Below are 288,358 nucleotides of genomic sequence, written 5' to 3'. Positions count from 1 at the left end.
CTGGGTGCCTGGGCCTAAATATATGACAATGGACTGTTAGCAGTGGTGGCTGACGTGAAGCCTGATTCTCTGCTATGACATGCAGACTGATTCTCTGCTGACATGAAGCCAGATTCTCTGTTACGGGACCTCTCTCCTCTGGCTGGGTGCCTGGGCCTAAATATATGACAATGGACTGTTACAGTGGTGGCTGACGTGAAGCCTGATTCTCTGCTATGACATGCAGACTGATTCTCTGCTGACATGAAGCCAGATTCTCTGTTACGGGACCTCTCTCCTCTGCCTGGGTGCCTGGGCCTAAATATATGACAATGGACTGTTACAGTGGTGGCTGACGTGAAGCCTGATTCTCTGCTATGACATGCAGACTGATTCTCTGCTGACATGAAGCCAGATTCTCTGTTACGGGACCTCTCTCCTCTGCCTGGGTGCCTGGGCCTAAATATATGACAATGGACTGTTACAGTGGTGGCTGACGTGAAGCCTGATTCTCTGCTATGACATGCAGACTGATTCTCTGCTGACATGAAGCCAGATTCTCTGTTACGGGACCTCTCTCCTCTGCCTGGGTGCCTGGGCCTAAATATATGACAATGGACTGTTACAGTGGTGGCTGACGTGAAGCCTGATTCTCTGCTATGACATGCAGACTGATTCTCTGCTGACATGAAGCCAGATTCTCTGTTACGGGACCTCTCTCCTCTGCCTGGGTGCCTGGGCCTAAATATATGACAATGGACTGTTACAGTGGTGGCTGACGTGAAGCCTGATTCTCTGCTATGACATGCAGACTGATTCTCTGCTGACATGAAGCCAGATTCTCTGTTACGGGACCTCTCTCCTCTGCCTGGGTGCCTGGGCCTAAATATATGACAATGGACTGTTACAGTGGTGGCTGACGTGAAGCCTGATTCTCTGCTATGACATGCAGACTGATTCTCTGCTGACATGAAGCCAGATTCTCTGTTACGGGACCTCTCTCCTCTGCTGGGTGCCTGGGCCTAAATATATGACAATGGACTGTTACAGTGGTGGCTGACGTGAAGCCTGATTCTCTGCTATGACATGCAGACTGATTCTCTGCTGACATGAAGCCAGATTCTCTGTTACGGGACCTCTCTCCTCTGCCTGGGTGCCTGGGCCTAAATATATGACAATGGACTGTTACAGTGGTGGCTGACGTGAAGCCTGATTCTCTGCTATGACATGCAGACTGATTCTCTGCTGACATGAAGCCAGATTCTCTGTTACGGGACCTCTCTCCTCTGGCTGGGTGCCTGGGCCTAAATATATGACAATGGACTGTTACAGTGGTGGCTGACGTGAAGCCTGATTCTCTGCTATGACATGCAGACTGATTCTCTGCTGACATGAAGCCAGATTCTCTGTTACGGGACCTCTCTCCTCTGCCTGGGTGCCTGGGCCTAAATATATGACAATGGACTGTTACAGTGGTGGCTGACGTGAAGCCTGATTCTCTGCTATGACATGCAGACTGATTCTCTGCTGACATGAAGCCAGATTCTCTGTTACGGGACCTCTCTCCTCTGCCTGGGTGCCTGGGCCTAAATATATGACAATGGACTGTTACAGTGGTGGCTGACGTGAAGCCTGATTCTCTGCTATGACATGCAGACTGATTCTCTGCTGACATGAAGCCAGATTCTCTGTTACGGGACCTCTCTCCTCTGCCTGGGTGCCTGGGCCTAAATATATGACAATGGACTGTTACAGTGGTGGCTGACGTGAAGCCTGATTCTCTGCTATGACATGCAGACTGATTCTCTGCTGACATGAAGCCAGATTCTCTGTTACGGGACCTCTCTCCTCTGCCTGGGTGCCTGGGCCTAAATATATGACAATGGACTGTTACAGTGGTGGCTGACGTGAAGCCTGATTCTCTGCTATGACATGCAGACTGATTCTCTGCTGACATGAAGCCAGATTCTCTGTTACGGGACCTCTCTCCTCTGCCTGGGTGCCTGGGCCTAAATATATGACAATGGACTGTTACAGTGGTGGCTGACGTGAAGCCTGATTCTCTGCTATGACATGCAGACTGATTCTCTGCTGACATGAAGCCAGATTCTCTGTTACGGGACCTCTCTCCTCTGGCTGGGTGCCTGGGCCTAAATATATGACAATGGACTGTTACAGTGGTGGCTGACGTGAAGCCTGATTCTCTGCTATGACATGCAGACTGATTCTCTGCTGACATGAAGCCAGATTCTCTGTTACGGGACCTCTCTCCTCTGGCTGGGTGCCTGGGCCTAAATATATGACAATGGACTGTTACAGTGGTGGCTGACGTGAAGCCTGATTCTCTGCTATGACATGCAGACTGATTCTCTGCTGACATGAAGCCAGATTCTCTGTTACGGGACCTCTCTCCTCTGCCTGGGTGCCTGGGCCTAAATATATGACAATGGACTGTTACAGTGGTGGCTGACGTGAAGCCTGATTCTCTGCTATGACATGCAGACTGATTCTCTGCTGACATGAAGCCAGATTCTCTGTTACGGGACCTCTCTCCTCTGCCTGGGTGCCTGGGCCTAAATATATGACAATGGACTGTTACAGTGGTGGCTGACGTGAAGCCTGATTCTCTGCTATGACATGCAGACTGATTCTCTGCTGACATGAAGCCAGATTCTCTGTTACGGGACCTCTCTCCTCTGCCTGGGTGCCTGGGCCTAAATATATGACAATGGACTGTTACAGTGGTGGCTGACGTGAAGCCTGATTCTCTGCTATGACATGCAGACTGATTCTCTGCTGACATGAAGCCAGATTCTCTGTTACGGGACCTCTCTCCTCTGCCTGGGTGCCTGGGCCTAAATATATGACAATGGACTGTTACAGTGGTGGCTGACGTGAAGCCTGATTCTCTGCTATGACATGCAGACTGATTCTCTGCTGACATGAAGCCAGATTCTCTGTTACGGGACCTCTCTCCTCTGCCTGGGTGCCTGGGCCTAAATATATGACAATGGACTGTTACAGTGGTGGCTGACGTGAAGCCTGATTCTCTGCTATGACATGCAGACTGATTCTCTGCTGACATGAAGCCAGATTCTCTGTTACGGGACCTCTCTCCTCTGCCTGGGTGCCTGGGCCTAAATATATGACAATGGACTGTTACAGTGGTGGCTGACGTGAAGCCTGATTCTCTGCTATGACATGCAGACTGATTCTCTGCTGACATGAAGCCAGATTCTCTGTTACGGGACCTCTCTCCTCTGCCTGGGTGCCTGGGCCTAAATATATGACAATGGACTGTTACAGTGGTGGCTGACGTGAAGCCTGATTCTCTGCTATGACATGCAGACTGATTCTCTGCTGACATGAAGCCAGATTCTCTGTTACGGGACCTCTCTCCTCTGCCTGGGTGCCTGGGCCTAAATATATGACAATGGACTGTTACAGTGGTGGCTGACGTGAAGCCTGATTCTCTGCTATGACATGCAGACTGATTCTCTGCTGACATGAAGCCAGATTCTCTGTTACGGGACCTCTCTCCTCTGCCTGGGTGCCTGGGCCTAAATATATGACAATGGACTGTTACAGTGGTGGCTGACGTGAAGCCTGATTCTCTGCTATGACATGCAGACTGATTCTCTGCTGACATGAAGCCAGATTCTCTGTTACGGGACCTCTCTCCTCTGCCTGGGTGCCTGGGCCTAAATATATGACAATGGACTGTTACAGTGGTGGCTGACGTGAAGCCTGATTCTCTGCTATGACATGCAGACTGATTCTCTGCTGACATGAAGCCAGATTCTCTGTTACGGGACCTCTCTCCTCTGCCTGGGTGCCTGGGCCTAAATATATGACAATGGACTGTTACAGTGGTGGCTGACGTGAAGCCTGATTCTCTGCTATGACATGCAGACTGATTCTCTGCTGACATGAAGCCAGATTCTCTGTTACGGGACCTCTCTCCTCTGCCTGGGTGCCTGGGCCTAAATATATGACAATGGACTGTTACAGTGGTGGCTGACGTGAAGCCTGATTCTCTGCTATGACATGCAGACTGATTCTCTGCTGACATGAAGCCAGATTCTCTGTTACGGGACCTCTCTCCTCTGCCTGGGTGCCTGGGCCTAAATATATGACAATGGACTGTTACAGTGGTGGCTGACGTGAAGCCTGATTCTCTGCTATGACATGCAGACTGATTCTCTGCTGACATGAAGCCAGATTCTCTGTTACGGGACCTCTCTCCTCTGCCTGGGTGCCTGGGCCTAAATATATGACAATGGACTGTTACAGTGGTGGCTGACGTGAAGCCTGATTCTCTGCTATGACATGCAGACTGATTCTCTGCTGACATGAAGCCAGATTCTCTGTTACGGGACCTCTCTCCTCTGCCTGGGTGCCTGGGCCTAAATATATGACAATGGACTGTTACAGTGGTGGCTGACGTGAAGCCTGATTCTCTGCTATGACATGCAGACTGATTCTCTGCTGACATGAAGCCAGATTCTCTGTTACGGGACCTCTCTCCTCTGCCTGGGTGCCTGGGCCTAAATATATGACAATGGACTGTTACAGTGGTGGCTGACGTGAAGCCTGATTCTCTGCTATGACATGCAGACTGATTCTCTGCTGACATGAAGCCAGATTCTCTGTTACGGGACCTCTCTCCTCTGCCTGGGTGCCTGGGCCTAAATATATGACAATGGACTGTTACAGTGGTGGCTGACGTGAAGCCTGATTCTCTGCTATGACATGCAGACTGATTCTCTGCTGACATGAAGCCAGATTCTCTGTTACGGGACCTCTCTCCTCTGCCTGGGTGCCTGGGCCTAAATATATGACAATGGACTGTTACAGTGGTGGCTGACGTGAAGCCTGATTCTCTGCTATGACATGCAGACTGATTCTCTGCTGACATGAAGCCAGATTCTCTGTTACGGGACCTCTCTCCTCTGCTGGGTGCCTGGGCCTAAATATATGACAATGGACTGTTACAGTGGTGGCTGACGTGAAGCCTGATTCTCTGCTATGACATGCAGACTGATTCTCTGCTGACATGAAGCCAGATTCTCTGTTACGGGACCTCTCTCCTCTGCTGGGTGCCTGGGCCTAAATATATGACAATGGACTGTTACAGTGGTGGCTGACGTGAAGCCTGATTCTCTGCTATGACATGCAGACTGATTCTCTGCTGACATGAAGCCAGATTCTCTGTTACGGGACCTCTCTCCTCTGGCTGGGTGCCTGGGCCTAAATATATGACAATGGACTGTTACAGTGGTGGCTGACGTGAAGCCTGATTCTCTGCTATGACATGCAGACTGATTCTCTGCTGACATGAAGCCAGATTCTCTGTTACGGGACCTCTCTCCTCTGGCTGGGTGCCTGGGCCTAAATATATGACAATGGACTGTTACAGTGGTGGCTGACGTGAAGCCTGATTCTCTGCTATGACATGCAGACTGATTCTCTGCTGACATGAAGCCAGATTCTCTGTTACGGGACCTCTCTCCTCTGCCTGGGTGCCTGGGCCTAAATATATGACAATGGACTGTTACAGTGGTGGCTGACGTGAAGCCTGATTCTCTGCTATGACATGCAGACTGATTCTCTGCTGACATGAAGCCAGATTCTCTGTTACGGGACCTCTCTCCTCTGCCTGGGTGCCTGGGCCTAAATATATGACAATGGACTGTTACAGTGGTGGCTGACGTGAAGCCTGATTCTCTGCTATGACATGCAGACTGATTCTCTGCTGACATGAAGCCAGATTCTCTGTTACGGGACCTCTCTCCTCTGCCTGGGTGCCTGGGCCTAAATATATGACAATGGACTGTTACAGTGGTGGCTGACGTGAAGCCTGATTCTCTGCTATGACATGCAGACTGATTCTCTGCTGACATGAAGCCAGATTCTCTGTTACGGGACCTCTCTCCTCTGGCTGGGTGCCTGGGCCTAAATATATGACAATGGACTGTTACAGTGGTGGCTGACGTGAAGCCTGATTCTCTGCTATGACATGCAGACTGATTCTCTGCTGACATGAAGCCAGATTCTCTGTTACGGGACCTCTCTCCTCTGCCTGGGTGCCTGGGCCTAAATATATGACAATGGACTGTTGCAGTGGTGGCTGACGTGAAGCCTGATTCTCTTCTATGACATGCAGACTGATTCTCTGCTGACATGAAGCCAGATTCTCTGTTACGGGACCTCTCTCCTCTGGCTGGGTGCCTGGGCCTAAATATATGACAATGGACTGTTACAGTGGTGGCTGACGTGAAGCCTGATTCTCTGCTATGACATGCAGACTGATTCTCTGCTGACATGAAGCCAGATTCTCTGTTACGGGACCTCTCTCCTCTGCCTGGGTGCCTGGGCCTAAATATATGACAATGGACTGTTGCAGTGGTGGCTGACGTGAAGCCTGATTCTCTGCTATGACATGCAGACTGATTCTCTGCTGACATGAAGCCAGATTCTCTGTTACGGGACCTCTCTCCTCTGCCTGGGTGCCTGGGCCTAAATATATGACAATGGACTGTTACAGTGGTGGCTGACGTGAAGCCTGATTCTCTGCTATGACATGCAGACTGATTCTCTGCTGACATGAAGCCAGATTCTCTGTTACGGGACCTCTCTCCTCTGCCTGGGTGCCTGGGCCTAAATATATGACAATGGACTGTTACAGTGGTGGCTGACGTGAAGCCTGATTCTCTGCTATGACATGCAGACTGATTCTCTGCTGACATGAAGCCAGATTCTCTGTTACGGGACCTCTCTCCTCTGCCTGGGTGCCTGGGCCTAAATATATGACAATGGACTGTTACAGTGGTGGCTGACGTGAAGCCTGATTCTCTGCTATGACATGCAGACTGATTCTCTGCTGACATGAAGCCAGATTCTCTGTTACGGGACCTCTCTCCTCTGCCTGGGTGCCTGGGCCTAAATATATGACAATGGACTGTTACAGTGGTGGCTGACGTGAAGCCTGATTCTCTGCTATGACATGCAGACTGATTCTCTGCTGACATGAAGCCAGATTCTCTGTTACGGGACCTCTCTCCTCTGGCTGGGTGCCTGGGCCTAAATATATGACAATGGACTGTTACAGTGGTGGCTGACGTGAAGCCTGATTCTCTGCTATGACATGCAGACTGATTCTCTGCTGACATGAAGCCAGATTCTCTGTTACGGGACCTCTCTCCTCTGGCTGGGTGCCTGGGCCTAAATATATGACAATGGACTGTTACAGTGGTGGCTGACGTGAAGCCTGATTCTCTGCTATGACATGCAGACTGATTCTCTGCTGACATGAAGCCAGATTCTCTGTTACGGGACCTCTCTCCTCTGGCTGGGTGCCTGGGCCTAAATATATGACAATGGACTGTTACAGTGGTGGCTGACGTGAAGCCTGATTCTCTGCTATGACATGCAGACTGATTCTCTGCTGACATGAAGCCAGATTCTCTGTTACGGGACCTCTCTCCTCTGGCTGGGTGCCTGGGCCTAAATATATGACAATGGACTGTTACAGTGGTGGCTGACGTGAAGCCTGATTCTCTGCTATGACATGCAGACTGATTCTCTGCTGACATGAAGCCAGATTCTCTGTTACGGGACCTCTCTCCTCTGCCTGGGTGCCTGGGCCTAAATATATGCAAATTGACTGTTGCAGTGGTGGCTGACGTGAAGCCTGATTCTCTTCTATGACATGCAGACTGATTCTCTGCTGACATGAAGCCAGATTCTCTGTTACGGGACCTCTCTCCTCTGCCTGGGTGCCTGGGCCTAAATATATGACAATGGACTGTTACAGTGGTGGCTGACGTGAAGCCTGATTCTCTGCTATGACATGCAGACTGATTCTCTGCTGACATGAAGCCAGATTCTCTGTTACGGGACCTCTCTCCTCTGGCTGGGTGCCTGGGCCTAAATATATGACAATGGACTTTTACAGTGGTGGCTGACGTGAAGCCTAATTATCTGCTATGACATGCAGACTGATTCTCTGCTGACATGAAGCCAGATTCTCTGTTACGGGACCTCTCTCCTCTGGCAGGGTGCCTGTGCCTAAATATATGACAATGGACTGTTACAGTGGTGGTTGACGTGAAGCCTGATTCTCTGCTACCACATGCAGACTGATTCTCTGCTGACATGAAGCCAGATTCTCTATTACGGGACCTCTCTCCTCTGCCTGGGTGCCTGGGCCTAAATATATGCAAATTGACTGTTGCAGTGGTGGCTGACGTGAAGCCTGATTCTCTTCTATGACATGCAGACTGATTCTCTGCTGACATGAAGCCAGATTCTCTGTTACGGGACCTCTCTACTCTGGCTGGGTGCCTGGGCCTAAATATATGACAATGGACTGTTACAGTGGTGGGTGACGTGAAGCATGATTCTCTGCTATTACATGCAGACTGATTCTCTGCTGACATGAAGCCAGATTCTCTGTTACGGGACCTTTCTTCTCTGCCTGGGTGCCTGGGCCTAAATATATGCAAATTGACTTTTGCAGTGGTGGCTGACGTGAAGCCTGATTCTCTTCTATGACATGCAGACTGATTCTCTGCTGACATGAAGCCAGATTCTCTGTTACGGGACCTCTCTCCTCTGCCTGGGTCTAAATATATGACAATGGACTGTTACAGTGGTGGCTGACGTGAAGCCTCATTCTCTGCTATGACATGCAGACTGATTCTCTGCTGACATGAAGCCAGATTGTCTGTTACGGGACCTCTCTCCTCTGCCTGGGTGCCTGGGCCTAAATATCTGATAATGGACTGTTACAGTGTTGTCTGACGTGAAGCCTGATTCTCTGCTATGACATGCAGACTGATTCTCTGCTAACATGAAGCCAGATTCTCTTTTACGGGACCTCTCTCCTCTGCCTGGGTGCCTGGGCCTAAATATATGACAATGGACTGTTACAGTGGTGGCTGACGTGAAGCCTCATTCTCTGCTATGACATGCAGACTGATTCTCTGCTGACATGAAGCCAGATTCTCTGTTACGGGACCTCTCTCCTCTGGCTGGGTGCCTGGGCCTAAATATATGACAATGGACTGTTACAGTGGTGGCTGACGTGAAGCCTGATTCTCTGCTATGACATGCAGACTGATTCTCTGCTGACATGAAGCCAGATTCTCTGTTACGGGACCTCTCTCCTCTGGCTGGGTGCCTGTGCCTAAATATATGACAATGGACTGTTACAGTGGTGGCTGACGTGAAGCCTGATTCTCTGCTATGACATGCAGACTGATTCTCTGCTGACATGAAGCCAGATTCTCTGTTACGGGACCTCTCTCCTCTGGCTGGGTGCCTGGGCCTAAATATATGACAATGGACTGTTACAGTGGTGGCTGACGTGAAGCCTGATTCTCTGCTATGACATGCAGACTGATTCTCTGCTGACATGAAGCCAGATTCTCTGTTACGGGACCTCTCTCCTCTGCCTGGGTGCCTGGGCCTAAATATATGACAATGGACTGTTGCAGTGGTGGCTGACGTGAAGCCTGATTCTCTTCTATGACATGCAGACTGATTCTCTGCTGACATGAAGCCAGATTCTCTGTTACGGGACCTCTCTCCTCTGCCTGGGTGCCTGGGCCTAAATATATGACAATGGACTGTTGCAGTGGTGGGTGACGTGAAGCCTGATTCTCTTCTATGACATGCAGACTGATTCTCTGCTGACATGAAGCCAGATTCTCTGTTACGGGACCTTTCTCGTCTGGCTGGGTACCTGGGCCTAAATATATGCCAATGGACTGTTGCAGTGGTGGCTGACATGAAGCCTGATTCTCTGCTATGACATGCAGACTGATTCTCTGCTGACATGAAGCCAGATTCTCTGTTATGGGACCTCTCTCCTCTGGCTGCGTGCCTGGGCCTAAATATATGACAATGGACTGTACCAATGTTGGGTGACGTGAAGCCTGATTCTCTGCTATGACATGCAGACTGATTCTCTGCTGACATGAAGCCAGATTGTCTGTTACGGGACCTCTCTCCTCTGCCTGGGTGCCTGGGCCTAAATATATGACAATGGACTGTTACAGTGGTGGCTGACGTGAAGCCTGATTCTCTTCTATGACATTCAGACTGATTCTCTGCTGACATGAAGCCAGATTCTCTGTTACGGGACCTCTCTCCTCTGGCTGGGTGCCTGGGCCTAAATATATGACAATGGACTGTTACAGTGGTGGCTGACGTGAAGCCTGATTCTCTGCTATGACATGCAGACTGATTCTCTGCTGACATGAAGCCAGATTCTCTGTTACGGGACCTCTCTCCTCTGCCTGGGTGCCTGGGCCTAAATATATGACAATGGACTGTTACAGTGGTGGCTGACGTGAAGCCTGATTCTCTGCTATGACATGCAGACTGATTCTCTGCTGACATGAAGCCAGATTCTCTGTTACGGGACCTCTCTCCTCTGGCTGGGTGCCTGGGCCTAAATATATGACAATGGACTGTTACAGTGGTGGCTGACGTGAAGCCTGAATTCTCTGCTATGACATGCAGACTGATTCTCTGCTGACATGAAGCCAGATTCTCTGTTACGGGACCTCTCTCCTCTGGCAGGGTGCCTGTGCCTAAATATATGACAATGGACTGTTACAGTGGTGGTTGACGTGAAGCCTGATTCTCTGCTACCACATGCAGACTGATTCTCTGCTGACATGAAGCCAGATTCTCTGTTACGGGACCTCTCTCCTCTGGCTGGGTGCCTGGGCCTAAATATATGACAATGGACTGTTACAGTGGTGGCTGACGTGAAGCCTCATTCTCTTCTATGACATGCAGACTGATTCTCTGCTGACATGAAGCCAGATTCTCTGTTACGGGACCTCTCTCCTCTGCCTGGGTGCCTGGGCCTAAATATATGACAATGGACTGTTGCAGTGGTGGCTGACGTGAAGCCTGATTCTCTTCTATGACATGCAGACTGATTCTCTGCTGACATGAAGCCAGATTCTCTGTTACGGGACCTCTCTCCTCTGCCTGGGTGCCTGGGCCTAAATATATGACAATGGACTGTTGCAGTGGTGGGTGACGTGAAGCCTGATTCTCTTCTATGACATGCAGACTGATTCTCTGCTGACATGAAGCCAGATTCTCTGTTACGGGACCTTTCTCGTCTGGCTGGGTACCTGGGCCTAAATATATGCCAATGGACTGTTGCAGTGGTGGCTGACATGAAGCCTGATTCTCTGCTATGACATGCAGACTGATTCTCTGCTGACATGAAGCCAGATTCTCTGTTATGGGACCTCTCTCCTCTGGCTGCGTGCCTGGGCCTAAATATATGACAATGGACTGTACCAATGTTGGGTGACGTGAAGCCTGATTCTCTGCTATGACATGCAGACTGATTCTCTGCTGACATGAAGCCAGATTGTCTGTTACGGGACCTCTCTCCTCTGCCTGGGTGCCTGGGCCTAAATATCTGATAATGGACTGTTACAGTGTTGGCTGACGTGAAGCCTGATTCTCTTCTATGACATTCAGACTGATTCTCTGCTGACATGAAGCCAGATTCTCTGTTACGGGACCTCTCTCCTCTGGCTGGGTGCCTGGGCCTAAATATATGACAATGGACTGTTACAGTGGTGGCTGACGTGAAGCCTGATTCTCTGCTATGACATGCAGACTGATTCTCTGCTGACATGAAGCCAGATTCTCTGTTACGGGACCTCTCTCCTCTGCCTGGGTGCCTGGGCCTAAATATATGACCTTGGACTGTTACAGTGGTGGCTGATGTGAAGCCTCATTCTCTGCTATGACATGCAGACTGATTCTCTGCTGACATGAAGCCAGATTCTCTGTTACGGGACCTCTCTCCTCTGGCTGGGTGCCTGGGCCTAAATATCTGACAATGGACTGTTACAGTGGTGGCTGACGTGAAGCCTGATTCTCTTCTATGACATGCAGACTGATTCTCTGCTGACATGAAGCCAGATTCTTTCTTACGGGACCTCTCTCCTCTGCCTGGGTGCCTGGGCCTAAATATATGCCAATGGACCGTTCCAATGTTGGGTGACGTGAAGCCTAATTCTCTGCTATGACATGCAGACTGATTCTCTGCTGACATGAAGCCAGATTCTCTGTTACGGGACCTCTCTCCTCTGGCTGGGTGACTGTGCCTAAATATATGACAATGGACTGTTACAGTGGTGGTTGACGTGAAGCCTGATTCTCTGCTATCACATGCAGACTGATTCTCTGCTGACATGAAGCCAGATTCTCTGTTACGGGACCTCTCTCCTCTGGCTGGGTGCCTGAGCCTAAATATATGACAATGGACTGTTACAGTGGTGGGTGACGTGAAGCCTGATTCTCTGCTATGACATGCAGACTGATTCTCTTCTGACATGAAGCCAGATTCTCTGTTACGGGACCTCTCTCCTCTGCCTGGGTGCCTGGGCCTAAATATCTGACAATGGACTGTTACAGTGGTGGCTGACGTGAAGCCTGATTCTTTTCTATGACATGCAGACTGATTCTCTGCTGACATGAAGCCAGATTCTTTGTTACGGGACCTCTCTCCTCTGGCTGGGTACCTGGGCCTAAATATATGCCAATGGACTGTTGCAGTGGTGGCTGACGTGAAGGCTGATTCTCTTCTATGACATGCAGACTGATTCTCTGCTGACATGAAGCCAGATTCTCTGTTACGGGACCTCTCTCCGCTGGCTGGGTGCCTGGGCCTTAATATATAACAATGGACTGTTACAGTGGTGGGTGACGTGATGCCTGATTCTCTGCTATGACATGCAGACTGATTCTCTGCTGACATGAAGCCAGATTCTCTGTTACAGGACCTCTCTCCTCTGCCTGGGTGCCTGGGCCTAAATATCTGACAATGGACTGTTACAGTGGTGGCTGACGTGAAGCCTGATTCCCTTCTATGACATGCAGACTGATTCTCTGCTGACATGAAGCCAGATTCTCTGTTACGGGACCTCTCTCGTCTGGCTGGGTACCTGGGCCTAAATTTATGCCAATGGACTGTTGCAGTGGTTGCTGACGTGAAGCCTGATTCTTTGCTATGACATGCAGACTGATTCTCTGCTGACATGAAGCCAGATTCTCTGTTACGGGTCCTCTCTTCTCTGGCTGGGTGCCTGGGCCTAAATATCTGACAATGGACTGTTACAGTGGTGGCTGACGTGAAGCCTGATTCTCTTCTATGACATGCAGACTGATTCTCTGCTGACATGAAGCCAGATTCTTTCTTACGGGACCTCTCTCCTCTGCCTGGGTGCCTGGGCCTAAATATATGCCAATGGACCGTTCCAATGTTGGGTGACGTGAAGCCTAATTCTCTGCTATGACATGCAGACTGATTCTCTGCTGACATGAAGCCAGATTCTCTGTTACGGGACCTCTCTCCTCTGGCTGGGTGCCTGGGCCGAAATATATGACAATGTACTGTTACAGTGGTGGGTGACGTGAAGCTAGATTCTCTGCTATGGGACCTCTCTCCAATTGATATTGGTTAATTTTTATTTATTTTATTTTTATTTTTATTCATTTCCCTATCCCCATTTGTTTGCAGGGGAATTACCTACATGTTGCTTCCTTTTGCAGCCTTCTAGCTCTTTCCTGGGCTGTTTTACAGCCTTTTTAGTGCCGAAAAGTTCGGGTCCCCATTGACTTCAATGGTGTTCGGGTTCGGGACGAAGTTCGGGTCGGGTTCGGATCACGAACCCGAACATTTCCGGGAAGTTCGGCCGAACTTCTCGAACCCGAACATCCAGGTGTCCGCTCAACTCTACTGTAGACTAATTGATAATACACAATAAGTATGGACGAGGCCAAAAATATAATATGAGACCGTGACCGGTCAGATAATTATGTTTCAATAAATAAGTGGAAATCACTATCTTTGATAGGGTATATCATGATTTTTTTTATATAATACTATTACCCTATTCTTCTCTCTTTTTCACTGGTCCCTACCAATCTAACCACTGAAGCCCTAATACTATATACCTGTGTCCTATATAAATGATCTTACATAGCCTATATATAAGTGATATAGACATGCAGGGAAATATTTAATATATTAAATATTATTTCCATCTTACATAAAAATACAACTAGTGGCAGCTTAAATGGCATCTGGAATATGGATGTTTAAAACTAAATATATATATCGATTTATTTTGCATACATAATCGGCAAATTTGTCCTTATCTAATTATTCATACTGTGGACCGGATCGCAAGCGCAAGCGCACTAGAATGCGTTCCAACCTTGATTATGTCTCTGTGATGCCGCTTTAGACGCATAAATATGACGTCAAAGCGTTCCACAGACTACATCGTCATATCCGATACATGCACCGCTCTTCCTGTTGGCGCTGATCTGGATGCATTATTTCCACATCATGCGTTCCACAGCGGACACCGGTATGCTTCGGCGCATGCACCGAATGACACACTTCCGGGTCCGTTACTGACAAGGTGGAAAGCACGCCAGGACACCATGTGAGTTATCCACTTGTATCTAATTAAGGTAATTTGACCGGGTATTTTAAGGTGATAGTCGCAGATATCATTCTGGACTACATTTATTCAGCTGGGATTTAGGGAATAATATGAAATATCTGGCTATGCAGGCACTGGGAGACCTTAAAATAGGGTGAGAATAACAGGGTCAGCCACCGATAAGTGGGGTCGCTCCCTAGGGGGTGATTCTCCCGCATATAGACGGGAGACCTCTCCGCTTTCAGGCAGGGTTTAAATAGTCTGTTAGGGATACATCTCCCTTTTTTACCCTATTTTTACAAAGAGAGCTAGCAACGAAATAACCCATACTTGGACCATATTTACGATGGATAAAGCAACACCTGCGGATCCAATAAGACTACCTCTCAGCAAATACATCCACCTGCCTGGGCACCAAAACCTCCACAATATTGTGAATATATTATACATCAAACTGTGAGTGATGATTAAAATATAAGGTCTAAACTGTATTTTCATCTGTTTATTCAGTGCCTTATACCTTTGTATATTTGTGCATAAGCCTGATTAATCGTAATTACTTTGTGGGACTTATTTTAACAAATGATCAATATAAAAGTTAAGTTTTAGTAGGATAACTAATCAGTGATATACAGTTGATATATACCTACAAACGCACGTATTCTATTACTACTGTGAATGATATATATATATTGTAGGACGGTACAAGGGGTCATAATTGATGTTAGGTATGTGTCAACGAGGGTCCTGGCCTCGGTGAAGTAAGAGCCATGTGTCAGCCATGTGTCAGAGGCAGCTAATGTTGATTGACACTTTGGTATTTTAGTATGGCTGTAAATAGCTGATCCAGGATGGCTCTTACTGGGAGTAGTCAAAGTGCTGGGTGGGTGACTACATGATGATACCAGATGAACATTATTTAGTTTTTCGGTGTGTGAACAAGCACCAAGCCTGAAAAGTGACTGTTGTGTTATGTTTTAACAGATAACTGCCACATTTAGACCCTAATTTCAATTTTTCAGAATCAGTTACTATTAGACTGACTTACCCCATATTTAATAAGATTCAGCCCTTAGCAACCAGTCTGCATAAAACTGCAATTTCACTATTCAGTTAAGATGGCCGCCACTGCCCTCACCCTAAGGCTAATCCCGCCTGCCCTCACTACCCACAATGCATTGAGTTCCTCACATGCACTAGCCAGTAACAATAGCCCCCCAAAAGTGTCAGTAACCAGAGCCCTCTCCCTAAAAGGTTAATCTCCTGCAGCACTGTCACGAGGGTGTCAAGAGCCACGTCTGACTCCGTTATACCCGGGGTCAGGAAGTCGCAGCGGGTGGCTGCACGCTCTATGTCTAAAGATCACAGTGTTTCTTAGTGTTTGTTTTCTGTGTTTGCCTTGCTATCCTTTTTGTCTCACTCAGGGATCCGTAGCTTCTCCTCCTCAGCTGTTTCTTGTCTGCCACTCCCAAACTCCTTATATTCTCCTCTCACACTTCTCTTGTTGCCAGTTATAGAGCTTCCTGCCTGGACATCTATGCTGACCCACTGGAGCTGAGAATCTGGTTGTTGTTCCAGAGTGCTACCCTCCGGATCCCTGTTGGGCTTTTGTTGTCTCCTGTTGTTGCCCTCCTGGGATTATATGTTTAGTTTGTATTGTCTGTCCTCCCCTTGGTGTTTTCCTTTAGAGCTAGTGGTGCGGACTAGTGTTCCCACCGCCCTGTTCACTATCTAGGGCTCATCCTAGGGAAAGCCAGGGTTTTAGGCACGTGATCGGCGTACGGGTGAGGAACCCGTCTAGGGACGACAGGGCAGCCAGGCACCAGTCGCAAGGTGAGTCAGGGGTCACCACCTTCCCTCTCACTAGGGCAGGGCCTCCCTCTTTCCCTCCCTCTGTGTCACGTATGTGACAGTTACGCCGATCGTGATATTATAACTGGCCCTTATTTTTTTTTTTTTGAGAAAAAATTAATAAAAAAAATATATAATTTTTTATTTTTTTTCTCTACTTAGAATCCAATATGGATCCTATTGCTGCTTTGGCAAAACAGCTTCAAGGCCTGTCTTTGGAGGTGGCAGGATTGAAGGCGTCTGTCCTCCAACAGCAGCAGCAAATGCAGCAGACCGTAAGCCCAGCGGTTGCTATGGGTAACCAGGTTGTTACAGAACCCAAGGTTGTTCTTCCTGACAGATTCTCTGGGGGAAGGGACAAATTTGTGTTGTTCCGTGAGGCCTGCAAATTATATTTTAAGCTGCGCCCTTACTCCTCAGGTAATGAAGAACAGCGGGTGGGGATTGTTATTTCCCTGCTTCAGGGGGACCCGCAATCCTGGGCGTTCTCGTTACCCCCTGGTTCCCAGGCTCTCTGGTCAGTGGAGGGATTTTTTGGGGCTTTGGGTCTCATATATGATGACCCTGACCGCGTCGCCCTGGCTGAGTCGAAGTTACGGAGACTCCTACAGGGAGATCGGCCAGCAGAGGAATATTGCTCAGAGTTCCGCAGGTGGGCTACGGATACTCAGTGGAACGACCCGGCTCTCAGGAGTCAGTTCGGCTCTGGGTTATCTGAAAGGGTTAAGGATGCGCTGGCGCTGTATGAGACCCCCCTTTCCCTTGATGCTGTTATGTCCCTCTCTATCAGGATAGATAGACGTCTTAGGGAGAGATCGAAAATTCCTGAGCAATCGGTAACCTCTCCCAAGCAGCAGTTAGTCTGTACTGACTTGGATGAGCCTATGCAGCTAGGAGGAACTTCTCCTCAGGTCCGTCCTCCTGAGGTTCGCCGTAGGTGGGGGGCTTGTTTTTTCTGTGGGGGGAAGGGTCATTTCATTAATGTCTGTCCCTCCTTTTCCGAAAAACAAAAGACCGTCGGAAAACTACTAACCCCAGGCTGTGCGGAGGATGTCAGCCGGGGGGTATACGTTTCCTCCATACAAACATCTCAATTTGTGTTGCCAGCGGTTATTGTTTTTGGTGTTAAGACGGAGTCTATTTCTTTTTTTCTAGACAGTGGTGCAGGGGTAAATTTGATAGATGCCCATTTTGCCCGCACTATGGGTTTGTCTCTCTGTACGCTGCAGAGACCCATTCCCATATTCGCTATTGACTCTGCTCCTCTGTCTCAGAGAAACCTCACTCACGTTGTCCATAACTTACATCTTCGGGTAGGGGACCACCATAAGGAGCGTCTTTCATGTTACGTTCTGGAGGGCCTTCCCTCTCCTGTGGTATTGGGTCTTCCCTGGTTGGTAGCGCACAATCCAGTGGTGGATTGGCAGGCCAGGGAGATATTGGAGTGGAGTGAGCATTGCAGAGAGAATTGCTTAAATAACAATTGCTTAATCGCCTCCATAGCTTCCCTACCTACATTTATTTCGGACTTTGAGGACGTTTTTTCTGAAAAGGGTTGTCTACCACCTCATCGTCCTTATGATTGCCCGGTTAACCTGATTCCCGGTGCAAAATTACCCAAGTCCAGGTTGTATAATCTTTCGGGTCCCGAGAGACAAGCCATGAAAGATTATATCTCCGAGAGTCTGGCCAAGGGACACATCAGACCCTCTTCTTCACCCGTGGCTGCAGGGTTTTTCTTTGTTAAAAAGAAAGATGGGGGCCTGCGTCCTTGCCTAGCTTTCCGTGAGCTAAACCGGATAACCGTCCGAGACCCATACCCTCTTCCTCTCATTCCTGACCTTTTTAATCAGATTGCGGGTGCTAGGTGGTTCTCCAAACTTGATCTTAGGGGGGCCTACAATCTGATTCGTATCAAGGAAGGGGATGAGTGGAAGACAGCTTTTAACACCCCTGAGGGGCATTACGAAAATTTAGTCATGCCTTTCGGTCTGACCAATGCCCCTGCTGTCTTCCAACATTTCGTTAATGATATTTTTAGTCATCTCATCGGCAGGTTTGTAGTCATATACCTAGATGATATCTTAATTTATTCGGCTGATCTGAAAACACTTGAAGTACATGTCAGGCAAGTACTGCAGGACCTACGGACGAATAAATTATATGCGAAAATTGAAAAATGTGTCTTCGCCGTTCAGGAAATACAATTCCTGGGATATCTATTATCTGCTTCAGGTTTCCGTATGGATCCTGGGAAGGTCCAGGCAATTTTAGATTGGGATCTTCCTGAGAACCTTAAAGCTCTACAACGGTTTTTGGGTTTCGCAAATTTCTACAGAAAGTTTATTAAAAATTATTCAGTGATCGTTAAACCCCTTACGACATGATTAGGAAGGGGACTGATTTTTCTAAATGGTCTGACGCCGCTAAAATTGCATTTTCCTCTCTAAAAGAGAGATTTACCTCGGCACCTGTCCTAATTCAACCTGATGTCTCCCAGCCTTTTATTGTTGAAGTTGATGCGTCGGAGGTGGGAGTGGGGGCTGTATTGTCTCAGGGTCCGTCTCCTGGCAAATGGCGTCCTTGCGCTTTCTTTTCCAAAAAATTATCTGCAGCAGAAAAGAACTATGATATTGGAAATAGGGAACTGTTGGCGATTAAACTGGCGTTTGAAGAGTGGCGTCACTTCTTAGAGGGAGCAATCCACCCCGTCACGGTAATTACGGATCACAAAAACCTTCTGTACCTAGAATCGGCTAAGCGTCTCACCCCTAGACAAGCTAGGTGGTCGCTATTCTTTACCAGATTTAACTTTGTAATCACCTATCGTCCTGGGGCAAAAAATACCAAGGCAGACGCATTGTCTCGTAGTTTCCCTGGAGGGGGTAATGTTAGTGATCCGGTACCTATTTTACAAAGAGGAGTGGTTGTCTCTGCTGTACACTCTGTTCTAGAGGGAAAGGTGTTAGAGGCCCAGGGGGACGCCCCGGCCTCTTGCCCCTCAGAGAAATTGTTTGTACCGTTAAACCTGCGTCTTGAGTTATTGAAGGAACATCATAATTCGGCACTTGCTGGGCACCCGGGTAGTAAAGCAACCTTGGAGCTATTGTCTCGTCGTTTTTGGTGGCCAAGGTTGCGTCAGGATGTAATAGATTTCGTGTCTACTTGTTCTACTTGTGTGCGCGCGAAAGTCTCTCATACACGTCCTGCAGGGTCTTTATTGCCACTTTTCATCCCCAATAGACCATGGACACATCTATCAATGTATTTCATCACTGACTTACCTTTGTCTGCGGGTAAAACAGTTATCTTGGTAGTAGTAGACAGGTTTAGCAAAATGGTACACTTTATTGCGCTACCCGCACTTCCTAATGCTAAGACTCTTGCTCAGGTGTTTATCAGTGAAATCGTGAAGCTTCACGGGGTCCCTTCCGATGTGGTTTCGGATCGGGGAACCCAGTTTATTTCTAAGTTTTGGAAAGCTTTTTGTACCCGTTTAGGGGTACACTTATCCTTTTCCTCAGCTTTCCATCCTCAGTCGAATGGACAGACTGAGCGTACCAACCAAAACCTAGAAACATATTTAAGGTGTTTTGCGTCTGAAAACCAAGAGGTGTGGTCATCATATTTACCGTTAGCCGAGTTTGCCATAAATAATCGCCGTCAGGAATCCACTGGCAAGTCACCATTTCTTGGTGCATACGGTTTTCATCCCCAATTTTGTACTTTCAAAGAGGGGGGGGTCTTCTGGGGTTCCCGAAGAGGAACGGTTTTCTTCATCTCTTTCATCGGTATGGCAGAAGGTGCAAGCTAACTTGAAAAATATGAGTGGTAAATACAAATGCATGGCCGATAAGAAACGGTCACCAGGTCCGGACCTAGGAGTGAATGACTATGTGTGGTTGTCTACTAGGAATATTAAGTTGAAGGTTCCCTCTTGGAAACTGGGTCCTAGGTTCATTGGTCCTTATAAAATTGTAGCCGTCATTAACCCTGTGGCTTTTCGCCTGGAGCTACCTCAGACTTTTAAGATCAATAACGTCTTCCATAAGTCGCTGCTCAAGAAGTATGTTCCACCTCAAGAACCATCACCACTGCCACCTCCTCCTGTTGTTGTGGATGGTAATCTGGAGTTTCAAATATCCAGAATTGTTGATTCTCGTCGGGTCCGCCGCTCTCTTCAGTATCTGGTGCATTGGAGGGGTTACGGTCCAGAGGAAAGAATGTGGGTTCCAGCGTCAGAGGTAAACGCCAACAGGTTGATTCAGGCTTTCCATGTCTCTCATCCGGAGAGACCTGGTCCTGAGTGTCCGGAGGCCCCTCGTGAAAGAGGGGGTACTGTCACGAGGGTGTCAAGAGCCACGTCTGACTCCGTTATACCCGGGGTCAGGAAGTCGCAGCGGGTGGCTGCGCGCTCTATGTCTAAAGATCACAGTGTTTCTTAGTGTTTGTTTTCTGTGTTTGCCTTGCTATCCTTTTTGTCTCACTCAGGGATCCGTAGCTTCTCCTCCTCCTCAGCTGTTTCTTGTCTGCCACTCCCAAACTCCTTATATTCTCCTCTCACACTTCTCTTGTTGCCAGTTATAGAGCTTCCTGCCTGGACATCTATGCTGACCCACTGGAGCTGAGAATCTGGTTGTTGTTCCAGAGTGCTACCCTCCGGATCCCTGTTGGGCTTTTGTTGTCTCCTGTTGTTGCCCTCCTGGGATTATATGTTTAGTTTGTATTGTCTGTCCTCCCCTTGGTGTTTTCCTTTAGAGCTAGTGGTGCGGACTAGTGTTCCCACCGCCCTGTTCACTATCTAGGGCTCATCCTAGGGAAAGCCAGGGTTTTAGGCACGTGATCGGCGTACGGGTGAGGAACCCGTCTAGGGACGACAGGGCAGCCAGGCACCAGTCGCAAGGTGAGTCAGGGGTCACCACCTTCCCTCTCACTAGGGCAGGGCCTCCCTCTTTCCCTCCCTCTGTGTCACGTATGTGACAGTTACGCCGATCGTGATAAGCACAAAGGGGTTGTCACAACCAGACAGCTGAGAAGCTCTGACAGAAGCCTTTCAGAACCTCCTAATTGAGTTTTCTTTGTTCTGGTTTTGAGTTCCTCATCTCATTAGCCTCTCTCAGCTGTCATGTAGTTGGACTGATTGCATCCCTTTAAATTGCTCCCCATAATGCATTAGTGTGCGGCTTATACAACTTCCTGGAGTGTGTGTGCATGCTGATCCTATATTCCTGTCTTCTACAAGATAAGTGCTGTACATTTATTTGTGATTTTCTGTTTGCTGGATCCCAGGTGACCCTGACGCCTTCCGTGTCTAGTGTAGGGAGCCAGTGGTCGTGTCCCCTCACTATTATAGGGTGTTCAGGTGTTATACAGTAGAGGTACGAGGATATGCAATCATCTACCATTGAGATTTTCGCATAGGCTAAGCAGTCTGGGTGAGTGCCAGGTCTTATGCAGGGGTCTCCCTTTTGTTCCTTAGTTTTGGATCCAGTGAGTCATATATTCATTTTGCACTGTCTTGTTCCCTGTACACCTTCCGTGACAGGGGTCCTCTTACCACATGTTGCTTTCATTTATACACTGAGCAGATGGGGGATCTCCCTTCCCTAGTCTGCGCTGCTCCAACTCTGCATTCTCCAGCTCTGCTGAGTAATGGAGCGTCTGCCAAGCGCAGGGACAGGGAGAAGTGCACACAGCCCAGGCGCTGTTATCAGCTGCTGGGGTGGACCTGGCTTTAATCATTTACTTACAGTCCCTGGCTGTCAGAAATGTGACCTTGCACGCAGCCTGCTTCTGCGTGCTCCGTCTATCAACAGATAGACGGACCATGCCTAGCAACCCTATTTTAAACACAGGTAAAAGTAGGCAGTACAGGGAACAAAAATGTGGAATTAAGGGGTAATTGAATACACAGTGAAAAGTTGGAATAGGGCCACCAAGGTGATATTATTCACCACAATCCAATACTCCAAAAAATAAATAAATACGACCTTTAAGTGTGAATAAACACTGAAGAGTGATTTACAACCTGGTCCTTTGCCTCTATACTGCATCCGCTAACCTGCCTACCAGGGTGAATCACTGCAATACATATATATATATATATATATATATATATATATATATACACTCACCTAAAGAATTATTAGGAACACCTGTTCTATTTTTCATTAATGTGATTATCTAGTCAACCAATCACATGTCAGTTGCTTCAATGCATGTAGGGTTGTGGTCCTGGTCAATACAATCTCCTGAACACCAAACTGAATGTCAGAATGGAAAAGAAAGGTGATTTAAGCAATTTTGAGCGTGGCATGGTTGTTGGTGCCAGACGGGCCGGTCTGAGTATTTCACAATCTGCTCAGTTACTGGGATTTTCACGCACAACCATTTCTAGGGTTTACAAAGAATGGTGTGAAAAGGGAAAAACATCCAGTGTGCGGCAGTCCTGTGGGCGAAAATGCCTTGTTGATGCTAGAGGTCAGAGGAGAATCGGCCGACTGATTCAAGCTGATAGAAGAACAGAGTTGACTGAAATAACCACTCGTTACAACCGAGGTATGCAGCAAAGCATTTGTGAAGCCACAACACGCACAACCTTGAGGCGGATGGGCTACAACAGCAGAAGACCCCACCGGGTACCACTCATCTCCACTACAAATAGGAAAAAGAGGCTACAATTTGCACGAGCTCACCAAAATTGGACTGTTGAACACTGGAAAAATGTTGCCTGGTCTGATGAGTCTCGATTTCTGTTGAGACATTCAAATGGTAGAGTCTGAATTTGGCGTAAACAGAATGAGAACATGTAGCCATCATGCCTTGTTACCACTGTGCAGGCTGGTGGTGGTGCTGTAATGGTGTGGGGGATGTTTTCTGGGCACACTTAAGGCCCCCTAGTGCCAATTGGCCATCGTTTAAATGTCACGGGCTACCTGAGCATTGTTTCTGACCATGTCCATCCCTTCATGACCACCATGTAACCATCCTCTGATGGCTACTTCCAGCAGGCTAATGCACCATGTCACAAAGCTCAAATAATTTCAAATTGGTTTCTTGAACATGACAATGAGTTCACTGTACTAAAATCGCCCCCACAGTCACCAGATCTCAACCCAATAGAGCATCTTTGGGATGTGGTGGAACAGGAGCTTCGTGCCCTGCATGTGCATCCCTCAAATGTCCATCAACTGCAAGATGCTATCCTATCAATATGGGCCAACATTTCTAAAGAATGCTTATCAGCACCTTGTTGAATTAATGCCACATAGAATTAAGGCAGTTCTGAAGGCAAAAGGGGGTCCAACACCGTATTAGTATGGTGTTCCTAATAATTATTTAGGCGAGTGTGTATATATATATATATATATATATATATGTTGTGGGGATCCGCTCTGGTAGGCAGGGTGAGCGGACGCAGAACAGAGGCACCAAAAACAGTTCTTGCTCAAACTGCAATGTTTTATTCACACGAGCAGGTATAACAGCTAAGCAAACAAGTCCTGGTGTTCATTCACACCATGCTGCAGGTCCTGCATAAAGAGTCCCAGTCCAGGCATGTGTTCAGACTTTGTAAACAGGTCCACACCAAAGTTTAAGTCCAGGATTTAGTTGACCTGTCTTCTCCAAACAGGAATCAAGCATTCATCCAGGCACAAGCCTTATACCTTAACACAGACAGCTATATCCAGCACTCTAGCTGCCTTTAATGAGAGTTGGGCATCTGCAAAGCCCGGACTGGCAAGTGAATCTATTATCAGACCCTTCACTGTATATATTACACAATATGATAGATGCAATATGTACAGATATATAGTATATACAGCAGAGTACTGATATGTGAGGTACAAGGTAGAACAGATGCAGTGTGTACAGATATAGTACATACAGCAGTGGACTAATATGTGAGGTATGGGGTATAATAGATGCAGCATGTATAGATATATAGTATATACAGTAGTGTGCTGATGATATGTGAGGTACGAGGTATAATAGATGTAGTGAGTACAGATGTATAGTATATACAGCAGTGGACTGATATATGAGGTACGAGTTGTAATATATACCTCATACCTCATGTCAATACACTGCTGTATTTATTATATACCTATACACACTGCATCTATTATACCTTGTACCTCACATATCGGTACACTGCTGTATATACAATATATCTGTACATACTTCATCTATTTACCTCATACCTATCAGTATACTGTATATACTATATATCTGTACACACTGCATATATTATACCTTGTACCCAACATATTAATACACTACAGTGTATTCTATATACCTGTACACACTGTATATATATATACCTTCACAAGGCCCGCCCCTTTAACAGTGACCTCGACATTGCCCATCCCTGTAATAGTCACCGCACTTTAACAGTGACTTCCACAGTACCTGCCCCTTTACCAGTGACCTCCATAGTGCTCACTCTTTTAACTTTGACCACACCTATAACAGTGACCTTCATAGTGGCCGCCCATTTAACAGTGACCTTCACAGTGCCCGCCCTTTTAACAGTGACTTCCACAGTGCCCGCCCCTTTAACAGTGACCTTCACAGTACCCACCCCTTTAACATTGACTACCGCTTTAACAGTGACCTTCATAGTGGCTGCCCCTTTAACAGTGACCTCCACACTACCCGACCTCTTTAACAGTGACTTCCACAGTGCCAGCCCCTTTAACAGTGACCTACACACTGCCTGCCCATTTAACAGTGACCTCCACAATGCCTGTCCCTTTAATAGTGACCGCACTTTAACAGTGATCTTCACAGTGCCCGCCCTTTTAACAGTGACTTCCACAGTACCTGCCCCTTTACCAGTGACCATAGTGCTCACCCTTTTAACATTGACCACACCTTTAACAGTGGCCTCCACAGTGTCCGCCCCTTTAACAGTGACCTCAACAATGCCATCCCCTTTAACAGTACCAGCCCCTTTAACAGAGACCTACACAGTGCCTGCCGCTTCAACATTGACCACTCCTTTAACATTGACCTTCACAGTGCCCGCCTCTTTAACACTGACCTTCACAGTGCCCGCACCTTTAACAGTGACTTCCACAGTGCACTCCCCTTTAACAGTGTACGCCCCTTTAACAGTAAATCTACAATGTCCAACCCTTTAACAGTGCCCGCCCCTTTAACAGTGACCTCCACAGTGGCCGCTCCTTTAACATTGACCTCCACAGTCTCCATCCCTTTAACAGTGACCTCCACAGTGCCCGCCCCTTTAACAATGATTGCATCTTTAACAGTGACCTACACAGTGCCTGCTCCTTTAACAGTGACCTTCACAGTGCCTGCCCCTTTAAATGCGACCGCCTCTTTAACAGTGGCTTCCACAGTGTCTGTCCCTTTTACAGTGACTTCCACAGTGCCCACCCCTTTAACAGTGCCCTCACCATTAACAGTGACCTCCACAGTGTCCACCCCTTTAACAGTGACCTCCACAATGCCCGCCCCTTTAACAGTACCCACACCTTTAACAGTGGCCTACACAGTGCCTGCCCCTTCAACATTGACTACTCCTTTAACATTGACCTTCACAGTGCCCGCGCCTTTAAAAGTGACTTCCACAGTGCCCTCCCCTTTAACAGTGTCCACCCTTTTAACAGTGACTCCACAATGCCCAACTATTTAACAGTGCCCGCCAATTTAACAGTGACCTCCACAGTGGCTGCTCCTTTAACATTGACCTCCCCAGTGCCCGTCCCTTTAACAGTGACCTCCACAGTGCCCACCCTTTTACATTGATCACATCTTTAAAAGTAGCCTACACAGTGCCTGCCCCTTTAACAGTGACCTCCACAATGCCTGTCCCTTTAAATGTGACTGCCCCTTTAACAGTGACCTCCACAGTGTCTGCCCCTTTAACAGTGACCTCCACAGTGCCAGCTCCTTTACCAGTGACTTCCACAGTGCCCACCCCTTTAACAATGACCTCCACAGTGCCCGTCCCCTTTACATTGACCTCCACAGTGCCCACCCCTTTAACAGTGACCTTCGCACTATCTGCTCCTTTAACAGTGACCTACAAATTGCCTGTCTTTTTAATCCCTTAGGAACCCATGACGTACTGGTACGGCATGGATCCCGAGTCCTTAAGGACCCATGACGTACCGGTACGTCATGAGTTTAAAGTGAGATTGCGGTGCCCCAGGGGTTAATCCGCACAGGATGCCGGCTGAAATCATTCAGCCGGCATCCTGTCACAACGCTGGGGGGGGGGTCATATGACCCCCGCGTATCGGCGATCGCAGCAAACCTCAGGTCAATTCAGACCTGCGGTTTGTTGCAATTTCTGCAGTTTCTGATCGACGAAGTGCCGGGACCTATCAGAGAGAAAACTACCTGCCTAACTAATATGGCTGGAGGGGTGCCCTTAGCCATGCCGTGGGTAGGCCTAAAAGGGGGAAAAAACACACATGAGTAGGGAGAGAAAAACCTTTATTGCAGCGGGCAATTACAGTACCATACTGTGAAACGCCTGGGATATTTCGGCTTGAGGGTTTGGAATGTAGCGTGTGAAGCAAGAGGAGCGCCAGCAACCCTTTTTTTTACGGATGACGTAGCTGGGGACGTTATGCTTTGAAGCCGCAGATGCTGCTTCAATACGGAAGGAGTGCCCCGAAATGGCCTTGGGGTCGAAACCCAAGCCCGATGCCAGGGTGCGAACGTGCGAGATGAACTGCGTGGTCGTGAGGGCCAAGGCCTGGAACGGGAGCAACGGGCTGTCCGGGGCTGCGTCCTCCAGAGCTGCCAGCAAACTCCTGAGTACCTGGACCGGGCACCAAGCGTTGGCAGACTGGTAAAACTTCACCTCCACTGGTGGACCCACCTGCGTGGTTTTGGAAGTGAGGAGGTGTAAGGAGAAATGGTCGTCGTGCCATGGCCCTGGCTGAACTGCGGGTGAATTCGCCGGGTCTTAAGAACCCGTAGAAACGAAGGGGTACATTGCCGCCTTGATGACCGTGCTGGAAAGGAGCCCAAAAGGAAGACCATCTAGGGAGGTTGAAAGCTTTCTAAATAATTCCCCTGACACAGGCTGCCTGCTCGGGATGCCTGCGTGACCACTTTTCTGAACACCCCTGAGTGTTGCCCTGACTGCTTGGGATAGGAAAACCGACCTACTTTTGGGGTCTTCCAACATGGAGAAATGTTGGACTCCAGCCAAATACAATTTAATGGTATTGAATAGTGTTGAGCGCGAATATTCGAATATCGAATTTTTTTTTCGCGAATATCGGCACTTCGCTAATTCGCAAATATTTTGAATATAGTGATATAAATTCGATATTTCGAATATTCGTTTTTTTTTTGTTTTTTTTTATATTTTTTTCTTTCCCACTTCCCTAAGGTTGTTCTTACCTGTCCTTTGGATTTCTGGCTTCCTGGCTGCTCCAGTCAGTGCCCGTTGCCGCTTCTGCCGACTTGCTTGCTCATGGAGCGTCCCCATCACCATGGGAACGTCTCCATATACTAGAATGTACTGTCGGATTTGAGAATTACGTTGAAATCGCAATTCGATTATTTCAAGTCATAATAATCGAATTTCGATTTTAACTTAAAGGCTACTCTCCTATTGAAATAGCAATGCGATTATTTCAAGTTATAATAATCGAATTTCGATTTTAACTTAGCACTGCTATATTCCATATTCGTTAATTCTAGCCTAATATGGAATATAGCAGTGCTAAGTTAAAATCGAAATTCGGACTTCCGGTTCCGGCGCTGGGATGCGGGCGGCAGCGTGAAGGAGCTCCGGCGACCTCTCACTTACTAATTCACCCCGCTCCTTATAAATCGGCTGGAGGGGTCCGAGACAGGTGCGCCCAGATCCCTGAACACCCAGAGTCCATCAATATATGGACCGCTACTTGTTGCGGAGCGGTACAAAGAGGATCTCTACAGGACGGGGCAGGGCTGCTGCGGACACGCTCGACAAGATGGCGGACTCGCGCCCTTTTTCTCCATCCCCACTGACGCAGGTCCTGCTGGAGGGGGGTAAGATGGATGAGCATGATACTCAGCCGAATACCTCAATAGACATTGATTATAAAAGGTTGGCTATAGAGGTGGCCAGGCATTTAGCCCCAGATATAAGAGAAACGCTCACTGTAACTCTGTCTGCGTCACTTCAGCAATTGCATGAGGCAGTCTCCCAGCACGATATGAAGCTGGAGGAACTGGAGCAGAGACTGTCCAGAGCTGAGAATGAAGCGGCTGCTTCTGCTAAAAAGATGCATGAACTCTCAAAACAAACTACGATTCTCTATGATCGGGTAGAGGACCTGGAAAACCGGTCCAGAAGGAGCAACCTGAGATTGGTGGGGTTACCTGAGAAGTTCAAACCACAGGCCCTGTTTGACATCTGTGAGAAGGAGCTACCAAAAGCCCTTGGGTTGGATGGTCGCTGTAAGGTGGAGAGGGCCCACAGAATAGGTCCGGTAATAGAGGAGCAGCAGGATCTGTCGGGGTCGTCTAGAAATCTGGGCGCCAAACCCCGCCAGGTCATAATGAAATATCTGGACTATTGCGACAAAGAAGCCCTGCTGAAGGCGTATAGGGTTAAGAAAGGCCCATTGAAATTGATGGGGCACTCTGTACTACTTTTTGGAGACTACTCTGCGGCCGTGGCTAAGAAGAGGAGGGAGTTTAGCCACGTGTGCACCCTACTACATCAAAGGGGACGCAGGTTTCAATTACAATACCCAGCGAAGTTGAGGGTGTTACATGCTAATGGTTCCAGCACAATTTACCATGAGGCGACAGCAGCTGAAGAATGGATTAAATCCATACAGAACCCGGGGGAGTCGGCTACGGAGGACAGAAGGGGAGGGAGAAGTTCATCTGGAACTGAACATCCAAGTGACCTGGAACAGAGAAGAGAAAGAGATGGAGAATATCCAGAACCTAGGATTAGGAGGCGGAGATCTTCAGACCGGAGGGGGGACTCCTATCCTAGGAGATGACTTCTGCCCTTGGTCTTATGTGCTCGGGGATCCATGAGATCTCTCTGAATACCTGTGAGACTGGTATATCCACTGGTTTTATGAGGGCGATATGGAGTTGATATAGTTTGTTTGCCATGTTTATATAATATGCCAATTGTAATGTCGATGAAGTTCTATGCGTGGGGAAGGTGTTGTCAGTTTCACAGATGACTGCCGCGGGCATATGTTGTATGTATTTCATGGAGAAACCTCATGTGGGCAATCAAGGAATATTTTCCTAATTCTCATAGTGAGAGGTGACCGCAACCCAGAAAAAAAGGGAAGTTACTACAGAAGTTGAAAGGGTTGTGTTTGGGGGAGGGAAAAGGTAGAGTCACTAGCAGTTTGGTGTGGGTGACGCAAAAGTTTTAGGTAATCTAACTTTTATTTGTTTGTTGCAAGGGATCTCTCTGGGCGCCTTCGGTTGGTGACGTGGACCCCTGGCTCGGTAGGTGTCATAGTCTGAATAGAGGAGGGGGGGTTGAACATAGAACAAGAGAAAAAAAAAAAAAAAAAAAAAAAGCAGAGCAGGAAAATAAGGGAAAACGGCATTTGGCAGTTGCAATGAAGGTGATATCCTGGAACGTTAAGGGGCTGAAGTCGCCTCATAAAAGATGGATGATTCTTCGACACCTCAAAAAGCTTAAACCAGATGTTGTTTTCCTACAAGAGACCCATCTTGAGACGCAAGATTTTGATAGAATGAAGAAGTTATGGGTGGGCAGAGCTATCGGGTCCTCGTCACTCAACCGGAAGGCTGGGGTATTGACGCTTATCAGTAAGCAACTGAATTGCCAGGTTCTATCACAGACAAATGACTCTCAGGGAAGGTGGGTACATACTGTACTACAAGTACAGAATACACAGTATAGCCTGTACAATGTTTACTGTCCTAACACGGGAAATTCTGTTTTTATACAAGAACTAGAATTGAGATTGCTGGGGGATTCATGCGTGCATAAGATAGTTGGGGGCGACTTTAATGCGGTTCTTAGTGGTGTGGTGGATAGGAGAAGGAATGATGGGAAGGTAGGGGGGGAGTCCTCTCAGGATAAGGCACTGCAGCAGTTATTGGTGGGAGGGAGGCTGGTGGATGTATGGCGCCAAACCCACCCGGATGATAGTAGCTATACTTTCTATTCCCACTCCCAAAACTCTTGGTCCCGCATCGACTATTTACTAGTGACTCCCAATTTGGTTCATAGAATAGAGCTGTCGGATATTGGAGACCTGGTGATCTCTGATCATGCGCCGGTGACTCTAATGGTGAGAGATGATTTCCCTAGAGGTCCCGATTTCATATGGAGATTCCCCTCACAACTATGCGCGAGGGAAGAGTTTGTGGAAAAATTGTCTATCTGGTGGGAGGAGTATAAGTCAGATAATGGGAACCACATTGACACTCCGAACCTTTTTTGGAACGCCTCTAAGGCGGTCTTAAGGGGCAGAATTATGGGTTACCTGGCAGGTCTAAAAAAAAAAGCTCAAGCACAGCTAGAACTGGCAAGCCAAAAAGTTAGGGCAACTTATGCGGAGTTTAAACAGGACCCCACTGAGTCAAATAGAAAAAGATGGTCAGAAGAGCGTCTTGGTTATGAGCAGTGGGTTAAAGAGAAAGAGCTACTACGTAGCTCTGAGTTTGAGGCTAGGTTGTTCAAATACGGTAACAAGTCAGGGAGGCTCTTAGCCAATCTGGCGAAGGGAATGAGACAACCGCAGTACATAAATAGCTTGAGGACTCCTGTGGGGACAATTGTCCATGATCCAGCGAAGATAAACTCAATTTTGGGAGAATTCTATGAGAAGCTGTACAGGGATGGGGAGAAAGCGGACCTGAGAGACACCCTTCTGGACAAAGTTAGGTTGCCTAAGATGACCGAGGAGCAAAGACATATTTTGAACGCTGAGATCACGGTGACAGAGCTGCAGGGCGTGATTAAAGGGTTGGGGAACTCTAAAGCTCCTGGACCTGACGGTTATACGGGAGAGTATTACAAAGCTTTGTGCACCCAGTTTATGCCGGTGTTGGTAGAGGTGTACAATGGCATGCTTAGAGGTGAACCGACCCTGGATGGAACTAGCCTCTCTTATATCAAATTGATACCCAAGCCTGAGAAGGACCCATTATTGCCGGGTTCCTATAGACCCATTTCTTTGATTAATGTGGACGCAAAGATTCTGTCCAAGATTATTGCGGATCGTTTGGCTAAAATGATGCCATCTTTGATAGGACGGGAGCAGGTGGGTTTCATCCAGGGTCGGGCGGCGGTTACTAATATTAGGACAGTGCTCACTGTTATGGACAGGGTGCACCATGACCCGGAGAGTGGAGAGTCACCAGCCATGCTCACTTTGGATGCTGAGAAAGCGTTTGACAATGTTCGGTGGGCATGGCTGGAGGCGGTACTGGATAAAATGGAGATCACAGGAGCTTTTAGGGAAGTCTTGGCTCAGATGTATCGTAGACCGCAGGCGAGAGTATATACGCAGGGATACCTGTCCAAACCATTCGACCTGCAAAAAGGAACTAGGCAGGGGTGCCCATTATCCCCATTATTATTTAATTTAGCACTAGAACCACTAGCTAGGGAACTATGTAGATCCAACTTATTTGAGGGGATTAAAGTAGGAAAGGCACAGGTGAAAGCGGCGCTATTCGCCGACGATATAATTTTATTTATGTCAAAGCCGCAAGGACAAATCGATAGCGTCTTTAAGGCATTAGAGGAGTTCGGGAGGTATTCTGGGTACAAAGTTAATATGTCAAAATGTGAACTTCTACCAATAGGCCAGAACAATAGGATTGTGGCGGACGGGAATCCGGGCATAGTTGGTTCCTTAATAAAATCCCAAATCAAGTATCTTGGTATACGAATTGGTCGGTCACCGCATTCTATTTATCAGCTAAATTATCCACCATTACTCAGCAAAATTAGGGAGGACCTAGGTAGATGGCAGAAGCTACCGCTGTCGTTAATGGGGAGGTGCCATTTAATTAAAATGCTAGCAGTATCGAGACTGATGTATCCACTCCAGACCATACCGGCGTTATTGAGACATGCAGATGTGAGGAGTTTGGAGGGGTGCTTTGTAAAATTCATTTGGAATGGTAAAAAGCCAAGGGTCTCACTGCGGAAGCTGAAGTTGCGCAGAGAGGTTGGAGGACTGAATGTTCCAGATATTAGGGGCTATAATTTGGCTTGTCTAAGTAGGCACCTGATAGATTGGTTTAATGAGACTTCCCACTATTCTAATCTGAGGTTGGAGAAGCAGCTGGCGGCACCCTGGGATTTAAGGGCTCTAGCGCATACCAAATTATCTCAACTTCCTCGTTTAGCTCGGTGCTCGCTGATATTACGGGACTCCATTATAGCATGGAAGAACCTTAGAAAGATATATCGACTACCATATCAGATCTCAAAGCACCTTCCTTTATGCAATAATCCAGCTTTTGTTCCGGGGCAGTCGGAGAGGTTGGTACGGGAGTGGAGGACCAAAGGTCTGAGGACGGTAGGGGATCTGTTCCATACTCAGGAGAATAGGTGGGCGACCCTACAAGAACTAATAGATAGGTGGGGGCTGACGGGATCTGACATATTCCCTTATCTGCAGGTTAGGCACTATTGTAAGAGTCTAGTGACTAACATGGCTGGTGAATGGATTCAGAATAAATTCGATTCACTCTTTATTTCTAGCAACAGACAGTCCATTTCGGGTGTATACGGTAGCCTGAGGTGTCATTGGGAGGACTCTTTTTCTCAGGGATTGTTCAGTAGGTGGGGGAACAAGTTGGACCTGGATGAGGTGTACCCATTAGTGAGAAATGGCGTGGCAGCCCTACACAAGTCAGTGGGGAATGAGACGATGAGGGAGACTCACTTTAAAATTATACATCATGCCCTGTATGGGTTTGATATGCCAGTCACAAGCGCGAAACCAGATAGGTTGGTGGCCTGTCCTAGGTGCTCCACTCCTAAAACAGACCTTTTGCATGGGCTATGGAGCTGCACAAAGTTGAAGGAATACTGGAAGATGGTGGGTTTGGTCCTACGGAAAGGCAGTAATTTTAAGGAGGAACTACACATCCAGGTGGCTATGCTACACGCAGGGAAGCAGGTAGAGTCGAATGAAGGTGACAGCGAGCAGAATAGGGGCCTCACGGCAATGGGGCATAAGATAGTCCTGGAGGCTAAAAGATGCTTGTTGGCGGCATGGCTGGAACCAACAGTACCATCAAAGGCAGAGTTGTTGAGGCGTTTAAGACATATGCTCCATCTGGAGTGGTTGGAAGCTTTAGGCAAAAAAGAAATATTTGGCAGAAAACTGTACAGGACTTGGAAATTATTCCTGTTAAACTTCATGGAGGATGCAGAATTGTCGAGGATCATGAGACCGTTTACACTTACAGCCTGGTACCTACAGGAAGATATCAAAGGACGGTTGGGTAGGCTTAAAGTCTGTGATCCCTAGGGATGTGAGTTGGGACTAGCAATAGGAGTTAGGAAATGAGTCTGATGATAGAGGCGAATAGGATGACGCTCAGAGAGATGTGTTTACTCTTGCCGGTTAGGACAGATTGGGGGTGTTTCGTTCTTTGTGAGTACATGGGGAGGGGGGAGGGGGGAAGGGGGGGGGGGAGGGGAGGGGGAGGAGAGGGGAGGGGGAGGGGAGGGGGGGGGACGTTTAGAGGGGGGGATGATAAAAATATAAAATGTATTGTGTTATGCTGACTGATCTCAATGACAAAATGACACTTATTATTAAGTGGTTATTGTATACTGGATGCTACTGTAATGTCAACTGTTCATGATCATGACACAATGCAAATAAACATCTTTGTTAAAAAAAAAAAATCGAAATTCGATTATTATAACTTGAATTAATCGAATTGCGATTTCAACTTGGACCTGGTTTACTATGGTTGGCTTGGTAGAATTAGCGAATATGACGAATATATTCGTTATATTCCACAAAATGAATATGGCGAATGTATTCGTTATATTCCACAAAACGAAGATAACGAAATATTCTCCATCTTCGTTTTAGCTACCTATTCATCAACTTCGCTAATTCTAGCAATCATATAGGAAAGTTTACTATAGAGACAGCTAAGTTTAATTCGCTATGCGATTATATGACTGCTTTTAAAAACAAAAACAAATGGAATAATCATAATACCTGATAATTATTATAATTATTCTATTTATAAAAAAAAGCTAAGTAATATAATCGCATAGCGAATTAAACTTAGCTGTCTCTATAGTAAACTTTCCTATATGATTGCTAGAATTAGCAAAGTTGATGAATAGGTAGCTAAAACGAAGATGCAAATACTTCGTTATCTTCGTTTTGTGGAATATGACGAATACATTCGTTATCTTCGTTTTGTGGAATATAACGAATATATTCGTCATATTCGCTAATTCTACCAAGCCATTGAAGCCAACCATAGTAAACCAGGTCCAAGTTGAAATCGCCATGCGATTAATATAACTCGAAGTAATCGCATGGCGATTTCAACTAGGTAATTACATTCCTCCGCTCTCACACTCCTTCATCCAGCATAGGGCTGCTTCCCCAGGCTGTCAATCCAAGTCACCTCCCCCTCCTAACCCTACTATCCACAGCAAAGACAAAGACTTATATACTACTGGCACATACTGCAGCGCAGTGTCCTGCTCCACGTCTCGCTCTGCCGATTCGGCTGTGTGCAGAGCAGTAGTTATGATTGCGATATTATGTCCCAGTTGTATATTCAGATTGTTACACCAAGGTGGAGGGGGGAGAGCTTGGACATAATATCGCTATCATAACTACTGCTCTGCACGCAGCCAAATCGGCAGAGTGAGACAAAAATTTGCAAAAAAAGATAGCCTAATCCCTAACTAAATAAATACAAATACATACAGTACAAATATATATTACTGCATATGGTGTTACTTTACTTTATGAATAAAAATGAATAATTTATATACATGTATATGTGCGTGTATATAAATATATATTATAATTATTATTATTTATATTATAATATAACTTGTAATATATTTTTATATTTGTAAAAAATGCATTGCTAGTTATCAATAATATCAGTATTTACATTTCTATGCAGTCACGCATTGCGATTGGTAGTGGAACTATGTATATACACAATATACTGCTGCACTGGATATAAATATAACATAAAAAACTTCTGGGGACTTAACCTTATATTAGCAAATGTATATCAAATGAACTTTACTGAGGCTCTGAATAAGGTTGCACCCCATCCCCCCTCCCCCTACAGGCAGTCTGTGAATGAGATCACACGCTATCTCTCTACACACTGATGCCCTGCCCTCCCATTCACTGAAAGCCCGTAGACAAAAGGAACTCCCTGTTTGGGGGAAGGGGGGTATTGTCTGCAGGCTGAAAGTGCAGGTTATTTTCTGGCTGGAGACCCTTTCACTGCGCTTCTGGTGGAGTACGTGTTTATTAACTAAAATCAGGACAATAGCTAAAATAATGACCAGCAATAAAAAATAGCAATACATATAAATAAGTGATAGATCCAGGAGCATACACAAACAAATAAATTAATATCCTATAAATACTGTAGGTCCTTCACTAACTGCCTGCTGTCTCTGTTATATGGCAAATTCCATTAAAAGGTTGAAGCGCTGACATTGATAGTTACTTACCAACTTACTGCCACCTTGTCTATACTGCAACAAATTGCTGTGAACTTTGATACATATATATATCTTCTCTATTCTCCTATTCTATGCTGCTACAATTATATTAGAATATGGAAGTGTCTTATTCCCCTCTGTGAATTGGAACACTATCTAACTCTGCTACATAAACTATGATATTTATGGGATATTAATTGATTTGTTTGTGCATGCTCCTGGATCCATCACTATTTTAAATTTATTGCTATTTTTTATTCATTGCTATATTTTATTGCTGGTCATTATTTTAGCTGCTATATTGATTTATTATATGTAAATATATTTTATATATTTATATTATATATACATTTACATATAGTATAATTAGTGTAATATTGTATAATTTTTTTTTTTAATACAGAGGTTATCTATATATGTCCATTATACTGTACAATACATTATATCTAAATCACCATACCTCATATGGATCATGGAATAAATAATTATACAATATTACACTAATTATACTATATGTAAATTTACATATAATATGAATACTGTATTAACATTCAGCCACTATAGGAACATAGTTATTAAATACACTGTATCCACTACTTCAGAGAAAAACAAATTAATAAAAATAAATATGGAAAACTCCATCAAGATACAAAACAATATACACTTGAAGGATAAAAAAAACCAGGTGAATGCAATAATATTGATTGTGTATCTGACATACTTGAAGCAAACTATCTTATTACTTGAAATTGGGACATTCTCTAATAACTTTCTTATCCCCTAAACACTGAAGGTATTTACATGCAAATCGCGATTCATATGCTAATGCCGCCCTTCATTAAGGTTGCAAGTACATACAAAAGGATCGACTAATGGTGTACATTGCAGTATTATACCTCAGTATCGCTGACTACACTGCCTGCGCCAGACTGGAAGCAAACTATCTTATTACTTGAAATTGTGACATTCTCTAATAACTTTCCTACATTGCCCGTCCCTTTAACACTGACCTCCACAGTGCCCGCCCCTTTAACAGTAACCTCCATAGTGCCCGCCTTTTAACCACCTCAGCTCCCCTAGCTTAAACACCCTTAATGACCAGACCACTTTTTACAATTCTGCACTACACTACTTTCACGGTTTATTGCTCGGTCATACAACTTACCACCCAAATGAATTTTACCTCCTTTTCTTCTTACTAATAGAGCTTTCATTTGGTGGTATTTCATTGCTGCTGACATTTTTACTTTTTTTGCTATTAATCGAAATTTACCCAAATTTTTACAAAAAAAAAAGACATTTTTCACTTTCAGTTGTAAATTTTTTCAAATAAAGCTACATTTCTATATAAATTTTTCTTTAAATGTATTGTTCTACATGTCTTTGATAAACAAAAAGTGCAATAAGTATATATTTATTGGTTTGGGTAAAAGTTATAGCGTTTACAAACTATGGTGCAAAAATGTGAATTTCCGAATTTTGAAGCAGCTCTGGCTTTCTGAGCACCTGTCATGTTTCCTGAGGTTCTACAATGCCTAGACAGTAGAAAAACCCCACAAATGACCCCATTTCAGAAAGTAGACACCCTAAGGTATCTGCTGATGGGCATAGTGAGTTCATAGAACTATTTATTTTTGGTCACAAGTTAGGGGAAAATGATGATTTTTTTTATTTTCTTACAAAGTCTCATATTTCACTAACTTGTGACAAAAAATAAAAACTTCCAAAAACTCACTATGCCCATCATGAAAAAGCTTGGGGTGTCTTCTTTCCAAAATGGGGTCACTTGTGGGATATTTATGGTGCCCTGGCATTTTAGGGGCCCTAATGCGTGAGAAGTAGTTTGAAATCAAAATGTGTAAAAAATTCCCTGCGAAATCCTAAAGGTGCTCTTTGGAATGTGGGCCCCTTTGCCCACCTAGGCTGCAAAAAAGTGTCACACATGTGGTATCGCCGTACTCAAAAGAAGTAGGGCAATGTGTTTTGGGGTGTATTTTTACATATACCCATGCTGGGTGAGAGAAATATCTAAAGTCAACTGTTCCCATTTTTTATGCAAAGTTGTCATTTGACACAAATATTTATCTCACCCAGCATTTGTATATGTGAAAATACACCCCAAAACACATTGCCCAACTTCTCCTGAGTACGGTGATACCACATGTGTGACACTTTTTTGCAGCCTAGATGCGCAAAGGGGCCCAAATTCCTTTTAGAAGGGCATTTTTAGGCATTTGGATTCTAGACTTTTTCTCATGCTTTAGGGCCCCTAAAATGCCAGGGCAGTATAAATACCCCACATGTGACCCCATTTTGGAAAGAAGACACCCAAAGGTATTCCATGAAGGGCATGGTGAGTTCATAGATTTTTTTTTGGCACAAGTTAGCGTAAATTGTTTTCTTTTTCTTTTTTTTCTCACAAAGTCTCCCTTTCCACTAACTTGGGACAAAAATTTAAATCTTTCATGGACTCAATATGCCCCTCAGCGAATACCTTGGTGTGTCTTCTTTCCAAAATGGGGTCATTTGTGGGGTGTTTGTACTGCCCTGGCATTTGAGGGTCTCCGCAATCATTACATGTATGGCCAGCATTAGGAGTTTCTGCTATTCTCCTTATATTGAGCATAAGGGTAATGAGATTTTTTTTTTTCGTTCAGCCTCTGGGCTGAAAGAAAAAATGAACGGCACAGATTTCTTCATTCGCATCGATCAATGTGGATGAAAAAATCTCTGCCCCAAAAAAAAAAGAGGAGGGGAAAGGCGTCTGCCAGGACATAGGAGCTCCGTTCAACATCCAAACCCACTTAGCTCATATGCTCTGGCTACCCCGATTTCTCCATTCACATCAATCGATGTGGATGAAAAATATCATTGGCAGTTGTTTGTTTATATACAAGTGTTTGCCAAAGCATATGAACACCGCCGCCTCCTCAGCCTCGGCAAACATATCTTTTTTACTGCAGAGGAGAAATCTTGTCTTGCAGCACTGCATACACCGACTTTTGTCCGGGTTCAGCTCTGAACCCGGACAACCCCTTTAAGTACTTGCGAACTGCTAAAACCTGTGATCAGTTGTTATGGCAACCTGGAATAGTACCTGCGAGCTTCTATTGTCTAATAAGGGACATATGACCGTGTAAATGGCAGTTTGAATTTAAGTAAATGGCTTGCTGTCTTCTATTGGCTAATGCAGGACATTTTTGGGTAATATATCAGGAACGGTAAGTCCCAGAGAGCTGAGACCCGGTCTAAAACTTTCCCGGACACCTGGTGTATCTGTGTGCCAAATTTGGTGAAGATCGGTCCAGTTGTTTGGTCGCAAATACAGAACAGACAGATGTCTAGACAGACATAAACACATTTTTATATATATAAGAGATATCTGTACACACTGCATCTATTATCCCTCGTATACAACATATCAATACACTACAGGGAGTGCAGAATTATTAGGCAAATGAGTATTTTGACCACATCATCCTCTTTATGCATGTTGTCTTACTCCAAGCTGTATAGGCTCGAAAGCCTACTACCAATTAAGCATATTAGGTGATGTGTATCTCTGTAATGAGAAGGGGTGTGGTCTAATGACATCAACACCCTATATCAGGTGTGCATAATTATTAGGCAACTTCCTTTCCTTTGGCAAAATGGGTCAAAAGAAGGACTTGACAGGCTCAGAAAAGTCAAAAATAGTGAGATATCTTGCAGAGGGATGCAGCACTCTTAAAATTGCAAAGCTTCTGAAGCGTGATCATCGAACAATCAAGCGTTTCATTCAAAATAGTCAACAGGGTCGCAAGAAGCGTGTGGAAAAACCAAGGCGCAAAATAACTGCCCATGAACTGAGAAAAGTCAAGCGTGCAGCTGACAAGATGCCACTTGCCACCAGTTTGGCCATATTTCAGAACTGCAACATCACTGGAGTGCCCAAAAGCACAAGGTGTGCAATACTCAGAGACATGGCCAAGGTAAGAAAGGCTGAAAGACGACCACCACTGAACAAGACACACAAGCTGAAACGTCAAGACTGGGCCAAGAAATATCTCAAGACTGATTTTTCTAAGGTTTTATGGACTGATGAAATGAGAGTGAGTCTTGATGGGCCAGATGGATGGGCCCGTGGCTGGATTGGTAAAGGGCAGAGAGCTCCAGTCCGACTCAGACGCCAGCAAGGTGGAGGTGTAGTACTGGTTTGGGCTGGTATCATCAAAGATGAGCTTGTGGGGCCTTTTTGGGTTGAGGATGGAGTCAAGCTCAACTCCCAGTCCTACTGCCAGTTTCTGGAAGACACCTTCTTCAAGCAGTGGTACAGGAAGAAGTCTGCATCCTTCAAGAAAAACATGATTTTCATGCAGGACAATGCTCCATCACATGCGTCCAAGTACTCCACAGCGTGGCTGGCAAGAAAGGGTATAAAAGAAGAAAATCTAATGACATGGCCTCCTTGTTCACCTGATCTGAACCCCATTGAGAACCTGTGGTCCATCATCAAATGTGAGATTTACAAGGAGGGAAAACAGTACACCTCTCTGAACAGTGTCTGGGAGGCTGTGGTTGCTGCTGCACGCAATGTTGATGGTAAACAGATCAAAACACTGACAGAATCCATGGATGGCAGGCTTTTGAGTGTCCTTGCAAAGAAAGGTGGCTATATTGGTCACTGATTTGTTTTTGTTTTGTTTTTGAATGTCAGAAATGTATATTTGTGAATGTTGAGATGTTATATTGGTTTCACTGGTAAAAATAAATAATTGAAATGGGTATATATTTGTTTTTTGTTAAGTTGCCTAATAATTATGCACAGTAATAGTCACCTGCACACACAGATATCCCCCTAAAATAGCTAAAACTAAAAACAAACTAAAAACTACTTCCAAAAATATTCAGCTTTGATATTAATGAGTTTTTTGGGTTCATTGAGAACATGGTTGTTGTTCAATAATAAAATTAATCCTCAAAAATACAACTTGCCTAATAATTCTGCACTGCCTGTATAGTACAGGGGCGGACATACCGCATGTGCAGCTGGTTCGGTTGCACAGGGGCTCAGAGCAGGAGGGGGCCCCTTCTTACCGGAGACAAACTACTCCCAGGGCCATCTTTAAAGCGGGGCAAAGGCAGCTGCTCGGGTCCAAGCAGGGGCGTACGGGCCTGGCGGGGGACTCCCATGCACTCCCATGTAATAGGAATGCTCTGACTGTGCCCAGTATGAAGTACAGTGCGTCAGAGCGCTCTTCAAACAGGTATCGCAGATGCAAGGAGAAGGAGTTGGAGGGGAGGGGTGCACTCATCTGGCCCGGCAGTTCTCGTCACTGCTGGGCTTTTCACTACTGTGAGGGGCACATATCTGGCATAACTACTGTAAGGCAGCTCATATCTGGCATAACTATGTGCACATATCTGGCATAACCACTGTGAGGGGCACATATTTGGCATAACCACTGTAAAGGAACACATCTGGCATAACTGCTGTGAATGGGGCTTATATCTGACATAACTGGGCGCACATATCTGGCATACCTGCTGTGAGGGAGGCACATATCTGGCATAATGACTGTGAGGGGCACATATTTGGCATAATGACTGTGAGGGGGCACATATCTGGGCATAACGACTGAGGAGGCACATATCTGGCCATAACTACTGTGAGGGGCACATATCTGGGCATAACGGCTGTGAGGGAGGCACATATCTGGGCATAATGACTGAGGAGGCACATATCTGGCTATAGCCACTGTAAGGGAGGCACATATCTGGCCATAACTACCGTGAGGGGCACATATCTGGCATAATGACTGTGAGGGGGCACATATCTGGCTCAGGGCCTTCTTTAACAAGGGGCAAAAGGGGCAGCTGCCCCGGGCCCAGTTGCTCCTGGGGGGCCCAAAGCAGCTGCCTCTTGAGCCCTGCTAGCCACTGCCCAGGGTGTCAGGCTGTCAGCTACACAGGGGGTGCTGCCATGCCTGCCGGCACTCCAGGCAGCGTACTGTGAGAGCTGTGATTCTCTAGGACCTTAGATGACATCACTACCATGTGACCAGTAACCTAGCAATATTACTGGTCACATGGCTATTAGGTCATCAAGGTCCTTTCTACCAGGAGTGTTGCAGGAAAAGTTTGCCTTAACTGTGGAGCTTTTTTTGAGAAGATTACATCAGAAAAAGGTGACAGGGGCTGTTATGCTAATATACTGTAAACTACTGTATAGTGGGGTGCTGTATAGTGTGGGGTGCTGTATAGTGTGGGGGCTTGCATACTGTGGGGGCTTGTATACTGTGGGGGCCTGTATACTGTGGAGGGCTGTATACTGTGGGGGGCTGTATACTGTATACTGTGGGTGCTGTGTATTGTGGAGTGCTATACTGCTGTACTGTATACTGTGGGGGGCTGTATACTGTATACTGTGGGGGCTGTATATTATGGAGTGCTATACTGCTGTACTGTATACTGTGGGGGGCAGTATACTGTGGGTGCTGTATATTGTGGAGTGCTATACTGTGGTACTGTATAGTGTGGGGGGCTGTATAGTTTGGGGGGCTGTATACGATGAGGTGCTATACTGCTCTACTGTATACTGTGAGGTGCTGTATACTGTGTGGTGCTGTATACTGTGGGCTGCTATACTGCTCTACTATATACTGTGGGGTACTGTATAGTGTGGGGTGCTATACTTCATATTGTGTGGTGCTGTATACTATAGGGTGCTATACTGTATACTGTGGGTGCTGTATACTATAGAATGCTATACTGCATACTGTGGGGTGCTGGGGTGCACTGTAACACTAGGGCGAGCCGATCCCTGGTCTCCTTCCTGCAGAGCGGTGCCCACTTCCAGCCTGAGCCCAGCTGCCCAGAGCACTGATCCTGAGCCGCTGGAGTCTTCAGAACTGGAAGTATTTACAGTCATTCACTGTACTCTACCAGATGTGTGGCCGTCTTTAATATTGATTGGACCCTGGGCAAAGATTTACTTGAGCCCCCTGGATCCCGCCTTTCCACACCTTAGCAGGCAATCATGCCCTCCACCACAACACACACAAAAAAATCTGGTAGAGTACAGTGAATGACTGTAAATACTTCCAGTTCTGAAGACTCCAGCGGCTCAGGATCAGTGCTCTGGGCAGCTGGGTTCAGGCTGGAAGTGGGCACCACTCTGCAGGAAGGAGACCAGGGCTCGGCTCACCCTAGTGTTACAGTGCACCCCAGCACCCCACAGTATGCAGTATAGTACCCTATAGTATACAGCACCCACAGTATGCAGTATAGCACCCTATAGTATACAGCACCACACAGTATGCAGTATAGCACCCACACTATACATACCCCACAGTATATAGTAGAGCAGTATAGCAGCCCTCAGTATACAGCACCACGCAGTATACAACACCTCACAGTATACAGTAGAGCAGTATAGCACCTCACCGTATACAGCACCCCAAACTATACAGCCCCCCACACTATACAGTACAGCAGTATAGCACTCCACAATATACAGCACCCACAGTATACAGTATACAGCCCCTCACAGTATACAGTACAGCAGTATAGCACTCCATAATATGCAGCACCCACAGTATACAGCCCCCCACAGTATACAGTATAGTAGCATAGCACTCCACAATATACAGCACCCACAGTATACAGCCCCCACACTACACAGTACAGCAGTATAGCACTCCACAATACACAGAACCCACAGTATACAGCCCCCCCACAGTATACAGCACCCCACACTATACAGCACACCACTATACAGTAGTTTACAGTATATTAGCATAACAGCCCCTGTCACCTTTTTCTGATGTAATCTTCACAAAAAAAGCTCCACAGTTAAGGCAAACTTCTCCTGCAACACTCCTGGTAGAAAGGACCTTGATGATCTCATAGCCATGTGATCAGTAATATTGCTAGGTTACTGGTCACATGGTGAGGATGTCATCTAAGGTCCTAGAGAATCACAGCTCTCACAGTACGCTGCCTGGAGTGCCAGCAGGCATGGCATGGCCTGTGTAGCTGACAGCCTGACCCCCGGGGCAGTGGCTAGCAGGGCTCAAGAGGCAGCTGCTTTGGGCCCCCCAGGAGCAACTGGGCCCAGGGCAGCTGCCCTTTTTGCCCCTTGTTACAGACAGCCCTGCACATCCCACTACCCATTCCAGGCTTCTCCCTTTATTCCATGAACTATGCTTGCTGCTGCGTTTTATAATGTATGCCATCAAAAGAGGTATAATAGATGCAGTGTGTACAGATGTATAGCATATACAGCAGTGTACTGTTATGTGCGGTACGAGGTAAAATAGATGCAGTGTGTACTGGCATATAGAATATATCATAGCAGGGGCGGATACAGACAGCAGAGGGCCCCTGTGCAAAGAATGTTCCTGGGCCCCCTCCCCTCCAAGCCAAGTTCTCAACATAACCAATTCCGTCCTAACATTACTTATAGCAATACAAAACATACAGTGTCATTGTGATTTTGTAGTAAAAAGATCACAGAGAGGCACGGAGTATTATCAATCATATTACTTCTCAGTGTCTCTGCTGTACGGAGCGGGGCTTGGCTCTCTTTCACGCAGCAGATTACCCGCACAGGATCCGCTCATGTGAAAGAGCCCTAAGCCCAATGCATGGCTACACTCACACAGTCCTAATAAAATCTGGTCCTACCTCATCCAGGGTGTCACTGGCATTGGCGTGATGTCTGCTGGATCCAGAACAAGGTCCCTGTGGTGAAAAAGAATAATCACATAAGGAAGGGATGGTGACTTCCCCTGTGAAATCACCAGCAGGGGGCTCTGTGCTGGCCTGTAAGACTTAGCCATGCCAATGTATAGCAGGGTAATCTAGTGCTACCATACAGTACTAATGCCCACATTATGGCCCCTCACAGTAATTAAGCCGTCAAAATAGTTATGTCCTCCTTGTGGCCCCTCACAGCAGTTATACCCAGATATGTGCCCCCACACAGTCGTTATGCCCAGATATGTGCCCCCTCACAGTCGTTATGCCCAGATATGTGCCCCTCACAGTAGTTATGCCCAGATATGTGCCTCCCTCACAGTAGTTATGCCCAGATATGTGCCTCCCTCACAGTTATTATGCCAGATATGTGCCCCCTCAGTCTTTATGCCCAGATATGTGCCCCTCACAGTAGTTATGCCCAGATATGTGCCTCCCTCACAGTAGTTATGTCCAGATATGTGCCTCCCTCACAGTCGATATGTCCAGATATGTGCCTCCCTCACAGTAGTTATGCCCAGATATGTGCCTCCCTCACAGTCATTATGCCAGATATGTGCCCCCTCAGTCTTTATGCCCAGATATGTGCCCCTAACAGTAGTTATGTCCAGATTTGTGCCTCCCTCACAGTAGTTATGTCCAGATATGTGCCTCCCTCACAGTCGATATGTCCAGATATGTGCCTCCCTCACAGTCGGTATGTCCAGATATGTGCCTCCCTCACAGTCGATATGCCCAGATATGTGCCTCCCTCACAGTCGTTATGCCAGATATGTGTCCCTCTCACAGTCGTTATGCCCAGATATGTGCTCCTCACAGTAGTTATAGCCAGATCAGAGCCGTCTATGTGCTATAAAAGGGGAATGGGGGCCCAATTTAGATTCTTGCTATGGTGCCAAGTGATTTCTATGTACGTCCCTGGCTCCAAGCTCTAGCGGGAACACTAGGTGGACACGTTCAATGAAGCTGCAGTAGACATTTTGCTGAAGCTTATGTATATGTTTATACCTAGGGCTCATTCAGACGACTGTATGAATGAATCTGCATCCGTTCCGTATGCTGTCCACATCCTTTGTTCCGATCACGAGGCCCCGCAAAAAAGATCGAACATGTCCTATTCTTTTTAAAAGTTGGGAGGTATGCATCTATGTAGAACTATGTGACATTAATTTGCTATTTAATACCTTTTATTTTTGTTTTAACCATCTTTGCAAATCGAGTGAAGATACTGCTATCAGCTTGTAATTGGAATTCAGAACTTTTTAAAAAAAATTCTAAAAGGGTGGGATGCAATGGTTTGGTTTTAGATTGGGGTAGGGAGTCAATTAGTCCAGTAAATGGGACTGACAATATGTAAGTTGAGGATATGCATGCCGTTGCATACTTTTGTCTCATAGTGCACAGGTGTGATACACCTATGACTACGGATGTCGTCCGTTGTAGCCCAGATGTCCACATGCGTGGCATGGCTGTCACTTAAATTATGAAAGTGCTTCATTCTGGCCACGTTATGTAGGATGCAGGTCTGTTCTTGTGGCATGAAGCATGTAAACAGGGTTGGTGTTATAATAAAGCAGACCAAGCGGCTGCCTTAGGGCACAGAAACCAGAGAGCTGTAAAAAATAAAACTTTTTTTTATTCTTTTTAAATACCCTGTATTTTTCGCCCCTGGGTCTTATGGGGCGCATACTAACGAAGCGCTTCCATTTTGGAAGCACTTCATTAGTATTGGATGACCGGGAAGCGGTGAAGGAAAAAGAGAGAGAGCGCTGGTAGTGAGGAGTAATGGTGTCCAGGAGCAGGAGAGGTAAGTTATTTTATTTTATTTGCGCTGATGGCTGACATGGGGGGCATGATTGATGGCGGGGATGATGCCTGACATGAGGGCATGATGCCTGATATGGGAGCATGATGCGTGACATAGGGGCATGATGGCTGACATGGGGGCATGATGGCTGACATGGGAGCATGATGGCTGACATGGGGGCGGGCTGATCTGAAGCATTGGGGGTCTGATCTGAGTTCTGATTAACATTGGGGGTCTGATTGCTGGTCTGAGGTGCAATGGAAAATATTTTTTTTTATGATCCTCCTCTAAAACCTAGGTGCGTCTTATGGCCGGTGTGTCTTAGAGGGGAAAGGGGGGCGCCAAAATGTAGCTTTGCTTGTGTTGGCAAAAATCCTTTCACCTTTCACCCTTTGGTGTCAATATCTGGAGCATGGATTGTGTTACTTTATATTTGTATTGTTTTCGTTTCATTGTAATGAGCCACATGAGCACCACATAGCACTCTGGGCAGGGACACCTGAGCGGTGGTTGAGCTTCGAGTGTGCAGTGATTGCTGCACCATAAATGGATGTGACGTTTGTCTCAGCAGTCAGCACACCTTTGGCTGGGGCTAGTATTGGTTTAATGGTGAGACCTAATGTTTTAGATACGGCTTTACCTCTGTTGGCTTTGCATATAGTATGTTGCACATTTATTAAGACTGCCATTTTAGAACTGATGTGAGTGGGGAAAAGTCACAGATAGCGACACAACTAACCATTGTGCCACCATCTGTGCCTCAGATATGCCTAATTAAGGGGTATTTCAGCTTAGTAAATTACCCCCTATGTGCTTTTTGCTTGACTTTTTTTTACCTGCCCTCCCTTTGTTCTCTTTGTAAGTGGGGTTATGGTCATGTAGATAGTCCACCTCTAGACACTAGGACATGCATCCATATTTAGATAAATTGATTGTGAATATTAGTTTATTGTGATTAAATATGAGCTTCCTTTTGGTAGCGGTAGTGAGCTATGAGTCTTTTTATCTGTAAAGAATAAATCAAGGCAACTGGACGTACTGTAGATTTCTTGAAAACGTTTCACTCCAACGAGCTTTCTCAATTCTGAGTGATTGTACAAAAATTACACTGAATCCACATCTGGTAATTATAGCCAGCATTGGGTCAAAGGTGTTGATTCCATTTTCCTAATTGGAGTCAGTAGGTGATAAAGACTTCCCAGAAAAAGGTGTCAAGACAGCATTGTATGCCTTGATTTATTCTTTACAGATATATACCATGACCTGGATAAATGAGAACCTTCACAGACATATGAGTCTTTTTGCTTCCCAGGAGATGTGACATTCACATAAATTCTGTGTAAGTGTAGAGCTAGTGAGATAGACACCTTTGAGCCATAGTTAAGATTTCTTACCTAAGCGTGTTTCCTAGATAACTGGACGTTGCATTCGATTTTTACAAACGCCTGAACACATGCCATGAAGCCATAATGAGCCCGATCCCAATGCATACAGTCTCGGATGTACTTATGGTAATGTGTTACCTGTCATATTAATTCACAGGAGCACATCCAGTTGCGACTGCAGCAGAAGAGCCTGCAGCCAGTCTGGCAGTTGCTTGATCACAGCCGAGGAATCAGTAGTGCTTTATGCACTTAATATCTCTGGAGATCGGGTATATAGATTGAAGTCAGAGAGAGACTTTATTTATTAATTTTACTCACTTACATAGCACTGACATATTCACATGGTTTACAGACATTAGCATCACGCTGTCCCCAGTATCCCTTTGGAGCGTGGAAGGAAACCTGAAAGCCAGGAAAACACATTGTCCTTGGTCGGATTTGAATATAGGATGCCATCGCTGCAAGCTCTGCCCCTACACTTGAGTGGTTCATCAGTTAACTGCTATGGTCTATATCAGAGATCAGCAACCTTCGGCACACCAGCTGAACTACAACTCCCAGCAAACTTACTTGGCTGTTCTTGTAACTCCCCCAGAAGTGAAAGGAGAATTCTGGAAGTTGTAGTTTCAGAACAGCTGGAGTGCCGGAGGTTGCTGATCCCTGGTCTATATATTGTATACAGTATGTGCATATGTTTTTGTATGTTTGACAAAGACCTCTAAGGGTCAAAACTTTGCATTTCCTGTCATGTTGGATCATGTTTTGAATAAAGAAACTATGTGAGAATATTGGATGCTGTGAGCGTTATTCATATGTTGTAGTACTGCTACTGTATTTTGTTTTGGTCACAGGAGCACATCCAGTTGAGATTGTAGTAAAAGAGCCTACAGTATCTGGCTTACTTGATCTCAATCAAGGTTGCGGAATCGGCGGTGCGACAGAATAGAAAGTACTGCCAAAACTTTTTGCTCTGCAGATTAACAGCAACAAATAATTTATATTAAACATTTGTGCATGGGTCCTATGAAGAATCATAAACAGGAATTAATTGTAGTATGTCATGTAAACAACTCTTTCTCATGTAAAATACATTCCATTTATTTCAGTATTCAGTGAGTGTTACAATCAAGAAACCTATTAAATTAAGTTATGTAAACTGTAGACATCTTTACTACTTTTCGCTAATGTTGTCTACTAAATGGAGAGCCATCTTTTTTGTCCGTTATTTTGTTGCTTTTTCACCAGCTCCTTATAATGCTCTGACCGTAAAAAACGTGGAAATGAGTCCTTTGCCATAAGACACACGATAAGTTGTTGAGCATCATCAAAGCAATTAACTGTTGGCTGTGATATTTTCTGGGAGATCAGCTCTCTTGTTCTGTGATCAATATTTACCTATGGAAAATGAAATTATAGGCATAAAGTCATAATTACACATAATAGCCGTCACATTTTGGGAAATTGCAAAGACATTAAATTGTTAAGGATTCTAAAGCAAACATGGACACATGAGAAGTGCTACTATTGAAATGTATGCAAGCCCAAGTTAAGGGAGAAATCAGCAATAAAAAAACAATGTAATCTTAAAATTTCCCATCAAAGGGTTTGTACAATAAAAAAAAAAAAATAATTTAAGTTGAACTTTGCTATTAAAAAAATAGAAAAAAACCTGAAATTTTCCCTTTTTTGGTATATTTTCCCAAGTATAAAAACAGTAGATACTGAAATTTGTTTCAGATCCGACTTTAATGAATCGTTTAACAATTTGATTGAGGCCAAATCAATTGTACCTCAATCTTTTTGCCTACAGCAATTTACCTAACAATTAACATATATTACTCATATTTATACACATAAATGGTAATGTCAGGAAAAACAACAACTTGTTCTGAACAAGGGTCCAAACAGTATGCAAAATACCTGAAATAAACTGGCCTAAATGGGAGGAAATGCTCAAAAACCCCAAACACTGTGGGGTGTTTATAACCGGTGGAGCAATTCCTCCACATATGATCCATTGCTAATGACAATCCCCAGCAAAAATGCATACAATGGAGGATGTTGGCTGCGGACCACATGCACCACAATGGCATCCTACACAAAATGAAATAGTGTGTGGATGCAAATATAAAAATGCATAAATCACTACGAAAGGTGCACTACAATGATATGCAACTGACAACACTGGCTAATCCCTCAAGCTGATGTTAAGAACTGAGACTTTAGCCAATGTATTCCTGTCAGGAACACATCGGAGCCCTTTTTCGCCACCGTCAAGGTATCTCAGTGTGGCATGGGTTCCTACCACTAGACTACCTACGGTGTGTGAACACGGTCTGAGAGGTGCTAAGATACAACTTACAGCCAAGCTCCCACATACCTCCATAGTGTAATCACTCATGTAGTGGGAGAGATGATAAGGCTGTAAGCCCCCCTATAACAGGCCATGTGACACAGGCTACCAGGTGCAACAGAATGCTACTAGCAGTACGCAATGGCACATTATAAACATATCAAGAAAAATAACTGAAATAAAGTGCATGTGGTCCACTGCCGACATCCTCCATTGTATGCATTTTTGCTGGGGATTGCCGTTAGCAATGGATCACATGCGGAGGAATTGCTCCCCCGGTTATAAACACGCCACAGTGTTTGGGGTTTTTGAGCATTTCCTCCCATTTTTTCTTGATATGTTTAGAATGTGCCATTGCGTACTGCTGGTAGCATTCTGTTGCACCTGGTAACCTGTGTCACATGGCCTGTTATAGGGTGGGCTTACAGTCTTATCATCTCTCCCACTACATGAGTGATTTCACTATGGAGGCTGTAAGTTGTATCTTAGCACCTCTCAGACAGTGTTCACACACCGTAGGTAGTCTAGTGGTAGGAACCCATGCCAAACAGAGATACCTTGACGGTGGTGCAAAAGGGCTCTGATGTGTTCCTGACAGTTCTTAATATCAGCTTGAGAGATTAGCCAGTTGCATATTTTTTTTGAATCTAGAGGGAAAACAAACCAGGCTGGTGTAGTGAGCTTCATTGATATTTATATAAGCAGATATATAACGCAAGTTTGACCGCAACGCATGGTTAATTAAGTGTGTGGTTGTGCAAGTGTGTGATTTAAGATTAAGTGAGGGAGTATTTGAGAGCTAAATTATTTGTAGACATTGATGAGTGGCCTTATTTCACTGTATTGTACACTGGGACTTGCTGCTCTGCAAACTTCATTGTGCTGTGATAACACTCCCCCCCCCCCCCCCTTCTCCCGGGGTTGCACAGGTGAGTAATTAGGGTGTGGCTGTCTAATTAGGAGATTATAAAAAGTCAGCAGTGAAGGCAGCACAGCCTTTTTAAATCCAGAGGGAAAACAAACCAGGCTGGTGTGAACTTAATTTATATTTATATAAGCAGATATATAACGTGAGTTTTACCGCAACGCGTGGTTGTGTAAGTGTGTGACTTAAGATTAAGTGACTTTAGATTCAGGGAATTCAGTGGAGGACTGCAATTAGCCAGTTTTTTATTACTACATTATATTGTATTTTTCGCATTTGTGGTGTAATCCCCATTTAGTCTGTGTTGCACAATTGACAAGGCAGTCCAGTGCACATCTAGCATGATGTATGCAGTCCTGGAACAGCCATTCGAGGGTGTATATCTTTATTCAAGATATGAGCAGATTACCCATTTGGAATCGCAAATGGAGTCTCTAAACAGGCAAGTTGCAACATTGACAATTTGCAAAAGAGTTTGCTTCTCACTGAGCAAGCACTCTTTGGGGTAGATGAGGGGGAGGGTGACAGAGAGGAGGCTGAGGAAAGTGGGTAGCTAGTTAGGTTACAGTTAGAAAGCGGGGTAGAGGGAAGAGTGCCAGGGAGGCTAGCACTAATCTGACACACCCCAACAAGTTTGCACATTTGGCAGATGAGGGGGATGTCAGTCCAGGGATGGCACTGCTGCAGGCGGACACTTCCTCTGCCAGTCAGGGGAATGTCATCTCCAGTAAGCAGGGAACCAGGAGAGCAGAGCAGGCCAGACAGGTGCTGGTAGTGGGAGACTTCATTATTAGGGGAACAGATGGCAATCTGTCACAAAGACCGTAATCGCCGAACAGTGTGCTGTCTTCCTGGCGCTAGAGTTCGACACATCGTGGATCGTTTTGACAGATTACTGGGAGGGGCTGGAGAAGATACAGCAGTCATGGTCCATATCGGAACCAATGAAAAAATTAGAGGTAGGTGGAGAGTGCTTAAAAATGATTTCAGGGATTAAGGTCAAAAGCTTAGGGACCTCAAAGGTAGTATTTTCCAAAATACTGCCTGTACCACGGGCCACACAAGAAAGGCAGCGGGAGATTAACAAGTGGCTCAAGAACTGGTGTAGGAAGGAGGCGTTTGGGTTTCTGGAGAACTGGGCCGACTTCTCTATCGGCTAAATGCTCTATCGTAGGGACGGGCTGCACATCAATGGGGAAGGGGCAGCTGTGTTGGGGAGAAAGATGGCTAAAAGGTTGGAGAAGTGTTTAATCTAGGGACTGGGGGAGGTAAATTACATTATAGGAGGGGAAGATAGTGCAGATAGAGACTGGGGGCAAGGTAGTGGGACTGAGGGAGGAATGGATGGAGGGACTAGAACAGTTCAGAAGGAAAGGTGTAGGGTAAAAAATATACATAAACCTCTCAAATGTATGTATACTAATGCCAGAAGCCTGACCAATAAAACTGGGGAACTGGAATTAGTGATGTGTGAGGAGGACTATGACATAGTGGGGATAACGGAAACATGGGTAGAGATACATGGAACTAAAAACAATGATAAATTACCAATAGGAGTTTACCATAAACCACCTAATATACCAGAGTCCACAGAAAATCTACTACTAAACGAGAAAGACAAGGCGGCAAATCATAATAAGGTGGTTATAATGGGGGACTTCAACTACCCAGATATAGACTGGGAAACTGAAACTTATATATCTCATAAAGGAAACAGGTTATTGGCAATAACCAAAGACAATTACCTCTCCCAACTGGTTCAGGACCATACTGGACTTACTGGACTTAGTATTAACCAATAGGCCTGACACAACAACAGACGTGCAGGTTGGGGGGACACCTGGAAAATAGTGACCATGACCATGAAGTAATAACCTTACAATTATCATTCAAATCAGCGTTTCTACAGGGAGGAACAAAAATACCAAACTTCAAAAAAGCTAAATTTAGCCAACTAAGAGAGGCCATAGGCCTAATTAACTGGGACAAAGTCCTCAAAAATAAAAATACAGCATCCTAAAATCTCATTGTAAGAGGTACATACTGTATGGGAATAAAAGGTTAAGGAACAAAAAGAAACCAATGTGGATAACTAGAACTGTAAAAAAAAGCAATAAATAACATAAAGCATATAAATCACTAAAACAGTGTCACGGTCTGGAGTCAGGCTCGGAGGCCAGTAGTGGAGCAGATATTCACACTGGTCACCCTGGCTGATGACACAGGTTAACCTGAGGTGCTGGGTCTAAGTACTAACTAGTATTCGCCAGAGCTCCTGATGGTGGAGATGAACTTTGCTGCGTGTTAGTACCAGGTCGCGGTCCTCAGGATAGCCCCAGCAGGAGGTGAGCAAGCAAATGTCCAGTAGCAGATATAGCAGGCAGGGATCAAGCAGAAGCGTAGTTGAGAAACAAGCCAAGGTCGGTAATGAATAGTGCAGGTTGGGATTAACCTGAAGCGTAGTTGAGGAACAAGCCAAATGTCAGTAACGGATGGTAGCAGAGATAGGGTCGGCAGCAGGATAGACAGGAGCGAGATATTGGCTGGTAACAATATTCTGGCAACCATGAAGTGCATAGACATGGCTTAAATCAGGAAGTTCATGGGAGGAGCAAAGAGTTCAAGGTTTAAGGCAAACAAGATTCAAGACAAGATCATTCAAGGAATTGTCTAAGGAACTCTCCAGCATTTCAGGTGGCTCAGCAAGTAGAGGCACTGCCAGATACAGCAGAGGTCCCAAGTTCAAGTCCAGATCCTAACAAACAGGAGGGTAGCATGGAAGCATTTAAAAACTGTAAGGAAAAAAATAGAACATGTAAAAAACAAATAAAAGCGGCCAAACTAGAGATAGAGAGACTAAGAGAGTAAAAATAATCCTAAAATGTTCTTCAATTGTATACATTTTCAAAAGTATAAATATGAAGTTCTCGGGCCATTAAATAGTAATGAGGGGGGGGGGGAGTCGCAGAGAGCGACGAGGAGAAAGCAAAGCTGTTTAATATTTTTTTCTCTAATGTATTCACTGAGTAAAATAAACTGTCAGATGAAATGCTGAATGTAAAAATAAATTTCCAATTAAAAGTGTCCTGTCTGACCCAGGAAGAAGTACAACAGCAAATTAAGAAGATTAAAAGAGACAAATCACCAGGACTGGATAGCATACACCCCCGTATCCTAAGGGAATAAAGTAATGTCATAGCCTGACCCTTATTTCTGATATTTGCAGACTCTATACTGACAGGGAATGTCACACGGTATTGGCGCATAGCAAATGTGGTGCCAATATTCAAAAAGTGTCCAAAAACAGAGCCTGGAAACTATAGGCCGGTAAGTTTAACATGCGTTGTGGGTAAACTGTTTGAAGGTTTTCTAAGAGATGCTATCTTCAAGCATCTTAACGGAAATAAGCAAATAACGCCATATCAGCATGGCTTCAGTTCTAGACTTGACAATGGCGAATCAATGGATATCGTATATCTGGACTTCTCCAAAGCATTTGACACTGTATCACATAAAAGGTTAGTATATAAAATGAGAATGCTCGGACTGGGAGAAAATGTCTGTGAGTGATAGAAAACAGAGGGTGGGTATTTACAGTACACACTCCGATTCGGTCACTGTCACTAGTGGGGTACCTCAGGGGTCAGTATTGGGCCCTATTCTCTTCAATATATTTATTAATGATCTTGTAGAAGGCTTGCATAGTAAAATATAAATTTTCGCAGATGGCACTAAACTGTGTAAAGTAATTTACACTAAAGAGGACAGTATACTACTAGGGATAAACAGAGGGATCTGGATAGATTGGAGGCTTGGACAGAAAAGTGGCAGATGAGGTTTAACACTGGCAAGTGTAAAGTTATGCACATGGGTAGGAATAATGCAAGTCACCCATACATACTAAATGGTAAAACACTCAGTAATACTGACATGGAATAGGATCTAGGAATTTTAATAAACAGCAAAGTAAGCTGCAAAAACCAGTGTCAGGCAGCTGCTGCCAAGGCCAATAAGATAATGGGTTGCATCAAAAGGGGCATAGATGCCCGTGATAAGAACATAGTCCTACCACCTTACGGATCGCTAGTCAGACCACACATGGAATACTGTGTACAGTTCTGGGCTCCTGTGAATAAGGCAGACATAGCTGTCACGGCTGTAAGTGAGCAACAAGAGCCTACACAGTGAAAAGCAACTGACCGGACCCAAACTAGGGAGGATAAAGGGTGACCCCTAAAGACCCTAAAAGCTCTCCCTAAGCTGCTCGGCCTATGCGAACACCCCAATGGTGGATGATCGCATATCCTCGTACCTCGACTATATAACACCTGAACACTCTACAATAGTGAGGGGACACGACCACCGACTCCCTACACTAGACACGGAGGGAGTCAGGGTCACCTGGGATCCAGTCAGCAAACAGAAAATCACAAATGAATGTACACTTAACTGAAGGAGCTGCGGCTGCAGTGAAAACAGATCCAAAGTCAGCAGACAATATCCGAAGTACTTGCTTCAGCAGAACACAGATCCAGTGAAAAGATATCACACAGGTGAAGATACTCAAGCGAGAGATACAACTCAAATGAAAAGTATAATCCGCACCTCTACAAAGGAGGAGAGGTGATTTAAAGGCAACAAAATCAAACACAGGAGTGACAGCTGGGAGGAAGGAAACAGAAAGTATAGACCTCATCACAGGGGCGGAGAAACAGGGCAGAGGGAACTCCTCCAAGCTCTAGTAGTGACATCATCACAGGGGTGGAGAAACAGAGCTGTGAGAACGTCTCAAAGCTCTGGTAGTGACAATAGCAGAACTGGAGAGGGTCCACAGGAGGGCAACTAAAGTAATAACTGGAATGGGGCAACTACAATATCCTGAAAGATTATCAAAATTAGGGTTATTCACTTTAGAAAAAAGACGACTGAGGGGAGATCTAATTACTATGTATAAATATATCAGGGGTCATTACTATCCCATCATCTATTTATCCCCAGGACTGTGACGAGGGGACATCCTCTGCGTCTGGAGGAAAGAAGGTTTGTACACAAACATAGAAGAGGATTCTTTACGGTAAGAGCAGTGAGACTAAGGAACTCTCTGCCTGAGGAGGTGGTGATGGTGAGTACAATAAAGGAATTCAAGAGGGGCCTGGATGTATTTCTGGGGTGTAATAATATTACAGGCTATAGCTACTAGAGAGGGATCATTGATCCAGGGAGTTATTCTGATTGCCTGATTGGAGTCGGGAAGGAATTTTTTATTCCCCTGAAGTGGGGAAAATTGGCTTCTACCTCACAGCTTTTTTTTGCCTTCCTCTGGCAGGATGACAGGCTGCCTTAGACAGCACCACAAAAGGGACAAGTGGGGGGCGGCAGCAGCAGGGCTGTGGGCAATGAGCATTGTGTAAGCACTCATCTGTCTATATTCAACTGTATCCAGTGATACAGTGAAATACCCTGGCGGGGAACAGTCGAAGGCTGATAGGATACAGGCACTAGGACTGAAGCCTATCAGAGGCCGGCACAGGCGGGGCATTGAAGTCACTGTGGATATTTTTGTACTGACACCCATTATAGGGGGGGGGGGAGGTGTTGTTTTTAACTGACACACATTACGAGGGGTATTTGTTGTACTGGCACATATAAGGAGGTATTTTTTGTACTGGCACACATTATAGGGGGTATTGTTGTCCTGGCACACATTTTAAGGGGGTATTTTGTGTACTAACACACATTATAAGGGGGTATTTTTTTGTACTGACACACATTATATGGAGAATTATTATTACTGAGGGCATTATAGTGGACTTTATTACTACTGGGCTACTATAAGGAACAAGATTATTAAATTAGTAATAATAATAATAATAATAATATAATAATAATATTTATATAGCACCAACATATTCCTCAGCACTTTACAATAATGGGGTTCATGTACAAACAGTCATAAATAACATAGCAACAAACAAGTCGACAATTAAAACAAGAGGAATGAGGGCCCTGCTTGCAAGAGTTTACAATCTATGAGGAGATAGGGGTGACACAGAAAGTAACAAGCGTTTGATTTCTATAACGGTCCAGCCATGTTAACACAATAGGGGAGTATACATAAAGCAGCATGGGTCAATATCTGTAGTGCTTCTGAGTGCCTGGGTTGTGGACATTTGACAATGGATGAGGCTCAGAAGAATGGTTTAGGCACTATGGGGACATTATTACTCTTGGGGCACAATGGAGGACATTATTATTATTGGGACCACTCTAAGGGCACTGTTAACATTAAGTGCACTCTGGCATTGAATTATTGATATTGTTTCTTCTGGAAGCATTATTACTGTGGGGGTGCACTCTGGGCCAATATCAGATTAGCAAAAATATTTTTGGGGACAGTATGTTTACAACACTATATGTGTCAGGGACACTATTTGCTGGGTGCAGTTAATTTTTAGGGCACTGTGTGTCAATAATAATTAATGGGGGCACTATCTGTGCGGTACTAGTATTTTCAGGGGGATTATCTGTTTCTGCCGTATAGTATTGGGGAGCATAGTGGATAGTACTGAGGTGGCAGGATGGGGTATTCAGAAGGTGCTAACGGAGGGGGGGGGGGGGGGGCGCTCCGCCCTGGGTACCTGCTCTCAGAGGGGTGCCAGCCTCTATGAGTGCTTCCATCAATTCAGTGCTAGAGCTGCACGGAGCTGGCCACCATTTCTTTTAAGCTGCAACCACGTAGCTTTTTTAGTACCTCGCTCAGGGCCTCAATAGGTTGCTCACCATCGCAAACCCCACCTTAGACTAGTGTCCATAACGTACTGTGACACTATTGTCAGGACGTTCTGTGAGGAGCATGACCTGACGCTGCCTGTTACTTCATACCAGGCTACTGCTACCCTCCACTTGTGTACCTTCAGCTCTGTGTAGTTTCCCTCAGCTTATCACACTCTGTTGCACATCCAGCAAACTCAATCTGCTTGAGGGGCAGTGAGTGATAAACTCACTCTGCCCTCTGACACAAAGAATACCCATCAGCAGCAGTGGAGAAGAAACCAAATTAATACCCAGGATCCTGGCCCCAGCTTGTCTAGCATGTAAGCATGGTGAAATTTTTTATTTGTGCATGTGTATAGCAAAGTGTACAGTGTAAGTGTATAGATATATGCAAAATGTATGTGTGAGTATAAAGATATACTCTATGTACAGTGTATATGTGAGTGTATATAGATATATATACTGTTTGTATAGTGTGAGTATATAGCTATGCGTATGGTGTATGTGAGTATATAGATGTCAATGTTCATGTTATAAATACATATCTATTTTTAAAGTACCGAATGGACCTTATATGCACTATAGCCCAGGAACTGTATTTTATAGGTTTTGTGATCTTTAAAACACAAACATTGACATATATCTATGTACTCTCACATACACTGTGCAGTACATATATTCACACACTGTACATATATCTATATACTCATACATACACTGTAGATATATCTATATACACCCACATACACTGTACATATACCATTATTATATCTCTGAAGTAAGCATGGTTCTGTTGTAATGTCTATGGTTTAGACAGTACAATGCCCCTATGTGGAGGCCACAGGGGTATTATACTGTGTGGGGGACCCCCCCACTTCTATAGTAAAGGGGGTGTTTCGCACCGACCAGCAATGATGGTGGCCTGTAATCACTGCCTCTCTGCCTTAAACTAATGGCACTGGGAGCTAAATTCAGCGCTGTGACAGCTTTCTAGCAATGTGCTTCATTTAACATGTCGAAGGACCTAAGAGTAGAGTTGAGCGGACACCTGGATATTCGGGTTCGGCGGGTTCGGCCGAACGTCACAAAAAAGTTTGACTCCGGGACCCAAACTTGACCCCAAACCGCATTGAAGTCAATGAGGACCCAAACTTTTGAGCACTAAAATGGCTCTAAAAATGTCACGTAAAGGGCTAGAGGGCTGAAAATGGCATCAAAATGTGGTTAAGAGCATGGCAAACAAATGGGATAGGGAAATGACTTTAAATAGCATAAAATACATAAAAATAAAAAAGAATAATCTTGATCTAGGAGGACGAGGTCCATATGGAGTAGGAGGTTAAGGAGGCGGTGGATGTGGCAGTGTAGATGGAAGCGGCAGTGGAGGAGGAGGTAGCCTACACTGGTTTTTGGCCTTACATATTTTTTTTATTAGGGTACACCCCAAAACATTGGGAATATAACCTTTGATAACCTCCTCCAGTCATGCTAAACACAACGTTCAGACAATACACTGGCTGCAGAGCAGAGCAGCACCTCCAAGGCGTTAAGGGCAAGCTCAGGCTATGTGCCCAATTTGGAGACCCAGAAGTTGTAGGGGGCAGACCCATCACTCAGTTTGTGTAGGCATGTGCAAACATACTTCCCCACCATGTCGCACGTCCCCGTTATGTTCACGATCCAATTTGATATCTGCTCTATCAACTATCGATGTTCTTTTATGCGCCTACCATGGTGATTACGGGTGGCGGGGAATCAGGGTTCCAGGCCGGAGAGGGAGCATGAGAAAAAGAGACCAAATTTAAGGGAGGATCCTTTTTTTCTAATTTAAAATTAGAGTTGAAATATGGGAGAAATTTTTAAAGCATAAAAGTGTGACAACTTTTCAAAGTTTAAGCATTGAATGTAAGGATGTGGTGCGCATTAATTACTGGATAATTCATAATATTTTATTCCCTGTCACCTATGCATAGCAGGTGTTTATTCACATCTATAATTGTATAGTGTCAACCCAAGAATGTAACAGAAAAATTATTGAAATTTATTAAGCTGTTAACTAGATAGAGGAGGTATATTATACACAAATATTGGTGAATTTCACAAAAAAATGTAACTGACAATTTTCTAATTTTTTTGGGTCTACTAGGTATAGGAGTGGTACATCACACCCAAAAATTGATGAATTTCACCAGAATATATAACTGACGTTTTTTTTTTAACCTGTCTACTAGATATAGTAGTGGTACTATACACCCAAAATTTTGTATATTTCGCCAGAAAGTGTAACTGACAATTTTTTTTTTACCGTTCCACTAGGTATAGCAATGGTACTATACACCCCAAAATTGGTGAATTTCACCCTAAAATGTAAATGACAAATTAGTGAAATGATATAAAATAAAAAACGTACAAAAATAAATAAATGGATTTATGAGGTGGAGTTCCATATGGAGTAGGAGTTTGAGGAGGCGGTGGATGCAGCGGAGTAGGTAGAAGCGGCGGTGGAGGAGGAAGAGATAGCCCACACAGGTTTTTGGTTTTAATTTAATTTTGTAAATTTAAGGTACACTCCAAAAGAGTGTAAAATATCCATAAAACCAACATGAGCAATTGCGCTGCAGTATAACAATGGCTGCTTAGTGCCGGTATAAATGTCTATTCTGCACAAGGTACGGACAAGTCTTGAGGGATCCATGCCTGGTTTATTTTAATGAACGTGAGCTTGTCCATATTGGCTGTGGACAGGCGGCTGCGCTTGTCTGTGATGACGCCCCCTGCCTTGCTAAACACACGTTCAGATAATACACTGGCTGCAGGGCAGGCCAGCACCTCCAAGGCGTAAAGGGCAAGCTCAGGCTATGTGCCCAATTTGGAGACCCAGAAGTTGAAGGGGGCAGACCCATCATTCAGTACGTGTAGACGTGTACACACATACTGCTCTACCATGTTGGTAAAATCCTGCCTCCTGCTAAGACGTTCCATATCAGCTGGTGGTGCTGGTTGTTGTGGCGTGCTGACAAAGCTTTTCCACATTTCGGCCATGCTAACCCTGCCTTCTGAGGTGCTGGTGGTGCCCCAGCTGCTTTGGTGACCTCTTCCTCGTCTTCTGCCTTCGCCTTGTGCTTCCACTGTGCCCCCACTGTCACGTGGGAATGCCACCAGCAGCGCGTCTACCCGCGTGCGTTTGTTCTCGGACATCTTACCATCATGCTCCAGTGACGGAATTAAGAATGGTACGTTGTCCTTGTAATGGGGATCCAGCAGCGTGGCCACCCAGTAATCAGCACAAGTTAGATTGTGGGCAACTCGGCGGTCGTTGCAGAGACACTGCAGCATGTAATCGCTCATGTGTGCCAGGCTGACCAGAGGCAACAAGAAGCTGTCCTCTGTGGGGGGTGTATCGTCTGTGTCCTCTGTATCCCCCCATCCATGCACCAGTGATGGCCATAAGCTGGTCTGGGTGCCACCCTGTTGTGAACATGGCTCCTCCTCCTCCATCTCCTCCTCCTCATCCTCCAGAACTGTGCCCTGGCTGGACAATTGTGTACCTTGGGTTTGTGGGTGCAGGAACCCACCCCCGGAGCCACTTGGGAATGACTGTCCGGAAACCCTACAAAATGATCCCTCTTCCTCCTCCTCCTCCTCCTGTGCCACATCCTCTTTCATCATCGCCAGGAGCGTTTTTTCAAGGATGCATAGAAGTGGGAAAGTAACGCTGAGAACGGCGTTATGGGCACTGGCCATGTTGGTGGAGTACTCACACCAGCGCAACAAGGAACACAGGTCTCGCATGGAGGCCCAGTCATTGGTGGTGAAGTGGTGCTGTTCCGCCGAGCGACTCACCCGTGTGTGCTGCAGTTAAAACTCCACTATCGCCTGCTGCTGCTCGCACGGTCTGGCCAGCATGTGCAAGGTGGAGTTCCACCTTGTGGGCACGTTGCATATGAGGCGGTGAGCGGAAAGGCCGAAGTTACGCTGCAACGCTGACAGGCGAGCAGCAGCAGGGTGAGAACGCCGAAAGTGCGCACAGACAGCCCGCACTTTGTGCAGCAGCTCTGACATGTCGGGGTAATTTTTAAGGAATCTCTGCACCACCAAATTCAGCACATGCGCCAGGCAAGGGATGTGCGTCAAACCGGCCAGTCCCAGAGCTGCTACGAGATTTCGCCCATTATCGCACACCACCAGGCTGGGCTTGAGGCTGACTGGCACAAACCACTCATCGGTCTGTTGTTCAAGGCCCGTCCACAGCTCCTGCGCGGTGTGGGGTTTGTCCCCCAAACAGATAAGCTTTAAAACTGCCTGCTGTCCTTTACTCCTGGCTGTGCTGAAGTTGGTGGTGAAGGTGTTACGATGACCGGATGAGGAGCTGGTAGAGAATGAGGAAGCAGAGTAGGAGGAGGAAGCAACAGGAGGCAAACTGAAGCGCCCTGCAATCCTCGGTGGTGGAAGGACATGCGCCAAACTGCTATCCGCCTCAGGCCCAGCCGCAACTGGATTTACCCAGTGTGCTGTTATGGAGAGAAATTGACTATGGGTCCTAGAGGGGGTAACCTTTGGTCTAAATGAGGGCTTCACATATACTGCATTTATATAATGCCCTTAATATAAGAATGGGAACTATAAATAATGGAAGAGAGTCCTGATGGACCCCATATGGAGAATACTCCTCCTTTCACAATGATATATCTGTAGATAGCTACTACAAAAAATAGAAAATTAATTAAACGTAATGACTAGTCCAGAAAAACACAGGCCATTGCATATCCAGGGAATCTAAAAGATGGGTCTTTTACAAAATGAAGAAATGCGGATACTCCAGAAAGGTGGGGGTGAACCTACATGTGTGAAAAAAAGAAATAAATATATATAAAAAAAGATAAAAGAAAAAAGAACTCATTCTGAAGAATAAGAATATACTATGGATATAGGATAATTGATCTGATAGATGTTGATATATACCCATGTAAGAATACCCTGGGGCTTTGACAATAGCAACATTTAAATGCGTACTATCCCCACAGAAAAAAACGTAAACTGCCGGAGTGGAGACCTCAATATATATATATAAAAAGAATGGGGTCAGAGTCCCAATGCAGAAGTATAATGAATACCTGGGAAATTACCCCTAGTGACAATATAGGCGAATACGATTATGTCATTGGAAAGAAAAAAGAAAAAAATGTTCTGTACAATAGAAGATCTAGTAAACCAAGAAATTGGATCTAACATAGATAATTTAAAACACAAATAGAAGAGCATTAAAAGATGTGCAGAGATACTAGAATAGATACAGGGAGTGCAGAATTATTAGGCAAGTTGTATTTTTGAGGATTAATTTTATTATTGAACAACAACCATGTTCTCAATGAACCCAAAAAACTCATTAATATCAAAGCTGAATATTTTTGGAAGTAGTTTTTAGTTTGTTTTTAGTTTTAGCTATTTTAGGGGGATATCTGTGTGTGCAGGTGACTATTACTGTGCATTATTATTAGGCAACTTAACAAAAAACAAATATATACCCATTTCAATTATTTATTTTTACCAGTGAAACCAATATAACATCTCAACATTCACAAATATACATTTCTGACATTCAAAAACAAAACAAAAACAAATCAGTGACCAATATAGCCACCTTTCTTTGCAAGGACACTCAAAAGCCTGCCATCCATGGATTCTGTCAGTGTTTTGATCTGTTCACCATCAACATTGCGTGCAGCAGCAACCACAGCCTCCCAGACACTGTTCAGAGAGGTGTACTGTTTTCCCTCCTTGTAAATCTCACATTTGATGATGGACCACAGGTTCTCAATGGGGTTCAGATCAGGTGAACAAGGAGGCCATGTCATTAGATTTTCTTCTTTTATACCCTTTCTTGTACTTGGACATGTGTGATGGAGCATTGTCCTGCATGAAAATCATGTTTTTCTTGAAGGATGCAGACTTCTTCCTGTACCACTGCTTGAAGAAGGTGTCTTCCAGAAACTGGCAGTAGGACTGGGAGTTGAGCTTGACTCCATCCTCAACCCGAAAAGGCCCCACAAGCTCATCTTTGATGATACCAGCCCAAACCAGTACTCCACCTCCACCTTGCTGGCGTCTGAGTCGGACTGGAGCTCTCTGCCCTTTACCAATCCAGCCACGGGCCCATCCATCTGGCCCATCAAGACTCACTCTCATTTCATCAGTTCATAAAACCTTAGAAAAATCAGTCTTGAGATATTTCTTGGCCCAGTCTTGACGTTTCAGCTTGTGTGTCTTGTTCAGTGGTGGTCGTCTTTCAGCCTTTCTTACCTTGGCCATGTCTCTGAGTATTGCACACCTTGTGCTTTTGGGCACTCCAGTGATGTTGCAAACTGGTGGCAAGTGGCATCTTGGCAGCTGCACGCTTGACTTTTCTCAGTTCATGGGCAGTAATTTTGCGCCTTGGTTTTTCCACACGCTTCTTGCGAACCTGTTGACTATTTTGAATGAAACGCTTGATTGTTCGATGATCACGCTTCAGAAGCTTTGCAATTTTAAGAGTGCTGCATCCCTCTGCAAGATATCTCACTATTTTTTACTTTTCTGAGCCTGTCAAGTCCTTCTTTTGACCCATTTTGCCAAAGGAAAGGGAGTTGCCTAATAATTATGCACACCTGATATAGGGTGTTGATGTCATTAGACCACACCCCTTCTCATTACAGAGATGCACATCATCTAATATGCTTAATTGGTAGTAGGCTTTCGAGCCTATACCGCTTGGAGTAAGACAACATGCATAAAGAGGATGATGTGGTCAAAATACTCATTTGCCTAATAATTCTGCACTCCCTGTATATGAACGCATCCGTGGATATAAAGTAGAAAAAGGAGACAACCTCTAAGTCCGGATGTAACCGATGACAGGACAGCTGAAATCGTAGGAGCCGGCAGTTCACGCCTGAGTGCAGAGGATATGGGGAAATAATCGAGCAATGAAAATAATTCTAAAGTCCCGGAGCGTGCGCTTTGAAGGTACGCAACCATCAGTGAGTCTATCTCCTGATGCATGCGCACAAATCCCCTACAGGTTCACATGTTAAGTTTGAGCGCAGAGGATATGGGGAAATAATCGAACAATGGAGAGAAATTCAAAGTCCCGAGGCGTGCACTTTGAAGGTACGCAACCAGCAGTGAGTCTATCTCCTGATGCATGTGCATAAACCCCCTACAGGTTCACATGTAAATTTTCAAACACCACACGCAAGCGCAGAGCCCACCCTGAAAGAATGCAATTGGCCATTAGTGGACATCAATCAACATGAGAGTGCAATGCGATAGGTGGTGTCTAAATGAGATCCACCCTTCTGACATAAAAGATCGCAGACAGAAAGCATTCGTGTTGATAGTAGCTCCATTCCCCTGAAGACGCCGCGTTTTGCGGAGAAACATGTTGGGGGAGCTGTGTCTGTAATATTTTAATAAGAATGGTAGGGCTGAGAATGGATTAGGGAGAGGCGATCTGCAGACGCCGAACCTGCGTGAGGGCCAGATTAGAAAGACGAAAGCAATACAGCAACTGTGTAATTAGCAGTGAGGGACATTATAATAGATACATAGTTGAGGACGCAACACTGTTATCAAGTACGGCGTGTGCCTGGTGTCGGCTGACACCTACAGGCACTGAAGTGTCATTACACAAATTAAATATAGAGAAGTCCACATATGATATCTATGAGAGAATGTCCTTCTGATTAACCAGCAAATACGAATGCTGAGCCCACAGGTCCAAGCCCTCCATATACATTTTAAAGAGTGTGTTTTTTTTGTTTTTTTGTGTGTTAAATATAGAATTTAATAAAAAGAAAATAAAAGTTATATTTTAATATAAGACCAGAAACAGGAAATTATAGTCAGCAGACTATTGGAATACTGTTATGGAGATATAACGGCCCTGACCGTGCTTACTGGTCCACGTATCCGTAGTCAGGTGCACCTTGCCACAGATGGTGTTGTGCATTGCACACCTGATTTTGTCCCCTACTTGGTTGTGCAGGGAAGAGATGGCTCGCCTTGAAAGTAGTGGCGGCTGGGCACAACGTACTGTGGGACAGCCACCGCCATAAGGCCTTTAAAACTATCTGTCTCCACCAGACGGAATGACAGCATTTCAAAGGCCAGTCATTTTGAAATGCTGGCATTCAGGGCTAGGGATCGCGGATAGGTAGGCGGGTACTTCCTCTTCCTCTCCAGCGTTTGGGATATGGAGAGCTGAACGTTTCCGTGGGACATTGTGGAGATGCTTGGTGACCCAGGTGTTGCTGGCAGATCCTCTGTTTGCGGGTGGCAGGTGGCACTGTCACTCCAGAGGTGGATTAAGAGGCCGCGACTGCAGCAGAACAGGAAGCAGGAGGAGCCAGAGACCTTTCTTGTTTTTTGCGGTGTCTACTCCACCGCAGCTTGTGCTTAGCAGTTAAATGCCTGGTCATGCAGGTTGTGCTCAGGTTGAGAACGTTTATGCCTTGCTTCAGGCTCTGATTGCACAGCGTGAAAACAACTCATGTCTTGTCGTCAGCACATTGTCTGAAGAACTTCCACACCAGGGAACTCCTTGGAGCTGGTTTTGGTGTGCTCGGTCCCTTGCTGCGTTGGGCAGTAGGAGGCGTACTGTCTAGAGGACGGCCGCTCCGCTTTTTCACCCTGTTCCCTCTTCTGCTGTGCTTGTGGCTCTGTGCGACCACCGCCTCTTCCTCCGAACTGCATAAGTCACTCGCATGACCTTGATTCCATGTGGGGTCAAAGACCTCATCGTCCTCCATATCATCTTCCACCCAGTCTTCACACCTGACTTATTTGTCAGTCTGCACCCATCTACGGAAGCCACCTTGACGCCTGGTAGATGGGCCCGACACGTATGTGCGCTAAGAGCTTCCATTATTCATGTATACTCATTTATAGTCAGTATTGTACCACTTTTATCTAGATTGACCCCCATTTCCTAGCTCTAATGTTTGTATATATAATGGTGTGCAGCCATTTTGTTTTTTTGGAACTAGGTTTGCCTCATGGATATGCACCTGTGATCCTGAAGGTTTAAGTCTAAATTTTCTTGCAATATGTTGGGGGTGGCATCCCTTTTAGACTGGACACGCCCATCTACCTGGGACTTCTGAGCAGAATATGTTTGTAGCTGGTTCCTACACTGCCCTGAATATTGTAGGCTTAAGTAAGTCCAAAGTGAGGCAATTTCTTTAGTGATAGGGACCCATCTGCGGAAGCCACCTTGACGCCTGGTAGATGTGTAACATCCTGAAGTATGTCACTAAAACTACTGTCACCCGGCTACATAATGTTAAGTGTATATTTATTATGATCCAGTGTAATCTTGCTTTGCATTGTTCCTTATATGCATTTGCCATGCCTGTTTTGTATTTCTGCTGTAATTTTCCATGTACACCAGCAGATGGCAGCAGCGTTTAGCAGGTTATAGTTAGCATCTAGCCTGGAATAGTCCATTCCAGGTTAGCTCCCCCCTTTCTGAGGAGGAGTGGAATGTTCCCACTTCCTACCTTATGGGAAAGAACGTGCCCAAAGGCCCAGCATCATCTACCCTGGCCAGCATTCCAGAAGAGTCGGAGAAAGCCGCCGCTGAGGCCCCGATCCCTGATGTGAAGAGCTAGGATTTACTCAAGTTCCCGGAGGCCGTGGATCCCTCTGCTGAGTCAAGTGCCCCCGCGGAAGACGATGTGCCTGTGAAGATGGAGGTCGACGTCAAGACTGTTCCCGCGGAGGACGCCGCTGACGCAGCACCCATCACCACTGACAAGTCGCTGACTGAGATGAAGATGGCACCAGAGTCCCATGATCACATCCAGGAGGCACCAGAACCGGCCGCCCGGTCGCGACATCAGTTAGGAGCTGTCCCGCTCCCTGAAGCCCAGGCCTGGTCCGAGTCTGCCCCTGTACCGCGTCCAGAGACCCCAGCACCTGCTATCAACCTGAGGCCTGCTGTCACCACCAGACATCTGAGAAGCTCTGACAGATGCCTTTCAGAACCTCCTCCTTGAGCTTCCTTTGTTTTGCTTTCAGTTCCTCATCTTGTTAGCCTCTCTCAGCTGTCATGTAGTTGGACTGATTGCATCCCTTTAAATTCCTCCCCATAGTGCATCAGTGTGCGGTTTATATTTCTTCCTGGAGTATGTGTGCATGCTGATCCTACTTCCCAGTCTTCTACAAGATAAGTGTTGTGCATTCTTTTGTGTTTTTCTGTTTGATGGATCCCAGGTGACCCTGACTCCCTCTGTATCTAGTGTAGGGAGACGGTGGTCGTGTCCTCTCACTATTATAGGGCGTTCAGGTGTTATACAGTCGAGGTACGAGGATATGCGATCATCTACCATTGGGATTATCGCATAGGCTGAGCAGTAAGGGAGAGAGCCAGGTCTGTTGCAGGGGTCTCCCTTTTGTTCCTTAGTTTTGGATCCAGTGAGTCGTATATTTATTTTGTGTTGTCTTGTTTCCTGTACACCTTCCGTGACACCAGCATAGCCACAGCCACCTACCGTTGCGGCTGAGGCATCTGGTGATTCCACTCCGCCGCCCAGCTATGAGAAATTAAGAAGCCTTAACCCTGAGGTGCCCCATGAAATAACGGCCTTTGCCTAGACCGCTTGGGAATATAAATCCGTGGTTGAAGAATGGGTAAAGCAGGTCATCGATAGCCCCCAGCCAGGAGACCCCAAACTTACTAGGAGAACTGGGACTGTCTTGTGGTTCTCTGTGGAGAGGGGTGTAGGGTTCCTGCAGGATAACCACTCGGGCACTGAAGTATTTGTAGGCCGCCACTCAGTAAAACGGCATTATCTGCCCCAAGAAAAGGCACAACCTTTATGTGGGGGATCAGGTGGAATATACCCCCATGCGGTCCATGCAAGGACTCTTTGCCGCTGTAGTCACCTTACTGCATAATCCACTCTCCCCTGCCGTCACCCCAGAGTTCTGGCAGGAGGATCAAGGCTCTGCGGGCAGGACCAGATGCCACCAGGAAACCCCGGATGGCCGCCTACTCTTCAAAGAAAAGGTTCAACCTGCCCCTGCACCTTTGATACCGGACCTGTCACTACCACCAACCCTGAGAGTGGGACAAATCAACAATAGTGTGCTGACCTTCAATTCCAGTGTGCTGATCTTCAAAGAAAAGGTTCAACCTGCCCCTGCACCTTTGATACCGGACCTGTCACTACCACCAACCCTGAGAGCGGGACAAATCAACGATAGTGTGCTGACCTTCAATCCCAAGGTCCAGCCGTGCTTTATGCCTCCATACAGGAAACACGACAACACAAAATAAATATACGACTCACTGGATCCAAAACTAAGGAACAAAAGGGAGACCCCTGCATCAGACCTGGCTCTCTCCCTTACTGCTGCCCAGGAAGAAGCCCCAGACAACTGTTCCAGCTCTCCCTGAGCCACTGCAGCCAGAAGTTCTGCCCCTTCCTGCACCGGACAGCTGTGGATCCCGGGCTGCAGAGAGTTACTGCTGCATTTTCCAGGCTGTCTGCACAGCCAATCTCTATTGCCACCGGTAGAGGGCAGTGACACACCACTACCAATGCCACTTTAAGCTACCACCAGAGGTAGGAGCATCCTCTAATGAGGTTCGGCAGCTCCAGCAGCGATGAGGAGCTAGACACCTACCTGTAAGGTGTCCCCCATAAAAGACAAAATATTCTTCAGTGACATTGTTTGGGAGCCACTCCATGGACTGCTATCTGGCAGGTGAGGACCTGTTTGGCATTTGTGTGCTGTTTTAACAGTTTTTGTTCCAGGTTGCCAGTGTTTGTCCTCATCCAGATGGTCATGCTCAGTTAGGACTCCCCCCATCAGCACTTAACCCCCTCATGTCCAAGTTGACCGTTTTATCCCCTTTCTCAGGTTACTTGATAGCCTGTTGCTGCTATTATTATATGACATTTTAACCCTTGGATTACAATTAACCCTTAACCCTTTGGATTATAATTTACTCCTTAGCCTTGTGGATTGCAAAGAACTTTTATCAGTTTCCAGAGGATTCTACAACTTTAGGCACTTTCAGGAAACAGGACTCAAGTTATTGTTGAGCCTATTCTTGCATTATTAAGAATTTGCACTATTTTATATAAAATGTTTTACTGCAACGTAAAAGTTTGCACCCAAAGAAAGGACTCAAACGTGATACCTGAGCTCTTTGTGATTTTCATGCTATTTATTAATTTTGCACTAGTAACCAGTTTATAAATGTTTTGTAATGTTTAAGATAACATGCCCATTGTGTGTATTGTCCTTTTAGGTGCCACAAATAGTTAAGGCTGCGTGCGGCCTGTAATTGTGGGAGGGGCCAGGTCCCCCTTCTTAAACCCCTGCAACCAGCTCACCTCACCGCGCCCGCCTACTAGCTCTTCCGGTGACTCCCGTCACTTCCGGTAAGCATCGCCCCAGGTAAGTATCGCCGCACGCCTCCCGCCGCGCACCTCGTGTCTCCAACCCGTCCGCCCGCTGGTCCGGTCCCCTCCATCGCATCCCGGCACGTCAGGTGTGCTCCTGCACCGCGAGCTCCCTCCACCGCCGTCCGGGCCTCGTCTCCTGTCAGACGCGTCCGTCCTCTCGCGAGAGGTCGGGCGCATGCGCAGCCGGGTCCCGTTCTCAGCGGCCGTCTGCTGCTCCGTGCGCTGGCCGCTGGGAGGGGGGGGGAAGCAGATGGGGAGTTCCGATCGCTGCCGCCATCCCTCACCCACAGCCGGGCTGCACGCCACAGCCGCCCACGTCTCCCCTGCTCCGGTCACTGCGGCTGGCGGCAGGATCCATGTCCCTGCCACTTCCCCAGTCTGGGTCACAGGGTCACTTCTGGCGCCCACCCACCGTCCCCAGCTGTCCACGTCCGGCCTCACCAGGCACAACCCCTGCATTGTGCTGGCATCCTGCACACTGTGCCGCCGGTGCCAACAGAGTCAGGGTCCCCCCACCCGTGGGATGCAGGTCTGCATTCCTTCACGTCCCACAGCTCCATCCAGTTCGCCCGTTCCTGGCTCCTGTGTTCAACACCATGCCACCTGCACCTGCCAGGTCGGTACGTGACACAGGCTCCTCCACGCCCTCTCAGGTCCGGACCCGTGGCCCCCCAGGCCCTCCCACGCCCCTGCCAGCCACGCACCATCCTGTTGTCCTACGGCCTTCCAGCCTGGCCTCGCGGGGCCCCGGCCCTTGCCGATCCCCAATTCTCACATTTGTGTTCCTTTCCCAGGTGCCAGTAGCGTTCGTGGTCCCCGCCGTGTCTTGTCTCGACTTCCTGACGTCAGGTTTAGGTATTGGTCGGGGGTCTTTCGTTCTCACCCAAAAAAAAAGTGTTTATTTTTCTGACAGGTTCTGCAGAAGGTCGCTGCCGGCCACTCGCGGGATTTCTCTAGCTTGAGGGTTTTCAGGTAGGTAATGCTGGGCCGCACCCCACAGTTCCCGTGTTGCCTCCCCCGAGGCATTCAGGGGATGTTTCTCTCCTACTTAACCTGGGACGTTCAGGTGTCCTCCCTGTCCAGGTACCCTGAAGCGTTCAGGTGTCTTCTCTGTCCATCTTAGCCGGAGGCGTTCTGGTGTCTTCTCTGTCTAGGTACCCTGAAGCGTTCAGGTGTCTTCTCTGTCCATCTTAGCCGGAGGCGTTCTGGTGTCTTCTCTGTCCAGGTACCCTGAAGCGTTCAGGTGTCTTCTCTGTCCATCTCGGCCTGAGACGTTCAGGCGTCTTCTCCATCCAGGTACCCTGAAGCGTTCAGGTGTCTTCTCTGTCCATCTTAGCCTGAGGCGTTCAGGTGTCTTCTCGGTCCAGGTACCCTGAAGCGTTCAGGTGTCTTCTCTGTCCATTTCAGCCTGAGACGTTCAGGCGTCTTCTCCGTCCAGGTACCCTGAAGCGTTCAGGTGTCTCCTCTGTCCATCTTAGCCTGAGACGTTCAGGTATCTTCTCTGTCCAGGTACCCTGAAGCGTTCAGGTGTCTCCTCTGTCCTCTGTTGCCCATAGCACCAGGGTCTCATTCCTGGTTTCTCAAGCCCACTGCGCGCAGCCCCCATTACTGTCATCTAAACCGGTACGTCAGGTGTCTCCCAGTTCCTACGTATCTTGCGGCACCCAGGCAACCTTGCTCGCGTCCCCTACCTGAAACGTTCAGGTCACTCCTCGCCACCCACCCTGGAACATCCAGGCCTCCTTCTCACCGCAGTCTTCGACTCCGCCTCCTGGCTCTCCAGATATCCCTCTGTTCTTGGTTCCATGTTTCATCCTCATCTCTCTGTTTCCATTATTAGCCGACACAGCGGTGTGTCCGTCCACATCTGCATTGGTTTTTCAGGTCCCGGTCCGCAATTTTCTCACGTCGCTCCTAACTTTTCCAGTCCTCAGGGCCAGCCGGGTCGTTCCCGTCGATCCTCAGACGGTAAGGCAAGGGTGTTGAATCCACGCTCTCAGGTACGTCCTCAAATACATTCGCCCACGGCCTCAGTAGTCACGGTACACGGTCCCCATGACCTCTCCAGCTGCCATATTGTTGTCTCTAATTCCAGGTCTCGCATAAGGTCTCTGCTATCTTCGGAGCCATGTCTCAGGTATCAGATGTTGACGACGCGTTGTCCCTCCCGGGTACTTCGGTCTTTGGCCAAGGCGGCCCAGAATCCCTCCGAAGATGGACCGTACCAAGGCTGGTTGCGGAGTTGAGCAGGAGGGGCATCAGGCACCCAGCGTCAGCCAGAAAGGCCGAGCGATACAGGCTGTTGATGACCAAACCCGGTCCTCCTGAAAGAGAAGATCCAACCCCATCCATCCAGCAGTCCTTGGTGCAGTTACAGGCCTCCATGGATTCACTCGTCTCATCCGTTGCCGACATCAGGTCCAGGGTGGTGGACTTGGAGTCCAGGACACCGGCGTCATCCCAGGCGGTGGTCCCTCTCACCGATCCCCGTCTGTATCAGCTACCGGCTCCAGGTACGACCCCGGCTGCTCCCGTGGTGGCTCCTGCACACTTCGTGCCGGACAACATCAGGAAGGACATCTTGGCGGGCAAGGACGTGAATCTCGCGTCCATCCTGATTGCGTCCCACGATGCCGCCGACAATAAGACCTTTGACTGCGGGGAAATCTCGGTGGTCCTTCGGGCCAAAGATGGCCATCTCAATCGCAAACTCTCGGTACCTGAGTTCGTCTTGGCCTTTAGCCTGTATAGAGACGTGATCTGCTCCACCTACCCAGCTCGCCGGGAGGAGCTGGACACGTACCTATACAGGGTTACTGATCTGGGGCACAAGTACGGCGGCATGGCCTTTTATGATTACCACCGCTCCTTTTCAGCCAAGGCCGCCGCCGCGCTGACCCAGTTTCAGTTCTCCGTCAACTGGGCTACCCTGGACATGGAATTGTTCTGCCGGCATTTCGCCGGTCTCCGGGCCCCCGCCTGTACGACTTTTCAGTCGATTTTTCATGCCACAGAGTGGTGTCCTCAAACTGCCACGGCCCAACCAGACAGGGTCATCCCAGGCCCCTCCGGGGTCTCCCGCAGCCCCTCCTCCACTGATAAGTTGGGCAGACCCATCGTTTACCTTGGCAACAGCCAAGTATGCAACAACTTTAACTTCGGTTCCTGTCTCTTCAGCGATTGCAGGGCCCTGCACATCTGCTCTATCTGCTTCAAGGCTCACCCCAGGTCCACATGTCCCAAAAAGGCGTCCAAGCGCCTATGACTGGCCGATTGCAACATTGACCTCCTGGCCCTCCTGTTACGGGAACATCCGGTTCTGGGATTCGTGGACTTCCTGATCACGGGCCTCTGCTTCGGCTTTGACACAGGGTTGGTGGCACTCCCCCATTCCAACTGGGAGTGCGACAATCTGCAGTCAGCCAGGTCAGATCCTGCCGCTGTTCAGGAACTCCTGAACTCGGAGGTGGAGAAAGGGTTCCTCCTGGGCCCTTTCAACCAGGTTCCTTTTTCTCGCTGGCGGATCAGCCCCATAGGTATAGTGTCCAAAAAAGATTTGAATAAAAAACGTTTAATCTACGACCTCTCTGCCCCCCATGATTCCATCATCCCCAGCATCAACTCACTGATTCCTTCCGAAGAATTTGCCATGTCATATGCATCCATCGACGAGGCCATTGCCCTCATCCTTAGCGCCGGGAAAGGCGCCTGGTTGTCTAAAACTGACATCTTCAAACTGCTGCCTATCGCCCCACACCTATGGCAGTTCTATGGTATTCAGTGGGAGGAAAGAAAACAGTGGGGTTGCGCGAAAGCGCAAAAAAGGACCACAAGGGGGCGCCAGTATCCCTAATGTCTAGGGTTATGATTGTGTAAAACACATAGGTAGAGGCTTATCCTTTTTATCTTTTTTTTGGATTATGTGTGTACACTCACCGGATATTGTAGTTGATTGGTATACAATGGGTATACAATAGGTTGTTAGTAGTTAAGAATAAGATAACAGTAGCGATAAAATATATACAATCAAGTTATAAGATCCCATAATGGGTTGTAAAATCAAATTAAAAAAAATCAAAATTTTAGTGACTTACTTCACCCAGGAGGGTAATGTGGGATAAAGCTCAAGACACCCACATCACACCTCCTGCGCCTGGATCGCCAGTAGAATCTCAGAAACGAACAGTGATCACTCTGGAGTAGAGTTGAGCGAACACCTGGATGTTCGGGTTCGAGAAGTTCGGCCGAACATCCCGGAAATGTTCGGGTTCGGGATCCGAACCCGATCCGAACTTCGTCCCGAACCCGAACCCCATTGAAGTCAATGGGGACCCGAACTTTTCGGCACTAAAAAGGCTGTAAAACAGCCCAGGAAAGAGCTAGAGGGCTGCAAAAGGCAGCAACATGTAGGTAAATCCCCTGCAAACAAATGTGGATAGGGAAATGAATTAAAATAAAAATTAAATAAATAAAAATTAACCAAAATCAATTGGAGAGAGGTTCCATAGCAGAGAATCTGGCTTCCCGTCACCCACCACTGGAACAGTCCATTCTCAGATATTTAGGCCCCGGCACCCAGGCAGAGGAGAGAGGTCCCGTAACAGAGAATCTGTCTTCATGTCAGCAGAGAATCAGTCTGCATGTCATAGCAGAGAATCAGGCTTCACGTCAGCCACCAGTGCAACAGTCCATTGTCATATATTTAGGCCCAGCACCCAGGCAGAGGAGAGAGGTCCCGTAACAGAGGATCTGTCTTCATGTCAGCAGAGAATTAGTCTGCATGTCATAGCAGAGAATCAGGCTTCACGTCAGCCACCACTGCAACAGTCCATTGGCATATATTTAGGCCCAGCACACACACAGGCAGAGGAGAGAGGTCCCGTAACAGAGAATCTGGCTTCATGTCAGCAGAGAATCAGTCTGCATGTCATAGCAGAGAATGAGGCTTCACGTCAGCCACCACTGCAACAGTCCATTGGCATATATTTAGGCCCAGCACCCAGGCAGAGGAGGGAGGTCCCGTAACAGAGAATCTGTCTTCATGTCAGCAGAGAATTAGTCTGCATGTCATAGCAGAGAATGAGGCTTCACGTCAGCCACCACTGCAACAGTCCATTGGCATATATTTAGGCCCAGCACACACACAGGCAGAGGAGAGAGGTCCCGTAACAGAGAATCTGGCTTCATGTCAGCAGAGAATTAGTCTGCATGTCATAGCAGAGAATGAGGCTTCACGTCAGCCACCACTGCAACAGTCCATTGGCATATATTTAGGCCCAGCACACACACAGGCAGAGGAGAGAGGTCCCGTAACAGAGAATCTGGCTTCATGTCAGCAGAGAATCAGTCTGCATGTCATAGCAGAGAATGAGGCTTCACGTCAGCCACCACTGCAACAGTCCATTGGCATATATTTAGGCCCAGCACCCAGGCAGAGGAGGGAGGTCCCGTAACAGACAATCTGGCTTCATGTCAGCAGAGAATTAGTCTGCATGTCATAGCAGAGAATCAGGCTTCATGTCAGCCACCACTGCAACAGTCCATTGGCATATATTTAGGCCTAGCACACAGGCAGAGGAGAGGTTCATTCAACTTTGGGTAGCATCGCAATATAATGGTAAAATGAAAATAAAAATAGGATTGAATGAGGAAGTGCCCTGGAGTCCAATAATATATGGTTATGGGGAGGTAGTTAATGTCTAATCTGGACAAGGGACGGACAGGTCCTGTGGGATCCATGCCTGGTTCATTTTTATGAACGTCAGCTTGTCCACATTGGCTGTAGACAGGCGGCTGCGTTTGTCTGTAATGACGCCCCCTGCCGTGCTGAATACACGTTCAGACAAAACGCTGGCTGCCGGGCAGGCCAGCACCTCCAAGGCATAAAAGGCTAGCTCTGGCCACGTGGACAATTTAGAGACCCAGAAGTTGAATGGGGCCGAACCATCAGTCAGTACGTGGAGGGGTGTGCACACGTACTGTTCCACCATGTTAGTGAAATGTTGCCTCCTGCTAACACGTTGCGTATCAGGTGGTGGTGCAGTTAGCTGTGGCGTGTTGACAAAAGTTTTCCACATCTCTGCCATGCTAACCCTGCCCTCAGAGGAGCTGGCCGTGACACAGCTGCCTTGGCGACCTCTTGCTCCTCCTCTGCCTTGGCCTTGGGCTTCCACTTGTTCCCCTGTGACATTTGGGAATGCTCTCAGTAGCGCGTCTACCAACGTGCGCTTGTACTCGCGCATCTTCCTATCACGCTCCAGTGCAGGAAGTAAGGTGGGCACATTGTCTTTGTAGCGTGGATCCAGCAGGGTGGCAACCCAGTAGTCCGCACAGGTTAAAATGTGGGCAACTCTGCTGTCGTTGCGCAGGCACTGCAGCATGTAGTCGCTCATGTGTGCCAGGCTGCCCAGGGGTAAGGACAAGCTGTCCTCTGTGGGAGGCGTATCGTCATCGTCCTGCCTTTCCCCCCAGCCACGCACCAGTGATGGACCCGAGCTGCGTTGGGTGCCACCCCGCTGTGACCATGCTTCATCCTCATCCTCCTCCACCTCCTCCTCATCCTCGTCCTCCTCGTCCTCCAGTAGTGGGCCCTGGCTGGCCACATTTGTACCTGGCCTCTGCTGTTGCCAAAAACCTCCCTCTGAGTCACTTCGAAGAGACTGGCCTGAAAGTGCTAAAAATGACCCCTCTTCCTCCTCCTCCTCCTCCTCCTCCTGGGCCACCTCCTCTTCCATCATCGCCCTAAGTGTTTTCTCAAGGAGACATAGAAGTGGTATTGTAACGCTGATAACGGTGTCATCGCCACTGGCCATGTTGGTGGAGTACTCGAAACAGCGCAACAGGGCACACAGGTCTCGCATGGAGGCCCAGTCATTGGTGGTGAAGTGGTGCTGTTCTGTAGTGCGACTGACCCGTGCGTGCTGCAGCTGAAACTCCACTATGGCCTGCTGCTGCTCGCACAGTCTGTCCAGCATGTGCAAGGTGGAGTTCCACCTGGTGGGCACGTCGCATATGAGGCGGTGAGCGGGAAGGCCGAAGTTACGCTGTAGCGCAGACAGGCGAGCAGCAGCAGGATGTGAACGCCGGAAGCGCGAACAGACGGCCCGCACTTTATGCAGCAGCTCTGACATGTCGGGGTAGTTGTGAATGAACTTCTGCACCACCAAATTCAGCACATGCGCCAAGCAAGGGATGTGCGTCAAATTGGCTAGTCCCAGAGCTGCAACGAGATTTCACCCATTATCACACACCACCAGGCCGGGCTTGAGGCTCACCGGCAGCAACCACTCGTCGGTCTGTTGTTCTATACCCCGCCACAACTCCTGTGCGGTGTGGGGCCTGTCCCCCAAACATATGAGTTTCAGAATGGCCTGCTGACGTTTACCCCGGGCTGTGCTGAAGTTGGTGGTGAAGGTGTGTGGCTGACTGGATGAGCAGGTGGAAGAAGAGGAGGAGGAAGCCGAGAAGGAGGAGGTGGCAACAGGAGGCAAAGAATGTTGCCCTGCGATCCTTGGCGGCGGAAGGACGTGCGCCAAACAGCTCTCCGCCTGGGGCCCAGCTGCCACTACATTTACCCAGTGTGCAGTTAGGGAGATATAGCGTCCCTGGCCGTGCTTACTGGTCCACGTATCTGTGGTTAGGTGGACCTTGCCACAGATGGCGTTGCGCAGTGCACACTTGATTTTATCGGATACTTGGTTGTGCAGGGAAGGCACGGCTCTCTTGGAGAAGTAGTGCCGGCTGGGAACAACATACTGTGGGACAGCAAGCGACATGAGCTGTTTGAAGCTGTCTGTGTCCACCAGCCTAAATGACAGCATTTCATAGGCCAGTAGTTTAGAAATGCTGGCATTCAGGGCCAGGGATCGAGGGTGGCTAGGTGGGAATTTACGCTTTCTATCAAATGTTTGTGAGATGGAGAGCTGAACGCTGGCGTGTGACATGGTTGAGACGCTTGGTGACGGAGGTGGTGGTGGTGGTGTTGGTGGTACATCCCCTGTTTGCTGGGCGGCAGGTGCCAACGTTCCTCCAGAGGCGGAGGAAGAGGCCGAGGCGGCAGCAGCAGAATAGGCCGAGGCGGCAGCAGCAGAAGAGGTAGCAGGGGGAGCCTGAGTGACTTCCTTGGTTTTAAGGTGTTTACTCCACTGCAGTTCATGCTTTGCATGCAGGTGCCTGGTCATGCAGGTTGTGCTCAGGTTCAGAACGTTAATGCCTCGCTTCAGGCTCTGATGGCACAGCGTGCAAACCACTCGGGTCTTGTCGTCAGCACATTGTTTGAAGAAGTGCCATGCCAGGGAACTCCTTGAAGCTGCCTTTGGGGTGCTCGGTCCCAGATGGCGGCGGTCAGTAGCAGGCGGAGTCTCTTGGCGGCGGGTGTTCTGCTTTTGCCCACTGCTCCCTCTTTTGCTACGCTGTTGGCTCGGTCTCACCACTGCCTCTTCCTCCGAACTGTGAAAGTCAGTGGCACGACCTTCATTCCATGTGGGGTCTAGGACCTCATCGTCCCCTGCATCGTCTTCCACCCAGTCTTGATCCCTGACCTCCTGTTCAGTCTGCACACTGCAGAAAGACGCAGCAGTTGGCACCTGTGTTTCGTCATCATCAGAGACATGCTGAGGTGGTATTCCCATGTCCTCATCATCAGGAAACATAAGTGGTTGTGCGTCAGTGCATTCTATGTCTTTCACCGCTGGGGAAGGGCTAGGTGGATGCCCTTGGGAAACCCTGCCAGCGGAGTCTTCAAACAGCATAAGAGACTGCTGCATAACTTGAGGCTGAGACAGTTTCCCTGGTATGCATGGGGGTGATGTGACAGACTGATGGGGTTGGTTTTCAGGCGCCATCTGTGCGCTTTCTGCAGAAGACTGGGTGGGAGATAATGTGAACGTGCTGGATCCACTGTCGGCCACCCAATTGACTAATGCCTGTACCTGCTCAGGCCTTACCATCCTTAGAACGGCATTGGGCCCCACCATATATCGCTGTAAATTCTGGCGGCTACTGGGACCTGAGGTAGTTGGTACACTAGGACGTGTGGATGTGGCAGAACGGCCACGTCCTCTCCCAGCACCAGAGGGTCCACTAACACCACCACGACCATGTCCACGTCCGCGTCCCTTACTAGATGTTTTTCTCATTGTTATGGTTCACCACAACAACAAATATATTATTTGGCCCAATGTATTGTATTCAAATTCAGCGGGATATAAATTTGAGGCCTAGTATTTAGGCGCTGGGTGACCGGTATGGATTTAGTGACAGAATTAGACTTGGAAATGCACAGAAGCGTGTGTGTGAAGTTATTCTGAATGACCCTATGTGCACCTTCAATATGATCTACCCTTTTAGGGATAGATTTCAAATAGCTCTGATATAGCAGAAACGACTAAATTATGAAATTGCTAAATTGGGAATTGTATTTCAACCCAGAACAAAAAATGTGCTTTGACGGACACTAAATAACTTTCCCAGCCACAACAGGACAGCGGTAACGAGAGATTTAGCGGGATATAAATTTGAGGCCTAGTATTTAGGCGCTGGGTGACAGGTATGGGTTTAGTGCCAGAATTAGACTTGGAAATACACAGTAGCGGGTGTGTGTGAAGTTATTCTGAATGACCCAATGTGCACCTTGAATATTATATACCCTTTTAGGGATAGATTTCAAATAGCTCTGATATAGCAGAAACCACTAAATTATGAAATTGCTAAATTGGGAATTGTATTTCAACCCAGAACAAGAAATGTGCTTGAACGGACACTAAATAACTCGCCCAGCTACAGCACTAGGGACAGATTTAGCGGGATATAAATTTGAGGCCTAGTATTTAGGCGCTGGGTGACAGGTATGGGTTTAGTGACAGAATTAGACTTGGAAATACACAGTAGCGGGTGTGTGTGAAGTTATTCTGAATGACCCAATGTGCACCTTGAATATTATATACCCTTTTAGGGATAGATTTCAAATAGCTCTGATATAGCAGAAACCACTAAATTATGAAATTGCTAAATTGGGAATTGTATTTCAACCCAGAACAAGAAATGTGCTTGAACGGACACTAAATAACTCGCCCAGCTACAGCACTAAGGACAGATTTAGCGGGATATAAATTTGAGGCCTAGTATTTAGGCGCTGGGTGACAGGTATGGGTTTAGTGCCAGAATTAGACTTGGAAATACACAGTAGCGGGTGTGTGTGAAGTTATTCTGAATGACCCAATGTGCACCTTGAATATTATATACCCTTTTAGGGATAGATTTCAAATAGCTCTGATATAGCAGAAACCACTAAATTATGAAATTGCTAAATTGGGAATTGTATTTCAACCCAGAACAAGAAATGTGCTTGAACGGACACTAAATAACTCGCCCAGCTACAGCACTAGGGACAGATTTAGCTGGATATAAATTTGAGGCCTAGTATTTAGGCGCTGGGTGACAGGTATGGGTTTAGTGCCAGAATTAGACTTGGAAATACACAGTAGCGGGTGTGTGTGAAGTTATTCTGAATGACCCAATGTGCACCTTGAATATTATATACCCTTTTAGGGATAGATTTCAAATAGCTCTGATATAGCAGAAACCACTAAATTATGAAATTGCTAAATTGGGAATTGTATTTCAACCCAGAACAAGAAATGTGCTTGAACGGACACTAAATAACTCGCCCAGCTACAGCATTAGGGACAGATTTAGCGGGATATAAATTTGAGGCCTAGTATTTAGGCGCTGGGTGACAGGTATGGGTTTAGTGCCAGAATTAGACTTGGAAATACACAGTAGCGGGTGTGTGTGAAGTTATTCTGAATGACCCAATGTGCACCTTGAATATTATATACCCTTTTAGGGATAGATTTCAAATAGCTCTGATATAGCAGAAACCACTAAATTATGAAATTGCTAAATTGGGAATTGTATTTCAACCCAGAACAAGAAATGTGCTTGAACGGACACTAAATAACTCGCCCAGCTACAGCACTAAGGACAGATTTAGCGGGATATAAATTTGAGGCCTAGTATTTAGGCGCTGGGTGACCGGTATGGATTTAGTGACAGAATTAGACTGGGATATGGCCAAAAAATAAACAGACTATTGCTGGTTAAATGCACTTGGTGTGACAGCTTCACCCTGATGTAGGCTTTAGCCAAAAAACAACCACACCATTGAGGGTTAAATGCACTTGGTGACAGGCGCAGCTTGCCCCTGATTTAGTATATGGCCAAAAAATGAACAGACTATTGCTGGTTAAATGCACTTGGTGTGACAGCTTCACCCTGATGTAGGCTTTAGCCAAAAAACAACCACACCATTGAGGGTTAAATGCACTTGGTGACAGGCGCAGCTTGCCCCTGATTTTGTATATGGCCAAAAAATGAACAGACTATTGCTGGTTAAATGCACTTGGTGTGACAGCTTCACCCTGATGTAGGCTTTAGCCAAAAAACAACCACACCATTGAGGGTTAAATGCACTTGGTCGCAGCTTGTGCTGGCGCACCACAAGACACAAAATGGCCGCCGATCACCCCAGAAAAATGTGACTGACAAACGGTCTGGGCAGCCTAAAAACAGTGAGCAATTGAGGATCAGCAGCTCAATGATCCACAGCTGCAGATCGATCAGTTAATCAAGTCCTTTGGAGGAGTTAATCTGCCTAATCTCGCCCTACTGTCGCAGCCGCAACCTCTCCCTACGCTAATCAGAGCAGAGTGACGGGCGGCGCTATGTGACTCCAGCTTAAATAGAGGCTGGGTCACATGGTGCTCTGGCCAATCACAGCCATGCCAATAGTAGGCATGGCTGTGATGGCCTCTTGGGGCAAGTAGTATGACGCTTGTTGATTGGCTGCTTTGCAGCCTTTCAAAAAGCGCCAAGAAAGCGTCACAAAAGCGCGAAGAAAGCGACGAACACCGAACCCGAACCCGGACTTTTACGAAAATGTCCGGGTTCGGGTCCGTGTCACGGACACCCCAAAATTCGGTACGAACCCGAACTATACAGTTCGAGTTCGCTCATCCCTAGTAGGGATCTATGTGGATCGTGTATTGGCACCCTTTGTGACCTCGCTGCCGTCCTATACCCGAGACACCACACATCTGCTCAAACAACTAGAGGGCATTCACGTCGATAATGCTAGCCTACTGACTAGCATCGACGTGGAGGCCCTCTACTCCAACATTCCTCACAATTTAGGAATGAAGGCAGTTGAGCATTTTCTCAGCACTCGTGGTTGTCAGTACCGCGCCCACAGCCATTTTGTCCTCTCCCTTCTTGAGTTTACCTTGACCACCAATGTCTTTTCTTTTAACGGGAGACTCTACCACCAGCTCAGGGGCACCGCGATGGGGTGTTCTTGTGCCCCGTCGTACGCCAACCTGTTCCTGGGCTGGTGGGAAGAGACTCTGGTCTTTAGGGACGAATGTTCTACTCTCTTGGACCAGATTGGCTTGTGGGCGCGGTACAATGATGACATCTTCATCATCTGGAACGGGAACAGTGCCTCGTTCCGTTCACTGGTGAGGATGTTCAATGACAACCAGATCGGCATGCACTTCACCTGTGAGGTTGGGGGCACCACGTTACCATTTCTTGATGTCCTCATCTCCCATACACCTGCTGGCGCTCTAGAGACGTCGATCTACCGTAAACCGACGTCCACCAATACCCTGCTTAGGTGGGAGAGTAGTCACCCCCTCCCACTTAGGCGAGGTATTCCCAAGGGGCAATATCTTAGAATTAGGCGTAATTGCTCCACAAAAAGAGAATTTGTCAGACAGGCTGCCGATTTACGTACCAGGTTCCTTCAACGTGGCTATCCCGACAAGGTCCTAAGGAGAGCATTTGAGTTTGCATTACACTCAGATAGAACATCCCTCCTTGTTCCCAAATCCTGCACCACGCCACCTTCCAACATCATTCGCCCGATTATGACCTTTGACAGGGCTGTTGGTGAAGTCAGACACATCTTCCAAAAAAACTGGGGTATTCTTCAATTAGACCCCGATTTAAAAGAAGTGGTGGGAGACTATCCTCACGTTACTTATCGCCGAGGACGGAGTCTCCGCGATACATTAGTGTCGAGCGAATTCACCCCCCCACCCTCTTTATCAGGTTCAGCTTGGCTCAAATCTGGTATCAAGGGATGCTTCAGATGCAGCGGGTGTATCGCCTGTCCCTATCTAAAAACCGGTAAAGATTTCAGTAGTACGGTTACAGGGAAGACATACCATATACACCATTTCATTAACTGCAGGAGCCGTGGTGTCATTTATCTGTTGTCGTGTGAATGCGGCAAGGGATACGTAGGAAAAACTATCCGGGAACTGCGCAGACGTGTCGGTGAACATCTTGGCGACATAACCAAAGCTAAAGACACTCCGGTCGCCAATCATGTTCACCGTCAACACAACGGGAAAGCCCGCATCACTGTGATGGGCATCGATCATGTTCCACCCCCCAAACGTGGAGGAGATTGGGACCGTGCCATATTGCAGCGCGAATTGCGCTGGATTTACTATTTAAAGACAATGGCCCCTATGGGATTAAATGAACAGCTTAATTTTAGCTGCTTTATTTGATTTTCCCAACATGCACTCTCTATCTTTTTTCGTTGGGCCAGTTCTACTGCTCCTATGGCCTATGTATAATTGAATTTGCCTCTAATAGTCTAGTTTTTCTATTTCATATATATGAATCGTTACTATGGATCCTTAGAACCCTGGATCCACCTGGCATCTAATTGTGACAATTACTATTGTGCCCAATTACTTTGCCCACACTCCGTTCCGCCACTTGCCAATATATTCGTTGCTTCCTGCTCGGAGCGGGGATGGTGGGCGTTCCCCTTTCGGCCCGGCGTGCCCCGTGACCAGTTTCTGGTCATGTGATACTTCACATGCTGTGCGACGTCATTTTCTGGCGACGCGCTCCACGGGCCGCGTCGGGTTGGAACGCACGCTCACTTCCTGCGTTCCACCGGGCACGTGACACCCTGCTCACCTAGTCACGTGCCCGGAAGTAGAAAGCGGCAAGAGAATCTGGCGGCATCGGAGTGTATTTAAGATACAGAGCGGTGAGTACACTCTGCCGACAGCCCGCCCCTGGATTGATCGTCCCTGTGGCCCAGTGTTACTGCATAGTTGGCACCCACTGGTGCATCTATATTGAATAACACGTCCAATGCGGTCATGCCCCGTGTGTCTTAGCTAGGGATGAGCGAACTCGAACTGTATAGTTCGGGTTCGTACCGAATTTTGGGGTGTCCGTGACACGGACCCGAACCCGGACATTTTCGTAAAAGTCCGGGTTCGGGTTCGGTGTTCGTCGCTTTCTTGGCGCTTTTGTGACGCTTTCTTGGCGCTTTTTGAAAGGCTGCAAAGCAGCCAATCAACAAGCGTCATACTACTTGCCCCAAGAGGCCATCACAGCCATGCCTACTATTGGCATGGCTGTGATTGGCCAGAGCACCATGTGACCCAGCCTCTATTTAAGCTGGAGTCACATAGCGCCGCCCGTCACTCTGCTCTGATTAGCGTAGGGAGAGGTTGCGGCTGCGACAGTAGGGCGAGATTAGGCAGATTAACTCCTCCAAAGGACTTGATTAACTGATCGATCTGCAGCTGTGGATCATTGAGCTGCTGATCCTCAATTGCTCACTGTTTTTAGGCTGCCCAGACCGTTTGTCAGTCACATTTTTCTGGGGTGATCGGCGGCCATTTTGTGTCTTGTGGTGCGCCAGCACAAGCTGCGACCAAGTGCATTTAACCCTCAATGGTGTGGTTGTTTTTTGGCTAAAGCCTACATCAGGGTGAAGCTGTCACACCAAGTGCATTTAACCAGCAATAGTCTGTTCATTTTTTGGCCATATACAAAATCAGGGGCAAGCTGCGCCTGTCACCAAGTGCATTTAACCCTCAATGGTGTGGTTGTTTTTTGGCTAAAGCCTACATCAGGGTGAAGCTGTCACACCAAGTGCATTTAACCAGCAATAGTCTGTTCATTTTTTGGCCATATACAAAATCAGGGGCAAGCTGCGCCTGTCACCAAGTGCATTTAACCCTCAATGGTGTGGTTGTTTTTTGGCTAAAGCCTACATCAGGGTGAAGCTGTCACACCAAGTGCATTTAACCAGCAATAGTCTGTTCATTTTTTGGCCATATACAAAATCAGGGGCAAGCTGCGCCTGTCACCAAGTGCATTTAACCCTCAATGGTGTGGTTGTTTTTTGGCTAAAGCCTACATCAGGGTGAAGCTGTCACACCAAGTGCATTTAACCAGCAATAGTCTGTTCATTTTTTGGCCATATACAAAATCAGGGGCAAGCTGCGCCTGTCACCAAGTGCATTTAACCCTCAATGGTGTGGTTGTTTTCTGGCTAAAGCCTACATCAGGGTGAAGCTGTCACACCAAGTGCATTTAACCAGCAATAGTCTGTTTATTTTTTGGCCATATACTACATCAGGGGCAAGCTGCGCCCGTCACCAAGTGCATTTAACCCTCAGTAGTGTGGTTGGTCAAGCTGTGACACCAAGTGCATTTAACCAGCAATAGTCTGTTCATTTTTTGGCCATATACTACATCAGGGGCAAGCTGCGCCCGTCACCAAGTGCATTTAACCAGCAATAGTGTGGTTATTTTTTGGCCATATCCCAGTCTAATTCTGTCACTAAATCCATACCGGTCACCCAGCGCCTAAATACTAGGCCTCAAATTTATATCCCGCTAAATCTCTCGTTACCGCTGTCCTGTTGTAGCTGGGAAAGTTATTTAGTGTCCGTCAAAGCACATTTTTTGTTCTGGGTTGAAGTACAATTCCCAATTTAGCAATTTCATAATTTAGTGGTTTCTGCTATATCAGAGCTATTTGAAATCTATCCCTAAAAGGGTATATAATATTCAAGGTGCACATTGGGTCATTCAGAATAACTTCACACACACCCGCTACTGTGTATTTTCAAGTCTAATTCTGTCACTAAACCCATACCTGTCACCCAGCGCCTAAATACTAGGCCTCAAATTTATATCCTGCTAAATCTCTCGTTACCGCTGTCCTGTTGTAGCTGGGAAAGTTATTTAGTGTCCGTCAAAGCACATTTTTTGTTCTGGGTTGAAGTACAATTCCCAATTTAGCAATTTCATAATTTAGTGGTTTCTGCTATATCAGAGCTATTTGAAATCTATCCCTAAAAGGGTATATAATATTCAAGGTGCACATTGGGTCATTCAGAATAACTTCACACACACCCGCTACTGTGTATTTCCAAGTCTAATTCTGTCACTAAACCCATACCTGTCACCCAGCGCCTAAATACTAGGCCTCAAATTTATATCCTGCTAAATCTCTCGTTACCGCTGTCCTGTTGTAGCTGGGAAAGTTATTTAGTGTCCGTCAAAGCACATTTTTTGTTCTGGGTTGAAATACAATTCCCAATTTAGCAATTTCATAATTTAGTGGTTTCTGCTATATCAGAGCTATTTGAAATCTATCCCTAAAAGGGTAGATCATATTGAAGGTGCACATAGGGTCATTCAGAATAACTTCACACACACCCGCTACTGTGTATTTCCAAGTCTAATTCTGTCACTAAACCCATACCTGTCACCCAGCGCCTAAATACTAGGCCTCAAATTTATATCCCGCTAAATCTCTCGTTACCGCTGTCCTGTTGTAGCTGGGAAAGTTATTTAGTGTCCGTCAAAGCACATTTTTTGTTCTGGGTTGAAATACAATTCCCAATTTAGCAATTTCATAATTTAGTGGTTTCTGCTATATCAGAGCTATTTGAAATCTATCCCTAAAAGGGTATATAATATTCAAGGTGCACATTGGGTCATTCAGAATAACTTCACACACACCCGCTACTGTGTATTTCCAAGTCTAATTCTGTCACTAAACCCATACCTGTCACCCAGCGCCTAAATACTAGGCCTCAAATTTATATCCTGCTAAATCTCTCGTTACCGCTGTACTGTTGTTGCTGGGCAAGATATTTAGTGTCCGTCAAAGCACATTTTTTGTTCTGGGTTGAAATACAATTCCCAATTTAGCAATTTCATAATTTAGTGGTTTCTGCTATATCAGAGCTATTTGAAATCTATCCCTAAAAGGGTATATAATATTCAAGGTGCACATTGGGTCATTCAGAATAACTTCACACACACCCGCTACTGTGTATTTCCAAGTCTAATTCTGTCACTAAACCCATACCTGTCACCCAGCGCCTAAATACTAGGCCTCAAATTTATATCCTGCTAAATCTCTCGTTACCGCTGTACTGTTGTTGCTGGGCAAGATATTTAGTGTCCGTCAAAGCACATTTTTTGTTCTGGGTTGAAATACAATTCCCAATTTAGCAATTTCATAATTTAGTGGTTTCTGCTATATCAGAGCTATTTGAAATCTATCCCTAAAAGGGTATATAATATTCAAGGTGCACATTGGGTCATTCAGAATAACTTCACACACACCCGCTACTGTGTATTTCCAAGTCTAATTCTGTCACTAAACCCATACCTGTCACCCAGCGCCTAAATACTAGGCCTCAAATTTATATCCTGCTAAATCTCTCGTTACCGCTGTACTGTTGTTGCTGGGCAAGATATTTAGTGTCCGTCAAAGCACATTTTTTGTTCTGGGTTGAAATACAATTCCCAATTTAGCAATTTCATAATTTAGTGGTTCCTGCTATATCAGAGCTATTTGAAATCTATCCCAAAAAGGGTATATAATATTCAAGGTGCACATAGGGTCATTCAGAATAACTTCACACACACCCGCTACTGTGTATTTCCAAGTCTAATTCTGTCACTAAACCCATACCTGTCACCCAGCGCCTAAATACTAGGCCTCAAATTTATATCCTGCTAAATCTCTCGTTACCGCTGTACTGTTGTTGCTGGGCAAGATATTTAGTGTCCGTCAAAGCACATTTTTTGTTCTGGGTTGAAATACAATTCCCAATTTAGTAATTTCATAATTTAGTGGTTTCTGCTATATCAGAGCTATTTGAAATCTATCCCTAAAAGGGTATATAATATTCAAGGTGCACATTGGGTCATTCAGAATAACTTCACACACACCCGCTACTGTGTATTTCCAAGTCTAATTCTGTCACTAAACCCATACCTGTCACCCAGCGCCTAAATACTAGGCCTCAAATTTATATCCTGCTAAATCTCTCGTTACCGCTGTACTGTTGTTGCTGGGCAAGATATTTAGTGTCCGTCAAAGCACATTTTTTGTTCTGGGTTGAAATACAATTCCCAATTTAGCAATTTCATAATTTAGTGGTTCCTGCTATATCAGAGCTATTTGAAATCTATCCCAAAAAGGGTATATAATATTCAAGGTGCACATAGGGTCATTCAGAATAACTTCACACACACCCGCTACTGTGTATTTCCAAGTCTAATTCTGTCACTAAACCCATACCTGTCACCCAGCGCCTAAATACTAGGCCTCAAATTTATATCCCGCTAAATCTCTCGTTACCGCTGTCCTGTTGTAGCTGGGAAAGTTATTTAGTGTCCGTCAAAGCACATTTTTTGTTCTGGGTTGAAATACAATTCCCAATTTAGCAATTTCATAATTTAGTGGTTTCTGCTATATCAGAGCTATTTGAAATCTATCCCTAAAAGGGTATATAATATTCAAGGTGCACATTGGGTCATTCAGAATAACTTCACACACACCCGCTACTGTGTATTTCCAAGTCTAATTCTGTCACTAAACCCATACCTGTCACCCAGCGCCTAAATACTAGGCCTCAAATTTATATCCTGCTAAATCTCTCGTTACCGCTGTACTGTTGTTGCTGGGCAAGATATTTAGTGTCCGTCAAAGCACATTTTTTGTTCTGGGTTGAAATACAATTCCCAATTTAGCAATTTCATAATTTAGTGGTTTCTGCTATATCAGAGCTATTTGAAATCTATCCCTAAAAGGGTATATAATATTCAAGGTGCACATTGGGTCATTCAGAATAACTTCACACACACCCGCTACTGTGTATTTCCAAGTCTAATTCTGTCACTAAACCCATACCTGTCACCCAGCGCCTAAATACTAGGCCTCAAATTTATATCCTGCTAAATCTCTCGTTACCGCTGTACTGTTGTTGCTGGGCAAGATATTTAGTGTCCGTCAAAGCACATTTTTTGTTCTGGGTTGAAATACAATTCCCAATTTAGCAATTTCATAATTTAGTGGTTTCTGCTATATCAGAGCTATTTGAAATCTATCCCTAAAAGGGTATATAATATTCAAGGTGCACATTGGGTCATTCAGAATAACTTCACACACACCCGCTACTGTGTATTTCCAAGTCTAATTCTGTCACTAAACCCATACCTGTCACCCAGCGCCTAAATACTAGGCCTCAAATTTATATCCTGCTAAATCTCTCGTTACCGCTGTACTGTTGTTGCTGGGCAAGATATTTAGTGTCCGTCAAAGCACATTTTTTGTTCTGGGTTGAAATACAATTCCCAATTTAGCAATTTCATAATTTAGTGGTTCCTGCTATATCAGAGCTATTTGAAATCTATCCCAAAAAGGGTATATAATATTCAAGGTGCACATAGGGTCATTCAGAATAACTTCACACACACCCGCTACTGTGTATTTCCAAGTCTAATTCTGTCACTAAACCCATACCTGTCACCCAGCGCCTAAATACTAGGCCTCAAATTTATATCCTGCTAAATCTCTCGTTACCGCTGTACTGTTGTTGCTGGGCAAGATATTTAGTGTCCGTCAAAGCACATTTTTTGTTCTGGGTTGAAATACAATTCCCAATTTAGCAATTTCATAATTTAGTGGTTCCTGCTATATCAGAGCTATTTGAAATCTATCCCAAAAAGGGTATATAATATTCAAGGTGCACATAGGGTCATTCAGAATAACTTCACACACACGCTTCTGTGCATTTCCAAGTCTAATTCTGTCACTAAATCCATACCGGTCACCCAGCGCCTAAATACTAGGCCTCAAATTTATATCCCGCTGAATTTGAATACAATACATTGGGCCAAATAATATATTTGTTGTTGTGGTGAACCATAACAATGAGAAAAACATCTAGTAAGGGACGCGGACGTGGACATGGTCGTGGTGGTGTTAGTGGACCCTCTGGTGCTGGGAGAGGACGTGGCCGTTCTGCCACATCCACACGTCCTAGTGTACCAACTACCTCAGGTCCCAGTAGCCGCCAGAATTTACAGCGATATATGGTGGGGCCCAATGCCGTTCTAAGGATGGTAAGGCCTGAGCAGGTACAGGCATTAGTCAATTGGGTGGCCGACAGTGGATCCAGCACGTTCACATTATCTCCCACCCAGTCTTCTGCAGAAAGCGCACAGATGGCGCCTGAAAACCAACCCCATCAGTCTGTCACATCACCCCCATGCATACCAGGGAAACTGTCTCAGCCTCAAGTTATGCAGCAGTCTCTTATGCTGTTTGAAGACTCCGCTGGCAGGGTTTCCCAAGGGCATCCACCTAGCCCTTCCCCAGCGGTGAAAGACATAGAATGCACTGACGCACAACCACTTATGTTTCCTGATGATGAGGACATGGGAATACCACCTCAGCATGTCTCTGATGATGACGAAACACAGGTGCCAACTGCTGCGTCTTTCTGCAGTGTGCAGACTGAACAGGAGGTCAGGGATCAAGACTGGGTGGAAGACGATGCAGGGGACGATGAGGTCCTAGACCCCACATGGAATGAAGGTCGTGCCACTGACTTTCACAGTTCGGAGGAAGAGGCAGTGGTGAGACCGAGCCAACAGCGTAGCAAAAGAGGGAGCAGTGGGCAAAAGCAGAACACCCGCCGCCAAGAGACTCCGCCTGCTACTGACCGCCGCCATCTGGGACCGAGCACCCCAAAGGCAGCTTCAAGGAGTTCCCTGGCATGGCACTTCTTCAAACAATGTGCTGACGACAAGACCCGAGTGGTTTGCACGCTGTGCCATCAGAGCCTGAAGCGAGGCATTAACGTTCTGAACCTGAGCACAACCTGCATGACCAGGCACCTGCATGCAAAGCATGAACTGCAGTGGAGTAAACACCTTAAAACCAAGGAAGTCACTCAGGCTCCCCCTGCTACCTCTTCTGCTGCTGCCGCCTCGGCCTATTCTGCTGCTGCCGCCTCGGCCTCTTCCTCCGCCTCTGGAGGAACGTTGGCACCTGCCGCCCAGCAAACAGGGGATGTACCACCAACACCACCACCACCACCTCCGTCACCAAGCGTCTCAACCATGTCACACGCCAGCGTTCAGCTCTCCATCTCACAAACATTTGATAGAAAGCGTAAATTCCCACCTAGCCACCCTCGATCCCTGGCCCTGAATGCCAGCATTTCTAAACTACTGGCCTATGAAATGCTGTCATTTAGGCTGGTGGACACAGACAGCTTCAAACAGCTCATGTCGCTTGCTGTCCCACAGTATGTTGTTCCCAGCCGGCACTACTTCTCCAAGAGAGCCGTGCCTTCCCTGCACAACCAAGTATCCGATAAAATCAAGTGTGCACTGCGCAACGCCATCTGTAGCAAGGTCCACCTAACCACAGATACGTGGACCAGTAAGCACGGCCAGGGACGCTATATCTCCCTAACTGCACACTGGGTAAATGTAGTGGCAGCTGGGCCCCAGGCGGAGAGCTGTTTGGCGCACGTCCTTCCGCCGCCAAGGATCGCAGGGCAACATTCTTTGCCTCCTGTTGCCACCTCCTCCTTCTCGGCTTCCTCCTCCTCTTCTTCCACCTGCTCATCCAGTCAGCCACACACCTTCACCACCAACTTCAGCACAGCCCGGGGTAAACGTCAGCAGGCCATTCTGAAACTCATATGTTTGGGGGACAGGCCCCACACCGCACAGGAGTTGTGGCGGGGTATTGAACAACAGACCGACGAGTGGTTGCTGCCGGTGAGCCTCAAGCCCGGCCTGGTGGTGTGTGATAATGGGCGAAATCTCGTTGCAGCTCTGGGACTAGCCAATTTGACGCACATCCCTTGCTTGGCGCATGTGCTGAATTTGGTGGTGCAGAAGTTCATTCACAACTACCCCGACATGTCAGAGCTGCTGCATAAAGTGCGGGCCGTCTGTTCGCGCTTCCGGCGTTCACATCCTGCCGCTGCTCGCCTGTCTGCGCTACAGCGTAACTTCGGCCTTCCCTCTCACCGCCTCATATGCGACGTGCCCACCAGGTGGAACTCCACCTTGCACATGCTGGACAGACTGTGCGAGCAGCAGCAGGCCATAGTGGAGTTTCAGCTGCAGCACGCACGGGTCAGTCGCACTACAGAACAGCACCACTTCACCACCAATGACTGGGCCTCCATGCGAGACCTGTGTGCCCTGTTGCGCTGTTTCGAGTACTCCACCAACATGGCCAGTGGCGATGACACCGTTATCAGCGTTACAATACCACTTCTATGTCTCCTTGAGAAAACACTTAGGGCGATGATGGAAGAGGAGGTGGCCCAGGAGGAGGAGGAGGAGGAGGAGGAAGAGGGGTCATTTTTAGCACTTTCAGGCCAGTCTCTTCGAAGTGACTCAGAGGGAGGTTTTTGGCAACAGCAGAGGCCAGGTACAAATGTGGCCAGCCAGGGCCCACTACTGGAGGACGAGGAGGACGAGGATGAGGAGGAGGTGGAGGAGGATGAGGATGAAGCATGGTCACAGCGGGGTGGCACCCAACGCAGCTCGGGTCCATCACTGGTGCGTGGCTGGGGGGAAAGGCAGGACGATGACGATACGCCTCCCACAGAGGACAGCTTGTCCTTACCCCTGGGCAGCCTGGCACACATGAGCGACTACATGCTGCAGTGCCTGCGCAACGACAGCAGAGTTGCCCACATTTTAACCTGTGCGGACTACTGGGTTGCCACCCTGCTGGATCCACGCTACAAAGACAATGTGCCCACCTTACTTCCTGCACTGGAGCGTGATAGGAAGATGCGCGAGTACAAGCGCACGTTGGTAGACGCGCTACTGAGAGCATTCCCAAATGTCACAGGGGAACAAGTGGAAGCCCAAGGCCAAGGCAGAGGAGGAGCAAGAGGTCGCCAAGGCAGCTGTGTCACGGCCAGCTCCTCTGAGGGCAGGGTTAGCATGGCAGAGATGTGGAAAACTTTTGTCAACACGCCACAGCTAACTGCACCACCACCTGATACGCAACGTGTTAGCAGGAGGCAACATTTCACTAACATGGTGGAACAGTACGTGTGCACACCCCTCCACGTACTGACTGATGGTTCGGCCCCATTCAACTTCTGGGTCTCTAAATTGTCCACGTGGCCAGAGCTAGCCTTTTATGCCTTGGAGGTGCTGGCCTGCCCGGCAGCCAGCGTTTTGTCTGAACGTGTATTCAGCACGGCAGGGGGCGTCATTACAGACAAACGCAGCCGCCTGTCTACAGCCAATGTGGACAAGCTGACGTTCATAAAAATGAACCAGGCATGGATCCCACAGGACCTGTCCGTCCCTTGTCCAGATTAGACATTAACTACCTCCCCATAACCATATATTATTGGACTCCAGGGCACTTCCTCATTCAATCCTATTTTTATTTTCATTTTACCATTATATTGCAAGGCTACCCAAAGTTGAATGAACCTCTCCTCTGCCTGTGTGCTAGGCCTAAATATATGCCAATGGATTGTTGCAGTGGTGGCTGACGTGAAGCCTCATTCTCTGCTATGACATGCAGACTGATTCTCTGGTGACATGAAGCCAGATTGTCTGTTACGGGACCTCTCTCCTCTGCCTGGGTGCTGGGCCTGAATTTATGACAATGGACTGTTGCAGTGGTGGGTGACGTGAAGCCTGATTCTCTGCTATGACATGCAGACTGATTCTCTGGTGACATGAAGCCAGATCCTCTGTTACGGGACCTCTCTCCTCTGCCTGGGTGCTGGGCCTAAATTTATGAAAATGGACTGTTGCAGTGGTGGGTGACGTGAAGCCTCATTCTCTGCTATGACATGCAGACTGATTCTCTGCTGACATGAAGCCAGATCGTCTGTTACGGGACCTCTCTCCTCTGCCTGGGTGCTGGGCCTAAATTTATGAAAATGGACTCTTACAGTGGTGGGTGACGTGAAGCCTGATTCTCTGCTATGACATGAAGACTGATTCTCTGCTGACATGAAGCCAGATCCTCTGTTACGGGACCTCTCTCCTCTGCCTGGGTGCTGGGCCTAAATATCTGACAATGGACTGTTGCATTGGTGGCTGACGTGAAGCCTGATTCTCTGCTATGATATGAAGACTGATTCTCTGCTGACATGAAGCCAGATTGTCTGTTACGGGACCTCTCTCCTCTGCCTGTGTGCTAGGCCTAAATATATGCCAATGGATTGTTGCAGTGGTGGCTGACGTGAAGCCTGATTCTCTGCTATGACATGCAGACTGATTCTCTGGTGACATGAAGCCAGATCCTCTGTTACGGGACCTCTCTCCTCTGCCTGGGTGCTGGGCCTAAATTTATGAAAATGGACTGTTGCAGTGGTGGGTGACGTGAAGCCTGATTCTCTGCTATGACATGAAGACTGATTCTCTGCTGACATGAAGCCAGATCCTCTGTTACGGGACCTCTCTCCTCTGCCTGGGTGCTGGGCCTAAATATCTGACAATGGACTGTTGCATTGGTGGCTGACGTGAAGCCTGATTCTCTGCTATGATATGAAGACTGATTCTCTGCTGACATGAAGCCAGATTGTCTGTTACGGGACCTCTCTCCTCTGCCTGTGTGCTAGGCCTAAATATATGCCAATGGATTGTTGCAGTGGTGGCTGACGTGAAGCCTGATTCTCTGCTATGACATGCAGACTGATTCTCTGGTGACATGAAGCCAGATCCTCTGTTACGGGACCTCTCTCCTCTGCCTGGGTGCTGGGCCTAAATTTATGAAAATGGACTGTTGCAGTGGTGGGTGACGTGAAGCCTGATTCTCTGCTATGACATGCAGACTGATTCTCTGGTGACATGAAGCCAGATCCTCTGTTACGGGACCTCTCTCCTCTGCCTGGGTGCTGGGCCTAAATTTATGAAAATGGACTGTTGCAGTGGTGGGTGACGTGAAGCCTCATTCTCTGCTATGACATGCAGACTGATTCTCTGCTGACATGAAGCCAGATCGTCTGTTACGGGACCTCTCTCCTCTGCCTGGGTGCTGGGCCTAAATTTATGAAAATGGACTCTTACAGTGGTGGGTGACGTGAAGCCTGATTCTCTGCTATGACATGAAGACTGATTCTCTGCTGACATGAAGCCAGATCCTCTGTTACGGGACCTCTCTCCTCTGCCTGGGTGCTGGGCCTAAATATCTGACAATGGACTGTTGCATTGGTGGCTGACGTGAAGCCTGATTCTCTGCTATGATATGAAGACTGATTCTCTGCTGACATGAAGCCAGATTGTCTGTTACGGGACCTCTCTCCTCTGCCTGTGTGCTAGGCCTAAATATATGCCAATGGATTGTTGCAGTGGTGGCTGACGTGAAGCCTGATTCTCTGCTATGACATGCAGACTGATTCTCTGGTGACATGAAGCCAGATCCTCTGTTACGGGACCTCTCTCCTCTGCCTGGGTGCTGGGCCTAAATTTATGAAAATGGACTGTTGCAGTGGTGGGTGACGTGAAGCCTGATTCTCTGCTATGACATGCAGACTGATTCTCTGGTGACATGAAGCCAGATCCTCTGTTACGGGACCTCTCTCCTCTGCCTGGGTGCTGGGCCTGAATTTATGACAATGGACTGTTGCAGTGGTGGCTGACGTGAAGCCTGATTCTCTGCTATGATATGAAGACTGATTCTCTGCTGACATGAAGCCAGATTGTCTGTTACGGGACCTCTCTCCTCTGCCTGGGTGCCGGGGCCTAAATATCTGAGAATGGACTGTTCCAGTGGTGGGTAACGGGAAGCCAGATTCTCTGCTATGATATGAAGACTGATTCTCTGCTGACATGAAGCCAGATTGTCTGTTACGGGACCTCTCTCCTCTGCCTGGGTGCTGGGCCTAAATTTATGAAAATGGACTATTACAGTGGTGGGTGACGTGAAGCCTGATTCTCTGCTATGACATGAAGACTGATTCTCTGCTGACATGAAGCCAGATTGTCTGTTACGGGACCTCTCTCCTCTGCCTGGGTGCCGGGGCCTAAATATCTGAGAATGGACTGTTCCAGTGGTGGGTGACGGGAAGCCAGATTCTCTGCTATGGAACCTCTCTCCAATTGATTTTGGTTAATTTTTATTTATTTAATTTTTATTTTAATTAATTTCCCTATCCACATTTGTTTGCAGGGGATTTACCTACATGTTGCTGCCTTTTGCAGCCCTCTAGCCCTTTCCTGGGCTGTTTTACAGCCGTTTTAGTGCCGAAAAGTTCGGGTCCCCATTGACTTCAATGGGGTTCGGGTTCGGGACGAAGTTCGGATCGGGTTCGGATCCCGAACCCGAACATTTCCGGGATGTTCGGCCGAACTTCTCGAACCCGAACATCCAGGTGTTCGCTCAACTCTAGTCTTAGCCTGACTGGCCTCACACTTTTTTAGGCTTCTGACCCATGTTCTATAAATACCTTTTTTAGCATCATTTTGTCTCTTTGGTCGCACAGGCCCAATCCATAGCCCTGTGTGTACCATTTATCTCCCCTGATGATATTCTGTGAACGAACTGAAACGTGACACGTAGGGAGCATCTTTTAGGGACTACTAGGGTTTCTGTCCCCACAGGGACAGGCATCCGGACGGGGACGCTCCTTGCGGGGTAAGTCCCCGTGTAGATAGGTAGGGCATACTAGCCCCTGCCCCCCTTCTTAGGGTTGCCTAGGGCTAACCACCTTGCCTCCAACCATCTTGAAGGGGCTCATCTATTTTTCGTGTGTGAACGAGAAGCATCCAAGGACCGTTCTTCACCCCCAGTCCTCTCCATGAGACATCCTGATCAACAACCGGATGAGAACGTTCCTGCTTCTTTTCAAATCTTTGGTCACACTGTTTCTGTATGTATTAGTTTGCCCGCTGGGCTGTCTTGTTATATCTGTTATGTATAGAGGCTCCTCCTCTGTTGTCTATAATTTTAGATTGACCTAAAATAAATGCTAAGTTTTATCCCTCTGTCCTACGGGATCAGTACTTCTTGCTTAAAAAGGATAAGCCTCTACCTATGTGTTTTACACAATCATAACCCTAGACATTAGGGATACTGGCGCCCCCTTGTGGTCCTTTTTTGCGCTTTCGCGCAACCCCACTGTTTTCTTTCCAATCACCCACCTTGAGGGATCAGGGTGGTTTGAGACCACTGGCAGCCGGCCCCTCTCTGTTTTACCATTATCTTTTGACCAATATATATATTCCTAAGATATATAATTTTATTATTTTCATTTCCAAATAGACAATACACAATCTTATTACACCCAGTCTGCCCTACCTTTGGCGCCCTGCAAAGTTACCCCTGGACCATCACTCCTGAAGGCCCAGTGACTAACCCTCTTTTTTTCTTCCCCTGTCTCTGACATTCAGTGGGAGGGCAGGTTCTACTTTGCCAACCGGTTGACGTTCGGCTCTAAAAGCAGCCCGTGGTTATTCGACCAACTGGTGCAGGCTTTACACTGGATCCTGCTCCACCACGGAAGCGCCCCAGCGGTCATCCACTACCTAGATGACTTTCTCCTCATAGAACCTCCGCTATGTCAGCCAGCCGGGCTGCACTCCCTCCTGGAGCTCTTTGCCGCCCTTTGCATCCCAATTTCGCAGGGGAAAACCTCGGGGCCAGTCACTTCCATCACCTTTCTGGGTATTGTGCTGGACTCCGACAGGATGGAGGCCAGGCTTCCAGAGGCAAAGCTGTCCAAAATCCGGGAAGTCGTGGCAGGGGCCATCACCTCTTCCCAGGTGACCAAGGTCGAGCTACAGTCCATACTGGGTCGGCTGAACTTTGCCTTGAGGGTTGTGCCCCAGGGCAGGGCCTTTATTTTCCGCCTGCTCTCGCTCCTTCCTGCAGCCTCCGAACCCAGCAGCATTGTCCACTTGGACAGGGCTGCCATGGCAGACTTGCGCATGTGGGACAGCTTTCTTTCAACCTGGAACGGGGTCAGCCTGTTCGTCCCCTCATGGACCCAGTCATCCGCCAGGGTGTTCTCCGATGCCGCGGCATCCCAGGGTTTTGCTGCCATCTTCGGGTCCAAGTGGCTAGCTGGTCCATGGCCTCCTCAGGTCAGTTCTGACCCACAGTCCCTCAGTTCGTCTCCATTTCTGGAATGTTATCCCATCGTGGCAGCCGCGTCTGTCTGGGGTCACCTCTGGGCCAATTCCAGTGTCATGTTCATTACTGACAGTCAGGACCTGGTGGACATCATCTCCAAAGGCCGAGCCAAGTCTGCCAGGGCCATGTCCCTTTTGCACAAACTGGTCTGGCTGGCCATGATCAATAATTTTCATTTCTCATGTTCCCATATTCCAGGTGCCAGCAACACGGCGGCCGATGCCTTATCCAGATTCAATTTTCAAACCTTCTTTCAGGTATGTCCCGAAGCAGACCAGACCGGGGCCCGGATTCCCGGCTTCAGCAACCTGATGTTGGATTGAGGTCTCTGCTGGCAACCGCCAAGGACCTCATGCACCGGTCCCTCTCTGTCAACACGGCCCGCAATTACAGCACAGGTTGGAACCTCTTTCAAAAATTTTCCAGGGATCATCCTCAACAGGATACAGCCTTCGTGTCTTACATCATGGCTTTCATGGCCCATTGCCATGTCAACCTCAAGCTGGCACCCAGCACCATCCGTTTGTACCTAGCCAGGGCACAACATTTCCTGGTACTACAAAATCCAGAGGTTCGCCCGGCGTTCACATCCCAAGCCGTTAAGGCCACACTCAGGGGCATTGAGAAAAGCAGCAAGGACTCAAATCCTTCCCGTCGGCCGGTCTCCGGCGAACTTTTCAGGCAGCTGTCTGCATCCCTAGATGGCAACCCTTTTGGCCCTTCCGTTAGTCTGGTCATCAAGGCCGCAATGTATCTAAGCTTCTACGGCTTCCTACGTCCAGGAGAATTCTCAGATTATTCCCAGAAGACGATCTTTCTGAAGAAAAAGCAGCTGTCCTGGAACCAGGATCATCTGGTGTTAAGCCTTCCATCCACCAAGACGTCCCAAACCGGTCCTCCCATACAGATCCGCTTCTTCAAGTCCGAAAACGCCTGGTGTCCGGTGGTGGTGCTCCGACGTCTCCTTGATTCCACGCCATCTCCAGATCCAGAGTGTCCTTTGCTCCCATGCCAAGGGAAACCCCTATCCATGCCACAGTTCGTCTCATACATCAGATCCCTGGTCGCAGGGTTGGGGGTGGACCCCAAAACTATATCGGGACATTCCTTCCGCATTGGAGCTGCCTCTGCAGCTTCCAAGCACGGGACGCCTCCGCATGTCATTCGTCACATGGGTAGGTGGAGATCTGCCTGTTTTTCCCGGTACATCCCGGATCCGCTGACTGAAACCCGCCAGGTATTCCGTTCCTTGGTTTTGTAAACCTGTTCCAACATGCATTAAACAGCACCTTTCCTACCCAGTGTCTTTTGGCCCTCTTTTAGGCAGGCCCACGTCCCGTAGCTCCAGGCACACACCAGCCACTGTTAGGACCCCCTCCTGTCACCTTACTGACCGTGGCCGCGGCCACAAATAGTTAAGGCTGCGTGCAGCCTATAATTAAACCCCCGCAACCAGCTCACCTCACCGCGCCCGCCTACTCGCTCCCCCCCCTTTCCCACCCCTTTCCTTCTACTCTCCCTAGGGTTGGCCCTCTTTTAGGCAGGCCCACGTCCTGTGGCTCCAGGCACACACCAGCCACTGTTAGGGCCCCCTCCTGTCACCTTACTGACGGTGGCCGCGGCCACAATGTGAATTTATGCACTGTTCCTAATGATTGTACTTACCATTGCACTTAACAAAATTTGTAGCAACTTACTTAAGTGTGCCTCTTTTACAGCTCTTGTTCACTCCCCCTTATACGGATTGTCTACATAGGGACATTGTATACTAATGGCCTACACCCGGTGATATATACCCATAGGTACCCAGGGTAGGACCAAGTGGTAAGTCCAGGCAGATCCAGTTACACAGGTACCCCAGCACATGCGCCAGGCAAGGGATGTGCGTCAAACCGGCCTTTCCCAGAGCTGCTACGAGATTTCGCCCATTATCGCACACCACCAGGCTGGGCTTGAGGCTGACTGGCACAAACCACTCATCGGTCTGTTGTTCAAGGCAAGACCACAGCTCCTGCGTGGTATGGGGATGTCCCCCAAACAGATAAGGTTTAAAACTGCCTGCTGTCATTTACCCCTGGCTGTGCTGAAGTTGGTGGTGAAGGTCTTAGACTGACCGGATGAGGAGCCGGTAGAGGATGAGGAAGCAGAGTAGGAGGAGGAAGCAACAGGAGACACATGCACCAAACTGCTATCCACCCCAGGCCCAGCCGCCACCGCAGTTACCCAGTGAGCTGTTATGGAGATATAACGGCCCTTACCGTGCTTACTGGTCCACGTATCCGTAGTTAGGTGGACCTTGCCACATATGGTGTTGTGCAGTGCACATCTGATTTTGTCCCCCACTTGGTTGTGCAGGGAAGGGATGGCACGCCTAGAAAAGTAGTGGCAGCTGGGCACGACGTACTGTGGGACAGCCACCATCATAAGGCTTTTAAAACTCTCAGTCTCCACCAGACGGAATGACAGAATTTAATAGTAATTTAGAAATGCTGGCATTCAGGGCCAGGGATCGCGGGTGGGTAGGGTGTACTTCCTCTTCCACTCCAGTGTTTGGGAGATGGAGTGCTGAATGCTTCCGTGGGACATTGTGGAGATGCTTGGTGACCCAGGTGTTGGTGTTGCTGGCAGATCCTCTGTTGGCAGGGTGGCAGATGGCACTGTCACTCCAGAGGTGGATGAAGAGGCCGCGACTGCAGCAGAAGAGTAATCAGGAGGAGCCAGAGACCTTTCTTGGTTTTTGAGGTGTCTACTCCACTGCAGCTCGTGCTTTGCACTTACATGCCTGGTCATGCAGGTTGTTCTCAGGTTGAGAATGTTTATGCCTCGCTTCAGGCACCGATTGCACAGCGTGCAAACAACTCGTGTCTTGTCGTCAGCACATTGTCTAAAGAACTGCCATGCCAGGGAACTCCTTGGAGCTGGCTTTGGTGTGCTTGGTCCCTTGCTGCGGTGGGAAGTAGCAGGTGTACTGTCTAAGGGACGGCCGCTCCGCTTTTGCACCCTGCTCCCTCTTCTGCTGTGCTGGTGGCTCTGTGCGACCACCACCACTTCCTCTGAACTACACAGGTCACTCGCATGATCTTGATTCCATGTGGGGTCGATGACCTCATCGTCCTCCATATCATCTTCCACCCAGTCTTCACCCTCCACACTTTCGAAAGCCCCAGCAATTTGCACTAGTGTTGAGCGCAAATATTCGATTAACGAATATTTTTAGCGAATATCGCAACTTCAACAATTTGCTAATATTTCGAATATAGTGCTATATATTTGCTATATCGAATATTCGTAATTTTTAAACATCTGAAAACATGATTCCTCACTGCTTCTTGCTTGTGGGCCAATGAGTCATTGGCCCACAAGCAAATTAAGCTAGAAGGAATAATTTTTTCATATTGAAGAAAATTGGCGAATAATCTAAATAACGACAATATTCGCTATATTGCTATATATTCGTTTTTTTGAATATTCATCATATTCTAAAACAAGAATATATAGCAATTTAGCAAATGTTCGTAAAATACAAACATAGAGCAATTTAGCTAATATAGTGCTATAATCTTTTTTTTTAAGAGTCTTAATTTTTTTAAATCTGGAGTTCAGAAGAGAAGAAAAGTTACAACTATTAGACAAAGAAGATTATACCACTATATTAGCTAAATTGATCTATTCCACATTAGTTTTTATGAATATGCGCTATATTGCAAGAAGCAGGGTGGAATCAATCTTCTTATTCGAATTCCCGATTTTTAGCCGAAAATCGGGAACATTATGAATGATCGCGTGAGGATGCGATCTTATTAGTGACGTAATAGTGTCACGTGTGATGTGCCCTGGTTTCGGTTTTGCTACCAGTGGAGTTTGGCAGTCTGCCTGAAGAAAAATCAGCGATCGAAAATGGGGCGAATTTGATTTAAAAAAGAAGTTTTTCTCACTGTAAGTAATATTGTATTACAGCACTGTATTTTATTTCATATTGCATGCATGGCAGAACAATATTTAGCAACACTCGATCTACGTATAAATTATTTATATGTAGATTGAGTGCTGCTAAATATTTGTGTATGCTAATAAGAATTACATTGATACATTTCCAAAAATGTTTTTTTCTTTTTTCTATTCTTGTTACTTCGCATCAGTATGTAAGTTGCATGTATGTATGGACAACAGATAAATATCTATCACATGCACATAGCACGTCCATTTTCCTGCCATGCAATATATACCACACGCTATATACCATGCACACAATATGTATAGATTTCATTTTAAGTCCATGAGCTTTTTTTGTCAGACCAAAAGTATTTGCTGGTTCATTTAGCGTTACCCAGGGTGCACCACAGGGAGGCGAACCAGCAGTACACCCAATAACGTACCATCATTTAACTAGACAGGTACATCGCAGCTTAGCTGGCCAATATATGATTGCTCAGACCTCACATACATACAGTCAGGTCCATAAATATTGGGACATCAACACAATTCTAACATTTTATGAACTATACACCACCACAATGGATTTGAAATGAAACGAACAAGATGTGCTTTAACTGCAGACTGTCAGCTTTAATTTGAGGGTATTTACATCCAAATCAGGTGAATGGTGTATGAATTACAACAGTTTGCATGTGTCCCCCCCCACTTGTTAAGGGACCAAAAGTAATGGGACAAGTGGATTCTCAGCTGTTCCATGGCCAGGGGTGTGTGTTATTCCCTCATTATCCCAATTACAATAAAAGGTCCAGAATTAATTTCAAGTGTGCTATTTGCCTTTGGAATCTGTTGCTGTCAACTCTCAAGATGAGATCCAAAGAGCTGTCACTATCAGTGAAGCAAGCCATCATTAGGCTGAAAAAACACAACAAACCCTTTAGAGAGATAGCAAAAACATTAGGTGTGGCCAAAACAACTGTTTTGAACATTCTTAAAAAGAAGGAACGCACCGGTGAGCTCAGCAACACCTGTGGTGGATGACCGAACAATTATTTTCTTGGTGAAGAAAACACCATTTGCAAAAGTTGGCCAGATCAAGAACACGCTCCAGGAGGTGTGTCAAAGTCAATAATCAAGAGAAGACTTCACCAAAGTGAATACGGAGGGTTTACCACAAGGTGTAAACCATTGGTGAGCCTCAAAAACAGGAAGGCCAGATTAGAGTTTGCCAAACAACATGTAAAAAAGCCTTCACAGTTCTGGAACAAAATCCTATGGACAGATGAGACCAAGAGCAACTTGTACCAGAGTGATGGGAAGAGAAGAGTATGGAGAAGGAAAGGAACTGCTCATGATCCTAAGCATACAACCTCATCAGTGAAGCATAGTGGTGGTAGTGTCATGGCGTGGGCATGTATGTCTGCCATTGGAACGGGTTCTTTTGTATTTATTGATGATGTGACTGCTGACAAAAGCAGCAGGATAAATTCTGAAGTGTTTTGGGCAATATTATCTGCTCATATTTAGCCAAATGCTTCAGAACTCATTGGACGGCGCTTCACAGAGCAGATGGACAATGACCCAAAGCATACTGCAAAAGCAACCAAAGAAGTGGAATGTTATGCAATGGCCAAGTCAATCACCTGACCTGAATCCAATTGAGCATGCATTTGACTTAATGAAAACAAAACTAAAGGGAAAATGCTCCAAGAACAAGCAGGAAGTGAAGACAGTTGCAGTAGAGGCCTGGCAGAGCATCACCAGTGATGAAACCCAGCGTGTGGTGATGTCTATGCGTTCTAGACTTTAGGCTGTAATTGACTGCAAAGGATTTGAAATCAAGTATTAAAAAGTGAAAGTTTGATTTATGATTATTATTCTGTCCCATTACTTTTGGTCCCTTAATATGCAAACTGTTGTAATTCCTACACCGTTCACTTGATTTGGATGTAAATACCCTCAATGTAAAGCACATCTTGTTAGTTTCATTTCAACTCCATTGTTAGAATTGTGTCAATGTCCCAATATTTATGGACCTTTAAAGACGAAGCTACTTTTTGCTTTTTTCTGTGGATAGTCTTTTGAATATTTGTATAATAAAAAAATTGTGATTATATGCTTTCATCTTTATCCTTCAGCGCTTTCTGGAGCGTGGATATTCATGGAAAAAACCTACCTGCTGGAAAGAAATCTTGCGGGGGTCTCGGCTCTCTACGACGTACCATTCCTGAGATATTCCCTAAAAATTACCTGTATTATCTAATACAAGCCTGCCAGCCTATCACCTAAATCCTAACTGCCAGGCGCTGTGGAGTTCACAGTTAAAGGGCCGGTCACCGTGAAAGTCACTGTTAAAGGGGCGGTTACCATTAAAGTCACTGTTGAAGGGGCAGTCGCCCTCAAAGTCACAGTTAAAGGGTAGAATTTAAGCCTCCTTCTAATTAGAAAGTTACTGTGACAACTAAATTAACAGGGAGGGAGGACGGGCTGGCAGCAGATCTTCAAAATGTGGTTTGGCAGGTAGTCTAACGCTGGCAGCTACAAAAAATTATATACCCAACATAACACCATCCAATAACCCCTTATCTAATTTTAGAACTGTTGTTTGGTTTCCCTAAACGTCAATTACCCAGTCACAATACCCTATAGGGCACCATCCTAACAAATGCCATGTTACCTCATCCTACCTTGTAACTTAGACTAGTTCTACCCATCTATAACACTTTTTTTTAACCAACAAAATGAGGCAAATCCACTATTGGTATAATTCATAATACCATGCAGATTCCTCCATATAGGAATTTCTTGATCTTTACATTTGTTATGATTTCTGAGTTGTTTGTAAAAATTTTAAAATTGTGTCATTATTACAGGTCAACCCATTCCCTCCGTCCGCCACTACACAAAAAAACAGAAAAATCTGAGGAGGTGCCCATGGAGGAGGAGGGGGGAGAAAATATGGAGGCCACTTCCCCCCAAGATGTTTGCGAGACAGAGGCGACAGAGGAGGAGGCGAGAACTTCTGCCCCCCCAGCTCTAGAAGAGGAGGAAGAGATGGTCTACACCTCCCACCGGGAGGGTAAATATGTGCACACATTACTATAATTTGGTATACATAACATATTCACAAGTATCCCATGATCCCCCCACCACCCTGCATCTCTGGAGCTGCAATTCACATGTGTAATGAATCTGAAAAATAGCAGCCCTTAGTTAACATGGCTGCCTGTTTAGTTGAGCAGCATTTGCACCCCGGTTCACAAACGTTTATGCCTGGGGGCAGGGTGTTGGTTGGTTCGTAATAGACTGTCCCTCTGCGTCAAGTCACGTTCCGCTGAGGCCTACTTTTAATGGCCAGCCAAGAAGTGGTTAAAAGTGGCAACAATGAGGGGACAACAGAAACTAGTGTAATAGGAAAATAAAAAAAATGTGACACACTCTAAACTACCAAAAAACTATTAACTAACCAAATAAATAACATTATACTCTATCCGAACTATCACTAAGAAAACCAAAATATAATTAACGTAAATATCTATAGTTATTGTATTTAGATGTAAATAGGCAGTGTTTAAACACATACTACACACAATGCACTAATTGTCTTGTAAGTTTATTTATTTTTTTCAGCAGTGAACAAGTGCATAAAGCACTTAAAAGATAGTAGACGAGAATTCCTTAATGACGTGGTGGAACTAAAAAACCTGCAGCATCGCGTCAATATGAAGGTGCGGGAAATGGAGGAAAAGCACCTTCTCCAATTACAAAAAATGGACCAAATATTATTGGAGCTCAAAAAGTTTCCCTAGAGGCTTGTTTTCTTATATTTGTTATAAATACATTTTTTCAGTTTGATAACAAGTGCTTTCGTTTTTCATAATGTAATGTTACAGTGTAATTTTATGGGTTTTTTATAAGGCCTCTTTATTCCAGAGTCAGGACAGACAGCAGAACAGACAGCATTAGGTACATGGTAACACTGTAGTATACGGCCCACACATAACTCAGCAGTGTCAGGAACTACAACAGCAAGTATCGGTAATGGTGGAGTATAAGGCCCACACATAATTCAGCAGTATCAGGAACTACAACAGTAAGTATCGGTAATGGTGGAGTATGAGGCCCACACATAACTCAGCAGTGTCAGGAACTACAACAGAAAGTATTGGTAATGGTGGAGTATAAGGCCCACACATAAGTCATCAGGGTCAGGACAGACTTCAGCATCAGAAGCAGGTAGATGTTAAGGGTCCAGAATAAGGGCTACACATAGCTCGGCCTAACTCAGCACGACAGCCAGCAGCAGGTTCGAAGTGTGCAGCAGGAATTTGTTCCCAGAAATGGGTCCCTACCAGACCAGGTCAACACCAAAAATAAACCAAGACACCTCTGACAGCATCATGTTGTAAGTGTGCACTAGGAATGGGCTAACATGAAAAAAATTGCACTATTTAACGTTCTAAAATTTTTGTTTCAATAAATAATTATTTTTTTAAACAACAAGAAAAAGAAGTACAAAATAAGCTACACACGACACGACGCATTCCTCCGACTGCTAGAACTTTCAAGATAGGGCACATCAAGTCTGTGGCAGATAAATAATTTTAATAACATTTTAACAATAACAATTTACAACATTTTAACAATAACTGTCCTTTCTGGCTTTTTTTTTCCCATTAAAAGCTACTATATGTTTCATTATTTGACAGTTCCTCTTATCCATCCTCCGAACCTTCTTCGAAACCCGCAGCGGCAGCTTATGGATAGCCAATTGATCTTCTAGATGCTCCTTCTTGAACTCGCTCATTCGTTGATGGCATTTATATTACTGTATGTTTAAAATAAAATAAAACATTAATGCAATTTAGTTTAGCAGACAATTAGTGCATTGTGTGGAGTAGGTGTATAAACATTTCAGATTTACATCAAAATCCAGACGTTACACATGTTCATAGTTATAGTGTTTTTTGGATTAGAGATCGGATACAGTTCAATGTTATTTTTTTGGGTAGTTTATATTTATTAGTACAGCCTATTTAACCAACAACCAGTTGGTAAGATGTATGTCAACATATAGAAACCCAAAAGAAGAAAACCCCGTAGGGATACACATACAGTACAGACCAAAAGTTTGGACACATCTTCTCATTCAAAGAGTTTTCTTTATTTTCATGACTATGAAAATTGTAGATTTGCACTGAAGGCATCAAAACTATGAATTAACACATGTGGAATTATATACATAACAAAAAAGTGTGAAACAACTGAAAATATGTCATATTCTAGGTTCTTCTAAGTAGTCACCTTTTGCTTTGATTACTGCTTTGCACACTCTTGGCATTCTCTTGATGAGCTTCAAGAGGTAGTCACCTGAAATGGTTTTCACTTCACAGGTGTGCCCTGTCAGGTTTAATAAGTGGGATTCTTCCCTTATAAATGGGGTTGGGACCATCAGTTGTGTTGTGGAGAAGTCAGGTGGATACACAGCTGATAGTCCTACTGAATAGACTGTTAGAATTTGTATTATGGCAAGAAAAAAGCAGCTAAGTAAAGAAAAATGAGTGGCCATCATTACTTTAAGAAATAAAGGTCAGACAGTCCAAAAATTGGGAACACTTTGAAAGTGTCCCCAAGTGAAGTCACAAAAACCATCAAGCGCTACAAAGAAACTGGCTCACATGTGGACCGCCCCAGGAAAGGAAGACCAAAAGTCACCTCTGCTGCGGAGGATAAGTTCATCCGAGTCACCAGCCTCAGAAATCGCAGGTTAACAGCAGCTCAGATTAGAGACCAGGTCAATGCCACACATAGTTCTAGCAGCAGACACATCTCTAGAACAACTGTTAAGAGGAGACTGTGTGAATCAGGCCTTCATGGTAGAATATCTGCTAGGAAACCACTGCTAAGGACAGGCAAGAAGCCGAAGAGACTTGTTTGGGCTAAAGAACACAAGGAATGGACATTAGACCAGTGGAAATCTGTGCTTTGGTCTGATGAGTCCAAATTTGAGATCTTTGGTTCCAACCACCGTGTCTTTGTGCGATGCAGAAAAGGTGAACGGGTGGACTCTACATGCCTGGTTCCCTCCATGGAGGAGGAGGTGTGATGGCGTGGGGGTGCTTTGCTGGTGACACTGTTGGGGATTTATTCAAAATTGAAGGCAAACTGAACCAGCATGGCTACCACAGCATCTTGCAGTGGCATGCTATTCCATCCGGTTTGCGTTTAGTTGGACCATCATATATTTTTCAACAGGACAATGACCCCAAACACACCTTCAGGCTGTGTAAGGACTATTTGACCATGAAGGGGAGTGATGGGGTGCTGCGCCAGATGACCTGGCCTCCACAGTCACCAGACCTGAACCCAATTGAGATGGTTTGGGGTGAGCAGGACCGCAGAGTGAAGGCAAAAGGGCCAACAAGTGCTAAGCATCTCTGGGAACTCCTCCAAGACTGTTGGAAGACCATTTCAGGTGACTACCTCTTGAAGCTCATCAAGGGAATGCCAAGAGTGTGCAAAGCAGTAATCAAAGCAAAAGGTGGCTACTTTGAAGAACTTAGAATATGACATATTTTCAGTTGTTTCACACTTTTTTGTTATGTATATAATTCCACATGTGTTAATTCATAGTTTTGATGCCTTCGGTGCAAATCTACAATTTTCATAGTCATGAAAATAATAAAGAAAACTCTTTGAATGAGAAGGTGTGTCCAAACTTTTGGTCTGTACTGTACATACACAAAATATGAAATTTTATTAGATAATTACATACAAATAATTACAAAAACATAATAGGAAATGATCAAAGTTATGAAGCAGCAATACAGGTGATGTTGCAAATAGTAGCTCACTCGCTGACCGGCATGGTGAGAGATTCCAAAATATTAAATAGACTAGGCACAGTGGCTAAGGCAGCAGTGCCAGGGAAAAAGTATCTGTGCACCAAAAATGCCCTGGAACCCTATCTGATGTTCCTGAGTGCCCTGTATAAAGAACATCCACACTAGGTCCCGCAGGAAACCACAAGTAGTTTATATTTATTAGCTACTTTGGTCACTTACGCCACTTGCACATGACCGTATGCCATTCGAGACATACGATCCATGAGCATGCCATATGTCCTGGAGCGGCATACATCGTGCACATGGGAGCGCACAGCAGAGCATGATACTCTCCGCATCGTCCGCCCGTGGGACTATAGTCCTGTGTTCATATGAGTGCAGGACAATAATCCTGCGGGTGGCCGATGCACACAGCATCAAAAGTAACCTATGATTAATATACATTATTGGCATAGTAACCTATGATACTGCGCGCTCCTGTGCGCACGTTGTGTACCGCTTCTGGGACATATGGCATGCTCATGGACCGTATGTCTTGGAGGGCATACGATCATGTGCAAGGGTCATTAGGCTACATCATGCACACAACCGTTTTGTGTTTTGCACGGCACATTAATGGTGTATCTGAAAAACCTGTAAGGCTTCCCTGTGCATTATGCAATTAGCGTAACTGCCCAGACAGTCATTTCAATAACTGCATATTCTTGTCCGCAAAACGGACAATAGGACAGGTAATATTTTTTCTAGGCACCACATAACAGAGCTACGGATGGGGACAGCACACGATTTCAGACTGCATCTTTTTCGGCACCATGGAATTGAATGGGTCCATATCAAAGCTATAAAAACTGCGGCTTGGATGTGGACCTAAACAATGGTCGTGAGCCTAATGGAACGGTGCATTTCTGTTTCTTTATAGTAAGGTAGTTTATGTTGACTCCCTCATTGTAGGGACTTATAAACAATTGCCAACCGCCCAATATACTAGTAAGTCGCAGCGGGAAGTGACTGGATGCATAGGGATGTACTATTATGTAACAGCAAACCTCCGGGCCCCAGACGTAGTCGCTTGCTAACCGGAGTGCAAAGGCTAAGGTAAACAGGCAGCCATGTTAACTATGGTCGGCTATAGTTTAGATTTCTTACACATGTGCATTTTTGCTCCAGAGTCGAAAGGGGGGTGGGGGGATCATGTGATGCATGTGAACATCTTATGTATACAGAATTATTTTGATGTGTGCACATATTTACCATCCTGGTGGGGAGGTATTGAAGTGCAGACATCAGGGGGGGAAATGCAGACATCAGAGGGGGAAACTGCAGACATCAGAGGGGGAAACTGCAGACATCAGAGGGGGAAACTGCAGACATCAGATGGGGAACTGCAGACATCAGAGGGGGAACTGCAGACATCAGAGGGGGAACTGCAGACATCATCGGGGGAACTGCAGACATCATGGGGGGAACTGCAGACATCAGGGGGAGAACTGCAGACATCAGGGGGGAACTGCAGACATCAGAGGGGGGAACTGCAGACATCATGGGGGGGAACTGCAGACATCGGGGAGAGAACTGCAGACATCAGGGGGGAACTGCAGACATCAGGGGGGGAAGTGGCCAGGACATTGGCAGAGGGTCCGGCCTGCTCTCCCTCCAACTACTTTTCTGACTATTCGTCCATTGACACCTGCACCAAGTTCAGAACAGGCCTTTTGGGTCTTTGTCGTTTTGTTGATGGAACAGGAAGCCCTGTAAATAATCACACAATGTTAAGAATTTAGACCAAAAACTCATAACAAAGTAATAGATCAAGAGATGTATTGATCTGCTTGGGATTATGAATATACACATGGTGTATTTTCCTCAATTTGTGGTTTTATAATATGCCAAAACCATTGTTATAGATGGGTAGAACTAGTCGAAGTTACAAGGTACGATGAGCTAACACAGGAATTTTTTAGGAGGATGTGCTATAGGGTATTGTGGCTGGGTTATTGACGGTTTGAGGAACTAAACAACGGGGTTATTGGATTGTGTTATGTTGGGTAAGTTACTTTTGGTGGCTGCCAGCGCTATACTGTCTGCCAAGCCACATATTCATGATCTGCAGACTGCCCTCCTTCCCTCCCTGTTGACTTAGTTGTCACAGTCACTTATTAGAAGGGAGGTTAAACTCGCCTGCTGATAGGTGGTGACTGGTGAGCGGACAATATTGTAAAATTCTATTTATCCACGGTTTATCACAGGTCTATTCAGCGGTTATTGTTAGTCTTCCATGTAAAATCAACAGTTTACACCACTAATGTCTGATCTCCCATACCTTCCCCCGATTACAATCTTAACCTCTCATATAGCATTGAATTTTTGGTTTATGAGGAGGTGAATTTACTGGTGTGTGTGTGTGTGTACATATATATATATAAATATATATATATATATATATATATATATATATATATATAACATCTGTAATCCCATGCAAATTATGAGGGGGATGTATGTAATGGACAGGTCCTTTCACCAGAATACTGAAAGATGTTTGCTGTTGATATATATATATATATATATATATATATATATATATATATATATGTAAACAACGAGACGTATACAGTATATATTTATGTGTGTGTGAAATGTATGAAATCATCCGGTGACCTCATACATTGGTCCCGCGCTGTGTGTATAACTCTATATATTGCAAAGAAAAAGGGGGTCAGTCAGCACATCCCAGTGCGCAGGGGCACATTGCTATGGCTGAAAATAACACTGTAAAACAAAACATGCAATGCAACAGCTCTCTGCAAACCAAATAAAGTACAAAAATGCACACTGTAGTTTTCGCCTTATAAGACGCACTTTTTCCCCCCCAAAAGTGGGGGGGGGAAATAGCAGTGCGTCTTATGGGGTCGAATGCTGCTGATTTTGCAGAATTTTCAATGATACACGCGCCTGCACCGCCCACTTTATAAATGAAGCAGGCGGCGTGGGCGCATGACGTAGTGACTCATGCTGTCAGCGCCCGTCCTCCCGGCCTGCCTTTTTCCTCCTCTCTGCTACCTACCGAGAGCTCGTTGTAAGTAATACACAGTGCTGATTATTCGATTATATACATAACAATTAACTATTAGAGATACAATTATACAGTGAGCGTGGCCCGTGTAGTAGAATACAGTCACTGCACGGGCCCCGCTGTCATTATAAAAGCAGATGCGACCCCCACCCCGATGTATTGAGGGTCATTCACTACAGGCACACTTATCGAGGGGATCTGTGGATGACACATAGCATAAGATTACAGTGCCACCCAGAGACCCCAATAAGAGCCACCCACAGATCACCCATAAGTGTCACCCACAGATCACCCATAACAGTGCGTCACCCATAGAACCCCCATAACAGTGCGTAACCCACAGATCCCCCATAACAGTGCGTCACCCACAGATCCCCCATAACAGTGCATCATCCACAGATCCCCCATAACAGTGAGCCATCCACAGATCCCCCATAAGAGTGCGCCATCCACAGATCCCCCATAAGATTAAAACCCACCAAAAGCACACCTTTTGGTTCAAAATATTTTTTTCTTATTTTTCTCCTCAAAAACCTAGGTGCGTCTTATGGGGCAAAAATACGGTAATGTCACGGAAGGTGTACAGAAAACTAGAAGACACAAAATTCAGATCCGACTAACTGGATCCAAAACTAAGGAACCAAAGGGATAGCCCTGCAACAGACCTGGCTCTCTCCCTAAATGCTCAGCCTATGCAAAAATCTCAATGGTAGATGATCACATATCCTCGTTCCTCGACTGTATAACACCTGAACACCCTATAATAGTGAGGGGACACGACCACCGGCTCCCTACACTTAAAACGGAGAGAGTCAGGGTCACCTGGAATCCAGCAAACAGGAAAATACAAATGAATGAACAAAACTTATCTGTAGAAGTCTCAGTAGTAGCATCCAGCATGCACACACTCCAGGAAGTTGTATAAACCGCAAAGTGATGCAGTATGGGAAGGGATTTAAAGAGATGCAATCAGTGCACCTACATGACAGCTGAGAGAGGCTAACGAGATGAGAAAACGAAAGCAAAACAAAAAGAACCTCAAGGAGGAGGTTCTGAAGAACGTCTGTCAGAGCTTCTCAGATGTCTGGTGGTGACAGTACCCCTCCTTCTATGAGTGGACTCCGGACACTCAGAGCCCACCTTCTCAGGATGGGACCTATGGAAAGCCCTGATGAGACCAGTGGCCTTAATGTCCATCACTGGGACCCACATCCTCTCCTCAGGACCATAACCCTCCCAATGAACGAGGTACTGGAGAGAACCGTGGACAACACGAGAATCCACAATCCTAGAGACCTGAAATTCAAGATTACTATCAACCACAATCGGAGGAGGAGGCAAAGACGAGGGTACAATGGGTTGGACATAAGGTTTTAATAAGGACTTATGAAAAACATTATGGATCTTCCAAGTCTGAGGAAGATCAAGACGGTAGGCAACAGGATTGATGATAGACAAGATTTTGTAAGGCCCAATGAACTTAGGACCCAACTTCCAGGAGGGAACCTTCAATTTGATATTCTTAGTAGACAACCACACCAGATCACCAACATTCAGGTCTGGACCAAGCACACATCTCTTATCCGCCACACGCTTATATCTCTCACTCATCCTCTTTAGATTATCCTGAATCTTTTGCCAGATAGATGACAAAGACGAGGAGAATCTGTCCTCATCAGGTAAACCAGAAGACCCCTCTCCAGAGAATGTCCCAAACTGCGGATGAAACCCATATGCACCAAAAAATGGTGACTTATCAGAGGACTCCTGACGACGGTTATTTAAAGCAAACTCAGCAAGGGACAAAAAAGAACACCAATCCTCCTGATTCTCCGCCACAAAACAGCGCAGATATGTCTCCAGATTCTGATTGACGCGCTCTGTCTGGCCATTCGACTGCGGGTGGAAAGCAGAAGAAAATGACAACCAAACCCCCAAGCTAGAACAGAAAGCCTTTTAGAATCTGGAAACAAACTGTGTGCCCCTATCAGAGACTATGTCTGAAGGAATACCATGCAATTTGACAATGTGATCAAGAAATGCCTGCGCCAGCGTCTTAGCATTGGGCAAGCCAGGAAAAGGAATGAAATGCACCATTTTGCTAAAACGGTCCACCACCACTGGTGGTGGTGGACCGTTTTAGCAAAATGGTGCATTTCATTCCTTTTCCTGGCTTGCCCAAGTCCATGGACTTCATTACGGACCTGCCTCGTTCCTCGGGGAAGACTGTGATTCTGGAATCACAGTCTTCCCCGAGGAACGAGGCAGGTCCGTAATGAAGTCCATGGACAGATGTGTCCAAGGACGGGAAGGAATGGGTAACGGAAGGAGAGGACCTGATGGCCGTGAATGAGGGACTTTGGCATGAGTGCAGGTCTCGCAGGCTGCCACAAAACCCTCAACCGACTTACGAAGCACAGGCCACCAGAATCTCAGAGCGATGAGATCCACTGTGGCTCTTGCCCCCGGGTGCCCAGCAAGGACAGTATCGTGGTGCTCCTTAAAAATCTTGTGTCTTAAAGCGAGAAGCACAAACAACCTCCCAGGAGGACAAAGATCAGGAGCCTCTGACTGGGCTACCTGAACCTCTGCCTCCAATTCAGGATAAAGAGCAGAGACCACCACACCTTCAGCCAAAATGGGACCCGGGTCTTCAAAATTCCCACCTCCCGGAAAACAACTTGACAGGGCATCCGCCTTCACATTCTTAACCCCAGAGCGGAACGTGACAACAAAATTAAACCTTGAAAAGAACAAAGACCATCTTGCCTGTCTCGGGTTCAGATGCTTGGCTGACTCCAAGTAGGCTAGATTCTTATGGTCAGTAAACACGGTAATAGGGTGTCTGGCTCCCTCTAGCCAATGGCGCCATTCCTCAAAAGCTAACTTGATGGCCAACAACTCCCTATCTCCCACATCGTAATTTCTCTCTGCGGAGGAGAGTTTCTTCGAGAAAAAAGGCACACGGTCGCCATTTGGCAGGAGAGGGACCCTGAGACAAGACCGCACCCACACCCACCTCAGAAGCATCAACCTCAACTATGAAGGGTAGAGAAATATCAGGTTGTACCAAGATGGGAGCGGAAGCAAAACTCTCCTTAATATTAGAAAAGGCCTTACGCACCTCTACCGACCAGGAGGAAAAATCTACCCCCTTTCTAGTCATATCAGTGAGTGGTTTAACAACAGAGGAATAATTCAAAATAAACTTCCTGTAATAATTGGCAAAACCCAAAAAACGCATCAGTGCCTTCTGATTCTCAGGAAGCTCCCACTCAAGCACAGCACGGACCTTCTCGGGGTCCATACGAAAACCAGAAGCAGAGAGAAGAAACCCCAGAAATTGAATTTCTGGAACCGCAAACACACATTTTTCCAGTTTAGCATACAATTTATTCTCCCGCAGGATGAGCAAGACCTGACGTAAGTGTTCCTTATGAGTTTTGAAATCAGGAGAAAAAATCAAAATGTCATCTAGATGCACTAATACAAATTTCCCCATTAAATGATAAAAAATGCTGGTCACAAAATGCTGAAAGACGGCTAGAGCATTCATCAAACCAAAAGGCATAACCAAATTCTCAAAATGGCCCTCAGGGGTATTGAAGGCCATCTTCCATTCGTTTCCTTCTCTGACCCTGACCAGGTTGTATGCCCTTCTTAGATCCAACTTGGAAAAAACTTTAGCCCCAACAATCTGGTTAAACAGGTCCGGGATCAGAGGAAGCGGATAAGGGTCACGAATTGTGATACTGTTCAGCTCCCTGAAATCCAGACATGGTCTTAAAGAACCATCTTTTTTCTTAACAAAGAAAAAACCTGCGGCAACAGGTGACTTCGAGGGTCGTATGTGTCCCTTTCTCAGACTCTCAGAGATATAAGCACGCATAGCGACCATTTCAGGTTGGGAGAGATTGTATAAACAAGATTAAGGCAGCTTGGCGCCTGGGGTGAGATTAATAGGGCAATCGTACTCCCTGTGAGGGGGCAAGTCCTGAACACCACTCTCAGAAAACACATCCGAAAATTCAGAGAGAAAAGATGGTACAGTCTTAGTAGAAACCTCAGAAACAGATGTCATGAGGCAATTCTCTCTTCAAAAGTCACTCCAACCATTTATTTGCCTCGCTTGCCAATCAATGGTGGGGTTATGTTTAGTGAGCCAGGGTAGCCCCAACACTAGAGGAGTAGGCAACCCACTTAGGAGGAAACATGACACATCCTCAACATGAGTATCACTCACAATCAAACGGATATTGTGAACTATGCCCTTTAACGATTTCTGAGAAAGTGGAACGGAATCAACAGCAAAAACAGGTATATCCTTTCCCAAAGTGCATACCTGGAAACCATGAGTTATAGCAAATTGATTATCAATGAGATTGACAGCTGCTCCACTATCTACAAAAATCTCACAAAAAATGTTCTTGCTCTCTAGCGCCACCCTGGCAGGTAGGACAAAACGGGAACTATAAGCAAACGGAAAACCTTCAATTTCCGCATCAACCTTGCCAATAGTAACAGATGGAACGTTTTTAGAGGATTTTTTTCTTTTTGTTTCTTTATTAATCTAAAAAAACTGCCTGAATCTCCTAGAGGGACAAACATTTGCCAAATGATTTATACCTCCACAACAGAAACAAACCTTCCTATGAGAGCTGAATCCTCTATTGTCAGAGGCAAGCAAACCCAGCTGCATGGACCCCTGCTCAGAAGGGATTGAGAGCGACTGAGACCCCTGTGCACTGAATGAGACCGCCGCACTGTCCTTGGACTGAGTATGACAGGAAGGAGTGATCTCTCCTCTCTCTCTAAGACGCCTGTCAATACGAACGAGATGAGAAAACGAAAGCAAAACAAAAGGAACCTCAAGGAGGAGGTTCTGAACATCATCTGTCAGAGCTTCTCAGATGTCTGGTGGTGACAGGTAATAATTTCTAATGCTATACTTATAAATTAGAGCTCTAATTTACAAGTATAGCATTAGCAATTATTATGCATTTTTGTACTTGTAATTTTTGTACTTGTAATTATTTGGTTTGCAGAGAGAGCTGTTGCATTGCATGTTTTGTTTTACATAACTCTATATAGGTATACAATCACAGCGAGGGAGAGATGTTTGACATAACCGGATGATTTTGTACATGTCAAAACCGGTATTAATCATTTAAAAAAAGAAAAAAAAGGGAAAAAAACCCTGTTTTATGAATGCTTGTATTTGGTCTGCTGTTCATGTAGTTAACAATATTTGGCCCTTTAAATGTACAAAAACCACCTTATCTGCATGTGACACAGTTAGCAAACACAATGGACATTAGCAAACACAATAGATATTGCCAATGACACAATCCACAAACACAATGAATATTGCCTGTGATACATTTAGCAAACACAATGGTCTTTGTCATCGACCGCATGGAACTACAGTCAGGTCCTTAAATGGAGGGACATTGACACAATTCTAACATTTTTGGCTCTATACACCACCACAATGGATTTGAAATGAAATGAACAAGATGCCTCCCACTTGTTAAGGGACCAAAAGTAATGGGACAATTGGCTTCTCAGCTGTTCCATGGCCAGGTATGTGTTATTCCCTCAGTATCCCAATTACAATGAGCAGATAACAGGTCCAGAGTTCATTTCAAGTGTGCTATTTGCATTTGGAATCTGTTGCTGTCAACTCTCAAGATGAGATCCAAAGAGCTGTCACTATCAGTGAAGCAAGCCACCATTAGGCTGAAAAAACAAAACAAACCCGTCAGTGAGATAGAAAAAACATTAGGCATGGCCAAAACAACCGTTTGAAACATTCTTAAAAAGAAGGAACGCATCGGTGAGCTCAGCAACATCAAAAGACTCAGAAGACCACGTAAAACAACTGTGGTGGATGACCGAAGAATTCTTTCCCTGGTGAAGAAAACACCCATCACAACAGTTGGCCAGATCAAGAACACTCTCCAGGAGGTAGGTGTATGTGTACCAAAGTCAACAATAAAGAGAAGACTTCACCAGAGTGAATACAGAGGGTTTACCACAAGATGTAAACCATTGGTGAGCCTCAAAAACAGGAAGGCCAGATTAGAGGTTGCCAATCAACATCTAAAAAAGCCTTCACAGTTCTGGAACAACATCCTATGGACAGATGAGACCAAGATCAACTTGTACCAGAGTGATGGGAAGAGAAGAGCATGGAGAAGGAAAGGAACTGCTGATGATACTAAGCATACACCCTCATCATTGAATCATGGTGGTGGTAGTGTCATGGCGTGGGCATGTACGGCTGCCAATGGAACTGGTTCTATTGTATTTATTGATGATGTGACTGCTGACACAAGCAGCAGGATGAATGAATTCTGAAGTGTTTTGGGCAATATTATTTGCTCATATTAAGCCAAATGCTTCAGAACTCATTGGACGGCGCTTCACAGTGCAGATGGACAATGACCCAAAGCATACTGCAAAAGCAACCAAAGAGTTTTTAAAGGAAAGATGTGGAATGTTATGCAATGGCCAATTCAATCACCTGACCTGAATCCGATTGAGCATGCATTTGACTTGCTGAAGACAAAACTGAAGGGACAATGCCCCAAGAACAAGCAGGAACTGAAGAAAGTTGCAGTAGATGTAAATGACAGCAAAGGATTTGCAACCAAGTATTAACCACCTCCCGTCTCGCTAACGTGAGCCGAGATTTCCTGTGAACGTGCGCTCAGAAGAGCGGGCGTTCACAGGATCGCGTAGTTCACAAGTTCATCTGCAGCCTGCCGGCCACGATCATTGGCTGGCAGGCTGTGGATTTTTGAAATGACCAATGAAATCGGTATGTCAGACGCTATTTTGAAAATAGCATCTGATATAACTGCTACCTGCTCCTCTGGTGGTCCCTTTTACTTGGATCGACCACCAAAGGACACAGGCAGCTCTGTAAGTAGCACCAAATCACCACACTACACATTAGACATTACCCTGTTATTTATCAACCCCTTATTTAGCACCTGATCACCCATATTAGACTCCCTAATCACCCTGATAACCCCCTTGTCCACCCCCCTGTCATTGATCACCCCCCCTGTAAGGGACCCACATCACCGCTAGGTAGTTAGCTATTTGCTGATTAGTGTCATCGCTGTCGCTAATCAGCACTAGTACTATATAGTATATGTAAGTGATCAAGACTGATCGCATTCAGATCTATATAAGTACATTAGGGTCACCTTAGGCTCTACAAAACGCAGTGTTCGCCCGATCAGGCCTAATCTTGTGCGCACACTTGCGTTCAGTCCGCCCCACCGCAGTGACAGAATTTTTTTCCCCTGATCACTGCAAAAACACTGTAAAATCGCTGCGCCGCTATAAAGATCACTTTTGAGCTTTTTGGATCTTTATTATCGATTGCAGCTGTTAGGATTTGAACCAGTGACCAGCCATGCCCCAGGCAGTAGCTCTAGCCACTAGACTACCAACCCTTTTGGACATTGCCTTCTACTGAACTCCTTGATCTACCTTGTTCCAGCCTTGCCTTGTTAATCTCTGTGATTCCTTGCACCTGCTACTTCCTCTTTATAAGCCCAGCCTCTTGCACCAGATCCCTGCTGGTTATTGTTCTTCTGGATTTGATCCTGCTGCATCTACCGCTGTTGCTACTGCTACCAACTTGACTGCTGCCGACCTCGGAATTGTCCCCAACTACTCTTCTGCTTGTCCCTACCAACTGAACTGCTACCACCGTTCCCGAACCGGATTGTCTGACCACGCTCACTGCCGCCTGCCCTGACCCACTGCCTGACTTCCTGCAACTACAACCTGCCTACGGTTCTTGCTACTGGGCTCCCACCTCCAGCCAGCTGTCCTCTGAGCCTGTAGGATTGCAACAGCAGCTTTACTTCGCAAGCACTCCTTTTTACTAGGTAGGTTTGCTCTTTTTCCTGGGTAGTCTCAGAGGAATAACCCCAAAATTTAGTGAACCCAAAATGTCAAACAAGGGGTAGACAGCAGTGGCACTCTAACCGCTAGCGAAGATGATGAGGTAGAGGTCCCTGCTACGGTCAGGCGTACCCGATCCCATGTCAGAGTTCAGCATACCCCGCATGATGAGCCTCATTTGCAGCAGAGTGGTGCTAGCGCTGATCTTGTTTATGGTGCGGCATACACCAGCAGCGCAGCACATCCTGGACCTTCTACCAGCACTGCCGTATTCCCTGGAGAAGTGGCGAGCACCAGAAGGGCAGTTCCAGCTGGTACGGTGGCACGTGCAATAACTCCCCCTTTGCAGCCACCTCGTTCACAGGCCCGTAGAACCCTTAGTCTCCCAGAGGTGCTGGCAAATCCTAATTGGCACTCCCCTGCTTCTGCCAGACCCGTATTGCCCCCTTTCACCGCCCAGTCCGGAGTTCGCGTGGAGACGGCTCGTTTAGGATCGGCCCTTCAGTTTTTTTAGCTGTTCTTCACCGCGGATCTCTATGACCTAGTTGTGGCAGAAACCAACTGCTACGCCACACAGTTTATTACCGCCAATCCAGAAAGCTTCTATGCCTAGCCTTTCTGGTGGAAACCAGTCAGTTTCCGAGTTTAAATGTATTTGGGCCTTATCCTCAGCATAGGTCTAACAAAAAAAAATTTATTGCGGTCATATTGGTCTAAAGACCCAATACATGCCCATGTTCTCTGCTGCAATGTCCAGGGCACGTTTTGAGGTCATCATGTGCTTTATGCATTTCGCTGACAATAACACCTGTCATCCAAGAGGCCACCCTGCTTATGACCGGCTCCACAAAATTCGACCCCTCATAGACCATTTGTCATCCAGATTTGCAGATGCGTATACCACTAATCAAAACATCTGCATAGACGAGTCCCTAGTACATTTTACCGGGTGCCTTGGCATAAAACAGTACATCCCCAGCAAGTGCGCCCGGTATGGGGTCAAACTGTATAAGCTCTGTGAAAGGGCCACAGGCTATAGATATCGTTTTAGGGTCTATGAGGGAAAAGACTCAGAACTGGAGCGGGTCGGATGTCCTGACTACCTGGGGAGCAGTGGCAAGATTGTCTGGGACTTGGTGTCACCCTTACTCCACAAGGGGTACCACTTATATATGGACAATTTTTACTCAAGCGTGGCCCTCTTTCGGCACTTACATCTAGTCGTAATTCAATGCTGTAGCACCGCGCGACCTAGTCACCGGGTCTTCCCCCAACGGCTCGTTAATACCCAACTTGCACGGGGGGAGAGGTCTGCTTTGTGTGACCAAGAACTGCTCGCGGTGAAGTAGAGGGACGCTTACCTTCTGTCCACCATTCACGCAGACACGACTGTCCAAATTGAAAGGGCATCTGGAGTCATTGTGAAACCCCTCTCTGTCCACGACTATAACCTTCACATGGGAAGGGTGGACTTCAATGACCAGATATTGGCTCCCTATTTAGTTTCCCGATGCACCAGACGCTAGTATGAGAAGGTGTCTGTATATTTGATTCAATTGGCTGTATATAATAGTTTTGTTCTCTACAGTAAAGCTGGGAGAACAAGATCCTTCCTAAAATTCCAGGAAGAGATCATTTCGGAAATCCTGTATCCAGGAGGGTCCATGCCTCAAGTCCCTGTTGTAGTGAGCCGGCTACATGGCAGACACTTCCCGTCTGTCTATCCTGGTACCCCAACTCAACGTTCCCCAAGAAAAAGATGTTGTGTCTGTAGCAGGGGTGGAATAAGGCGTGACACCATCTTCCTTTGTCATGACCAGCCTGCCCTATGCATAGGGGATTGTTTCCGCAAGTTCCACACTCAGGTACACTATTAGCATAGGGATTGCCTGACACAGGACAGACACACAGGGGTCTTAGGGCCCTTTCATACAGAGCTGCTACAAACCTCTCCTTTCACCTGGGACAAAGTGCATAATGTACTTTGCCACATTTCTGGGCGATTTGTGCTTTGCACATTGTCCCATGGGGAAGGATAGGTTTGTCCTATAAAAAAAGGGTAAAAAATTAAATAAAAATCATCACCGGTAAGCAAAAAAGTTATTGTTCTGTTTCAAAAGTTCATAAAAGTCAATGTTCAGTTCAAATGTTATCTAAAGTTAATGTTAATAAATTAATTAATTGCATTGCGCTGCTGTCAGATTACACAAAAGTCTGTGTATGCGGCGCTGCAAGACGAGATTTCTCCTCTGCAATAAAAAAAGATACGTTTGCCGAGGCTTATGAGCTGAGGGGGCGGCGGTGTTCATATGCTTTGGCAAACATTTTTGATAAAAAAATAAATAAAAAATCCCAGCAATGATTTATTCATCCACATCAATTGATGTGAATGGATAAATCTGGTTTGCCAGGGCATACGAGATAAGTGGGTTTGGATGTTGGGCGGAGCTGGCAGACGTCTTTCCCCTCTTTTTTTTTTTTTTTAGATTTTTCACCCACATTGATCTATGCGAATGAAGAAATCTGTGCCGTTCATTTTTTCTTTCAGCCCAGAGGCTGAACGGAAAAAAGAAATCTCATTACCAGTATGCTCAATATAAGGAGAATAGCAGAAGAAAAAAAAATCTTCTATGAACTCGCCATGCCCCTCATTGAATACCTTTCCAAAATGGGGTCACATGTGGGGTATTTATACTGCCCTGGCATTTTAGGGGCCCTAAAGCGTGAGAAGAAGTCTGGGATCCAAATGTCAAAAAATGCCCTCCTAAAATGAATTTGGCCCCTTTGCGCATCTAGGCTGCAAAAAAATGTCACACATGTGGTATCGCCGTACTCGGGAGAGGTTAGGCAATGTGTTTTGGGGTGTATTTTTACATATACCCATGCTGGGTGAGAGAAATCTCTCTATAATGACAACTTTTTAATAAAAAAAATGGGAAAAGTTGTCTTTTAGAGAGATATTTCTCTCACCCAGCATGGGTATATGTAAAAATGCACCCCAAAACACATTGCCCTACTTCTTCTGAGCACGGCGATATCACGTGTGACACTTTTTTGCAGCCTAGGTGGGCAAAGGGGCCCATATTCTAAAGAGCACCTTTAAGATTTCACAGGGCATTTTTTGCACATTTTGATTTCAAACTACTTCTCACGCATTAGGGCCCCTAAAATTCCAGGGCAGTATAAATATCCCACAAGTGACCCCATTTTGGAAAGAAGACACCCGAAGGTATTCCGTGAGGGGCATAACGAGTTCCTAGAATTTTTTATTTTTTGTCACAAGTTAGAGGAAAATGATGATGATTATTATTTTTTCCTTACAAAGTCTCATATTCCACTAACTTGTGACAAAAAATAAAAACTTCCATGAACTCACTATGCCCATCAGGAAATACCTTGGGTTGTCTTCTTTCCAAAATGGGGTTACTTGTGGGGTATTTATACTGCCCTGTCATTTTAGGGGCCCTAATGCGTGAGAAGTAGTTTGAAATCAAAATGTGCAAAAAATGCCCTGTGAAATCCTAAAGGTACTCTTTGGAATGTGGGCCCCTTTGCCCACCTAGGCTGCAAAAAGTGTCACACTTGTGGTATCGCTGTACTCAGGAGAAGTTGGGCAATGTGTTTTGGGGTGTCTTTTTACATATACCCATGTTGGGTGAGAGAAATATCTCTCTAGAAGACAATTTTTCCAATTTTTTTTTTTTATACAAAGTTGTCATTTGACAGAGATATTTATCTCACCCAGCATGGGCATGTGTAAAAATACACCCCAAAACACATTGCCCGACTTCTCCTGAGTACGGCGATACCACATGTGTGACACTTTTTTGCAGCCTAGGTGGGCAAAGGGGCCCACATTCCAAAGAGCACCTTTAGGATTTCACATGGCATTTTTTTTACAGATTTTGATTTTAAACTGTAAGGAAATTATGTCTGTATCCACACATACATGTATATATATATTCAGCCTTATATGCTTGTATTAATGTATACAGAGTTCCTCTTTAAAGGAAATATTTTATATTCTTATAACAACAAGTCTAGTAACACAAGCTAGCAGGAAGTGGCTGTCTGAAGCTCAAAACCGCATGGCTAGAAAGAGATATGCATGCTTTGCAAAAGAATGCCACATTTATGAAGAAGGTACCTGGAGAGAGAATTGCTGAATGCATGACATCATAACTGCAGAAACATATATACTCATATATACCTTTGTACGCATATATCTAACATGTGCATTAGACATATATTTTACACTTACTGCAATATGGGTTTGTATATTGACGTTCACCTTGGGTTTAGATAAAGTGAAGGACGTTCTATCAGGTAAATGTTGGTACGAAATAAACCAAGATAATTCCGCGAAATATTTGAACAAAGCGAAGGGCGACAAAGATGGTGATTAGATATCTAAATTCTAAGAATAATAAATGCGTCACATATGTACCTTGTTTCTAAGAAATTATCATGACTTTTTTTTACTTTGTTGGAATAAAGATGTCCTTGAAAATTCGTTACCTGATTGGACGAAACGTAGGGCAGGTCTATGTTAATTTGCGGTTTGAAGCTATAAATTGTCTACGATGTCTAAATAAAGGTGCAACCATTTTATACCTATCAACGTGTATTGGTCTTCAGTGGTTGTCCGGCCGGTGATTCACCCACAGACAAACCAGGGGCTCCTTTCAATTGGTAGCAGAGGATGGTTCACTGACTATCCAGGTGAGTAATAATTTCTGCCACTATTTATGTTGGTTGGAATGTTTCTCTCCTGGATACGGTGAATATCTGATGTATACTGGATGGCAGGTTAGTTGATGGCAGGTTAGTTTAGTGTTCATATGACTGTGGGACAGACACGAGGCAGCACTCAGTGTTCTGCGTATCCTGATAGGAGCGGCGTCTCCTATAGGCACAGTGGTTGGCAGGGGATGTTGTTCCAGGAACATACATCATATTGATGGCAGAGAATTTTCCGAATGTAGAACTAGTCTCTTCGGACGTTGGCAGGGATTTTTCAAGTGGGAATTAGTCTCACTTGACGGTTTATTGAGTTACAGGATAACTCCGGATATATGTGAATGAGTTAAAGGATAACTCTGGATTTATGTGAAACAAGGAAACAAGGTACCAGGAATATATGTAAAGGAATACATATGATACAAAGGAAAAAAAGGAAACAGTGAGGGAAACGCATACATCTCAATGCAGATGTTGGTTTCTAACTCACTAGGATTGTCTGTGGAGTGAGTTGTTTAAAGAACATAACTGTACAGTTAAAACTTGGAAGGTGACATTGATTACTGCAGTGTATTAAGTCCATAAATGGTATTGCCCATATTAGATATTTTACACGTGTGATAAGAATATTGTACTGGTGGAAAATCTGATTGTGCTGGCTTAATTGGTCCTCAACATAACAGTACTAACACAATTACTTGCTGCTATTCAATTGCTGCTATTTCTACGCTGCTATTTACACCTCACTGTTTGCTGCTCAAATATATATAGAGTTCATTGTCAATCGCAATAAACAATATGGGTAACGGCGTGGGAAAGGATCTGGATGGTGAGCCAGAGACCAGACCCACACCGTTACATTTTGTATCAGGCACCTGTGGGATTAGTGTAACTGATCCATTTTGGGTAAATATCTGTGACCGCAGTCAGCAACTGTGTATTACACAGATCAGCGATGTAGGTCCTCGCAATGAAGGGGACTGGGAGGAGGTTAGAAAAATGGTGGGGCTTCACCCGAAATATAACTATCCAGCCGGTGCCTGGGATGAAAATTATATGAAAACATGTTTTAAGAAATGGGAGAAAGCATTAAAAGAGTATAGGAAGAGATTTCCACCAACCCATCACATATACTTAAAACAGGATAGGGGGACAGTGAGTAAAGAGGAAGAAGTTCCATGGTCAGAAATTCTGCCCTCCTTACCAGATAAACCACCGGCATATGATGTGACGGTATTAGAACCAGAAAAGGCAACACTCCCAGCTGTCTCTACGGAGGACATGCTACAAGACCCTTATGATAAGGTCCCCTGTCCAAAACAAGCAACCGCACCAGAATTATTATTATTTTCTGGTGAGAACCAAAAGAGAACCGGACTGTACCCGGATTTGGGGGATAGAGATTCCCTTTTGAGTACTGCAGTTATAGTGGCAGCAGCACTTAGGGAACAAAAAGATGTGGCTCCACAAGTCAAAGAGGCTCAGGAAAGGAGAAAGGAATATAGAAAAAGTATGAACATTTATGTACAGGAGTTGACCCAACTGAGGGATAAACTAAAGATAGACATAGTCTACATTAAACAACTTCCCCTCAGGTGTCCTCCATCGCGTATAATCGCGAGAACCCAGATGATACTGACCTTCCTAGTGAGGAAAGGATGGATGAATTAAAGGGCATTTTGGGAGGAGAGTGTGGGAAAACTAGAGCTGTGACTAACAAAAAAAAACAGCTGCTGACCGAGATAGAACAATTAAGACAGGAGTACAGGAGGGTGAAAAAGGACTGGGAAACCAGAGCTCAGGAAGAATACGGTAGGAGAACTGAAACACAGATAGAGGCAGACAGTTTAGAACATGGAACGCCCCTGGCAACCTCCACCCCTAGAGTACCTGGAGTGATGCAACCCCTGACAGACAAATTTTCCAAACTCGCTCTAACACCTGAGGAAGGGGATAAGAAGGGCACACAACTACAGCTCCCCATGATCACTGTAGGTGACACTGAAGTCCATATCCCTCTTCCTTTAGGATTAATGAAAGAACTGAAGGATATGTGTCCCAATCCAAAAAAGGACCCTAGAGCAGCAGCTATGTTTCTGCAGAAGTATACTGCAGGGAGCCAATTAACAATGGAGGATATTCAGATAATACTCTCAGCCATAGACCCAGACACTGGCTCCCAAATCGATACAGACGAGATAAAGAAGGCATCAGAAAAAGAAGTTAGGGATGCAGGAGAGGGAGTTGGCCGCCCCAGTGTTTGGAAAAAGTTTTGGGATAAGATAGGAGTAGAATGGATGAAAAGATACAAAGGAGATTCAGGCTTACACACGATGCTAAATACAAAACAAGAGCCGAAAGAGGATTTTTATAGTTTCTGTAAGAGACTGTTGGATCTCTACAGTAGTACAGGGATGAATGCACCTGAATTGTTCAAGACTACATGTATGAATAATGTGGACCATAAGACAACACAGCTAATAAAATTAGTGAATAACGAATGGCTTACTCAATCGGTGACAGAATTTATGGAGGACATAGCAAAACGCTCAGCCTCTGGTGTTTTTAATCAAAAGGGAGGAGTATTCCCATTGTTAATGCAGCAGGACATACAACAGGAGTCTATATTGTCAGGTGGGGAAAGCAATTACATGATGATGTCAGGTTTCTCCCGGGGAAGGGATAATAGAAGAGGTCCGAGAAGTAGGGGCCAGGCAAGTTACCCGGGAAGAGTAGAAAGAAATCAGAAACAGGGCTGTTTCATTTGTGGGAGTCTAGGTCACTGGAGGCGGGAATGTCCAAAGGTGAGAGATGAAGATAGGAGAGGATACAGAGGGAGAGGCGCCTCAGACTACCGAGGGGGATCCAGACAACAGGAAAGACAGCAAGATATAACAAGAAGACAACCCTAGGGGGATCTTATTAACATACACTGGCCAGCACAGGATGGGGGAAGTAGACAACCCAATCTGCAATCAGATTTACGGAGGTGGTCTGAGCATGAACACCCGTCCCCACGGGGGAACAATCCCTATTAGGGGTGCCCAGAACGAGTCCCGTCCTTCATTATGCATTTTGTTCCAACTGATTGGCAAGTTTTACCACAAGTAATACTGCAAATTGATGGTATTACAGTTAATTTATTGCTTGACACCGGAGCAACGACTTCAAGCGTAAACAAAATAGACTTCATTAACGACAAATGCACCGAAGGAAGTTCTATGGGTATCAATGGGACGACAGTGATACATAAGGTGACAGCACCGCTCCCGGTTTGTACTCTTACGGGAGAACTAGTGACGCACATGTCTTTTGCAGTCCTGCTAGAATGCCCCGTTTGCCTATTAGGAAGGGATCTAATGGCAGCATTACAGATTTCATTAGTTTTTGACAAAAAGGGAAGACTGACAGCGACCTCAATGAAATGTGACCTGACAAACCCAAAGAGACGTGACATGAATGGGTTCTTTTTAAGCATACCAATGTCCCTGGAAAATCATCCAATCTGGGCTAAATGTAAAGACTCAGTAGGAACGATTAACTGTGAGCCCTACCGGCCCTGTTTGAAGGAGGGGGTTATGCCAACCTTTCAGAAACAATACCCATTGAGTGAGGAAAAGTTAGAGGGTATAAGGCCGCAAATTGAGAAATACTTACAGATGGGAATTCTTAGGAAGATTGTCAGTCCCTGGAATACACCGATAAATCCCGTAAAAAAAAATAATGGCACATGGAGATTGGTACAGGATCTAAGGAAGGTAAACAAGGCAATTATCCCACTTCCCCCCTTGGTGGCAGACCTTACAGCTGTGTTTGGGGCCATTCCTGCGGGATCCAAATACTACACTGTAGTTGACCTCAGTAATGCGTTCTTTTCCATACCAGTGGCTTGGGATGCACAAAGTCTTTTTGCTTTTCAGTGGGCTGATGATGGTCAGGTGACTTGGACCCGTCTCCCACAAGGTTTTGGGGATAGTCCAGCAGCCTTTTCTATTGTATTAAAGGCTACATTGGAAGATTGGGAACCAAAGAGGGGATCCACCTTAATACAGTACACAGATGACCTTTTACTCTCCAATTCGGAGTTAGAAGCCTGCGAAATAGATTCACAGGAGTTTATTAGACCACTTGGCAAGCAAAGGACACCTGGCCTCGAAGAAGAAAATCCAATATGCAAGTACCCAGGTAGAGTATCTGGGGTGCATAATAGAGGCAGGAGAGAGAAAGATCTCACCCGCTAGAGTCAAGGCAGTGACCTCCCTAAGCAGGCCAGGGGACAAAGCTACAATGCTGTCCTTTCTAGGGTCAATAGTGTATTGTAGGCAGTGGATTCCTGATTGCTCCCATTGGGATTCAATCCTAAGAAAAACTACACTCACAGAAGCACCAAAGGTAGTGGAGTGGACAGAGGACAGAGTAGAAGCCTTTGAGAGATTGATTCGGTCCCTGACCCAAGCCCCAGCCTTGGCCCTGGCAGATTATGGAAAGCCATTCCAATTATACTGTGTGGTATCGGGAGAAACCTATGCAGCGGTTTTGACACAGACACATGGGGGAAGAAACAGGCCAGTTTCATACCTATCGAGAAAATTACCTCCTGTAGTTCTTGGAATGCCTCACTGTCTCCAAGCATTAGCAGCCGCGGCCATGTCAGTAAAAGATGCTACTAAGATAGTCCATGGAAATGTAATGGAACTTTTCACCACTCATACAGTTTTGTCCCTCCTTCAAAACATGACCACACAACACATGACAGCTCAGAGACTGTCCGGATATGAGACCATATTACTCAGTACGGCAAACCTGGTGATAAAGACATGTCCAGACACCTCACCAGTGATAAGATTTTTGCATACACTTTTGAGACTTAAGTGTGAAGGTTCTGACGAACAAGTAGACCCAATACCTGAACACAGATGTGATGAAGTGATCTTGTCATGCACAACACCTAGGAAAGATTTAAAGGACACGCCACAGACTGACAGTATAGATGTTTTTGTGGATGGATCATGCACAAGACCAGATGACAGGACATATCAAACAGGTTACGCTGTGGTCATGCTCCCAAATCAAGTGATAGAAGCTGAGCCAATTGTCACAACTTCGGCACAACAAGCTGAGCTGGTAGCGCTCACAAGAGCCTGTGAAATATTCGCAGGACACAAAGTGAATATCTATACTGACAGTAGCTATGCATTTGGAACAGTGCATGATTATGCATTAATATGGAAAAATAGGGGATATATCTCAGCAGATGGGAAGCAGATAGCGAATCAGAAATACATAGATCACCTGCTACGTGCAATTCAACTACCAGAAGCTATAAGTGTGATAAAAGTGAAAGGACACTCTGCAAAAGGAGATTATCAAGCTATGGGAAACAATTTAGCAGACAGAGCAGCGAAAATGGCAGCCAAGAGAGATACGAGAAGGGAAAGTAAGTTATTATTTATGACAGATTTTGAAAGTGAAAACTGGGTGTCAGTAGTATATCAACTTCAGAAGCAGTCTACCAGTGAGGACATCAAGTATTGGAAATCTCAGGGACTACAGATGACAGGTACAGGTATATGGACAAAAGATCGGATATTGGGGGTTCCCACTGCATCAGCACCGCTCCTAATATCCTATCTTCATGGTCCTGGACATTTGGGAAAACAATACATATCAGAACATTACAAGTCACTGTTCTGTACACACCAATTGCAGAGATTGATAGACGATCTGGTCGACTCATGCATGACTTGTGCACAGAATAATGTTCAAGGAAAAGCACACGGAAGACATGGGAATCTACCACCCCCTACAGGCCCTCTGCAAGATTTGCAGATAGGATTACACACACATGCCAAAGCAACCCGGGAATATAAGATATCTCCTTGTAATAGTCTGTAGGTTCTCCGGATGGTGTGTAGCCGTACCTACTTCAGGAGAAACAGCTGGTGTGACAGCTAGGGCATTGATAAATCAATGGATTTCAGTGTATGGACTCCCTCGGGTAATTCATTCAGATCAGGGACCTGCTTTCCAGTCCAAACTAATACAAGAACTGACGAAGATTCTGGGTTTCCAGTGGAAGCTCAATATAGTCTATCACCCACAAAGTGCAGGAGTCGTGGAAAGAATGAACCGAACCATTAAGGATAGGTTAAAAAAGGCTACTTCAGGAACATTGAAGGATTGGCTGAAATTTCTACCCGCCATTCTCTACCAAATAAGAACGACACCAAATAAACAGACAGGGTTGTCACCTTATGAAGTGTTATTCGGTAGACCCCCTAATACCCGTGAGGAACCAGATATTGACAGTAACATTTTTGCCTTGCAGGAGCAGTACGTGAAACATTTGGTAGGTATACTCTCGGAAAATCATGATAAGGTTGCTGTCACCTTTCCTCCTTTTTCCACAGACCCAACTCATCCATTCTTGCCTGGAGACAAGGTTCTGGTGAAACAACTGGCTGTCCGCCACAAGACTGGCCCAATATATCAAGGTCCATTTGAGGTTCTAAGAGTTGCTCGAACGGCTGTCCTTACTGACCAGAGTCCACAGTGGATACACGCCAGCCGGCTCAAGAAGACACCGGAAGGAGTCCAGAAGGAATTCCCCGGACAAGCATGAGTCTTTTGGACAAGATGCCTTCAAAGGAAATGACTTTGATCATACCCCCAAGCCTGCAAAATAGATATGAGCAATGGCTAAGAGGCTATCCTAAACCACTTTGTCCAGAAGATCCAGAGACTATGCAGGACTTGTATGAAGAAGAATTTATGTTCAGGGAATATACCAATGAACTAGAGACTGAGGACTTGAAAGATCAAAACTTTCCTGAACCGTTTAGTAAGCAGATGATTCAGAGGATGAAACTGTCAGATGGTGGGAGACAATGGATAAATCCTTTCTACTTCCGGAGGGTACTGACATGGCATGACAGGAGCAGGGTTGTCAAGGAAAAACCCCCTAAAAGAAAACTCCCCAGACCACCCCAGTCTCCTTGTTCCACAACATCCTTTTCTGAAGAAATAGAGGAAAAAGAAACTCATACTATTGATATAGACACTGAAACAAAAACAAGTCGCAGGATCGGGATCACTAAGTGTCCATCATCTCTGTTGTACTGTTTGGCAATTATATGTATCCTCGCAATTCTCTATAGTATAGTAGTGATAACCATGCAAGCATTTATGACACACACACCAATACAAGTGAATGAAACCTTACATGAGAGAACAAAAAGATCTGCATCTGTATTTAATAGGTCCAGTTACAAAAAAATCGCCTGTTGTACTAAAGGAGGAAATAAATTGTCACAATCAATGTTGAATAAAATTATAGATTGGCATGAGCAGAAGAAGGAAGGGGTATGTAAAATAGACGCTATAATCGTAATTATCAGGGCGTCCCCAAAGAATACCTCCCTATGTCTATCACCCAATCCAATCGACAAAGCCACTAGGAGGAAAATACAGGAATTAAAAAGACAAGGAACTCAGGGAAAAAGTCTCCTCTCCGAGACAACCTTCAGAGAAAAGATAATAGACACACCATCTCTCCCAAATGATAAGGTAGAACCATTAAACTGGCCAGACCCAAGTAAGGTGCCACATCATTTCCTACTAATGCATGAATTTGGTAAACAACAGTCAGAGGGAAAAGGAGACTGTTGGGTTTGTTCACACATGCATTCAGGGGAGCACATTTATCCAATGCTAGCAAAACCTATGCGCCTTCCTTCCCTTATCAACCTAACAGATCTAGAGACAGTACAAATCACAACAACTAACAAACCATTCTTGATACAAGGGTATTCTGAGCCTCCAAACTTTTGTTTTTTAAATGGTCATTATTCTAGGGATATTAAATATTTTGCTAATGCTAGATTCTGTGCAGACACAGACGTTAACTTCACACTGTTGGACATAGAAAGCTATATTACAAATCAAACAGTAGACATAAAAGGGCTCAATACAGTCGCCATTGCCGATGCTGATGAAAGAATAGAAAGAATGTTTCAGTACAATCTTACAGAATGTCCATCTTATAAGCCCCAGGTCAATCAAGGCCCATTAACTTCTTGGTTAAAGCAAGTAAACAAAACGGACATTAGGTATGGAAGTACTGACCCTATTAACATAGTTCAATGGATGTGTCTAATTGGGCTAAGAAGTGGGCAAAATACCTTCAGTGATGTTCCAGCACCTCGTCTACCAAAGGGCTGGGTAGTGTGTTGTGGATTATGGTGCCATACTACAATCCCTTTTCCTAAAGATCCTAGTTCAAAAGGTTGGTGTACTCTGGTCCAACTCTTCCCATACATGAGTGCACAATCAGGAAAAGAAGTACGGATGGGACCAGCCCATGGGGTGCTCATTTTCCATAACACACACAGGAAAAAAAGGGCACTGACGAGCACATGGGAGAAGTTTTACATGAGCATCTTAGGCCCGTCGGGAACTGCAATGGCACTAGTAAGATTAGATGCCTTCCAGGAATTAGTCGAGGGATGGGTTAATATCACCACAAAAGACCTGGGGATGATAAATGAAGAAATGAGAAAAATAAGGATGGAACAGGAAGTGATTAGGCAGAGACAGGAAAGACTGATGATGGCAGTCACTGGACTGTGTGATCAAACAGAGAACAAACAAATCTGTTGCATTTATTTCTCCAACTTCACCAAAGACACAAAGGACATTGAGGTACCAGATTACTATGATATAATCAACAGTCATCAAGAGGAGAGGGAGAGATTACAAGGGGCATTACATAATATGCCAGGGTCATGGAACCCTTTTGACTCATTAGGAGATTGGGCAGGAGGTATCTTTTCCGGAATTTTCAACTTCTTCAAAAAGGCAGGCATTGTTATTTTGATGACTTTGGTATTCCTACTCCTTATATATTGTCTAATAAAGTTCACAATATGGGGAGTAGGAAAGACCTCTCAATTGATTAAGCGTAAGAAACCACCAGAAGATTCAGGTGAATATGTCACCCTTAAAAAGGGAAGTACTCTGAAAAAGATAACTGGTGTGTGGTATAAGGAGTGATCATATGGAATGGGAATTCCATATGATCAAAGAGGGGATTGTAAGGAAATTATGTCTGTATCCACACATACATGTATATATATATTCAGCCTTATATGCTTGTATTAATGTATACAGAGTTCCTCTTTAAAGGAAATATTTTATATTCTTATAACAACAAGTCTAGTAACACAAGCTAGCAGGAAGTGGCTGTCTGAAGCTCAAAACCGCATGGCTAGAAAGAGATATGCATGCTTTGCAAAAGAATGCCACATTTATGAAGAAGGTACCTGGAGAGAGAATTGCTGAATGCATGACATCATAACTGCAGAAACATATATACTCATATATACCTTTGTACGCATATATCTAACATGTGCATTAGACATATATTTTACACTTACTGCAATATGGGTTTGTATATTGACGTTCACCTTGGGTTTAGATAAAGTGAAGGACGTTCTATCAGGTAAATGTTGGTACGAAATAAACCAAGATAATTCCGCGAAATATTTGAACAAAGCGAAGGGCGACAAAGATGGTGATTAGATATCTAAATTCTAAGAATAATAAATGCGTCACATATGTACCTTGTTTCTAAGAAATTATCATGACTTTTTTTTACTTTGTTGGAATAAAGATGTCCTTGAAAATTCGTTACCTGATTGGACGAAACGTAGGGCAGGTCTATGTTAATTTGCGGTTTGAAGCTATAAATTGTCTACGATGTCTAAATAAAGGTGCAACCATTTTATACCTATCAACGTGTATTGGTCTTCAGTGGTTGTCCGGCCGGTGATTCACCCACAGACAAACCAGGGGCTCCTTTCATAAACTACTCACGCATTAGGGCCCCTAAAATGCCAGGGCAGTATAACTACCCCACAAGTGACCCCATTTTGGAAAGACAACCCAAGGTATTTCGTGATGGGCATGGTGAGTTCATGGAAGTTTTTATTTTTTGTCACAAGTTAGTGAAATATGAGACTTTGTAAGGAAAAAAATATAAAAATCATCATTTTCCGCTAACTTGTGACAAAAAATAAAGTTCTATGAACTCACTATGCCCATCAGCGAATACCTAAGGGTGTCTACTTTCCGAAATGGGGTCATTTGTGGGGGGTTTTCTACTGTCTGGGCATTGTAGAACCTCAGGAAACATGACAGGTGTTCAGAAAGTCAGAGCTGCTTCAAAAAGCGTAAAATCACATTTTTGTACCATAGTTTGTAAATGCTATAACTTTTACCCAAACCATAATTTTTTTTTTATTTATTTATTTTTTACCCAAACATTATTTTTTTTTATCAAAGACATGTAGAACAATAAATTTAGAGAAATTTATATAGAAATGTAGTTTTAAAAAAAAATTCAACTGAAAAAGGAAAATTTCATTTTTTTGTTTTTTGCAAAAACTTTGGTAAATTTCAATTAATAACAAAAAAAGTTAAAATGTCAGCAGCAATTAAATACCAGCAAATGAAAGCTCTATTAGTGAGAAGAAAAGGAGGTAAAATTCATTTGGGTGCCAAGTCGCATGACCGAGCAATAAACCATTAAAGTCATGGAGTGCCGATTTGTAAAAATGGGCCTGGTCACTAGGGGGGTATAAACCTGTGGTTAAAAAGTGAAAGTTTGATTTATGATTATTATTCTGTCCCATTACTTTTGGTCCCTTAAAAAGTGGGAGGCACATATGCAAACGGTTGTAATTCCTACACCGTTCACCTGATTTGGATTTAAATACCCTCAAATTAAAACTGACAGTCTGCAGTTAAAGCACATCTTGTTCGTTTCATTTCAAATCCATTGTGTATTGAGCCAAAAAATTTTGAATTGCGTCGATGTCCCAATATTTATGGACCTGGCTGATGTCTGGCCCCTTTATCCAATTATCTCCAGGATAGAGAGGAGAGATTTCACTGTTCATGTGGGGGCGTGTTATATCTTACTGTATATTTATTGGTCACTGTATTTTGTGTGCCTGTTCCCCACAAGGGCCCTGTGTGAGTAACCCTTGCAGAAGGACTTGATAAAAGGTTGAGCTGTGGCCATCAATGTTGATTGTTTTTACCCCCTTCTGGAAGTCCTGGATCCTGTCTGTGGGGGATTGGGAGCTATATATTCACAACACCTTTGGATTAACTTGATTTTTGGGAGACGCTGTACGGATTTACTCAGCTGGAGTGTAAGATATCCGTAACAAGAATAAAATACAGATGTGGTAAAGTTAACATACATGCTTTTATGAGACATGTTATGTAAACTAAATGAAATGTTATGCGTCAAGATTTCTTTTTTTTTTTTATGGATTTTGTTTCAAGAAAACATGATGAGTTAAATCAAATTTATTAAGAGGTAGTGTGTTAACCCTACTACATCTGTATGGATTAGCAGCATTACTTTATATATACATTAGAGTGTTGTAGAGAGAGGGACCAAATTCATGTAAGCATTGTATCTGGGCATAATCGCTTACTATACTCTACTACTCTATCATAGTTTAGCCTCTTGATCTAACACCATATTTTTGGGATGGCTGGAATTTCATGCTGCACTCCATATTTGGCATAGTAATGGCTCTTCAATCAGAGTTATATCTCCATTTTGTCCTTTATTTTCGTGGTCCAGTCATATCCCCGAAGAAGAAATTGCTGATGAATAAAGATGAAAGCATATATTCAAAACCTTTTTAGTATACCACATATTAAACATATATCCAGAAAAAAATTAAATAATGAAAGCCAAATTAAAATTTTCATGTTACTGTTAAAAATCCTGATTCTATTGAGATTCAATGTGTGTGGGCTCTGACAAATCAGATATTGTCCAAGTAAGATGTACCTGTTTTGTTAGGGCACGGTACCGTATATATAGCTGGTTTGCCTCACCGGGGTGCACCCTGTGTAACGCAAAATGAACCGGTAAAACCTTACATTCCGACTAAGAATGCTCTTGGTCATAAAATAGTATCTATATCTATATCGCATGTGATAGTTTTTCAATGGACCATACATGCTAATAACATTGTACGCCGACGAAACAAGAATGCTAATTTTAACAATTCACAATATATACTGTAACCAGTTAAAATGTGTTGAATTGATTTTCAGACAAAAAATAAATAAAATCGTATCAATATAGATAATCACATCTACGAATATTTCAGAATTCGTGATCTACCGAACAATCATTGTGCTGCATGCAATATGGACAAAAACAACATATATGCTTTAAGAGAATATTACTTACAGTTAATGTTGTCCTCATCTTTCTCAAATATATGTCTGAACTTTGATGTACTTCCAGTAGCCATTGTATTCATTCACTTGTAAAGTTTAGCTAGTGATGAATGCTTGATGAAGGGTAGTTCACACTGGTCAGTCACTGGGCAGTTCGAATACTGTAAATTACGTCAGACGCTTTTTCACGCATGTTTACCATACCCGCTTTATTTAAATTGGGGAGAGCGATAGCGAATAAAATAAATAGAATATTATTCGAAAAAACAAAATCATGATTTTGATTATTGCACCTGGCCATTGCCGTACTGGTGGAATAACAGTACACTTTGAAGAAAACGGATATTCTAAATAACTAATATATTGCTATAACTTTGTTGTTTTTGAATATTCGTCATATTCTAAAACAAGAATATAGCAATAGAGTGAATATTCGTAAAATGCACATACCATTAGCAAACCAATAAGAAAGTTGGCTTATACAGTTAAAAATTGCAATATGCAAATAATTAAATCGCATATTAGTTGCGATAAATAGAATAATGAATAATTGATTTCAACAAATATTTTCAATCGAATATTCACAAAATATCGTGAAATCAAATATTGCCCCTACCACTCATCACTAGTTGGCACCTGTGTTTCGTCATCATCCGAAATGTGCTGCGATGGTCCTCCCATCTACTCATCTTGAAACATAAGTGGATGGGCATCGGTGCACTCAATCTCTTCCACTTCTGGGGCAGGGCTAGGTGGATGGCCCTGGGAAACCCTGCTAACAGAGTCATCAAAAAGCAGAAGAGACTGCTGCACGACTTGGGGCTCAGACTTGGCTGATTTGCAAGGGGGTGAGGTGAAAGACTGATGGACATCGGCTGCAGGTGCCGACTCTGAACTGTCAGCAGGAGACTGGGTGGAAGACATGTGAAGGAACTGGAGGAACTGTCAGCAACCCAATCTACTATCGCCTGTACTTGTTCTGGCCTCACCATTCATAGAGCCAGCATTAGGCCCGACCATACCGCTGCAGGTTTTGTCGCCTACTCACACCTGAGGAAGGTGTTTCATTTGTGCATGTAGCTGGCACAGATCGACCACGTCCTCTCCCTGCAACAGGATCTCCGCCAGCAGCACCACGACCGGGGCCACGTTCCTTATTTGACGTTCTCCTCATATTTCTCAAATTTTGGATCTTGCCCAAAATGGGTGTTTTTTTTTTTTTTAAATAACAGAATAGAACAACAGTATCTAAAGCGTGTATCTCAGAATGACAGCTGCAGACAATGCTGCAAATTAAGATTTTTGCCCAAAATGGGTGTTTTTTTTAAATATCAGAATAGCACAGCAGTATGTAAAGGGTGTATCTCACAATGACAGATGCAGCAAAGGCTGCAACATTAAAAATTTTGCCCAAAATGGGTGTTTTTTTTAATACCAGAATAGCAAAGCAGTATCTAAAGCATGTGTCTCACACGTAAAGATGCAGACAAAGCCGCAAATTAAGTACTTTGCTCAAAATGGGTGTTTTTTGAATAACAGAATATGACAGCAGTATATAACGCTTGAATTTCACACATACAGATGCAGCAAGTGCTGTAAAATTTAGTATTTTGCCCAAAAATTGGTGTTTTTTAAAACCCAGAAAATTATAGAAGCATTTCAATCTTTAACAATCATAGATGCAGCAAAGGCTGCAATATTAAGTACTTTGCCCAAAAAGGGTGTTTTTTTTATAACCGAATATGACAGCAGTATATAACACTTGAATTTCACACGTATAGATGCAGCCAAGGCCGCAAATTAAGCATTTTGCTCAAAATGTGTGTTTTTTGAATAACAGAATATGACAGCAGTATATAACGCATGAATTTCACACGTACAGATGCAGCAAGGGCTGTAAAATTGAGTATTTTGCCCAAAAGGGTGTTTTTTAAAACATTATAGCTGCATTTCTAGCTTAAATTGCACTGCACACTGACAAATACTGCAAAGGCACTAGATGTAGGGTGTTGCCAAAATTGGGTGTTTTTTTTTTTTTTTAAACCCAGATTATTATTGAAGTATTTCAAGCTTTGATTTGAATGTTACAAAAGCACATATGCTGTGCTGGTGAACTGAGCTTGCATAAAATGGCCGCAGCCGCCCAACTAACTGACGGATAAAAGTTATTTTTCTCTGTCACTGGGCTCAGGACAGGGTAAAAAGATTGTGCACTGCACCCACAAAACTAAATCTAGGTAGATCGCTGAGTTAACAAGCACTTCTGATTAAAGATTCTTTCCTATTCTCTCCCTAACAGCAGCAGCATCCTCTGCCTACACTAGTAACAGCAGAGTGATGTGCAGTGCTATGTGACTCCAGCTTATATAGAGGCTGGGTCACATGCTGCACTGGCCATCATAGCTGCTCTGCAGCCTTTCAAAAAGCGCCATAAAATAGCCAAACACCAAACCCGAAGTTTTACTGAAATGTTCGTGTCCGGGGTCCACAAATCCTAAAGTTCGGTACAAAATTTACAGTTCGGGTTCTCTCAACCCTACCTAAGAGGTACTCTTGTAGTAGGGTGCCCACCCTGGGTGCCAAATACCATAGGCACGTCACTGATAAGGTGGAGAGAATGATGGAAAAGTAGGAAATGTGAAAACTAAGATGTCTGTGTGTCAAACTCTGCAAAGACAAGAGATGGAATAGAAATCATTTATGGCTATATAGTCAAAGCAAAGAAAATGAGAATAAAGAATATCTACATCAGAGGAAAATCATTGGGTATAAGAGGTACTGTATGTGGTCCTGTATTACCCTGTATGTTTTGTAGTGCTTTATGTAATGTGTTTTCAGTATGTCTTTAACAGTAGGGCTGGAGAGAAGGGGTTAGGTTGAGAATTTGGTATGGGCGAAGGAGCTGTTTCAATTTTTGACAGAGGAACGCTAGGTGGACCCCTGGGCTTAATGGGGCAGATGCCTGTCTGTGTTTATACACACAAATGGTAATGTCAAACAAACAGTGGCTTAATGTGAACAAACATCCAAATATTGTGCCTTAATGGGGCAGATGCCTGCATATGTTTATATATATATATATACACACACACAGTAGTATCGAAAGAAGCGGTAGCTTGTTATGAGCAAGAGTCCAAAAAATCTCCCATTTTAGGAGCAGAACATTGGATGAGGAAGAGGTAAGCTTTGTAGGGGTAATAGTGGCAGCAATAATAACGGCAGCAGTAGCAGTTGCACATAAACTGCTTTGTAACAAACAAGGCAGTAGATGTGCAGCTGTTTAGGGGTAGTGGCAGTGGCAAAGCAGTAGGTGTGCAGCTGTAATGGTCTGTCAGTCTGTTGTATTAAAATTAATATAGCTATGCATGTTAAATATTTGGGAGGTAACACTTAAAGGGGTTGGCCACTTTCTAGTTACTGTTGACCAAAGTATTTGTCAGCTGATTACATTTAAATTACTGTCACGATCCCTACTCAATAGGTCACGTCACTGGGGTGAATTATGCTAGTGAGCTCATCAAGTTACCAACAGAAATTCCCACCCACCTATTCTGGATGAGAGAATTATGCTGACTTACTCCCCTAGATTCTAACACCCCAATATTTTATATCACAATAGCTGCCACCACCTATACTATAAGGCAATAGGGGCCTATACTCTGATATTCTCTCAACCCAAATTTAACACCGTAACACAAGTTATCTATATGGGACCTAAAATTCTCTGAAACACTACTGGAAACGTTATTCCCTCCGAAAGAGCAAATCCTATAAGACCACAAGGAAGGGACTTATTAATGTTGAAATTTAATACACAATAGTGCAGTGCAATACAAAAAGAAAGTGTCAGATAAAAGATAAACACAAAATATACATACAATAGCAATGCAGTGAACAGATAACATGAAAGGGGTAAAATACAGAATATTGGCTTACTGAGATACAGCAGTTATATTCCATCTGTGGGGACAGCTAAAGATATGGGCAGTCACTCCAAACCATGTGGATCCCAAAAATGGCTGACAATTACCTGTTCCCAAACACCCATTTTTATCCCCCCCCTCAGCCGAGGGGTGGGCTGTGAGGGAACCTCCCTCTTTTCGGTCCAGCCTTCTGGTCGTCTGATATTATTCAGGTTTCTGCCCCACCTTCCCAGAAGACTGACTGAGGTGGCAATATCAATCATGGCAATTCCTCGCTGTATGACAAGGACTGCGGGTACAGGTATGATCCCATAATCTGAGTCGCTTCGTCCCGGTCATACAGACGCCAAATATGATCGAGTTATGATTTCCAGAAGGCCAGATCCTGAACACCGAGAAATGCCTCCTGTCAAGTATGGCGTGCGTAGACTCTACCCGAAGCTTATGTCAGGCTGAACACAATTATTAGGGTTCTGAGGCTGTGGGTGCCATGAGGTCGGAGTTATGGCTTCTGATATTATTTCATTCATCTACTGAAAGGGTTAGACCACCCACTGGTCTAGCAGCCAACATGTCTAGGGTGGCTGCATTTTAAGTATCCACCTCCCAGGTCTTCATTATGATGCCCAAATGGTTTGCAATTAGCAGTCCAGTGCTAAATGGGGGCTTCCCCTGAGAATGTGGAATGTCTGACCTAGTCTTCAGATGGGCTGGCATCTAGAGGTACAGTTTGCATTTACTTAATAGATCCACAGCCACTGCTATACAATCAGCTATTGATAATATGTTTAGGAAAATATGAAATCTATATATCTGTCCATTTACCTCGTATTTCATTACACCTTCCCTTTCAAGACATGGCATGGGAGGTGTAATCAGCAGACGATCCCCCAAGAGACTCGATAGGCTGTTTGTCTAATTGGCAGATGATCCCCAGTGTCCATGTGGTGAGTGGCCAGGGGAGTCCTTCCAGGTCTCCCTGTAAAAGTGTCGAGAAAGGGGTTGAGTACCTCCCACAGCTGGGATTTCTGAAACTCGGACAGTTGTGAGCTAACTACAGCTTCCTCAAGGGATTCTACCTTCTGTGCTGCAGCCCCTACATCCGGCAGGGTGTCACTTTCCCCATCCTCTGGTAAACTGCAGACCGGCAGGACGGACATGTCAAGATTCACCTTGATCATATTCACATGAAAGACTTTGTGCTTCTTGCAAACATGATAGATCGTGACTACATAGTCCATGTCATTTAAGCGTTCATGAATGGGATACAGGCCTTCCCATGCTGCCTGGAGTTTGTTCTGGGTCATAGGGACCAGTACCCATACTTTATGACCCACCTAGTACACCCTCTCACTGGCATTTCTATCGTATCACCTCTTTTGATGCGCCTGTGACCGAACCATATTCTCATTATTTAATTTACGTCAGTTCCTGCATTGTTTCCCAGATTTTTAGGACATAGTCGATTACAGAGACTTTGGGTGAAACCAATTCTCCCTCCCATGATTCCTTCAGGAAATCTAGGGGGCCCTGTGCCCTCCGCCCATACAGGAGCTCAAAGGGTGAGAAACCTGTTGAGGCCTGAGGTACCTCTCTGTAGGCAAATAGCAGGTGTGGTAGATAACGCTCCCAGTCCCTCCAATGGGTATTCACAAGCATTTTGAGCATCTGCGGACTGGCTACCAGGTGTTTCACCTGTATTTTCTTACAGACACTCTGCATAAAATTAGACATAAATTGGGTCCCCTGATCCATGAGCTTCTCTCTGGGGAATCCTACACAGGAAAAGATGGTGAGAAGTGCATCTCCCACCTTGTCAGCCCTGACGGACGATAATGTGATGGCCTCTGGGTAACGTGTGGCATAATCCACGAACGCCAAGATGAAGCGTTTTCCCGAGCAAAGGCTCCTCAATGATGGGCAAAAAGGATAAGGGGGGCATGATGCACAGGTCCTGCCTTCCCCATCCTTTGGCACACAATACAGGAACGGCATTAATCTGCCACATCATATCCCAAACCAGGCCAGTAAAAGTTATGTTTTAACCTCTTGGGGACATATGACGTACAAATACGTCATGATGTCCTGGGGGTCTGCTGAAATCAATCGGGGGGTCATAACCTGCGTTTTGCGGCGTTTACGGGTCATTGCGGTGGGTCTCGGCGGTGCCATTGGGTCCCCGTGAGCCTGTGAGATCCAGCCCCCTAGATCTCACAGGCAGGAAGCTGTATGAGTAATACACACTGTATTACTCATACAGCCAATGCATTCCAATACAGAAGAATTGGAATGCATTGTAAAGGGCAGTAGACCCCCAAAAGTCCCAAAAAATAAAGTGAAAAAAAGTTGAAAAAAATAAAAAATAAACGTCATTTCCCCCAAATAAAGTAAAAAAAAAAAATTGGTTAAACTTACTTAGACATATTAGGTATCACCACGTCCATATCGACCTGCTCTAAGAAAATATCACATGACCTAACCCCTCAGATGAAAAAACTGATAAATAAACCATTTTTTGGTCACTTTAAATCACTAAAAGTACAACGGCAAGCGATCAAAAAGGCATATGCCCACCAAAATATTACCAATCTAACCGTCACCTCATTACGCAAAAATTGAGCCCCTACCTAAGACAATCGCCCAAAAAGTAAAAAAAACTATGGCTCAGAATATGGAGACACTAGAACATCATTTTTTTTTTTGTTTTAAAAAAGCTAATATTGTTTGTGGTCCTGGCTACGGTGAGAGACCGTGGCTAAGGACAGGGGGGGGGGGAAGGGATGACAGGCTGTCCGCTACAGATGGCTGGGGTGTGCGGGAAGCCATGGCCGGGTGCGAGCTAAATGAGGGGCAAAAGTCAACGGGTAGGAAATGTGAGGGTAGAACTCATAGGGCTAAGTTGGTGAAAGCCTTGGCGATCTCGGCTCGTGGATTAGGGATGTAATGCGTGAAGCAGGAGGATTGCCATCTGCCCATTTTCTGGATGACGTGTGCTGGGACCCCGTGACTTGATGCTGCGGAAGCCGCGCCTATGCGGAACGAATGCTCCGAGATGGCCTTGGCATCGAACCCCAGCCCGGAAGCTAAAGTTCTGATGTGATGGATGAACTGTGAAGTTGACAGACCTTTGGAGTTGAAGGGAAAGAGAGGGCTGCCTGGCGCGGAAACTGTTGAGATGGCGAGACGCTTGTTGGGCACCATTCATTGAAGGTCTGGAAGTAAATGATTTTAACTGGAGGACCTACCTGGGAAGTTTTGGTGGAAGGGAGAGACAGGGTGCAATGAGTCTGGTCTGAAGTGGGGCCTGCATGTCCTGGAGAGCTAGTGAATTCCCCAGGCCGTAAGAACCCGTAGAAACAGAGATACATGGCAGCTTTGATCACAATGCTTTTGTATGGCCCGAAAGGATCGTTATCTAGGGAGGTGGAAAAAGCTCTGAACATTGCCCCGGTGACTGGTTTCCTGCGGGACTCCGGCTTATTGCTGCTCTTTTGGATCCCTCTAAGGGTGGATTTGATGGCCTGGGAAGAAAATAGGGACTGGCTGCCTGGAAAATCTAAAGTGAGAAAATGCTGTACCCCTGCCAGGTACAATTTGATGGTGCTGAAAGATAGGTGAAGGTCTGTGTGACAATAAGCCAGGAATGCCATGAGATGAGTTATTTGATCCAGATGTCCTTGTGGGTGTTTGATGGAGAATCGAGAGAAGGTTTCCCACCCGGTCTTGTAGTTCCTGGCTGTATTGAGGGATAGGGAGTTATGGATGAGTGACTTGGCAGTTCTGACGTGCTTGCTCAATCCATCATCAGTGTCTCGATGGCGGGTGGAGGAACCCCTGATGGATCGGCGTCTGGCATCACCTGAAAGAAAACCGGGAAGTTGAAACGGGAGAGGGCATCAGCTGCTGTGTTTGCTGAACCCTGTATGAAGCTACATGAAAAATTAAAGTTGTATTCTAAGGCAAGGCATACTAATCTGCGGACGAAGGGCATGATTTGTGGGGAGGAGGAGCGGCCTTTGCTGAGAATTTCTACCACTGCCTGATTGTCCGTGACGAAGACGACTGGCTTGTTCCTCCAGACTTCCCCCCAGGTCTGGGCAGCTGCCACGATGGGATACATTTCTAACAGTGGAGAGGATCTGATGGAACTCTGGGTGGAAGATATCTGAAGCGGCCAGGGACCTGCGAACCAGTGGGTCTTAAAAATGGCTGCAAATCCTTTTGAACCTGCTGCGTCGGAAAACACGGTGGGAGAATTATCGTCCCAGGAAGGGACGAAGAGGGAGATGCCGTTCCAGCTGGTCAGGAAATGGTGCCACATGTGAAGATCGGCCGTTGCGGCGACGTCAAGGTGGATCAAAGAGTCCTGATCCGAAGCAGCAGGTAAAAGTTGCAGCAGTCTGGAGGTGAATGCCCGCCCCTGGGGCATAATCTTGGAGGCAAAATTTAACATCCCCAGAATTGACTGGAGTTCGACCTTGGTGAGGGTCCTGGCCGCGACAGACCTCCTGATGGAATCCTGGATTTTTAGGAGTTTTTCGTCCGGCAAGCGGGCTTCCATCTTACCGGTATCCAAGATGACCCCCAGGAATGTTATGACTGAAGATGGACCTTCGACTTTTGTTGGGGTAATCGGGACGTTTAACTTAGAGAACAAGTCGAGAAGTACCTGGAGCTGATTGGGTGCCTGGTCTGCGGTCTCGATCAACAGGAAATCATCGAGATAATGGATGACCCTGGAGCATCCGCCGTGGTTGACCAAGACCCAGTGAAGAGCTGTGGCTAATTGATCAAAGAGCCAGGGACTGCTCTTTGATCCAAATGTCAGTCTGTCTGAAAAATAGTACCGTTCCCTCCACTTGATGCCGTAGTATTTCCACAAATGGGGTGAGACCGGAAGCAGCTTAAACGCGTCGGCGATGTCCGCCTTGGAAAGCCACGCGCCCGACCCCAGCTGGAGGATCAACCGAATGGCGTCGTCCAAGGTGGAGTACCGCATAGAGAAGTCTTCTGAAGGGATGAGCGAATTTAAGCTAGGTGTGCTGGAAACATGAGGAGCAGAAAGGTCAAATATCAGTCTTTTTTTATTTGAATTTTTTTTCGTAACTAGGCCAATGGGGTTGGCCCTCCAGATGTCGAAGGGGGGGACTATGAATGGACCCAGGAGGAAACCCTTGCTGATCTCGGACTGGATGAGGGAGTCTACTGATTCGGGATCCGCCAAGGCGGAACGAAGATTGGGGCCCTCCCAAGTAGTTTGCGGGTAGGAAACTAGCCCTGTATGGAACCCTTGTGAGAACCCGGAGACGAAAAAATGCACGAAGGCGGGATCGTGGTGATGCAGCAGGAGGGCAGCTAGCAGATCAGCGTTGACTCCGGCTAGTCATAGCTGTTTTGATGACCTTTGCGGACAGGACGACTGGGGGTGGGCCCTGAAACAAATAGTGCAAATATGCAAGGCCTTGCATTTTGAAAAATAGCAGTCGGACCAATTGAAATTGTTACAGATTTGGCTTCTGCCCAGAAACACTATGGGCCTGTCCCATTTGTCTGTGTTCTGCCCTGAACTTGAAGAGGTGGAAGGGAGAGCAGAGGGTCTGCCTTGGGCCAGGGCCCCTGAGTTGGGACACCAGTCGGAGGAATGCAGGATGGACTGGCAATTGGCGCAGGTGGGAGCTTTGAGGCCAGCAAAGTGCCTGCAGAAGAGCTCCATGTCTAGTATGGACCAGTCCGTGATGTGCCGGAACTGGGACAGAGCAGCGGCGGCTTTGGCAGAGAAGGAACGATGATAGTCGTAAAATGCGTGACCTCCGTACTTGTGTCCCAAATCAGTGACCCTATAGAGGTAAGTGTCAAGTTCCTCTCTGCGGTGCGGTTGGGCCGAGCATAAGATGTCTCGGAAAAGGCTGAAGGCCAGCACGAACTCTGGAATGGAGAGCTTTTTGTGCAGCCGGGCATCTTTGGACTTGAGAACCACTGATATATCTCCACAGGCAATGGTCCTGTTCTCGTCGAAGTCCTGGGTGGAAATAAGTATGGAAGCCAAGTTAACGTCTTTACCTGCCAAAATATCCTTTCGGACATTGTCGGGAACAAAATGTGATGGGGAAATGGTGAAGGAGCTGGGGGCTTGGCTCGGAGTTGGGGCATGGATGGCAGACGGGCCTGGAGCCGGAGAGATGGGAGTGCTTGGACTTGATGGCCTGGTTTCCACCGCTAGCAACCTGGTCTGCATGTCGGACACTGAGCTGGTGAGAGTGTTGATCGCCGAATGAAGCTGGGTCAGCGCTGTCTGGACCGTGGACAGAGACACCACCTCTGCAGCCGCTGGGATAGGCCTTGCCGTCAGCAGCCTGTACAAGTCAGCTTTGCGGGCTGTGGCAGGATAGCGGATGCCTCTCCTGGTTAATTCGGCCATGAGTTTAGGGATGGTCCATTGCCTGCCTGAAAAGTTGCTTCCGTGGCCTGAGCCGGGTGATTCTGGAATGGAGCGAGTCTCGGCGATATCCGATGCGTGGGACATTATGCTGTGAAAAGGAAAATGGAAGGTGAGAAGGGTGATAGAGCCACTTGACACCAGTGAGTGAGTCCGTGAAACCCTCTGAATAACACCGAAGAGTGACCGAATCCGTTACCAGGAAGAGGTTAAGAGGCCCAACCTACCTGATGCGCTGGCCTCAGCCCCCCGAAGGAAGGACCTGCGGATGCTGGCCTTACCCTAAGGAATGAAGTAGAGAAACCAACTTACCTGGACTCGGCTGATGAAATTGTAAACGAAAAACGACCTGGATGAAAAGGTGACCTAGGACTGGTACCTTGGGGAATTCGCCTAGCGAATTTTGAAACGAGCAGGCCTCCGGGGTGACCCTAGAAACATGGGGTGAGGTTTGAGATAAGCGGGAGAAGGTAAAACCTGGCATGAATCAGGGAGCGAAGGCTGGGTCGAGCTTGACCGTGCCTGACACCTGTGAGGTGCCCCTGAATGGTCTGATGCCTTGCAGGCGGCCGAACCCGTGAGCTAGCTGCGCGGCTAGAAGTGAAGCTCGTGAGGCGCGTTGAAGTACCTAGGTTAGGACGGGGCGAGTGAGTAGCGCATGAGGCGTGAGAACCTGTGCCTGATACGTGTCAGGGCGGTGGATGAACCTGAAGCATGTCCGAAAAACTAACGTGTTCTGCTGCGTGGTAGACAATAGCGTGGATGAACCTGAGGAAATTTGACATGAATCTGCTGCGTGGCAGACAATAGCGTGGATGAACCTGAGGAAATTTGACCTGAATCTGCTGCGTGGCAGACAATAGCGTGGATGAAACTTAAGGAAGAAAAATTGACATTAATCTGCTGCGTGGCAGACAATAGCGTGAATGAACCTGAGGAAATTCGACATGAATCTGCTACGTGGCAGACGATAGCGTGATGAACCTGAGGAAAATTGACATGAATCTGCTGCGTGGCAGACAATAGCGTGGATGAAATTTAAGGAAGGAAAAATTGACATGAATCTGCTGCGTGGCAGACAATAGCGTGAACGAATTTGAGGAAAATTGACATGAATCTGCTGCGTGGCAGACAATAGCGTGGATGAAACTTGAGGAAGGAAAAATTGACATGAATCTGCTGCGTGGCAGACCATAGCGTGGATGAAACTTAAGGAAGGAAAACATTGACATGACTCTGCTGTGGCAGACAATGGCGTGGAATGAAATTTAAAACGTATGTGTGTACCTGGAAAATGAGAGGTTTTTTTTTTTTTTTTTTTTGTTGGGGCCTGGCTCCGGCATGTGTGGGACTTTAATTGAAGTATCTAATGCCTGACTATGGGCGGCGTGCATGGGCTTCCACTGTTTGAAAACCTTGTTTTGGTGTTGCTGGTGCCCCAAGCCAGCTCATTGCCCAGGCATGTACTGTTTTGCTGAGGCCCCAGCTGTCGGGAGGCCTCAGCTGTCGGGTTTGCAATGTTGAGCAAACCAATATATTTTTAAGCACCTTGGTTGAAGCCAGGATGCTATTCCATGGGATAACAGGTGAAGGGGTTAACGGTGGGGGGGGGGCTGGCCGCGCCAGGGACCCGGCGTCAGTGCTGCCTGGAGACCAGCCGGTGCGGGAGGTGGGGCCAGGTTGCGAACATGCGAAATAGGTGGGAGCGCTGGGGACTCGGCTTCAGTGCTGCCTGGCGACCAGTGCGGGAGGTGGGGCCAGGATGCGACATGAGGGTATGTGAGAGCGCGGCGCCGAGGCTCCCAGGACAGGGAGCAGCTCGAGGCGCCGCTTGGCTTACCGGGGGAGCGCGGTTCCAGAGGATGGAATACTTCGAGCGGAGGCTGGAAGGAGCAGCAGCGTAGGTGAGCGGCAGCGTCGGCACAGTTACCTCGATGCGCAGAGACGTCACGTGAGAGCGCGGCGTCTATGATGGGAGCGTGAGGCGGCGCTAAATAGGCCTCCTCCGCCCCTCCCACAAACGCAGGCTGAGCTTCAGCCTTACTACGTAAAACTTAGGTAAATTAAAAGAAGGATACATATTAGGTATCACCACGTCCGTAATAACCTGCCATATAAAAATATCACATGACCTAACCCCTCAGGTGAATACCATAAAAAAATAACAATAAAAACGGTGTAAAAAAGTGTAATAGCAAGCAATTCCCTGAGACTACCCAAGAAAAAAGCAAGCCCGTCTTACAAATGGGAGGCTAGCGAAGTACCGGAGGCCGCTGCGGTTGATAAAAAATATCAAAACTGATTTTTTTTTATTATTTTTTTACGCCACAGCGCTTGTGAAGTGATTGTGAAGTAATCAAAAAAATAATAATATTTTGTCACTGCGGTGGGGCGGGTGTGGGTGAACGCACGTTTGGGCGACCGATCAGGCCTGATTGGGCAAACACTGCGTTTTGGGTAGAGGGCGAGCTAAGGTGACACTAATACTATTATAGATCTGACTGATCAGTTTTGATCACTTACAGATACTATAAAAGTACAAATGCTGATTAGCGATACGCTAATCAGCGAATAAGTGACTGCGGTGGGCTGGGCGCTAAACGATCGCTAAACTACCTAACAGTCAATACCAGTGAAAAAAAGTGACAGTTTACACTGATCACTTTTTTCCCTTTCACTAGTGATTGACAGGGGCAAGAAGGGGTGATCAAGGGGTTAATTGGGGTGCAGGGGGGTGATCTGGGGCTATGTGTGGTGTTTGGTGCTACTCACTGTGAAGCCTGCTCCTCTGCTGGAACCAACCGACCAAAAGGACCAGCAGAGGAGCAGTGAAGCCATTTAACACATTATATTTACTAATATAATGTGTTAACATGGCTTCTGATTTGTCATTTAAAAAATCGCCAGCCTGCCAGCCACGATCATTGGCTGGCAGGCTGGTGACGAACGGATGTGTCCAGGATAAATCAATCGACTGCCTCCCGGACGCATCCGTGCGTTACATGGTCCGGAGGCGGTTAAAGATATGCTGCAGGGGGCCAGTGGAAATACTTTGCCTATACAGCCTCCGTTGGTCCCAGGTTATGATTTCTTTGTCTTCCCCCTCAGGGGTTCAACCAGCCATCTCCCACAGCTTCTGCAGACTGTCATCAGTTTGTAGGGAAGTCGGAAACAAGTGACGGTCTAAGTCTGTGCTGGTGGATAACAACACATTCTGACTAATCCCAGCCCCTAGCCGTGGACTGCCAGCTTGCTCCATTTCTTCTATAGTCCAGACAGTAGGGAGCCCAGAACCCAGACCTGGGAACTCTGACTTTGGGTTACAGAAGAAATTGACACATCCTTCTCCCCCTCTCTGTGCAGGAGGGTGGATGTGGATGTGACAGGAACTTCATGCATCTCTGACATTTTCTGCCACTAAACTGCTACACAAGCCATTATCTATTGATGAACATATAGTTGCAAGAAAAAGTATGTGAACCCTTTGGAATGATATGGATTTCTGCACAAATTGGTCATAGATGAAGATCAGATCACATTTTAAGTCACAACATTAGAAAATCACAGTATGCCTAAACTAATACCACACACAGAATTTAATGTTACCATGTTTTTATTGAACACACCATGTAAACATTCATAGTGCAGGTGGAAAAAGTATGTGAACCCCTAGACTAATGACATCTCCAAGAGCTAATTGGAGTGAGGTGTCAGCCAACTGGAGTCCAATCAATAAGATGAGATTGGAGGTGTTGGTTACAGCTGCCCTGCCCTATAAAAAACGCAAATCAGTTCTTGGTTTGCTTTTCACAAGACGCCTGATGTGAATGATGCCTCGCAGAAAAGAGCTCTCAGAAGACCTACGATTAAGAATTGTTGACTTGCATAAAGCTGGAAAGGGTTATAAAAGTATCTCCAGAAGCCTTGCTGTTTATCAATCCACGGTAAGACAAATTGTCTATAAATGGAGAAAGTTCAGCACTGCTGCTACTCTCCTTAGGAGTGGCCGTCCTGTAAAGATGACTGCAAGAGCACAGCGCAGACTGCTTAATGAGATGATGAAGAATCCTAGAGTGTCAGCTAAATGTTAGCATATGCTAACATCCCTGTTAGCGAATCTACGATATGTAAAACACTAAACAAGAATGGATATCATGGGAGGATACCACAGAGTAAGCCACTGCTGTCCAAAAAAAACATTGCTGCATGTTTACAGTTTGCACAAGAGCACCTGGATGTTCCACAGCAGTATTTGTCAAATATTCTGTGGACAGATGAAACCAAAGTTGAGTTGTTTGGAAGAAACACACAACACTATGTGTGGAGAAAGAGGCACAGCACACCAACATCAAAACCTTATCCAAACTGTGAAGTATGGTGGTGGGGGCATCATGGTTTGGGGCTGCTTTGCTGCGTCAGGGCCTGGACAGATTGCTATCATCGAAGGAAAAATGAATTCCCAAGTTTATCAAGACATTTTGCAGGAGAACTTAAGGCTATCTGTCTACCAGCTGAAGCTCAACAGAAGATGGGTGTTGCAACAGGAAAACGACCCAAAGCATAGAAGTAAACAGAATGGCTTAAACAGAAGAAAATACGCCTTCTGGAGTGGCCCAGTCAGTCCTGACCTCAACCCGATTGAGATGCTGTGGCATGACCTCAAGAAAGCAATTCACACCAGACATCCCAAGAATATTGCTGAACTGAAACAGTTCTGTAAAGAGGATTGGTCAAGAATTACTCCTGACCGTTGTGCACGTCTGATCTGCAACTACAGGAAACGTTTGGTTGAAGTTATTGCTGCAAAAGGAGGTTCAACCAGTTGTTAAATCCAAGGGTTCACATACTTTTTCCACCTGCACTGTGAATGTTTACATGGTGTGTTCAATAAAAACATGGTAACATTTAATTCTTTGTGTGTTATTAGTTTAAGCAGACTGTGATTGTCTATTGTTGTGACTTAGATGAAGATCAGATCACATTTTATGACCAATTTGTGCAGAAATCCATAACATTCCAAGGGGTTCACATACTTTTTCTTGCAACTGTAGATCACCTTCTACATTATTGTTGGCTATGCAAACTTCACCTAATGCATTGGTTACTATGTTCAGGTTATCACTAGGAACAGTATCATTATCATTATGCAATTCTAACACATTGGTAAACAGTGTTATCACAATTCATAGTAGGCACGTCTCAATATCACCATATGCGACTGGGAATCTTATCTAAAGATAATTACAAACAGTGAGATCCCACAGGAGGTTGCCACGCTATAACTTACAGGAGAAAAGAGAAGATTATGTGGTCACTTGGACCTTGGCGTGTTTCTGCAACCTCTCTGATAATATTGTTTAAAAATAACTTTATTATAATCACTTTAAAATACATATAGCCACTAGGGATCAAAGGTTAAAACTCTCAGGAAGGTGAGTTCAGGGATATGATATCTTGTGCTGATATGTGATTCACATGCTAATCCATGTCCTACCCCGAAGGGTTAACTGCACTCTGGATACTTGATTTTCTATGTTATAGATTCCCTGTCTAAACTTCCTGCCTAAAATATGAAGCCTGTTTCCCTACATGTTTCGCCGAACGATTCGGCGTCTTCAGGGGATACTACACAGGTAATAGTTGGGGGCAGGGTCAGGGCATTTAAACCCTCAGTTTACTTCTTTGCGATTTGGCAGCGGCCAATCGCTATTGCCTGCTTCATTATGCATCACCTCTACGTCAGCTGTAGGCGTCCTACCGATAGGTTGGAATCTGCTGATGTAATCGGCATGCGCCTGTGACGTCACTGGGGGTGCACCGCGCATGCACCATGCCAGCGCTAGCATCGGCGCTTGATTACTCTCTACTGTGCATGCGCCAAGCTCTAAAACCTCCCGAACCTGTTTGGGTTTTTCTGCGCATGCTCCGGCTGAATACCCCTCACATCCTATCGTAGTTGACTGCGCACACGCCCATACTTATGAATTGTTCTACGGATCTAAGCTTTCAAAAGAGGGGGCAGATTAAACAGTCAGGAGAATATCACCATGAGGCTAGCATCCCTGAGGGATGAATCTATAGCACTGTATTGTGACATTCAATAGCATGTAGCTTGTATAATTCTCGGTTGGACAACGTCTCTAATGGACGTTGGGTACATACGTTACATGCAGATGGGTACATACGTTATGTATACAAGTATGTCATCCTAAAATATACCACATAATAGATTTCATCTATATCACTATGTCACTATATTGTGTGATGTACAATTTTTGTATACCTTTTTTTATATATTATAATATTTATGTATTTTTATATATAATTCTTTATATTTTAATTCTAAGTGGTCAACCATTTATGACAAGCATGTGCAGTATACATTATCTTAGATGGTATTACACGAGTGTGTACTTTTTTTTTTATAGACTTTTTTAATCATTAATTATAGACATATAGATATCACTTTAACATATAGTAATATATATATATATATATTTATATATATTACTATATCGCTATATTATGTGCTGTATTATTTATATATATATTTGTATTTTTTTATATTTTTTGTTTTTTTATATTTATATATGTTTTTATATTTGTTATTTTCTAAGTATATATATATATATATATATATATATATATATATATATATTGTAAGCATGCAGTGGGTGACATCATGGATGGTAGGTATGTGTCACTGAGGCTGCTACGCTCAGTGATGTAAATCCCGGAGGTAAGTAGTGACCAGTGGTGGTAGATCACTGAGTTGGTGGTAGCTGGAATTTGGGTCTGGGATTTAGGAGTGACTGAAGAGCTTGGGTGGGAAGGTCACTCCCATACTCCATCTCGGGTGTTACCACCACACACACAGGTGCGATAGTGGTTTTAAAAATGACACTCTGCCAGAGAGCAGGGTGTAGATGGTGGTCTGAGAGGAAGACTACTGAACCAAACCTCTTGGCAGTGAGGATTTGCTGGGAGAAGACTGCCGCTGGTGAGGAGCCTGTATCACTGTGTGTTGTTATTTCATTTGGACTGTTCTGTTATTTGAAGAAAGCAAGCCTGTACTGTACTGTGTGCCGAATAAAACCCTGAAAAGAGACTGTTTGAGTGGTCCCGTCTCACATATGGTGGAGGATGCGGGCAGAGGGTTGCTAGGAGCAACGACATGAAAACCTGTCAGTGGTGAATGTCGTGGGTTAAGGCAGCAGCAGGATTGCAACAAGAATCTGTTGAAATGGAGGAGCTCCTCAAGCAGATGGTGCAGAGCAATCTGCAGCAGCGGCAGGCACTGGAGCAGCAACAAAGAGCCCATACAGAGGCTTTACAGGCTCAACTGCAGGCTAATGCACAGCAACACGAGACTAACCGCCTGTTGACTGAGCAAATTGCGGCCCTCAGAGACGCTGTGACAGCACCTCAACTGGTGCATATGGCTGGGCAAGCTTCAGGTGGGGTTCGGAAAACACTGCAGTCGGCTTTACAGAGAATGACAAATGAGGACGACGTTGAGGCTTATTTAACTGTCTTTGAACGTATTGCAGACAGGGAGAAACTGCCTGTGGATCAGTGGGCTGAGGTGCTGGCTCCATATTTGACTGGGGAGCCGCAGAAAGCATACTATGACCTAACCTTGCAGGATTCGAGAGACTACCGCAAATTACTGGCTTGCATGGGAATCAGTCCTGCACTCCAGGCCCAGCGGGTACAACAGTGGATCTTTTGCCAGGACAAACCACCGAGGTCACAGATGTTTGATCTGTTCCACTTGGTACGGAAGTGGTTGCAACCAGAGTCATCATCCCCAGAGCAGATGGTGGAAAAAGGGGTAATGGATCGTTACCTGCACTCTCTTCCCGGGCCAGTACAACGCTGGGTGGCCCAGGGAGATCCCCGAATGCTGACCAGCTGATAAACCTGGTTGAGAGGTACACTGCAGTGGAGAACCTCCTTGCAGGAGCTGAGAAAATAAAAATAACGCCCGGCAATCCCAAGGTTTATGCGGAACCCAGTAGGAGGGGGTTTAAACCCAAGGGAGAACGGGGACAAGTGCCCGTGGAAACGAAAAAAGAATCACCAGAAACTGGTTCTAGACCTCCACCCTGCCGTCTTGTCTGTTGGAGGTGTCATAACCTGGGGCACATTGCAGCTCACTGTCCCATGAGAAATGAACGGATTGTGACATGGCACGACGGTGCTCCCTGTTTGCCCATCCCGCCTGCAGTGCCATCCAGTACCAGGCAACCGGGCCTCATATGGGCCAGGTGACTGTCAATGCTAGCCCTGTGACTGCACTACTAGATCCAGGAAGTCTGGTGACACTTGTTAGAGAAAATCTTGTTCCCGTATTGCCGGCACCTGGACAGGGCATGGGGGTGATGTGTGTGCATGGGGATGTTAAGAAGTATCCAGTTGCTCAGGTCACCATAGCCAGTGAATGTGGGACAGTATTGCATACGGTGGGCATGGTGAAGAACTTATTGCATGCCATGATCATAGGGCGGGATTTTACGTTGTTTTGGGAACTGTGGGGTAAAATGTCACCCAAACAAGTAAAGTTTGCACCTGCTTATGATGTGTCTCATGTTGAGGAAATCACAAACCAGGCTATGCCTAGTGAACCAGCTGAGGTAGTTGAGGGATTTCCGCTATCTGTCTTGGTGGGAGACGAGAGTGAGGCCGTAGAATCTGAACAGACCATACCGTTCTGGATATCCCACAAGGGAATTTTGGGACGGCCCAGGCGCAAGACCCCACTCTAAAAGGGGCTTTAGCAAATGTGACTGTTCTAAATGGTGTTCCCTAAAAGCCAGATGCTGACCACAGGTATCCGTATTTTGAAATGCACAATGACCTCTTGTATCGGGTTACCAAAGCTCACAATGAGGTGGTAGAACAGTTGGTGGTTCCCGGGCCCTATAGGAAAATGGTCCTAGAAATGGCTCATACTCATGTGTTAGGGGGTCATCTAGGTACAGATAAAACCCGTGAACGAATATTTCAGAGGTTCTATTGGCCGGGGTGTTATAAAGAAATAGACAAATACTGCAAATCCTGCCCTACATGCCAATTAAAGGCCCCGCGGTCTCATTTTAAAAGTCCGTTGGTGCCACTTCCTATTATTGAGATACCATTTGAAAGGATCGCCATGGACTTAGTGGGACCGTTAGACAAATCAGCTAGGGGACACCAGTATATTCTAGTAGTGCTGGATTATGCTACCCGGTATCCAGAGGCCGTGCCATTACGAAACTCCGCTAAAACTATTGCTCGGGAGTTGTTTCACATATGCACGAGAGTGGGACTCCCCAAATAAATTTTGACTGACCAAGGGACCCCCTTTATGTCCAGGGTCATGCTCGAGCTGTGTAAACTATTGAAAATTAAACAGTTAAAAACTTCAGTGTACCATCCCCAAACTGATGGCCTCGTAGAAAGGTTCAATAAAACCTTGAAAGCCATGTTAAAAAAGGTCATTGAGAAAGATGGCAAGGATTGGGATTGTTTGTTGCCATATCTGTTGTTTTCAATCCGGGAAGTTCCACAGGCTTCTACAGGGTTCTCGCCTTTCGAGTTGCTTTATGGTAGACACCCTCGGGGTTTGCTTGATGTAGCTAAGGGGACATGGGAGACTGAAGTTACTCCATATAGGAGTGTCATTGGTCATGTGGTACAAATGCAAGAGAGAATTGCCAAGGTGATGCCCATAGTGAAGGAACATCTCCACAGGGCCCAAGAAGCTCAGAGAAGTGTGTACAACCGTTCTGCCAGAATTAGAGAGTTCAAGCCAGAAGATCGGGTATTAATTCTGGTACCTACGGTTGAGAGCAAGTTATTGGCTAGATGGCAGGGACCTTTTGAGGTGATGGAAAAAGTTGGGGAAGTAAATTATAGAGTCCATCAGCCAGGGAAAATGAAACCAGTGCAGGTCTATCATGTGAACTTAATGAAACCTTGGAGAGAACGGGAGTCCTTGTCAGCTACGCTCTTATCTCCCACTGTTTCCGGTCCTGAGTTTGGAAAGGTGACAATTGCTAGTTCCTTGTCACGTCCCCAAAGACAGGAAACTAAAGAGTTGTTGCAACGTAATACGGACATATTCTCTAGCTTACCAGGTTGCATTAATGTGGTGGAACATAATGTCATCACTGAACCCCACATAAGGGTTAAAGTAAAACCGTATCGCATCCCAGAAGCCCGTAGACAAGCAGTTTCAGAGGAGGTTCAGAGAATGTTACAACTAGGGGTAATTGAAAGGTCCAAAAGTGAATGGTCCAGCCCAATTGTGTTGGTCCCAAAACCAAATGGAAGCTGGCGCTTTTGTAATGACTTTCGGAAACTTAATGAGGTTTCCAAGATGGATGATTACCCTATGCCTAGGGTAGATGAACTGGTTGAAAGGTTGGGTCCCACCAGGTATATAACCACACTAGACCTCACCAAAGGGTATTGGCAAATACCATTAGCAAAAGAGGCCCGAGAGAAAACAGCCTTTTCTACGTCAGAGGGATGTTTCCACTATGTGAGGATGCCATTTGGGTTGAAAGGGCCCCCTGCTACATTTCAAAGGGCGATGGATGACATTTTGCTTCCCCACAGGGAATATGCAGCAGCCTACTTAGATGGCATTGTTATCTACAGCCTGGATTGTAAAAGCCATCTAAGTAAAGTCCAGGCTGTTCTAGACTCACTCAGAGAAGCAGGGTTTACAGCCAACCCAGAGAAGTGTGCCATAGGTATGGAGCAGGCCAAATACTTGGGTTATGTTGTAGGAAGAGGCATGATTAAACCCCAGGCCAACAAGGTAGAAGCCATACAGAGTTGGCCCCGGCCTCTTACAAAAAAACAAGTGCAGGCCTTCTTAGGGATAGTCGGGTATTACCGTCGATTTGTCCCCAACTTTGCCAGTATTGCGGCTCCTTTGTCTGACCTCATGAAAGGGAAAAATTCAGTTATGATTCAGTGGTCCCCGGAGGCAGAAAAGGCGTTTGTAGAACTAAAGTCCGTTCTTTGTAGGCAACCAGTGCTAATAGCGCCAGATTTCTCCAAGGAATTTATAGTACAGACAGATGCATCAGAGGTGGGACTAGGGGCTGTTATGTCCCAGGAGGTTAACAGAGAAGAGCATCCTGTCATGTATCTAAGTAGGAAACTGACCCCTGTGAGAGGAATTACTCGATTGTGGAACGGGAATGTCTGGCAATAAAATGGGCCCTAGGGTCTCTAAGGTATTACCTGCTAGGCAGAAAGTTCAGACTCGTCTCAGACCATGCCCCACTGAAGTGGATGAGTCAAAACAAGGGGAATAATGCTAGGGTAACAAGGCGGTTCCTGGCATTACAGGATTTTGACTATGTGGTGGAACACAGGCCGGGCAAATTGCACATCAATGCAGATGCCCTGTCAAGAGTCCATTGTTTGGTCATGGAAGGTGCCAAGCCCCCCGGCTTTAGGCAGAGGGGGGGGGGGGATATGTAAGCATGCAGTGGGTGACATCATGGATGGTAGGTATGTGTCACTGAGGCTGCTACGCTCAGTGATGTAAATCCCGGAGGTAAGCAGTGACCAGTGGTGGTAGATCACTGAGTTGGTGGTAGCTGGAATTTGGGTCCGGGATTTAGGAGTGACTGAAGAGCTTGGGTGGGAAGGTCACTCCCATACTCCATCTTGGGTGTTACCACCACACACACAGGTGCGATGGTGGTTTTAAAAAGGACACTCTGCCAGAGAGCAGGGTGTGGATGGTGGTCTGAGAGGAAGACTACTGAACCAAACCTCTTGGCAGTGAGGATTTGCTGGGAGAAGACTGCCGCTGGTGAGGAGCCTGTATCACTGTGTGTTGTTATTTCATTTGGACTGTTCTGTTATTTGAAGAAAGCAAGCCTGTACTGTACTGTGTGCCGAATAAAACCCTGAAAAGAGACTGTTTGAGTGGTCCCGTCTCACAATATATAAATATAATTTTTTTTATTTTTAAAGGTTGACCATTTTAGGACATACATGTACACAATACATCATCTGGGATGATACTCAACGAGTGTGTACTTTTTCCTTTAATAACCATTTTTGATAATTGATTTGTAAATGTATGAATGTCACTTTTACCCATATTTAAACCATTGGGTCTTGCCTCTCAATAATTAACTGCTCTAAATAATTGCTGCCAACATACCAGTCAAGGATGCACCTATTCATTGGCCCCTATTGAATTGTACCCCTGCACCCTACATTTTTCAGGAGAATAAACTATACTAATCCCTTTTATTGAGTGGTTTGAAATGATATTCTTCATATATTTCTAAATTTAATGAAGATGCCGGTTAGTTTCAATTTACAAAAAAGAAGTAAAGGTAAAACCTTCATTCAGGCCATAAGGGGCCAGTGAGTGGAGACGATATATCCATTTCGTCTCCTCTTATTGTAACTTGCGGTCAACACTGCCCTGCCTGGGAGAACTCTGCAACCTCTGTATCCCCCACACCTTCAAACCACTAGTCCTATCATCATGACAGATCTGTAGATGTCTGGACAGGGGTGTCTCCTCATTCGTATTGAGTATGCCGAGATGTTTGGAGAGCCTCCTCCTCAATTCCTGGATGGTTTTACCAATATACAATTTATCACACTCGCATTGTATACAGTACACCACTCCAATGCTTCTGCAGTTTATGAATTCCCAAATTTTAAACACTCGCCCATCTTGTGGGTTAACAAACTCTTTTAGGAGTCATGAATTTACAAAAACTGCACCCTCCACAGGGGTAGGATCCTGTAGTTTTAAGCCATGTTCCCTTGCTCTTGTGTGTTCTCTGGAAATTACTTTGGACCAGCATACTTGGATTTTTAGGAAGTATCTGTCTTAAAGCTCTATCCGTCTTCAGGATATGCCAGTGTCTCTTGAGAACCTCGTACACCTTTTTATTTTGCACATCAAATGTACCTATACATCTCACAGTCTTATCTTCTTGTGCTTTTCTCTTAGTAAGCAGTTCCTCTCCATCAGCACTGATAGCTCTGCGATAGGCTCGTTGCAGGACCTTCTTGGGTTAGCCCCTCATGCGAAATCTAGAGTACAAATTGTTACACGCTTTATGAAAGGCCTCGTCATCCGTACAATTACGGCGGGCCCACAAGTACTGGCCTACAGGTATGCCTCTCTTTAGAGGTAGTGGGTGATGGCTTTGCCATTGTAAGAAGCTGTTTGACGACGTGGGCTTTCTATAGATCTCAGTTTTAATTCCTCCTTCTCCATCCAATATCATTTTGAGATCTAGGAAGCTAATGCTCTCCATTTGGATCTCTGAGGTAAAAATGAGGCCTAGTTGGTTATTATTCAACTTATCTGTGAAATCTGTGAATTCCGTAACCGTGCCATCCCAAAAAATCAAAATGTCGTCAATATAACGACCCCAATATAATATTAAATCCGTTTGATGCGTGTTCAGCTCTGTGAAAACATATTGATCTTCCCATCACCCAAAGAACAGGTTGGCGAAACTTAGTGCGCAAGCCGTCCCCATTGCTGTACCGAGTGTCTGCAAATAATACGTGCCATCAAAAATAAAATAATTGTGGGTGAGTAAAAAACATAAAAGGTGAATAACAAAATCATTGTGATTATAAAAATGATTATAAAAGGTAATGAATAACCTGCAATCCTCGGTGGTGGAAGGACATGCACCAAACTGCTCTCCGCCTCAGGCCCAGCCACCACTGCATTTACCCAGTGTGCTGTTATGGAGATATAACGGCCCTGACCGTGCTTACTCGTCCACGTATCCGTAGTCAGGTGCATCTTGCCACAGATGGCGTTGCGCAGTGCACACCTGATTTTGTCCCCTACTTGGTTGTGCAGGGAAGGGATGGCTCGCTTTGAAAGTAGTGGAGGCTGGACATGACGTACTGTGGGACAGCCACCGCCATAAGGCCTTTAAAACTATCCATCTCCACCAGACGGAATGACAGCATTTCAAAAGCCAGTAATTTAGAAATGCTGGCATTCAGGGCTAGGGATCGCGGATGGGTAGGCGGGTACTTCCTCTTCCTCTCCAGCGTTTGGGATATGGAGAGCTGAACGCTTTCGTGGGACATTGTGGAGATGCTTGGTGACCCAGGTGTTGGTGTTGCTGGCAGATACTCTGTTTGTGGGTGGCAGGTGGCACTGTCACTCCAGAGGTGGATGAAGAGGCCGCGACTGCAGCAGAAGAGGAAACAGGAGGAGCCAGAGACCTTTCTTGGTTTTTGAGGTGTCTACTCCACTGCAACTTGTGCTTTGCACTTAAATGCCTGATCATGCAGGTTGTGCTCAGGTTGAGAACGTTTATGCCTCGCTTCAGACTCTGATTGCACTGCTTGAAAATCACTCGTGTCTTGTCGTCAGCACATTGTCTGAAGAACTGCCACGCCAGGGAACTCCTTGGAGTTGATTTTGGCGTGCTTGGTCCCTTGCTGCGGTGGGCAGTAGGAGGCGTACTGTCTAGAGGACGGCCGCTCCGCTTTTTCACCCTGTTCCCTCTCCTGCTGTGTCTGTGGCTCTGTGCGACCACCGCCTAATCCTCCAAACTACATGGGTCACTCGCATGACCTTGATTTCATGTGGGGTCGAGGACCTCCTCGTCCTCCATATCATCTTCCACCCAGTCTTCACACCTGACTTTCTTGTCGGTCTGCACACTTTCGAAAGCCCCAGCAGTTGGCACCTGTGTTTCGTCATCATCTGAGACATGCTGCGATGGTCCTCCCATGTACTTATCTTGAAAGATAAGTGATTGGGCATCAGTGCACTCAATCTCTTCCACTTCTGGGGCAGGGTTAGGTGGATGGCCCTGGGAAACCTTGCTAGCAGAGTCATCAAAAGCAGAAGAGACTGCTGTATGACTTGGGGCTCAGACTGCTTGGCTGATTTGCAAGGGGGTGAGGTGAAAGACTGATGGACATGGGCTGCAGGTGCCAACTGTAGTCTTTTAGCAGGAGAATGGGTGGGAGACAATGTGAAGGAACTGGATCCACTGTCAGCATCCCAATCTACTATCGCCTGTACTTGTTCATTCCTCACCATTCGTAGAGCAGCATTAGGCCCGACCAAATATCGCTGCAGGTTTTGTCGCCTACTCGCACCTGAGGAAGGGGTTTCACTTGTGCGTGTAGCTGGCACACATCGATCACGTCCTCTCCCTGCAACAGGAGCTCCACCAGCAGCACCACGACCTGGGCCACGTCCCTTATTTGACGCTCTCGTCATATTTTTCTAATATAGGATCTTGCCCTAAATAAGTGTTTAATAGTAGAAAAGAACGACAGTATGTAAAGGGTGTATCTCGCACGGCCTGAAACAAACTAGGCCTCAATAAAACATTTAAATTTTTCCCAAAATGGCTGTATTTCAAATGGCTGTATTTAAAATCCCTGAATCAAACCCCTGTATGTAGAGGGAGTATCTCACAGGGCCTGAACCAGTGTAGGCCTGAAGTAAATATTTCTTTGCCCAAAATGGCTGTATTTAAAATGGCTGTATTTCAAATGCCTGATTCAAACCCCTGTATGTAGGGGGGTATCTCACATTATCTGAACCAGTGTAGGCCTGAAGTAAATATTTCTTTGCACAAAATGGCTGTATTTTAAATGGCTGTATTTCAAATGCTTGATTTAAACCCCTGTATATAGAGGGGGTATCTCACACTGTCTGAAACAGTGTAGGCCTGAAGTAAATATTTATTTGCTCAAAATGGCTGTATTTTAAATGGCTGTATTTCAAATCTCTGAATCAAACCCCTGTATGTAGAGGGAGTATCCCACAGGGCCTGAACCAGTTTAGGCCTGAACTAAATATTTATTTTCACAAATTAGCTGTATTTCAAATCTCTGAATGTAACCCAAATGTATTAAGGGTGTATCTCACAATGACATCTGCATCAAAGGCTGCCAACTAAATTTTTTGTGCCCAAACGAGTGTTTGTTTAACAACTGAATTTGACAGCCTGTAATTTCACACGTGCTGATGCTGCAAGGCCTGAAAATAGTGTTCTATGTAAAAAAAAAAGTGTGTTTTTCAAAAAAGTGTTTTCTGGGGGGAAATTATGGGTGTATTTCTAGCTTAAATTGCACACTGACTATTCAAGATGTTGTAGATTGCCAAAATTGTGTTTTTTTTGGTAACAGAAATATGAAAGATGTATATATTAAACTTGAATTGAACACTTGCAGATCTGGAACATACTGTATTTTGAAAAAAAAAATTGTTTTTCAAACCACAGAAAATGATGGGTATATTTCTAGCTTAAATTGCTAACTGACTAATAAAGATGTTGTAGTTGCCATAAAGGTCTTTTTTTTGGTAACAGAATTTGAAAGCTGTATATGTTAAACTTGAATTTAACACTTGCAGATCTGGAAAATATTGTTTTTTGAAAACAATTGTGTGTTTTTCAAACCACAGAAAATGATGTATGTATTTCTACCTTAAATTGCACACTGACTAATCCAGATGTTGTAGTTTGCCCCAAAAAATGGTGATTTACAATGTCCCAAAAGCTCAGATGCAAGTGCTGCTGCACTGAGCTTGCATAAAATGGCCAGATATCAGACGGATCCGCACCTAAATGCAGGTGTGAAAGTAGCCTTAGACTGCCCACAATAAAAGACCACTCTGAAATGTGCAGTTTGATCACACAGCACAATGCCACAGATGTCGCAACGTTTGAGGGAGCATGCAATCGGCATGATGACTGCAGGAATGTCTACCAGAGCTGTTGCCCGTGCAAAGAATGTTAATTTCTCTACCATAAGCTGTCTCCAAAGGTGTTTCAGAGAATTTGGCCCTGCATCCAACTGACCTAATCACACCAGCCCAGGACCTGCACATCCAGCATGTTCACCTCCATGATCGTCTGAGACCAGCCACCCAGAAAACTGCAGCAACCGTCTTAAGGAAGCTCATCTGCATGCTCGTCGTCCTCATCGGGGTCTGGACCTGACTGCAGTTCATCGTCGTAACCGACTTGAGTGGGCAAATGCTAACATTTAGAGTTGAGGTTACACCTAGATGTTCGGGTTCAACGGGTTCGGTCGAACTTCACAAAAAAGTTTGAGTTCCGGACTCTAACTTGTCCCCGAACCCCAGTGAAGTCAATGGGGACCCAAACTTTTGAGCACTAAAATGGCTATAAAAATGTCATAGAAAGGGCTAGAGGGCTTCAAATGCCAGCAAAATGTGGTTAAGAGCATGGCAAGTGCTCTACAAACAAATGTGGATAGTGAAATGACTTTAAATAACAAAATACGTAAAAATAAAAAATGATAATCTTTATCTAGGAGGACGAGGTTCATGTGGAGTAGGAGGTTGAGGAGGCAGTGGATGTGGCGGTGTAGGTGGAAGCAGTGGTGGAGGAGGTAGAAGGTAGCCTATACTGTTTTTTGGTTTTAATTTAATTTTTTAATTAGGGTACACCACAAAACATTGGGAAATATAACCTGTGATAACCCCCTCCAGTTGTGCTAAACAAACGTTCGGACAATGCACTGGCTGCAGGGCAGGCCAGCACCTCAAGGCGTAATGGGCATGCTCAGGCCATGTGCCCAATTTGGAGACCCAGAAGTTGAAGAGGGCAGACCCATCAGTCAGTACGTGTAGGCATGTGAACACATTCTGCCCCACCATGTCGCACGTCCCCGTGATGTTCACGATCCAATTGGATATCTGCTCTATCAACTTTCGATGTTCTTTTATGCACCTACCATGTTGATCACGGTTAGCAGTGAATCAAGGTTCCACGCCGGAGAGGGAATGTGAGAATGGGATAGCACATCCAAGGGAGATCAATGGATGAAATTTCATTGTGATTGAGCGTAAATGTGGGAGAAGCTATTAAAACGGACGAATCGAAGGAAAGGAGGGGCAATTACCCACTCCCGACTTGGGGAGGTAGTGACAATAAATAACAATACAGGACTCTTAAGATGTCCTGTTATTGGAATGATTAATAAAAAATTATAGGGAATGTCACTGGGGTATTTTCGATTTGGAAACGTTAGACAGGAGAGGCCCGGCTGCCGCTTTGACTCTAGATAACTTCTGCCTGATTGCATGTCCTCGTGACGTCCACCATACATTTGGATATCTTCTCTATCAACTTTTGATGCTCTATTCTGAGCCTACCACGTTGATCATGGTTATCGGCGAATCAGGGTTCCACGCCGTAGAGGGAGCGTGAGAAAGATATACCACATCCAAGGGAGGTCAATGGATGAAATTAAATGTTGATCGAGCGGAAAAGTGGGACAAATTATTGAAGCCGAAGCTTACAAGTAAAGGAGGTGGCGCACATCAATTAAAGAAGAATTTTAGAAACTTAATTCCCTGTCACCTATGTAGAGCAGGGGTTTGTATATGGCAAAATTGGTAAACTGTCATCTGGCAATGTGACTCTCTCGCGTTGGGTGAAATGGATCTTGTCCCTGTCTGGCATTGACACTACCATTTTTACGGCGCATTCCGTTCGTGGTGCTTCAGCGACCTCCTTGACTCTCTCCGGGGCTCGCCTGGAAGATGTCATGAGGTTGGCGGATTGGTCCCGTGCCTCCACGTTTAGGGAGTTTTACTTTCGGCCGGATCCTCATCTTTTCACCCCTATTGTAGGAAGGCTTTAAACTAGCAATAGGAGCCTCCGTGTCTTGAAATAAAATTGTATGATTTTCCTAAAATATGACGTAAAGTCATGATTTTATGAAAGACACGGAGGCGAGTGTTGCCCCGCCCATTATTGTCCCTCCCTTGGGTTTATGGGTTTCGTTTGATACGTTTATGGGGTTCTGTTGTTGTTTACAGTTGCTATTTATGATTAACGGATATTAATTTATTGCTGCTTTATTGCCGCGTCTGGTGTTCCGGTTATGTGTGTACGATATGCGCGTCTTTGATGCCCTTGCTATTGTTATTTATTATTATTCTTTATTTCTTTAAGGTTGATTCATCGCTGCTGTTGGCCTGCTGTGGTTGTCTTCTGTGGTTTCCGTTGACACCGTGCCTCCGAGTCGTTTGTTCGAAGATGTGGTGATCGCTTCGTTGGAGTTCTCCTGGTTCCGGTTGTTCCAGTTTTTCCGTTGGTGGGCTTGTGGAGACAAAGAAAGAGGAAGAAGGACTGAAGGGGTGGTCCCTTTATACTGGGGCTAAGGGGAGGGCTGTGTGCCCATTGGTTGATTTTGTTATTGGATTCTTTGCTGCTGTTGTGTGTCAGTAAAGAAAGGGTTAAGCAATACTCGCCTCCATGTCTTTCATAAAATCACGACTTTACGTCATATTTTAGGAAAATCGTACAATTATCAGGCACTGGATTTCAACAGTCTGGTCACGTCGTTCACTAGCAGTTGGCAGAGCATAGGCATGTTACGGAACAGTCACATCACATTCAATAGGCACGGTTCGGAAGCTTGTCACAGGTGTCAACACTAGGCATCTGTTTTGGTTGGTCTTATTGTCATTTGTCTCGTTTTAGTTGCACGATGTCTCATAACACGGACATCGAGGGCATGTCTTCATTGCATGGGAGCATGGATCAGCAGTCTGTACGGACCACCGTACCTTCGTTAAGATCCTGGACCATCCCCAAGCTAACGGTGGAATTACTGAAGAGAGGAATTCCTTTCCCAGCAACAGCCAGGTAGCATGTGCGGAAGTGTCCATTGTCCTTAAGTCCAAAGATGCCAGGCTCAACAGAAATCTAAGTGTGGCAGAATTTGTCCTCGCCTTTAGTTTATTTCGGGAAGTGGTCGTGTCAGTCAGCCCACAGATGAGGGAGGAGTTGGATCTGTACTTATACAATGTGGTGGATTTAGGTTATAAATACGATGGTACAGCATTTTATGACTACCACCGTTCGTTTTCGGTTAAGGCAGCGGCAGCCCTGGCGCAGAGCCAACATGTTGTTGACTGGTTAGTCATCGACACGAAACTATTCTGCCGCCACTTTGCGGTTCTCAGAGCCCCGATGTGTGCCATGTGTAGTTCCTACTCACACACTACGGATTGGTGTTCCAGTCTTAGCGTACCAACAGACCTCACAGATTAGGAACATTCCGGGTCCATTGACCAGCAGTGGCAGGGTTCTATCAGGGGTGGACAAATTAGGATGACCAATTAAATATCTGGGCAGGTCACAAGTGTGTAAAAACTTTAATTTCTCAGCATGTCACTACAGCCAGTGTAAGTTGCAACGCTTAGGTTCGATTTGTTTTAGGGCTCATCCCCGTGTGGCTTGTCCTCAGAGGAATAACCATACGGCATGACTAGGCGTGGTAGACGCGGAACTGCTTGATTATTATTTAAGAGATCATCCGGTTAATGGTTTCCATATATATTAGTCAGCCCCCCTTCAACTGTTGGAGGGTAAACCCGGTGGAGGTGAAAACCGGGAAATTCTCCAATAAAAAAAAATGAATTTATGATCTATCAGCACCAGATTCCTTGCCTATTTCTAGTCTGAACTCCTTGATACCATCGGAGGAGTTCTCTATGAAGTACGCTTCCATTGACTAGGCTATCCAGGTGATACTACTTTTAGGTCAAGGCACATGGTTATCGAAAGCGAACATCAGACGCCTTTAAATTACTTCCCTTACAGCCAGACTTATGACAGTGGCACAGCATTAAGTGGGAAGGTCGGTATTATTTTGCTAATAAATTGACCTTCGGGTCAAAATCCAGTCCGTGGTTGTTTGACCAGTTTGCGAAGGCCTTACACTGGATTTTGACTAATAGATTCCACGCTAACCATGTTATTCATTATTTAGACGACTTTCTGTTAATTTAACCCCGTCACAAGCCCCCCGGGATCTGCATATATTAAATACGGTATTCAAGGATCTTAATGTACCAGTAGCACTGCATAAGGTGGAAGGCCCTAGTACTGAAATTACAATTGGGGCTACAGCTGGACATAGTTAAGATGCAGGCCAGTCCCTGGCAAATCTCCAGTCCCTTCTGGGCATGTCAAATTTTGCCATGCGGATTATTCCTCAAGGGAGGACCTTTATTTCCAGGCTGCTAAAACTGCTTCCATCAGCCCCAGATCAAGACAGTTCTATTCACTTGGATCAACAGGCGACGGCCGATCTACTGATGTGGGACACCTTTTTAACACAGTGGAATGGAATTTCATTGTTTGTTCCTGCAGTGTCGAATCAGTCCCCCTTTGTATATACGGATGCGGCGTCATCGGTAGGGTTCGCTGCCATATGGTGAAGACACTGGTTGGCCAGTCCTTGGCCGCCTGAGGTAGTGAACATTCCAGGGTTCCGTCAGTCATCCCCTTTGTTTTAGATTTACCCCATAGTGGGGGCAGCGCAGGTCTGGGGTAGGCAATGGAGGAATCATACGGTCTTGTTTTTAACGGACAATGCGGTTACTGCAGACATTCTGATGAAGGGCAGATCAAGTTCCGTAGAGATGATGGCGTTCATTAGAAGGTTTGTTTGGCTGGCACTACAGCATGGTTTTCATTTTATTTGTACACACATTAGTGGGGAAAAGAATGTAGCAGCAGACGCTCTGTCCCGACTTAACTTTCAGCTCTTCTTCCAGATTTACCCAGGGGCAGACTCCTTGCCAACGCCAACACCTCATCACAGTCAACTGGTGATGGACTAGCATTACACCTCGCTGCAGCTAGGAGCCTTGTGGCTAAGTCGTTGTCCAGCAACACGCTTAAAGTATACGAGACTGCTTGGGGGTTGTTTAACAAATTAGGAAACGTACCCACCTGGGAGCACGGGGTATATAACCTAGTTGATGGCGTTTATTGCTTTTGCCACTCTCTCAAGTCAGCACATAGCACTATCAAATTATACCTTGCTGGCATACAGCATCACTGCTATATCCTACACCCTGATCAACTGTCTCTGTTTTCGGCACATCCGGTGAAGGACTTATTGAAAGGTATTCAGAAGGTGACAGCTAGGAGCCTTCCTACTCGACAGCCGTTATCAGGACGGATGTTTAGGACATTGTCTGACTTGCTAAGAAGAAGCCTTTTGGCCATAGAACTAGCCTGTTGATTAAAACGGCTGTTTATTTGGGGTTTTACGGGTTCCTTAGGCCTAGCGAGTTTACACGTTCCGCTTCCCCTACAGCATTTTTACGTAGAGGAGAACCTGTGTGGAGTAACACCTGTTATGTCTTAACTCTAAGTTCGTCAAAAACAGCTCATCCTGGGGAACTGGTAAAGGTGAAGTATTTTCCCACTGGGAACAGTTGGTGTCCGGTAGTGGTTCCTCGTGAATGGTTGGAGTACGTCAGGGCGGCTTCAGCGGACTCGCTGCTGTTGGCCTTTAATGCTGCACCCCTGAGTACTAAGACATTCATAAAATATATCCGGGTACTGTTAGTTAATATGAGGGTCAATTTTATGTCTATCACGGGTCACTCCTTCAGAATTGGGGCAGTGTCAGCTGCCTCCAGAAACAACGTCCCAGTTCATATTATTCAGAGATTGGGCAGGTGGAAATCATCTTGCTACATACGGTACATTTTCAAACCCTCATCATGAAATGTCTCTCTCTTTTCAGACCTTGGTGTTGTAACAACATGTTTATATAAATATTCTTTCTGAATCTATGGTCTGTTATTTTTTGGCCCCTTTAGGCGGCCCTACTCCAGCAGTTGTGGCATAACTTTACTGCTAAGTGTAGCTAGGGGGAGTCAGGTTAGGTATGTTCTGATAGATGATCCGAGCAAAAGTGTTAAGCAAATGTGTTTGCTGGATTTGTGGGAGGGGAGGCTGATTGACGACCCTATTTAGCCTCAACTGCGTCCTCAGGCTGACGTCAGCTCGATAATGTTTCACCCACCCACACCATCTTACAATCATTCATATTAGGGTTGCTCCCTTTAGGCGGCCCTACTCCGGCAGTTGAGGCATAACTCTACTGCTAAGTGTAGCTAGGGGGAGTCAGGTTATTATTATTATTATTATTTTTTACCTGTCTACTAGGTATAGCAGTGGTATATCACAGCCAAAAATGGGCAAATTTCCCTCAAAAATGTGACAAAACCGACAAATTTGTGAAATGACATAAAATAAAATTAGGTACAAATAAATAAATAAAAACTTGATTTATGAGGTGGAGATCCATATGAAGTAGGAGTTTGAGGAGGCGGTGGACGTAGCGGTGTAGGTGGAAGCGGCGGTATAAGAGGACGAGGTAGCCAACACAGTTTTTTTTTTTTTGTTAAATTATTATTTTTATTTTTATTAGGGTGCACTCCAAAAGAGTGGGAGATACCCAAAATACAACAATGAGCAATTGCGCTGTAGTATAACAATGGCTGGGTAAGGCCGGTATACATGTCTATTCTGCACAAGATACGGACAAGTCCTGTGGGATCCATGCCTGGTTCATTTTAATGAACGTGAGCTTGTCTACATTAGCTGTGGACAGGCGGCTGCACTTGTCTGTGATAACACCCCCTGCCATGCTAAACACATGTTCAGACAATACACTGGCTGCCGGGCAGGCCAGCACCTCCAAGGCGTAAAGGGCAAGCTCAGGCCATGTGCCCAATTTGGAGACCCAGAAGTTGAAGGGGGCAGACCCGTCATTCAGTACGTGTAGGCGTGTGCACACATACTGCTCCACCATGTTGGTGAAATGCTGGCTCCTGCTAAGCTGTTCCATATCAGCTGGTGGTGCAGGTTGTTGTGGTGTGCTGACAAAGCTTTTCCACATTTCAGACATGCTAACCCTGCCTTCTAAGGTGCTGGTGGTGCCTCAGCTGTGTTGTCGACCTCTTCCTCCTCCTCTGCCTTCGCCTTGTGCTTCCACTGTGCCCCCCGCTGTCAGGTGGGAATGCCACCAGCATGCGCTTGTACTCGCGCATCTTACGATTACGCTCCAGTGACGGCATTAAGGACGGTACGTTGTCCTTGCAACGGGGATCCAGCAGTGTGGCCACCCAATAAGCAACACAAGTTAGAACGTGGGCAACGCTGTGGTCATTGCGGAGACACTGCAGCATGTAATTGCTCATGTGTGCCAGGCTGCCCAGAGGCAACAAAAAGCTGTCCTCTGTGGGAGGTGTATCTTCTGTGTCCTCTGTAACCCCCTAGCCATGCACCAGTGATGGCCATGAGCTGGTTTGGGTGCCACCCTGCTGTGAACATGGTTCTTCTTCCTCCATCTCCTCCTCCTCCACCTCGTCATCCTAGAACTGTGCCCTGGCTGGACAATTGTGTACCTGGTTTGTAGGTGCAGGAACCCACCCTCGGAGCCACTTGTGAATGACTGGCCGGAAACCCTATGAAATGATCCCTCTTCCTCCTTCACCTCCTATGCCACATTCTCTTCCATCATCGCGAGAAGCGTTTTTTCAAGGAGGCATAGAAGTGGGATAGTAAAGCTGAGAATGGCGTTATCAGCACTGGCCATGTTGGTGGAGTACTCAAAACAGCGCAACAAGTTACACAGGTCTCGCATGGAGGCCCAGTCATTGGTGGTGAAGTGGTGCTGTTCCGCCGAGCGACTCACCCGTGCATGCTGCAGCCGAAACTCCACTATCGCCTGCTGCTGCTCGCACAGTCTGGCCAGCATGTGCAAGGTGGAGTTCCACCTTGTGGGCACGTCTCATATGAGGCAGTGAGCGGGAAGGCCGAAGTTACGCTGCAGCGCTGACAGGCGAGCAGCAGCAGGGTGAGAACACCCAGACGGCCCGCACTTTCTGCAGCAGCTCTGACATATCGGGGTAATTTTCAAGGAACCTCTGCACCACCAAATTCAGCACATGCACCAGGCAAGGGATGTGTGTCAAACCGGCTAGTCCCAGAGCTGCTACGAGATTTCGCCCATTATCGCACACCACCAGGCGAGCTTAAGGCTCACTGGCACCAACCACTCATCGGTCTGTTGTTCAAGGCCCGTCCACAGCTCCTGCATGGTGTAGGGTTTGTCCCCCAAACAGAAGTTTTAAAACTGCCTGCTGTCATTTATCCCTGGCTGTGCTGAAGTTTGTGGTGAAGGTGTTACGCTGACCGGATGAGGAGCCGGTAGAGGATGAGGGAGCGGAGTAGGAGGAGGAAGCAACAGGAGGAAAACTGAAGCGCCCTGCAATCCTTGCTGGTGGAAGAACATGTACCAAACTGCTATCCGCCTCAGGCCCAGCCGCCACTGCATTTACCCAGTGTTCTGTTATGGAGATATAATGTCCCTGACCATGCTTACTGGTCCACGTATCCGTAGTTAGGCGAACCTTGCCACAGATGGCGTTGCGCAGTGTACACATGACTTTGTCCCCCACTGTGGGACAGCCACCACCATAAGGCTTTTAAAACTCTTTGTCTCCACCAGACAGAATGACAGCATTTAAAAGGCCAGTAATTTTTAAATGCTGGCATTCAGGGCCAGGGATCGCGTGTTGGTAGGCGGGTACTTCCTCTTCCACTCCAGCATTTGGGAGATGGAGAGCTGAACGCTTCCGTGGGACATTGTGGAGATGCTTGGTGACCCAGGTGGTGGTGTTGCTGGCAGATCCTCTGTTTGCGGGTGGCAGGTGGCACTGTCACTCCAGAGGTGGATGAAGAGGCCGAGACTGCAGCAGAAGAGGAAGCAGGAGGAACCAGATACGTTTTTTGGGTTTTTGAGGTGTCTACTCTACTGCTGCTCGTGCTTTGAACTTGAAGGTTGAGAACGTTTATGCCTCGCTTCAGACTCTGATTGCACAGCGTGCAAATCACTCGCGTCTTGTCATCAGCACATTGTCTGAAGAACTGCCATGACAGGGAACTCCTTGGAGCTGGCTTTGGTGTGCTCAGTCCCCTGCTGCAGTGGGCATTAGCAGGTGTACTGTCTAGGGGGACGGATGCTCCGCTTTTGCACCCTGCTCCCTTTTCTGCTGTGCTAGTGGCTCTGTGCGACCACGGCCTTTTCCTCCGAACTACACAGGTCACTCGCATGACCTTAATTCCATGTGGGGTCGAGGACCTCATTGTCCTCCACATCTTCCACCTAGTCTTCACCCCTGCCCTCCTTGTTTGTCTGTACACTTTCGAAAGCCACAGCAGTTGGCACTTGTGTTTCATCATCATCCGAGACGTGCTGCGGTGGTCCTCCCATGTACTCATACTGAAACATACAGTCATGTGAAAAAATTAGGACACCCTTTGAAAGCATGTGGTTTTTTGTAACATTTTTAATAAAAGGTTATTTCATCTCCGTTTCAACAATACAGAGAGATTAAAGTAATCCAACTAAACAAAGAAAACTGAAGAAAAGTCTTTTCAAGATCTTCTGTAAATGTCATTCTACAAAAATGCCTATTCTAACTGAGGAAAAAGATAGGACACCCTCACATGTATTCCCTCTTAAATTGGCTCAGATCTCACACAGGTATATCACACCAGGTGCACATAATTAGTAGATCGTTACTCTGCATGTTGAATGAGGCTTGCCCTATTTAAACCTCAGACATTTAGTTTGGTGTGCTCCTGACTGTTGAAGTGAGAGTGAGCACCATGGTGAGAGCAAAAGAGCTGTCAGAGGACTTCAGAAAAAAGATTGTAGCAGCCTATGAGTCTGGGAAGGGATTTAAAAAGATCTCAAAAGATTTTGAAATCAGCCATTCCACTGTCCGGAAGATAGTCTACAAGTGGAGGGCTTTCAAAACAACTGCCAACATGCCCAGGACTGGTCGCCCCAGCAAGTTCACCCCAAGAGCAGACCGCAAGATGCTAAAAGAGGTCTCCAAAAACCCTAAAGTGTCATCTCGAGAACTACAGCAGGCTCTGGCTACTGTTGATGTAGAAGTACATGCCTCTACAATCAGAAAGAGACTGTACAAGTTTAACTTGCATGGGAGGTGTGCAAGGAGGAAACCTTTGCTTTCCAAGAGAAACATCGAGGCCAGACTGACATTTGCTAGAGATAAAGTTGACAAAGACCAGGACTTCTGGAATAATGTTCTTTGGACAGATGAGTCCAAAATTGAATTATTTGGACACAACAGCAGAGGACATGTTTGGCGTAAACCAAACACAGCATTCCAAGAAAAGAACCTCATACCAACTGTGAAGCATGGAGGTGGAAGTGTCATGGTTTGGGGCTGCTTTGCTGCAGCAGGACCTGGTCAGCTCACCATCATAGAATCCACGATGAATTCTACTGTGTATCAGAAGGTGCTTGAAGAACATGTGAGACCATCAGTTAGAAAATTAAAGCTGAAGCGGAACTGGACCATGCAACATGACAATGACCCAAAACATACTAATAAATCAACCAAAGATTGGCTGAAAAAGAAGAAATGGAGAGTCCTGGAATGGCCAAGTCAAAGTCCAGATTTGAATCCCATTGAGATGCTGTGGGGTGACTTGAAAAGGGCTGTACGTGCAAGAAACCCCTCAAACATCTCACAGCTGAAAAAGTTCTGCATTGAGGAGTGGGGTAAAATTTCCTCAGACTGATGTCGAAGACTGGTAGATGGCTACAAGAACCGTCTCACTGCAGTTATTTCAGCCAAAGGAGGCAACACTCGCTATTAGGGGCAAGGGTGTCCTATCTTTTTCCTCAGTTAGAATAGGCATTTTTGTAGAATGACATTTACAGAAGATCTTGAAAAGACTTTTCTTCAGTTTTCTTTGTTTAGTCGGATTACTTTAATCTCTCTGTATTGTTGAAACGGAGATGAAATAACCTTTTATTAAAAATGTTACAAAAAACCACATGCTTTCAAAGGGTGTCCTAATTTTTTCACATGACTGTAAGTGGTTGGGCATCAGTGCACTCAATCTCTTCCACTTCTGGGGCAGGGTTAGGTGGATGGCCCTGGGAAACCTTGCTAGCAGAGTCATCAAAAGCAGAAGAGACTGCTGTATGACTTGGGGCTCAGACTACTTGGCTGATTTGCAAGGGGGTGAGGTGAAAGACTGATGGACATTGGCTGCAGGTGCCAACTCTAAACTTTCAGCAGGAGACAATGTAAAGGAACTGGAAGCACTGTCAGCAACCGAATGTACTATCGCCTGTACTTGTTCTGGCCTCGCCATTTGTAGAGCCACATTAGTCCCAACCAAATACCGCTGAAGGTTCTGTCACCTTCTCTCACCACATTTTTTTTAAATAGCAACCGATTAGAACACCTGTATCTAATGTGTGTATCTCACACTGACAGATGCAGAAAAGGGTGCAAAATTAAGCATTTTACCCAAAATGGGTGTTTTTTTAAACCCAGAATATTATTGCTGTATTTCAAGCTTGTATGTCACACTGACAGATGCCGCAAAGGCCACAAATCTAGTATTCGGACCAAAATGGGTGTGTTTTTTTTTTTTTTTTTTAGAACAGCAGTATCTAACGCGTGTATCTCACACTGACAAATGCATCAAAGGCTGCAAATTTAGTTTTTAGCCCAAAAGGGGTGTTTAAAAAAAAAATATTATTGCCGTATTTCTAGCTTGTATCTCACACTGACAGATGCAGCCAAGGCCGCAAATTTAGTATTTGGCCAAAAATGTTTTTTTTTTTTTTTTTTTTCAGTATAAAACAGCAGTATCTAACTCGCACTGACAGATGCAGAAAAGGCTGCCAAATTAAGTATTTTCCCCAAAATGGGTGTTTTTTTTTTAAACCCAGAATATTATTGCTGTATTTCTAGCTTGTATGTTACACTAACAAATGCAGCATAGGCCCCAGATGTAGAGTATGATCAAATATGGGTGTTTATTTTAAACCCTGAATATTATTGCAGTATTTCAAGCTTGTATCTCACACTGACAGATGCAGCAAAGGCTGAAAAATTTAGATTTTTGCTCAAAATAGGTGTTTCTTTAATAACAGAATAGAACAGCAGTATCTAATGCGTGTATCTCTCACTGACAGATGCAGCAAAGGATGCAAATTTAGTTTTTTGCCCAAAACGTTGTTTTTTTTTTAAACCTAGAATATTATTGCAGTATTTCTCGCTTGTATGTCACACTAAAAAATGCAGCATGCAGTCGTGGCCAAAAGTTTTAAGAATTACATAAATATTGGAAACTGGAAAAGTTGCTGCTTAAGTTTTTATAATAGCAATTTGCATATACTCCAGAATGTTATGAAGAGTTATCAGATGAATTGCATAGTCCTTCTTTGCCATAAAAATTAACTTAATCCCCAAAAAACCTTTCCACTGCATTTCATTGCTGTCATTAACCACTTCAGCCCCGCTAGGTGAAACCCCCTTCATGACCAGAGCACTTTTTACACTTTGGCACTACACTACTTTCACCGTTTATCGCTCGGTCATGCAACTTACCATACAAATGAATTTTACCTCCTTTTCTTCTCACTAATAGAGCTTTCATTTGGTGGTATTTCATTGCTGCTGGCATTTTTACTTTTTTTGTTATTAATCAAAATGTAACGATTTTTTTGCAAAAAAATGACATTTTTCACTTTCAGCTGTAAAATTTTGCAAAAAAAACGACATCCATATATAAAATTTTTGCCAAATCTATTGTTCTACATGTCTTTGATAAAAAAAAATGTTTGGGCAAAAAAAAAAAATTTGGTTTGGGTAAAAGTTATAGCATTTACAAACTATGGTACAAAAATGTGAATTTCCGCTTTTTGAAACAGCTCTGACTTTCTGAGCACCTGTCATGATTCTTGAGGTTCTACAATGCCCAAACAGTAGAAAAACCCCACAAATGACCCCATTTCGGAAAGTACACACCCTAAGGTATTCGCTGATGGGCATAGTGAGTTCATAGAACTTTTTATTTTTTGTCACAAGTTAGCGGAAAATGATGATGATTTTTTTTTTTTTTTCTTACAAAGTCTCATATTCCACTAACTTGCGACAAAAAATAAAAAATTCTAGGAACTCACCATGCCCCTCACAGAATACCTTGGGGTGTCTTCTTTCCAAAATGGGGTCACTTGTGGGGTAGTTATACTGCCCTGGCAATTTAGGGGCCCAAATGTGTGAGAAGAACTTTGCACTCAAAATGTGTAAAAAATGACCGGTGAAATCCAAAAGGTGCACTTTGGAATATGTGCCCCTTTGCCCACCTTGGCAGCAAAAAAGTGTGACACATCTGGTATCGCCGTACTCAGGAGAAGTTGGGGAATGTGTTTTTGGGTGTCATTTTACATATACCCGTGCTGGGTGAGAAAAATATCTTGGTCAAATGCCAACTTTGTATAAAAAAATGGGAAAAGTTGTCTTTTGCCAAGATATTTCTCTCGTCCAGTATGGGTATATGTAAAATGACACCCCAAAACACATTCCCCAACTTCTCCTGAGTACGGCGATACCAGATGTGTCACACTTTTTTGCTGCCAAGGTGGGCAAAGGGGCACATATTCCAAAGTGCACCTTTCAGATTTTGCAGGCCATTTTCTACACATTTTGATTGCAAGGTACTTCTCACACATTTGGGCCCCTAAATTGCCAGGGCAGTATAACTACGCCACGAGTGACCCCATTTTGGAAAGAAGACACCCCAAGGTATTCCGTGAGGGGCATGGCGAGTTCCTAGAATTTTTTATTTTTTGTCACAAGTTAGCGGAAAATGATGATTTTTATTTTTTTCTCTTTTTTCCTTGCAAAGTCTCATATTCCACTAACTTGCGACAAAAAATAAAAAATTCTAGGAACTCGCCATGCCCCTCACGGAATACCTTGCGGTGTCTTCTTTCCAAAATGGGGTCACTTGTGGCGTAGTTATACTGCCCTGGCAATTTAGGGGCCCATATGTGTGAGAAGTACTTTGCAATCAAAATCTGTAAAAAATGACCGGTGAAATCCGAAAGGTGCACTTTGGAATATGTGCCCCTTTGCCCACCTTGGCATCAAAAAAGTGTCACACATCTGGTATCGCCGTACTCAGGAGAAGTTGAAGAATGTGTTTTTGGGTGTCATTTTACATATACCCGTGCTGGGTGAGAAAAATATCTTGGTCAAATGCCAACTTTGTATAAAAAAATGGGAAAAGTTGTCTTTTGCCAAGATATTTCTCTCGTCCAGTATGGGTATATGTAAAATGACACCCCAAAACACATTCCCCAACTTCTCCTGAGTACGGCGATACCAGATGTGTCACACTTTTTTGCTGCCAAGGTGGGCAAAGGGGCACATATTCCAAAGTGCACCTTTCAGATTTTGCAGGCCATTTTTTACACATTTTGATTGCAAGGTATTTCTCACACATTTGGGCCCCTAAATTGCCAGGGCAGTATAACTACGCCACAAGTGACCCCATTTTGGAAAGAAGACACTCCAAGGTATTCCGTGAGGGGCATGGCGAGTTCCTAGAATTTTTTATTTTTTGTCACAAGTTAGCGGAAAATGATGATTTTTATTTTTTTCTCTTTTTTCCTTGCAAAGTCTCATATTCCACTAACTTGCGACAAAAAATAAAAAATTCTAGGAACTCGCCATGCCCCTCACAGAATACCTTGGGGTGTCTTCTTTCCAAAATGGGGTCACTTGTGGCGTAGTTATACTGCCCTGGCAATTTAGGGGCCCATATGTGTGAGAAGTACTTTGCAATCAAAATCTGTAAAAAATGACCGGTGAAATCCGAAAGGTGCACTTTGGAATATGTGCCCCTTTGCCCACCTTGGCATCAAAAAAGTGTCACACATCTGGTATCGCCGTACTCAGGAGAAGTTGGGGAATGTGTTTTGGGGTGTCATTTTACATATACCCATGCTGGGTGAGAGAAATATCTTGGCAAAAGACAACTTTTCACATTTTTTTATACAAAGTTGGCATTTGACCAAGATATTTTTCTCACCCAGCATGGTTATATGTAAAATGACACCCCAAAACACATTCCCCAACTTCTCCTGAGTACGGCGATACCAGATGTGTCACACTTTTTTGCTGCCAAGGTGGGCAAAGGGGCACATATTCCAAAGTGCACCTTTCGGATTTTGCAGGGCATGTTTTACACATTTTGATTGCAAAGTTCTTCTCACACATTTGGGCCCCTAAATTGCCAGGGCAGTATAACTACGCCACAAGTGACCCCATTTTGGAAAGAAGACACCCCAAGGTATTCCGTGAGGGGCATGGCGAGTTCCTAGAATTTTTTATTTTTTGTCACAAGTTAGTGGAATATGAGACTTTGTAAGGAAAAAAGAAAAAAAAAAGAAAAATCATCATTTTTCCGCTAACTTGTGACAAAAAATAAAAAATTCTAGGAACTCGCCGTGCCCCTCACGGAATACCTTGGGGTGTCTTCTTTCCAAAATGGGGTCACTTGTGGCGTAGTTATACTGCCCTAGCAATTTAGGGGCCCAAATGTGTAAGAAGTACCTTGCAATCAAAATGTGTAAAAAATGGCCTGCGAAATCCGAAAGGTGCACTTTGGAATATGTGCCCCTTTGTCCACCTTGGCTGCAAAAAAGTGTCACACATGTGGTATCGCCATACTCAGGAGAAGTTGGGCAATGTGTTTTGGGGGGTCATTTTACATACACCCATGCTGGGTGAGAGAAATATCTTGGCAAAAGACAACTTTTCCCATTTTTTTATACAAAGTTGGCATTTGACCAAGATATTTTTCTCACCCAGCATGGGTATATGTAAAATGACACCCCAAAACACATTCCCCAACTTCTCCTGAGTACGGCGATACCACATGTGTGACACTTTTTTGCAGCCTAGATGCGCAAAGGGGCCCAAATTCCTTTTAGGAGGGCATTTTTAGACATTTGGATCCCAGACTTCTTCTCACACTTTCGGGCTCCTAAAAAGCCAGGGCAGTATAAATACCCCACATGTGACCCCACTTTGGAAAGAAGACACCCCAAGGTATTCAATGAGGGGCATGGCGAGTTTTTTTTTTGCATAAGTTAGCGGATATTGATTTTTTTTTGTTTTTTTCTCACAAAGTCTCACTTTCCGCTAACTTAGGACAAAAATTTCAATATTTCATGGACTCAATATGCCCCTCACGGAATACCTTGGGGTGTCTTCTTTCCGAAATGGGGTCACATGTGGGGTATTTATACTGCCCTGGCTTTTTAGGGGCCCTAAAGCGTGAGAAGAAGTCTGAAATATAAATGTCTAAAAATGTTTACGCATTTGGATTCCGTGAGGGGTATGGTGAGTCCATGTGAGATTTTATTTTTTGACACAAGTTAGTAGAATATGAGACTTTGTAAGAAAAAACAAAAACAAACAAAAAATTTCCGCTAACTTGTGCCCAAAAAAATGTCTGAATGGAGCCTTACCAGGGGGGGGGGGGGGGGGTGATCAATGACAGGGGGGTGATCAATGACAGGGGGGTGATCAATGACAGGGGGGTGATCACCCATATAGACTCCCTGATCACCCCCCTGTCATTGATCACCCCCCTGTAAGGCTCCATTCAGACGTCCGTATAATTTTTACGGATCCATGGATCGGATCCGCAAAACACATGCGGACGTCTGAATGGAGCCTTACAGGGGGGTTATCAATGACAGGGGGTGATCAGGGTGATCAGGGTGATCACCCCCCTGTCAATGATCACCCCCCCCTGTAAGGTTCCATTCAGACATCTGCATGATTTTTTACGGATCCATGGACACATGGATCGGATCCACAAAACACATGCGAACGTCTGAATGGAGCCTTACAGGGGGGTTATCAATGACAGGGGGTGATCAGGGTGATCAGGGTGATCACCCCCCTGTCACTGATCAGCTCCCTGTAAGGCTCCATTCAGACATCCGCATGATTTTTTTACGGATCCATGGATACATGGATCGGATCCACAAAACACATGCGGACGTCTGAATGGAGCCTTACAGGGGGGTTATCAATGACAGGGGGGTGATCAATGACAGGGGGTGATCAGGGAGTGTATATGGGTTTTCACCCGCCTGTCACTGATCACCCCCCTGTAAGGCTCCATTCAGACTGTCCGCATGATTTTTACGGATCCATGGATACATGAATCGGATCCACAAAACACATGCGGACGTCTGAATGGAGCCTTACAGGGGGGTTATCAATGACAGGGGGGTGATCAGGGAGTGTATATGGGTGATCACCCGCCTGTCATTGATCACCCCCTGTAAGGCTCCATTCAGACGTCCGCATGTGTTTTGCGGATCCGATCCATGTACCCATGGATCCGTAAAAATCATGCGGACGTCTGAATGGAGCCTTACAGGGGGGTGATCAATGACAGGGGGGTGATCAATGACAGGGGGTGATCAGGGAGTGTATATGGGTGATCACCCGCCTGTCATTGATCACCCCCCTGTAAGGCTCCATTCAGACGTCCGTATGCTTTTTGCGGATCCGATCCATGTATCCGTGGATCCGTATAAATCATACGGACGTCTGAACGGAGCCTGACAGGGGGGTGATCAATGACAGGGCGGTGATCAATGACAGGGGTTGATCAGGGAGTTTATATGGGGTGATCATGGGTGATCAGGGGTTTATAAGGGGTTAATAAGTGACGGGGGGGGGGGTGTAGTGTAATGTGGTGTTTGGTGCGACTGTACTGACCTACCTGAGTCCTCTGGTGGTCGATCCTAATAAAAGGGACCACCAGAGGACCAGGTAGGAGGTATATTAGACGCTGTTATGAAAACAGCGTCTAATATACCTGTTAGGGGTTAAAAAATTCGGATCTCCAGCCTGCCAGCGAGCGATTGCCGCTGGCAGGCTGGAGATCCACTCGCTTACCTTCCGTTCCTGTGAGCGCGCGCGCCTGTGTGCGCGCGTTCACAGGAAATCTCGCATCTCGCGAGATGACGCGTATATGCGTCCAGGAGGAGTAAAGCAACCACCTCCCGGACGCATAACTGCGTACAGCGGTCGGGAGGTGGTTAAAGGACCTGCTGAGATCATTTCAGTAATCGTCTTGTTAACTCAGGTGAGAATGTTGACGAGCACAAGGCTGGAGATCATTATGTCAGGCTGATTGGGTTAAAATGGTAGACTTGACCTGTTAAAAGGAGGGTGATGCTTGAAATCATTGATCTTCCATTGTTAACCATGGTGACCTGCAAAAAAAAACTGCGTGCAGCCATCATTGCGTTGCATAAAAATGGCTTCACAGGCAAGGATATTGTGGCTACTAAGATTGCACCTCAATCAACAATTTATAGGATCATCAAGAACTTCAAGGAAAGAGGTTAAATTCTTGTTAAGAAGGCTTCAGGGCGTCCAAGAAAGTCCAGCAAGCGCCAGGATCGTCTCCTAAAGAAAATTCAGCTGCGGGATCGGAGTGCCACAAGTGCAGAGCTTGCTCAGGTGTGAGCGCATCTGCACGCACAGTGAGGCGAAGAATTTTTGAACATGGCCTGGCGTCAAGAAGTCACTTCTTCGGAAAAAAAACATCAGGGACAGATTGATCTTCTGCAGAAAATATGGTGAATGGACTGCTGAGGACTGGGGCAAAGTCATATTCTCCAATGAAGCCTCTTTCTGATTGTTTAAGGCATCAGAAAAAAGGCTTGTCCGGAGAAGAAAAGGTTAGCGCTACCATCAGTCCTGTGTCATGCCAACAGTAAAGCATCCTGAGACCATTAATGTGTGGGGTTGCTTCTCATCGAAGGGAGTGGGCTCACTCACAATTTTGCACAAAAACACAGCCATGAATAAAGAAGGGTTCCAAAACACCCTCCAACAGCAACTACTTCCAACAATCCAACAACAGTTTGGTGAAGAACAATGCATTTTTCAGCACGATGGAGCACCGTGCCCTAAGGCAAAAGTGATAACTAAGTGGCTCGGGGACCAAAACGTTGACATTTTGGGTCCATGGCCTGGAAACTTCCCAGATCTTAATCCCATTGAGAACTTGTGGTCAATCCTCAAGAGGCGGGTGGACAAACAAAAACCTACTAATTCTGACAAACTCCAAGAAGTGATTATGAAAGTAATCCAGCCGGCCAGTGCAGCATGTGAGCCAGCCTCTATTTAAGCTGGAGTCACGTAGCGCCGCACGTCACTCTGCTCTGATCATTGTAGGGAGAGGTTGCAGCTGCGACGTTAGGGCGAGATTAGGCAGTGATTAACTCCTCCAAAAGACTTAATTCAGTGATCGATCTACAGCTGTGGATCATTGAACTGCTGCTATTCAATTGCTCACTGTTTTTAGGCTGCCCAGAGCATTTTTCATTCACTTTTTTCTGGGGTGATCGGCGGCCATTTTGTGTCTTGTGGTGCGCCAGCAAAAGCTGCCACCAAGTACATTTAACCATCAATAGTGTGGTTATTTTTTGGCTATATCCTACATCAGGGTCAAGCTGTCACCAAGTGCATTTAACCATCAATAGTGTGGTTGTTTTTTGGCTATATCCTACATATGGGGCAAGCTGTCACCAAGTGCATTTAACCATCAATAGTGTGGTTATTTTTTGGCTATATCCCACATCAGGGGCAAGCTGTCACCAAGTGCATTTAACCATCGATAGTGTGGTTATTTTTTGGTTATATCCTACATCACGGGCTTGGCTGTGCTTGCTATTTTATTGAGGGGTGAAATACAATTGGCAAAATAGCAGTACACTAAATATTACTGTGGCCGGCCAATTGTAATACTGTCTGCTGTCTGGCAAAGGATATATTTTTGTTCAGGGTTGAAATACAATTCCCAACTTTCCTAAATTATTGGTTTCTGCTGTATCAGGGCTACTTTAAATCTATTCATTAAAAGGGTATATAAGATTCAAGGTGCAGATAGGGTCATTCTCAATAACTTCACACACACGCTACTGTGCAATTCCAAGTCTAATTCTGTGTGTAAACGTATACCTGTCACCCAGTGCCTAAATACTAGGCCTCAAATTTATATTCATCTAAATCTGTCATTATTGCTGTGGCTGGTCAAGTTATTTAGTGTCCGTCAAAGCACAGTTTTTGTTCTGGGTTGAAATACAATTCCCAATTTAGCAATTCTCTAAATTAGTGGTTTCTGCTGTATCAGGCCTACTTTAAATCAATCCCTAAAAGGGTATATTAGTTTCAAGGTGCAGATAGGCTCATTCTCAATAACTTCACACACACGCTACTGTGCAATTCCAGTCTAATTCTGTCTGTAAACGTATACCTGTCACCCATAATAGGCCTCAAATTTATATTCAGCTAAATCTGTCGTTACTGCTGTGCCTTTATTAGTGTAATACGGTACCTAAATAGATAGCCAGATAGTGTTAGGTGTCTGTAAAAAAAGGCCTGAATTTGAATTCAATACATTGGGCCAAATAATATTTTTGTTATTGTGGTGAACGGCAACAATGAGGAAAACGTCTAGTAAGGGACGCGGACATGGTCGTAGTGGTGTTAGTAGACCCTCTGGTGCTGGGAGAGGACGTGGCCGTTCTGCCACAGCCACACGTCCTAGTGTACCAACTACCTCAGGTGCCAGTAGCCGCCATAATTTACAGCGATATTTGGTGGGGCCCAATGCCGTTCTAAGGATGGTAAGGCCTGAGCAGGTACAGGCATTAGTCAATTGGGTGGCCGACAGTGGATCCAGCACGTTCACATTATCTCCCACCCAGTCTTCTCCAGAAAGCTCACAGATGGCGCCTGAAAACCAAGCCCATCAGTCTGTCACATCACCCTCATGCATACCAGGGAAACTGTCTGAGCCTCAAGTTATGCAGCAGTCTCTTATGCTGTTTGAAGACTCCACTGGCAGGGTTTCCCAAGGGCATCCACCTAGCACTTCCCCAGCGGTGGAAGACATAGAATGCACTGACGCACAACCACTTATGTTTCCTGATGATGAGGACATGGGAATACCACCTCAGCACGTCTCTGATGACGAAACACAGGTGCCAACTGCTGCGTCTTTCTGCAGTGTGCAGACTGAACAGGAGGTCAGGGATCAAGACTGGGTGGAAGACGATGCAGGGGACGATGAGGTCCTAGACCCCACATGGAATGAAGGTCGTGCCACTGACTTTCACAGTTCCGAGGAAGAGGCAGCGGTGAGACCGAGCCAACAGTGTAGCAAAAGAGGGAGCAGTGGGGAAAGCCAGAACACCCGCCGCCAAGAGACTCCGCCTGCTACTGACCGCCGCCATCTGGGACCGAGCACCCCAAAGGCAGCTTCAAGGAGTTCCCTGGCATGGCACTTCTTCAAACAATGTGCTGACGACAAGACCCGAGTGGTTTGCACACTGTGCCATCAGAGCCTGAAGCAAGGCATTAACGTTCTGAACCTTAGCACAACCTGCATGACCAGGCACCTGCATGCAAAGCATGAACTGCAGTGGAGTAAACACCTTAAAAACAAGGAAGTCACTCAGGCTCCCCCTGCTACCTCGTCTGCTGCCGCCGCCTCGGCCTCTTCCTCCGCCTCTGGAGGAACGTTGGCACCTGCCGCCCAGCAAACATGGGATGTACCACCAACACCACCACCTGCGTCACCAAGCCTCTCAACCATGTCACACGCCAGCGATCAGCTCCCCATCTTACAAACATTTGAGAGAAAGCATAAATTCCCACCTAGCCACCCTCGATCCCTGGCCCTGAATGCCAGCATTTCTAAACTACTGGCCTATGAAATGCTGTCATTTAGGCTGGTGGACACAGACAGATTCAAACAGCTCATGTCGCTTGCTGTCCCACAGTATGTTGTTTCTAGCCGGCACTACTTCTCCAAGAGAGCCGTGCCTTCCCTGCACAACCAAGTATCCGATAAAATCAAGTGTGCACTGCGCAACGCCATCTGTGGCAAGGTCCAACTAACCACAGATACGTGGACCAGTAAGCACGGCCAGGGACGCTATATCTCCCTAAGAGCACACTGGGTAAATGTAGTGGCGGCTGGGCCCCAGGCGGAGAGCTGTTTGGCGCAAGTCCTTCCGCCGCCAAGGATCGCAGGGCAACATTCTTTGCCTCCTGTTGCCACCTCCTCCTACTCAGCTTCCTCCTCCTCTTCTTCCACCTGCTCATCCAGTCAGCCACACACCTTCACCACCAACTTCAGCACAGCCCGGGGTAAATGCCAGCAGGCCATTCTGAAACTCATATGTTTGGGGGACAGGCCCCACACCGCACAGGAGTTGTGGCGGGGTATAGAACAACAGACCGACGAGTGGTTGCTGCCGGTGAGCCTCAAGCCCGGCCTGGTGGTGTGCGATAATGGGCGAAATCTCGTTGCAGCTCTGGGAATAGCCGGTTTGACGCACTTCCCTTACCTGGCATATGTGCTGAATTTGGTGGTGCAGAAGTTCATTCACAACCACCCCGACATGTCAGAGCTGCTTCATAAAGTGCGGGCCGTCTGTTTGCGCTTCCGGCGTTCACATCCTGCCGCTGCTCGCCTGTCTGCGCTACAGCGTGACTTCGGCCTTCCCGCTCACCGCCTTATATGCGACGTACCCACCAGGTGGAACTCCACCTTGCACATGCTGGACAGACTGTGCGAGCAGCAGCAGGCCATAGTGGAGTTTCAGCTGCAGCACGCACGGGTCAGTCGCACTGCGGAACAGCACCACTTCACCACCAATGACTGGGCCTCCATGCGAGACCTGTGTGCCCTGTTTCGAGTACTCCACCAACATGGCCAGTGGCGATGACGCCGTTATCAGCGTTACAATACCACTTCTATGTCTCCTTGAGAAAACACTTAGGGCGATGATGGAAGAGGAGGTGGCCGAGGAGGAGGAGGAGGAGGAAGAGGGGTCATTTTTAGCACTTTCAGGCCAGTCTCTTCGAAGTGACTCAGAGGGAGGTTTTTTGCAACAGCAGAGGCCAGGTACAAATGTGGCCAGCCAGGGCCCACTACTGGAGGATGAGGAGGGCGAGGATGAGGAGGAGGTGGAGGAGGATGAGGATGAAGCATGGTCACAGCGGGGTGGCACCCAACGCAGCTCGGGCCCATCACTGGTGCGTGGCTGGGGGGAAACGCAGGACGATGACCATACGCCTCCCACAGAGGACAGCTTGTCCTTACCTCTGGGCAGCCTGGCACATATGAGCGACTACATGCTGCAGTGCCTGCGCAACGACAGCAGAGTTGCCCACATTTTAACATGTGCGGACTACTGGGTTGCCACCCTGCTGGATCCACGGTACAAAGAAAATGTGCCTACCTTACTTCCTGCACTGGAGCGTGATAGGAAGATGCGCGAGTACAAGCGCACGTTGGTAGACGCGCTACTGAGAGCATTCCCAAATGTCACAGGGGAACAAGTGGAAGCCCAAGGCCAAGGCAGAGGAGGAGCAAGAGGTCGCCAAGGCAGCTGTGTCAAGGCCAGCTCCTCTGAGGGCAGGGTTAGCATGGCAGAGATGTGGAAAAGTTTTGTCAACACGCCACAGCTAACTGCACCACCACCTGATACGCAACATGTTAGCAGGAGGCAACATTTCACTAACATGGTGGAACAGTACGTGTGCACACCCCTCCACGTACTGACTGATGGTTCGGCACCATTCCACTTCTGGGTCTCTAAATTGTCCACGTGGCCAGAGCTAGCCTTTTATGCCTTGGAGGTGCTGGCCTGCCCGGCGGCCAGCGTTTTGTCTGAACGTGTATTCAGCACGGCAGGGGGCGTCATTACAGACAAACGCAGCCGCTTGTCTACAGCAAATGTGGACAAGCTGACGTTCATAAAAATGAACCAGGCATGGATCCCACAGGACCTGTCCATCCCTTGTGCAGATTAGACATTAACTGCCTCCCCTTAACCATATATTATTGTACTCAAGGGCACTTCCTCATTCAATCCTATTTTTATTTTCATTTTACCATTATATTGCGGGGCAACCCAAAGTTGAATGAACCTCTCCTCTGTCTGGGTGCCGGGCCCTAAATATATGACAATGGACTGTTCCAATGTTGGGTGACGTGAAGCATAATTCTCTGCTATGACATGAAGACTGATTCTCTGCTGACATGAAGCCAGATTCTCTGTTACGGGACCTCTCTCCTCTGCCTGGGTGCCTGGGCCTAAATATCTGACAATGGACTGTTCCAGTGTTGGGTGACGTGAAGCATGATTCTCTGCTATGACATGAAGACTGATTCTCTGCTGACATGAAGCCAGATTCTCCGTTATGGGACCTCTCTCCTCTGCCTGGGTGCCGGGGCCTAAATATATGACAATGGACTGTTATAGTGGTGGCTGACGTGAAGCCAGATTCTCTGCTATGGGACCTCTCTCCAATTGATATTGGTTAATTTTTATTTTATTTTTGTTTTTATTCATTTCCCTATCCACATTTGTTTGCAGGGGATTTACCTACATGTTGCTGCCTTTTGCAGCCCTCTAGCCCTTTTCTGGCCTGTTTTACAGCCTTTTTAGTGCCGAAAAGTTTGGGTCCCCATTTACTTTAATGGGGTTCGGGTTCGGGACGAAGTTCGGTCGGGTTCAGATCCCGAACATTTCCGGGAAGTTCGGCCGAACTTCTCGAACCCGAACATCCAGGTGTTCGCTCAACTCTACTTGCTATCAGTCAGGAATTCGCCCAGAAGTTGATTGAGAGCATGCCCAGTCGAATTGCAGAGGTCCTGAAAAAGAAGGGCTAACACTGCAAATACTGACTCTTTGCATAAATGTCATGTAATTGTCGATAAAAGCCTTTGAAACGTATAAAGTGCATGCAGTTATATTTCAGTACATCACAGAAACAACTGAAACAAAGATCTAAAAGCAGTTTTGCAGAAAACTTTGTGAAAACTAATATTTGTGTCATTCTCAAAACTTTTGTCCACGACTGTAGGCCCCAGATGTAGGGTATTGCAAAAAAAATTGGTGTTTTTTAAACCCAGAAAATTATTAAAGGATTTCACACTGACAAATGCTGCGAAGGCCCCAGATGTAGGGTCTTGCAGAAAATGGGTGATTTTTTTTTAAACCGAGAAAATTATTGAAGTATTGTAAGCTTGAGTTAACAAGCACTTCTGATTAAAGATTCTTTCCTATTCTCTCCCTCACAGCAGCAGCATGCTATCCCTACACTAGTAAGAGCAGAATGACGTGCGGTGCTACATGACTCCAGCTTCTATAGAGGCTGGGTCACATGCTGCACTGGACAATCACAGCCATGGCATTAGTATGCATCGCTGTGATGGCTTCTAAAGGCACAGAGTTAAACTCTTGTTGATTGGCTGCTTTGCAGCCTTTCAAAAAGTGTAATTAAATCGCCGAACACTGAAACCGAACCCGAACATTTACTGAAAAGTTCCGAGTCGAGTCCGGGGTCCAAAAATCCTAAAGTTCGGTACGAACCTGAACTTTACAGTTCGGGTTCGCTCAACCCTGCTCACATTCAATGGCGTCTGGCACGTTGGAGAGGTGTTCTGTTCACGGATGGGTCCCGATTTTCACTGTTCACGGCAGATGGCAGACAACGTGTGTAGCGTCATGTGGGTGAGCAGTTTGCTGATATCAACGGTGTGAATCAAGTGGCCCATGGTGGTGGTGGGGTTATGGTATGGGCAGGCGAGTGCACAGATACCGCACGAGATCCTGAGGCCCATGGTTGTGGATGCATGGCACAACAATCACCTCATGTTGCAGCATGATAATGCACGGCCCCATATTGCAAGGATCTGTACACAATTCCTGGAAGCTGAAAACATCTCAGTTCTTTCATGGCCATGTTTGGGATGCTCTGGATCTGTGTATACGACAGCGTGTTCCAGTTCCTGCCAATATTCTGCAACTTTGCACAGCTATTGAAGAGCAGTGGACCAACATTCCACAGGCCACAATCAACAACCTGATCAACTCCTAGCAACGGAGATGTGTTGCACTGCGTGAGGCAAATGGTGGCCACACCTGATACTGACTGGTTTTCTGCCCCCCCTTCCCCCCCCCCCCCAAATCAGTAAGGCAAAATTGTGTAGATTTCAAAGTGGCCTTTTATTGTGGGCAGTCTAAGGCACAGCTGTGCAATATTCAGGCTGTCTAATCAGCATGTTGATATACGACACCTTTGAGGTGGGATGGATTATCTCGGCAAAGGAGAAGTGCTCACTAACAAAGATTTAGAAAGACTTGTGAAAAATATTTGAGTAATGGGTCTTTTGTGTATGTAGAAAATGTTTCAGATCTTTCAGTTCAGCTCATGCAAAATGGGAGCAAAACCCGAAAGTGTTGCGTTAATATTTTTGCTCAGTGTATATTAATTCCAATACATGATTGCAGGAAGAAGAAATATATAAAAAAAATAGATGAAAGTAGATATAAATATATGGCTATATTAGGTTTCTAAAAAATATAGCAATACTGCCCCTCAATGTGCAGTAGTATTCAGCACATGATCATAACAATAATTCCCTATCATATAGATAACCAGATGAATACAGGAGGCTTATCAATTATATACAAATACTGCAGGTTAAAAAGCTAATTCATATCTGTTAACTCTCATAACAGTCATTCCACATTATTCCTTTGAAGCTTAAGTCGATTGTAGTGAATAGCGCTGAATAAGGCTACTTTCACACTGGCGTTTTGGTTTCCGTTTCTGAGATCCGTTCAAGGCTCTCACAAGCGGTCCAAAACCAATCAGTTTTGCCCTAATGCATTCTGATTGAATAAGGATCCATTCAGAATGCATCAGTTTACCTCATTTCCGCCTCCATATCGCTATATCGCTCTGGAGGCGGACACCAAAACGCCGCTTGCAGCGGATCCATCCCCATTGACTTACATTGTGTGTCAGGACAGATCCGTTTGCCTCATTGACACAATATGGCACAATAGAAAACTGATCTGTCCCCTTATTGACTTTCAATGGTGTTCAATGTTAAAGATAACACAAACAGATTCGTTCTGAACGGATGCATGCAGTTGTATTATTGGTGCGGATCCGTCTGTGCAGATCCATGATGGATCCGCACCAAACGCAAGTGTGAATGTAGCCTTAGTTAGCAAGTACAACACATGTATCTTGCCTGATTTGTAGAGCAAGAGATCAGTTGATCATTATCAGCATATTAAATATGAATGTCCTACTGCAGTCACTGAATAAAGCAAACAGCAAAGCAAATGACAGGCTGGGCGCACATTTCTTGTCCGACTGTAAAGCCAAAGGAAGGTTCATCATTAACCTCATACGGGGTGAAAATATCCTATTGCAATCACACCTTATCGCCGACTTTGTTAGTAAGTATCGGTAGTATTGTTTCCAATAACAGTCACTTAAGCTACTTTGACACTCGCGTTTGGTGCGGATCCGTCATGAATCTGCACAGACGGATCCGCACCGATAATACAACCGGATGCATCCGTTCAGAACTGATCCGTTTGTATTATCTTTAACATTGCCAAAATAGATCCGTCTTGAACACCATTAAAAGTCAACGGTGAACGTTTCCGTTTTCTATTGTGCCATATTGTGTCGGTGAAAACGGATCCGTCCCCATTGACTTACATTGTGTGTCAGGATCCGTTTGCCAGTGGATGTGGAACGGAGGCAAACTGATGCATTCTGAACGGATCCTTATCCATTCAGAATGCATTAGGGCAAAACTGATCCGTTTTGGACCGCTTGTGAGAGCCCTGAAACTGATCTCGCAAACGGAAACCAAAACGCCAGTGCGAAAGTAGCCTTACTTGGAGCGTAGCTCGTCAATCCTGAGGGTGCGGGGTTTTAATTGAGGGTACCCTCAGGACTGACGAGCTTAGCTCATGGAATGGAATGACTGTTATTAGAGTTAACAGATTTGAATTAGCTTTTTAACCTGCGGTATTTGTATATAATTGAAAAGCCTCCTATAGTCATCTGGTTATCTATATGATAGGGAATTATTGTAATAAACCTGTGCTGAATACTACTGAACATTGAGGGACAGTATTACTATATTTTGTGGAAACCTAATATAGCCATATATTTATATCTATTCTTCTATTTTTTTTTATATATCAACTTTCTATGTAATTGTCAGCTCAAAACCATTGTAAACTACAGGTAACAGGAAATCAGTGTTTGATTTCGGAGACGGAGCCTGAGAAACTGTTTTTTTGCCTTCCTTTGGATCAACTTGCAGGATGACAGGCCGAACTGGATGGACAAATGTCTTTTTTCGGCCTTATGTACTATATTACTATGTTACATCCAAGAAAGGCAAGCGGGTGGCGCGCAAATCACACACTCCTGACTGGTGGAGGTAGTGATGATAAATAACAATACAGGACTTTTTAAGATGCCCTATTACTGGAATGAGTAATAAAAAATGACAGGGAACGTCACTCCGGTATTTTGGATGAGGAAACGTTATACAGGAGAGGCCCTTCTACCGCTTTGTTGACTCTAGATAACTTCTGCCTGATCGCACGTCCCCGTGACGTCCACGGTCCATTTTGCTATCTTCCCTATCAACTTTCGATGTTCGTTTATGCACCTAACATGGTGACCACCGGTAATGGGGAATTATTGTTCGATTTCGGAGAGGGAGCCTGATAAACAGCTACTGCTTCAAAGCAAGGCAGCATGAGTTGCGGACCTGCTGGTGAGCTGACCCTGTAAAACATTATATGGGAGTGTCTGCGGGTGAGTTGACCCTGTAAAAGATTTCAGTTGCGGGCCTGCCTGTGAGCTTATCCAGTAAAAGACTTGAGGGCCTGCAGCTGAACTGACCTTGTAAAAGATTTGAGTTGCGGGTAGAGTTGAACGGACACCTGGATGTTCGGGTTCGAGAAGTTCGGCCGAACTTCCCGAAAATGTTCGGGTTCGGGATCCGAACCCGATCCGAACTTTGTCCCGAACCCGAACCCCATTGAAGTCAAAGGGGACCCGAACTTTTCGGCACTAAAAAGGCTGTAAAACAGCCCAGGAAAGGGCTAGAGGGCTGCAAAAGACAGCAACATGTAGGTAAATCCCCTGCAAACAAATGTGGATAGGGAAATAAATTAAAATAAAAATTAAATAAATAAAAATTAACCAAAATCAATTGGAAAGAGTTCTCATAGCAGAGAATCTGGCTTCACGTCACCCACCACTGGAACAGTCTATTGTCAGATATTTAGGCCCCGGCACCCAAGCAGAGGAGAGAGGTCCCGTAACAGACAATCTGGCTTCATGTCAGCAGAGAATCAGTCTTCATATCATAGCAGAGAATCAGGCTTCACGTCAGTCACCAATGCAACAGTCCATTGTCAGATATTTAGGCCCAGCACCAGGGCAGAGGAGAGAGGTCCCATAACAGACAATCTGGCTTCATGTCAGCAGAGAATCAGTCTTCATATCATAGCAGAGAATCAGGCTTCACGTCAGCCACCAATGCAACAGTCCATTGTCAGTTATTTAGGCCCAGCACCCAGGCAGAGGACAGAGGTCCCGTAACAGACAATCTGGCTTCATGTCAGCAGAGAATCAGTCTTCATATCATAGCAGAGAATCAGGCTTCACGTCAGCCACCAATGCAATAGTCCATTGTCAGATATTTAGGCCCAGCAACCAGGCAGAGGAGAGAGGTCCCGTAACAGACAATCTGGCTTCATGTCAGCAGAGAATCAGTCTTCATGTCATAGCAGAGAATCAGGCTTCACGTCACCCACCACTGTAACAGTCCATTTTCATAAATTTAGGCCCAGCACCCAGGCAGAGGAGAGAGGTCCCGTAACAGACAATCTGGCTTCATGTCAGCAGAGAATCAGTCTTCATATCATAGCAGAGAATCAGGCTTCACGTCAGCCACCAATGCAACAGTCCATTGTCAGATATTTAGGCCCAGCACCAAGGCAGAGGAGTGAGGTCCCATAACAGACAATCTGGCTTCATGTCAGCAGAGAATCAGTCTTCATATCATAGCAGAGAATTAGGCTTCGCGTCACCCACCACTGCAACAGTCCATTTTCATAAATTTAGGCCCAGCACCCAGGCAGAGGAGAGAGGACATGCAACAGACAATCTGGCTTCATGTCAGCAGAAAATCAGTCTTCATGTCATAGCAGAGAATCAGGCTTCACGTCACCCACCACTGTAACAGTCCATTTTCATAAATTTAGGCCCAGCACCCAGGCAGAGGAGAGAGGTCCCGTAACAGACAATCTGGCTTCATGTCAGCAGAGAATCAGTCTTCATATCATAGCAGAGAATCAGGCTTCACGTCAACCACCACTGCAACAGTCCATTTTCATAAATTTAGGCCCAGCACCCAGACAGAGGAGAGAGGTCCCGTAACAGACAATCTGGCTTCATGTCAGCAGAGAATCAGTCTTCATATCATAGCAGAGAATCAGGCTTCACGTCAGCCACCAATGCAACAGTCCATTGTCAGATATTTAGGCCCAGCACCCAGGCAGAGGAGAGAGGTCCCGTAACAGACAATCTGGCTTCATGTCAGCAGAGAATCAGTCTTCATATCATAGCAGAGAATCAGGCTTCACGTCAGCCACCAATGCAACAGTCCATTGTCAGATATTTAGGCCCAGCACCCAGGCAGAGGAAAGAGGTCCCGTAATAGACAATCTGGCTTCATGTCAGCAGAGAATCAGTCTTCATATCATAGCAGAGAATCAGGCTTCACGTCACCCACCACTGCAACAGTCCATTTTCATAAATTTAGGCCCAGCACCCAGGCAGAGGAGAGAGGTCCTGTAACAGACAATCTGGCTTCATGTCAGCAGAGAATCAGTCTTCATATCATAGCAGAGAATCAGGCTTCACGTCACCCACCACTGCAACAGTCCATTTTCATAAATTTAGGCCCAGCACCCAGGCAGAGGAGAGAGGTCCCGTAACAGACAATCTGGCTTCATGTCAGCAGAGAATCAGTCTTCATATCATAGCAGAGAATCAGGCTTCACGTCACCCACCACTGCAACAGTCCATTTTCATAAATTTAGGCCCAGCACCCAGGCAGAGGAGAGAGGTCCCGTAACAGACAATCTGGCTTCATGTCATAGCAGAGAATCAGGCTTCACGTCACCCACCACTGCAACAGTCCATTGTCAGATATTTAGGCCCAGCACCCAGGCAGAGGAGAGAGGTCCCGTAACAGACAATCTGGCTTCATGTCAGCAGACAATTAGTCTGCATGTCATAGCAGAAAATCAGGCTTCACGTCAGCCACCACTGCAACAGTCCATTGTCAGATATTTAGGCCCAGCACCCAGGCAGAGGAGAGAGGTCCCGTAACAGAGGATCTGGCTTCATGTCAGCAGAGAATTAGTCTGCATGTCATAGCAGAGAATCAGGCTTCACGTCACCCAACATTGGAACAGTCCATTGGCATATATTTAGGCCCCGGCACCGAGACAGAAGAGAGGTTCATTCAACTTTGGGTAGCCTCGCAATATAATGGTAAAATGAAAATAAAAATAGGATTGAATGAGTAAGTGCCCTGGAGTACAATAATATATGGTTAAGGGGAGGTAGTTAATGTCTAATCTGGACAAGGGACGGACAGGTCCTGTGGGATCCATGCCTGGTTCATTTTTATGAACGTCAGCTTGTCCACATTGGCTGTAGACAAGTGGCTGCGTTTGTCTGTAATGACGCCCCCTGCCATGCTGAATACACGTTCAGACAAAACGCTGGCCGCTGGGCAGGCCAGCACCTCCAAGGCATAAAAGGCTAGCTCTGGCCACGTGGACAATTTAGAGACCCAGAGGGGTGTGCACACGTACTGTTCCACCATGTTAGTGAAATGTTGCCTCCTGCTAACACGTTGCGTATCAGGTGGTGGTGCAGTTAGCTGTGGCGTGTTGACAAAACTTTTCCACATCTCTGCCATGCTAACCCTGCCCTCAGAGGAGCTGGCCTTGACACAGCTGCCTTGGCGACCTCTTGCTCCTCCTCTGCCTTGGCCTTGGGCTTCCACTTGTTCCCCTGTGACATTTGGGAATGCTCTAAGTAGCGCGTCTACCAATGTGCGCTTGTACTCGCGCATCTTCCTATCACGCTCCAGTGCAGGAAGTAAGGTGGGCACATTGTCTTTGTAGCGTGGATCCAGCAGGATGGCAACCCAGTAGTCCGCACACGTTAAAATGTGGGCAACTCTGCTGTCGTTGCGCAGGCACTGCAGCATGTAGTCGCTCATGTGTGCCAGGCTGCCCAGAGGTAAGGACAAGCTGTCCTCTGTGGGAGGCGTATCGTCATCGTCCTGCCTTTCCCCCCAGCCACGCACTAGTGATGGGCCCAAGCTGCGGTGGGTGCCACCCCGCTGTGACCATGCTGCATCCTTATCCTCCTCATCCTCGTCCTCCTTGTCCTCCAGTAGTGGGCCCTGACTTGCCACATTTGTACCTGGCCTCTGCTGTTGCAAAAAACCTCCCTCTGAGTCACTTCGAAGAGACTGGCCTGAAAGTGCTAAAAATGACCCCTCTTCCTCCTCCTCCTCCTCCTGGGCCACCTCCTCTTCCATCATCGCCCTAAGTATTTTCTCAAGGAGACATAGAAGTGGTATTGTAACGCTGATAACGGCGTCATCGCCACTGGCCATGTTGGTGGAGTACTCGAAACAGCGCAACAGGGCACACAGGTCTCGCATGGAGGCCCAGTCATTGGTGGTGAAGTGGTGCTGTTCCGCAGTGCGACTGACCCGTGCGTGCTGCAGCTGAAACTCCACTATGGCCTGCTGCTGCTCGCACAGTCTGTCCAGCATGTGCAAGATGGAGTTCGACCTGGTGGGCACGTCGCATATGAGGCGGTGAGCGGGAAGGCCGAAGTTACGCTGTAGCGCAGACAGGCGAGCAGCGGCAGAATGTGAACGCCGGAAGAGCGAACAGACGGCCCGCACTTTATGCAGCAGCTCTGACATGTCGGGGTAGTTGTGAATGAACTTCTGCACCACCAAATTCAGCACATGCGCCAGGCAAGGGATGTGCGTCAAACCGGCTAGTCCCAGAGCTGCAACGAGATTTCGCCCATTATCGCACACCACCAGGCCGGGCTTGAGGCTCACCGGCAGCAACCACTCGTCGGTCTGTTGTTCTATACCCCGCCACAACTCCTGTGCGGTGTGGGGCCTGTACCCCAAACATATGAGTTTCAGAATGGCCTGCTGACGTTTACCCCGGGCTGTGCTGAAGTTGGTGGTGAAGGTGTGTGGCTGACTGGATGAGCAGGTGGAAGAAGAGGAGGAGGAAGCCGAGAAGGAGGAGGTGGCAACAGGAGGCAAAGAATGTTGCCCTGCGATCCTTGGCGGCGGAAGGACGTGCGCCAAACAGCTCTCCGCCTGGGGCCCAGCTGTCACTACATTTACCCAGTGTGCAGTTAGGGAGATATAGCGTCCCTGGCCGTGCTTACTGGTCCACGTATCTGTGGTTAGGTGGACCTTGCTACAGATGGCGTTGCGCAGTGCACACTTGATTTTATCGGAAACTTGGTTGTGCAGGGAAGGCACGGCTCTCTTGGAGAAGTAGTGGCGGCTGGGAACAACATACTGTGGGACAGCAAGCGACATGAGCTGTTTGAAGCTGTCTGTGTCCACCAGCCTAAATGACAGCATTTCATAGGCCAGTAGTTTAGAAATGCTGGCATTCAGGGCCAGGGATCGAGGGTGGCTAGGTGGGAATTTACGCTTTCTCTCAAATGTTTGTGAGATGGAGAGCTGAACGCTGCCGTGTGACATGGTTGAGACGCTTGGTGACGGAGGTGGTGGTGGTGTTGGTGGTACATCCCCTGTTTGCTGGGCGGCAGGTGCCAACGTTCCTCCAGAGGCGGAGGAAGAGGCCGAGGCGGCAGCAGCAGAAGAGGCCGAGGCGGCAGCAGCAGAAGAGGTAGCAGGGGGAGCCTGAGCGACTTCCTTGTTTTTATGGTGTTTAGTCCACTGCAGTTCATGCTTTGCATGCAGGTGCCTGGTCATGCAGGTTGTGCTAAGGTTCAGAACGTTAATGCCTCGCTTCAGGCTCTGATGGCACAGCGTGCAAACCACTCGGGTCTTGTCGTCAGCACATTGTTTGAAGAAGTGCCATGCCAGGGAACTCCTTGAAGCTGCCTTTGGGGTGCTCGGTCCCAGATGGCGGCGGTCAGTAGCAGGTGGAGTCTCTTGGCGGCGGGTGTTCTGCTTTTGCCCACTGCTCCCTCTTTTGCTACGCTGTTGGCTCGGTCTCACCACTGCCTCTTCCTCCGAACTGTGAAAGTCAGTGGCACGACCTTCATTCCATGTGGGGTCTAGGACCTCATCGTCCCCTGCATCGTCTTCCACCCAGTCTTGATCCCTGACCCCCTGTTCAGTCTGCACAGTGCAGAAAGACGCAGCAGTTGGCACCTGTGTGTCGTCATCATCAGAGACTTGCTGAGGTGGTATTCCCATGTCCTCATCATCAGGAAACATAAGTGGTTGTGCGTCAGTGCATTCGATGTCTTCCACCGCTGGGGAAGGGCTAGGTGGATGCCCTTGGGAAACCCTGCCAGCAGAGTCTTCAAACAGCATAAGAGACTGCTGCATAACTTGAGGCTCAGACAGTTTCCCTGATATGCATGGGGGTGATGTGACAGACTGATGGGGTTGGTTTTCAGGCGCCATCTGTGCGCTTTCTGCAGAAGACTGGGTGGGAGATAATGTGAACGTGCTGGATCCACTGTCGGCCACCCAATTGACTAATGCCTGTACCTGCTCAGGCCTTACCATCCTTAGAACGGCATTGGGCCCCACCATATATCGCTGTAAATTCTGGCGGCTACTGGGACCTGAGGTAGTTGGTACACTAGGACGTGTGGATGAGGCAGAACGGCCACGTCCTCTCCCAGCACCAGAGGGTCCACTAACACCACCACGACCATGTCCACGTCCGCGTCCCTTACTAGAAGTTTTCCTCATTGTTATCGTTCACCACAACAAAAAAAATATTATTTGGCCCAATATATTGTATTCAAATTCAGCTGAATATAAATTTGAGGCCTAGTATTTAGGTGCTGGGTGACAGGTATAGATTTACTGCCAGAATTAGACTTGGAAATGCACAGTAGCGTGTGTGTGAAGTTATTTTGAATGACCCTATGTGCACCTTGAATATTATATACCCTTTTAGGGATGTATTTAAAGTAGGTCTGATACAGCAGAAACCACTAAATTAGGAAATTGCTAAATTGGGGATTGTATTTCAACCCAGAACAAAAAATGTGCTTTGACGGACATTAAATAACTTGCCCAGCCACAACAGTACAGCAGTAACGACAGATTTAGCGGGATATAAATTTGAGGCCTAGTATTTAGGCGCTAGGCGCTGGGTGACAGGTATAGATTCACTGACAGAATTAGACTTGGAAATGCACAGTAGCATGTGTGTGAAGTTATTCTGAATGACCCTATGTGCACCTTGAATATTATATACCCTTTTAGGGATAGATTTCAAATAGCTCTGATACAGCAGAAACCACTAAATTAGGAAATTGCTAAATTGGGAATTGTATTTCAACCCAGAACAAAAACTGTGCTTTGACGGACACTAAATAACTTGCCCAGCCACAACAGTACAGCAGTAACGACAGATTTAGCGGGATATAAATTTGAGGCCTAGTATTTAGGCGCTGGGTGACAGGTATAGATTTACTGACAGAATTAGACTTGGAAATGCACAGTAGCGTGTGGGTGAAGTTATTCTGAATGATCCTATCAGCACCTTGATTTTGATATACCCTTTTAGGGATGTATTTAAAGTAGGCCTGATACAGCAGAAACCACTAAATTAGGAAATTGCTAAATTGGGAATTGTATTTCAACCCAGAACAAAAACTGTGCTTTGACGGACACTAAATAACTTGCCCAGCCAGAACAGTACAGCATTAACGACAGATTTAGCGGGATATAAATTTGAGGCCTAGTATTTAGGCGCTGGGTGACAGGTATAGATTTACTGACAGAATTAGACTTGGAAATGCACAGTAGCGTGTGTGTGAAGTTATTCTGAATGACCCTATGTGCACCTTGAATATTATATACCCTTTTAGGGATAGATTTCAAATAGCTCTGATACAGCAGAAACCTCTAAATTAGGAAATTGCTGAATTGGGAATTGTATTTCAACCCAGAACAAAAAATGTGCTTTGACGGACACTAAATAACTTGCCCAGCCACAACAGTACAGCAGTAACGACAGATTTAGCGGGATATAAATTTGAGGCCTAGTATTTAGGCGCTGGGTGACAGGTATAGATTTACTGACAGAATTAGACTTGGAAATGCACAGTAGCGTGTGGGTGAAGTTATTCTGAATGACCCTATGTGCACCTTGAATATTATATACCCTTTTAGGGATAGATTTCAAATAGCTCTGATACAGCAGAAACCTCTAAATTAGGAAATTGCTAAATTGGGAATTGTATTTCAACCCAGAACAAAAAATGTGCTTTGACGGACACTAAATAACTTGCCCAGCCACAACAGTACAGCAGTAACGACAGATTTAGCTGGATATAAATTTGAGGCCTAGTATTTAGGCGCTGGGTAAGAGGTATAGATTTACTGACAGAATTAGACTTGGAAATGCACAGTAGCGTGTGTGTGAAGTTATTCAGAATGACCCTATCAGCACCTTGATTCTGATATACCCTTTTAGGGATGTATTCAAAGTAGGCCTGATACAGCAGAAACCACTAAATTAGGAAATTGCTAAATTGGGAATTGTATCATTTTTATCACCATGCTGTTGCTGATGCTGCTTAAAATGCCTTAAACTGGTCACCAGGCCCACAATATAATAAAAGTATTAATCACAAAACCAAAGTAAAAAATTGATTTTATAGGAAAAATTTAATGATAACATTCTTTCCTGTATATTTACTTGCATATAAAGTCTTAGTGCTGCCAAAAATTACAAGGAAGAGGCACTCCAATACATCCTGTATATCCTATAAAGGAGGGCCTCATTCACATTTAGTTGCAGGCCTGCAGGTGAGCTGACCCTGTAAAAGATTTGAGTTGCAGACCTGAGCCTGTAAAAAATTATGTGAGGGCCTGTTGGTGAGCGGACCCTTTAAAAAATTTGATGTGAGGGCCTGCTGGTTAGTGGACCCTCTAAAAAATTATATTTGAAGGCCATATATGAGAGGGCATTATATGTGACGAAAAAGCAAAGCATAAATGCATGTTGATATGACAGAAGAAGAGGAGGATGAGGAAAGGAAGATTCAACCATATACCCTTGTTTGTGGTGGAAGGGGTGCATGGGAATACTATTAACTACATAAAAAACAACAAATGTAAAGTGCCTTTATGTTCATCAGCATTCCTCTGTTTGAGTCGAGAAGACATGGTCAATCCAGGCCTTGTTCATTTTTATATGAGTTAACCTGTCAGCATTTTCAGTTGACAGGCAGATACGCTTATCTGTTTAATGCCACCAGCAACACTAAATACACGCTCAGACAAAACGCTAGCAGCAGGGCAGACCAGCACCTCCAAAGCGTAGAGCGCAATTTCGTGCCACGTGTCCAGCTTGGACATCCAGTAGTTGTAAGGCACTGAAGGATCATTGAGGACGCTGACACGGTCTGCTATCTACTCCTTCACCATCTTCCAAACTTTTTCTCTCCTTGTGGCAGTAGGCTGCACATCAGGGTAAGGGTGCTGGTAGGGTGTCATAAAACTGTCCCAGGCTTTGGAGAGTGTTGCCCTGCCTCTGTTGGAACTGCTGTGTGTTCCACTTGTCTCCCCTTCTCAGTTGGCCAAGGAAGTACGGTAGCGTTGTCAGATGGAAAATTTTGGAGCAATTTTCCAAGGATCTTCTGGTATTGCACCATTTTGCTTGTCCTCTCCGCCAGAGAATTTCGAGATAAGTTCTCTTTGTAGCATGGGTCGAGAAGGGTGAACAACTAGTAATCCGTGTTGTTTAAAATGAGTATAATGCACGGGTCGCAGGAACGGCAGCCGAACATGAAGTCAGCCACGTGTGTCAGAGTACCAACAGGCGAGACTTCGGTGTCGTCATCAGGAGGTTTACTCCCAATCTCCTCATCCTCTTCCTCCTGTTCTGCCCACCCACCCACGCAGAACAGATGGAATTGAACTTTCATGGTTACTACCTTCTGTAGCTGAGGCAACCGTCTCCTGCTCCTCCTCCTCTTCAGCCTCCATTTCGCAGTGAGAAGACAAACTGATGGGGGTCTGGCTATCGTCAACCTGTGTAATATCTTCCCATATTTCCACCTCTTCCACATGCACAGCGTTGTCCTTAATTCTGAGCAGCGATCATTTAAGAAGACACAGAAGTGGGATGGTGATGCTAATAATAGCGTTATTGCCGCTCACCATCTGATTCCTCAGTTTCTTAAAACCCCACAGAGGTCAGACATCCATGCCCACTCCTCGCTTGTGAATATCGAATATCGGAAGCTGACTGGAAAGGTGATGACCATGTTGCAGCTGGTATTCCACAACTGCCCTCTGCTGCTCGCAAAGCCTGGCCAACATGTGGAACGTGGAGTTCCAGCGCGTGCTCACGTTGCACAACAGCCGGTGAGCTGGCAATTTCAAGCGCTGCTACAGCGTTGACAGATCGGCTGAAGCTGTCGGTAACTTGCTGAAATGTGCACACATGTGTCACACCTTCACCAGTAGCTCATGGAAAATTGGGGTATGTTTTTAGAAACCGCAGAACCACAAGGTTGAATACGTGGGCAAGGCATGGGATGTGTCTAAGGTTGCCCAGCTCTAAAGCCACCACCAAGTTACGCCCATTATCAGACACAACCATGCCTGGTTCTAGGTTGAGTGGCGAGAGCCACAGCTCAGTCTGGTCTCTTATCCCCTGCCACATATCCCCTGCCACATTTACATGTGTCCGTGGTTAAGTGGACCTTCCCGGTAACTGCGTTGGTGAGGGCATGTGTGATGTTAAGGGACACATTTTGGTGTCAGGATGGCATGGCACACCCTGAAAAATAGTGGTGGCTGGGGACTGCGTAACGAGGGACAGCCACCGACATCAGTCAGCGGAAGGCCCCAGGGTCCACAAACCTAAATGGCAACATTTCCAGGGCCAGTCATTTGGAAAGCTGAGCATTTAGTGCTATGGCCTGTGGGTGGGTGGCTGGGCATTTGCACTTGCGTTCAAATGCTTGGCGTAATGACGCTGCGCTGGAACAGGGAAGTGGATGTGGTCCTCTGATGGTGCTTGCAAAGGTTCAGGTGCAGAGAGGGAGGCATCCAGGCCTGCGTCTTGGACAGGGGAAGAGGAGGCAGTGGTGTGACCCGCAGACACAGATTGTGGACCCAGGCGTTTGGCCCTCCTATTAGGGTGCTTTGATGCCATGTGGCGGATCATGCTGGTGGTGGTGAAGTTGCTAGTTTTCATGCCCCGGCTCATTTTGGTGTGGCACAGGTTGCATACTACTATTTTGTCGTCCGCACTTTCCTCAAAAAAGCGCCATACTGCCAAACACCTACCACTTGGCAAGGGAGATTTACGCAAGGGGGTGCTCCGTGAAACAGTTTCGGGCCTGTTCAGTGGTGCCCGTCTTCTACCTTTTGCCACCCCACTGACTCTTCCAGCCTGTTGCAGTGCTGAAGATCCCTCACGCTCTGTTATGCTCTCCTCGCTCGGCTTGTTGCCACCTTCCCAGGTTCGGTGAGTGACCTCGTCATACAGCACCTCCTCTTCTACTTTCTCACTCTGATCATCATCCTGATTTGTTGACCTAACCACAAACTCAGTGATTGACAACTGTGTGTCATCCTCTTCCTCAACCTCTTGAGACTATTGCAGCACAGATGTGTCACGGCCTTTGGTTTGCGCTGTGACACTGTTGCCACACTTGCGGTTGCCCACAGCATCGTGTTGCTGTGAGAGCATGCGGTGGCAGTGTCTCGGCCTTCTGGGTGATTGCCGTGACATGTTGCAACGCATGCTGTTGCTGATGGTAACGTGTGGTTTGGTATGCTTGTGCGTGCACTTCCCCTTTAAATGGCTTCCTTCCTCTGTCTAGTGTTTGAAGGGTTAACTCCCTTCCTAGTGTTTTGTGAACACTGGCTTTCTGTGTGCGTGTGTGTGTGTGGGTGTGGCTGCTTGGGCTATTTAGCCTCTGCTGGGTGCCTGAAGCTCATTGTGCCTCCAACCTTGGTGTATGCTGGTAGTTCACTGTTCCTGGCTTTTACCATTTGTCCAGTGAGGGCCACCCTTGTGGTCATTGATGTTATTATGGTGTCTCTTTCCCTTCTTATCTTTTGGTTTGCGTGGGTTATGTTCAGGGTGTTGTATGTCTTTTGTTGTGTTACATGGCTGGTGAGGTTTGGTGTCCAGCATGTTTGCTAGACATTCCCCTGTCACACGTTTATTGCAGCTATGGATGTCCTGGGTTCCTGTGTGGTTGTGGTTTGTGCTGTGTCCTTTAATGTTGGTGTGGACAGCAGCACTTGTCCACAGGTTCCAGTGTGTCCGTGGCAGGTAAGTGTGTTATGGGTTTTGCTTACCTGCCAACTCCATATGCTGTATGTGTTCCCCTCTCCATGCAGCCTGGCCTCAGATAGAGACTCCTGTTCGACCATGACTAGGATGAACAGGTCGTCTCTTCCTGGCTCCTTGGTGAGGGATTACCAGGGCGACTCAGGGTCTCTAGGAATCCAGAGTATGAGCCATCCTACCATCGGGGTCGGCTCATACGGTGAGAAGTCAGAGAGAGGATTAGGGACGCTGTAGGAGGTGATCTTCTCCCTTATTACTCCTTTTGGCCAGGCTGATCCCCTTTTATCCTTTGACATCCTTTGGTTTCCCCCACTCCCCACCGTGACAATTCACTGCAGACACCGTTTATAGGCAAAGTGTGGATACATTATAATTTTTTCGCAAATATTTTTCCTAATATCTAGCCCTGACACACAGAAGGTATTACAGCGCAGATATCACAAGTCACTGCAGACACCCTCTATCAAAAAAGTATTGCAAAGTATGGTTGGGGAAAAATGCTGGCTAAATTATATTGCTGTCAGCCTGCCATCACACACAATAGTCCTTAAAAGCACTTTAGGGTCTTTAAAACGTTTTTCTGTTGAATATATTGCGATCACACTCCCTACACTATCTGTCTCTTCCTAGGCGCAGCTCTCACTGACTCACAATGAGCCGAACCTGGGTCATCGGGTGCTATATACCACCCAATGACGCGTTCCGGACAGCCTATCACTGTAATGCCAGTAGCCAACATGGCTACTGGCATTCCAGTGAAGGCAGTAGTTACCCGCACGTTTATTGGCTGCTTAGCAGCCGCGAAGCGTGCGGGAAGGGGACTCTAGCATGGTGCTTGAGCACATGCGGTACTCGGCCAAGTAACGCCATGTGCCGAGCATAGCGATGCTCGAGCTGAACAGGTATTTGGCCAATCATGCTTGCTCAACACTAATATTTCACTGATTTACTTTACAGCATCATGTAACATAAATGTGACTGAAGTGTCAATAAGTTTTTTACAGTTTTTATATATTTTTATATATTTTGGGGGGAATTGTATATGTGTATATATTTTCATTAAACAATTAACCTTATATGTAAAACTAGGAGTGCACACCTGTTTTCTTCATTTTTATTAGCTGTGGAAAATTACCAGCTTCTCATTCAAACTCCCCAAAGTCTCTCAGTATTCATTAACGCTTTCCACAGAGCCTTGCAAATACAATGCAAATGAAGAGAATGTATATCATAACATACAGTGGATATAAAAAGTCTACACACCCCTGTTAAAATGAATAATTCATTTCAGAACTTTTTCCACTTTAATGTGACCTATAAACTGTACAACTCAATTAAAAAAAAAACTGCAATCTTTTAGGTAGGGGGAAGAGAAAAATATAAAAATAAAATAATATGGTTGCATAAGTTTGCACACCCTTAAACTAATACTTTGTTGAAGCACCTTTTGCTTTTATTACAGCACTCAGTCTTTTTGGGTATGAGTCTATCAGCATGGCACAATTTGACTTGGCAAGATTTGCCCACTCTTCTTTGTAAAAACACCCCAAATCTGTCAGATTGTGAGGGCATCTCCTGTGCACAGCCCTCTTCAGATCACCCCACAGATTTTTAATCGGATTCAGGTCTGGGCTCTGGCTGGGCCATTCCAAAACTTTAATATTCTTCTGGTGAAGCCATTCCTTTGTTGATTTGGATGTATGCTTTGGGTCGTTGTCATGCTGAAAGATTAAGTTCCTCTTCATGTTCAGCTTTCTAGCAGTTGCCAATTTCGATAGGGGGTCCAAACAAGTGAGGCAGATTTTAGGACGCCATTGGCAAATTCTCAAAATGGATCCTGACCTACAAGACGTCCTGGGTGACCAACCACAAATCACTTACCGTAGAGGATCGAACATACGCGATAAGTTAGTACATAGTCACTACGCACCGGGTCGCACCAAAACCACCTGGTTGCGATCTAGGAGTGTGGGATGCTATAGATGTGGAAACTGTATTGCATGCAAACGTATAGACGTCACCAAGTCGTTTGTGAGCAATGTCACCAAGAAAACATATTCAATCCCACATTTCATTAATTGTAAATCCAGAGGGGTCATCTATCGGATCCGGTGTGAATGTGGGATTGAATATGTTGGTAAAACAATACGTGAATTCAGGAGGCGGATAGGGGAGCATCTGGGGGATATCTCTCATAAACGAGATACCCCAATCTCGAAACATGTACATACTGTACACAATGGTAAAGCCTCCTTGAAATTTCTGGGTTTTGACCTGGTCAAACCGCCTGTGAGAGGGGGCAACTGGGACAGGTGCCTGCTGCAACAAGAATCTCGATGGATTTTCCAACTCAAAACATCTGCACCCTTAGGCCTAAATGAAAGGCTGGATTTTGGGTGCTTCATATAAATGTGTGGGGTAATCTCTCCAACAATAGTGATTATGCCCACACTGGTGATGGCAATCTATATTCTCCTCTACTGGAGTCTGTGCCTACATTATTGATGGCATTCTCTCCTCTAGGATAATATGTAAATATATGAGACATCTTTCTACTCCATAATACTTATAAAAAACGCTTGGTTTCGTGTCCAGTTCTCTATATTGTATTCATGTCGCTGGTATTGTGCAAGAAATATCGGTCTTACTCTGCTGCGACTTTATATCGTAGCGTTGTCACGGACGCCGCCATCAGGGGACGTACTGTGAGGTTACTTCCTGTTGACATACTCTCCAGGGTAACCGCCATCCCTCTCCGCCTCCGGATCTGATTGGCCGCCGTAATCATGTGGCACAGGCAGCGGCGTGCTGTGCGTCGTGGCGCATGCGCGTGACGTCACACGCCGACGCAGGTGCTGACAGGGCGGTCTCACAAGAAGAGGCGCGCTAGGGATGTATTTAAATCCCACCAAGGTATGTGTCAGGGTGGCTGGTATAGGTTAAGGAACCCCCTTAATGACAGGGACACCACCGTACTGAGGACCACCATATCCTCTCACACTAAGAAGCGGAGAAGCATCTATTCCTCTGCAGCATGGCGATCCAGCACCACGGATGCCTGCCCCTAGACTTTGACCTCTATCAATTTTGTGTTAGTCTAGTATTTCATATAACCGCATAACCGCAGTGTATACTCACCTGTTACCTGTGGTTATAGTCCGGTTCTTTGCTTTTTTGTCTCTACACGTTCTAAATCCCCCTGAGGAGTCGACACGACAGAAACGTGCCACGTCGGGAGGCCTGTAGTCACTACAGTATCTATTTTTGTTTTGTTTTGTATTATAGGGTTCAGGTCCGAACTAGGGACAGGCATCCGGACGGGGTCGCCCTTCTTAGGGCGAGTGCTCTGTATAGGCAGGTAGCATGAAAATAGGCCCCTACTCCTACCAAGAATATAGGGTGTTATAGGGCACAGCATTGATATTTTCATGACTACATCTCCTGTCTACACTCCCTTCCATCAGGCCTGGTCCCTTGCTGCGCTGATCCTAGTTACCTGGTGGGTAAGGTAAGACTGCTTGCGTCCACAGTGGCGCAGCAGTAACATTCATCCTTGTTCAACCAGAAGTGGGGTACCTACCATTGAACCTCAATACATTGTTGTTTGTGTGTGTTGGCTGGGTAACACTTTAGCGCACTTACAGGTGCATTAGTGTAAATAAGTACCTTTTCTTTTCTGCCAGCAGTGGGGTCGACACCATAGAACCCCTTGATTACATGTTTTGTTTTGTGATACATCCTTAGGTGTATATTTTAATGCATATCGTATAAAAGCTAATTTTTAAATAAGGATATTTCCCCACTATTCCTATATTGTGGGCCACTCAGAGCTTTGTTAATCTTGAAATATCAGTGGGACTGTTGCCACTAATAGTCTCAATCAGATATTATCCTCCACAACATTCCTCACAGAGGAGGACCTTTCAGTGGTCCTTAAAAATATATGGCAACGAGTATATCTCCTGGCCTGGACAGAATGCCGGTTGAGGATTAAAGTGCCGTATTTTTCGCCCCATAAAATGCCCCTGTGTCTTATGGGGCGCGCGAATGCTGGCAGTTTTACATTGCAAGCTGCGATGTACGAGCGAGCGGGGGAGGGACTGGGAGGAGGAGCTGGGGGCCGGCAATAGTGCAGTCAGTGTACTATAGCCCCGCCGCTCATGTATACTAATATAAAATGTCTTATTCAATTAATAGTTATTAAACATGCCCCCTCACTCCTAATAGTACAGTACATCCTAACCGCTTCAGTAGAATGCAGGCCGGGCGGGCGGCAGCGTAACTTCCTGATGTCACGTGCCTGCGCAGCCTACTTTATAAATGAAGCAGGCGGTGCAGGCAAGTGACGTCAGTGAGTGATGCGTCGGCTGCCCGGCCTGCCTGCCTGTGTTGTACTGAAGCGTTTAGGATGTACGGTACTATTAGGAGTTGGGGGACATGTGTAATAACTTTTAATTGAATAAGACATTTTATATTTGTATACTGGAGCGGCGGGGGGGGGGGGGGCGGAATCTGTGGATGACATTTTTATGGGGGACATCTGTGGATGGCACAGTTATGGGCTGGGGGGGTCTGTGGATGGCACTGTTATGGGCTGGGGGGGTCTGTGGATGGCACTGTTATGGGCTGGGGGGTCTGTGGATGGCACTGTTATGGGCTGGGGGAGTCTGTGGATGGCACTGTTATGGGCTGGGGGAGTCTGTGGATGGCACTGTTATGGGCTGGGGGTCTGTGGATGGCACTGTTATGGGGTGGGGGGGTCTGTGGATGGCACATATATAACAGTGCCATCCACAGATCCCCCCTGTAACAGTGCCATCCACAGATCCCCCCTGTAACAGTGCCATCCACAGATCCCCCCTGTAACAGTGCCATCCACAGATCCCCCCTGTAACAGTGCCATCCACAGATCCCCCTGTAACAGTGCCATCCACAGATCCCCCCTGTAACAGTGCCATCCACAGATCCCCCCTGTAACAGTGCCATCCACAGATCCCCCCTGTAACAGTGCCATCCACAGATCCCCCCTGTAACAGTGCCATCCACAGATCCCCCCCTGTAACAGTGCCATCCACAGATCCCCCCTGTAACAGTGCCATCCACAGATCCCCCCTGTAACAGTGCCATCCACAGATCCCCCCTGTAACAGTGCCATCCACAGATCCCCCCTGTAACAGTGCCATCCACAGATCCCCCCTGTAACAGTGCCATCCACAGATCCCCCCTGTAACAGTGCCATCCACAGATCCCCCCTGTAACAGTGCCATCCACAGATCCCCCCTGTAACAGTGCCATCCACAGATCCCCCCTGTAACAGTGCCATCCACAGATCCCCCCTGTAACAGTGTCTGTCATCCACAGATCCCCCCCGTAACAGTGTCTGTCATCCACAGATCCCCCCCGTAACAGTGTCTGTCATCCACAGATCCCCCCCCATAACAGTGTCTGTCATCCACAGATCCCCCCCCATAACAGTGTCTGTCATCCACAGATCCCCCCCATAACAGTGTCTGTCATCCACAGATCCCCCCATAACAGTGTCTGTCATCCACAGATCCCCCCATAACAGTGTCCGTTATCCACAGATCTCCCCCATAACAGTGTCCGTCATCCACAGATCCCCCCCATAACAGTGTCTGTCATCCACAGATCCCCCCCCATAACAGTGTCTGTCATCCACAGATCCCCCCATAACAGTGTCTGTCATCCACAGATCCCCCCCCCATAACAGTGTCCGTCATCCACAGATCCCCAGTAATAGTGCCTTCCATAGACCACCATTAGTTCCAAACCCACCAAAAGCATACCTTTTGGTTAAAAATATTTTTTTTTCTTATTTTCCTCCCCAAAAACCTATGTGCGTCTTATGGGCCGGTACATCTTATAGGGCGAAAAATACGGTAGATATCAGGATATAATTCTCTCTTCTTCCTAAAACCTATAATGCAGCTTACTTAAACAGGGCATTACTAGATTCTTTCTATGAAGCTAATATTGTTGAATATAATCCTAATGAAAACCCTTTAGACTTTATAGGCACTTCTCTTTACTGAATATTAATTATAAATTGCTAACTAAAATAATAGCAAATAAACACCATTATTCTATATTTGATCCATTCAGAATTTGAGAAAAGTCCAGGTTATTGCACAGTGAGGGGCTGCTGAAAAAGAAAAATGGGCATTGGCATCTCTCATTGAGACAAAGGACTTTGAATTCCTTGAATGGCAATTTCCTATTCATGTCCCCGACATGTTTGGGAAAGTTTTCAATAGCTGGATAAATATAATATATAAATCCCCTAAAGCTGCCATCTCAGTTAATAGCTCACTCTCGCCTAACTTTAATTTATACAGAGGTCGTCTACTCTCTCCCATTCGGTTTACCCTGCCCATTGAGCTTCTAGCTATTATGCTCAGAAATGATCATGGTATCAAAATTGGACAAATAGAGAATAGAATAGCTCTTTATGCAGATTATTATGGTACGTCTAGATCAGTAGTGGCGAACCTATGGCACAGGTGCCAGAGGTGGCACTCAGAGCCCTCCCTGTGGGCACTAGAGATGTCCCGAACTATTCGCCGGTGAACAGTTCACATCGAACATTGCTTGTTCGCGTTCGCCGAGGTGGGCGAACATATGCGATGTTCGGTCCGCCCCTATTTGTCATCATTGAGCAAACTTTTACCCTGTACCTCACAGTCAGCAGACACATTCCAGCCAATCAGCAGCAGACCCTCCCAGCTCCTGGACAGTATCCATTTTAGATTCATTCGGAAGCTGCAGTGAGAGGAGGGACAGTGTAGCTGCTACTGATTTAATAGGGAAATCGATAGCTAGGCCAGTGTATTCAGTGTCCACGCCAGTCCTGAAAGACTCATCTGATCTCTGCTGTAAGGACATCGTCCTGACAGCACCCCAAAAAGCCCTTTTTAGGGCTAGTACATCAGTCTGCTTTTTTATTTTTTTATTTTATCCTCTGTAATCTAATTGCAGTTGCCTGCAAGCGTGTGTGTCAGGCTCAAAGCGTATACTGTGCCTACTTGCCCAGTGCCACCACTCATATCTGGTGTCACACACAGTAACTCGCATTAAAAAAATAAAAAATAAAAATATTTGACTGCAATATAACAGCAGTTAGTTTTCTGCAAGCGTGTGTGTTAGGCCTACAGCGTCTACTCTGTCAACTTCCGCCAGTGCCACTCATATCTGGTGTCACACACAGTAGCTTGCATTTAAAAAAATAAAAATAAATTTGACTGTAATATAATAGCAGTTACTTTTATGCAAGCGAGTGAGGCCATACTGGGACATCAGTTGAGGGGAGGCCGACATGATAGTGTTTGGATGGAGGGGGCCAGCAGTGTGGGCGTTAAGTGTTTTAAATTTATGGGGGGTGGACAGTAGAAAGGGGTGGGCTTGTAGTGTAGGCTATAAGAGAGGGAGTTAACCAGCGCCATTTTAGTGCGTTAGCTAAAGGGCAAAACTCCCACCCTCCCTCCCTTATGGAACAGGGGTAAGTTGGTGTGTGGGTTTTGGGGGGGGGGGGTTAGGAGAGGATGTGAGTGTGAGTGGGGGTTGGGTTTGTGTTTCTTGTGTTTGTGTTTCATATGTTTGTGTGTCTTTATTGTCGGGGCAATGGGAGGTCCTTGAAGTTGGTGGTACAGATACTTCGGGAGATTGGGAGGGCCTCAATGGTGGGGCTGGACTCCCATGGTTGGACAGTTGGCTTGTGTGAAAAGGCGTCCGTCAGTTGGTCTCCAAGCTGGTGTTTTACGGCTAGAGGCAAGATGGAAGGGCCAGTTTGGGGAGTTGTGATAACAAGTTTTTGGGGCTTCAAGGACCTCCCTCATCAGGGAATAAACAACTGTAGTCATGTTTATTTATGTTGTGTATTTATTAATAAACGGCTGCTGTGGCCATTTAAATAAAAAATCGATCTCAGTGTGTTATTGTTAAGTTTGGGTTGGAATGAGGTTTGAGGGGATTTGATGGAGGCCCACGAGAGATGGACAATACTCATGTGTGTTAGACCTACAGCGTCTACTATGCCAACTACTGCCAGTGCACAGTGCCACTCATATCTGGTGTCACACACAGTAGCTTTAATTTAAAAAAATAAAATAAAATTTTGACTGTAATATAACAGCAGTTACTTTTCTGCAAGCGTGTGTTAGGCCTACAGCGTCTGCTTTGCCAACTACTGCCAGTGCCACTCAAATCTGGTGTCAGACACAGTAGCTTGCATTTAAAAAAATAAAAATACATTTTGACTGTAATATAATAGCAGTTAATTTTCTGCAAGCGTGTGTGTTAGGCCTACAGCGTCTACTCTGCCAACTTTTGTTAGTGCCACTCATATCTGGTGTCACAGTAGCTTGCATTTAAAAAAATAAATACGAACTTTGACTGCAATATAATAGCAGTTACTTTTCTGCAAACATGTGTTAGGCCTACAACGTCTGCTCAGCTAACTTCTGCTAGTGCCACTCATTAATGGTGTCACATACAGTAGCTTGCATTTAAAATAAAAAAACTATATTGACTGTAATATAACAGCAGCTATTTTTCTGCAAGTGTGTGTGTTAGGCCTACAGCATCTACTCTGCCATCTTCTGCCAGAGCCACTCATATCTGGTGTCACACACAGTAAGCTTGCATTTAAAAAAATAAAAATAATTTTGACTGTAATATAATAGCAGTTACTTTTCTGCAAGCGTGTGTGTTAGCCTTGTAGCGTCTGCTCTGTTAACTACTGCCAGTGCGCAGTGCCACTCATATCTGGTGTCACAGTAGCTTTCACGCCTAGTACAACTAAACTAATCTAAAAGAAATGACAGGCAAAGGCAGGCCACCCCGCAGTGGCAGTCGTGGTCGTGGTGCTGTGATTCCCTTTGGTACTAGAATAATGCCCAGTGTTCAGAGGCCACGTACTCTGAACTCGAAAAGTTCTGAGAACATAGTTGACTGGCTAACACAGGACACCCAATCTTCTACATCGTGCGCTCGGAATCTTGACGCACCATCCTCCTCCAGCTCAGCTTCGGGCACCTCTCAAGTTACCACTTGCCCGCCTGCCGCCACCACCAACACTAGCACCACAGCTGCTTCACTTGATCTGTCAGAGGAGTTATTTACACATCAGTTGGAAGAAATGAGTGATGCGCAACCATTATTGCCAGAGGATGTAGATAACAGGGATATGTCTCAGTCAGGCAGCATTACACACATGGACGTACGGTGTGGTGATGTTGTACCCGCTACTGCTTCCTTTGCTAAGTTGTCAGATACAAGTGAAGCGGTTGATGATGACGATATGTCCGTGGATGTCACGTGGGTGCCCGCTCGAAGAGAAGAAAAGGGGGAAAGTTCAGATGGAGAGACAGAAAGGAGGAGGAGACGAGTTGGAAGCAGGGGGAGGTCATCGCAAGGAGCTAGTGGCACAGTCAGACAGCATGTATCGGCACCCGGGGTCAGCCAGACAGCACGCCAATCAACGCATGCTGTTGCCACCACAAGAATGCCGTCATTGCAAAGCTCAGCAGTGTGGCATTTTTTGTGTGTGTCTGCCTCTGATAACAGAGATGCCATTTGCAACCTGTGCCAAAAGAAACTGAGTCGTGGGAAGTCCAATACCCACCTAGGTACAACTGCTTTGCGAAGGCACATGATCTCGCATCACAAACGCCTATGGGATCAACACGAGTACAAGCAGCACACAAACTCAAAGCCACAATCCTCCTCCTGGTCCAGCATCTTCAGCCACGTCAACCACTGCTGTCCTCCTTGCCCCCTCTCAACCACCTGCCACTTCGCCTCTCGCCTTAAGATGTTCCTGCTCATCTGCCCACAGTCAGGTGTCTGTCAAGAACATGTTTGAGCGTAAGAAGCCAATGTCACAGTCACTTCCTTTCCCGGCGTCTGACAGCTGGCTTGTCGGAACTCTTAGCCCGCCAGCTTTTACCATACAAGCTGGTGGAGTCTGAGGCCTTCAAAAAATTTTTAGCTATTGGGACACCGCAGTGGAAGGTACCCGGCCGAAATTTCTTTTCAGAAAAGGCAATCCCCAACCTGTACTCTATTGTGCAAAAGTAAGTCATGGCATGTCTGGCACACAGTGTTGGGGCAAGAGTCCATTTGGCCACTGATACCTGGTCTGCAAAGCACGGTCAGGGCAGGTATATCGCCTACACTGCGCATTGGGTAAACCTGCTGACGGCTGCCAAGCATGGAATGCATGGCTCTGAAGAGGAGTTGGTGACACCGCCACGACTTGCAGGCAAGCCTGCTGCCACCTCCTCTACTACTCCTACTTCATCTTCTTCGCTAACCTCCTCGGCTGAGTCCTCTTCTGCTGCTGCATCTTGCTCCACATCAACTGCACACCCCCAGCTCCCCAGGGGCTATTCCACATCCCGGATACGACAGTGTCACGGTGTCTTGGGGTTCACTTGCCTGAAAGCAGAGAGTCACACCGGACCAGCACTCCTGTCCACCCTGAACGCACAGGTGGATCAGTGGCTGACTCTGCACCTACTAGAGATCAGCAAAGTGGGGTGTGACAACGGAAGTAATTTGTCGGCGGCATTGAATTTGGGCAAGTTGACACATGTGCCGTGCATGGCACATGTGTGTAATCTGATCATACAATGCTTTGTGCATAAGTACCCAGGCTTACAGGATGTCCTCAAGCAGGCCAGAAAGGTGTGTGGCCATTTAAGGCGTTCCTACACGGCCATGGCGCACTTTTCAGATATTCAGCGGCGAAACAACATGTCAGTGAGGCACTTGATTTGCAACAGGCACTTGATGTTGGAATTCAACACTCCTAATGTTTGACTGCCTTCTCCAACAAGAAAAAGCCGTGAACTAGTATTTGTATGACCGGGATGCTAGGACAGCCTCTGCGGAGCTGGGAATTTTTTTGCCACGTTACTGGACGCTCATGTGCAATGCCTGTAGGCTCATGCGTCCTTTTGAGGAGGTGACAAACCTAGTCAGTCACACTGAAGGCACCATAAGCGACATCATCCCATTTGTTTTCTTCCTGGAGCGTGCCCTGCGAAGAGTGCTGGATCAGGCCGTAGATGAGTGTGAAGAGGAAGAGTTGTAGTCACCATCACCACCAGAAACAGCCTTATCAGCATCGCTTGCTGGACCTGCGGCAACCCTGGAAGAGGAGTCTGAGGAAGAGGAGTCAGAGGAGGAATATGGCTTTGAGGAGGAGGAAGACCAACCACAGCAGGCATCCCAGGGTGATCGTTGTCACCTATCTGGTACCCGTGGTGTTGTACGTGGCTGGGGGGAAGAACAGACCTTCAGCGAGGATGAGGAACGGGACATGAGAAGCTCAGCATCCAACCTTGTGCAAATGGGGTCTTTCATACTGTCGTGCCTGTTGAGGGACCCTAGTATAAAAAGGCTGAAGGAGAACGACCTGTACTGGGTGGCCACTCAACTAGACCCCTGGTAAAAACAAAGTGCCTGAAATAGTTTAAACAAATTACCGGAAGTCGGAAAGGATTCAGCAGTTCCAAAATAAATTAAAATGTATGCTTTACACAGCGTATAAGGGTGATGTCACAGCACAAGGGCAATCTAACAGGGGAAGAGGTGAAAATAATCCTCCGACCACGCCGGCAAGGACAGGACGCTTTACAGACGTGTTGTTGATGGAGGACATGCAGAGCTTTTTAAGTCCTACGCATCGCCACAGCCCTTCGGGGTCCACCCTCAGAGAACGACTCGACCGACAGGTAGCAGACTGCCTCGCCTTAACTGCAGATATCGACACTCTGAGGAGCGATGAACCCCTTGACTACTGGGTGTGCAGGCTTGACCTGTGGCCTGAGCTATCCCAATTTGCGATAGAACTTCTGGCCTGCCCCACTTCAAGTGTCCTGTCAGAAAGGACCTTCAGTGCAGCAGGAGGTATTGTCACTGAGAAGAGAAGTCGCCTAGGTAAAAAAAGTCTACATTATCTCACCTTTATTAAGATGAATGAGGCATGGATCCTGAAGGGACTGACAGTGGCGATTCATTCGACTAAAAAAGGCCTGATGACTGAGATGAGCTGCCTTGTGCTAAAAATGGTCCACACGCTGCTGCATTTTATCTCTGCATGCCGGATGACTTGCGTGACTTATCGGCCACCAACTAGGGTTCAAGCCGCAATGTTTTAGGGAACTTTCTGCCTAGAAAACATTGCTGCAACAATACCAAATTTTTCAGGCACGTGTACATGCCTAATTTTTCTGGCCTCTGGTGCTGCACTGTGGCTGCAAAAACAAAACAACAAAAAAGGCACATACATGTGTCACTTCCCCTTCGTGATCGTTACCTTGTTGTGGTGAAGGGGCTTGCATATCACAATGAAGCGACCACCTCTGAGTGTGTTGGCAATGGCAATTTTGCCACACCCCAGATAATAAGGTCGTTGCTTCATTGTGAACAGACCAAAAGCGATCGGCTGGATAATTTTGCATAGAAAAAACATAATTTTCTTTGTGATCATCTAAGGTGATCATTAAAGCCTACTAGGCCAACAATGGGCCCACACTGCAGAATCATTGTTTTCTGGGTCCCTTAACTGTCACTGAACTACCTCAGCACAACCATAGGCTTTGAAAAAACCCCATCGCCTGCAATCTCCCAAACGTGAGCATGAGCACAGTCATCACTACACCAAGATTGACGCATAGAGGAATAAAATTTGTCATGAGTGTGTCAACTATTGACAACTCTTTGCATTTGTCTAAAATCTATTCCATACACGTCCCCTGATAGGGGATGTAACAGGGATTAAACTGCTAGGAATAGTACTACTTAACACACCACTCATATCTGGTGGCACAGTACATTGCACGCGTAGTGCCCAAATTGGAAGTAAGAGGACCAAACAAGCATCTTTTTCCATCTCCCGATTCCTAAAATCTATTTCATACACCGGCCCCTGATAGGGGACGTAACAGGGATTAAACTGATAGGAATAGTACCACTTAACATACCAGTCATATTGGGATTGCATAGTACATTGCACGGCGCACGCGCAGTGCCCCAAATTGGAAGTAAGAGGACCAACCAAGCATCTTTTTCAATCTCCCGGTTCCTAAAATTTATTCCATACAGGTCCCCTGATAGGGGACATAACGGGGATTAAACTGATATGAGTGGTGTGTTTAAGTAGTACTATTCCTATCAGGGGACGTGTATGGAATACATTTTAGGAACCAGGAGATGGAAAAATATGCTTGGTCGGTCCTCTTACTTCCAATTTGGGGCACTGCGCGTATGGCTTGCAATGTACTGTGCCACCAGATAGGAATAGTACTACTTAAACACATCTGGTGGCACAGTACATTGCAAGCCGTACGCGCAGTGCCCCAAATTGGAAGTAAGAGGACTGACCAAGCATCTTTTTCCATCTCCCGATTCCTAAAATCTATTCCATACACCAGCCCCTGATAGGGGACAAAACAGAGATTAAACTGTTAAAAACAACCTCTGTGGAGCTGGGTATTTTTTGGACGCGTTACTGAACGCTCATGCACAATGGCTGTAGGCTCATGCGTCCTTTTGCGGAGGTGACAAACCTGGTCAGTCAAACCCAAGGCAACATCATCGACCTCATCCCATATGCGTTTTTTCTGGAACGTGCCCTGCGAAGAGTGCTGGATCAGGCCGTAGATGAGCATGAAGAGGAAGAGTTGTGGTCACCATCACCACCAGAAGCAGCCTTGTCGTCGTCAATTGCTGGACCTGCGGCAACGCAGAGAGTGGAGTCTGAAGAAGAGAAGTCAGAGGAGGAAGGTGGCTTTGAGGAGGTGGAAGACCAACCACAGCAGGCGTCCCAGGGGGCTTGTTGTCACCTTTCGGGAGACTCTTGGTGTTGTACGTGGCTGGGTGGAGGAAAAGACCTGCAATGGCGTCAGTGAGGACAAGGAACGAGACATGGCTAGCTTGATATGCAACCTTGTGCAAATGGGGAGTTTGCGGTTGTGCAAATGGACTGTTTGTGGTTGTTTGTGGTGCGTTATAAGGGGAGTTTGGTCTGTCAGTTTGGTCTGTCACTGTGAAGCGGGCGTAACCCTTACACTACTTGATCGATACAACATCATACCTGATGTTTTATAGCACGTTATTCCAAACAATTTAGGAATGTTAGGTGATTTATGCCCTTTATAGATTAAAACTAGACTCTGCGTCAACTATGCAATTTTCCCTGGGAGTTTTGCCATGGATCCCCCTCTGGCATGCCAGGTGTTAATCCCCTTGAAACAACTTTTCCATCACTACTGTGGCTAGTAATAGTCCCTATGGGTTCTAATATTCGCCTGCCTATTAAAGTCTATGGCGTTCGCCCGTTCGCGAACATTTGCGAAAATTTACGTTCGCCATTCGCGAACAGAAAATGTTATGTTCGCAACATCTCTAGTGAGCACCCGCACCCTGGAAAAACTCTATGGTAGCATACCCTGTAGGGGTACAGCAACACGGTCAGATTTCCGCATGCAGTTTTAGAAGCGAAGATCAGGAGTTGATCATAAAAGGAGAGAAAGTCTACAGGACAAATATAACTTCTCCTCTGTTTTGAATGCACTCCTGGCTTTGGCTTCCAAAACTGTGTGAAGTCATTTGGCCGTAGGCTAATAGTTCCACAAAAGTTTATTTTTTAAAAAATACTATGGAGTTGTCACATACGGGAGGAGTGTGTGCTGTACTGAGCTCCACCCTCACCTCTGTCCCTGCCTTCTTGCACAGTCTGCACTAGGCGGCGGTGTACAACTTGACAGCCCGTACATGCAGGACCTTAAAGGTAAGAATGCAATGAAGGAGAAAATAACAAACAAAGTGACAGGCAGGCACCGAGGGGTTAATTAAATATCAAAGTCAATACAAGCCGAGGTCAGGAGCCAAGAGGAACAACAATACAAAAGGGAAAAGCAAGATCAAGTCAAACTCACAGCGAGGTCAAAGCCAAGAGGTCACATCAAATGCAGGAGGTAGCAAGAGCGAGATCAAAATATGGAGCTGAGGTCAAAACACAACAAACACTAACAGGGGATATGCTGGTGAATGAAATAAGACCAATCGCAGGCAACCTGTGGCCAGCAGCCTGCCTTGTTAAACAGCCCTGGCTGGTGAGTCACATGACGTGACAGCCTCACGTGACTCACAGTACACAGCTGATCACCAATCATCATTATCAGCGCACAGCTCCACTGCTGCTCGCCTGCTGCCATGGAGACGAGGACGCAGGCTGCGTTCTTGACCCTCTCCTTGCACAGTGCGCCGGCGGTGCTGAGAAGGAAGCACAAGTGGCCGACCCCTCGTTACAGGAGTCTTTAATAAATTCCTTTGTATGGGGTTCATCTAGACATAAACTTAAGCTCTGTATGTTGCAGCACCCCAAGCAATATGCTGGGTTGGCCCTTCCACATCTATTTTTATATTATGGTCAATTAAGGTATCTTAAAAGCTTGGTGACACAGCCGCCAACCAATCCATTAATTTGTATAGGAGTGCTTGAGATAGCTTAGTGCTGTACTTTCCTATCTCAAGCACTCCCATAGAATTTAATAGAGCGGTGGCACGTTGTTTTGACCAGCCACTGTGGATAGTCAATAAGTTGTTATAATCTGAATACCCTTTTGGCAAAATTCATGCAATGTTTTTTTTTCCAGTTTTACATAATTGGAAGATCCTAATTCCCAGTTAAACAACTGATACATTTAATAATGTTTTAGAATCCTTTTTTTTTTTTTTATTCACCAGGAATAAACGTATTCAATTTTATTGTTTTAACCAATGTTATCTCACAGCAGTTTGATTGTGTAAGATGTATCCTGATCTCTTCTTCGGCTTGTATTAGATGTGACTGTATATTTTCTGACTTTTGGCATAGGATCTGAGATTATCTGGTATACAAGGTTTATGGAAGGAGGTCATATACTTTCTTTCTGAGATTTTTGGGACCCGAATACCTTTTTCTCCCTAAAGTGTACCTTTTTGGGATACTTGGGGAAGAAAATTGGCAACACCATACTAGGATATTTTTATGGGAATCCTTGTTTTGTACTCGAAAAGCTATAGAGATTAGATAGGTGATCATTATCAATGGGGTATAAATTGGTAAATATGATTACCCCCTTTAGCAAGATGGGGGGAGATTTATCAAAGTGTTGTAAAGTAGAACTAGCTTAGTTTCCCATAGCAACCAATCAGATTCCACCTTTCATTTTCCAAAGGAGCTGTCAAAAATGAAGGGTGGAATCTGGTTGATATGGGCAATTAAGCCAGTTCTACTTTACATCAGTTTGATAAATTACCCTAATAGTTTATAAAGGAAGAGACATTTACTGAAGACTGGAATAAATGGTGTGTATTTATCTTCACAATCAGATGTATATTTTCTCCTATGTTGTTATGCTTATTTCCTTTTTTCTCTTATTTAAGATTCCCAGATAGTACAAGACTCTATACATGTGTGTGTGTGTATATATAGTTGGCTTGTACGACAGCCATAACCTTTTTATATTTTGGTATATACAGCAAAGCTGTATTAGCTTGTTTTATTTTGCAGGATGAACTGTAGATTTTATAGGTACTTTTTGATCATTGTTAGGCCTCATGCACACGGCCGTTCCGTGCATTAGGGACAGGCAAAATCCGTGCCGTGGTTGTATGCTGGCCGCAATACAGCCACGGCCGTGTGCATGAGGCCTTATTCAACTATTTTGGTGTAAAGGTGACGAAAAAATTGTGAATCATGTTTTTATTGTTTAATTTTCTTTTATGCATAAAATTTTTTATTAATGCACTAAATCGACAAACTAACTTAGTGTCAGCATATCAGCATACATACAAGAAATGTGTAAAATAGGTATATAAGTGCGGAGCTCTCGCACAAACCTAAACAACTGGAGTACTCCTTAGAAATAGGACCTTATGGCTATAGTGAGGCTGCAAGAGCGGAGGAGGTGCGGTGATTATTTGCCAGACGACACTTGAATATTGAGTTTCCCTTGTGGGAGATTATAGCAAGGACGCTTTTGAACCTCTCCGGTTCCAACTATTCGGTAAACCGGCATTTAATGTATGGACATTCGAGCGGTTTAATTAAATAACTCTTGCAGCCTCACTATAGCCATAAGGTCCTATTTCTAAGGAGTACTCCAGTTATTTAGGTTTGTGCGAGAGCTCCGCACTTATATACCTATTTTACACATTTCTTGTATGTATGCTGACACTAAGTTAGTTTGTCCGATTTAGTGCATTAATAAAAAAATGTATGCAAAAATACTGTGAGCCAGCCTATATTACTATTGATTTATTCCTTTTCTTTCAGCTGGTAACTGAAAGGCTGAGCTCCAGTAGTCTGCTGGTGGAGCCTCTCTAAATATTTAATAACAGTTTAAATTTTCTTTTATGGCTAGAGATGAGCAAATTTCTAAAAAATTTAATTCAGCTGGTTTGCCGAATTTTCTGAAAAGATTTGATACAAATTTATTCATGGCGAATCGTGTTAAAAAACAGCTATTTCCTGGCTGAAGTGAGCCTGTATTGTGGTGTAGAACACTGTGTCTTGCAGTAACACGCATAGGAAGTCTGCTGTGTTAGTAAAACAATACTGTATGACACACAGGCGTCGCTCTTGGGCCTCATGCACATGACCGTTGTTTCATTCCGTGTCCGTTCCGTTTTTTTTGTGATTTTCTGCGGACCCATTGACTTTCAATGGGTCAGTTGAAAACTCGGCTAATGCACCGTTTGTCATCTGCGTCCGTGATCCGTGGTTTCAGTCCGTCCAAAAAAATGACCTGTTGTATTTTTTTCACGGAAAACGGTTCGTGGACTCATTCAAGTCAATGGGACCGTGAAAAAATGCGGAGGCACACAAGATTGTCGTCCGCGTCCGTTTTTTTCCCTATCATTTGCATGGAAAACTTGACTGAAATTTTTTTTTTTAACTTTCCTTCATGTCTGGAGATCCTCCAAAAAAAAAAAAGACACACGGAAACAAAAACGGAAACTGATCACGGAACAACGGAACCCCATTTTGCGGAACGGAACACAACAACGGTCGTGTGCATGAGGCCTTAGAATCACTTCACACTTCCCTCATTTGGTCAATTACAGGGCTAAAACTGACCAAATAACTCAAGTGAGAACTCGGCCTTACAGATCAATGTTAGCGCCAGGTATAAAGAACCATGCAGAGGACCAAGATCCTTCTATAGCGGGAAAGAGCACACTCCTTTTACACCGTCCTCAGCTGATTCAACATAGATGTCTACAGAACTTGTTCTATTAAATGCTTATACAAGTAGAGCTCCCCTGACAGAGTGGAGAGGGGGTCAGCAGTAAGTTTGTGTTGAGAGCACTGATAATTTTGTCAACAATAAAACCCCAAAAACGGATCCTCTCTGTTGAGCATCTGCCTTCACTCAGTCAGCATTTGTTCAGTAATCCATCAATATTGCTAAAGCCCCCCCCCCCCAAAAAAAACAGAAAAAACAGGAGTGGATCCAAAAACAGAGATAACACTTGAACAGAATGTTTGCGTGTCTTCTGTGTTTTGTACCCACTCCTGCTTTTGGTTACCAAATCATAAGCCAATTCTGATGCAAAATAGAGACCATGTAATACAGGTCTTACAGCTGCTACATAGACAGGATTAATTGTGTGTCTCATTTTTCCTTCTTTATGACAGATCAAAAGAAGGGTCAAATAAATGATTATGTCAACCAGGCCAAAAAGCCAAAATAGTAACCCGGTCATGGAGTGGGGAGGGTGGGAACAGCAGGAGCAGTCCATAGAGTGGCCCAGTGACAGAGTGGTGAGGTAGCAGCAGCATTAAGTGACCACAAAGTGCCCCAATAACAGAGTGGTGAGGTGGCAGCAGCATGAGGAGACCACAGAGTGGCCCAGTGACATAGTGGTGAGGTGGCAGAAGCATGAGGAGACCACAGAGTGGCTGTCACGGCTGTAAGTGAGCAACAAGAGCCTACACAGTGAATAGCAACTGACTGGACCCAAACTAGGGAGGATAAAGGGTGACCCCTGTCAGACCCTAAATGCTCTCCCTAAGCTGCTAAGCACATGTCTAGATGGTGGATCGAGACGTGCCCGCGTACCTAAGGCTGATGACCACTGAAACCCCTACAATAGTGGAAGGGGCACGGCCACCGGTGCCCTGCTCAGTATATGGAGGGAACTGGGGTCGCCTCGGATCCAGTCAGCAAAGAAACAGAAACACACAATGTCTGAACACTTAACTGAAGGAGCTGCAGCTGCAGTGAAAACAGATCCAAAGTCAGCAGACAATATCCGAAGTACTTGCTTCAGCAGAACACAGATCCAGTGAAGAGATATCACATAGGTGAAGATACTCAAGCGAGAGATACAGCTCAAATGAAAAGTATAATCCGCACCTCTACAAAGGAGGAGGGGTGATTTAAAGGCAGCGAAATCAAACACAGGAGGGACAGCTGGGAGGAAGGAAACAGAAAGTAAAGACCTCATCACAGGGGCGGAGAAACAGGGCAGAGGGAACTCCTCCAAGCTCTAGTAGTGACATCATCACAGGGGTGGAGAAACAGAGCTGTGAGAACGTCTCAAAGCTCTGGTAGTGACAGTGGCCCAGAGACATAGTGGGGAGTTGGGGGGGAGTACCAGGCAACAGGTGTGGCATCAGGTGGGTGGCAGCATCAGAATAGTAGCTGAATCGGATAGCCAGAAGAAACAGGTCTCTTTTGTCAAATTGTAGATGTGGCACAATGGATGAACTAGTCTGATGCATCAGGCACTGGTGTTTGAAAATCCTGGCTGATCCATGCCTGAATCATCTTCACAAAGGTCAGTTTCTCCACATTTTGGGTAACAGGCGAGTTCTCCTTGGGGTAGCCGCACTAAACACCTGCTCTGATGCCACACTACTGGCCAGACAGGATAGCTCTCTAGGGCAAACTTGGCCATTTGCGGCCACAAATCGAGTTTGGCTGCCCCATAGTGCAAGGGATTTTCGATGTGGGATGGCAGGGTGCACTACAAGTATGCCACAACCTGCAGGTTAAGGTTCTGCTCTATGTCTAGCTGCTGCTGTTGGTGAGTACTTTCTTCTGTAGGTGGGTGAAGAAAACTGATCATCAGCGAATCTAGACTTAAGTTGCTGATGATGAAGCTAATACTGCTCCTGCCCCCACCCCCAGCAGCCTAGCAGTGGAACGTAGAGTGAGGAATGAGGAGACCACAGAGTGGCCCAGTGACATAGTGGTGAGGTGGCAGAAGCATGAGGAGACCACAGAGTGCCCCTGTGACATAGTGGGGAGTTGGGGGGGAGTACCAGTACCAGCTGAAGATGCTGTGTGGCTGTAGGAGCACCTGGGAACAGGTGTGGCATCAGGTGGGTGGCGGCATCAGGTGGGTGGCGGCATCAGGTGGGTGGCAGCATCAGAATAGTAGCTGAATCAGATAGCCACAAGAAAAAGGTCTCTTTTGTCAAATTGTAGGTGTGGCACCATGGATGAACTAGTCTGATGCATCAGGCACTGGTGTTTGAAAATCCTGGCTGATTCACGCCTGAATCATCTTCACAAAGGTCAGTTTCTCCACATTTTGGTTAACAGGCGAGTTCTCCTTGGGGTAACTATGGCCTCTGCCGCATTAAACACCTGCTCTGATGCCACACTACTGGCCAGGCAGGATAGTTCTCTAGAGCAAACTTGGCATTTGCGTCCACAAATCGAGTTTGGCTGCCTAGTAGTCCAAGGGATTTTCGATGTGGGATGGCAGGGTGCACTACAAGTATGCCACAACCTGCAGGTTAAGGTTCTGCTCTATGTCTAGCTGCTGCTGTTGGTGAGTACTTTCTTCTGTAGGTGGGTGAAGAAAACTGATCATCAGCGAATCTAGACTTAAGTTGCTGATGATGAAGCTAGTACTGCTCCTGCCCCCACCCCCAGCAGCCTAGCAGTGGAACGTGGAGTGAGGAATGAGGAGACCACAAATGTGAAATGGTGTTGAGGTTACAGCAGAATGAAGAGAACCCAGAGTGGCCTAGTGGCATAGTGGTGAGGTGGCAGCAGCATGAGAAGACCACAGAGTGGCCCAGAGACATAGTGGTGAGGTGGCAGCAGTGTGTGGAGACTACAGAGTGGCCCAGGGACATAGTGGTGAGCTGGCAGTAGCATGAGGAGAACAGTGTGTTGCTGTAGCAGCAGCATGAGGAGACCACAGAGTGGCCCAGCGACATAGTATTGAGGTGGCAGCAGCATGAGGAGACCATAGAGTAGTCCAGTGACATAGTGTTGAGGTGGCAGCAGCATTAGGAGACCACAGAGTGGCCCAGTGGCATAGTGGTTAGGTGGCAGCAGTGTGTGGAGACTACAGAGTGGCCTAGTGCCATAGTGGTGAGGTGGCAGCAGCATTAGGAGACCAGAGAATAGCCTAGTGACATAATGTTGAGGTGGCAGCAACATGAGGAGACCACAGAGTGGCCCAGCGACATAGTATTGAGGTGGAAGCAGCATGAGGAGACCACAGAGTGGCCAAGTGACATACCAATTCTAAAACAAAGCCTTTATTCTATTTTCTACAACCCCACAAAAAACAAAAAAACAAATGCACAAAACAACTAGCAATAGATACGGTAGGGACACGGTGGTCCTGAGTCCTCCAACGCTCTGGAGGGGACTGTTCTTCAGGTAGGGTTATAGCAATCGATTTGGGACCTATCCCTAGTGCTTACCCTTTTCTCTGAAAATCCCTGCTTAAAGAACAGAATGGCCGCCCGATAGGGGCGATTCCCGTATTCAGGAACCTCCTGTATGCCCTAGGATGGCCCTGAAGACCGGTGACACAGGCAAAACCTTAATGGTATGCCCAATGCTTATATAATGTGGCCTATTCTAGATAGATAAAATAATAAATGCTCAGTACACACGGTTGTTATTTTAGATATTAAATAAATGCTTAGTGCACAATGTCGTTCTAATAATTTCTACACTGTTCAGATAAAAAATATAACTATCATCCAGTGGATGCCAAGTACACTGTTCGCCAGTTTAGATTCTATAACATGGGCACCTAAGACATTACAGTTAACAATACCACGCTTTAGGCCCCAAAACCCAACGCGTTTTACCCAGAATGATAATTTGGGCTCCTCAGGGGACACCTAATACAGTGTCCCAATAGGCATCATGTATAGATAAAGATTTATTATCTCACTGATGACAATGATAGATTATCATTCACAGCAAACAATTATAACAATAAACCATATATCTAGTCTGACTTATGGACCCTGAGACGCCCCTCCACATCCATGTTAATGCATGAGATTCACATAAGCTTCAGGGAAATTGCCTTATTAGGTAGAAAATGAGGTCGACCTGATGAGGAACTGATGCAGACTATTGGGTATGCAACCGGATGACACTAAGACTGTGGTAACCATATTCATCAGTTACCCCATGGGATCATCCTGAGCATTTGTCTCTGGGCACGCAAGTACCACTGATATGTTAATAGGGTGTAATATCATTTATGCACCACATTTCCATGAAGCTTATGTGAATCTCATGCATTAACATGGATGTAGAGGGATGTCTCAGGGTCAATAAGTCGGACTAGATATATGGTTTATTGTTATAATTGTTTGCTGTGAATGATAATCTATCATTGTCATCAGTGAGATAATAAATCTTTATCTATACATGATGCCTATCGGGACACTGTATTAGGTGTCCCCTGAGGAGCCCAAATAATAATTGTGGGCGAAACGCGTTGGGTTTTGGGGCCTAAAGCGTGGTGTTGTCAACTGTAATGGCTTAGGTGCCCATGTTATAGAATCTAAACTGGCGAACAGTGTACTTGGCATCCACTGGATGATAGTTATATTTTCTATCGCACATCTGAACATTGTAGAAATTATTAGAACAACATTGTGTACTCAGCATTTATTTAATTTCTAAAATAACAACCGAGTGTACTGAGCATTTATTATTTTATGTATCTAGAATAGGCATTTGGCTGAACAGGCTTGTTCTCCTTCGGTCAACTATGGCTGCTGGTGAGTAGTTTCTTCTGTAGGTGGGTGAAGAAAACTGCTCATTAGAGACTCTAGACTTAAGTTGCTGCTGATAGAGCTAGTACTGCTCCTGCCCCCCCAGCAGCCATGGCAGTGGAACGTGATCTCAGAGCAAACATGAGCGCATACCTATGTGAGGATGGGTGATGGTGCCCATAGTCAGTAGCCAACTGACAACATAGGATGTCTCGATAGTTCAGTTTGTCTTCCCTCTCAGCGGGTGTAAAAAAGGCCCCCATTTTGGACCGGTAGCGAGGGTATAACATGGTGGAGATCCAGTAGTCATCCCTCTGCCAAATGGAGACAATTCCGCTGTCACTACGCAAGCAACTGAGCGTGCATGAGGCTATTGGCGCAAGTGACCCGGAGGGACTCCCTGCCTCCATCTCCACTGCATACTGCCACAGTGTGTCTGGGTTATCTGCCTCGTCTTCCACATCGCCCTGTAGCTCCTCCGGCTGTTCCTGCTCCTCCTCTCCTGTATAGAAAGAACAGCCATTTCTCTATGCATTGCTTGTGCTCGAATGTTCTCCTCCTCATCTAGTTCAGACCCCACAGGGCTCATGTGGCCATGAGATGTAGTCACCACATCTCCTGTCCCCTGGCCAGCCAGATTTAGCAACATCTGTTGAGGCAGTGGAATGATGTTGGTCATCCTGTAGTCCTAGCTACTGACAAATAAAATGGCCCCCTCAAATGGCCCGAGCAAACGGTAGGTGTCAGGCATGAGCTGCCACTGGCTAACATCAAAGTTACACAGGTGAGTACCTCTATCCACCTGTGTCATCAAGAAATTGTTTATGGCCTTTCTCTGTTCATCTCTGGTCCAACATATAGCGGGTGGAATTCTAACGGGTGGAAACGTTGCATATCAGCCTATGTTGAAGGACAACGTTCTGCCGCTGCAGCTCAGGGAGGGTGTGCTTTGTGGTGTACGAGCGGCTGAAGTGCATGCAACGTTTCCTGGCCATTTTCAGGATGCTTGCTGATGGAGTGAAGACTTCAGCAATCGCTTTACAACCAGATTGAACACATGCGCCATGCAGGGCGCATGGCTCAGCCCTCTTTGACGCATCGCTGACACCATGTTCTTCCTGTTGTTGGTTGCGATTTTGATTTGTCGAGGAGAAAGCCAGAATTTAATTTCTTGCTGAAGGATGTGGAGCAGTTCCTCCCGTGTGACTCCGTTTGCCCAAGCAAACTAGGTGCAGAACAGTGTGACACCGATGTGCTATGCACATGTGGTATGCTGGTGGAGCACTGTGAATTGTCCCTGCAGTTGAGGATGAGTACACAGTAAAGGATGAGGAGGCAGAGGCGCACATTGTCGCAGGATCAATGGCTTCAGAACGTGGAGGCAGAAGCAGTGTCATCTGGCCAAGTTGCTGGTGTGGTTGGGCAGGAACCACATTTACCCAGTGGGCCGTAAATTACATATATTGTCCTTGACTGTAGTTACAGCTCCATATGTTGGTGCTGACACAGACAGGCTCAAAGACTGGCCCACCTTCTGTTCTACATTTGTGTGCAGGGTTGGTACTGCCTTTTATACAAAGAAATGACAGCTTGGCACTCTCCACTTTGGCTCGGCCAGGAGCACATTCAGCTTCTGTGCTGTTGGATGAGTTCACGCATACTGTTGTCTCTTGGCAATCGCTTTGGTTATCGATTGCTGAAGGAATGACTGACAAGGAGTAGAAGGAGGAGCAGGAGCATCAGGACCAGCAGATGATGGGAAGGACAGACAGCTTAGGTGGCGTGCCATTGGGTGATGCACTGGTTGCTGCGGCAGGCTGAACCACCACATCAGAGCCACAGTTCTCCTAGGCCACTTTATGGTGATGCTGCATGTGTTGACGCAAGGCCTTGGTGCCAACATTGGCTAACTGCCTGCTACCGCTGCCTCTGTGAACTCCTGAACTGCTACTTTCTGGGCAGGTAGGCTCCTGTGAAGCGGGTGGTCTATCCTGGGCACATTTGGCTCCCGACCTCCCACTGCTGCCACCCTGCTGACTCATAGCCACTCTGCCACCCTGCTGGCTCAGCCACTGCCTCATACGCAAGCTGCCACCCTCTTCTGATGATGATGATGATGATGAAGCCCCTTCTTCACCTGGTCCCAAGTGTGATCGGCTACATCATTATCATCATCTGGTACTGTCTGCACGTCACTGATGTACCCCTCAACGGTCTTTGGTCCAGGAGCCTGACTGCTCGCAACACCTGCTCCCACGCGACTCTCATCATCACTACTTGCCCGCCTACAGGAGGAAGCGGTGGATGTCTCCTCCATATCTTAGCTAGGCAGTAGCTGCTGACTGTCCTCTAGTAGCTCATCCTCACTGAAAAGTGGAGCTGAGCCTATGGCGTGCCAACTAAGCATTGTCAGAGGAACCCACCGACTCTTGGCTGGGGGTGTCTGATGTCATTTGCAACAAAGTCAAACGCTGAGTCAACCATTCAAGCACCACTGGGTTGCTGGTCAAGACACGATCGCTAGATGACACTGGGAGCTCAGGCCCCTCACTGCAACTCATGCTACCACCCTCCCTTTTTCTGTTGCCTGCGACAGAAACATTGTGGTTACTGCCCATTCCCTTTGAAGGGCCTGAATATAATTAGGACCTGACCTGGGTAAGGTCATTTTACTAGTTTATTTACAAATGCCTATCCAGGCAATAGAACCTGTCTTGACCCAGGTATAAATTAATACTTCCCTTTTATTTGAATACAGGTAAAACCTAAATGCTAAGTGTGTGTGAGGTGCACTCTTTAATTGAACTTAAACAGAACCAAAAAATGAAGGGGTGTTAAAAATACAGTACGCCACTTCACTGATAGGTGTATTGCTTTGACAATTAGGCAGGGTGAAGAGATGTGCACTATCTCACCCTTACCACTGTAAGGGCAGAACACTACCGTACCACCGTTCGCGGTGACTCTGCCAGCTGAGAATGGTTGTAATAACAGCCATATAGAGTGGTGGTAGAAATAGCAATACTGGCGAAACATGTCGGGGGGCAGTGTTAGTTTTTAATCGGTGTGCACCACTCCACTGTTAACCAGCAACTAGCGGTCAGGCTGGCCGACGTTGCTTGGTTTGGTTTAGCAATCAGGTTAGTTGTGGTTTTGGCTACTGTGCACAGAGTCCGTGTTGCAGTGTTAGTTGCCACTAATCCCAGTCTGAGATCAACTGAGACGCTTTATGCGCCATTCACATAGTGGGTTGATATTTCCATTTCTCCGACCACTCTATATGTCTGTTATTACAACCATTCTCAGGTGGCAGAGTCACTGCGGAAGGTGGTACGGTAGTGTTCTGCCCTTACAGTGATAAGGATGAGAGTGCACATCTCTTCACCCTGCCTAATTGTCAAAGCAATACACCTATCAGTGAAGTGGTGTACTGTGTTTTAACACCCCTTAATTTTTTGGTTCTGTTTAAGTTCAATTAAAGAGTGCACCTCGCACACACTTAGCATTTAGGTTTTACCTGTATTCAAATAAAAGTGAAGTATTAATTTACACCTGAGTCAAGACAGGTTCTATTGCCTTTGAAGGGTCTGTCACCTGTCTGTCTGAAATACTGTATAATAAAAGAATTAAATAAAAATATTACCCCCCTCAAAAAAAGGCTGTAGTACAATGTTACTTCACCCCTGAATGGCAATTAAGACATATATATTTTTTTCTGATTAATAAATTCCACCACCAAAAGAAAATAACAATCACAATTCACCGCAGAAGGCCAATTAAGACGTATGCTTTTTCCTATAACTACACCCCAAAAAAAATGTAACAATCACAAATCACTGCAGTGGCTAATGAAACATACATATATTTCCTATTATTACACCATGTAAATGGCTGTAGTACAATGTAATTTTATATTAGTGACCCTATGGACCCAGGAAGAAAAAATTAAACAATTATAAGGTTCATTAGCCAAAGGCTAAATTGTTCCCATTTGTGGTATTTATTTAAAACATAAAGTTTATTGACTATTAAAAATGTAACAAGAAACTCAAAAGAAAAGACAATTTAAAAATAAAACATGGCTAGATGCTGTAGCAGGGAATTATTCTATCACTCTGCAATTTTTATTCATTCTGAATTATTATATAACTCGTTTGGAGATAACCTTAGGGATATTATTTGCATATCCTCTTGTTTACCATATAATGACAGTCAGTTAATCCAGTATAATTGTAAATAATGTTACCACAAGATCAGTATACAGATTATCTGACGCTCAAGTGGTTAGTGCTGCTGTAAATGAACACAATCAGCACTGTAGCCAAGACGATCTATACTATCTTTCCCAAGGTAGTTGAATATTATCTAATACCTATACTTCCCTATAGCTGATTTGCCCTATAACCACTGAGCTAAAATGTTATATTCTTATTGCTCACTGATTGTCTCCTATGAGCTAGTTTGCCCTGTCCTGTGCATGTGCTGTGTGCCTGCAGTGCACACCGCTATATTAAATTCCATATTAAATTTAATATGGCTGAATACTGGTACATGTAGTGTACATAAATGGCTGTACAACAATGTAACTTCACTGCTGAATGTCAAATATGACATATATTTTTCCCTTTTTTTCCTACTAATACACCCCCCCCCCCCCCCCAAAAAAAAAAATTATGTTAAATCACAGCAGAACGGCTAATAGGACGTACATATCTTTCCTATTAATACAACCAGTAAATGGCTGTAGTACAATGTAACTTGACCACTGAACAGTAATTGTGACATATATTTTTTCCTTTTTTATCCTATTAAGACACCCCCATAAAAAAGTAAAACAATGTAAAATCAAAGCAGAACAGCTAATGGAACGTACATATCTTTCCTATTAATACACCCTGTAAATGGCTGTATCACATAGAACTTGTACCCCAATCACAAGCAAGGTTTGCTGGAATTAGTAATGTATCATATAGTGTAAACAGTCTTAAAGCAGCAGTATAACTTCAATTTGGATCCCCAATTAGTGCAGCAAGCTGTAATAGAATCGCTCCTATTACCCCGGCTGTACACTCTCCTATTTGCACCCTGTTCTCCTTTTCTAGTATAGATGATGCCTCCCTACACCTTGACTAATCTTTCCGTGAACTTGTAAATCATTTTTTCAGCACAATGAGGTATTTCCTAGCACTGTCCCTAGCACCTGCTGATGTATCTCCCTGCACTAAGTAAGCTGAAAAATGGCAGAATCCAAAATGACTGAGGCTATTTCCCTCGTTCCCAGAGTTCTTTGCTCCATTTCCTAACACGTGCAGCAGCCATTTTAGGAAAAAATTTGATTTGTTACCACGAAGCGTGACTAAATTCGGATTGGGTGTGAATCAAATTCTCCTGAAATGGTTAAGATTACCTACACTCGCCATACAACACCCACCCATATAACAAATATGAAAATAAAATAACCAGCAAGTTGAAAGTCGCGCTACAACCACATTCATATCTATGGATGCATTGCTACACTGTGGTTCTTGGTCGAGCGACATCGGTCATACCCAAGATCCTCTTGTATCACCAGCCTAAGGTTAGGGCTACACGGTGACATTTGTCTTGTGACAAAACGGTACAACTACATTGCGAAGTGTCACATTTTGCACTAATGTCACGCAACATTTATTGTAATGAAAGTCTATGTCAGGGATGCCCCACCTGCGACCCTCCAGCTGTTGAAAAACTACACACAATGCCCTGCAGTAGGCAGATAACTGTAGGCTTTCCAGGCAGGGTGGGTGTTGTAGTTTTTCAACAGCTGGAGGGCCACAGATTTGTCATCCCTGGTCTATGGTGTCACACTGCAACATGTGAAATGCTGCGACTACGATGTGACAATCACACAAAAATCCAACTTGGATAGATTTTTTGCGACTGTCATGTCGCACTTGCAGCATGTCGCAGTGTGACACCATACACCCCCATATCCTAAGAGAATTAAGTAATGTCATAGCCAGAACCTTATTTCTGATATTTAAGGACTCTATACCACAGGATTGACAGCAAATGTGGTGCCAATATTCAAAAAGGGTCCAAAAACAGAGCCTGTGGAAACTATAGGCCGGTAAGTTTAACATCTGTTGTGGGTAAACTGTTTGAAGGTTTTCTAAGAAATGCTATCTTGGAGTACCTCAATGGAAATAAGCAAATAACGCCATATCTGTATGGCTTCATGAGGGATCAGTCATGTCTAACTAATTTAATCAGTTTCTATGAGGAGGTAAGTTCTAGACTTGACATCAATATCTGGACTTCTCCAAAGCATTTGACACTGTACCACATGACAGGTTAGTATATAAAATGAGAATACTTGGACTGGGAGAAAATGTCTGTATGTGGGTAAGTAACTGGCTCAGTGATAGAAAACAGAGGGTGGTTATTAGTGGTACACACTCAGATTGGGTCACTGTCACTAGTGGAGTACCTCAGGGGTCAGTATTGGGCCCTATTCTGTTCAATATATTTATTAATGATCTTGTAGAAGGCTTGCACATTAAAATATCAATTTTTGCAGATGACACTAAACTGTGTAAAGTAATTAACACAGAAGAGGACAGTATCAGAGAAAGGTATCAGAGATCCCTCTGCGCAAGGGATCCCTTTTGTGAGTGGTTTTGTCTCTACTGCCTCCCCGGGTGATGTTACAGGTAACTCTGGGGTAGCGGAGGAACCCATGAAGCTGGGTCAGGTTTCTTGCCATTCTGATAGTAGAGACTTTAGGAAATTGCACAAACTGTGTTACTATTGTGGAAAGAGTGGTCATTTTATTTTTGCTTGTCCTTATGTTAAACCGCAGGTGGAAGAGAAAAAAACTTCCCTGACACTTGGTAGCGTGAATGGTGTGGTGGAGCAGGCAGGTATGCAAGCTCCCTGCAGTTCCCGTTTTCTCCTTCCAGCTGTGGTGGCACTAGAGTCAAGAAATTTTTTTGTTGAAGTATTCCTTGATTGTGGTGCTGGGGTAAACCTAATTGACTTTCTTTTTCTTCAAAATCTAGGACTAAGTACTTGCACTGTAAAGAATGAGATTCGAGTTTTTGCAATTGATTCTTCCCCTCTTTTTCAAAGGAGTCTTACTCACATTGTTCATGGTATTCACTTAAGGGTGGGTGATTCACATGTTGAGATTATTTCTTGTTTTGTCATGAAGGATTTGCCAGCACCTAAGAATTTGGGGTTGCCATGGTTGACTAAACATAACCCAATTATAGATTGGCAAGCGAGACAAATCATTGGTTGGAGTGAGTTTTACTCGGATAATTGTCTTGGCACATCTATCTCTGGTGTGTCCACTACGACTCTACCTCAGTATCTCTCAGATTTTGCAGATGTCTTTTTGGAGGGTGGGGCTCAGGAATTGCCCCCTCATCGAGACTATGATTGTCCAGTTAATCTCATCCCAGGGGCTAAATTGCCCAAATCTCGGCTTTACAACCTTTCTCAATGCGAAAGAGAGGTCATGCGAAAGTATATCGCCGAGGCTTGTTCTTTGTGTAGAAAAAAATATATATATGGATCGCTGAGACCGTGTTTGGATTTCCGGGAATTGAACCGTATTACGGTCTGGGATCCATATCCCCTGCCTTTGATTTCTGACCTTTTTGATCAGATTGTGGGAGCCAAGGTGTTCTCAAAGTTGGATTTGAGAGGGGCCTACAACCTGATCAGAATCAAGGAGGGGGATGAGTGGAAAACGGCCTTCAATACGCACGAGGGTTATTTTGAGAATCTGGTTATGCCTTTTGGGTTGACGAACGCGCCAGCAGTATTTCAGCGATTCGTCAATGACATGTTTCATCATTTGGTGGGGAGGTTCGTGGTGGTTTATTTGGATGACATTTTAATTTACTCTCCTGATCTGAAGACCCATCAGGATCATGTGAGACAGGTCTTGACGATCCTTCGGGAGAATAAATTATATGCTAAATTGGAGAAATGTTTGTTTTCGGTGCAGGAGCTTCCATTCTTGGAGGAGCTTCCATTCTTGCAGGAGCTTTCTGACTCTGGTTTTCGTATGGACCCCGAAAAGGTCCGGGCGGTTCTGGAATGGGACCGACCAGAGAATCAGAAAGCTTTGATGCGGTTCTTAGGGTTTACTAATTATTATAGGAAATGTATTTCGAACTATTCCACCATAGTAAGACCTCTCGCTGATATGACTAAGAAGGGCGCTGACGTCTGTCTGGTCGGATGAGGTATTGCAGGCCTTTTCGGCTATTAAGGAGCGTTTTGCGTCTGCTCCCATTCTGGTGCAGCCCGATGTCTCAGCCATTCATTCTGGAGGTTGATGCATCTGAAGTGGGGGTTGGAGCGGTGCTATCGCAGGGTTCATCTCCTGGCAAATGGGTCCTTTTGTGTGCTTTTTTCTCCAAGAAGCTCTCGGTCGCCGAGAGGAATTATGATGTTGGAGATAGGGTTGCTGGCTATCAAGTTGGCCTTTGAGGAATGGCGTCACTGGTTGGAGGGGGCATCTCACCCCGTTACGGTATATACAGACCATAAGAATTTGGCTTACTTGCAATCTGCCAAGCATCTGAACCCTAGACAGGCCAGATGGTCACTGTTTTTTACCAGGTTCAATTTTGTGGTTACCTTTCGCCCAGGGGTTAACAACGTCAAGGCAGATGCCTTGTCTCACAACTTTCCCGGGGGAGGTGATTCAGAGGATCCTGCTCCGATTTTGGCTGATGGGGTGGTGGTCTCCGCTCTGTACCCTGAATTGGAGATGGAGGTGTTGGGAGCCCAGGAGGGGGCTCCTGGTTCTTGTCCCCCAGGGAGGTTGTTTGTTCCTGAGGGCCTGCGATACAAGGTATTCAAGGAACATCACGATACTGTCCTTGCTGGACATCCTGGTGGTAAGTTCACCTGTGATCTGGTATCCCGGAGGTTCTGGTGGCCAGGGTAGGTTCTGGTGGCCAGGGTTATGTAAGAGCATTGAGGATTACGTGGCAGCTTGTGAAATCTGTGCTCGGTCAAAGGTTGCTCATACTCGACCGGCTGGTTTACTTCTTCCATTGTCTATTCCGTCTCGTCCCTGGACGCACTTGTCTATGGACTTTACCACGGATCTGTCGAGTTCCTCCGGGAGAACAGTAATTTTGGTGGTAGTTGACCGTTTCAGTAAAATGGCTCACTTTATATCTTTAACTAGTCTGCCTAACGCCAAGACTCTTGCGCAGATTTTTGTGGATAATATTGTGAAATTGCATGGTATTCCTTCGGATGTGGTCTCCGATAGGGGCACACAGTTTGTCTCCAGGTTTTGGAGGGCGTTCTGTTCTCGGCTGGGCATTCAACTTTCGTTCTCTTCAACTTTTCATCCGCAGTCGAATGGACAGACAGAGCGTACTAATCAAAAACTTGGGGACCTACTTGAGGTGCTTTGTGGCTGAGAATCAGGCGGACTGGTCCTCATTCTTGTCTCTAGCAGAATTTGCTTTGAATAACCATAGGCAGGAGTCCACGGGTAAGTCACCGTTTTTTGGCGCATACGGCTTTCATCCTCAGTTTGGTACCTTTTCTGGGACTGGTTCCTCTGGGATTCCAGAGGAGGAGAGATTTTCTTCTGCCTTGTCTTCCATCTGGAGGAGGATCCAAGGGAATTTGGAGAAGATAGGTGAGCGGTATAAACGAATGGCTGACAAGAGACGTGTGACTGGTCCGGATCTGTGTGTGGGTGATCTGGTGTGGTTGTCCACTAAAATATCAAATTGAGAGTGCCATCTTGGAAACTGGGTCCAAGATTTATTGGTCTCTACAAAATATCTGCGGTGATCAATCCTGTAGCGTTTCAGCTGGATCTTCTGCAGACTTGGAGGATCCATGATGTGTTCCACAGGTCTTTACTAAAAAAATACGTGAAACCGGTGGAACCATCACCATTGCCTCCTCCTCCTGGAAACTTGGATTTTGAGATCTACAGGATTCTCAACTCTAGAATTCTTCGGGGTTCCCTTCAGTACCTGGTGCACTGGAGGGGATACGGCCCTGAGGAGAGGATGTGGGTTCCGGCGCTGGATGTCAACGCCAGCCGACTGGTGAGGGCTTTTCATAGATCCCATCCGGATAAGGCGGGTCCAGGGTGTCCGGAGGTCACCCGTAGAAGGGGGGGTACTGTCATGCCTTGCTCTAACTATGTGAGGAGGTCGGCTAGAATAGCAGCACGGGTTTAGTGTTTTGTTTTGGAGCCGTGCTGGATCCACCTCCCATCAGGTGCACTGGGTGGGGTCATTAGTTTAAATAGCACCCCATCCCAGTGCTCTGAGCGGGTTAAAGAAATCAGTCTGGCCTTGGAAGCAAGCAAGGAAGGAAGGTTGTCTGTTCCAGCTCAGAAAAGATAAGTGTGGTTTCAGTTTTTGTTGTTTGCTGTCTAGGTTGTGTTTGTGTCATCTCTCCCATCCAGGTTCTGTGCAAGCAGGCTGCTCCTATTTCCCCTTTTCAGCATCTCAGGGAATCTAGGGTGTTTTAGCCCAGGCACGGGGACACATCATTCCTACCACCAAGATCTGAATGTGGGCTGAGCAGTGCAGGGAGAGAGGTCAGGGATTAGCTAGGAGGTGACCCTTCCCCTGCTTCGCGCCTGAGTGCTCGTATGCCGTGACAAGCAGCCGCTGCCAAGGCCAATAAAGATAATGGCTTGCATCAAAAGGGGCATACATGCCCGTGATGAGAACATAGCCCTGCCACCCTTACAGGTTATAGCTACTAGAGATGGGTCGTTGATCCAGGGAGTTCTTCTGATTGCCTGATTGGAGATGGGAATTTTGTTCCCCCTTAGGCCTCTTTTACACTGCAGTTTTTTGTTTTTTTTTGCGTTCCGTATATGGAACCATTCATTTCAATGGGTCCGCAAAAAAAAAAATGAATGTACTCCGTATGCATTCTGTTTCTGTGTTTCCGTATCTCCGTTCTGTGCAAAGATAGAATATATCCTATATTTGGCCGCAAATCACGTTCCGTCACTCCATTTAAGTCAATGGGTCCGCAAAAGAAACGGAATGCATACGGAAGTGCATCCATATGTCTTCCGTATACGTTCCGTTTTTTGCGGAACCATCTATTGAAAATGTTATGCCCAGCCCAATTTGTTCTATGTAATTACTGTATATGCCATACAGAAAAACAGAACGGAGAATCAGAACCGAAACGGAAACACAACGGAAACAAAAAATGGAACAACGGATCCGTGAAAAACAGACCGCAAAACACTGAAATAGCCATACGGTAGTGTGAAAGAGGCCTTACATGGGGAAAATTTGCTTCTACCTCAGTTTTTTTTTTACGGCGCAACTGGACATGACTTAACACCCAGCGCAGTACATGTAAAGCACGCTGATTGGGCGGGTGCAGGAGCTGTACCTGCCCGATCCGCGGCAGGGGTCTGGCAGTTGCTGATAGCTGGCCCCGTGCTGTATGCGTCGGCATTGGTGAAATCACTGTGTTAGAATATACTGTCGGATCTGAGTTTTTGCAATCTAACTCAAATCCGATGGTATATTCTAACAGAGGCATTCCCATAATGATGGGGACACTTCAAGTTAAAATATACCATCGGATTGGAGAAAACTGAGCCATACTCCTGACTTTACATTGAAAGACAACGAAGGACGGATCCGTTTGCAATTGCACCATATTGTGTCAACGTCAAACGGATCCGTCCCCAATGACTTGCATTGTAAGTTAGGATGGATCCGTTTGGCTCTGCACGGCTGCAAGCTGTGTTTCGATGTCCGCCTGCTGAGCGGAACGGAGGCGAAACTGAGCCATACTGATGCATTCTGAGCGGATCCGCATCCGTTCAGAATGCATTGAGGCTGTAGGGATCCGTTCGGGGCCACTTGTGAGAGCCTTTAAATGGAACTCATAAGCGGAACCCCGAACGCAAGTGTGAAAGTAGCCTTAGGCATCATGGCTGCCTTCCGGGAGAGCCTGTAAGATCCAGCCCCCTGGATCTCACAGGCAAACAGACTGTAGGTGTATTACAGTCTGTAACACACTTACAGCCAATGTATCACAATACAGAAGTACATTGTAATATCAAAGTAATAGTAGTTCAATATGTGTGTCACTAGACCATAGTACACCAAAAATATTACGCCACACATATAATATAAATTCATTCTTTATTGTTTTAAAAAGAGAAAAGATCAATACATAATATGTACAATATACACATACAGTTGTAGCAGTGCATACAGTGAATCGGAGGGCCGGAATGTACATACAGTTCATCGGTTACTCACGGTTTAGCAGACGCCTCCCACTGAATGTATTTTTTTATATTATGTATTGATCTTTTCTCCTTTTAAAACAATAAAGAAGGAATTTATATCATATGTGTGGAGTAATATTTTTGGTGTGCATTGTAAAGGGGATCAGACCCCCAAAAGTTGAAGTCCCAGAGTAGGACAAATTATTTATTTTTTTAAGTTTCAATTTTTTATTTTGTTTCAAGTAAAATAAAAATGCGTCTTTTTCCCAAATTAAAGTAAAAAAACTTATTAGACATATTAGGCATCGCCGTGTCCGTATCGACCGGCTCTATAAAAATATCACATGACCTAACCCCTCAGATGAACACCGTCCAAAAAATGAAATAAAAACTGTGCTAAAAAAAACATATTTTAGTCACCTTAGGCTACTTTCACACTTGCGTTCAGAGCGGATCCTTCTGAGACGGATCCGCTCATATAATGCAGACAGTGGATCCGTTCAGAACGGATTCGTCTGCATTATATTGTAAAAAAAATTCTAAGTGTGAAAGTAGCCTCAGACGGATCCGTCCAGACTTTACATTGAAAGTCAATGGGGTACGGATCCGTTTGAAAATTGAGCCATAGTGTGTCATATTCAAACGGATCCGTCCCCATTGACTTACATTGTAAGTCTGGACAGATCCGCTTGCCTCCGCACGGCCAGGCGGACACCCGAACACTGCAAGCAGCGTTCAGGTGTCCACTTGCTGAGCGGGGGCTGAACGCTGCCAGACTGATGCATTCTGAGTGGATCCGCGTCCACTCAGAATGCATTAGGGCTGGACGGATGCGTTCGGGGCCGCTTGTGAGCCCCTTCAAACGGAGCTCACAAGCGGACACCCGAACGCTAGTGTGAAAGTAGCCTTACATCACTAAAAGTGCAACACCAAGCTATCAAAAAGGAATATGCCCCCAAAATAGCACCAATGTAGCCGTCAACTCATCCCACAAAAAAGGAACCCCTACCTAAGACATTCGCCCCAAAAAAAAAAAAAAACTATGGCTCTCAGACTACAGAGACACTAAAACATAATTTTTTTTGTTTAAAAAATACTTTTACATTTTTACATTTTTTTATACGAAGTTGTCAATTTACAGAGATTTCTATCACCCAGCATGGGTATATGTAAAAAATACACCACAAACCACATTGTCCTACTTCTCCTGAGTACGGCGATACCACATGTGTGATACTTTTTTGCAGCCTAGGTGCGCAAAGGGGCCCAAATTCCAATGAGCACCTTTTAGGAGGGCATTTTTAGGCATTTGGATTCCAAACTACTTCTCATGCTTTAGGGCTCCTAAAATGCCAGGGCAGTATAAATGCCCCACAAGTGACCCCATTTTGGAAATAAGACACCCCAAGGTATTCTGTGAGGGGCATGGTGAGTTTATAGAAATGTATTTTTTTTTTGGCACAAGTTAGCGGAAAGTCTCATATTCCACTAACTTGTGACAAAAAATGTAATTTTACATGAACTCGCCATTCCCCTCATGGAATACCTTGGGGTGTCTTCTTTCCAAAATTGGGTCACATGTGGGGTATTTATACTGCCCTTGCATTTTAGGGGCCCTAAAGCGTCAGAAGAAGTCTGGAATCCAAATGTCTAAAAATGCCCTCCTAAAAGGTACTCATTGGAATTTGGGCCCCTTTGCGCACCGAGGCTGCAAAAAAGTGTCACACATGTGGTATCGCTTTACTCAGAAGAAGTAGGGCAATGTGTTTTGGTAATGCGAGATTATGCGCCGATGCGTCTAGGAGGAGTAACCCGGCCGCCCGCAGGACACATCCCTGCGTTAGGTGATCGGGAGGAGGTTAAAAAATGATATCATTGTGTAAAACTAACAACAAGATTAGTTAGAGTTTCTACTGTGGGGTGCATCAGGGGGTCTTCAAATGTGACATGGCAGTTTAAAATTATCCCAGTGAAATCTGCTTTCAAAAAACCATATGGCATTTCTTTCCTTCTGCGCAATGCTGTGTGCCTGTAGAGCGGTTTACGACCACATGGGGTGTGTCTGTAAACTACAGAATCAGGGCAATAAATATTGAGTTTTGTTTGGCTGTTAACCCTTGCTTTGTTAGTGGAAAAAAATGGATTCAAATGAGAAATCTGCGAAAAAAGTGAAATTCTGAAATTTCCTCTCCATTTTCCGTTAAGGGTTAACAACGTTTGTAAAATCAGTTTTGAATACTGTAAGGGATGTAGTTTCTAAAATTGGATCATTTTTGGGTGGTTTCTATTATGTAAGCCTCACAAAGTGGGTTTTGGGAATTTTCTGAAAAATTTCAAGATTTGCTTCTAAACTTCTAAGCCTTCTAACGTCCCTTAAAAAAAAAATGGCATTCACAAAATGATCCAAACATGAAGTATACATATGGGGAATGTAAAGTAGTAGCTATTTTTGGAGTTATTGCTATCTATTATAAAAGTAGAGAAATGGAAATTTGGAAATTTGCTAAATTTTAATTTGTTTTTGTCAATTTGGTATTTTTTTATAAATAAAAATGACATTTTTTACTCAATTTTACCACTGTCATGAAGTACAATATGTGACGAGAAAACAATCTCAGAATGGCCTTTATAAGTAAAAGTTATTACCACATAGTGACACATGTCAGATTTGCTAAAAAATGGCCTGGGTAGAAAGGAGAAAAAAAGGCTTGGTCCTGAAAGGGTTAAATGTTATGTGACACATGTTGCCGTGTAGCCCTAGCCTAACACCCATGAACATTGCACCAAACAGAGCTCTATGGTGCACTGCCATACATCAATATTGTAGGCTAGGGATCAGCTGGAGTTGTAGTTTCAGAACAGCTGGAGTGCTGAGGGTGGCTCATCCTTGTGGTAGGCCATCAATGCTAATGATGCGGTTCTGAACTCCAGCCCCCCCCAATCATTACAGTGACAGGAGCTTCATATTCCTGCAAGTCATGTACCCAGTTTTATTTTGTCTACACACTCAATGGCACATCCATAAGGCCTCTTTCACACGGGCGTCATGTTTTTTGCCCGGATAAGAGCCGGGTGCGTTGCGGGAAAATGCGCAATTTTCCCGCGCGAGTGCAAAACATTGTCATGCGTTTTGCACTCGCATGAGAAAAATCGCGCATGTTTGGTACCCAAACCCGAACTTCTTCACAGAAGTTCGGGCTTGGGATTGATGTTCTGAAGATTGTATTATTTTCCCTTATAACATGGTTATAAGGGAAAATAATAGCATTCTGACTACAGAATACATAGTATAATAGTGCTGGAAGGGTTAAAAAAAATAAAAAAGTTAACTCACCTTATCCTCTTGTTCGCGTAGTTTGTTCCCGGTCTGTTCTTTGCTAGCTGTGGGCTTGGGCTGAATGACGTCAGATCACATGCTCCAATCACATGGTCCATCACCATGGTGATGGAGCATGTGATCTGACGTCATCAAAGGTCCTTTAGCCCAAGCCCACAGCTAGCAAAGAACAGACCGGGAACGAACTACGCGAACAAGAGGATAAGGTGAGTTAACTTTTTTATTTTTTTAACCCTTCCAGCACTATTATACTATGTATTCTGTAGTCAGAATGCTATTATTTTCCCTTATAACCATGTTATAAGGGAAAATAATACAGTGAATAGACTGTCACCTAGAACCCATGCGTGAAAATCGCATCGCATCCGCACTTGCTTGCGGATGCTTGCGATTTTCACGCAACCCCATTCACTTCTATGGGGCCTGCGTTGCGTGGATTATCGCACCGCAACGCACAAAGAGGAGCATGCTGCGATTTTCACGCAACGCATAAGTGATGCGTGAAAATCACCGCTCATGTGAACAGCCCCATAGAAATGAATGGGTCAGGATTCAGTGCGGGTGCAATGCGTTCACCTCACGCATCGCACCCGCGTGGAAAACTCGCCCGTGTGAAAGGGGCCTAAGACAGCTCTGCTAAACACTGCATCATGTCCTGCTTAAGTGAGAAAGCACAGATACAGCCAAATGTACCTGGGTGAAGGGGATGCAGAAACTCAAAGGATCGCCATGGCCCCTTCAAGTGTGATGTTCTGCAGGGGCACTGGACCCCCACTTACCAAACATTTATGACCTAAATTCCATAGGAAATTGATATGCTGCACGGGCAGCAAGATGATAATTTAAGGGAGACATTACCTGCAGTCCTATGTAACACCAGAGATAACACAATGATAACTCTATGAGTACAAATAATGTAGTAGATGTCACCTGCAGTCCTATGTAACACCACAAATAACACAATGATACCTCTCTGTGTATGAAAACCTAATATATGTCACCTGGACAAATGGCAAATCATTTCAAACCATGTTTTTCTCAACCCAAAGAATGTTAGAACCACACAAATACAATTACTTGCAAGACATTTCAGCTTTTACCATTATTAATACATACTGGCATGCTTTAAATGATATTTTATATTGTATTTTACCAATAACCTAATAAAAAAGTAATATGAATCTGCATATTACCTCTCGCGGAGCCTCAGTCTTAATGTATTCACAATATATTTTATTGGCTTTAAAGGCCAATTGGGTGGACATTTTAGTTTTTTTGAAGTCCTCACAGGCCAACCAGAATTCAATATTTTCATCACTAAATTCTGACTTCAAGAAATCTCTAAATGCAGTCAGACCATCTATGAAAAGAAAGAAAAAAGCAATTAATGAATGTCATTTTCACAGTTAAAGGGGTTGTCTAAGTTATAAGAAAACTTCCCGAATGTCCATAAATGTGTTAAAATTAGAAAAAAGACATACTCATCTTGTGTCATACATCACTGAGGCCACTGGCTGCATCTGTTACCCTATACAGTTACATCACTGCTGCAACCAGTAAACAAAAATCGTGCACTAATGCTTTGGAATTCTTGGAACACTATGTATTCCAAAGCACTACGTGTATGTAAGTGATCAAATGACCACTGCTAGCAAAGTACTGGGAGTCTGTTAAAATAATAAAATAAAAAACTTGAAGTGTAAGTGAAGGGGGTTCTCTGGGCTACAGATATTGAGGACCAACCCTCATGACCTATCTGGGCAGCTGCAGCACAGGAAAATATACAGTGTATAGAGCAGAAGCATGTTCCGTTCACTGTAGATTTCCTGGCAATCTGATATTGATGATCCTTCTGAGGATATCCTCTTGAACATGAAACAGCAGTCTGAATATAGGGTGTATTGAGACTGTGCCTAAGACAGAAATACCTATAAGGCTAGGTCTACACGACTACATTTCTCGCACGACAATAAGTCGCGCGACAGATAGGGCACAACTACACTGCAACATTTGTCGCGTGACTTTTAGTTGCACCAGTGTCGCGCAACATTTTTATAATGGCAGTCTATGGTGTCGCACTGCAACAGGCGACAATCTCGAATGGATTTTCTGCTACTGTCGTGTCGCAGCATGTCGAATGTTGCAGTGCGACACCATAGACTGCCATTATAAAAATTGTCGCGGGACATTGGTGCAACAAAATGTTGCACGACGAATGTACTTTGGACTATGGATGTTTGTGGACATTTGCCCCTATTGCTACCACTCAAAGCAATCAACTCCCTACTTTAGTGCACTTAGAAGGGTTTATGCCATTGTTTACGCTTATACAGTTTTATATTATTGAACTGCTCTTTTTTGTTTATTGTAATATATCCTGTTCATTTGCACTATATCTGCACTGCCCTGTGGAAAAGGTTAATGCACAGCCAGCTAATAGTGAGACTCTGGGACTTTTTATTAGAAATCTTCCACAGTTAGGGCTCATGCACACGACAGTATTGCTTTTTCAGTGTTTTGCGGTCCGTTTTTTACGGATCCGTTGTTCTGTTTTTTGTTTCCGTTGTGTTTCCGTTTCCTTTCCGTTTTTCCGTATGCCATATACAGTATACAGTAATTACATAGTCAAAATTGGGCTGGGCATAACATTTTCAATAGATGGTTCAGCAAAAACGGAACGGATACGGAAGACATACGGATGCATTTCCGTATGTGTTCCGTTTTTTTTGCGGACCCATTGACTTGAATGGAGCCAAGCACCGTGATTTGCGGACAAGAATAGGACATGTTCTATCTTTTCACGGCACGGAAATACTGAAATACTGAAACGGAATGCACACTGAGACACTTCAGTATTTTTTGCTGAACCATTGAAATGAATGGTTCAGTATATGTTCCGTATACTGAGCTAAAAAAACGTCCAGTATACTGAACGCAAAATACTGTCGTGTGCATGAGCCCTTACTATAAGGGACTATGCAAAGTTTTAGAGGGGGAAAAAACAGACACATTAACGTTTTGACTGTTTGGTGTAGCTCCATTGTTTAACCCCTTTAAGCGACAGCCAGTTTGGACAAAATGCCAGAGCCCTATTTTTTAAATCTTACATGTATCAGTTTATCTGGTAATAACTTTGGAACGCCTTTCCAAGCCATTCTTAAGCTGTTTTCTCATGACACATCATATTTCATTTTAGTGGTGAATTTGAGTTGATACATTTTACCTTTATGCATAAAAAATCTTAAATTTGCAGAAAATGTGGAAAAATTCCCTATTTTCAAAATTAGAATTTCTCTGCTTTTAAGATGGATAGTGATACTTCATAAAATAGTTATCACTTTGCATTCACCATATGTCTACTTTATGTTGGCATTATATTGTAAATGTCATTTATTAATTTTTTTAGGAAGTTAGACGGCTTAGAAGTTTAAGAAGCATTTTTTTTAAAGTTTTTAGAAATTTTCCAAAACCCATTTTTTTAAGGGCCAGTTCAGTTAGACCTCTTGTACACTACTGTATGTATATGGAGCAGAATGAAAATATGGTTGTATGCAAGAGGCCTTCTGGAGTCACTTTTGTTAAATCCAATTTTTCTGTAACACATCAAGGGTTAACAGCCAATGAAACATCAATATTTATTACCCTGATTCTGCAGCTTACTGAAACAGCCTATATGTAGTCATAACCTGCTGTATGGGCACACTGCAGGTTGCAGAGGGAAAGGAGCGCTATATTGTTAACAGAGGAGAGATTTTGCTGAAATGGTTTTCAGGTGCCATGTCACATGTAAAGTGACCCTGAGGTACCCCCTAGAAAGAAAACCCCAAAATGTGACCCCATTACGGAAACTACCCCCCTCAAGGAATATATATAGTAGTGAAGTAAATGCTTTGACCCAACAAGCGTTTCATAGAATTTTGAAACACATGGCTGTAAAAATGAAAAATTAACTTTTTATTTCCAGTATAAAGTTGCTTTACCCCCAAATTTTTCATTTTCACAAGGGATAACGGGAGAATCCACCCAATGATTTGTTATGCATTTTTTCCCTGAATACAGCAACACCTCATACGTGGTCACAAACTGCTGTTTGGGGGCACGGCAGCATTTAGAAAGGAAGGAGCAGCATCAGAATTATATAATTGCTAAAAATAGTTTGGTGCCCATAACATATTTATTTTTGTGCGTACAACTTACAAGCATGATTAAGAAAAAAATGTATACAAAGACAAAAGACGACATCGACTAAAGGAACACACAGCAGATAACACATCCGCAGATAATCCATATACATTCACATAATTAACTTAAAGTGCAACTGACATACAACATATATCAGAGATATATTGTATGTATAGCATGTGTCTCTTTAGTCTTAAGGTTCATCAGTAAGTTTACATTCAATTTACAATTCCTTAATGTCAAAATTTAAACCAAACGGATATGCCACTGACTATACTGGCTAGTCATAAATGCAGATATTAAAAGCTGAGACTTTTGCCAATATATTCCTGTCATTCCTTGTTCACACCATAGGTAGCGTAGTGGTAGGACCCCTTGCCATGCTGAGAGCCGTGACGTGGTGCATGTGGGCTCCGATATCTTCCTGACAGGAATATATTGGCAAAAGTCTCAGCTTTTAATATCTGCATTTATGACTAGCCAGTATAGTCAGTGGCATATCCGTTTGGTGCATTTTTTCTGTGATCTATGATTATATTTCCATCCGCACAATGCTCCGTTTTGTGTAGGATGCCTTTGTGGTGCATGTGGACCGCGCCGACATCCTCCACCGTATGCAAAATATTTTTTGCTGGGGATAGTCGTTTGCTGCGGTCCACATGCGGTGGGGCTGCTCCCCCAATGAAAAACACGCTACAGTGTTAGGGGTTGAGCAGCTCCCCCAGATTTGCCACTATATTTCTGTGTTTTTGTCAAAATTTAAACCCACTAACCCTATCCCTACCCAACCATTCCCTGTTCCACTGATGTCCCCAAACTCAAGGCACTCTAGTTCCAATTTTGCCAGGTTTTGATCCAATTCTTCTTTTTGTTAAAGAATATACCCTCATATATTTTGATTTTATCCATATATTCTTTCCATTTTACAAATGATGTTTTTTTTTTTGATCCCCAATATTTTATGACAACTTAAGCTAAGGCCATCCCTTTAAGCCACAGTGATTGTTCACCTTTGTATCTCGTGGTTTTTCGGAAAGATACTTAACACAGCGTGTTCAATTCAAAGGGGGCAATGAAGAGATGTACAGCTCCGAATCTCCTCGAATATCTTGGACCCATACTCCTGGATACCCAGACATTCCCAAATTAAGTGCAGATAGTCTGCCCTATCTGCTTGATATTTATAGCATTTATCTTCCCTTTCATAATAAATCCTAGACAGAAATAGTGGAGTATAATATAAACCATGTACGATCTTGATTAATATCAATCTGTGTGCTCGCAAAACACTGGATTTCTTTGGTACCATATAGAGTATTCCAAGGTAAGTTAGTGCTACTGTGAAATTCCCTTTCCCATTTAATTTCGCTCCCAAATTTATTACTTCTCGTAAATTCTTTTTTCAGTTTCTGATATATCTTGTTAATAGGGTAGTTCTTTTGTGACTAATAGTATAAAAAGTCAAGGCGAGTATTTTTAGTGACTATTAAATATTATTCTCTGTGTATTTCAGAGTGTGGCTCAATTGTGGATATCGAAACCTATCAATAAAACCGAGTGTCGTGTCTGGCAATATCTCTTCCAGTGATTTCAGCAACCCGTGTGAAACAATTTGTGGTATATATAAGATTCCCCTCAGTTCTCAATATTTAGCATCAGGAATTTTATTAAATTGTGGTAAAAGTGTATTTCTCCATATAGGAGTAAAGGTAACAGTGTTACACCCCTTCAATATACCTGGTATATTTCCAAGTTTTTTTTTTTAACTTCTTACTGAGTGTACATCCATCTGTTTCTTCCAGTTTAATATCCCGTTCTAAAATACAAAAGATGTCTTCACGTAGGCCATCATAGTTCTTAAATAGATACTTAACGCAGCAGCTATTCCTGTTATTTATGCACCACCTTAATTGTGCAGCAATATAGTACCCTAGATATGGTAGGGAGAGTCCCCCCTCCTTCTCAGCTAGAACCAGAGATCTTAATTAAATTTTGACCCGTTTTCGGACCCATATTAATTAATTGAATAAAGAATCAAGTAGGTAAAAAAAAGGAGTCCTCTATCCATATAGGACATGAGACCAGAACGTACAAAATTATTGGCAATAATATCATTTTAATCAAGGCAATACGGTTAATTTGGGATATCGGGAGTTTTAGCCATGTTCTTATTTTACTCCTAACTTTTCCTATCATTGGGAGAATGTTTAACTTAGTATAACTTTCCAAATTTGATCTAATTTGAATACCAAGATATGTTAAGGATTCTGTGGGTAATAAGGTGTGTACCCTATTACTAGGGTTGGGGGGGGGCGGCGATCAATTCAAGGGAAATAATTTGCATTTTTCCCAATTGATTTCGTATCCAGATATTAAACCAGAGTCATCAATAATTTTCATACGTTTTGGAAGCCCAATATATCCAGTTTTTAATAGTAATATGTTATCTGCATATAAACTAACTTTGTCTATATCTCCATCTCTGCCAAACTCAACAACGGCTTCATAAAGATCACGAAGAGTAATGGGGAAAGGGGGCATCCCTGACAAATCCCCCCCGTCAGCTGGAATAGTGGCAAATATTCCCCATTAATGCAAATTTTCATAATCTGAACCCATTTGATGAAAAAGATACCCAATTTCATTCATTCTATTACTGCCCAGAGGAATAATCACTCCACCCTGTCCAATGCCTTTGCAGTGTCCAGCGACAGGATGGAGCACCCCCCCCCCCTCCCAAACCTGTATGTTTAGGAACGTTCTACATATATTATCTTAAATATTTCTTTTGGGTATAAATCCAGTTTGATTATGATGGATAGCTTATCAAAATTATGAAAAATAATGAAGTCTATTGGCGAATAATTCAGCGATGATTTTATAGTCGGTGTTTAGCAATGAAATGGGCCTATATGATGTTATTAGGTTATGGTTTTTATCTTTTTTTCGGTATTAGAGTTATGTATTATAGCTTCCATAAAGGAGGGTGGGAGAGATCCAGACTAGAGTTGAGCGAACACCTGGATGTTCGGGTTCGAGAAGTTCGGCCGAACATCCCGGAAATGTTCGGGTTCGGGATCCGAACCCGATCCGAACTTCGTCCCGAACCCGAACCCCATTGAAGTCAATGGGGACCCGAACTTTTCGGCACTAAAAAGGCTGTAAAACAGCCCAGGAAAGAGCTAGAGGGCTGCAAAAGGCAGCAACATGTAGGTAAATCCCCTGCAAACAAATGTGGATAGGGAAATGAATTAAAATAAAAATTAAATAAATAAAAATTAACCAAAATCAATTGGAGAGAGGTTCCATAGCAGAGAATCTGGCTTCCCGTCACCCACCACTGGAACAGTCCATTCTCAGATATTTAGGCCCCGGCACCCAGGCAGAGGAGAGAGGTCCCGTAACAGAGAATCTGTCTTCATGTCAGCAGAGAATTAGTCTGCATGTCATAGCAGAGAATGAGGCTTCACGTCAGCCACCACTGCAACAGTCCATTGGCATATATTTAGGCCCAGCACCCAGGCAGAGGAGGGAGGTCCCGTAACAGAGAATCTGTCTTCATGTCAGCAGAGAATTAGTCTGCATGTCATAGCAGAGAATGAGGCTTCACGTCAGCCACCACTGCAACAGTCCATTGGCATATATTTAGGCCCAGCACACACACAGGCAGAGGAGAGAGGTCCCGTAACAGAGAATCTGGCTTCATGTCAGCAGAGAATCAGTCTGCATGTCATAGCAGAGAATGAGGCTTCACGTCAGCCACCACTGCAACAGTCCATTGGCATATATTTAGGCCCAGCACACACACAGGCAGAGGAGAGAGGTCCCGTAACAGAGAATCTGGCTTCATGTCAGCAGAGAATCAGTCTGCATGTCATAGCAGAGAATGAGGCTTCACGTCAGCCACCACTGCAACAGTCCATTGGCATATATTTAGGCCCAGCACCCAGGCAGAGGAGGGAGGTCCCGTAACAGAGAATCTGTCTTCATGTCAGCAGAGAATTAGTCTGCATGTCATAGCAGAGAATGAGGCTTCACGTCAGCCACCACTGCAACAGTCCATTGGCATATATTTAGGCCCAGCACACACACAGGCAGAGGAGAGAGGTCCCGTAACAGAGAATCTGGCTTCATGTCAGCAGAGAATCAGTCTGCATGTCATAGCAGAGAATGAGGCTTCACGTCACCCACCACTGCAACAGTCCATTGGCATATATTTAGGCCTAGCACACAGGCAGAGCAGAGAGGTCCCGTAACAGACAATCTGGCTTCATGTCAGCAGAGAATCAGTCTGCATGTCATAGCAGAGAATGAGGCTTCACGTCACCCACCACTGCAACAGTCCATTGGCATATATTTAGGCCTAGCACACAGGCAGAGCAGAGAGGTCCCGTAACAGACAATCTGGCTTCATGACAGCAGAGAATTAGTCTGCATGTCATAGCAGAGAATGAGGCTTCACGTCAGCCACCACTGCAACAGTCCATTGGCATATATTTAGGCCCAGCACACACACAGGCAGAGGAGAGAGGTCCCGTAACAGAGAATCTGGCTTCATGTCAGCAGAGAATCAGTCTGCATGTCATAGCAGAGAATGAGGCTTCACGTCAGCCACCACTGCAACAGTCCATTGGCATATATTTAGGCCCAGCACACACACAGGCAGAGGAGAGAGGTCCCGTAACAGAGAATCTGGCTTCATGTCAGCAGAGAATCAGTCTGCATGTCATAGCAGAGAATGAGGCTTCACGTCAGCCACCACTGCAACAGTCCATTGGCATATATTTAGGCCCAGCACACACACAGGCAGAGGAGAGAGGTCCCGTAACAGAGAATCTGGCTTCATGTCAGCAGAGAATCAGTCTGCATGTCATAGCAGAGAATGAGGCTTCACGTCACCCACCACTGCAACAGTCCATTGGCATATATTTAGGCCTAGCACACAGGCAGAGCAGAGAGGTCCCGTAACAGAGAATCTGGCTTCATGTCAGCAGAGAATCAGTCTGCATGTCATAGCAGAGAATGAGGCTTCACGTCACCCACCACTGCAACAGTCCATTGGCATATATTTAGGCCTAGCACACAGGCAGAGCAGAGAGGTCCCGTAACAGACAATCTGGCTTCATGTCAGCAGAGAATCAGTCTGCATGTCATAGCAGAGAATGAGGCTTCACGTCACCCACCACTGCAACAGTCCATTGGCATATATTTAGGCCTAGCACACAGGCAGAGCAGAGAGGTCCCGTAACAGACAATCTGGCTTCATGACAGCAGAGAATTAGTCTGCATGTCATAGCAGAGAATGAGGCTTCACGTCAGCCACCACTGCAACAGTCCATTGGCATATATTTAGGCCCAGCACCCAGGCAGAGGAGAGAGGTCCCGTAACAGACAATCTGGCTTCATGTCAGCAGAGAATTAGTCTGCATGTCATAGCAGAGAATCAGGCTTCACGTCAGCCACCACTGCAACAGTCCATTGTCATAAATTTAGGCCCAGCACCCAGGCAGAGGAGAGAGGTCCCGTAACAGACAATCTGGCTTCATGTCAGCAGAGAATTAGTCTGCATGTCATAGCAGAGAATGAGGCTTCACGTCAGCCACCACTGCAACAGTCCATTGGCATATATTTAGGCCTAGCACACAGGCAGAGCAGAGAGGTCCCGTAACAGACAATCTGGCTTCATGACAGCAGAGAATCAGTCTGCATGTCATAGCAGAGAATCAGGCTTCACGTCAGCCACCACTGCAACAGTCCATTGTCATAAATTTAGGCCCAGCACCCAGGCAGAGGAGAGAGGTCCCGTAACAGAGAATCTGGCTTCATGTCAGCAGAGAATCAGTCTTCATATCATAGCAGAGAATCAGGCTTCACGTCACCCACCACTGTAAGAGTCAATTTTCATAAATTTAGGCCCAGAACCCAGGCAGAGGAGAAAGGTCCCGTAACAGACAATCTGGCTTCATGTCAGCAGAGAATCAGTCTTCATATCATAGCCTAGAATCAGGCTTCACGTCACCCACCACTGTAAGAGTCAATTTTCATAAATTTAGGCCCAGAACCCAGGCAGAGGAGAAAGGTCCCGTAACAGACAATCTGGCTTCATGTCAGCAGAGAATCAGTCTTCATATCATAGCAGAGAATCAGGCTTCACGTCACCCACCACTGCAACAGTCAATTGTCATAAATTTAGGCCCAGCACCCAGGCAGAGGAGAGAGCTCCCGTAACAGAGGATCTGGCTTCATGTCAGCAGAGAATCAGTCTGCATGTCATAGCAGAGAATGAGGCTTCACGTCACCCACCACTGCAACAGTCCATTGGCATATATTTAGGCCTAGCACACAGGCAGAGCAGAGAGGTCCCGTAACAGACAATCTGGCTTCATGTCAGCAGAGAATCAGTCTGCATGTCATAGCAGAGAATGAGGCTTCACGTCACCCACCACTGCAACAGTCCATTGGCATATATTTAGGCCTAGCACACAGGCAGAGCAGAGAGGTCCCGTAACAGACAATCTGGCTTCATGACAGCAGAGAATCAGTCTGCATGTCATAGCAGAGAATGAGGCTTCACGTCACCCACCACTGCAACAGTCCATTGGCATATATTTAGGCCTAGCACACAGGCAGAGCAGAGAGGTCCCGTAACAGACAATCTGGCTTCATGTCAGCAGAGAATCAGTCTGCATGTCATAGCAGAGAATGAGGCTTCACGTCACCCACCACTGCAACAGTCCATTGGCATATATTTAGGCCTAGCACACAGGCAGAGCAGAGAGGTCCCGTAACAGACAATCTGGCTTCATGACAGCAGAGAATCAGTCTGCATGTCATAGCAGAGAATGAGGCTTCACGTCACCCACCACTGCAACAGTCCATTGGCATATATTTAGGCCTAGCACACAGGCAGAGCAGAGAGGTCCCGTAACAGACAATCTGGCTTCATGTCAGCAGAGAATCAGTCTGCATGTCATAGCAGAGAATGAGGCTTCACGTCACCCACCACTGCAACAGTCCATTGGCATATATTTAGGCCTAGCACACAGGCAGAGCAGAGAGGTCCCGTAACAGACGATCTGGCTTCATGTCAGCAGAGAATCAGTCTGCATGTCATAGCAGAGAATCAGGCTTCACGTCAGCCACCACTGCAACAGTCCATGGTCATAAATTTAGGCCCAGCACCCAGGCAGAGGAGAGAGGTCCCGTAACAGACAATCTGGCTTCATGTCAGCAGAGAATTAGTCTGCATGTCATAGCAGAGAATCAGGCTTCATGTCAGCCACCACTGCAACAGTCCATTGGCATATATTTAGGCCTAGCACACAGGCAGAGGAGAGGTTCATTCAACTTTGGGTAGCATCGCAATATAATGGTAAAATGAAAATAAAAATAGGATTGAATGAGGAAGTGCCCTGGAGTCCAATAATATATGGTTATGGGGAGGTAGTTAATGTCTAATCTGGACAAGGGACGGACAGGTCCTGTGGGATCCATGCCTGGTTCATTTTTATGAACGTCAGCTTGTCCACATTGGCTGTAGACAGGCGGCTGCGTTTGTCTGTAATGACGCCCCCTGCCGTGCTGAATACACGTTCAGACAAAACGCTGGCTGCCGGGCAGGCCAGCACCTCCAAGGCATAAAAGGCTAGCTCTGGCCACGTGGACAATTTAGAGACCCAGAAGTTGAATGGGGCCGAACCATCAGTCAGTACGTGGAGGGGTGTGCACACGTACTGTTCCACCATGTTAGTGAAATGTTGCCTCCTGCTAACACGTTGCGTATCAGGTGGTGGTGCAGTTAGCTGTGGCGTGTTGACAAAAGTTTTCCACATCTCTGCCATGCTAACCCTGCCCTCAGAGGAGCTGGCCGTGACACAGCTGCCTTGGCGACCTCTTGCTCCTCCTCTGCCTTGGCCTTGGGCTTCCACTTGTTCCCCTGTGACATTTGGGAATGCTCTCAGTAGCGCGTCTACCAACGTGCGCTTGTACTCGCGCATCTTCCTATCACGCTCCAGTGCAGGAAGTAAGGTGGGCACATTGTCTTTGTAGCGTGGATCCAGCAGGGTGGCAACCCAGTAGTCCGCACAGGTTAAAATGTGGGCAACTCTGCTGTCGTTGCGCAGGCACTGCAGCATGTAGTCGCTCATGTGTGCCAGGCTGCCCAGGGGTAAGGACAAGCTGTCCTCTGTGGGAGGCGTATCGTCATCGTCCTGCCTTTCCCCCCAGCCACGCACCAGTGATGGACCCGAGCTGCGTTGGGTGCCACCCCGCTGTGACCATGCTTCATCCTCATCCTCCTCCACCTCCTCCTCATCCTCGTCCTCCTCGTCCTCCAGTAGTGGGCCCTGGCTGGCCACATTTGTACCTGGCCTCTGCTGTTGCAAAAAACCTCCCTCTGAGTCACTTCGAAGAGACTGGCCTGAAAGTGCTAAAAATGACCCCTCTTCCTCATCCTCCTCCTCCTCCTCCTGGGCCACCTCCTGTTCCATCATCGCCCTAAGTGTTTTCTCAAGGAGACATAGAAGTGGTATTGTAACGCTGATAACGGTGTCATCGCCACTGGCCATGTTGGTGGAGTACTCGAAACAGCGCAACAGGGCACACAGGTCTCGCATGGAGGCCCAGTCATTGGTGGTGAAGTGGTGCTGTTCTGTAGTGCGACTGACCCGTGCGTGCTGCAGCTGAAACTCCACTATGGCCTGCTGCTGCTCGCACAGTCTGTCCAGCATGTGCAAGGTGGAGTTCCACCTGGTGGGCACGTCGCATATGAGGCGGTGAGCGGGAAGGCCGAAGTTACGCTGTAGCGCAGACAGGCGAGCAGCGGCAGGATGTGAACGCCGGAAGCGCGAACAGACGGCCCGCACTTTATGCAGCAGCTCTGACATGTCGGGGTAGTTGTGAATGAACTTCTGCACCACCAAATTCAGCACATGCGCCAAGCAAGGGATGTGCGTCAAATTGGCTAGTCCCAGAGCTGCAACGAGATTTCGCCCATTATCACACACCACCAGGCCGGGCTTGAGGCTCACCGGCAGCAACCACTCGTCGGTCTGTTGTTCAATACCCCGCCACAACTCCTGTGCGGTGTGGGGCCTGTCCCCCAAACATATGAGTTTCAGAATGGCCTGCTGACGTTTACCCCGGGCTGTGCTGAAGTTGGTGGTGAAGGTGTGTGGCTGACTGGATGAGCAGGTGGAAGAAGAGGAGGAGGAAGCCGAGAAGGAGGAGGTGGCAACAGGAGGCAAAGAATGTTGCCCTGCGATCCTTGGCGGCGGCAGGACGTGCGCCAAACAGCTCTCCGCCTGGGGCCCAGCTGCCACTACATTTACCCAGTGTGCAGTTAGGGAGATATAGCGTCCCTGGCCGTGCTTACTGGTCCACGTATCTGTGGTTAGGTGGACCTTGCTACAGATGGCGTTGCGCAGTGCACACTTGATTTTATCGGATACTTGGTTGTGCAGGGAAGGCACGGCTCTCTTGGAGAAGTAGTGCCGGCTGGGAACAACATACTGTGGGACAGCAAGCGACATGAGCTGTTTGAAGCTGTCTGTGTCCACCAGCCTAAATGACAGCATTTCATAGGCCAGTAGTTTAGAAATGCTGGCATTCAGGGCCAGGGATCGAGGGTGGCTAGGTGGGAATTTACGCTTTCTATCAAATGTTTGTGAGATGGAGAGCTGAACGCTGGCGTGTGACATGGTTGAGACGCTTGGTGACGGAGGTGGTGGTGGTGGTGTTGGTGGTACATCCCCTGTTTGCTGGGCGGCAGGTGCCAACGTTCCTCCAGAGGCGGAGGAAGAGGCCGAGGCGGCAGCAGCAGAATAGGCCGAGGCGGCAGCAGCAGAAGAGGTAGCAGGGGGAGCCTGAGTGACTTCCTTGGTTTTAAGGTGTTTACTCCACTGCAGTTCATGCTTTGCATGCAGGTGCCTGGTCATGCAGGTTGTGCTCAGGTTCAGAACGTTAATGCCTCGCTTCAGGCTCTGATGGCACAGCGTGCAAACCACTCGGGTCTTGTCGTCAGCACATTGTTTGAAGAAGTGCCATGCCAGGGAACTCCTTGAAGCTGCCTTTGGGGTGCTCGGTCCCAGATGGCGGCGGTCAGTAGCAGGCGGAGTCTCTTGGCGGCGGGTGTTCTGCTTTTGCCCACTGCTCCCTCTTTTGCTACGCTGTTGGCTCGGTCTCACCACTGCCTCTTCCTCCGAACTGTGAAAGTCAGTGGCACGACCTTCATTCCATGTGGGGTCTAGGACCTCATCGTCCCCTGCATCGTCTTCCACCCAGTCTTGATCCCTGACCTCCTGTTCAGTCTGCACACTGCAGAAAGACGCAGCAGTTGGCACCTGTGTTTCGTCATCATCAGAGACATGCTGAGGTGGTATTCCCATGTCCTCATCATCAGGAAACATAAGTGGTTGTGCGTCAGTGCATTCTATGTCTTTCACCGCTGGGGAAGGGCTAGGTGGATGCCCTTGGGAAACCCTGCCAGCGGAGTCTTCAAACAGCATAAGAGACTGCTGCATAACTTGAGGCTGAGACAGTTTCCCTGGTATGCATGGGGGTGATGTGACAGACTGATGGGGTTGGTTTTCAGGCGCCATCTGTGCGCTTTCTGCAGAAGACTGGGTGGGAGATAATGTGAACGTGCTGGATCCACTGTCGGCCACCCAATTGACTAATGCCTGTACCTGCTCAGGCCTTACCATCCTTAGAACGGCATTGGGCCCCACCATATATCGCTGTAAATTCTGGCGGCTACTGGGACCTGAGGTAGTTGGTACACTAGGACGTGTGGATGTGGCAGAACGGCCACGTCCTCTCCCAGCACCAGAGGGTCCACTAACACCACCACGACCATGTCCACGTCCGCGTCCCTTACTAGATGTTTTTCTCATTGTTATGGTTCACCACAACAACAAATATATTATTTGGCCCAATGTATTGTATTCAAATTCAGCGGGATATAAATTTGAGGCCTAGTATTTAGGCGCTGGGTGACCGGTATGGATTTAGTGACAGAATTAGACTTGGAAATGCACAGAAGCGTGTGTGTGAAGTTATTCTGAATGACCCTATGTGCACCTTCAATATTATATACCCTTTTAGGGATAGATTTCAAATAGCTCTGATATAGCAGAAACCACTAAATTATGAAATTGCTAAATTGGGAATTGTACTTCAACCCAGAACAAAAAATGTGCTTTGACGGACACTAAATATCTTGCCCAGCAACAACAGTACAGCGGTGGGTAACGAGAGATTTAGAGGGATTTAAATTTGAGGCCTAGTATTTAGGCGCTGGGTCACCGGTATGGATTTAGTGACAGAATTAGACTTGGAAATGCACAGAAGCGTGTGTGTGAAGTTATTCTGAATGACCCTATGTGCACCTTCAATATTATATACCCTTTTAGGGATAGATTTCAAATAGCTCTGATATAGCAGAAACCACTAAATTATGAAATTGCTAAATTGGGAATTGTACTTCAACCCAGAACAAAAAATGTGCTTTGACGGACACTAAATATCTTGCCCAGCAACAACAGTACAGCGGTGGGTAACGAGAGATTTAGAGGGATTTAAATTTGAGGCCTAGTATTTAGGCGCTGGGTGACAGGTATGGGTTTAGTGTCAGAATTAGACTTGAAAATACACAGTAGCGGGTGTGTGTGAAGTTATTCTGAATGACCCAATGTGCACCTTCAATATTATATACCCTTTTTGGGATAGATTTCAAATAGCTCTGATATAGCAGGAACCACTAAATTATGAAATTGCTAAATTGGGAATTGTACTTCAACCCAGAACAAAAAATGTGCTTTGACGGACACTAAATATCTTGCCCAGCAACAACAGTACAGCGGTGGGTAACGAGAGATTTAGAGGGATTTAAATTTGAGGCCTAGTATTTAGGCGCTGGGTCACCGGTATGGATTTAGTGACAGAATTAGACTTGGAAATGCACAGAAGCGTGTGTGTGAAGTTATTCTGAATGACCCTATGTGCACCTTCAATATTATATACCCTTTTAGGGATAGATTTCAAATAGCTCTGATATAGCAGAAACCACTAAATTATGAAATTGCTAAATTGGGAATTGTACTTCAACCCAGAACAAAAAATGTGCTTTGACGGACACTAAATATCTTGCCCAGCAACAACAGTACAGCGGTGGGTAACGAGAGATTTAGAGGGATTTAAATTTGAGGCCTAGTATTTAGGCGCTGGGTCACCGGTATGGATTTAGTGACAGAATTAGACTTGGAAATGCACAGAAGCGTGTGTGTGAAGTTATTCTGAATGACCCTATGTGCACCTTCAATATTATATACCCTTTTAGGGATAGATTTCAAATAGCTCTGATATAGCAGAAACCACTAAATTATGAAATTGCTAAATTGGGAATTGTACTTCAACCCAGAACAAAAAATGTGCTTTGACGGGCACTAAATAACTTTCCCAGCTACAACAGGACAACGGTAACGAGAGATTTAGAGGGATTTAAATTTGAGGCCTAGTATTTAGGCGCTGGGTGACAGGTATGGGTTTAGTGACAGAATTAGACTTGGAAATACACAGTAGCGGGTGTGTGTGAAGTTATTCTGAATGACCCTATGTGCACCTTCAATATTATATACCCTTTTAGGGATAGATTTCAAATAGCTCTGATATAGCAGAAACCACTAAATTATGAAATTGCTAAATTGGGAATTGTACTTCAACCCAGAACAAAAAATGTGCTTTGACGGACACTAAATATCTTGCCCAGCAACAACAGTACAGCGGTGGGTAACGAGAGATTTAGAGGGAATTAAATTTGAGGCCTAGTATTTAGGCGCTGGGTCACCGGTATGGATTTAGTGACAGAATTAGACTTGGAAATACACAGTAGCGGGTGTGTGTGAAGTTATTCTGAATGACCCTATGTGCACCTTCAATATTATATACCCTTTTTGGGATAGATTTCAAATAGCTCTGATATAGCAGGAACCACTAAATTATGAAATTGCTAAATTGGGAATTGTACTTCAACCCAGAACAAAAAATGTGCTTTGACGGGCACTAAATAACTTTCCCAGCTACAACAGGACAACGGTAACGAGAGATTTAGAGGGATTTAAATTTGAGGCCTAGTATTTAGGCGCTGGGTGACAGGTATGGGTTTAGTGACAGAATTAGACTTGGAAATACACAGTAGCGGGTGTGTGTGAAGTTATTCTGAATGACCCTATGTGCACCTTCAATATTATATACCCTTTTTGGGATAGATTTCAAATAGCTCTGATATAGCAGAAACCACTAAATTATGAAATTGCTAAATTGGGAATTGTACTTCAACCCAGAACAAAAAATGTGCTTTGACGGACACTAAATATCTTGCCCAGCAACAACAGTACAGCGGTGGGTAACGAGAGATTTAGAGGGAATTAAATTTGAGGCCTAGTATTTAGGCGCTGGGTCACCGGTATGGATTTAGTGACAGAATTAGACTTGGAAATACACAGTAGCGGGTGTGTGTGAAGTTACTCTGAATGACCCTATGTGCACCTTCAATATTATATACCCTTTTTGGGATAGATTTCAAAGAGCTCTGATATAGCAGGAACCACTAAATTATGAAATTGCTAAATTGAGAATTGTATTTCAACCCAGAACAAGAAATGTGCTTGAACGGACACTAAATAACTCGCCCAGCTACAGCACTAGGGACAGATTTAGCTGGATATAAATTTGAGGCCTAGTATTTAGGCGCTGGGTGACAGGTATGGGTTTAGTGACAGAATTAGACTTGGAAATACACAGTAGCGGGTGTGTGTGAAGTTATTCTGAATGACCCTATGTGCACCTTCAATATTATATACCCTTTTAGGGATAGATTTCAAATAGCTCTGATATAGCAGAAACCACTAAATTATGAAATTGCTAAATTGGGAATTGTACTTCAACCCAGAACAAAAAATGTGCTTTGACGGACACTAAATATCTTGCCCAGCAACAACAGTACAGCGGTGGGTAACGAGAGATTTAGAGGGAATTAAATTTGAGGCCTAGTATTTAGGCGCTGGGTCACCGGTATGGATTTAGTGACAGAATTAGACTTGGAAATACACAGTAGCGGGTGTGTGTGAAGTTATTCTGAATGACCCTATGTGCACCTTCAATATTATATACCCTTTTTGGGATAGATTTCAAATAGCTCTGATATAGCAGGAACCACTAAATTATGAAATTGCTAAATTGGGAATTGTACTTCAACCCAGAACAAAAAATGTGCTTTGACGGGCACTAAATAACTTTCCCAGCTACAACAGGACAACGGTAACGAGAGATTTAGAGGGATTTAAATTTGAGGCCTAGTATTTAGGCGCTGGGTGACAGGTATGGGTTTAGTGACAGAATTAGACTTGGAAATACACAGTAGCGGGTGTGTGTGAAGTTATTCTGAATGACCCTATGTGCACCTTCAATATTATATACCCTTTTTGGGATAGATTTCAAATAGCTCTGATATAGCAGAAACCACTAAATTATGAAATTGCTAAATTGGGAATTGTACTTCAACCCAGAACAAAAAATGTGCTTTGACGGACACTAAATATCTTGCCCAGCAACAACAGTACAGCGGTGGGTAACGAGAGATTTAGAGGGAATTAAATTTGAGGCCTAGTATTTAGGCGCTGGGTCACCGGTATGGATTTAGTGACAGAATTAGACTTGGAAATACACAGTAGCGGGTGTGTGTGAAGTTACTCTGAATGACCCTATGTGCACCTTCAATATTATATACTCTTTTTGGGATAGATTTCAAAGAGCTCTGATATAGCAGGAACCACTAAATTATGAAATTGCTAAATTGGGAATTGTATTTCAACCCAGAACAAGAAATGTGCTTGAACGGACACTAAATAACTCGCCCAGCTACAGCACTAGGGACAGATTTAGCTGGATATAAATTTGAGGCCTAGTATTTAGGCGCTGGGTGACCGGTATGGATTTAGTGACAGAATTAGACTGGGATATGGCCAAAAAATGAACAGACTATTGCTGGTTAAATGCACTTGGTGTGACAGCTTCACCCTGATGTAGGCTTTAGCCAAAAAACAACCACACCATTGAGGGTTAAATGCACTTGGTGACAGGCGCAGCTTGCCCCTGATTTTGTATATGGCCAAAAAATGAACAGACTATTGCTGGTTAAATGCACTTGGTGTGACAGCTTCACCCTGATGTAGGCTTTAGCCAAAAAACAACCACACCATTGAGGGTTAAATGCACTTGGTGACAGGCGCAGCTTGCCCCTGATTTTGTATATGGCCAAAAAATGAACAGACTATTGCTGGTTAAATGCACTTGGTGTGACAGCTTCACCCTGATGTAGGCTTTAGCCAAAAACAACCACACCATTGAGGGTTAAATGCACTTGGTGACAGGCGCAGCTTGCCCCTGATTTTGTATATGGCCAAAAAATGAACAGACTATTGCTGGTTAAATGCACTTGGTGTGACAGCTTCACCCTGATGTAGGCTTTAGCCAAAAAACAACCACACCATTGAGGGTTAAATGCACTTGGTCGCAGCTTGTGCTGGCGCACCACAAGACACAAAATGGCCGCCGATCACCCCAGAAAAATGAGACTGACAAACGGTCTGTGCAGCCTAAAAACAGTGAGCAATTGAGGATCAGCAGCTCAATGATCCACAGCTGCAGATCGATCAGTTAATCAAGTCCTTTGGAGGAGTTAATCTGCCTAATCTCGCCCTACTGTCGCAGCCGCAACCTCTCCCTACGCTAATCAGAGCAGAGTGACGGGCGGCGCTATGTGACTCCAGCTTAAATAGAGGCTGGGTCACATGGTGCTCTGGCCAATCACAGCCATGCCAATAGTAGGCATGGCTGTGATGGCCTCTTGGGGCAAGTAGTATGACGCTTGTTGATTGGCTGCTTTGCAGCCTTTCAAAAAGCGCCAAGAAAGCGTCACAAAAGCGCGAAGAAAGCGACGAACACCGAACCCGAACCCGGACTTTTACGAAAATGTCCGGGTTCGGGTCCGTGTCACGGACACCCCAAAATTCGGTACGAACCCGAACTATACAGTTCGAGTTCGCTCATCCCTAATCCAGACCTATAGGATACATTTATTACATCTAGTAGACAAGGGAGTAACACATCCTGATGTTTCCTATACATTTAAAAAAGGAAGCCATCAGCTCCTGGGGTTGTGTTACCATGAATCGTTCTCAGTGTAAGTTTAATCTCATTTAACTCAATGGGTCTATTTAACCACTCAATGTCTTGTCCATCAAGTTCAGGAATTTTGATGTTATTTAAATAGTGTTGTGCTGTATCATCCTGCTGCTCAATTTCAGACCTATATAGAGTAGAAAAGTGGCTAAAAAATTAATGTAAAATAGTTTCGGGGTTGTTTTATACAACCCCTTTACTAGTTTGGATTTTATTAACATACACAAAGGCCAAGATAGTCCTCTGACCATTCAATCTGCCCTGCAGAAATATAAATCGCCCTTCCCCATCAATCTATTCATCAATTGGGTTATAATTAATTTGATTATGAATATAGACACTTATTCAACAGGCATGGGTGGTAAAACAGGAGTGATATTCATAAGATGCCCACCTTTTTTTACCCATTGTATTAACTCTCTCAATGGAGTTATCAGTTTCAAGTAGTGCCACTATTGCAGGTAGGTCTATTAGTGTTGATCACAAATATTCAAATTGTGAATTTTTATCGTGAATATAGGTACTTCAAAAATTTGCGAATATTTAGAATATAGTGATATATATTCGTAATTTCGAATACTTGAGATTTTTTTTTTTTATCAGTACACATGATATCTCCCTGCTTCTAGATTGTGGGCCAATGAGAAAGCTGCAATATCTTTGACTTTAGGAGTAGTGTTGAGTGTGAATTTTCGTAATGCAAATTTTTCAATTGCTGAGTAAAAACATGATTCCTCCCTGCTTCTTGCTTGTGGGCCAATGACTCATTGGCCCACAAGCAAGAAGCAGAGAGGAATCATGACTTAAGATGGGAAAAAATATGAATATTCAAAAAAAACTAATATATAGCACTATATCGAATATATTAGTTTTTTCGAATATTCTGAATATTCTAAAACAAGAATATATAGCGAATATTCAAAAAATATACAATATAGAGCAATTTAGCTAATATGGTGCTATAATCTTCTTTGTCTAATAGTTGTAAATTTTTTCTCATCTGAAGTTCAGATTGGAAAAAAAATTCAACTATTAAAAAAAAGATTATAGCACTATATTAGCTAAATTGCTCTACATTCGTTTTTTTTCGAATATTCGCTATATATTCTTGTTTTAGAATATTACGAACATTTGAAAAAAGTTAAATATTCAATATAGTGCTATGACTCATTGGCCCACAAGCAAGAAGCAGGAATCGTGTTTTTACTCAGCAATTGAAAAATGTGTGATAATGTGCATTACGAAAATTTGCATATTACGTGATCATTACCATGCCGATTTTTCGAGTGAATTCTTTTTTTTTAGAATATAACGAATATTCGAATTCGCAAATATTCGATGAATATTCTACAAAATATTCACGAAATATTGCGAATTCGAATATGACCCCTGCCGCTCATCACTAGTGTCTATGCACTAGATCGAAAACTGTGCATCTCTTTACCCCCTCTGCTAAACCACGTTTGTTCCAACTTAAGATCTTTTGTGTCATGGCAAACGATATCTAGTAACGAACAGCCCTGGAGAAATATGTCTTAGAGCTATACGCATCGTCAGGATCATCAGTGAAAACACCCCCCTTCTCTCCTCCCCCCTCCTCCCCCTCTTGGCTCCTGAGCATAAATAGCAACAAGAGTCTCTACCAAAATGCCTCCCCAGCCCCACCCCTACCCATCCACGCACCCTCTCTATTAATCCTTAGTGTGTCCTAAAATTCCACAGCTAGACACCCCTATTTATTTCCTATGTATAATGACACCTAAAATAACAAAACTGCATCAAAAACATACACATGAGAGACTTCTCAATCCAATGGCGCCCCATCCCATGAGTAATAGATGTAGCAAATTCACCCTTGACATAGCCCATTCTTACGCTAAACATAGGCCCATCGAGGATGGGTCCACCCGCCACCAGTCCCGCACCAAGTAGGTGCGCAGACCCGCCACCACCAGCCCCCACAGAAAGAAGATACAATATTTAGATCATGGTGTCGCGTCTCTGAAGCTACATATCATAGGGTTGCTTCCAGTCACAATCCATGTTGATCTAACCATTCAGAGGCGCCAACTGGATTCATGAAAAATTGTACTGCGTCCTTGTAAACAATACGCAGCTTTGCCGCATGCATCATAGAATACTTTATATTTGCCTGTATGAGTCTAGTTTTAACATCTTTATATTCTCTTCTTTTATCCTGTGGTTTTTGAGAAATCCAGGTAAATAGCGATATTGAGTCCATTGTAGTCCATATCTTGTATTTCCCTTTTCCTTCTTGAGATAAGGTCTCAATCTTTTTAGCTTAACATCTTGGCTAGGAGCGGTCTAGGGGTTGCTCCTGGTAACGATTTCCTAGCTGGAATTCGGTGAGCACGTTCTACTATGAAGATTGATGTTACTTTATCAGAGCCTAACATGTCCATTAACCATTTTTGGATAAATGAGGTAGGATTGGCACCTTCAGGTCCTTCTGGGATCCCAATTATTTTAAGATTTTTCAGCCGGGATCTATCTTCCATATCTGTCATTTTTTGATCTGTCTCCATTTTTTTCATTGCTTGACTTAGTTCTTTCTTTAGATCAGTTGTTAATGTTTCGGTGGTTTTTATACGCATTTTATCAAAATCATCCCGCATTAAAGAGATATCAGTCTGCAATGATGTGACTGTAGTAGATACGGTGCCCACAGACTGATTTGTGATTTTAACTGCTTCTAAAATGTTGGCTAGTTTTATATCGATGTTAGTCATTTAACAGTCTGAATCTAGTAAGTTCCCAGTTCCCAACGGATTTAGTACGAGTTCATTGTCCTCACCTCCTTGTGCGTACAGATTGTTTCTGATTGCCTCTCGCTTTACTGAGTGGGGGTGGTGATTTAAGGAACTTGTCCATTTTAATTGGACTTCGCGGAGCCCCTCTTTTAGGAGATATCGTACCAAATGATTTCCTGTTCTGGGTTTTAGGGGGCATTTTCCTCTTCTTTTTTTCTCCCCTTCTTTGATTAGGGGCTCTTTCCCCTTCTTCTCCCCCTTCCCTTCTCCTTTCTTATTTTCTTAAATTTTTTTTTTTTAAAACAGGTCGTGTAGTGTGGTTATTGACTGTGTGTCTACGTACATATAATTGCACATTATACCACAACACTATATTACAACTATAGCGTGAGTCACAATCTTTCAGAGATTTGAGTAGTTTGAGGGGGAGTAGAGGCTTACATATCTAAAATTGATTATATAGGTTCACACCATCACTCCAAAACGTTATTCGGTACAAACAACCACTTCAGAGGATAGATATAGAGAAGATATATTTTCTCACATGTCCCAGGATAGGGGGGAGTCTGTAGTTTCTTTGATGACCATCCACAACTTTCAAAGAAAGAGGGAAAAACTCAGTAGACTGGCACCTCCGGTAAGTGTACTGCGGGGGTCATCCACCTCTGAATCCGCCAGAAGGAAGGATGGAAGAAACAGCGCCAGAAGAAGGAAGAAACAACCACAGAGTGGCTCCCCTTACAATACAGTCCACAGGAAAAGACTATAAAGCTGCATCCACAACGTGCACTGCCAAACTTTTCCTTTACCTTTTTCCCTTTTCCTTCCACGAGGCAAAGATGCTGTCAGCTCAATGGCATGAAGCAGCAAGTCGGGAGTCAGAGTGGGAGGACATTGATTGCTCGAACAGCTGTGTTCACGGTGTCCCGAGGCCCCAGATATCCCGGCTGAAGAAGTGCAGCATACTGCTCTAAGGTATCCAGAGGCGTGCGGGGGGCGGGGCCGTGGCACATCATCTACGTCATGCCACTACGCCACTATATCAGGGGGGCCCATAAAAAAAAAATTCACTAATGTAGCTGTGTGAGGGCTATTTTTTGCGCGACAGGCTGTAGGAGGCCATCTACGTAAAAATGGAGAAGGCAAGCTTGAATAGAGGTGGGGGGGTTAGACATCTATTGTCTGCCACGTATAATGCTGTCTTGACACCTTTTTCTGGGAAGTCTTTATCACCTACTGACTCCAATTAGGATAATGGAATCAACACCTTTGACCCAATGCTGGTTCTAATTACCAGATGTGGATTCAGTTACATATTTATTCCCAGAATTTTTTGTACAATCACTCAGAATTGAGAAAGCTCGTTGGAAGAACGAGTGAAACGTTTTCAAGAAATCTACAGTACGTCCAGTTGCCATGATTTATTCTTTACAGATATGGGACAGGCTGTAGTTTTTATTGGTATCCTTTTTGTTTTCATATGTTTTTTTATAATTTTTTGTGGAGGTAAAGTGGGCAAAAATGGCAGTTCTGTAAATTTTTTATTTTTATTTTTTATGGGGTTCCTCTTGAGGCAAATATTATATGATTATTTTATTCTGTGGGTTGATACGGTTATGGAGATACCACATTTATATAGTTTTTTTTATGTTGTACTACTTTTTCAGCATAACATCCCCTTTGTGTTAAAAATAAATGATATTTAGCATCCCTATATACTAAAGTCCATAAAAAAAAAAAAATTTCACCAATGCAGCTGTGTGGGGGCTTGTTTTTTGTGGAACAGGCAGTAGTTTTTTATTGGCATCATTTTGGGGTACATATGACTTTTTGATCACTTATTTATTTTTTGTGGAGGAGAGGTGACAAAAACAGTAATTCTGTCATAGAATTTTTTTCCTTTTTTTTTTTGTTATGTTCACCGTGTGGCATTAGTACCACAATACTATTATAGATCAGGTCGTTAGTAGGGATGAGGGAACCCGAACTGTATAGTTCGGGTTCGTACCGAATTTTGGGGTGTCCGTGACACGGACCCGAACACGGACATTTTCGTAAAGGTTCGGGTTCGGTGTTCGTCGCTTCCTTGGCGCTTTTTGAAAGGCTGCAAAGCAGCTAATCAACAAGCGTCATACTACTTGCCCCAAGAGGCCGTCACAGCCATGCCTACTATTGGCATGGCTGTGATTGGCCAGAGCACCATGTGACCCAGCCTCTATTTAAGCTGGAGTCACATAGAGCACAAGCTGCCACCAAGTGCATTTAACCCTTAATAGTGTGGTTGTCTTTTGGCTAAATCCTACATCAGGGTCAAGCTGTCACACCAAGTGCATTTAACCATCAATAGTCTGGTTATTTTTTGGCCATATACTACATCAGGGGCAAGCTGTCACCAAGTGCATTTAACCCTCAATGGTGTGGTTGTTTTTTGGCTAAATCCTACATCAGGGTCAAGCTGTCACACCAAGTGCATTTAACCATCAATAGTCTGGTTATTTTTAGCCATATACTACATCAGGGTCAAGCTGTCACACCAAGTGCATTTAACCATCAATAGAGTGGATATTTTTCGGCCATATCCCAGTCTAATTCTGTCAGTAAACCTATACCCAGCGCCTAAATAATAGGCCTCAAATTTATATCCAGCTAAATCTGTCGTTACTGCTGTGGCTGGTCAAGTTATTTAGTGTCCGCCAAAGCACAGTTTTTGTTCTGGGTTGAAATACAATTCCCAATTTAGCAATTTCCTAATTTAGTGGTTTCTGCTGTATCAGAGCTATTTTAAATCTATCCCTAAAAGGGTATATAAGATTCAAGGTGCACATAGGGTCATTGTGAATAACTTCACACACACGCTACTGTGCATTTCCAAGTCTAATTCTGTCAGTAAACCTATACCTGTCACCCAGCGCCTAAATACTAGGCCTCAAATTTATATTCAGCTAAATCTGTTGTTACTGCTGTGCCTGTATTAGTGTAATACGGTACCCAAATAGATAGCCAGATAGTTTTAGGTGTCTGTTAAAAAAAGGCCTGAATCTGAATTCAATACATTGGGCCAAATAATATTTTTCTTATTGTGGTGAACGGTAACAATGAGGAAAACATCTAGTAAGGGACGCGGACATGGTCGTGGTGGTGTTAGTGGACCCTCTGGTGCTGGTAGAGGACTTGGCCGTTCTGCCACAGCCACACGTCCTAGTGTACCAACTACCTCAGGTCCCAGTAGCTGCCATAATTTACAGCGATATTTGGTGGGGCCCAATGCCGTTCTAAGGATGGTAAGGCCTGAGCAGGTACAGGCATTAGTCAATTGGGTGGCCGACAGTGGATCCAGCACGTTCACATTATCTCCCACCCAGTCTTCTGCAGAAAGCGCACAGATGGCGTCTGAAAACCAAGCCCATCAGTCTGTCACGTCACCCCCATGCATACCAGAGAAACTATCTGAGCCTCAAGTTATGCAGCAGTCTCTTATGCTGTTTGAAGACTCCGCTGGCAGGGTTTCCCAAGGGCATCCACCTAGCCCTTCCCCAGCGGTGAAAGACATAGAATGCACTGACGCACAACCACTTATGTTTCCTGATGATGAGGACATGGGAATACCACCTCAGCATGTCTCTGATGATGACGAAACACAGGTGCCAACTGCTGCGTCTTTCTGCAGTGTGCAGACTGAACAGGAGGTCAGGGATCAAGACTGGGTGGAAGACGATGCAGGGGACGATGAGGTCCTAGACCCCACATGGAATGAAGGTCGTGCCACTGACTTTCACAGTTCGGAGGAAGAGGCAGTGGTGAGACCGAGCCAACAGCGTAGCAAAAGAGGGAGCAGTGGGCAAAAGCAGAACACCCGCCGCCAAGAGACTCCGCCTGCTACTGACCGCCGCCATCTGGGACCGAGCACCCCAAGGGCAGCTTCAAGGAGTTCCCTGGCATGGCACTTCTTTAAACAATGTGCTGACAACAAGACCCGAGTGGTTTGCACGCTGTGCCATCAAAGCCTGTAGCGAGGCATTAACGTTCTGAACATTAGCACAACCTGCATGACCAGGCACCTGCATGCAAAGCATGAACTGCAGTGGAGTAAACACCTTAAAACCAAGGAAGTCACTCAGGCTCCCCCTGCTACCTCTTCTGCTGCTGCCGCCTCGGCCTCTTCTGCTGCTGCCGCCTCGGCCTCTTCCTCCGCCTCTGGAGGAACGTTGGCACCTGCCGCCTAGCAAACAGGGGACATGGGAATACCACCAACACCACCACCTCCGTCACCAAGCATCTCAACCATGTCACACGGCAGCGTGCAGCTCTCCATCTCACAAACATTTGAGAGAAAGCGTAAATTCCCACCTAGCCACCCTCGATCCCTGGCCCTGAATGCCAGCATTTCTAAACTACTGGCCTATGAAATGCTGTCATTTAGGCTGGTGGACACAGACAGCTTCAATCAGCTCATGTCGCTTGCTGTCCCACAGTATGTTGTTCCTAGCCGGCACTACTTCTCCAAGAGAGCCGTGCCTTCCCTGCATAAATAAGTATCCGATAAAATCAAGTGTGCACTGCGCAGCACCATCTGTGGCAAGGTCCACCTAACCACAGATACGTGGACCAGTAAGCACGGCCAGGGACGCTATATCTCCCTAACTGCACACTAGGTAAATGTAGTGGCAGCTGGGCCCCAGGCGGGTAGCTGTTTGGCGCACGTCCTTCTGCCTCCAAGGATCGCAGGGCAACATTCTTTGCCTCCTGTTGCCACCTCCTCCTACTCAGCTTCCTCCTCCTCTTCTTCCACCTGCTCATCCAGTCAGCCACACACCTTCACCACCAACTTCAGCACAGCCCGGGGTAAACATCAGCAGGCCATTCTGAAACTCATATGTTTGGGGGACAGGCCCCACACCGCACAGGAGTTGTGGCGGGGTATAGAACAACAGACCGACAAGTTGTTGCTGCCGGTGAGCCTCAAGCCCGGCCTGGTGGTGTGCGATAATGGGCGAAATCTCGTTGCAGCTCTGGGACTAGCCGGTTTGACGCACATCCCTTGCTTGGCGCATGTGCTGAATTTGGTGGTGCAGAAGTTCATTCACAACTACCCCGACATGTCAGAGCTGCTGCATAAAGTGCGGGCCGTCTGTTCGCGCTCCGGCGTTCACATCCTGCCGCTGCTTGCCTGTCTGCGCTACAGCGTAACTTCGGCCTTCCCGCTTACCGCCTCATATGCAACATGCCCACCAGGTGGAACTCCACCTTGCACATGCTGGACAGACTGTGCGAGCAGCAGCAGGCCATAGTGGAGTTTCAGCTGCAGCACGCACGGGTCAGTCTCACTGCGGAACAGCACCACTTCACCACCAATGACTGGGCCTCCATGCGAGACCTGTGTGCCCTGTTGCGCTGTTTCGAGTACTCCACCAACATGGCCAGTGGCAATGACGCTGTTATCAGCGTTATAATACCACTTCTATGACTCCTTGAGAAAACACTTAGGGCGAAGATGGAAGAGGAGGTGGTCCAGGAGGAGGAGGAGGAGGACGAAGAGGGGTCATTTTTAGCACTTTCAGGCCAGTCTCTTCGAAGTGACAGAGGGAGGTTTTTTGCAACAGCAGAGGCCAGGTACAAATGTGGCCAGCCAGGGCCCACTACTGGAGGACGAGGAGGACGAGGATGAGAAGGAGGTAGAGGAGGATGAGGATGAAGCATGGTCACAGCGGGGTGGCACCCAACGCAGCTCGGGCCCATCACTGGTGCGTGGCTGGGGGGAAACGCAGGACGATGACGATACGCCTCCCACAGAGGACAGCTTGTCCTTACCCCTGGGCAGCCTGGCACACATGAGCGACTACATGCTGCAGTGCCTGCGCAACGACAGCAGAGTTGCCCACATTTTAACGTGTGCGGACTACTGGGTTGCCACCCTGCTGGATCCACGCTACAAAGACAATGTGCCCACCTTACTTCCTGCACTGGAGCGTGATAGGAACATGCGCGAGTACAAGCGCACGTTGGTAGACGCGCTACTGAGAGCATTCCCAAATGTCACAGGGGAACAAGTGGAAGCCCAAGGCCAAGGAAGAGGAGGAGCAAGAGGTCGCCAAGGCAGCTGTGTCACGGCCAGCTCCTCTGAGGGCAGGGTTAGCATGGCAGAGATGTGGAAAAGTTTTGTCAACACGCCACAGCTAACTGCACCACCACCTGATACGCAACGTGTTAGCAGGTGGCAACATTTTACTAACATGGTGTAACATTACGTGTGCACACCCCTCCACGTACTGACTGATGGTTCTGCCCCATTCAACTTCTGGGTCTCTAAATTGTCCACGTGGCCAGAGCTAGCCTTTTATGCCTTGGAGGTGCTGGCCTGCCCGGCGGCCAGCGTTTTGTCTGAACGTGCATTCAGCACGGCAGGGGGCGTCATTACAGACAAACGCAGCCGCCTGTCTACAGCCAACGTGGACAAGCTGACGTTCATAAAAATGAACCAGGCATGGATCCCACAGGACCTGTCCATCCCTTGTGCAGATTAGACATTAACTACCTCCCCTTAACCATATATTATTGTACTCCAGGTCACTTCCTCATTCAATCCTATTTTTATTTTAATTTTACCATTATATTGCGAGGCAACCCAAAGTTGAATGAACCTCTCCTCTGTCTGGGTGCCGGGCCCTAAATATATGCCAATGGACTGTTCCAATGTTGGCTGACGTGAAGCCTGATTCTCTGCTATGACATGCGGACTGATTCTCTGCTGACATGAAGCCAGATTCTCTGTTACGGGACCTCTCTCCTCTGCCTGGGTGCCTGGGCCTAAATATATGCCAATGGACTGTTCCAATGTTGGGTAACGTGAAGCCCGATTCTCTGCTATGACATGCAGACTGAATCTCTGCTGACATGAAGCCAGAATCTCTGTTACGGGACCTTTCTCCTCTGCCTGGGTGCCTGGGCCTAAATATATGCCAATGGACTGTTCCAATGTTGGGTGACGTGAAACCTGATTCTCTGCTATGACATGCAGACTGATTCTCTGCTGACATGAAGCCAGATTCTCTGTTACGGGACCTCTCTCATCTGCCTGGGTCTGAATATATGAAAATGGACTGTTACAGTTGTGGCTGACGTGAAGCCTGATTCTCTTCTATGACATGCAGACTGATTCTCTGCTGACATGAAGCCAGATTCTCTGTTATGGGACCTCTCTCCTCTGGCTGGGTGCCTGGGCCTAAATATATGACAATGGACTGTTACAGTGGTGGCTGACGTGAAGCCTGATTCTCTGCTATGCCATGCAGACTGATTCTCTGCTGACATGAAGCCAGATTCTCTGTTACGGGATCTTTCTCCTCTGCCTGGGTGCCTGGGCATAAATGTATGCCAATGGACTGTTCCAATGTTGGGTGACGTGAAGCCTGATTCTCTGCTATGACATGCAGACTGATTCTCTGCTGACATGAAGCCAGATTCTCTGTTACGGGACCTCTCTCCTCTGCCTGGGTGCCTGGGCCTAAATATATGACAATGGACTGTTCCAATGTTGGTTGACGTGAAGCCTGATTCTCTGCTATGACATTGCAGACTGATTCTCTGCTGACATGAAGCCAGATTCTCTGTTACGGGATCTCTCTCCTCTGGCTCGGTGCCTGGGCCTAAATATATGACAATGGACTGTTACAGTGGTGGCTGACGTGAAGCCTGATTCTCTGCTATGACATGCAGACTGATTCTCTGCTGACATGAAGCCAGATTCTCTGTTATGGGACCTCTCTCCTCTGGCTGGGTGCCTGGGCCTAAATATATGACAATAGACTGTTACAGTGGTGGCTGACGTGAAGCCTGATTCTCTGCTATGACATGCAGACTGATTCTCTGCTGACATGAAGCCAGATTCTCTGTTACGGGACCTCTCTCCTCTGGCTGGGTGCCTGGGCCTAAATATATGACAATGGACTGTTACAGTGGTGGCTGACGTGAAGCCTGATTCTCTGCTATGCCATGCAGACTGATTCTCTGCTGACATGAAGCCAGATTCTCTGTTACGGGACCTTTCTCCTCTGCCTGGGTGCCTGGGCCTAAATTTATGACAATGGACTGTTACAGTGGTGGCTGACGTGAAGCCTGATTCTCTGCTATGACATGCAGACTGATTCTCTGCTGACATGAAGCCAGATTCTCTGTTACGGGACCTCTCTCCTCTGGCTGGGTGCCTGGGCCTAAATATATGCCAATGGACTGTTACAGTGGTGGCTGACGTGAAGCCTGATTCTCTGCTATGACATGCAGACTGATTCTCTGCTGACATGAAGCCAGATTCTCTGTTACGGGACCTCTCTCCTCTGCCTGGGTGCCTGGGCCTAAATATATGACAATGGACTGTTCCAATGTTGGTTGACGTGAAGCCTGATTCTCTGCTATGACATGCAGACTGAATCTCTGCTGACATGAAGCCAGATTCTCTGTTACGGGACCTTTCTCCTCTGCCTGGGTGCCTGGGCCTAAATATATGCCAATGGACTGTTCCAATGTTGGGTGACGTGAAACCTGATTCTCTGCTATGACATGCAGACTGATTCTCTGCTGACATGAAGCCAGATTCTCTGTTACGGGACCTCTCTCATCTGCCTGGGTCTAAATATATGACAATGGACTGTTACAGTGGTGGCTGACGAGAAACCTGATTCTCTTCTATGACATGCAGACTGATTCTCTGCTGACATGAAGCCAGATTCTCTGTTACGGGACCTCTCTCCTCTGCCTGGGTGCCTGGGCCTAAATATATGACAATGGACTGTTCCAATGTTGGTTGACGTGAAGCCTGATTCTCTGCTATGACATTGCAGACTGATTCTCTGCTGACATGAAGCCAGATTCTCTGTTACGGGATCTCTCTCCTCTGGCTCGGTGCCTGGGCTAAAATATATGACAATGGACTGTTACAGTGGTGGCTGACGTGAAGCCTGATTCTCTGCTATGACATGCAGACTGATTCTCTGCTGACATGAAGCCAGATTCTCTGTTACGGGACCTCTCTCCTCTGCCTGGGTGTCTGGGCCTAAATATATGACAATGGACTGTTCCCATGTTGGTTGACGTGAAGCCTGATTCTCTGCTATGACATTGCAGACTGATTCTCTGCTGACATGAAGCCAGATTCTCTGTTACGGGATCTCTCTCCTCTGGCTCGGTGCCTGGGCCTAAATATATGACAATGGACTGTTACAGTGGTGGCTGACGTGAAGCCTGATTCTCTGCTATGACATGCAGACTGATTCTCTGCTGACATGAAGCCAGATTCTCTGTTACGGGACCTCTCTCCTCTGCCTGGGTGCCTGGTCCTAAATATATGACAATGGACTGTTCCAATGTTGGGTGACGTGAAGCCTGATTCTCTGCTATGATATGCAGACTGATTCTCTGCTGACATGAAGCCAGATTCTCTGTTACGGGACCTCTCTCCTCTGGCTGGGTGCCTTGGCCTAAATATATGACAATAGACTGTTACAGTGGTGGCTGACGTGAAGCCTGATTCTCTGCTATGACATGCAGACTGATTCTCTGCTGACATGAAGCCAGATTCTCTGTTATGGGACCTTTCTCCTCTGCCTGGGCCTAAATTTATGACAATGGACTGTTACAGTGGTGGCTGACGTGAAGCCTGATTCTCTGCTATGACATGCAGACTGATTCTCTGCTGACATGAAGCCAGATTCTCTGTTACGGGACCTCTCTTCTCTGGCTGGGTGCCTGGGCCTAAATATATGACAATGGACTGTTACAGTGGTGGCTGACGTGAAGCCTGATTCTCTGCTATGACATGCAGACTGATTCTCTGCTGACATGAAGCCAGATTCTCTGTTACGGGACCTCTCTCCTTTGGCTGGGTGCCTGGGCCTAAATATATGACAATGGACTGGTACAGTGGTGGCTGACGTGAAGCCTGATTCTCTGCTATGACATGCAGACTGATTCTCTGCTGACATGAAGCCAGATTCTCTGTTACGGGACCTCTCTCCTCTGGCTGGGTGCCTGGGCCTAAATATATGCCAATGGACTGTTACAGTGGTGGCTGACGTGAAGCCTGATTCTCTTCTATGACATGCAGACTGATTCTCTGCTGACATGAAGCCAGATTCTCTGTTACGGGACCTCTCTCCTCTGCCTGGGTGCCCGGGCCTAAATATATGACAATGGACTGTTCCAATGTTGGGTGACGTGAAGCCTGATTCTCTGCTATGATATGCAGACTGATTCTCTGCTGACATGAAGCCAGATTCTCTGTTACGGGACCTCTCTCCTCTGCCTGGGTGCCCGGGCCTAAATATATGCCAATGGACTGTTCCAATGTTGGGTGACGTGAAGCCTGATTCTCTGCTATGACATGCAGACTGATTCTCTGCTGACATGAAGCCAGATTCTCTGTTACGGGACCTCTCTCTGCCTGGGTGCCTGGGCCTAAATATATGACAATGGACTGTTACAGTGGTGGCTGACGTGAAGCCTGATTCTCTGCTATGACATGCAGACTGATTCTCTGCTGACATGAAGCCAGATTCTCTGTTACGGGACCTCTCTCCTCTGCCTGGGTGCCTGGGTCTAAATATATGACAATGGACTGTTACAGTGGTGGCTGACGTGAAGCCTGATTCTCTGTTATGACTTGCAGACTGATTCTCTGCTGACATGAAGCCATATTCTCTGTTACGGGACCTCTCTCCTCTGCCTGGGTGCCTGGGCCTAAATATATGCCAATGGACTTTTCCAATGTTGGGTGACGTGAAGCCTGATTCTCTGCTATGACATGCAGACTGATTCTCTGCTGACATGAAGCCAGATTCTCTGTTACGGGACCTCTCTACTCTGGCTGGGTGCCTGGGCCTAAATATATGACAATGGACTGTTACAGTGGTGGCTGACGTGAAGCCTGATTCTCTGCTATGACATGCAGACTGATTCTCTGCTGACATGAAGCCAGATTCTCTGTTACGGGACCTCTCTCCTCTGCCTGGGTGCCCGGGCCTAAATATATGACAATGGACTGTTCCAATGTTGGGTGACGTGAAGCCTGATTCTCTGCTATGATATGCAGACTGATTCTCTGCTGACATGAAGCCAGATTCTCTGTTACGGGACCTCTCTCCTCTGCCTGGGTGCCCGGGCCTAAATATATGCCAATGGACTGTTCCAATGTTGGGTGACGTGAAGCCTGATTCTCTGCTATGACATGCAGACTGATTCTCTGCTGACATGAAGCCAGATTCTCTGTTACGGGACCTCTCTCTGCCTGGGTGCCTGGGCCTAAATATATGACAATGGACTGTTACAATGTTGGGTGACGTGAAGCCTGATTCTCTGCTATGACATGCAGACTGATTCTCTGCTGACATGAAGCCAGATTCTCTGTTACGGGACCTCTCTCCTCTGCCTGGGTGCCTGGGTCTAAATATATGACAATGGACTGTTACAGTGGTGGCTGACGTGAAGCCTGATTCTCTGTTATGACTTGCAGACTGATTCTCTGCTGACATGAAGCCATATTCTCTGTTACGGGACCTCTCTCCTCTGCCTGGGTGCCTGGGCCTAAATATATGCCAATGGACTTTTCCAATGTTGGGTGACGTGAAGCCTGATTCTCTGCTATGACATGCATACTGATTCTCTGCTGACATGAAGCCAGATTCTCTGTTACGGGACCTCTCTACTCTGGCTGGGTGCCTGGGCCTAAATATATGACAATGGACTGTTACAGTGGTGGCTGACGTGAAGCCTGATTCTCTGCTATGACATGCAGACCGATTCTCTGCTGACATGAAGCCAGATTCTCTGTTACGGGACCTCTGTCCTCTGCCTGGGTCTAAATATATGACAATGGACTGTTACAGTGGTGGCTGACGTGAAGCCTGATTCTCTTCTATGACATGCAGACTGATTCTCTGCTGACATGAAGCCAGATTCTCTGTTACAGGAACTCTCTCCTCTGGCTCGGTGCCTGGGCCTAAATATATGACAATGGACTGTTACAGTGGTGGCTGACGTGAAGCCTGATTCTCTGCTATGACATGCAGACTGATTCTCTGCTGACATGAAGCCAGATTCTCTGTTACGGGACCTCTCTCCTCTGTCTGGGTGCCTGGGCCTAAATATATGACAATGGACTGTTACAGTGGTGGCTGACGTGAAGCCTGATTCTCTGCCATGACATGCAGACTGATTCTCTGCTGACATGAAGCCAGATTCTCTGTAACGGGACCTCTCTCCTCTGCCTGGTTTCCTGGGCCTAAATATATGCCAATGGACTTTTCCAATGTTGGGTGACGTGAAGCCTGATTCTCTGCTATGACATGCCGACTGATTCTCTGCTGACACGAAGCCAGATTCTCTGTTACGGGACCTCTCTCCTCTGGCTGGGTGCCTGGGCCTAAATATATGACAATGGACTGTTACAGTGGTGGCTGACGTGAAGCCTGATTCTCTGCTATGACATGCAGACTGATTCTCTGCTGACATGAAGCCAGATTCTCTGTTACGGGACCTCTCCCCTCTGCCTGGGTGCCTGGGCCTAAATATATGACAATGGACTGTTACATTGGTGGGTGACGTGAAGCCTGATTCTCTGCTATGACATGCAGTCTGATTCTCTGCTGACATGAAGCCAGATTCTCTGTCACGGGACCTCTCTCCTCTGCCTGGGTGCCTGGGCCTAAATATCTGTCAATGGACTGTTACAGTGGTGGGTGACGTGAAGCCAGATTCTCTGCTTTGGGACCTCTCTCCAATTGATATTGGTTAATTTTTATTTATTTTATTTTTATTTTTATTCATTTCCCTAGCCACATTTGTTTGCAGGGGATTTACCTACATGTTGCTGGCTTTTATCTCTTTCCTGGGCTGTTTTACAGCCTTTTTAGTGCCGAAAAGTTCGGGTCCCCATTGACTTCAATGGGTTTCAGGACGAAGTTCGGGTCGGGTTCGGATCCCGAACCCGAACATTTCCGGGACGTTTGGCCGAACTTCTTGAACCCGAACAGCCAGGTGTCCGCTAAACTCTAGTCGTTATTTTTTTATTTTTTTATTAATTTATAAATGAATGGATATGAGAAAAGACAATTTTTATTTTTTTATTTACATTTGTATTTACTTTTTATTTATTTTTGCTTTTTCTTTCCTTTTTTTTTATCAAGACCCATTTAGATCTTAAAGAGCCAGTGGGCCTGATGGCTATACAGTGCATTGCAATAGTCATCTATTGCAATGCGCTGTATTTTCAGTCTAACACTTAGGCCTTATGCACACGACCGTTGTTTTGGTCAGCATCCGAGCCGCAGTATTTGCGGCTAGGATGCGGACCCATTAACTTCAATGGGGCCTCAAAAGATACGGACCGTACTCCATCTATGGGGTTAAACGGCTGAGATCGGTGCCAGCACTGACCGGCCGTTGCAACAGTGTCATCTGTAATTGTCATCGCTGGCTGGAGTGAGGACAATGCTGCAGGGGGCATCAGGGGGGTGTCAGTAAGGGACCATTCTGATTGGTCCCTTGCCAACTTTCCCGGTGTCTCTGCTCTCAGGAAGAGCGGAAACTGGAAGTGACTGTATGTCCAAATTCACCAAGTTAGGTCTCCTGCACACTACCGTATTTTGTTTCCGTGTCCGATCCGTTTTTTTTCGGATAGGATGCAAACCCATTCATTTCAATGGGTCCGCAAAAAACACAGACAGGACACCGTGTGCTGTCCAAATCAGTATGTCCGTTCCGTTGCTCCGCAAAAAAAATAGTGCATGTCCTATTTTTTTTATAGTTTGCGGACAATGATAGGCATTATTACAATGGATCCACAAAAAAAAAAACAGATCCGCAAAAAAACTGATGCCATACGGAACGTCATCCGTTTTTTTTTTCCGGGTCTGCAATTTGCGGACCACAAAACACATACGGTCGTGTGCACGTAGCCTTACTTGCAATTTGGACGTACAGTCAAGTTCAAATGTGTGAAGGGGTTAAGTCTGAAGACTTGTTTATATCTGGACAAACCTCAGCACAGAACCTTCTTCTGTCAGGGAGGAGACTCAATAAGCCAGCTCAATGCCTTGCCTGTAATGTTTTGCACTTGAGCTCATCGAGTAAAAAAGCACGGACTCTCTAGCCCTTTTAGGATGCAACATGCCTTATTATCGGGTCCAGAGAGCAGTGACACGTGGTGACACCTTGGCGGTGTCCGGTGGATCATCAGGACCACCCCAAGCACGGCCACTGCATAAATACAGCAATGGTTTTGCAACAATATGAATGGTTCATAATTTAAAATGTAAAAAGTTAATGGCAGAAGTGCTGCTTTTTTCCATTCCACCCAAAAAGAGTTAATAAAATGTAATCAATGACTAATGTTTACCTCATTATGGTGCCATGGAAACTAAAACTTATCCTGAAAAATATGGCAACTTTGTAGCTTTTGAATGCAATGATAAAAACTAAGGGGCTAATCAAAATGAAACATAGACACAAAACATAAAATTACAGTTGACAAATATACATTTAGAACATTTATAAACACAGAATCAAAGAATGAAGGAAGAATTTGAAGTTCATATCTTGTCAAAGTAGTGAAGTAATCAGTTTTGTTTTGCACAAAACGATTAAAGAATTAGCCTAAAAGAAAACCCTAAAATGTAAAAATTGAAAATATTGTTATTGTGCACCTACGTTGCTCTGTAATCCAGTGATATTTTGGTGTGTAAAAAATGGAATACAAGCCAAAGGCCAATCCCATGACTGACTCTGACTGCAATGATGTCTGTGTGGGTTTGTCATAGAGACAGTAATTTTACCATACCCCCCCCCCCTTTCCTCGTGTATGGCTTCATTATTATTTTTTGGGTGCCATATATTTAAATTGACTTGGTCTGCCATGCCTTCAGTTGTCTACTTGGTGGAGTCTTCTTAATTTTATTGACACTGTCCATTCATGGTCTTGTGAGATATATCTCATGGGGACAGTTATATGTTTAATATGCTGACCCTAATCTGTGGTCAACTGGTATGAGATGTTTCACAAATATTAAGAGGCACAAGCTTCTTAAAGGGAATCTGTCATCAGTGATCAAACTGTTTGCATAGAGACTTAGCTCACCTTATTCACCTAATTAAGGCTACTTTCACACTAGCGCTCGGAGCGGGTCTGTCTGATGTTTCATCAGACGGATCCGCTCCTATAATGCAGACGTTTGCATCCGTTCAGAACGGATCCGTCTGCATTATAACTTAGAAAAATTTCTAAGTGTGAAAGTAGCCTGAGCGGATCCGTTCAGACTTTACATTGAAAGTCAGTGGGGGACGGATCCGCTTGAAGATTGAGCCATATGGTGTCATCTTCAAGCGGATCCGTCCCCATTGACTTCCATTATAAGTCTGGACGGATCCGCTCGTCTCCGCGCGGCCACCCGAAAGCTGCTTGCAGGCTGAGCGCTGGCAGACGGATGCATTCTCAGTGGATCCGCCTCCACTGAGAATGCATTAGGGCCAGACGGCTGCGTTCAGGGCCGCTTGTGAGCCCCTTCACGCAGCTGTGAACGCAGGTGTGAAAGTAGCCTAAAATGCTGTTTTTCTTTTGTTGATCTGAGGCTCCGTTCCCAAGTTATGACAATTTGGGGGGAAATGTATCAAAACTGGTGTAAAGGAAAGCTGACTTAGTTGCCCATAGCAACCAATCAGATTCTACCCTTTACTTCTCTTAAAAGGAGCTCTGAAAAATTTAATGTGGAATCTGATTAGTTACTATAGCCAATTAAGCCAGTTTTCCTTTACACCAGTTTTGATACATCTCCCCCTTTTTCTTAACCACTTCCAGACCGGTCCATTTACCTCCTTCCTGACCAGGCCTAATTTTGCAAATCTGACATGTGTCACTTTATGTGGTAATAACTTTGGAACGCTTTTACTTATCCAAGCAATTCAGAGATTGTTTTCTTATGACACATTGTACTTCATGTTAATGGTAAATTTGAGTCAATATTTTTTTACTTGTATTTATAAAAAAAATCCCAAAATTAATGAACATTTGAAAAGTTCATTGTTTTCTAAATTTGAATTTCTATGCTTTTAAAAATTTATTACGTGGCATTCCCCATAGGTCTAACATTTTTTAAATTGCTTAATTGGTGAATTTAGTTTTTTTACATGTGAAATCTTTTTTTTCTTATTTTTTATAAAACACTTAGTTTTTTATTTAATTTATTTTTATTTTATTTTACACCTTGCGTCCCCCATAAGAACATACAACATAGTAGCCCCAGTTACAGGGAAAATACAGCCCCCATAGAAGCTGTACAGCACTATACAGTGCTGTACAGCCTCAGTGCAGGGCTGTTGCGGTCTGTGGAAAACATGACAGCTTGTGCACTCTCTTGGCCCCGGCAGCACATAGCGCTTCCTGATCTGTATACACAGTGCTCGCTGAGCGCTGTGTATACAGCGATCTAGAAGGCAGGGACACCTGGGAACTGTCCCTGCCTTTCCTCTGGGTTGTATGAAAGATAAAAGAGCTTGAGCGTTAAGTGGAAAGAGGAAGTGAATCCAGAAAACCAGAAGAACTTGAGGTGCCAGAGGATGGTGGAAGTAAGCGTGAACGAGACTAGTATTGAGGCTACTCATGGGTTTATCATGTAGACCCAAATTGTCTGCATGTGTAGGACAAGTGGGATGGGAGGAGATAGGAGGATTAATGGGTGGTGAGATCCCACCCAAAGCCACCTATTCCTGAAAACCCAAAACGAGCGCCAATATCTTGTATACAGTATGTATATGTATATATGTGTATGTGTGTGTGTGTGTGTGTGTGTGTGTATGTGTGTATATATATATATATATATATATATATATACAGACGTGGACAAAATTGTTGGTACCCTTTGGTCAATGAAAGAAAAAGTCACAATGGTCACAGAAATAACTTTAATCTGACAAAAGTAATAATAAATTAAAATTCTATAAATGTTAACCAATGAAAGTCAGACATTGTTTTTCAACCATGCTTCAACAGAATTATGTAAAAAAATAAACTCATGAAACAGGCATGGACAAAAATGATGGTACCCCTAACTTAATATTTTGTTGCGCAACCTTTTGAGGCAATCACTGCAATCAAACGCTTCCTGTAACTGTCAATGAGACATCTGCACCTCTCAGCAGGTATTTTGGCCCACTCCTCATGAGCAAACTGCTCCAGTTGTGTCCGGTTTGAAGGGTGCCTTTTCCAGACTGCATGTTTCAGCTCCTTCCAAAGATGCTCAATAGGATTGAGGTCAGGGCTCATAGAAGGCCACTTTAGAATAGTCCAATTTTTTCCTCTTAGCCATTCTTGGGTGTTTTTAGCGGTGTGTTTTGGGTCATTGTCCTGTTGCAAGACCCATGACCTGCGACTGAGACCAAGCTTTCTGACACTGGCTAGTACATTTCTCTCTAGAATTCCTTGATAGTCTTGAGATTTCATTGTACCCTGCACAGATTCAAGACACCCTGTGCCAGACGCAGCAAAGCAGCCCCAGAACATAACAGAGCCTCCTCCATGTTTCACAGTAGGGACAGTGTTCTTTTCTTGATATGCTTCATTTTTTCGTCTGTGAACATACAGCTGATGTGCCTTGGCAAAAACTTCGATTTTTGTCTCATCTGTCCACAGGACATTCTCCCAGAAGCTTTGTGGCTTGTCAACATGTAGTTTGGCATATTCCAGTCTTGCTTTTTTATGATTCGTTTTCAACAATGGTGTCCTCCTTGGTCGTCTCCCATGTAGTCCACTTTGGCTCAAACAACGACGGATGGTGCGATCTGACACTGATGTTCCTTGAGCATGAAGTTCACCTTGAATCTCTTTAGAAGTCTTTCTAGGCTCTTTTGTTACCATTCGGATTATCTGTCTCTTAGATTTGTCATCAATTTTCCTCCTGCGGCCACGTCCAGGGAGGTTGGCTACAGTCCCATGGATCTTAAACTTATGAATAATATGTGCAACTGTACTCACAGGAACATCTAGTTGCTTGGAGATGGTCTTATAGCCTTTACCTTTAACATGCTTGTCTATAATTTTCTTTCTGATCTCTTGAGACAGCTCTTTCCTTTGCTTCCTCTGGTCCATGTCGAGTGTGGTACACACCATATCACCAAACAACACAGTGATTACCTGGAGCCATATATATAGGCCCAATGGCTGATTACAAGGTTGTAGACACCTGTGATGCTAATTAGTGGACACACCTTGAATTAACATGTCCCTTTGGTCACATTATGTTCTGTGTTTTCTAGGGGTACCATCATTTTTGTCCATGCCTGTTTCATGAGTTTATTTTTTTACATAATTCTGTTGAAGCATGGTTGAAAAACAATGTCTGACTTTCATTGGTTAACATTTATAGAATTTTAATTTATTATTACTTTTGTCAGATTAAAGTTATTTCTGTGACCATTGTGACTTTTTCTTTCATTGACCAAAGGGTACCAACAATTTTGTCCACGTCTGTATATATATATATATTGAGTGGTCTATATAATGGTAAAAACACCTTGTGCCGTGCATGTTGCATGGGTAGGTGTCCAGGGGACCGAAAAGCAAATAGATAGCAGGTAAGTATGACACAGACGTTAAAACATATTTGTAAAAATGTGTATAAAAGGATACATGTATCATATAATATACAGAAGTATCATAGACTTTTACTCACTTCACGAGGGGGGCGGTTTATCAGGATGTATGTTACCCCAAGAACACAATAATTACTCAGTATATCACATATATATTTATATAATACCCATATAATTACCCCGTATATTACACTCAGTCCAGCTCTCTTTTCTTGTCACGTGATCCTGTTCAGATCACACTCCACAGACGGTGCCCATAACTGTAAACCACCTTGGCTGCAGAGCTTGACAATTCCCAAACAGATATACTGTATACAGCACTTAAATACTTTTGCATCAAAGAGTCTGTCATCAGGATCAACCCTATTAAACGGGGCCTGTCTGGTAGGGCTCCTGATACTGATTAAAATTGTCCTAGTGGGGCGTGGCCTGGGCTGCAAGCGAGATGGCAGCATGAGGTGCGAGCTCTGCCATCCTGCTTCGATACAGGAGCTTCATTCACCAGGAGGGCGCATCCTATGGGGAAACATTTGCCCCATAAGAGACCCAGAGATCCTCCGGCACCTACCCTGAGGTCCCCGACGATTGAGGACTATCTGCAGCGTGGCTCTGGAACACCGTCCGGCACTTGCGGCCTACAGCCCTCGAGAACCACTGACACTATCCACGAGTTAGGACCTTGCGCACCTCTTCTGCTGCATCACTCTGCTCCCAACACTCCTGCCTCGGCATCACTGCACTCCCTGCTTGCAAGGGAGTTCACCATCAGCCTCTGCACTTCGGCCTGGACGGCTGACAGGGGCTCACCTCCGCAGCCCTGCGTACGGTTCACTGCGGCCTTGGACATGCCGCCCCAAATTGTGCCCAAACGCCCTGTCACACAGGCCACACCATCGCAGCGCAGACGTGACGAGAACGGTCCCCAGGGGGACGCTGCAAACCACCTGCAGCCCTCAGAACAACGTGGGGGAGACTCCACCAACTGTGACCTTATGTCAGACACAGTAGAGGACAGTGATGATGGCATGCTACTTCCTTCACAGGATTCCATTGCTCTGCACAAATCCCTACAACAGCTCCCAACTAAAGATGATTTCAAGGCCCTAGTAGCAGAGATGAGAAACACTTGTAAAGCTGAAATATCGTCCTTGCAACAGGACTTTAAACTAATTGCGGCGTGTGTTGACTCTATCGAAACTGAACATGATAGCACGCGCAAGTATATTGCTCGCCGGAAGACCTGGACAACAGGGGATACAGGAACAATATTAGAATCCGAATATTGCCAGAGTCCGACATGGAAGAAAACCTGCCTGAGATCTTAGGTGACCTATTTAATGCTATTTTGGGCTCCCAATCTCCGCAAAGTATCAAATTGGATCGAACTCCAAGAGCCCTGTGACCCAAGAACACCTCTGCACAGCCCAGGGACGTAATATGCTGCGTTCACAATTTACAGCTCAAGGAATGTATTATGGCCAAAGCTCGCTCGCTCCGAACCATTGACTTTCGTGGTGCTCGTGTGCAACTTTACCAGGACCTATCCTGGCTGACGCTTCAAAAGCGAAGGGCACTACAACCCCTTCTGCCCTCATTGAGAGATAGAAAAATTCCCTACCGTTGGGGATACCTTTTTGCCCTTGTAGCCACCAGAAATGTCCAGTATATGGATTTTTCCTCCTTCTGTTCCGCTTTGGACATTCCCATTCCACCGGTGGATGACTGGGAGGTTCCGGATCCCCCTCCTGCTCTCCCTCCAGTGTAGAGCCCAGTTCAAAACAACAGGCACTGTCTCCCTTCTCAAAAGGAACCATCAGGTCACAAACTGCGGGATGCTCCTAACTGAACTGCCTGCTATTGAGATGATGATCACTGATTGTCTCCTGATTTAATCTAGTGCCTTAGTGGGCGGTTATCTTTCTCCCCTCACAGCTACAGTGAGCTGTTTTTACTGTTGTTACTTAACCTATTCTTTTTTTTACAAAAGGACAAATACATTAATAATCATGAACCATCCAAAGGGCCCATGTTACAAAACTATATCATATGTTAACATTCTCCCTTTGGATTAACATTTACATTAAACTTTAACCCAAATACCAAAACCCACCCCATTGAGAAGAGAGCGAGGGAGAAAAAAAAAAAAAAACATGTTAACTCAAGCTTCTCGGCCCTGATTCAACAATTTCTTCCAAATCTTATCTATTTTTCTCTGTCTGTCACTCAATCTCTCTGTAACCTGTTCCATTCTGATCAGATTAAGCACAGCTTCCTGCCACTGTCCTACTGTAGGGGGATCTTTATATATCCATTTCCGGAGTATCAACAATCTGGCCTGGAATAATACTTTATTCAACACCTCCCTTAGTTCTCTGTTTAGCCTAAAATGTGCCGTAGCACCCAATATACAGACCATGGGGTCCTTCAACACTTGAATGCCCAAAAATAGTGAGGTCATCTCTACAATCTCCTTCCAATACCTCATCAATCTTGGGCATCTCCAAAAACAATGTATAAGATCCGCCCTCTCACCCCTACATTTAGGACACTGGTCCGAGGTTCTAACCCCCATTTTCTTTAGCCCCAAGGGAGATCGATGTAATCTATGGAGTATAAAAAATTGCGATATTTTATGTGAGGCCCTTTCTGAAACCCTAATATAACTTCTAAGGGCATCGTTCCATTTTTCCTCCGTAAAAAATAGATCTTTTTCCCAATTTCCTCTAGCTGCTATTATCATCCCTTCTTTTTTTGCCTCCATCAAAATTCCATATC

At 45.6% G+C, this 288,358-nt stretch overlaps 1 protein-coding gene across 1 annotated transcript; it reads right to left on the bottom strand.

The window, feature by feature from the left end:
* Positions 1-49,140: 49,140 nt before the first annotated feature.
* Positions 49,141-286,430, bottom strand: RGS21 (regulator of G protein signaling 21). The gene is made up of 3 exons (XM_044302409.1): positions 286,391-286,430; positions 244,958-245,124; positions 49,141-49,341 (listed from the first exon to the last, which is right to left on the bottom strand). Exons 1-3 carry the CDS (start codon positions 286,428-286,430, stop codon positions 49,141-49,143), a joined length of 408 nt encoding a protein of 135 aa, XP_044158344.1.
* Between the last annotated feature and the right edge of the window lie 1,928 nt (positions 286,431-288,358).

Source organism: Bufo gargarizans, chromosome 7 (assembly GCF_014858855.1).
Source record: "Bufo gargarizans isolate SCDJY-AF-19 chromosome 7, ASM1485885v1, whole genome shotgun sequence".
Classification (NCBI taxonomy): domain Eukaryota; kingdom Metazoa; phylum Chordata; class Amphibia; order Anura; family Bufonidae; genus Bufo; species Bufo gargarizans.
Note: the sequence above shows the minus strand (reverse complement) of the source record. Positions and strands in the feature narration are given on the sequence as shown.

Excerpts from the sequence above, each read along its gene's own strand:
- RGS21 (XM_044302409.1), bottom strand. The coding sequence starts at position 286,430 with ATGTCCAAGGCCGCAGTGAACCGTACGCAGGGCTGCGGAG. Across the intron at positions 245,125-286,390 it reads CCGTACGCAGGGCTGCGGAG|ATGGTCTGACTGCATTTAGA; the intron begins GTGAGCCCCTGT and ends TTCTTTTCATAG. Across the intron at positions 49,342-244,957 it reads AGACTGAGGCTCCGCGAGAG|GTAAATATTGATCACAGAAC; the intron begins GTAATATGCAGA and ends CATTTTCCATAG.